This window comes from Saccostrea cucullata, unplaced genomic scaffold, assembly GCF_032062105.1.
Source record: "Saccostrea cucullata isolate Sc308-1 unplaced genomic scaffold, CSIRO_AGI_Scuc_v1 ctg1310, whole genome shotgun sequence".
Classification (NCBI taxonomy): Eukaryota; Metazoa; Mollusca; class Bivalvia; order Ostreida; family Ostreidae; genus Saccostrea; species Saccostrea cuccullata.
The window spans coordinates 1-288,358 of NW_026927899.1; the positions used below are offsets into that span (position 1 = coordinate 1).

General features: G+C 33.3%; 9 protein-coding genes and 1 long non-coding RNA gene across 12 annotated transcripts in view; 6 read left to right on the plus strand and 4 right to left on the minus strand.

Annotated features, from left to right (window-relative positions):
- Positions 1-11,030: 11,030 nt before the first annotated feature.
- LOC134275818 (perlucin-like protein) lies at positions 11,031-15,995 on the plus strand. Its single transcript, XM_062758111.1, has 5 exons — positions 11,031-11,080; positions 11,584-11,684; positions 13,641-13,731; positions 14,082-14,310; positions 15,965-15,995. The coding sequence occupies exons 1-5, from the start codon at positions 11,044-11,046 to the stop codon at positions 15,987-15,989; spliced, it is 483 nt and encodes a 160-aa protein (XP_062614095.1). The 5' UTR covers positions 11,031-11,043; the 3' UTR covers positions 15,990-15,995.
- A 4,415-nt stretch (positions 15,996-20,410) lies between these two features.
- On the minus strand, positions 20,411-124,570 carry LOC134275821 (uncharacterized). Its single transcript, XM_062758113.1, has 16 exons — positions 124,507-124,570; positions 122,165-122,359; positions 68,189-68,296; positions 65,854-65,920; positions 65,505-65,743; positions 64,276-64,323; positions 61,485-61,538; positions 46,702-46,845; positions 39,831-40,298; positions 37,277-37,744; positions 35,341-35,568; positions 27,893-28,384; positions 27,310-27,564; positions 25,937-26,179; positions 24,799-24,917; positions 20,411-21,801 (listed from the first exon to the last, which is right to left on the minus strand). The coding sequence occupies exons 1-16, from the start codon at positions 124,568-124,570 to the stop codon at positions 21,037-21,039; spliced, it is 3,957 nt and encodes a 1,318-aa protein (XP_062614097.1). The 3' UTR covers positions 20,411-21,036.
- LOC134275817 (uncharacterized) lies at positions 111,166-117,159 on the minus strand. Its single transcript, XM_062758110.1, has 5 exons — positions 117,047-117,159; positions 116,694-116,793; positions 114,490-114,655; positions 111,655-112,592; positions 111,166-111,190 (listed from the first exon to the last, which is right to left on the minus strand). Exons 1-5 carry the CDS (start codon positions 117,141-117,143, stop codon positions 111,166-111,168), a joined length of 1,326 nt encoding a protein of 441 aa, XP_062614094.1. The 5' UTR covers positions 117,144-117,159.
- Positions 124,571-157,157: 32,587 nt separating the features above from the next.
- Positions 157,158-160,149, plus strand: LOC134275819 (uncharacterized). Its single transcript, XR_009993918.1, has 3 exons — positions 157,158-157,570; positions 158,415-158,598; positions 159,528-160,149. It is a non-coding gene; the product is annotated as an uncharacterized LOC134275819 (long non-coding RNA).
- A 37,482-nt stretch (positions 160,150-197,631) lies between these two features.
- LOC134275823 (uncharacterized) lies at positions 197,632-204,632 on the plus strand. 2 transcript variants are annotated; one of them, XM_062758116.1, is made up of 3 exons: positions 197,632-197,805; positions 199,662-200,063; positions 202,239-204,632. In XM_062758116.1, the coding sequence occupies exons 2-3, from the start codon at positions 199,670-199,672 to the stop codon at positions 203,213-203,215; spliced, it is 1,371 nt and encodes a 456-aa protein (XP_062614100.1). In that variant the 5' UTR covers positions 197,632-197,805; positions 199,662-199,669; the 3' UTR covers positions 203,216-204,632. The 2 variants fall into 2 exon arrangements, with proteins under 2 accessions (XP_062614100.1, XP_062614099.1); XM_062758115.1 differs by having other exon boundaries at positions 197,632-200,063.
- LOC134275822 (uncharacterized) lies at positions 197,899-198,507 on the plus strand. The gene has a single exon (XM_062758114.1). The coding sequence runs from the start codon at positions 197,899-197,901 to the stop codon at positions 198,505-198,507; it is 609 nt and encodes a 202-aa protein (XP_062614098.1).
- Positions 204,633-213,819: 9,187 nt separating the features above from the next.
- Positions 213,820-225,375, minus strand: LOC134275824 (IgGFc-binding protein-like). The gene is made up of 6 exons (XM_062758117.1): positions 225,325-225,375; positions 221,543-221,620; positions 216,905-216,934; positions 216,605-216,788; positions 215,514-215,627; positions 213,820-215,435 (listed from the first exon to the last, which is right to left on the minus strand). Exons 2-6 carry the CDS (start codon positions 221,603-221,605, stop codon positions 214,159-214,161), a joined length of 1,668 nt encoding a protein of 555 aa, XP_062614101.1. The 5' UTR covers positions 221,606-221,620; positions 225,325-225,375; the 3' UTR covers positions 213,820-214,158.
- Positions 225,376-242,521: 17,146 nt separating this feature from the next.
- LOC134275827 (collectin-11-like) overlaps positions 242,522-288,358 on the plus strand; it is a 61,538-nt gene continuing 15,701 nt past the window's right edge. The window contains exons 1-5 of the mRNA XM_062758120.1: positions 242,522-242,599; positions 242,839-242,878; positions 243,739-243,804; positions 278,924-278,992; positions 288,072-288,258. Of these exons, the coding sequence (XP_062614104.1) occupies positions 242,876-242,878; positions 243,739-243,804; positions 278,924-278,992; positions 288,072-288,258 (325 nt within the window). The 5' untranslated portion in view covers positions 242,522-242,599; positions 242,839-242,875. The remainder of the gene's footprint in view (positions 242,600-242,838; positions 242,879-243,738; positions 243,805-278,923; positions 278,993-288,071; positions 288,259-288,358) is intronic.
- Positions 244,192-247,718, plus strand: LOC134275820 (uncharacterized). Its single transcript, XM_062758112.1, has 5 exons — positions 244,192-244,206; positions 244,628-244,651; positions 244,771-244,942; positions 245,948-246,046; positions 246,129-247,718. The coding sequence occupies exons 1-5, from the start codon at positions 244,192-244,194 to the stop codon at positions 246,503-246,505; spliced, it is 687 nt and encodes a 228-aa protein (XP_062614096.1). The 3' UTR covers positions 246,506-247,718.
- LOC134275825 (uncharacterized) lies at positions 265,054-270,693 on the minus strand. 2 transcript variants are annotated; one of them, XM_062758118.1, is made up of 9 exons: positions 270,635-270,693; positions 269,866-270,135; positions 268,887-269,082; positions 268,556-268,656; positions 267,813-268,362; positions 267,345-267,631; positions 267,025-267,220; positions 266,548-266,905; positions 265,054-265,792 (listed from the first exon to the last, which is right to left on the minus strand). In XM_062758118.1, exons 1-9 carry the CDS (start codon positions 270,662-270,664, stop codon positions 265,156-265,158), a joined length of 2,625 nt encoding a protein of 874 aa, XP_062614102.1. In that variant the 5' UTR covers positions 270,665-270,693; the 3' UTR covers positions 265,054-265,155. The 2 variants fall into 2 exon arrangements, with proteins under 2 accessions (XP_062614102.1, XP_062614103.1); XM_062758119.1 differs by lacking the exon at positions 270,635-270,693 and adding an exon at positions 270,324-270,340.

Here is a 288,358-nt window from a genome sequence, read left to right on the forward strand (position 1 = left end):
TTCTAATCTATGAATTAACAATTAAGATGAATATGAAAACGCTTTCATTAAATAAACAAGTTTGTTTTATATTCATCTGTGGTATAAATCAATTGACAAAAAGCGGAAAGATTTTCAGATTTCCAAATTGACTAATACTACTTTAATGATAACCTGGTCCTGCTTTTAATTAGTTTAAGACATTAATTTCTTGTTGTAAGAAACTAATCTCCCCTTTCTGAGGTCGTAACAGGGTCTGTATGCAAACTAACAAAATCGTTTCTCTGAATACTTCAGGTGATTCATTGTTAATATCATTGCAAATTCAGTAATCCCTCACCCTACCTTTTAGTTGAATTAAAAAAAAATATTTCACATTTTGCCCAAAACCCCTAAAAACAAACAAAACAAAAGCTAAAAAAAAGTCATCAAGAGATTAAGAACATCAAAAGATATCAAACATTTTTTTTTTAAAGTTCTACTCACGTTTATATATACATGCATATATTTATTATAGAGACTTTGAAATCAGATAAATTGTTCTGTGAAAGCACGGAAATATACAGTGATTTAATTTCGATGTTTACTATTAGCAAGGAAAGTAAAGCTCAAATAATTTTTTTATATTTGTATGACTTAAAATTACACAGTTTTTCTTTAATGAGTAACGAAATTTTATATCAAGGCAGCTTTCAAAGTCGACAAATCGACCAAAAACAATTAATTCCTGTTGAAATTTGTGCCTCTAGAGTATTTTATCACCACTTCAAACAACATTTAGGCAGTTGATGGTCCAGACTTTAATACTGCATACAAAAAATTTTAGAACGTCAAAATATCCTATATAAAAATTTACAGCAATTAAAATTAACGAGAAAATGCCCGATATACAATCTTCCGCGTGTCAGAAATTTAGTATGATTGATATAGCTTGATTGAGTGACATGGAAGTTCAGTGCTTAACAAGTAAATTTAAGGCTTTTAAAATCTTTTGTGCTGATGTAAACCCGTTTTATTGAATTAACAATTATATAGGCCTCGAAATGTATTATTTAAAGTCTTAAAAGCATAAAAATGCATGAGCAAAGCGAATAAAAATATTAAATGCAAAATGCATCAATATTCTCAATATAGTGATATATATTTGTTTCATACGATTATTTGACAACAGGATTGTGTGTACTCGCTACAAATATTATCTTTTAAGGCCTTTCCACCCTCACAATTTTAATGGTTCACAGTACAAAAATTCATTTTATATAGTTTAAAATTAACAATTATTTAAAAAATGTAGAGGTTGCATTATTTTTAAATATAGGAGACATCAATAAACAGAAGTATAAGTCATCATAAAAATTCAAAATTTACATTTCCTTGGTGTACTTAATATATTTAGCAAATGCAAAATATGTTTATGCAATCTTGTCTTTTTTAAAGGACAGTTGACCTAGTTGCATGCTTTTTGATTGGACATATTTTGTATTTTATGCAACAGGCTATTATATGTATACTATTATGTATACTATTTTTTTTTATTGTCAATTATGTTCAATATATGACCTATTTATCTTTTTTGAGGAGTTGTTCTATTTTAACTATGAGTGGTAGGCAGACAGACATAAAAATTGTACGTTTCTTGTAAACAGCAAAATAAAATTAATTAAGTAAAAAAAAATTCAAATGCATTATTCTGATGCTGAAATGTCCGAAATATTTGTTATTCATTAGATACTTGTAAAATGTGAACAACAGAGAAACTATATATTTTACGTTACAAGTTCAATAAAGGAAAAGCCTGAATGAAGATACCTGAAAATGAGTTATTGTTCTTATCAACATTTTGAAAAGATTGAATAAGTGATTCAAAAAAGAAAGTACATGTTTACGCTTTAAAATTCTTTTCCTTAATAATTTTTATCATTACAACATTGAAAAACATTCTTCCAAAATATATTCTATATTTTATATTGAGCATGAATTGAAATTAAGTTTTCGCAGAAACCTTTGACATCATAGGTGGATGGAAATCACCAACTGATTTTCAAAACAATAATAAAAATAGATCTGGATATTTAAAGAATTTTGCAAATTTTTATGTTTTGCACTTTTAGCATTATTTATATATCAACATTTATTGTCAACATATCAAACAATTTTTGATACACATACATTTTTTACGAGTGTTTATAGAAAAGTTGGAAAACACATTTCATTACGGAAAATCTATAATGTATTTTGAATGACGTAAATGTATGTTTAGTTAAATTCTTATCTTCACAGAGCAATCATTTGGCGTTTAATGACCTTAAGTGACGTAAAAACCTTATTCCACACCTGTTATTGCTTTTTCAGAATAAAAAAATACTGCGCTTTGATCAAGAATACAATTTTTTGTATATGAAATGAAATAAACATTAAGGGATGGTATTTTATGTCTTGTTTTTTTTACGGAGTTTAATCGGGTTAATTGAAAATAAATACGTATGGATTGAGTATTGTACTCATAATCACAGCCAAGCCCCATATCCCATTTTTCTTTTATGATTGATATACATCGGGATCGTTTTACTCGTCATTTGAACGCTTTATTTTTGACGTTAAATTTGACGTCACGTCAAACGTTCAATTGAAATCGCAAGAGTTATCTCCCCCAGTGTGTTGTACGTCTTTAAAAAAAACACTCTTTGATACTCTACTCCTTAAACACCTACATGTAATTGTTCATACCTATTTCCGTGTGACTGTCAAAAGCCGCATATTGGTAGCTCCGTAAACACATAATTAACCTTTTTAAAATTTGTGACTTTTTGAAAGTGAACGCTTTGGAAATCACAACAGGATGCTGCAATTTTAACAGGAGAGTTAACAAAGGGCAGTAACCTCTCCAAGTAAAAGTTACAATCTTTTGAGTAGCCTACCGCAGATAGATTTTTTTAATTTATAGGTTATTTAATTAGTGCATTATTTTAAAATTAAAGAAAAAAGATTTATCTTCCAAAGGATTTGAGAAAAGCTTTATGTTAATGTTGACTTCAATATAAATAGGGATCTGAATTATATAGGGATCGATGGGCTTGTTTTACTAACATACTCTAAAGTACTCTATCGTACTAGCGTACTCTATTTAGTAGGAACCGGTGATAAGTAAAGACGAGATCGCCCGTGGGTTTCCGACGATGTGGTACATGTAATGTCCTGTCTCTGAAAAACAATTCTTTTGTGTTAACAACTGATTTTAAGTATATAATGCGTGATCATGCCATTAATATATGTGAATTATAGGCCTAAATGAAATCATGCGCGGATCTAGAGGGGGGGGTCAGGACCCCCCTCCCCCCCGTCGAATTTACCAGGTAAAGAAATGTATATACTAAAACAAGAAAATAGTGACCATGGACCCCCCCCCCCTGATAAACGCGAATATGTGGTGAAATGGGTATGATGAGTGAAAGATTGGAGACAATAGAAGTCACCACTACCCCCCCCCCCCCCCTTACGAAATAGGTTTTTGAAGTTTGGGCGAGTTTCCTCCCCCCCCCCCTTTTTTTTTGCTTGTCGAGAAATTTCTGGGATTGGGTTTTTATTTTTGTTGACTGAGGTGGACCCCCCCCCCCCCGGAAAAAATTTCTGGATCCGCGCCTGGAAATCATGCAAAGGACAACAGTTATGTGTAATGTGTCCCTACTATTTCAAACGGGAACATTCACTCAAAACAAATGTATACATGACTGTATGTTATTCTTGATATATTAAGCTCAAATAATTAAAACAGTACTACATGTTACCCAGAGAAGGACTAATAGCACAGCTGTACATTGGAATGTAAAGATTTGATCTCTTTTTAGTATTTCTTGTTACTATATGTATCGAGAATAGGTCTACATGCAAAAAGACAGAGACTTGAAGAAAAATAAACAAGCGTATAAAAAATCCAAATATAGTCTTTGAAAGGGCGAAAAATTAAAACTATAATATTAAGTGTGGCACGCACCAGAATGATTCGATACCTCGAATGTAAATTATCAGCACGTATTTCAACTGTTGTTCTATTTATTTATATTCTTTTTGGGGAATTTCAACTCAAGGGCAGTGATGCCCATTATTTCTATTCAAAGGTACATTCTATTTCCGCCATAGAAGAGTTACAAACACTTCTTAGAGCCCTATCATAGGTGTCGGAAGATTTCAAAGCGAGGGTTGATTCGGGGGGGGGGGGGGGGGGGGTTAAACCATGCTCTTTTGTGAAAATTTGGAAAATAAACAAATCTATTTATCTTATAGTATCATCTAAATACAATACACATGCCTCTGAAATGTCGTATTTTTATTTATAATCGATAAAATAAGGGTTCTCACTATCTTACATGTCTTTAAGTTCCTTTAAGTTTTAACTGGAGCGGCAGGTACATTTAAAATTTGAACTGAGTTTGGCATGTTTTATACCATGCTGTCCTAGTCAGTCGACCAAACGCGGCTCTATATTCTGAAAAGTTCACTAATGGAAATACAACGTAATCTCAATCTCATACTCCCCGTTGAGGCCTCATCTACAGAGAGACAAACGATCTCTGGCGGAAGTTTGATCTCAATCTATCACAAAAATATCATAATTTTTTCAAGGGGCAGACCTATCCTGAAGGACTTCTAGGCCAAAATTCATAGAAAATCAACCCTTTACGGAACAAGATAAGATGTTTCAACCAATTTTGGAGGTTTATTGTAAAGTTGTAAATACTTGATTTAACGTTACTTGTAAAATACAAACTAGTGTGGGAAAAATCTGTCATTGCGGTAAAAAAAAATTTAAGACTCGTTTCAAATGTTACTTTTTCCATGAAATTGTTTTCTCATGCTGGTCAATTCTTTTGTTTTAGTGAATATATAGAACTAAATTATATGAACATTGGCTGGCTTCTTCTGATTAACTTCTAAATCTGAAGATTTCATCGTTAAGTTATCCAGCATTGTATTCTCAATCTGTCTTACACATTCACGATACTTTATTTTATAAACTTTATAATTTTAAAAATCCAATCTTGCAATCGTATTTAAATTCATAGTTTATAGCTACATGTACATATTCCGTCATCCTGGCATGTAGTTTCTGAACATATAACTGTGAATGTGTGTACTTTTGATGTTGTGTAATTTGTTTTCCGGACACTTTTTGTCGCACTCTAGAGATAGTCAAACATGTAAAATAGGAATTGAAATTTGAGGCTTAGCCCTCGTGCGTTTTTGTTAGTTTAGCCATTCCTTTCTTTCATTTTTCTCCCGAGGCTTATGTATTGTACCTTTCGTCTTTTATCAAATAAAATAATTGGGCAAAAAATAATACTCTCATAATATTACTGATATTATAAGAGGAATTGAAGACTAACATTTATGTAGTTGTCTGGTTTCCTACAACGGGGTAAGTATCTTGATACCGTACTCTGGGCAGTGTAGGTTTTGTATTTATACAATTATACCTTTATTAAAAATATAAGTATTCAAAATAAAAAAAAATCAAAATAGTCATTGTTTATTAGCAAGTTTAAGTAGATACAAGGGTTCGTTTTACCTATTCCCACTTTCTGAAAATCAGGTAGGAAAAAGTAACATTTTATGTGGGAATAGGTGGAATTTTTAAGTAAACCAAATGATTTAACTGCTGTATCAACAGTTGATCAATGAACAACTGAAAGGAAAAATAGATTTTTGAAATTCTAAATCAGACTTTTTACTAATATTTAAAAGTAACATTGGAAATTTTTATTGAATTACTGATGAATGATTTTTCCCGATAATTTATTTATTATATTTTCTAAAATTCAGCCATTTTAAATAAATGCATTTTTAAAACAAATCTTCCCATTTTACGTTTACACTTAAAGATACAAAAGGGGTTTGTAACCCTTTATTTTCAAATAATTAAATTTATTATAGCATTTTTTTGTATATGTATTGCATATATTGATTAAAATAAATAATTTTTTCTCAAACTATTTATTTTCTGTCTTCAAATGTATAAAATACATGTAAATCCAAGGTGAGATGTAATTACTGTAATAAAAACAGGAATAGGTGGAATTGAGATTTTTAAAAAGTGGGAATAGGTAGGAGGCACCGATGGAAGACATTGCACTGATTGCGGGGCATGTCAAAATTACATCAAACGCAACCGAGATACCCCCTTTCAGGTAGAGACAGGATGTGTACTATACATTTAATGACACCTGTGATTCTAAAACAATGAAGCCCTTTTCAACAGACACCTGGGATTCACACCTTTTGTTTTATAGCATGGGAAAAATTTTAACTTCAATACAATGAGATTGCATTCAATTCCTGAGTTTCAGGAATTTTGAGAGGTTCTCTCTCCATGTATTTTAAAAAAAAAAAATAGATTACTGATTCTATTCATAAACAATTAAACATGTCCGAACTGCTTATTCTATTCTTTCATTCTTGAAGCAAATAGTTACAATTTTGAACCATCATGAAAACAATATTTAAAAAAAAAAACACCCCCTAACTATAAAGATGCTAAAAACAAGATTTTGCGTGTATTGTATAAACCGACAGATGCATTTAATTTTATGAGAAAAATTAACTTAATTAACTAAGTTATTTATAAAATTAGAAACTGAAATATTTCGCTTCGAAAAAAAATTCAATTTTAACCAATTTGCATTTTATTTTTATATTTAAATGATAATATTATGTAGTATATGTACATTATCCCTAACAAATCAATACACATTGGTTAAAATTGAAAAAAAAAGTACTTCAAGAAATGATAATTAGTTAAAATAAACATGAAGAATGATAAATAGATAACATTGCTGGATTTGAGAACATTCTGCTTGAAAATATATCTGGAAGGACTTTATCTTATAAACAATGAGAGGATTATAATCATGATAATACAAAATTAATATAAATACATCATCAGTCTGTTTTAATTATTTTACAACATAATTATACTTACCCGATAGTCTTCATTTTTCTTATCAACCTGTCACGTGGCGCAGCAGGGGTCAAAGTAAAAACAGATACCTACCTGCGGCCAGGTGAGACCCCGCAACGCGTTCCCCATTGGATGAAGTAAACACGTGATCATTTTTAAAAGTTAGAAAGGGACATATTCTGTATTGGTTTGTCCAAATTTAAAAAGATTAAAATAAATTTGATTTAAAGTTTATTAAAAAGTTATATGTACACATTTATATATTTATATATATAGTTAAAAAGTCTCAGTTTTGTAAAAGAAAGGGCGTACTTTAATTTCGTGAAGGCGGACATTACGAGACGATATTTACAATCCGAAATATTGAAGGACATTTAACGGCGGACACTGTGTGATCAGTGACGAGTTTACCGAGAAAAGACGGACTTTTCTTTGCGGCGGACATAATCTGACGATTTTTTCATTTCGGAAGAAAGGCGACTTTTCTTGTCGGCGGACAATATTGCGTTTTGTTTTAGAAGGTATTTTGTAGCGGGGGACATAATATTACGATTTGTTTGGAAGAAAGGCGGACATTTTGTAGCGGCGGACATAGTGTGACGATTTTCTTGAAAAAGAGGCGGACATTTCGTGACGGCGGACATAGTGTGACGATTTTTCTGAAAAAGAGGCGGACATTTCGTGACGGCGGACATAACGTGACGATTTTTCTGAAAAAGAGGCGGACATTTCGTGACGGCGGACATAACGTGACGGCGGACAAAACGTGACTCAACACTTTTCATGGTTTAATTCTTTTTTTAATCTTATTTTCGAAAGTCTTTTCACGTCTTTTTCTCAATAAAAATTGAATACCTTTCTCAAAACATATCATATGTTTTTGAAATGTCTTTGTTTTCGCATCGGATAATAGTTAACTTTAATCATAAATCATAACAGTGTTGCATAGTTCAGTTATCGGGTTAATTTGAGAAACTGCAAACCAAAGAGGCATTGGTGTATTGAAGGAGTAATGTCCTGAAACTAATTAGCTACCAGGCCCACATTTTTTAAGCAATGAGTTTCAAGTATCCGTTTGAAATTATTGTCATTTTCATAAATCGTATGAATATATGACATTAAGGTAGTTCGTCATCAGTTTTTACGAGACATCCAAAATTGATAAAGACAAATACCTTAGTCCTTTCTCCATAACGACTTCTCATCAAATGAACACTGAGGCTAATAATGGCCCTGTTTATACAATATACTACAGTGGCTGCAACGGTATTGTTGACAAACCTATCGTGTAGAATCGTACGTGTACCGTGCGTGATCGTTCGTGTAACGTGCGAGATCGTTTCGTGTGTATCAGACTCAATTGCTTGCGGTTTTAATCGTGCGATATCGTGCGTTTAGAATCGTGTGAATTTCGTTTTGTAAATTTTTATCGGAATGTTATTTGTAAAATAAGCATTTCTATTGTTTTTTTTATTTATTTATTTAAAAAAAATAAAATAAAATGAATGAAACTCATTGTACATAATTGAATGCATAAAGAACTAATTATTGCTAGTAAAAAAGCAATATATTAAGTCGTAAAATATTAATTTCTCGTCAAATAGCGCGATCAATATTGTGATAAACCGTACTTTAACGTTTTTTTTTAAATCTGCTTTTTATTCTTGTTTACTGCTTCTTATGGTAAATATATTTTTTAAAATCAATACACCAAAAATTAATATTTTTTTTAAAGTACATAAATATAAATTTTCTTAATGCTTACATATTTACATTTGCCAATGTCTTTCCTTATATGACAATACTAAAAAAAATGAAATTCAATTTTCGATGACATGCAATCGGTCACATTATCAGACTTTCTTGCGTATGGAAAACAAACTGCACGTGCAATTTGGAAAGTTCCGACTGTGACGTCACATAACGTCATAGCAACGTTACGTTGCATTTCAAAATCTAAGTCTAAATAATGCCTATATTTGTTTGTAAAATGAATGAAAACGTAAAATATAAATATAAGAAATAAAATATCATTTTTAGAGTTTCATTGGGGTATGACATGAAGTCGGTACGTGATCAAATCTACTATAACGCCCTTCGGGCGTTATAGAATTTGATCACGTGACCGACTTCATGTCATACCCCAATGCAACTCTAAAAATGATATCTTATTTCTTAAATAGATATTTAGAAAGGAATATACATGCACACGACATGATTTTCGGAGTTTCTGATTATCAGTGTTTATTTCGGGGGCTTACTTTTAAATTAATTTTTAAATTTCTGCAAATAAATAAAGGTTAATAATTGCAATTGGCAAGTTTATTTTTAGAGATTCACAAACATTGAATCAATGGAAACATACAGATATAATTCGTAGTTAAATTTGGGTCATTCTCTGCTGCCATTTCTTTTCAATCGTTCCCCCCTTTCTGCATATCATGAAATCCAATTCAATCAAATTATACTGCCCACATACATGTGCATCTTCTGAAAGAACGAAAGAAATTCGTTTTCTTAAGTCAGAGATCGAATTACCTAAAGAATTATTTATAATCTTAAATATTAGTTCTTACGTGTATTAATTTACAGAAATATTCATTTCCGGGTTTTTTCAAAGTCTATGAAATAATATTGAGAATTCTTTAAAATCTTAAATTAGTATTAAGCCATATTTCGTTTTGAAAATATCCATTCCTAAATATTTTGAACTATTTTGAATGAAGAATCGTGCTTTTGCGTTAGCAATCGTGTAAGATCGCGTAACGTGTAGAATCGTGTGCGTGAAGGATCGTTCGTGTAAGAGGTTTAATCGTGCGTTAATCGTGCTGAATTGTTCGTGTAAGTTGTCAACAATGAGGTTGCAGCCACTGTATTTCTAAATATGCTGAGTCATTTGAGGAAATGTCTGAACACAGTAGCCATTTGATTAAGCGGACTAATTTAATCCTGGTTGTCTTATTTGCATATTATTAACTCCTTCAACAAAGATGTTATGAAATATATACAAACATTTTTCTTCGTACACAATACACTGTCTTTCAAAATTTCTAAAACAGGAGTTGTCAATTTTACTAATTTGTCGAAACAGATATCAAATTTTTCCCAACAACGTTTGAAATTGTCCAAAGCTATTTCATTTGAAAGAAATAACTACTTCGTACGACCAAATGATAAAAGATCACTCAATCATTGCATAACTCAAGTCTCAGAGCTTAGATTTTAAAAGCTCCCATGGTTCGTCTCGCAGCTTAAAACTGTCATTGTTTGTTTCAAAGCTAAGATGGTTAAAAACCATTGATTTAACTTCTGTAATAGGAGAATCACATAGTTGATCATAGCAATCAGTTAATTAGAGTGTAACTTCATTAATACTGATATACTAGTATTCCGGTCCTTTCGGAAGTTCTGTCTCCCATTCTCTTATAGAAAACGACGTTATGTTCTTCGTCCAGGAAATAAACTTGCTCTTGGGTAACTGGAATCTTGCTGACTTCCTCAATGATATACTTTAACTGTAGTACATTGTAAAATTGTAAAAAATAATATAAGTCGCTATATGTGTTACAAAGAGAATTTATATTATGTCTGAACAAATACCTAATTCCTCTGTGCGATTAATAAGTGCGCCAACATAAATGTAAAAATCATCTAAACAAAAAAAAAAACTAAACTTTCAGAATTTTTTTTCTTAAGCCAATTTGACATAATTATTGTAATTTGTTTGAACAAACATTTAATTCTTTGATTCTTTGAAAGACTTAATATTTTTCTATGTCCCTGTAGCATTTATTTTCTACAAGTATAACTTACAAAATAGCATGGCATTATTTTAAGATTTCTTAATTAACACATAATAGAGGATATATAATCCCCCTTATCCACATCTTTCATATACATGTTGTCGTCGGAATGTACAAAAGGGTGATGTTAAGCCACTATTGATCTGAACATAAAACAAGTGGCATTTGTCTTGATACCAGTTTTTCCCTTTTAGGACGAAATGTGAAGAACTGGACTAGGCAAAGCTAAAAGTAGGCCGATATTAGTCCCCTTTTGTAATCTATTTGTCTTATCTATGTAGTTAATTCTCTGATAACTCATCTTTCAATATGATCATTTTATGCCTTGCAGTCGTCGCCCTTTCAGGTTTGAAAAATTCTATTCCTAAATCGATTCAGTTTAGTTTATGCAAAAAAGACTTTAATTAATAGATACATTTTTAAACATATGTTTTGTCAAATCGTATGTAGGGTTTTGCAATCTCTGTTTTTGTTTTTAGGAGTTACTGTAACCTGAATTTTATATAAGCGTTTCATTGCTACACTAATGTTGTAAATGAACGCAAGAACTATTACAAAAATGCACTTTGTTTTCATTATAAACACAAATGTCATTTAAAACGAATTGAGAATGTCCATCAATGTGATGACATTTTGATTTTCAAACATATCTTCTCTTTATCAATTTATTTCTATACGCTCTTTTCATTTGGAGGCAATTCTTCAAACTGATTTGTTATTGCTCAATGAAAATTGTTCTCACTATGTTTACATTGCAAAGTTGTGGCTGTCTTTCATCTTTTATAATAAAATTAATTTCTTTTCTATCTTTTTTATAATTACAAGAATTTTATCCATTTTTTATTACAGGGTTCTCTGCGGTGATATCAGTATGTCCTATAGACTGGGCAGAATTTAAAGGGGAGTGCTTTTACTTCGGTCATGACAGGAGATCGTGGGTTGATGCAGAGGTCAGAATTGCCTGTATAATTAACATGTTTTACACATGTGAAATGTGTAATATTAAGAAAATTAGTATTATTGACCTCTTCAGAAGTTATGTTTTATAATCTACATTCATAAGAAAAGTTGATTTATATTAGATTTAAAAAAAAGAAGAAGATAAAAACATTATATTATACGTATATTTAAGCTTATGATTAAGAGATATATCGACATATCTGCATGCAGCCCAAATGTAATTCCAACTTAAGGCTTATCTTATTGCTAAACTATGAACAAATTTTCAATTATATTTTTTTAAAAATTTGAACGTAAAATTCTTAAGTATATTCAAATAAATTTCTTTACAAAATTATGTATTATACTATATAAGTAGGAAAAAACCTCCAAAAAAAAGGATTGATTAATGATTATATACTGTTTAACGTCCCTCTCCAGAATATTTCACTGATATGGAGACGTCACCATTGCCGGTGAAGGGCTGCAAATTTAGGCCTATGCTCGGCACTCAGGGCCTTTGAGCAGGGAGGGTTCTTTATCGTGCCACACCTGCTGTGACACGGGGCTTCGGTTTACACGGTGGACCGCCCCATTTAGTCGTCTTTTACGACAAGCAAGGGGGTATTGAGGACCTATTCTAACCCGGATCCCCACGGGGCCCCAAAAAAGGGACAAAACCTGGCGTGTATAACATAATCTCATAAAAGACAAACGTCGGTCAACCTCTAAAACCAATATACAAAGTTTTAGGATAATTTCAATGATGATACAAAGTTTTCATGATGTGCTTTAAATAAACGGCATTGCTAGTAATTTTCATTGCGTAAATATCTTAAGAAATCGCAATATATACTATTAAAAATCATTATTATTATGACGTCAATCTATTCCTTGTTTATGATATCAGGGCCAAATGAAATACACTTTTTAAAACGAAATGGTTTAAAATTGCAAGATTAGTTATCAGAGGCTTAATAGAAAATCGATCAATCCAACATTGCTGAAATAATCTCAAAAACTAGGTAAATTATTGACAAAAAGTGGATGAAACACGAATATTTACATTCCCTGTTAAAGGTATCATTTTGTAAGTACAATGCAATAACCTTGCCAGCAAATATAATTTTTCATTCCGTCAAATGCTGACTGACGGTTTTTCCATACTAATTGTTAGTCTATTATTTATACTCTGAATTGACGACAGACTTTTCCGTTATTTCTCAATTATGACAAGTAGCACATGGCGGATGTGACCGGTCAGCAAGGGAGACTCACTCCTCCATGGCACCTGATCCCACCTCTGATGTTTTGGAGGTCCGTGTTTGCTCTGCTATCATTTTGTTTTGTTGTATTGACTCTTTATCATGAATACTGTTCATTATCTTATTATGTTTCATTGCATATCAGTTTAAACAGAATAATATGAAAAATGTTTCAAATATTTAGGTTCATGTGATCAATGGCATTGAATTTTTTTATTTTTACTTTTTGGTTTAATTCGATTTTCAGATTTAAGATTTTTAACAATGCTCGGAATCAAATTAATGAATTATCTTTTTGAAGTAATTTGGATGTGTTCAAAATGTAATGCAGTTGTAGTTCCAAATTTTCAAGGGATGATGCACAGGATGACATATATTGTATAATCATATATTAGTATAAAAATAAGCTTTAACTACATTTGCTCTAATTTATACGTTATATGCAGAAAATAATATTTAAGATACGAATAAAACAGTTACGTGTATCCTCCATATTTAAGTTTGTTGTAAATCTCAGTTCACGGCATGTCCGATTTACTATGCTATCAAATATGCAACATGTAAAAAGAAAGCTGTATGACCAACATGATACGTGTTGGCAAAAAGGTACTTCTCTTCTACTCTAAATCGACAATAAAGCGACAGTGCCCTTAAATCTGCATGAAGTTATTAACTTACAATGTATAGCGGAAATATTTTCAGAATCAGTGTCGGGGATTACAAGCATATTTGGTGACGGATGATAACCCAGAAAAGCACAACTTTCTCTCCAAAATCACCAGTGTTCTCCATTGTGAGTAGTCATATAGACCTCGATACGAAACGACTGATCTCACAAATCAATCAATATCAATATGATATAAATATTACTCTATATTACGTACCTTGTCATATATTTCATTATGCAATAACAGAACACATTTTTGCTAATTTCACTTTTGAAAAATTCTATAACGTAAAATGTGAAACAAATATCAGTGGTCAAAAAATGAATTTCACAAGGAAATCTAAGTACCCCCCCCCCCCCACCCCCTTAAAAGAAATAAAAAGGAATATAAAAATACATGATGAATTGGATATATTTTCTTTGTATTTATATTTGCATAATGCTTAAAAAAATATTTTCTGTCTTTATTTTGACAGCCTTAAAACAGAGCACCTTTTGGATAGGTGCTAGCGACTACACTATAGAGGGGTCATTCCGTTGGCTGGAGACTGGATTCCCTATAGGGAACTTTTCAGCGTGGGGCGCTGGAAAACCCACCAGGAATATCACAAACAACTGCGTGCGCATGTTTTACCAGGGGGACCAGTTTAAATGGGAGGACTACAACTGTAACGACCGGACAACGTATTTCATTTGTGAGAAACAGTACGTATATAACACATTTAACGATTGTTTTGTAAGTCAAGGAATCTAAGATTCTTCAAACGATATATTTTTATTTGACAAAAAGACCAAAGTTAAATTATAATTTGTATGTATTTTTTTAACTTGGGATGAAGGGGTTGTATTTATATTGTGGAAGTATTTCATTATAATGAAATCATTCTTCTTTCGTTTTTTTGATTATTGTTTAAAGATTCTTTCGAAAATGTTCACTCATACGGAGACGCAAGTTAAATTTTGTGAATTGCCTATTTTGATCTGTGATCAGCTCTTAGGTCCATTGAGCTGTTTCGTGCCCGAACCTACTGGGACCTCAATTTATACAGTTTTAACTGAAAGACAAGTCTCCAGGTTCCACAGTCGGATTCGTAAAGATCAACACCTTACTCCTTGACTCTAGAGCAGACGCTCTCACTACTACGTTACATGAGCGACTTTATCGCGCAAGAATAATGATGTTTGAACGCTAAAAAGTACGTTGGTCGACGGAATTTCTTTCTTATTTATTTAGTAATGATTATAGGGTGACGGACTTTTTCACGTTTTAGTATATTTCTCATCACCATGAAAGGAATTGTTTTTTTAAAAATTAAGCGTTCTTTTCCCTAAATGTATACGTAAAAACTATTTCGAGCGAGATATGATTTATCCAATTCTACGAAAATATTCTTTTATCGCCCCCTTTTGGTAAAATTTCACTGCACTTTTGTCACCTGCGTGGCGCAGTGGTTAGAGTGTCTGCTCTAGAGCTACCAAGTAAAGTGTTGATTCTCACGCCGCGGGTTCGAATCTCACTGTAAGACTAGGAGATCGGGCCATCAGATGATACTGCACATGTATAAACCGAGGTCGAGTTTCGCAGTAGGTAATGGCACGAAAAAGATCCCTCCCTACTCAATTAATTGCCCTTAAGTGCCGAGTATAGGACAGAATTCGCAGCTTTCAACTGGCAAGTGGTGGTGTCTCTACATGAGTGAAAAATTCTTGAACGAGACGTTAAACAACATACAATCATTCAATTATCTCACTTTTATTCTGAGCGCTTATAATTTCAAAATTAGATTGGCTTCTAAAGTTCGTTTGACACTTAAAACTCTTTTCTTTTTATGGCTTCGTAATAGAAGAATCGGAGGTACAAAGATTTTGCCCTGTTCGTCCTTCTGTCTGTCTTTATGAGTGTCCGTCTGTCTGTTTTTTTTTTGCAAAGAAGTTAACTTTGCCCATTACTATTCTTAAAGCTTTTATAAATCACACATGTTTTCTTTGTGATAGGACCTTTTTCTGGTTATCAACATCATTGACCTTTTTGACCTTGGATTTTGACTTGCATATGAAAAACTTTAACCTTCGCCGTAATCTACCATTATTGTTTCACAACACACATCTTGTTTTCCAATAGATCAAAATTAAATAAAAAAGAAAAGAAAAAAAATATTGACCTGAATCCTCTGTATATTATGACAATTTAAATTACAATAATGTTCCATTTACAATAAATTGTCTGGGTTTTTTTATCCTTGTTCTTAATATCGCAAAATATATGTAATTTTTTTTGTAGAAGGAAACATAGCCTTCTTTTAATTTTTTTTTTATTTTAACTCTCTATAATGTACATTTTTTTCTTTCTTTCTTTTAGAGCTCAAACAGTCGTTGTGCAATAATCCGGTATTTGGTCGAAATGTCTATACAGGAAATAAATGTGTCATTTTTTAATGCCGATTCAGATTGTTTTTTTAATAAAGGATTTCAATTTTCGCAATGATTTTGAAAGGCTCAAATGATTATTTCCTGTTACATAAAACATCAAGACGACTGATTTTAAGAGCTAAGAATCCTTAGAGAACAGATAAGAAAACGTGTGTAACTTTTAGGAGTCAACCGAAGCAAATAAAATACATTTTGTGATAAATAACAACAGAAAGTACCTAGACCAGTGAAAACAGGTGCAGAAAGTTACAGATAATAAAGTAAAAGATAAACTGGAATCATTCGACGGAGCCAACGAGGAACTACAAAGCTCGGTGATTGATCTCCACTCAAGATGAAAAAAGAGATACCCTAATTTTTCTCCAAAATCCCAAAGCACGCGTGGAAAGAAATAGGGAATTTCATTAGAGGACAATCAGAATAGATTATGAAATAACATTCGAAAGAGTGCATAGAATTAATAAGTTGAGTGTAGACTATAGACTAGTAATGTAAATGTCATGGGACTCTTTAACCATACACAGAAGCGTAAGCGTAGTCATGGGCATCGATCTCACAATAAACCTGCAATACACGATGTCTCTTTTGATTTATTACAACCTTATGTAATTTGTCATATTCGCACCAAACTCTACTCTGTCTCTTTGAACCATTTGAATAGCCTTCTTGGAAGTAGTGACAGTATTGACAGTAGTGAAGGAAAATTTTCAAGAACAATGTGCGAGAATATATTCAAGAAGTGGTTTGAATAAGATGTGGATGCTAAAAAATTCCAAAAAACAATTGGACAACTTAATTGTTATCACAATTACGTCTTTTCAACTTTATACACAACCATTCCCTACGACAAATCAAAGTCCAGGATTTTGATATCATTTACAGCTGCTTTTTTAATAGAAATCGACCTAGTAAATTTACTTACCTGGTCATTGGTTATTTGCAGAATATTTTTCTTAAAACACATTCGGATTGCACAAAAACAGTCTTTTATGTTGACATCAAAAAATGCTTGAGTTTCTGATTCACAGTATTTATGTACTTTCGGAGACTAGATCTTCCAACTATCTATTGAAATTCCAGCGGGTACCAATTGCGCTCCATTATTGACAGACTTATTTTTGTATTTAGATGAAGCAGAATTCCTGCAAAGTCAATGCATAAAAAAGAAAACAACACTTCTTGGGGCTTTCAACCCGACATTTAGTTATATCGACGGCGTAGTGTCAATAAACAATGGTTATTTCCATTCCTACATCCAAACGATGTATCCTGGAGAATTGGGGATAAAAAATACCACAGAGTCTGACACATTCTTTTTACTTGAATATCTTCCATGGAAAAGACGTTAATTGTAATCTTACAATTAATCTATATGATAAACGTGATGATTTTAATTTTTTGTCTTCAATTTCCCATATTTCTAAAGCAATATACTTCATCACCTTCACGTGAAATGTACATAACTCAATGAAGTCGATACACAAGAGCATGCTCTACGTATGAACATTTCTTAAACGAGGTAAAGTATTGACAAGCAAGTTGATGAAACAAGAATTTCAGCAGTCTCGTTTAAAGTCATCGTTTCGTAAGTTCTTTGGTCGATACAATGACCTTGTATGAAAATACAATTTACCATTAATTCAAATGCTGACATATTTTATTCATACTTATTGTTTATCCATTATTAATACACTTAATTGACGACGGATGATTACATTATTTCTTATCATGGTAAGGAGCTCACGGCGATTGTGACCGGTCGGCAGGGGATGCTCAATCCTAAATAGTACCTGATCCTACAATGTACCTCTGATGTTTCGGAGGTCCGTGTCTGCTTTGCTCCTTTTTTGTATTTTTATGGACTTTGAAATTGAATACCATTCCTTATTCCATATCCTTCTTGAGTACATCAATGAATATCGGAAATGTTCAGCTTCTTCAAAAATGAATACATCCGTACAAATGAAACTTTTCATCTTTTGAAATTTGATGACAAAATAATAAAACACATTTGGATTACACCATTTTATTTAAATCTATAAATATGTTTAATCTTTACGAGTATATGCTTTAAACTTTAAGTGTAATTTAAAAAGCATTTAATAAAGCATAGAACATGTATATTAGGTAAAAATACGTTTATATGAAATAATATCACTTTTCAGTTAATTTCTATTACGGATGAATAGCGAGGTATAAATCGTTGTACTGGTCACTGTTTTAAAATTTTCTGTTTTTAGTTTGGCCACATGAGGAGGTGTTTCATATAGGCAATTTAATTTATTTTTAAATTGTTCATAAAGTAATTGATCAAAAATACTTCGCACTCATCTGGTGATACATGAAAGTGAGTTTATTTTAAGGTATACAATAACCTGATTTCAATTTGTGTTAGCAATATTCTAAATCACGCATAACATCAAATTTTCTACCTTTCCCTGTATTGTTATACACACAAACAAACAGGAGTGTTATTATACAAGGGAGGTTAATACAAAGGCATACATGCATGAATGAAATAAAAATAAACAAAACAATTATTTTTTGCATTTAAACTTGATAACTTAACAAATATATATACATAACAAAACCTTACCCGTCTCTCACTGCTTAAAAAAATTTACAATATAATTTCAAATTGAAAAATGCATCATATTCAATGACATCAGCGTTGATGTTTTCCTTCCTTGATGCAATTGTAAGTCAATGCATTCAATTATCTTTATCTTAAAATTAAAAAACATATCATTTTGTGTTGCTTGTATGATAAGAATACGAGGGGCGTTCAATAAATAATGTCATTAGCTAGATAACATACAACTTAGTAGTCATATGACATAAAGCTTGATTTTCTCTCATTATTGAATCTTTAATGAATTTATAACAGTTCATGTGACCACTTTTCGTCACATAGTTTTATCGTGAGAAGCTGGGAAACATGGGCTATTCGAGACACTGCATTATAAATGAATGGTTAAGAATCAGTAAACTAGAGTGAAAATAAAAGCTACATTAAAGCTGCTGTAAAACTTGTTAAAAATCCCAAAGAAATATTCACTGAAATATGTGACATTTACAGCAACCGATACCTGTTTTATAGACAAATTAGCAGCTTGATTTCAAAGATCAAAAATTATATAATGGGTATCAAAAATGGGTATCCTCTTTGCCAACAAAAATTATAAAAACTCATGTACTGTTTGCCAAATTTCAACAAATAATATTTGATGTTGTATGATTGACTTTAAGACACATAGCAAATTTGATAGACATCATATCGGGAGTTGTTTACACTGTTTTTAAGAAACGTTTGACAGTAATTAAGCTTGGTACTCTAAGGTCACCCTGTATTTTGAAAAATGAGAGAAAACGACAACGTGCACAAAAGTCTTAACAATTATTTTAAAATACCAGTAATTGTAGTAATCCACGTGTTTTTTATATTCAAACAGATACTGGAACATGAATCTATCTCTCTGATTGGATGAAATCCAACTACTAGTATGTTAGAAAAATACTACGTTGTACTGACCTGCAAGTAACGTTCCAGGTCAATACAAGGATTTATTTCCTCTACATTGATCTAAAACAAGATCGGAAATTCCAAATTGATACAAATGGGTTTAAAAAGCTATTTAAACGACTATGTTTTTTTATGTGAATAAAACATAAGCAAATATATATTTTAGGATTTTAGGCCTGTCAACTCGACGTGATACGACCCTTCAGATCTAGTTACTGTTATAATAATATATATGTATCATCTTATCAGTGAATCATATAATACAACATTTATTGCTGATTTTTTTTATTCAATACAATAATTTTGTTATCAGAGGAGTACAATATTCACCGCGCACGACCTAAAAAAAACAGAAAATATTGTATAGTATTTCAAGTATCAAATATAAGCCTACCCATGTTTTGGAAGCCTTAACGTGTTGTTTAAACAGCAATTGTGGAAATTCTAAGACTTTTTCTCTTCGTTACATAGATGATGAACAATATTCAGTACACAATTTAAAATTTGATTATAATTTGTATAGATCAACTCGATCTTTCCATCAATGTAAGGTCGTCAAATATATTACATTTGTTTTATAAAAGATAATTATTTTGTTTTGGCCATATACTACAGATGGTTAAAATGAATATCTTACTTTTATCTGATAGAGAGGCATTAAACGATTCCTTACTGTTTTCTCCTAAAGTTTTGGAATACATGTAGATATATATTTCACAGCATGACATAATGCTTTTATAATTATAAACAATGTTAACTTGAGAATTGTTATCTTATAAATTTCATAATTTTATATGACGTCCACGACCAAATTTTGGACGAGCAGTTTTTTTGCAGATATATATATTTTTTTTCTTCACAAAACTGATATACGGGATATTTCTTTTTCTGAGTCTCCACTATATAAGAATCTATAAACATGTATCATAAATTCCATATCTCTCATTATATTTCGATCAAAAATGTATAGAAAATACATTATTATCTGAATGAAAACCTTTTTTTTTCTTTTCACTAAATGTTATTGTTGTTTAAAGCTACGATGATACGTTCAAATCACGTATCGTACTGTCTTTAAAATACCCAATATTTTTGTAATTCATGTGTGTTGATTTCATGGCAGTTTTTAAATCGATGTAGAGGACAAATTTGATCTTTATCTTCTGATGGTATGTCCTTTTCTTCCAAAAAATAGCCTTGAATTTCCATTGCAAATGGAGTGGCTTTGTCCTCCTGACATCTAATGCCTCGAACAAACATTAACTTCTTGTGAAAAGTTCCTGTAATAGCATTAAGATGTTTTTCTACGGTTCTTTGGATCTGATGCGTTTTTTCCACATCCAGTGACTGTCCTTGGGCATGAAGAACCTGAAGCTGTATAGAATCTGTAGTGACAGAAAGGATGACATAGTACAGTTCAAAAGCAAACAAGGCAACATTTCTGTATAAATGCGAAATTTCATTAGTTTTGCGGACTTTCAGCCCTTTTCTTGCATACATGCAACGACAAGGCGGAAAAAGAAGAAGAAAGGCAAAATTTCGAATCGATATAGAACTACTGATGATCTGCTTCCTGACTGCAGGATTATGTCCTTAGTATCTCGGTTCATTTCTTTGCGATTCATGCATGGAACGTAGTGAGATCCCTCCCCAAGAGCTACCAAACCAAGTCTTTTCATAAAATGCAAGACTATATATTTATGACGTACTGCCTCAAATCTCTCGTAAACTTTCCAGATATCGGTAAGAAGTGTGTCTTTTAAATTCCCAGTATTGTAATATTCCTCCCAATCGTGTACAGGTGTAGTAATACCTTGAAGATGCAGCTTATCGGTGATTATATTTTTAAATGCGTCGACAAACCACTGGACATCAATTATTACGAAATCGTTAAGTTCTGGCTCATTAAAATACAAAACTTTACCAGAATCGTGATAAAATCTTAGCATATCCTCTATTCTAATAGTTTTGTTATTTTCCTTATCATAAACATTGATTTTGTTTGTTACAATAATTTTTTTCTCTTTCTTCTGGCGTAGATGAATTCCAAATATGGCCCATTCTTTCGATATTTTTTCTTCCCATTTTGTAAAGGCTGCAATACTTGCAATCCGTTTTGCTAAATCATCAATAGGGACATGAAACTGAATAGCAAAAAAGTTTTTCTCTGTGATGTATTGTGGCAGGTAAGGACAATTTTTGGGAAGCTGGTTAAGCAGATGATCCATAAAAGCATTTACGTCCTATAAATAAGAAATAAAATTTCTTCACAAATTTATTCTGCTTATTTTGCTTTTAAACCTGTATTTTTATTACCAGGGGTTACGAGACATTAAACAAAATATCAAATTTTAAGTATAACTATATAGCCTTCGGTTTAATTTTTTTTTTTTACGTTTTCAAAAATTCATTTTAAAAATACACGGCTTAACACATGACTGTAGATAATTTCTTTTTAATTGACGTTGTCTGTGAAAATTTTAAACAGCAGGAATTCATTAACAAATTCGTACTTATTTCTTTTTTATAAACAACAAAAATAAAACTTTAAGCATTTTGTTAATGGATATTTGAATTCTGAATTGGTACCAGGATTTCATACCTAATACTGTAGATGTATTTAATTTTACATAACATTACAATATAAAACATAAAAATATTTTTTTTTTACAATATTATAAATATAAAATACATGGTTATTGTCTTGAAATTTAAGCTGTGTTTGGGAGAGGGTAAAATAACGTGAAAGAGGGCGAGGTTTGCCGAGACCTCTTACGTTTTCGACCCGAGCCCAAAAATCGCTTATATTTCAAGACAGTTACCATGTATTTCGTTTATCCTGCAACTTAAAAAAAATAAATACGTAAATCAAGTAAATCGAATTAACTTATATGTACGTTTTCTTTTGCATGGTAAAATTATCATTATGACCTCGCATCACCGATAGTTTGAAGCGTGAAATAGTTATCCCTCCGCATAATAACGTAGATCCACAAAGTTTGTAAAAAATTAACTAGGAAATAGCACAACTAAAAATCATGATTTGGGATGCAATTTATTTCATAAAATATCATCTAAAATTCTAACAAATCAGCAATTTTCGACAGCTTTAATTAAGAAGTATTTTATAAACAAATGACGTAAATTTGTAACAGTCAAGACAGTGTAAAAACCGCAACAATACAGAGTTGGGAAAGTTAAATAATTGTGAATTTATGAGTGATGTCCAGTGTCAATGTTTAAATTCTGGATGTGAAGTGTTGCCCAAAAGCATGGAACTTATATGGCCGGATGAAGAAGTTTCCGACACTTGAAAACTGACATTTTCAGTTTAATTGTTTTGTGGATTTTGTGTACTCATAGGGGTAGACCGAAGTGCTGCTCAAAATGTGTATTTCTTTTGTTGATTTTCGGTTATAGAGCTATAGTTCAAGATAGATTGAACATTTTTATACCCACTTATTTGCATTATATCAGTCGCTGGGATATTTTTTGCGGAGCTTTTGAATGAGATGTTTTCTTGCGTTGTGGTAGGTCAATTTTCTTCCTGTGAAATTGGTTTTTATAGCCATCTCTTTCATGCAGGACGCAACTTTTATATTAAGAACCATTGTGTCACTTCTGGGGTCATCTAGAGGAATGGTATGATTTGAAAGATGGAAGGCGTCGTCATCTGAAGAAAACCCTAGGGTTTTTTTGTCCGAATAAAGTTTGTAAAATAAAACAGAATCTCTTGTGTCCCCGGAAGAAAACATTTTGGGCTTGATCTGGCGTATGTCGACAATTTTGTCGCCATTTCCAGTTTTTGTTTGTCGTTTATTATACTCGAAGTATTTGGTCCCATCTGATGATACTTTAAGTTGAATATCCCCCAACGTAAATTAAAGTGCTCGGTCACTCCTCTTAGTCCAAAGTGAACAGAGTTGTTGAACTAGAGGATATTCAAGAGAAACTCGGGGTTTTCATTTCCATGAATTTTCTTTTCATACAATATGTTAATCTCTTTATCTGAAATTGCCTCAACTTTGCTTGGTTGATTGCCTTTGCATTGTTTTTTTCAGATTTTTTTTGTTTTGCTTTTAAAGATTCGCGAGTCAAACGAAAGAAATCGTCTTGAATGTCGATTCTTTATGTCCATATTTTTGTCGTCCTAGTTTTCTGTCCAAACTACTTATAGTAGTTCTGAGGGAACTTGGTTCGTATTCTTGACCGTCAGTTTTTCTTTCTGATAACACAAACATTGCTAAAAGCTGCTCAAATTCGTCACAGATAATTTCATGCAAATCTCGGTTTTCATTTTGAGGAATTTTCGAAAAAGTTTCACATCTTTTTGAGTTTTCTTAATTGAGTTTGATTTTTCTTGATTTGTTATGAAAGTCTCAAAATCGTTAAATTTTAAATCAATAAATTGGGGGTCATTGTTGACTTGGACTTCAGTTTCTACGATCGACTTAGGTCTATCAGAATGAGATTCTGAAATTTCTGCAGACGCCTTTCTTTCCAATTCTCTAATAATATCTAATAAATTTTCTTCAAAAGCAACATCAAGAATGGGAATTAATACGGAAGGTACAGGAGGGAGCAAGCCTTCGTCATGCGTGTCGCTTGAAGTGATTTGATCCACCTCTTCAGTATTGTGTACATAAAATTGGGGGTCAAAGGCGTCAGCGTCCATTTTTTTGCTAAGTAAACAAAGTAGTCCGGCGTCGAAAGTAAGCAAGAGGCTTTATTAGGGCAGTGACCGGATAAACCTTTGGTTTATTAGGTTACCTTTATTAGGTCAATGCAAGCGGTAGTCGCAGTATGAAACATTACAGTTAATGCTTTCGGAATATACTTTTTTTATGAATACATAACATATTCTGCTATAAACCTGAATAAGCGGAAGCTGCTTTCTGCGGAAAGGTGTTAAATAGATTGATTGATTATATATTGTTTAACGTCCCTCTCGAGATCTTTTTGTGCCAACGCCTACCGCTGAAACGGGGCCTCCGTTTTTAAAGGTCCCATCCGAAGGACCCGCAACTTTCATTTCAAAGTGCTACCCATTTTATCGACTAGGACAGTCGCGGCCGAGATACGAACTCACGACCTCCCGATCACAGAGCGAGCGCACTTACGACTGAGCAATCTTGAACGGTGTGCTAAATAGAACACGAAGACAAAGTATTATGCGTTTATAGCAACAATGTATATCCTAATCTATTTCATAGTTTATAATTGGAAGTTAATTAAATAACCTTATATTCATCAATTCTGTTTTCCCAATGGGTGGCTACAGTAAGAACTATCGGATTCTGATTTTCGTCCTCGGCACAACAGTATGTGTGAATAGACTTCAACCAAAAAACAAAGTAATCTGAAAATAAATTCAGGTGTACTTAGGATACAAAGGTGCATTATACTGAATAAAAGTTGATTAGATTTCCTTCGTTAAACACTTTATAAAGAAATGAACCTGAAACCACATGAAAAATGCATTTCAATACATTAGTATTTAGTAACGATATAAACAAATCATTCGGGTCAAGTTGGAAACAATTATTGAATGAATTATAATGATAATTAATAAATGACGAGGTTCATACACAAAGAACAAAAAAATCTTTACAATTTCATAAAAAAAACATCAGGGGAATTATATTGTAAATATGACAGGCATAGTTTAGGATTTTCTCGAAACTGTCTGTGAGGCCATCTTTTAAAAAATCTTTGTTTTTCCTCTTTCTCCTTCATCTGTTTAAAAGGCCAAATTCTAATTGATTTAACAATCTTAAGAGACAATGCTGTGGTCTTTATTTCCACATGTCAAAAAAAACTCTTTTCATTCTTAAAAAGATCGTTTCTAAGAAAATTAATACAACACATTTGCATCAAATTTTTTAAAAAGAATATTTTCTGCTTCCTTGGGTACGTACCCTTGTTTGTAGATTCCCTAAACTGTTATGATTAAAGTTTATGAATAACCTGGCTTTCAGTTTTAACAACCATACAATGTGTATTCGGATGCTGCAGGACACTGGCATATAGGATTATATATTTATCTAACATTAACAAAACATAACATCTTTCCTTCCTGCTTATCATAGCAACTCTCCTTCCTTGAAACATTTTAATGTCATTTCATGAGTTTTACATGTACCGGTATATGTTTTTGTTTAGGGTCAATTATCTATTGATCAAATCGAGGATAACAAAAGCTGATATTTATAAATGTATTCGGAAACAATCTAAATAATATTGATAGTGTAAAGAAATTGTCAAGAGGATTCGAAATGGCAAAATAAGTTTCTGCTTTGGAGACAAGATCTTGATTAAATCCCATTGTTTATACTTCACCAAAATAGTAGAATATTAATTAATTAAAGGCAATGTTACCTCCATAGGTCCAACCAGAGAAGACGCTACCATCTTGATCACAAACTTCATCATCCACCTTCTGGTCAAGACGTTTAGAGGCGTCCACCACCACAACATAGAAAGCTCTCCTTGTCAGGTAAATCTGGTGACAGGCGTAGTACGCACACTGGCCTCCAAAGTCAAATATTGTCAACGTTTTAGTATTTTCACTCCAGCTGAAACTTCCTTTCCCAACCTTCTCATTGACATTCAATTTGATTGCTGCAAATTTAAATATGTATCATGTAGAGTGATATTTTTATTATTCATTCCATACATTATCGATTAATACACTTGTCTACACATGCAACCTTGATCATAGGAAATGAAACTTTGCGATAATCAATGAATTGCATGTTACTAAAAGTAGTTTTTATGGGTAATATATTGTCATCAAAATATTTTGAGAAAAAGTAATTTTTCAAGTACCGTGATTCCATCAATTTTCGTTGCAATTAATTTTTTTTTGATTTTTTAACACAGGGATTCTTAATTGCATGGATAAAAACATTGTTTATACAAATGAATAACATATCTCAATTCAATGAACATTTAATTTCTTGGCTCTGCTCAATAACGAATCCCTCGAAAATTGATGCTTAACGAATACATGTGCGTTGATACTCTATACCCCTGTGTTTACTTTAATCATAATATTTCAACTATTATAATATTTAACTTGGAGTTTGAAACTTAAAGCCTTGCCGTAGTCTGCCATAAGAGAGCAACACTGTTTCACAAATGCCTCTTTTTTAAATATTAACTGTAGGAGAAAGTAATGTAAACTTTACAAACACTTTGTGTAGGAACTGTTTTATTGTACAAATGCATTACACGTCATCAAATCGATCATTATCTTAGGCTTGTGCTTTTTGTAATGTCAGAGGAAGAGATCATAGCGTTAAACCCCCTTCCCAAAGATGCTCCAAGTATCTAAATTTAAATTTCATGATTAATTACTCTGTTTAATCACACACACTGAATATGTCACCAAGAAATCTATAATAAAAGGCTATAAACGAAATTTCTCTTGAAAATCGAATCCCTTTGAAAGTGTGCTTTATCTAAAAAAAAAAATGGTATTCATGTATTTTAAGACCAAGAAAACCTGTCTCACATTTCATATAAATACTTACACTTACACTTCATATAAATATCATGTGCCCAAAATTATTTAATTTAATTTCTAGGAAGGCATTATCCATTTTTATGCAATATTATGGAAAATTTTCGAATTCTTTTAAATATCACCACTATATTTTCCTACAACTACGAATCTGTTTTATAGTGCATATGTAAATAAAACCATTTTATATCATGCCAGTAAATACCAATGGGGCAGTCTTCTTTACCTTCCAGTGTGTTTGTTTTGTCACAAATCTTGAATATTTCCTCATGCACCTCCAATCCCTCGGTAGATTTTATTTTCTTTATCTCTTCTTCACTACAACCAAGCAGACGTTTAAGCATCGTGGTTTTCCCCGCCCCAGCACATCCTACAATCATCCCCCGGGCGTGGTGGACTGTCTGTGTCCCTCTCTTAGCGTACTCTACATATCGCTCTCTTGCCTCCTGATCCCACTGTAGTATTTCTACTGGGACTCCTACTATTAATTATGAATTTGAATCACCCGTTAGTCAAATCACACAATTATGAAAATGCAATTTTTTAAGGCTGCACATTTTTGAAATGCAGCTAAAAACTCATGCGTGTTTAAATGTGTATTTTATTATTAACATTACCCTATAATGATCTTGGCCTGCGGCCGCGGGCAACATTTTCACCTTCAGGTCCAACAAATCATATGTTGTCCTAATACCCAGTCAATAACTTTATATTATATTTAAAATACAATGGCTACATGTTCATAGTATCATAACATGATTTATACTAATGAATAACAACAATATCTTTAACTATAACAACATACTCACAACGATTAATGATATTGTCACGAATCGTCCTGTCTGATATGGAGCAGTATTTGATGATGTCTAGTTGTAGCCTTTCTATAACAGGGTCCAACATATTCGGTTTGTCCGGTATATACAGACATCTCTCTCCTTCACTCCTCTCATACAACCAGTACCGGCAGTATTCTGTAATCACGTGACCCGATGCTGTGTTTAGGAAGAACTCCAGATCACTGTCCGTTATCAAGCACTCCGTAACAAAGGCGTACATGACGTCATGTCGGATGTCGTCTGATTTAAAGGTAATTGTATTGTCTTTTATTTGCATGATTACTTCTGGGAGATCTGCTGTACTAATTTCATTTGACATTTCTTCCTCCTTAAAGTATTTATCCCTGAGCTTGTTAAGCATGTTCTTGTAGGAATCTTCCCTGGTATTCAAGGTGTATTCATCAACCAACAACAAACAGTACAGCAGACTTCTGACTTCCGGTATGTATTTGTGGTATTTACCTATATTTAAAATGGGTAGCAAGAGAAAAAAATTCATACCTTAAAATGCTTGACAAGTAAAAAAAGGGAAACATGTCAATACTTGAAAATCCTATTTCGTGAAAAAAAGGGGGGGGATTGAGGTGTTTCTTCTTTTGAAGCGTAGCCTTTTTCACTACTTTTTCTGTTACTACTCTATAACACAACAAAAGAGTAAGGGGGAGGGCGCAAACAGACTTTCAAGAATCATTTACTAAAGTAAAAAGTTTTGACTTGAAAAAAAAGGGGCGAATGGAGAGTCTACGCTTTCGACCATTAGTACATTGTAAAACGCACTTTATCCTCCTTTGACTGATCAAAGAATTCAAGATATTGATATGTCTTTTAAGATTTTTTTTAATTCATTTTTTTAATTTCCCATAGGAATTTCCATAAACACGTCATTTTAAAACATAATCAATAAATCTTCACGCAAGTTGTCATTGAGTTAAATGCTGACTGCCGTTTTTCCTATTAATTGCTCGTCCATTTCTTATACGAGGGGGATCAAAAAGTTCGCGAATGAATCGAAAACTTCTATGAAAGAAATAATATTTGCTTTCAGTGTTTGTTATACAATTATGGACTGTTTAGAAGGGAGACATCACCAATTATCAGGTCTGAGTAGGGTTGTCACCCGAGGGCGCTTGCGCCCGAGGGTGACAACCCTACTCAGACCTGATAATTGGTGATGTCTTCCTTTCAAACAGTTCATAATAGTTTTATTATCCTGAAGAATATACAATTATCAATTAGCTAGAGTAGAAAATAATAACCAAACCTCTTTTCTTCTATTCTGCTCCGATTCCGTATACTTTCAAAATACGTCAACAGACAACTTTGAGGTCATCTTTAGAATTTATTGTTTACCGATCCCGCATATTTAGCCATTGTACTTATAAGTATGAGTTATCTCGCTTGAACCACTGTAGTTTTATTCAAACGGCGACAACACAGTAATAACCCTGCTTGCTCGCTTACGCTATTTCATTGTCATCTGAAGGGAGATAACAGTTGTCTCCCTGCGCGTGAGGGAGACATCACGAGTTGTCTCCCTGCACGTGACCTGCTCTAAACCAATCAGATTGTCTGTATAATTCTGAAGGATGATAATATATTTTAAATTAGTCCTCTCCGATTTTAATGCAGAACTGCCACCGTTCCGCTCATGTGCGAATCACGTGATATAGGCGGTCCCGTGACCCTTCCGTAGCGTCCTGTCACAAAAACTGAAAGTTGTTTCCGAGTTTTATACAAGGTACTTCTTTCCACGTAAGTTAATTTTTTTAATACAAGAACTTTCTAGGAACTGGTCACATCTCGGCAACAGAATGGGTGGATAAGAATTTCCTTTCCAAAAATAAGCATGACGACCATCAAAATCCAAATCTTCTCTCTTGGGAGAGACATTTCATATTTGAGGTGGAAAGAGAATTGGAGCTTCTTTTTCATCATATCTAATATGTTTAAAAATCCAAAGTAAGCGATATCTTTGGTATTTAACAAGTACACTATTGTTGAAACATTCAACTATTTTTCAAAGCGTAAATTGAAGGTCTTTAATAGCAAATTGCTTTTTTAAAACACATCTGTTTTTAAACTTGCTTTCACCACAGGAGTTCGCGTACCTATCAATTTTGTCGAAATTATTGGTAAATAAAAAAGGTACGTAATACCTATAGTAATAACATATTACGTATTTTTTTATTTAATGAAAATTTCGGTATAATTGATAGGTACGCGAACTCCTGGGCTTTCACTATGCAACAAAACAAGTATCATGTTTAACCATCTGCCTTACTCCACTAACACGACTTATCCAGTCCTTGATTGAATTTATAGGAGAACATTTATCTAAAAAAAACTGTACAAATTATTATTCCCTACTTCAAAGGAAATTCTGAGATATACCATGAATTCTACAGTCGTTTGTTGAACGAGTTCGAGGGAGACAACCATTTTTTGTAACAAGTGACTTACATAATGACGTCATTTTCAAATTGTGACATCACAATCAAGGAGCAAACCTTTATTCAGCATACGCTATTTATAGAATCTGTATAAAGCTGTGTGTACAATTTTTTTTTCTGGTATGAAATGTGGTTTCATGGATAAAGAGATAGTTCTCGAATTTTTTGATCACCCCTCGTACACTGAATTGACGATGGATTTTCCATTTACATATGTATTTCTCGATCATGACAAGGACGCACGGCGAGTGTGACCGGTCGGCAAGGGATGACCACTGGTCTATAGCACCTGATACCTCCTGTTATGTTTTTGATGTCCGTGTTTGCACTGCTCCTATTTTGTATTTAATTTATTGACTTTGATCTTGAATACTGTTCGTAATCTCCATATACTTCATACTCTATGGGAAATAAATCTTGGTCTTTGCAATATCTATGATAAAATTCTCCACACTTCAGAGTTAATCAGTTACTAGTAATCAAAATCAGGATAAGTTCAGATAAAATATTTACCTAATTAAATATTTATTCAATTTCAATTATAATGATGGAAATGATCAATACTATATCAATTTAAGGGTTGAAAAAGAACGAAATAACAAGAAATAAAACTGAACCGATTTTACTACATGTACAAATATGATGGATTTTAAGACCTTCAGAATTCTTCCTTATATAAACAAGAGGCCCACGGGCCTTATAGGTCACCTGAGTATTGTGTAACAACTTTAAAACACTTAAATTTGGTTCGTGTTTAAACTGGAGGCCATGAAATTCACAATTTACAATTTTGAAAGAGGCACCATTGCTTATCATAGTTATTAACTTAGCATGCTTACTCTATTTACTTAATACCTAGAGGTAGATCAGAGTTACAAAGAGAAAATGCACTTCCACTTTATAACCAGTTGTGCACTTCACCCAAAAGGAACCACTGACCCAGGGCCATATATATTTCAAAATTTTGCAAATCTTATCATAAAATGGTTGATTAATACCAAAGAGCAGATTTCAAAGCATTAATTTATTTTCAGACTATGTAACCCCCTCCCCCTTTGACCCTGGGGGCATAAAACCCACTTTGCTAGATGCACCTTTCGTCATCATAAATATATATAAATATATATACTTGGATCATTGGCTTAAAACCCAGAAGCAAAGAAAAATATTTTCAAAGAATAAATGTATTTTTACTATATAATCAATAGAGCCCTGCCCTTACACCAGAACCCCTAACCCTGGGACCATAAGATTCAAAATTTTGGAAGAGGCACTCTAGCTCATCATGAATATGTACTAAGTGTATTTAATACCAAGGAACAGAGAGGAAGATTTTCAAAGAAATAATGCATTTTCACTATATAATCTATAAAGCCCCACCCTAACACCAGAACCCCTGACCCTGGGGCCATAAAATTCACAATTTTGATAAAGGCACTCATGCTCATCATAACTATGTGCTTAGTAAGTTTATCTAAAACCCAGGAGCAGAGAAGAAGATTTTCAAAGAAATAATGCATTTTCACTATATAATCTATAGAGCCCCGCCCTAACACCAGAACCCCTGACTCTTGTGCCATAAAATTCACAAATCTGGAAGAGACACTCTTGCTCACCATAACTATGTGCTTAGTTAGTTTATCTAAAACCCAGGAGCAGAGAAGAAGATGTTCAAAGAATTTATGCATTTTCACTATATAATCTATAGAGCCCTGCCCTAGCACTAAAAACCCTGACCCTGGGGCCATGAATTTCACAATTTTGGTAGAGGACTCAATGCCCATTACATTCATTTATGCCAACAGTTTGCCTGCTTGATGTCCAGGAGTAAAGAAGAAGATTTTTAAAGATTTCATTAATTTTAGTGTTTTTGGTTCCACCCCTCAGGCCCCGGGGGGGGGGGGGCGGGGACCATGAATTTCAAAATTTTTGTTCTCCTCCACCCATAGATGCTGTATACCAAATTTGGTTGAAATTAGTTCAGTGGTTTCAGAAAAGAAGCTGAAAATGTTCAAATGTTAACACACGACACAGGACGCACGACGGACGACGACGGACGAAAACGGATAGCAATAGGTCACCTGAGTTACTCAGGTGACCTAAAAAATATTGAGATATATTCTGATCTTTAACCTCTCCCCTTTACCACAAGAAAGAATACCTCTTGCATTTCTATCTTCTGCTTTAAGAATGTAAGGGATATTACAATATACATTCGGTTTGCTGTCCGTCTGTCCGGTCCGTCCGGCTGCATTTTCTCTTTGTAACACTTTCTTTTCTGCACGTTATCTCAGTAAGTATTTGAGCTGTTACAAAGAGATTTTATACAGCAACTACCTATGGCCTCAGAAAGAAGTCAAGTGATTTGGGGTCAGAAGCTCAGAGGTCAAGAGCGTAAATTTATAATAGCTCTATAAGCTTTCATGCTTTTGCGATGAAATCTTATATTACCCACTATGGCCCCGTCTGCTATTCTTATCCCCCTTTCAACACATCTACATCCATGCAAGCTTCTCTTTTTTCCTTAGTTGGGGGCACAGACTATCTCTGAATATTAGCTTGTTCATTTCTGTAACCGGTGTGTTTAACTAGTTGATTGATTGATTGATTGTATATTGTTTAACGTCCCTATTGAGAATTTTTCACTCATATGGAGACGTCACCGATGCCGGTGAAGGGCTTCAAATTTAGACCTATACTCGGCACTCAGGGCCATTGAGCAGTGAGGTTCTTTATCGTGCCAACGCCTACCGTGGCACGGGACCTACGTTTTTAAGGTCATATCCGAAAGACCCGTGACTTTCACTTCTAGTGCCGAGCGCTTGGCGAAGAAACAGTCACTACCTTTGTTTACGTCTTAGGTATGACGCGGCGCCGCGATCGAGAATCGAACCGGCCGGGCCTCCCGATCATGAAGCGAACGAAGTCACACAAATAATTATAATTACATTCGCGGATCTAGAAGGGGGGGGGGGGGGGGTCGGGAGGTTCGAGACCCCCCTGGAATTTACCAGGTTCAAAAATGTATATACTAAAACAAGAAAAAGTTACCATGGACCCCCCTTGGAAAACGCAGACCCCCTGGTTAACATGAATATGTGTGTAATGGGTATGATAAGCGAAAGATTTGAGGCATTAGAAGTCACCACTTCCCACTAACCGCCCACCCCAACCCTACCCCTGAAATAGGCTTTTGACTTTTGACGTTTGGGCGAGTTTTACTTCATGTTTTTTATGCCCCCGTAAACGAAGTTTCGGGGGCATATAGTTTTTGTCGTGTCTGTCTGTCTGTCTCTCTGTCTCTCTGTTTGTCCGCAAAAACTCTAACCTTGTCCATAACTTTTGATTTAGTGAAGCTGTGACTTTTATATTTCACATGTATATTCCTTGTGACACGACCTTTCTTTGGGTTCCACCAAATTTGACCTTTTGACCATGACCTTGGAGTCTGACCCACTTAAACACAAAAATTTTGAACTTTTACTTTGGCCATATCTTTTGAATAATAGATACCACGACATTTATATTTCACATATATATTCTTTGTGGAAAGTCCTTTCATTGGATACCAACATCCTTTACTTTTTGACCTTGACCTTAAAGATTTTTGTATCTATGAAAAAACTTAACCCTTGGCTATAACTTTTGAACAATAAGTACTTCGGCTTTCATACTTCACATATATAATTCTAATGGAAAGATCTTTAATTGGATACCAAGAACCTTGACCCTTTGGCCTTGACCTTGGAGTTTGACCTACTTTAAAAATACAATATTGACGATAACTTTTAAAGGGTTAGGGCTAAGGCATTCATATTTCAAAAATTTATTTCTTGTGGCAAGACCTTTCATTTGATATCAAGAATTAAGACCCTTTGACCTTGACCTTGGAGTTAGACTTACTTTTTACGAACAATAACCTTGACCATAACTTTTGAACAGTAGGGGCTAGATCTTTCATATTTCACTTGTGTAATCCTTGTGACAAGACCTTTCATTGGATATCAAGAATCTTGACCCTTTGACCTTGACCTTGGATTTTGACTTACTTTTTACAAACTTTTAGCTTGACCATAACTTTTGAACAGTAGGGACGAGAGCTTTCATATTTCACATGTGTAATTCTTGTGACAAGACCTATCATTGGATATCAAGAAATTTGACCTTTTGACCTTGACCTTAGAGTTTGACCTACTTTTTTTTCAAACTTTAACCTTATTCATAACTTTTAAACGATAAAGGCCAGCGCTTTCATACTTCTCATACATAATTTTTGAGGCAAAGCCTTTCTTTAAAACCCAACAACCTTGACCCTTTGACCTTGAAACTGAGTTTGTCCTATAATATAAGATGTTAACCTTGGTCATAACCCTGGAATAGGTGTAGCTAGCATTTTATATTTCGCATTTCTTGTGAAAAGTCCTTACTTTGGTACCAACATATTTGATCTGCATTTGAGAAAGCTTAACCTTCGCTATTTTGCCATACGGGGGCATGTGTTTCACAAACACATCTTTTTTTTTTGTTTGTTTTTCTTTTTTTTTTTGCTTGTCAAGAAATTTTTGGGAATGGATTTTTTTTTTGACTGAGGTGGACTCCCTCTAGAAAAAATTTTCTGGATCCCCGCCTGATAATTAGATATATGGTTGGTATCTGTCATCAATATCTATTATAAAGTCCTTTCTTGGTTAAGGTTGTTTTTAATTCAGGGTAAGATATCTAACATACGTAGATGACTATTGCAAGGAACAATAAATAGAATATAGCAGAGGTAATGACGAGATAAACTTAAAAAAATTAACAAAGTGTTAATGTTTCACTAGCAATATTTTTGACGAAGAATCAATCAACAAAAATGACCGACAAACAAACTACATGTATACACCGAACAAAGGAACAGCATGAACAGGTGCATATAAATTATTTATTTCAGGGAATCTTTGTATCTAAATGACTACAAGTACTTACTTGGTTTTCTGTAAGCTTTGTTGTCGATGAGGTAAATATCATTGTGTTGATGTAGACCTATACAGGATCTCACGATGTCAGGTCTCCTGTATCTCCAGAGCCACGTCACGTGATCTACACTGTCATGGGATCTTCCTCTGTAATGTACATCGTCCCCTTTGCTTAGTTCCGATAGAAAATCCTTTCTTTTATCTTCACCCTCCTTCAGGATTTGGTTCGAAACATTCACTAAAAATTAAGACCAATCTAATCTCAGTGTTGTATTTGTTATTTCAAAAAGAATAAAATTAAAAAAGAAGGAATGCCTGGCATGTCTAACATATCACCGTCTGTACTTTATTCCCCGTTAACATATCTCTAGCATATTTAGATTTTTAAGAGATCAATAATTGTTCATTACCTTCACTTTTTTCATTTCATGTTTTATTAACTACAATGCATGTAAGAACTACGAACGATAGTATTGTTCTCCCGCCTACCTCTAAGTCTTCTCAAAAGTTAACATATTCGAATGATTTTCAAAATTTTTATAGATATTTATATGAATTGTCATAAAAAGTTACTTATTTGGGATATCAAAGAGAGATAACTCTATAATTTTGGTTAAACTTGTGTTTTTTACTATAGAAATCAACTGAAAACGGAAAATATTTTTAAAACATCTTTCCCCCCCCCCCCCGTGAAACAAAAATTCCTTTTCACAGGAAATATGGACTGTCATTTAACAAATTTATGCCAAAACTTTTTGTGTTTCACGGGGGAGAATATATGTTTATAGACAAAAAACGAAAAAAATGCTGATTTTTCACAAATTTTAAAGCTATTTACAACTTCATAATTGTATTATATTTATTCATACATGTTTTATTTATATACGTTAAACATAAGAAATGATATGAGATACATTTTATGATATTTAAAACTATTTCAAAATATGGTGATGCTTGAAAGTTCGATTTCACCAGAAAATATCGCCTACCACCCTTTTTTCAAGAGCTGGAATTAATGATAATTTACTGTCTAGCGCTGGAAATAAAATGATTAATCAATTACCATAGACCTGATCTTTGTATTAAACAAAGATTTAATGGCTAAATTGCTATTAAAATTGAATTTAATGGGTGCAAAATGTAGGCGGAAATCAAGAGTTAGAGTTCGTAGTTCTTTAATATGTACATCTTTCAAAAATATATCAGCATCAGTCACTATTTACTAGCCTCAAGAAGGAAATAAATTGTCAACATCTGAGGAATTATTCATTAAAAAATAGAGTTATATTACTCTTTCCATATTTAATGCCACACCAATTTAATTTCTTGTTCGTCGGACATTTGATGAAAAAAAGTAGGAGCGGGCTAGTGGTTAAAAAGATATTACTTTATTGTAAGCAAAATTTTTAGGCGGGACGACTAAGGCGCAGCGGAGAATGTTATTTTTTTCTAATTTGCAGAATAAAGAGATGTACGATGAAGGGGGGGGGGGGGTGGTACAGAAAACAGCACAGAATTCCCATGGTGGGAGGATTCTAAATTAATATTATTTGTATTGTTCTGTTTACATACTAGCGCTCGGGTCCAACGTACAAAAAATTTATTGGCAAGGCCTAATTAATACAGATTAGATAATCATGTTCAGAATTCAATTAAATTTGAAGCTTTTCTGAAATCTGACAATAATTCCATGTTTTACTTACATATCGTTTTGATTAATTTGTGCATTTATAAGAACTGTTTGTCATTTTTTATTTTAATAAGTAGCTTAATTTTTTTTAAAAGAAACTATTACAATTGAATATAACTGTCGTTCCAAAATTATTAAAAACATTTCAATTGAATATTATAACACATGTTCGTGTAAAAACATTTCTACATATCATGAAATGGTTAATTTATGTTAACCCACTGACAATAGTTTAATGCTTAATTTAATCACTTACATATCTTGTATATATCATCATATATATCCATGTCGTTCATGGTGTCGTGAGTCAGTATGTTCATCTGTACACGGCGTATCAGTAAGTAACCAGGGCCACAGAAACACTTTTCTTCAGGTTTTTTGTTGTATCTCCATGATCTCAGGTACACACTGGCTGTGTCATAACTACTGTAATTGAATAATATATTAAGACTATCCATTGATGCAATCCAACACATTGTCTTATACTTTATGTCCTCCGGTATCTTGTCCTGATCTTCCCAAAGATAATCACGTGACTTCAGTCTGTCCAGAGTCTGCTGTGCTTCCTCACGTGTTACTTTATTATAGTTCAGGTACATTTCATGTCGTATCTGATTAAGCATGCCCAGCCACTCTGTGTCAGTGAAGTCAGGAGGACCGGAGTCAGAACACAGAAAACAGAATAACACGAAAACCTCGTCATCAGTCAGTGTGAAGAACTCATCTAAGAAATAAATTTTTAAAAAGTCGTTAAATTTGATCTCAGAATAATTGTGTTTTCTTTATATAGATATCAATTTTTACGATAATTACTTTACAAGTATGCATGGTATGAACAATAATTTTTTATTATCTAATTAAGATTGATTAAGTTAATCTGTATTTATTTTATTAGACATTTTTTTTATTATGCACAGCATGCATTTGTTTTATTATGAGCAGTGTAAGCGTTTACAATAGGTACTTAACAATTCTCCGACGCGTTTATACCAAAATAAAAGCTTATCGTGAGGCTTTTAGCATTCACTACAAAGGGGCCCCATATTGCTGCCACAATAAATAAAACATAAAAAACAGGGCCACTACTCCTACAGAAAACAGCACAGAATTCCCATGGTGGGAGGATTCTAAATTAATATTATTATGTTCCCCAAACGAAGTTGGGGAACATATTGTTTTTACTCTGTTTCTTATTATTATTATTTTTCTTCTTGGGAAAATTTTGTCCGCGAATGATCTTGTAAAGTACACATCCGATTAAGGGGAAACCTTTTTAGGATAATTAGGCATGTTATGTAGATTTGCGGAACGAGGGTCATTTTGCACGCACGTGCTTGCAAGAGCGCGCACGTGCAACACGTGAAATGACCAATATACTTGAAATTGCCGTAACTTTTACATTTTTTGATGTAATGCTTTGATATTTAGAATATATATACATAATTTAAATGTAGATAAGATGACATTGTCAACATGCCATTTTGCGCGCACGTGCTTGCAAGAGCGCGCAAGTGCAACACGTGAAATGACCAATATAATGGACATAGCCGTAACTTTTCTATTTTTTGATGAAATCTTTTGAAATTTATAATGTAAGGATATATTAGTAGCGTAAACAAGATGACATGATCAAAAAAGCAAGATCTCACGCGCATGCACGTGCGCTACGCTCTGATTGGCTGAAACTAAAGTCTCTATATCTTTCTTGTTTTTCGACGAAATCCTATGAAATTTTGAACATAGCCATGCATTAAGATATCCTACAATATGATATATAGCAATTATCATGAAAACACGTGCATGCACGTGTGCTGCAATCTGATTGGCTTAAATTTTAAATAGCTATAACTCCTTTGGTTTTCAACCAAACAGGATGGACTTTGGAACATAGATAGATATAATGAACTTCTACAAGACGGTATGGTCACAATGCACATGCATACACGTGCGTGTACGTTCGCTGTAATCTGATTGGCTGAAACTTTAAACAGCTATATTTCCCTTAGTTTTCAACCAAACGGGGTGGGATTTAGAACATAGATAGATGTAAAGGACTTCTACAAGAAGACATGGTCACCATGCTCATGTATGCACGTGCGTGCACATAAAATGAGATAAATCAAAAATACACTTGAATGAGCGTATTTTTTAATACTTTTGGATTAAAAACTTTAATATTTAGTATATAAAAAATATATAGATTGTGTAGACAAGATGTTATGGTCATTATGCACATGCATTCACATGCGCACGCTTGCAATGCTAAAATTTGAATGAACTTGGCGTTGTTAAAGTCTCAAATGCATAGATTTTGTCCTATTTAATGAAGCTGTTGCAGGGAATATGGCACCAAAAGGGTGTTGGGGAGCGTTTGGGGAACATCTGTAACGGTCCCCGTTACAATTAGCACTAGTTTGTATTGTTCTGTTTACATACTAGCGCTCGGGTCCAACGTACAAAAAATTTATTGGCAAGGCCTAATTAATACAGATTAGATAATCATGTTCAGAATTCAATTAAATTTGAAGCTTTTCTGAAATCTGACAATAATTCCATGTTTTACTTACATATCGTTTTGATTAATTTGTGCATTTATAAGAACTGTTTGTCATTTTTTATTTTAATAAGTAGCTTAATTTTTTTTAAAAGAAACTATTACAATTGAATATAACTGTCGTTCCAAAATTATTAAAAACATTTCAATTGAATATTATAACACATGTTCGTGTAAAAACATTTCTACATATCATGAAATGGTTAATTTATGTTAACCCACTGACAATAGTTTAATGCTTAATTTAATCACTTACATATCTTGTATATATCATCATATATATCCATGTCGTTCATGGTGTCGTGAGTCAGTATGTTCATCTGTACACGGCGTATCAGTAAGTAACCAGGGCCACAGAAACACTTTTCTTCAGGTTTTTTGTTGTATCTCCATGATCTCAGGTACACACTGCCTGTGTCATAACTACTGTAATTGAATAATATATTAAGACTATCCATTGATGCAATCCAACACATTGTCTTATACTTTATGTCCTCCGGTATCTTGTCCTGATCTTCCCAAAGATAATCACGTGACTTCAGTCTGTCCAGAGTCTGCTGTGCTTCCTCACGTGTTACTTTATTATAGTTCAGGTACATTTCATGTCGTATCTGATTAAGCATGCCCAGCCACTCTGTGTCAGTGAAGTCAGGAGGACCGGAGTCAGAACACAGAAAACAGAATAACACGAAAACCTCGTCATCAGTCAGTGTGAAGAACTCATCTAAGAAATAAATTTTTAAAAAGTCGTTAAATTTGATCTCAGAATAATTGTGTTTTCTTTATATAGATATCAATTTTTACGATAATTACTTTACAAGTATGCATGGTATGAACAATAATTTTTTATTATCTAATTAAGATTGATTAAGTTAATCTGTATTTATTTTATTAGACATTTTTTTTATTATGCACAGCATGCATTTGTTTTATTATGAGCAGTGTAAGCGTTTACAATAGGTACTTAACAATTCTCCGACGCGTTTATACCAAAATAAAAGCTTATCGTGAGGCTTTTAGCATTCACTACAAAGGGGCCCCATATTGCTGCCACAATAAATAAAACATAAAAAACAGGGCCACTACTCGTATATGTGCCCAAACAATATTCACGTTTGATGAACTTTACTGTCCCCAGCTTATAAAATGGGGGATAATAATTCGGGTCTGTCCATCCGTCCGTCTTTCTGTTGTTTGTAACGCTTTCGCTTCCACACAATATCTCAAGAACCATTTAATCTTTTGCAATGAAATTTTGCATAGGAACTTCCTATGGACTAAAGAAGAACCCTCAAAAGGTCAAAGGTCAAGGTCATAAATTCCCAAATTCTCTCTTTTATAACACTCGTTTTCGCACGATATCACGATACTCTTTATGTTTTTGCAATAAAATTTTACATAACAAATCCCTTTGGCCGAAGAAAGACCCCTATTGATTTTGAGGTCAAAAGGTCAAAGTTCAAGTTCTTAAATCTATCTATTTTGACGGTATGAAACTATCATTTCAGTGCAATATTTCAAAAAGATTTTGAGCTTTTGCAATTTAATTTTATATCAAAACTACATAGGACCTCTCTCGCACCTCTCAAAGTGTCCCGCCCCGTTTGTTTTATTTTCCCCCGCTTGCAAAGTGGGAGGTATTAATTTGGGTCCGTTCGTCCGTCCGTCTTTCTGTCTGTCGGTAACGCTTTCGTTTCCACACGATATCTCGAGAACCCTTTGAGCTTTTGTAATGACATTTTGCATAGCAACTCCCTGTTGACTAGAGAAGGAAACTATTGATTTTGAAGTCAAAAGGTCAAAGTTCAAGGTCATAAATTCGCAAATTCTGTCTTTTATTAGACTTTCGTTTCCGCGCAATATCTTGAGAACCCTTTGAGCTTTTGCTGTGAAATAAATTATACATATCAACTCCTTGTGTCCAAAGAAAGACTCTTATTAATTTTGAGATCAAAAGGTCACAGTTCAAAGTCGTAAATTTATACATTCTCTCTGTATTAAAGACTATCATTTCCGGGCGATATTTCAAGAAGAATTTGAGCTTTTTCAATGTAATTTGATACCACAATTCCCTAGGGCCTCTCTCACCCCTCTCAAAGTGTCCCGCTTCGTTTTTTTATTGGCATTTATTGTATTACATGTCGTTTTTTTAGCACAGGGGCATGAGGAGAGTTATTACGTATAAAACAGGTTCTCGATGGACTTTATATTCTTATTACATCTAGGAGATCTGTTTAATAAAGGTTGTTTTAGATATCATGCTTTGTGTGAAATTTTGACAATATCGAACGTGAATATATACATGTAAGTGACTTCATCTTTGCATATAATTTTCGCTGCTTTAAAGCGGCTCTGTGGTCCAAAGGTATGTCTCTCGCTTCACATGTGAGTGGGTCCGGGTTCGCATCCGGGGCGATCAAATATTTTTTTCGAAATACTTTTTTTCTTTTTTTACTAAATGATAGTATTCATGTGAGATGAAAAATGTATGAGGTCGGCCTTGTACAAACTAAAAAAATCATCATTACAGTGTGATAAATATTCCTGTAAAAGAATCTTCTATACATATAAAAAGAATCTTCTATACACAGAATAAAAAAAATAGGCAATCAAACCTTTCTATCCATATTGGCATATTTTATCTGCTTCAGTATACATGTATACATTTAATAATTCCACCAATTTAGTCAAGGGGATCCGACCACCCCCCAACCCCCATCTCCGAAACTGCGCATAGTCTACACAAATTCTCTGAATTAGCTTAATTTTGCTTGTCAAGGAACTTTCGGTTGTGGATATGTCCCCCACCTTAAATATATAGCTGCAAAAACAATCAACCCCCTTTTCTCCTGACTTCCGGACTGGGTAAAACGTTTTGTTGGTAATGATAAAGGAATTGTTTTAATCAGTCTGGAGAGTTTGAAAAAAAAATATTATCAAGTTTCTTTATAATTCGATTTGATTTTTTAGACTGTTCTTTCAAACATTTTGAACCAACTTTTATTCGGGTCGACGAGGGAGTAAACTAGTTTGCGACGATTTATTTTCGCGAAAATGTACGCAGTATATCTATACACTGTGCAAAACCATTTTTCTTTGTTTCCCATGCTATATAAAGGCAATATTTAAATTCACTGAAGTTTCTTTTGCTCTTTATCAAACTAGAAAATGGGCACGACTTAAGCAGTATCATTCCGAAGTTAATACCTCAAATCCGAATATGGTACTTTTTGAACATACTGAAATATGCAGTTTGTTGTTGAGAAAATAAAATGCTGATTATTTATTGGTGTAACCCAGCAAATTCAAAGAATGTTGTTCCCTCTCTGTTGGTGTCTTTGAGGCATTTTGTGTCGAATATAAAGGTCCAATCATATGACAATCAAAAGTTATCACAAAGGCTAATTTTGTCTATAAACTACGTCAAACATGAACGTCAATGGTCAGGAATAATAGCATGTTAAGTGAAAATATATTGTCACAGGCATTGTACATGTTATATATAAAAACCCTATTCTTAATTCCATCATAAAAATATAAGAAAAAAAATCAAAATGGCGAATTGAAGTAGTTCAAACGTAAATACCAAAGTCATGTGGTCAAAGATTAATGTAGATTTAAAAATGTAAAGGGTTATACACATGTTTAGTATGAAAGCCCTATCTTTTCTCAATTAAAAGTTTTGAACAATAATTTACAGTAATGGGTAAAGTTTTCCAAAAAATGTAAAACTCGAGGTCACGGGGTTAAAAATCAAAGTGCATGTAGAAAGGACTTGTAACATATTATGGATATAAGTAATATGAAAATCCTATCTCTTCTCATTCAAAATATATTACCAAGGTAAAAGTTTTTGTGACAGACGATCAGACTGACAAACTTCTATGGAGGGTACTCGCGTTCAAAATCCAGGCTTGTAAGTTTGTAAATTTAAACTTGTCAGTATCAGTTTCATAGTCTACATATGTAAGTAGATAATTCAGAAATCAAAGTATGTACTTCCGAACTTACAATTGTGTTGACTCTGATCGAGTTTATATTATGTGTGTACAAGTACATTGTATCTTTTTTATTATACCTCTATTGATAATACTCGAATTTGATTGGCTGGTAAGAAAACTTTAAAACACAACAATGACTCCAAATGGTACCGTTTACAGCAACACTGACCTAGGAATCATTGCACGTGGGATATAATGACCCGGTCATTATTTTTAATGACCGCTAAAAATGACCGCTTAATCAAAAATTCGTTTTTGAGTAAAGTTAATGCATAAAATAATAATTATTCGAAAAAAAAAATGTTTTTTTTTAAATTTTGCATGGTCTGTTTTGCATTTTGATTACCATACAGAATACGGTAAAATTTTATCGTTACAATATTATGAATATATCGTTTCAACATATCAGTTCAATAGAATGTAGAGGCGGCTCTTTAAAATTTGAATTCTGTATTAGATTTTGACTGTGTAGAGGAAAAGTAATCGTTAACTATAAAAAGTTATGTTGCTATCAACTAAATATTGTTTTAATCAGTAAATCATGATGCAAAAACTTACACGACTTGCAGACGTCAATGTAAACAACTTCGTTATCCGGACTGTAGCGAATCCCGATCCCGATCAATGAAAGAATTGATAACGGTTAGAAATTCATACTTTTCAATATATATCGGTATAATAAAACAATTGATTACCCCTTGTGAGTTCAACATGGTGAAACAAGGACCCTCGACCTGGCCCCCTCGATGACCTGGCCTGCCCTCGGCCGCTCCGCGGCCGCGGTCAGGACAGGTCACCTCGTGGGCCAGGTCTCGGGTCCTTATTTCACCATGTTGACCTCACGAGGGTTAATTAATTGTATAATGTTGTACACTCTGTTTTCCGAAATTTGCATTTCCGCGCTCTAAGTAAAACACATAATTATAACAACTTACAAGTCTGGAAATGTCAAGTCTACATGTTTCTCGAATTTTGTTTATCGAATCTTTTTATGCGAAACTATGGAAGGGCATCAGTGCCACAATTTTTATTAATTGAACCTTCTTTTTTCAAAATGAAATAAATTATTTAATTGTTTTCTTGTTTTCATTCTTTATTCTAATATTGTAATTAATGTTTTAATTTCAATTTCTTTTTTGATATGGCTTCTTTTTGATATGATACAATTTTATTTTATTTTATTTTATTTGAAGGTGTGATATAAATCATTAACGGCATGTGCGCGGATCTAAAGGGGGAGGGGGGTCGAGGGGAAGCGTCAGGAACCCCCCCCCCCCTGGAATGTGCAGAGATATGGAATGATACACAAAGCAAAGTAAAGAGTGACCTTGGACGACCCATAGGGAACGGAAGTTAAAATTCATAAGAAGACAAAGGTCAACCACTACCCCCCACCCCCAGGTGCACGAAATAGTATTTTCACGTTTGGGCAAATTTAGGTTTTAGTTTGTTTGTTTTTGGTTGTTTTGGTTTTTGTCTTTTTTTGTTGGCTTCTCAATTTTTGAGTTGGATTTTATGTTGACTTTGGTAGACATCCCCCAGAAAAATTCTGGATCTTCGCTCGAACGGCTTGCGCAGATCTAAAGGGGCTTCGTTTTTAAGGTCTCCAAGTAGTTACAGATGCGTATAAATGATTATCGAGGGGGATGTTTTGGATCTTTCATTAACTTTTAATAGCCTTTTTCAACGCAAGAATTTGCCAGGGTTTGATGATACTGCTAGAAAGAAGAGAGGAGGGGGATGCAGCCTATAAATAAATTTTCAAATAAAAACAATTACAAAAGTTTATGAAGAAATACAGAATCATAAAATTTTTAAATTCCTATGTAAAACATGGGTAGGCCATTTTGGCCCCATCCTTGCCCCGGGGGTCATGATTTGAACAAATTTGAATCTACACTACCTGAGGATGATTCCACATGAGTTTCATTTTCCTGGCCCAGTGGTTCTGGAGAAGAAGATTTTTAGAGATTTTTCCTTTATATTCCTATGTAAAACTTGGGTCGGCCATTTTGGCCCCACCCTTGCCCCGGGGGTCATGATTTGAACAAACTTGAATCTACACTACCTGAGGATGATTCCACATGAGTTTGATCTTTCCTAGCCCAGTGGTTCTGGAGATGAAGATTTTTAAAGATTTTTCCTATATATTCCTATGTAAAACTTGGGTCGGCCATTTTGGCCCCACCCTTGCCCTGGGGGTCATAATTTGAACAAACTTGAATCTACACTACCTGAGGATGCTTCCACATGAGTTTGATCTTTCCTAGCCCAGTGGTTCTGGAGATGAAGATTTTTAAAGATTTTTCCTATATATTCCTATGTAAAACTTGGGTCGGCCATTTTGGCCCCACCCTTGCCCCGCAGGTCATGATTTGAACGAATTTGAATCAACACTACCTGAGGATGCTTTCACATGAGTTTCATCTTTCCTGGCCCAGCAGTTCTGGAGAAGAAGATTTTTTAAAAATGCCATTAATTTTTAACAAATTCACGATTATCTCCCCTTGGAAAAGGGCGTGGCCCTTCATTTGAAAAAAACTTGAATCCCCATTACCTATGGATACTTTGTGGCAAGTTTGGTTAAAATTGGCCCAGTGGTTCTTGAGGAGAAGTTGAAAATGTGAAAAGTTTACAACGACAACAACGACGACAACGACAACGACAGACGAGGGACAAATTTTGATCAGGAAAGCTCACTTGAGCCTTCAGCTCAGGTGAGCTAAAAAAGGGAGATGGAAAGCGAGCTTATCAAAGTTTTATGGCCCCAGGCCAGTTCAGTTGACAGGGAGATGTGTCCTAATGTATTCTATTCCAATTAAATTAAAGCAATTTCCAATTGTGTCTCCTCAATCATTTTGTCTGTAAATACTTAAGAAAAGAAATCAAGGATTGTTAGGTTCCGCTCAACAGTTAAGTCTCTTTGGGAGGGGGGGGGGGTGTAAAAAATGTGCTTTTTGCCCACTGATCCTCCCATGTTAACTTGATTCCTACGGACCTGAAAAGGGGAGGAAAAACGCAACAATTTTATCGTGCGGTTTTAAAATAATTAAAAAAAAAATTCTTGAAAAATATTTCTTCATGGATTTGACTTTTTGAGCAGCTGTAAAGGGCGTTTCTGCCCACTGTTTTGTATGCCATAGGCTTGAGATGTTTCTCGTACATCACGCATCATCTCTGATGCCTTGTGAGGTATTTCCTGAACTTGACCAGCAAACAACTTGTCCCCTTCCAAGGACAATTTTACGAGTTCATTTTCGGCAGCCGAATCTGGAATATTCATAGCATCTATATGAATATTGCGTCTAGTAAGCACACAGCGTAATGATGCTCTAACCGTCTACAATAGCATTTGACAGTCCATTTAATAACTGAGATAACACTTCATCTGAAATTTCAGATTCACCTTTCAGTGTTTTTGACAAGGCTGATAAAACCAGAGAAGCGTGAGACTCAGCTCTCTGTTGGAAACTTAAACTTTGATCAATGGATGACAAAACTGAGTTAGCCTTGCGTTCAGATGAAAATAGTTCTCTAGGACCATGATGATTTTTTTACCCTTTATTGGTACTGATATAAGGACTAACTGTTGCATCTATATATGGACTCTTTCCTATCTTGTCAAAGTCTTCATCTGGCCATCTATACTGATATTTGTGACGATTTTTGATGGATACTATTTTTGGCAATGGCTCTTCAGCCTCCTTCCAAGCATTTAATATATTAATACCATCTGCTGGTAAACTAGGGCAATCAGATTGTTTTTACTTGACGGCAGGCCAGAGAATGACAGAGATAGATAAGGTTTCCTAGACATTTCTTAAAGCTGGCATGAATTCTCAAAAACGCAACATTTTCATCTATGTACGACTTGTTTCATACATGTACCAACGATAGCCGTATTCCGCCATATTTCTTTCAGATACCTTGTCTCATTGTAACGATGTATACCCCAATGCGCTCGTTACAGTTCAATAATTTTTTGGTTTGGGTATCGACTTGTGCACATCTCCGATGGTAAAGCATATATGAAATCACATAAGGAAATCAAGACATTTCTAAACCACAATAAACAAAATAATAATCATATTTCTGAATAATTATTGATTTGAATCAAAAGAAAAAAATGCAAGTTTGGTGAGAAATTTAAATGCAAGAGTACGCATTTTTACAGTGCGCCAATTTATGCAGAAATAAAAAGCAGTAAAATCTGCAATAAATTTTGAAATTATTATTATTTGAATGGCGCAAAAAAAACCAACGTCTTTGATTTGCAGCCCCTATGCAATTGGTTCATATCGAAAAAACGCCTCGAACGCTGTAAACGTACCCATACCTGGTAAAAAGGTTACTGCATCGGTTCGAAGATGTGCACAAGTCAAGTGATATACACCCTGAATTCTATTTATTGAAATATGCATCACAAAAAAGACATAAACTCCGTAAAAGCTCAATAGTAAACACACTGTCATTACTCCGTACAGACAAGCACGTGGATACTCCTAGTCCGTGCTAATCAGATTTTGGTCAGGGAAAATATCACAAGTGGAAGGAGAAGTTATTTGGTATTTGCGCGGCTGAAAGGGGGGGGGGGGGGTTATAACTGCTGTTCATAAGCTATAATTGTGAATTGTTTATCTACATGTAGTTCTAATATACATTATATACAAAGTCATGTACATAGTCTGCAGTTGGTTTGCCTTGCAAAATTCATTTGTCAATTATAACTGATAATTGTAGACTAATCTCAAATCTAAACCAAGTAATTTGATGTACGGCAATTATTTAATTACTTCAAATCTTAAAAGCAAATAACCAGAATAATCCGAACTTCAGTAACAATTTTTTTCTCAAAACACCAACACTATCCTCTTTTTTAACTTAAACTGCGACTTGTCTGTGAAAAGCGGGGGGGGGGGGGGGGGGGGGGCGAAACCTACGAAGCAAAATTCAATGTCTATAATAAATATATATTTATATAAAAAAAAAAAAGCCCCCCCCCCCGGTTCTGACACTTAAATGCTGAACCTGGACAACAAACAAGAGAATTTTTAAAAAGCTAATTGTAGGTAGAATGTGGAATTCTCACGGGGGGTTTCCTCTCTCTTTTTATCTGCTTTTTCTAGTAATTATTAATTATTTATGTCTAGAAATTTAATTCACATTAAATTCTATTTTCATTATCATTGTACCACAAAATCAAACTCGTTTATTATACCCCTCGCAACAAGTTGCGTGAGGTATAATGTTTTGGACCCATCAGTCAGCCTTTTTTTTTGGGGGGGGGGGTGTCAGCGCAACGTCTTATAAACTAATGCACAGAGTTTTGTTGAACTATGCTGATATTCATAGGAGTCAATGTGTCTGTATTTGTACATCACCTGGAAATTCCGAAATCTTTATTTTTTCGGAAATTTCCGAACTTTTACATTTAGATTTTGGCCATATCTTGAATATAAAGATGAGCAGTTTGTCAGCACAATTCCTCATAAATCGGTGCATACAATTTCGTCAAACTAAGCAGATAATTAGGACACAATGTGTATAGATGTGCATATTACAAGGAAATTTCGATTCCTTTATTTTTTCTATGAATTTCAGCACTTCGACTTTTGTGGGAGCGTGGGGTATGTGAATTTACTCACTTTTTCTTTCATTGTGCATAAAATTATAAATAACTTTAAATCAAATTATATCACATGTAAGACTAATAAAGCCAATACACAGTATTTATTTGATTATATTTGATCATAAAGAAATCCGATCTGTTTCAGGCGTTTTTCTTAAAATGTTTTTATGAGAGTGTTATGCATGTTTTATTACGCCCCCCCCCCCTTTCACAGGAAAATATCTTCATATCTTCAAAAGTTGAATTATTCGTAATAATGCATGCTTTATTATAAATTTGATGAAGTTAAACCATGTTTTCAAAAATTTTATTTACACCATTTACAGACAAGAGTAATGTTTATTCTTGAAAAAAAAAATTATTTGCATTTTCTTCAGTCAACCCCACGGCGCTTTCAACCTTTGATATTTTCCCTGACCAAATAAAATGATCGGCATGGACCATGTGTGTCCAAGCAGTTTTTTACTGTTGAGTTAGCAATGGATTACATGATTTCTGAGATGCATTTTTCAATAAAAGTAAAATAGGATAATTCTTTCGACATGTGCATATCCCTGTAACGATAGCAGTATTCAGGTAAATATTTCTATCACTGCGTTTGACGCGTTTTCTCGACTGATCTGCATGGAATTTTTGCTCTACTTGAATATTTTCCGTGTAAGTGTATTTTCTATATTGCAGCAAATGCATTCAATAATAATTTAATTCTCGGTATAGTTAAAGTTTTTGTTGAATTTTTACTTTTCAACCATGTATTGCATGGTCAGTTTATGGACTTCTTAAAACTATGTTATCGGAGATGTGCACATGTCGACAGCCAGGATAGAAAATCACTCAAGTGGAACAGTTCTAAAAGGCTATATATAGCAGGTACAGGTGGCCAAAAATGTTCGATTAAATATGGCGGAATCGAAGAAATATGGCGGACAAAGGCGTAAAGGAATGTAGTAAGTCGTACAAAGATGAAAAATGATGCCTTTTAAGAGTTCATGTCAGCTTTAAGGCTCTTTTGTTTCAATGCCCAGAATATTTTTCCCATTGTGAATCATACTTTCCCAAGATTTGGGGACCGATTCTAATTCCTCATCTTCCTCTGCTGTATTGCCATGCAGAGGCGCATCAACTGTTATGTTTACATTGTCAGGTACATAAGGAACATTTCTAGAACTTATGCAAGTACGTTCACTCTGCCATGTGCCGCGTTTGTCTGGGGACGATGTATCTAAATGACTGCAAGTATCATCATCATCGACCATTACATTTAACGGGGGCTCACTGAATTCGGCATTTTTATTTGCCGAAGAATATTTAGTACTGACAGAGAGAAGATTGATAATTTTATTTTCAAATGCTGAAAATCTTCTTTCAAACATCGCATCGACTTCACGTCTCGACAAATATGCTTAGGAATTTACCTCAGGTACGATATCTGTGTTAACAGTCTCAGAAAAATCTGGTACGAATGGAATAAATTGTCTGTTAGACGCTGAGGACTTATCATTTCTAGAATCATTAACAGGATTTGTAGGTTTGTTGCTCTTACGGCGGTGGTAAGAAATTCCGGGAATGACTAGCTATTGTTAACTCTAACAGGTAATTATGATAGGAAAGGAGATGAAGCCAATCGTTTGCATTTTTACCAACTTTGAAAGCGTTGGTGATTTGGTACTTTATATTTTTCTATATATTGGACCTAAATATGACTGATTATAAGTACTGTGCCATTTCTAAATTCAAAACACTTTTCCAAAGGGAAAGAAATACGATAGAGAGGCCTTTAATCACTGTTGATATCAACTGAAACGTAAATCTTGGTAAGTCAAAATATTAACATGACATACAATCCGTATCAGTTCTGTCATTGTAATTCCGAGATTCCTCTGACTATAACCCCTGCTTTTATTTATGACTTGTGCAACACAAGTCTCAATATAAAAGTGGGGGTATGCGTCAAAGGAATCTTGTATCATAAATCAGCATGATGAACCCAAGTAAATTCAAAGCATGTAAGGAACAACCATTTATTTGATGGTTGGGAGAGGCAAATTTTACATGTCTAAGATTTGTTAATTTTATGCCAATGAAGGACAGATTATTATTTTTTTTTATTTCCAACTCCAAGAAGACTTGGGCAGAAAATTTTTGCTTATTTCACTTGTAAAAAAATTGACAAGGTGGGACACAGTGTACTACTTTACATGTCCATTGATCTGATGAAATTCAAAGCTTTATTCAAATTACTAGTCTACTGCTGCATCGTCGAATATTGGTCAGGCTGTTTTTTATAGGTCCAGGAACGCTGCATTTTATTTCCGGGATTATGCATTGCATTGTCGATATTTTTTGTTCTCATCTCCGGAATTTTATGTTTTTATTTTCGACATAAATATTTATTTATTTACCTGCGTGGCAATTCAATGTTTTCTAAGATAAAGTAAAAGTAAATGGAATTTTAAATGTATTTATACAACAAGAGGCCCATGGGCCACATCGCTCTCCTGAGAAGCTTTGACCATTCCGTTCTTTACCAGATTTTCCGCTTGCAATACATATTGTGACCCCACCTTACCCTACTTATCATAATTTTTAACGATTTGAAATCTATACTACCATAGGATGCTTTGATTCAACATTGTAAAATTTGATTTCCCATTTTGGCCCCGTCCTACCCCTGGGTGTCATTATTATAAAGATTTAGAATTTACACTATCACAGGATGCTTCCACATAAGTTTCTGCTTTTCTGGCCCAGTGGTTCTTGATAAGATTTTTCCTATATATTTCTATGTAAAACTTTGATTCCCCATTGTGCTCCCCCCATTATAATGTTATTTTTTTAAAATCAATTTGAACTTATTTTTTGTAGATCTAGCGTATACATATAAGAAAATAATGAATTTGTTTGCAATGAAAGTAATCAAAAGGGTTCATGATGGAATGTTTTATTCCAAATGTGTTTTCTTTTAAAATTACATTTCTGTACAAGTAATCTATTGTTGAAATATAATTTTAGAAATCTTTTTTGTTTAGGTATAAGTTTTAAATTAAAGCCCACACATGTATTTAACATTTTTTTTGGATTATTTCAATATTGTTTTTATAGTGAGGGGAGTTAAATTTTCATGTCTTTACTCAAAATTTTTTATTTCTCCTAATATCACAAAGCTATTTTCTTAAATCATTTATTAAAAATTAATTTGTTCTTCTCACTTATTTTTTCAATTGTTTATTTCCTAATTTGTTGTGCAATTTCTTTTAAATTGCACGCCAATCATTAGTCTTATTTTCATGGGGGGTAGTTTGTGGGCCATTCGGTTCCCTTATTAGCCCTCAATGTGAACAAGATTTTTTTGGGTGGAGAATAGTATTAGACAAATCTTTCATATAATTATTAAATATAAAAATTCTATTGGACAGATTTTTTTAGAATTTAAAAAGTGTCAAATTTGTGTACATGAAAAGGGTCAATTTTGTGAAATTCAAAATGTTTTACATGCAGTATTCTATTAATTTATCTATGTTCAGACAATTCATTGTTTGAAAAGTTAATTGTATCCATATTTTTTGAAAATAATTTTTAATATTGAATGCCTATTGCCTTCTTAATTTTTATGGGTAATATATGTGTTGTATTTTGATTTTAAGAGTGACTGGAAAGTGGAGTTAATTCATTTCCTCCTGGTTCCGTAATTTATCCATAATGTTATGTTCATATTTCCACCAAGTGCTCATCACACATTCCTTTACGACGTGTGAAAAATTCAACAAAATCTATTGACATGTTTTGGGGGGTCAGGCGTCCTTAGCTACCTTAAGTAAAGTAGTAAAGGGTCGACGCACGTTCAGTGGATTACATACATGCCGTTGGGTTTGAAAAATAATGCATTAACTGTGAATTAGTCACAAATGTAAATATTAGTAATAAGGTTTCATTTTAAAACATCTACCGGGCTATAAATACGGGTTAATACGAGATTAAATTCATTATAAAACCTTTATGAAATTTAATCTCGTGACAAACCCGTATTTATATCCCGATAGATGTTTACAAATCATGCCTTATTTCCTCAGTAATTCCCAAATATTTATGACATATCTGTTTCTATTCATATTAAAGAAAACAAAAAATGTTAGATGATAAAAAAAATTACATGTCAGTCAATTCTGTTTCACAAAAGTTAATGCAAAGATTGAAAATTATATGAAAACGCATCCAACGTAAAGATCAAGATCATGGTTTCAAATATCATAATTCAGCCTGTTGGGTGTTCTTTCAAGTGAAAACTCAAAATGTAAGGATGCAATACCGTCTACACGAATCATTTTTTAAATTTAAAATTATTGATGCGTTCGACTATTATCACTTTTTGAGGGTTGGATTTCCACTCTGTCAATTTCGTTGAAAAATCTTTTTTTTATATATTATCTGTGCATCTAATTGAGACAAAGATACGAGGGTTATCTCAAAAAGTCGTAGACGGTGTTAATAATTTTTTAACACGCATTCAATACTTACCAAATTTTGCATAGACATAACACATTCAATGTTCTTTAAAATTGTGAATTCTTAAATATATATCTTTCATATTAATTATATTGGGACGATATATATGAAGGCCGATATGGGCTGTCGGCAAACGACCCAAATTCAGAAAAAATTATGTATATAACTATAACATTTGATTAATTTCTTTGGTTCTATGTAAAAAATTTACTAACATTCAAATCACCGAAATCATAATCAAAATCTTAATAATAAGTCAAATTTTCATATAAATAGCTTTAGAAACACACGACTGGTAACATGATTTTCAAAGTGTTGTTCGAATTGACATTGATGAAAATGATGTTGTCGAATGCGTACCCGTCGCACGGAAATGTAACAAATTGTTTTGGTACGTTTTATATTCATCAGAGACGGGGAAAAAGAGTACCAAAAGGATACTACACACTATATTTTAATAGAAAAGTTGTGTTTTTATAGTATGAGATTCAAAGATAGTTTTTCCTATATATCCTCCCGCCAAAATATGGCTGAAATATTGCCGACTTGGCGTTAAACAATATAAAATCAATCAATCCTATATATCTAAAAAAAACAACAATTATTGCATTAAAGTAGAGTACTGATTGTTTAAGGACGGTCGATCCTGATATTTTGAGCGTATTTCGCGCAGGTCCTTTATTCATAAAATTTAGCATCATTTTTAGGTTCTAACAATAAAACTGCATTCTACAATGCAAAATAAACTATATTCAATGAAAAAACCGTGATTAAATTCCATTCAAGTAGAATTAAGCTAGGGACTATATTTTGTGGCGGAAGGTTTTTTAGACGAAAATGGTCAGTTTTTTTTCCATTTGAACTATGACAGTACTGTTAATTTTGGATGCCTATTTTTCCATGCTGGTTGCATACAAAGCTGTTTTTTGCAGTGAAATATGCTATGCTGGTTCTGAAATATCTATTTAATTATTTCTTATGAATTCTATCAGCAAAGTGTGACAAATATAGTAAATATATTCTGAAAATATGGGGAAAAACTGAGCCAATTTTAACGTAAAATTTACACTTTTTTGGTAATATCTGAAAATGCCCCCACTTTTGAAGTTCTTTTCTAAATATTCAAGATAACTTTGACCTATTTGCTTAAAATCAGAAAAAGTTTAAGACTTTAAAATACTTTTCTTGCCTATTATATTTTCAATGCCGGAAAAATAACATTTTATTAGTGCAAAAGGTCAAATAATTGATTATGCGAAGCAATTTGAAACTTTTTCTTAGTCACAATTTTTAAGTGTCTTTTCTTAAACATACTTAGAGTTCATTTTCTTTCATGCTTTAATTGGATTAAAATATTGAAGGGAAAGCGTCGAAGATGTAATTTTTAATTAAAACACAAATTTCAGTGCTCTGTAGCGCTAAAAGAAGCATATTGACCCCCATTTTTGGATTTGAAATTTAATTAAGCTATGTATGTAAAAACTAAAATCATACTTGGCAAAAAAAGTTTAAGACTTTTAATATCAGGATCGAACGTCGTTAATGCATACATTTTGGAAGATTCTGGTCCATGAACGTCGTCAGACAAGGTGTATTCTGCTGCCTAAAATGTAAGGTGATCTTTCAACTAAATTATTTTGACTAAAACTCGAATCTGCTTAAGAAAACGGACAGTAGTGAATTTAAAATATTCCCTTAGTCAATAGTGGTTTTTCACTATAAAAAAAATTCATGTGGATGCCTCATGTGAAGCAGAAAAAGGGACCATGGCGTTATGAGGGAGGTAAATTACGCTTGCTTTCGTGCACCGATGCACACTGAAAATGTTTCTTTATTTGTTCATAGTTTTCTTGTGTGGTATCGTCCTGAAACGTGAAATACATGATCATAAAAGGTTTTCCTTTGCTATGACAAGAAAAGAAATTTAATCAAGCAAAAAGAAAATAAACTATGTTCCCTGTTTACGACTTGTTGGGAGAATCCTCGTACAATCATTTAATTTAATGAAAGATGGAGGATGATATCGCCAGCCTCTTTTGGTTAGAAAAGAAATGACTACTGATACAATGTATCTGGCTTTTTTGTAGTAAGTAAAATATAGCAGATTTCTAGTACCTTTGGGGCTATTTTTACTCTCATTTACCAAAGGAACTATTTCTCTTTTTTCATCTGAAAAAGTCGTTGTGGTCTACATGAGCACAATTAAATTTCTAGAACATCTACCCTAAAGTTGCAGGAAAATGCAAATTGGTTCTAATTAATAATGTAGCTCTTTTGCATATCAAAAATTAGTCCGAAAAATCTTACGTTACTCTGGCTTTTTTACGATTTTGATATTTTACATGCCAGGAAAACGTCAGAACCGGCGCCATTACAAAAACTGGGAAATCGCCGCCTACAACCGGAGGCGGCATTCAGAGGTTGATTTTCGATACTTCTTAACCCAATTAAATGCTGAATTCACATTTTATCAATAGTACTACACCTTTAGTACACATCAACATTGTTTTTATGTACTGTTTATGAAATAATATAATCCGATGAACACATTTTATCTGACTGTTTAGATTTGTTTTCATTTCGTGCATTTTAAAATCGTGCAAGTTCTGAATCGGAATTTGGAGTGGTAATTTCTATTCATCGATATTTGTGGGTTCTAGGAGACTTGTGCCATTGATCAATTGTGATTTCGGCATCTAATTCGGTTCCCAAGTATAGAAAATCAACTTCGAGTGGAGACGGTGAAATTCCCGGTTTTCGTAATGGCGCCGGTTCTGACGTTTTCCTGGCATGTAAAATCTGAAAATCGTACAAAAGCCAGAAAAACGTCAGATTTTTCGGACTAATCAAAAATATATTCAAGTATACACGTATTCATGTATTAAAAAATTCTACATATTGTTATGCCCAATTTTTGAAGTAAGATCTTTTTTCATTGAATGTGCATACAGAAAAAAAAATGATAAAAATATTATAGATATCCATTATGTCTGTGTTTCAATAGTAACCAGAAGTCTCTGTCGAGACTGAAGCTCTCCTTATTTGTATTTATGACAAAGAAAGAGAAAAATAGCAGTCGGGACTTGAAATTTTATAAAAGTAACAAATAGTATAATGATCTTTGATTAAGTCTCCTTTTGTGGCAACATTGTAATAATACTATTACTGTATGTGGACATGAGTAGCCTTTAATAAGATTTTACAGAATTTTCAATTTTAGGTACATGTATAGTGGCATCATTAAGGGGGATGTACAAGCCATATTAGATCTAATCTGGTGTAAAATAAGAAATACCAAGAATGTGCTTAATACTCTTCTAAACTAGCCCAAAGTTACTCAAAGTGCTAATGCACCAATTACCTACTGTTAGAGACCAAAATTAGTAAATAATTAGGTGTATTTTGTTTTAATTAGAAGGAAATTAATTATGTTAGAACTGCGCTGCTATACAGCATTCACGAGATGAAAAATGCATTGAAAGTGGTGTTTGTTTGATTCATACATAATATGGCTACAACCATTTGTTTCGCTTTTTTCTTGTTATTATCAATAATTCTTGAAAATTATAATTTTTCATATCGGTGTCTGCCTGAGGCCATGTGTTTATTTCGTCCGCCATTCCTCTGTCACACAGAGTTCGAATAACATTGATTTTAGAATAAATACGACAATAATAACATCAAGACAAGAAATAACTAAGTAATATTCATTAGGTTATATTACTTACTACTTTTATTTGTTGCATCGCATCGTCTGATTAATGAAAAAACTCGATTTTAACCCCACTCCAGCAAATCGGGAAAAACTGTTCTGTTTATATCTCGAATTTCCTCGATAAGATCATTCCACTGAGCACGTGGTTTGCATGTGCATATATCTGCCGTGGATAGATTCGTTTATTACTATGATTATATTTAATTTTTCATGGAAGAAGTCTTGATAATTTGTTGGTTTTTTAAAACTCAAGAAAAAAGATAAAATATGCCCTAAACATATGTGTTTACGTCGGGTCTTTTTTTCTGTGGCGATAAAAGTTATTTTCAAATGGGGCACTGCAAGGAGGATGCTTAGCATTTCATTTGAAAATGTTAAACAGTATACGGTGCATGAAAAACAAATTGTAATTACATGTCTTACATTCGAAAAGTTGGTACATATGTCTATTTTGTTTAGCAGTTAGATAGAATAAATAGGCTGCTAGAGGATTTCCTTCAGACACCTCACATAAATAGCTAGATTGTTTGCAATGAACTATACATTGTATGGAGTAATGTTTGGACATAAAAACGCATCATGTCTCCTTATGTTAACAACGTTGTGAGCTCTCGCTCATTGAACATACACATGTACGAAGCTTGATAAAATATATTGATTTGCTTCTTTGAAACTTAGAAGCAAGCACAGTGTTTGCAAAGAAAGGTCCATTGCATATGCTATGGTTATCATTGCAAAAAATAAATAAATAAAAATGAGAGGTTAACCCCCCCCCCCCGAAAATCCTACGTTTGTTTTTCAAAATAGTGCTAAAGATTAAAAAAATTCGCATTACTAAATATGTGATGGAACATGTACTAACCTTATAAGACCATTTGTTATAAAAATATTTGGTTGCCCTCTCTCCCGATCTATTGCCTAGAAATGGCGCCCCCGACTCAATTTTTTTTTACACTTCATTACACGATTTTTTTTTTCTTCCGTCTACAAACATGTTTAAATGTTTAGGAATTTTTTCTCACTTATAAATTAAAAACACATCCCTTTTCAAACTTGCTTTCACATAACAAGTATCATATTTAACCATCTGCCTTCCTTCACTAAAACGATCTATCCAATCATTGATTGAATTAAGAGGAAGTCATTTGTCTTAATAAACTGTGAACAAATTCTTATATGCTACCTCAAAGACATGTTTATGATATACCATAAATATTTTTAAATCGTTTGTTGAACGAGTTCCACAGAGACAACCATTTTTCGTCACAAGTACCTGCATAATGACATCATTTTCACATTGTAAGAAAAACTTTATTCAGCATATGTTATTTATAGAACTTGTGTCTGGCTATGTGTTCACCAAATTTGTTTCTAATCTGAATTGTGGTTTTGTAGAGATAGTTAGCGAACTTTTTGATCACACCTCGTACTAGTAGGTACTAAAACAAGGTCATTCATATCGATTTTATGTGTTTAATTTCTTAGTTTTTTTCATTGGTGATAATTAAAATTTTGATAGATATTATGTTATCTGTGGCAAACTTACAAACTCTTAATTCTTAACTTTGATGGTGCTCATTTTTCCTTACCTGGAATCAAAGAGTTTATATCAATATGTACACTATTTAACAACTGTTCGATAATAATACTAAATAAATTACTTCCAATTACTTCAAGCCACACTCTAACACATATCCTCTTTTAAAAGTGTTCATACTATTTGAAATATTTTGCAACTGTAATTCTCTTCTACATTTAAAGATTTTTATGTCCCTCCATATTAAGAAGAGGTCTGGAAAACAAAATTCTGTGCTAAAAATAGACCACGTGCTGCTATCCATGAACTACTTTCATGGTTCTTTTCACTCTTTTTGAAAACAACGATATCTTGTTTCGAACTTAAAATTATCCTTTAAAAGTGCAAAATTTGGACATTTTCTCAACAAATGGTTGTAGAGAGAACATTAATGCACAGTTTGCGTATTTTTTTGGATTTTTAAGGCTCCCCTAACAAAAAAATACTATAGTAAACTATAGTTAACTATAGTTTACTATAGTTAACTATAGTACCAAAGTTAAAACTTTGGAACTTTGATTTACTATGGCGAAAACTTTGGAACTTTGATTTACTATGGTGAAAACTTTGGAACTTTGATTTACTATGGCGAAAACTTTGGAACTTTGATTTACTATGGTGAAAACTTTGAAACTTTGATTTACTATGGTGAAAACTTTGGAACTTTGATTTACTATGGTAAAAACTTTGGAACTTTGATTTACTTTGGTGAAAACTTTGGAACTTTGATTTACTTTGGTGAAAACTTTGGAACTTTGATTTACTATGGTGAAAACTTTGGAACTTTGATTAAGTACTATAAAACCCGTGGAATAATGGTTTTGCTTCTCATTCTGTACATTTTATGAAATGTTAAGAATAAGATTTATTGAAGCTCAAATGAACGTTAGAAAAACCCGACCCCTCCGCCAAAAGAACAAAGTACAAGAAATGAATTTTAATAAAAAAAATTGTACTAGCACCGATAAAAAAGCAATATTTATCATCAATTATGGGGAAAAAATTATTATAAGATAAAAATTCCGTCAATTAGAATCAAAATATTTGCTTTATTAACTCAAGTCAACATGGTTTTTCTACCTTTCAATGTAAATATTGTATGTATATTAAATACTTAGCATATTTAAATTGAGATGAACATCATACATCAGCCCAAACAAACCAAAATAATTACCCTTAAAACAGATAAATAATTTTAAAAATTAGTAAAAAACGTACAAAAACTTATATACTTTAATTTACTGTAGTAAAAACTTTGGAACTTTGATTTACTATGGAAAAAAAACTTTGGAACTTTGATTTACTATGGAAAAAACTTTGGAACTTTGATTTACTATGGCGAAAACTTTGGAACTTTGATTTACTTTGGTGAAAACTTTGGAACTTTGATTTACTTTGGTGAAAACTTTGGAACTTTGATTTACTATGGTGAAAACTTTGGAACTTTGATTTACTATAGTAAACTATAGTAAACTATAGTTAACTATAGTTTACAATAGTATTTTTTTTGTTAGCGTCTGCTGAATTCTGTAGCTGCGCAGTTCTAAGGAGCATATCAAAAGCATTTTTCTGCAAAAGTATAGATTATATATGCACAACATGCATTCAGTTATGCATATTTATTGTATCTTTATCATAAGGACATAAAATTTGATCAAAATATAATGTATTTTATCCATTTGAAGGAATGTTTACATTTTTTTTCTCACTGCACTAAAGGTGGCCGTACATCCCCCTTAATAAACAAAATAGAAAACACAAAAAGACAATAATTATTGTATATCCAGTGTAGTCTACAAACTGTACCTGCATGCCACGTTATAATGACTTAATCTGTGTTTGTGGAAGGATTTTGAAAGTTTTTCACAGAAATTTTTATCATTAGCAACCATAGCAACACCGTTTATTGACATCTAAACCGATCCAAAAAATGCTGTTTTCATTGTAGTCTACTTGTGTGCCAAGTTACTTGAAATCAGACAAAAACTTGAGGAGGAGTAGCATTTTGAAAGTATTTCACAGAAATTTCTACTTTTAATAGGTATGACAACACTTTTCGCCGAAATTAAAAACCGATATTCAGAATTTTGTATCTTAGTGTAGCCTACCTATGAGCGAAGTTATATGAAAACCAGACCAAAACTGCAGGAGGAGTAACATTTTGAAAAAATGTTTACAGACGGACAAGCAGACAAAAAAAAAGACAGATGGACGGACGATGGACACATTACTATCCTATTAGCTCATCTGTTCTCCGACAAGTAGATAGTTAAAAAAGAAATTACGGTAAAGATTAAAAAAAAATAAAAAAATTTAAATCATCTATACATCTAATTGAAACAATGATATAATCAATTTAATCGATAGGAAGATGAAGGATGATATCGAAAGCCTCTTTTGGTTAGAAAAGAAATGACTACTGATACAATGTATCTGGCTTTTTCTTGTAGTAAGTAAAATACAGCAGATTACTATATAGCTATTACCTTTGGAGATATCTTTCCTCTCGTTTACCAAAGGAATCATCTCTCGTTCTTCATCTAAAAAAGATAGAACATCTATCCTAAAGCTGAAGGAAGGTGCAAATTGGTTCTGATTAATAATGTAGCTCTTTTGCATATCAAAAATATATAAAAGTATATACATATACATGTATTAATAAATTTCTCATTTATTTATTTCCAATTTTTGAAGTAAGATATTTTTTTCAATGAATGTGCATGGAGAAAAAAAAACTGATCAGAAAATTATAAATGTCCATTATTTCCGTTTTACCATAGTAACAAGAAGTCTCTGTGGAGACTGAAGCTCTCCTTGTGTGTATTCATAATAAAGAAAGAGAAAAGTAGCAGTTGGAACTTAAAATGTTATAAAAGTAATAAATAGAATAATGATCTTTGATTAAGTAGCCTTTAATAAAATATTACAGAATTTTCAATTATCATTATAGGAACACCATCTGTTTCCTCATCTGAAAAGAATTGAAGTCATCTACTTGAGCACAATTGAAATACAAGTACATCTACCCTAAAGCTAACGGAAAATGTAAAGTTGTTCTGATTAAAATGTGTAATGTAGACTAGCATTTAGATAGTATTTCAAAGAAATTTTTACTTTTAATAAGCATGACAACACCGTTCATAGAAATTTAACATCAACAAATAGAATTATTTATCTTTATGTACTCTTCATGTAAGCGAAGTTCAATCAGACCATCTGTCAGAAATCTGTAGGAGGAGGATTAACATTGTGAAAAAATGTTTTCAGACAGACAGACAACAAGAAAGACAGGTGGACGGACAGACAGGAAAAAACAAAGACAGATGGACGAACGATGGACACACTACTATCACATAAGCTCATCTGGTCTCTGGCAAGTAGAGCCTATTCAAAGGAATTAACGGAAAAGATTAAATATTTAATGCATTAAAAGTTAAGATCAAGATCATGGGGTCAAATATCATAAATCAGCCTGGTGTTTGTTCTTTCAAGTGGAAACTCAAGCATGTAAGTACGCAATACTCTCTACAAAGATCAGACTTTAATTTCAATCAACAAATTGTACTGTGCACGACTATAAAAACTTTTTGAGTTGGAATTTGATTCTGCTAAATTCGCTGATAAATCGATTTTATATTATGTATATATGCATGTAATTAAGACAACGATACTATCATCTTATTGAAAGACAGATGTAGGATGACATCACACGCCTGTCTTGGTTAGAAGCGAAGGGACTACTGGTACAATGTATCTGGCATTTCTTTTGTAGTAAGAAAAATAGAGTTGATTACTAGTACCTTTGGAGCTATCTTTACTCCCATTTACCAAAGGAACGCCTTCTCTTTTTTCATCTGAAAAAAAAATTATTGTGGTCTACTTGAGCTCAATTAAAAATCTAGTACTGCTATCCTAAAGCTGAGGGAAAATACATTTGTTGTAATTTATTATGATGCTTTTTTCATATCAGGATTATATTAAAGTATACACGTATACATGTATTCAAAAAAATTCACATTTTCTTATTTCTTATTTTTATAGTAAGATCTATTTAGTATTCATGTTCTTAAAGACAAAACAATTGATAAGAACATTGAACATGTCCATTATTTCTGTTTTACATTAGTACCCAGAAGTCCCTGCCGAGAATGTAGGACTACTGGTTTGTAAGTTTTAAGAAAGAAAGAGAAAAGTTGCAGTTTCGACTCGGAACTTTTCAAAATCAATAAATAGAATAGTAATCCTTGATTTAGTTTTCTTCTGTCGCAAGATTGAAATAAGACAGCTACTGTCAGAGTATATGCTTGTCTTTTTATATGGTTTTGCAGAATTTTCAATTGTAGGTACAATTGCAACATCAATCAAAAAATATTTAAAAAACGAAAAAAAAAAAAACACAATTGTGTATCTCAGTGTAGTCTTCAAACTGTACTTGCATGCCACATTATACAATAATCAGACTTAAACTAATTAGAGAAGCATTTTGAAAGAATTTCATATAATTTTTTATTTTTAGCAACAATGGCAATAACATTCATCAAAACATAAACCGATACAGAATATTAAGTATTCTAATGTAGTTTACTTGTGAGCCAAGGTACATTGAAATCTGGAGAAAGTATAACAATTTTAGAGTATTTAACAAAAATTTCTATTTTAGAAACCATAACAACAGCGTTCAGCGAAATCAAAAACTGTTACACAGAATTAAGTATCTTATTAAGTGTAGTCAACTTATGTGATAAGTTATATTGTAACCAGAACAAAACTGGAGAAGGATAATAATTTTTAAAATTGATTACAGACAGACAGAAAGAAAACAGACGGACGACGTAAACTTTACTGTCGCATAAGCTTATCTCTTCTCTGACAAGTAGAGCTAAAAAAAGAAGTTACAGCAAAGATTTATAATTAATATATAAAAATCACCCAACGTTTAGATCAAGATCTTGGGGTCAAATATCATAATTCGGCCTGTTGGGTCTTCTCTCAAGAGAAAACTCAAAAAAGTGTTTGGATGCAATACTGTCTACACTGATAAGTCTTCATATTCAATCTAAAAACTGTCCTGTGCAGGCATATAATCCCTTTTCCAGGGTCAAAATTCGTTGAAATATCAATTTTTATGTTATCTATACATCTAATTGAGAGATACATGTACATTTGTAGAGTAAAGATAATACCTCCAGCCTCTCATGTTTAAAAGAGAAATAACTACTAGTACAATGTATATGGCATTTCATTTACAATAAGTAAATTAAAGAAGAATACTATTACCTTTGGAGTTATCTTCCCTCAAATTTACCAAAGGAACACTTTCTTTATCTGAAAGGTTGTAGTGGTCTACTTGAGCACAATTAAAATACTAGTACATATACGCTGAAGCTTACGAAAAATGTACATTTGTTCTGATTTAGAATGTTCCTATTTTTCTCTACCAGGATATTAGAAAAAGGAACAAACATACATGTATGTCCACGTATCCCTTAATTTTGGAATCAAAATCAAATCAATACCGCACACCGTTTGTCATTAATTATAATTTTTACGCATCATATACATATATGTAGGAAATGTACTGAAGATCCAATTCCTCCGTACTTATGAATAAAACCAGAACTAGTGCCAACTTTGATGTCAACTTTTATAAGACCTTTTCGAAGACTTCCGAAAATCTTGAATCTTATAAAGATGAAGAAAATATGAAAATTGTTGCATAAAAAAATCATTTTTAAGCTTCATTTTGATACATTCTAGACTGAATAGTAATTTTTTGGGTTATCTTTCCTGGATGAGGATCGGATATCCTTAAGTAAGCTCTTCTTCTGTTCATGATCATGACAACAAACACAATGTTTAATAAGAATCATATTAATCGGGCCTGGAACAGGTAACAAACATATAATTTCTTTATTCATTATATACAATAGATATTTTTTGAAACAGGATGTCATATTAATTAATTCTGCACATCCCTTCCATAGCTAGGGTTCCTGAGAAACATATTGCAGTTGGGCCCCTGGCATAATTCATAAGATATTCATGGGCGGACTGTAGCCATGTCTTTCGGAACATTTACAATTCTTGATTATTTTCTTATCTCTCAACCAATCACAACAAGTCATTATACGATAAATAACTCGTAACAAGTGTATTTGAGGTGTAATATGTATAAATGGTGTTTATATAATCTACATGTTCATGAAAGCCTTAATTGCATGATGTCTCTCGATGAATGAAGCAAGCCCACAAATATCAAATGAAATTTGCCAGGGTTTCAACTGCAACGCGCTGACTCAGGAATCCTGGCATTGCAAGGATGATTCTGCACTGTCATTATCAAGAGAATTAAGCTTAAACGATCAATTACATGTACATGTAATTTACAATGTCTGATTACAAACATAATGATACATGTAGAAAATTGAAAGGAAGAGGTGGAATGATATACACAGTGATAATTCCACAGCAATTGTAATTTAACATTAACATGTATGTACATGTACCTGTGGTTGAGATTGATGATTGTCCTTTTCTTTTCTTATACAAGTATATCATGTATATAAAGAAAAGGATAGTAAGTGTCGAAAACAATGCTATAGTTATGGCCGCTATTGCTCCTGCAGGAATTTGACCAGTTTCTGTTATTACGTATGAATTTGAAAAATCAAGTGTTGTTGCAGAGTTGTTCATTGTTGCATTGGTTACCATAAATTTACGGTTTCTTGTTGTCATCTCTGAATCTCTTAAAAGGTATTTGAAAAAATTTCGTTAACAGATGGATCTGTTTAATTATTATGTACTAATTCAAACGGTTGATTTGAGAATTTTTAAGCTCTCTTTCGTTCTTCTTACATTTTGGGACATTTCGGATCCGCATAAAAACACCGGTCTCTTCTGTTAATTTGATGACAGGCTGGATCTATTTAAATATACAAATAAACGTATAAATAAAGTAAAAATGCATCCGAATTATCACAATTTGAAGATACTTTGATTTTGCATGAAAGAAAAGTAACAGAAATGGGCATAACTGTCTCCAGCAGAAAATTGGAAACATAAATTTTGGTCTGTCTGTTTAGCTGCCCATCTGTCTGCTGTAATGTCTGACATGTCCGTAACACTTTCGTTTCACCCGATATCTTGAGAAGCCTTTAAGCTTTTAAAGTGAAATTTTACATAATTCCCTATGGCTTACATGTATATAAAATCCCCATGGATTTTTTGGGGTCAAAAGGCCAAGGTAAAAAATAAAAAAATAACTGTTTTAACACCTTCGTTTCCATGTGATATCTCGAGAAGCCTTTGAGATTTTGTTATGAAATTGTAAACCTCATTTCTTTTTGCCCCTTTTGATTTTGAGGCCGAAGGTTTGAAGATGAAGGTCATTGCGGTCCACGCAGTAAATATATAAGCGAAGTTAAACCGGATGCCCTGGGCAAACGACAGGAGGCTACGCATGCACGCGAATGCTAGAGAGTTCGCACCTTAGGTAACTTGCCCGTAGTATAATTCGCCCTATTTTAAATCTGCATATCGCATTTGCATATTCATTGGCAGATTCGATTTCCTCTCTTTTACATATTCTTTTATACTAAACATTGAGTTTATGGTACAAACATTTTAAGAAGTTACAGTATATAGATACATGTAACTTAACAACTTGAATGAGAAACGCCACTCAATGAACAGAGATACATGTAGCTTTTAAAGCTTTTAACCTAGAGCAAGTTTTCACCAGCATTAGTTTTGTGCATCAAGACTCGTAAAATAATTTAATATGTCAGCAATCTAATTATTGGTTGATCAAGGTATGTAGCAAGGGTTTTAATGTGTGTGTTGGGGATGGGTGTGGGTGCTCCGACAAAATAAAAAACAAATCTGCGTTGTATAGAGGTGGCCTCCACGTGAACCATCGATCAGATCTCCATTTTTCCCATGATAAATTTCTTCCGTATAAATCCAGAACAGGTGTCAAGTCCCAGTCAAAATGTTTTACACGTGTCAAAATAACCCAATTTTTTAAACATGTTAAAACTGACAAAACTAAATATCGCCAAAACTAAAGATAAAATTTCACATTTGTGCTTTGAGACTATGATCAGTTATAAGTAGCATATAATTTTAGAATAAGTGAACAAACCTTACATGAATATTCTCTACACCTAGAAATTTTCTTAATTGAATTTTAGTTAGAAAAACACGCATATGGTCCACGTATTGAAGTCCTTTTCTTAAAGGAAAGCAACTAGTTTATTTATCCTCTGTCGGTGTGTAAAACGTACCTTTCAAGGTGTTACATGTATTCCAAAAAGCTTTTGAGTTTTTGCATTTAATATTAATACCATAAAACCCTATAGCCCGCCTGACCTTTATAAAGTGCCCCCTCTCTAGTTCCACGAATGCTCTCTTTTTCCTTTAGTTTAAGGTAGTCCGATCCTCCGGTTTATAGAATTAGCAGCAATGTAATCAAAATACCGTAACTCATAAAAGTATCTCTGAATCTACAAAGTTATGTTAATTTGTCCACAGTATATCTTTAAAATTAAAGATTACAGTTTATCATATTATAAAGGGAAAATTGCAAAATTTCTAATTTTTGTGCAAAAAAAGCATGTTGGAATATCTGCAATGAATTTTCTAATTGCAAGTTGATCAACAATTATATTTTAGGTTTAAAAACGATAGGTATCCAGAGCCTCGAAGAAATTGTCATGATTTTTATACTTATTTGTTTTTTTAGTGCTATTTCCGTCATATATTCTATAGTACATAGTGTAAAATGATTTTGCTATCATTGCAAGACACCACAAATCATTTCGTATTTCATAACATGCTAATAATCATTGGTATGTAAGCCTGGATTTAAGAAAATTTAATTTCTCTAAAACTGTATTTTTTTTTCTCCTTTTATGGGGCACAAATATAAACTTTTATAAGAGTTTTTCTAAGAATTCAAAAAGTCATTGAATCTTATTAAGGTGGATAAAATGAAAATTGTTGCATGAAAAAAAAAATCATTTGAAGCTTCAATTTGATGCATTTCAAATTTAATATTGATTTTTTGAGTTCTCCTTCCTGGCTGAGGATTGGATATCCTTAAGAGGGGGGTACAGATCCCCTCAATTTTTTTTGTTAGAACATAAAATAACAGTACACGTTCATTTTTCTTTAAAATGTACCCACATACACTTATAAAGATCAGAACTCTTGAAGTGTGTTGTTGTACAGCCCTCTGTGAAGCTACGGCAGCTGACGTCATCTACTATTCCTTCATCATTTACTACTAAACAGGTACCTGTTTTGAGAAAGATATAGACTTTATTAGAAAAATTGAATAGTTACATTACTTTTTGTATCGTAAATTACTAGCATAGACGTCTTTTTTATGATACAAAATTTAATATATTTGAATAATATTTTATGAAATAATTTTAAAAGTGAACTTTCAGTAAAAACATGCAACAAGCACATGATTTCCGACAATGTATGGTGGTGGTATGCCTCTCGTTTAACATGCAAGATGTCTCGGGCTCGAATTCCGGATGAACTCGTTTCTTTTTCTAATACCCTTTTTTACCTACGAAAGCCTATTAGGATCAATCTATAAGAAAAATTTAAAGGCGTTATAACGCCTTTCAAAAAGGCGTAATAATGCAAAAAGGCGTAATAACGCGAAAAAAGGCAAAATACCGCAAAAAAGGCGTTGTAACGCGAAAAAAGGCAAAATAACACACACACACACACAAACAAAAACTCGTTATTACGATTTTTGGTGTCAAAATGCGTTATTATGCCTTTCTAAAATTCGTTATTATGCCTTTCTAGAAGGCCTTAGTATGCCTTTTTAAAACTGGTTTTTATGTCTTTTGGAGTCAAAAAGCGTCATTATGCCTTTTGGAAAGGCGTGATTACGCCTTTTCAAAATCCATATAAAAGAAGATATTTTTGCAAAAGCATTTTTGATAATGATCTACTACATAAACAATCTCATCAAAATATATTACGTTTGGAATTGAATTTAGTCTTAAGAGATATTGACAAATACTTGATTATACTTTCGTAAAAATCACTCGGATATTCTCGACATTGCATGTTTCCTTCTCACTCAGTTTGAGACATCAGGTTTCATACATGGTTATCGATGATCTATTTAGATGTAAACGATTTGGATATACATGTTATACATTGAGGGATGTTGTTTATAAACCATTGCGACTACTTGATCCAAAGGGTGTGTTGAGTAGAAGAAGAGGAAGATTGGTGAAAAGACGATACCTCAACCCGGGCCCTAACTTTGTTTGGCATATCGATGCCTATGATAAATTAAAACCTTACGTCGTCGCCATTAGTGGCTGTATAGACGGATCTTCAATGTATGTCATTTGGCTTGAAGCATCGACAACCAGTAGTGATCCTAAAGTAATAGCCAGTCATTTTTAGAGGCAATCAGAAAGTAAAAATGACTGTCCTAAAAGAATACAGACTGATCTTGGAACTGGAAATACCTCAGTTGGAGACATGCAGATTTTTTGACGTCAAGACCATAATGATAAATTTTCAGTTGAAAGGAGTTTTCTTTGTGGAAAAATCACACATAACGAACGTATAGAGTGGTTTTGGAGCTTCCTTCTGAGAGAAATAGGTAAATATTATTTTGACATTTCAGATTTGGGAAAGACCAGAACGACTTATTCTGCGGTGATGTGTTCGACAATAACTTGATTCAGTTTTGGTTTCTTGAAATTATTCAGGTACCTCCTTGTCTTTTATGATTTGTAATGTAATCATTTTCAACTTAAGATTGAAAATTACTAAAAGACAGTATTTAACTGGTATATGAAAATGATTACTTCACATAAAATTTTTAATTAGATTTTTTAAAAAGGTGTTTCCCTTTTGTTATACAGTTGTTTTAAAGGTCCATGACGCTCACCATGACCATGCTGATACAATGATTCTGATTTGTTCATTATTTATTGTTATATATTGTTTCTCTATTTTAGGAGTTACTGTATTGACGTCAATTAAGATGTGTCAATAAAAATAGATTATTAAGAATTACAAGTTTATTATATGAATAAAGAGATTAATTGGAAATGTAAGTTGTGAAAAAAAGAGATTACTTGAAAATGTAAGTTGTGAAAAAAGCCTGTAAAATGAAAATACAAATCACCTAATAAATTTAAAGGTGTAATGTCCGTAAGTACAACCCCACCCTTTCATTTTCTCCTTTTTAAATGAATTTATATAAATATTTTTTATCTTTTTACGCTTTCTCATTAATTGTATATATAACTAATATAAAGTAAATCAGATCAGAACTAAAGGTACTGTGAGCAAAGAGCTCACTTACTGATTCCCCCCGCCTTCCAAATGTATAAATGGAACTATCCATGTTTTGGTATGTAAAACCCGAATATGCGTAAGATCAAAGAGTAAAATAGAAGTTGCACAATAGCAATATGTAATAAAGATCTTAGGAACGTTTCATAAAACTTCATTCAGTGGTATAAGAGTAGTTGTGGATAAGAGATTGGTACCCCAAAGCGTAACAGACAGACAGATGGACGGACATACCGATTACTATATATCATTTCGCTTTTTAAAGCGGGGATTTAATAATGTCGAACCCATCTACGTATCGCATTATGTAACAAATCAATTTCAAAATTGTAATATAAGGAACAAGAAGAACAGAAATCAGACCAGAATTTTTTTATGCGAACGCCCCAGTACGCAGATAGGCTGGGGCCGCCTTTAGGTCCTAAATGGGATCAGGGAGAAGTTATGGTGGGGACTGAGGATCGAAAGTGAATAATTTCGAAGATTTCGATGTGTTTATTCTTTCCTCCTCATCACATTTTTCATGCACTTTAAATTATATGTTAATAACGCACCTTATTCGAGCCTTGTTCTGTTTATGTACAACATGCGGACAAACACTCAAAAATGATAAAGATTCTGTCCAATATCGTTGTGTGACAAAATTATAGACTTTTAAAGAGACAAAATACGTAAGGCAAAAGACAGATTTGCACGTAATTGACTGATTAATTATGTTGAAAATAAAATGTAATCAGTGCACTAAACATATAAGTTTTAGTGTTGGTGTATGGAGATTGGGGTGAGAGTAGTTACTTAGAATTATAGGTTTCTAAGCATTGAACAGATTGTTAATCAGAATGTTCTTTTCGTTTATAAATTATGAGATACATAACATGTTTACTTCCATAAAGTGAATCTATCGTCATTTTCCCTTACTTATGCAGCAATATACCTTCATCACCTGCATACGGAGTATTTATATCTCAGTTGATTCGATACGCAAGAGCATGCTCTACGTATGAACAATTTCTTAAACGAGGTAAATTATTGACAAGCAAGTTGATGAAACAAGAATATCAACAGTCTCGTTTAAAGTCATCATTTCGTAAATTCTATGGTTGATATAATGACCTTGTCAGCAAATACAATTTATCATTGATTCAAATGCTGACTGACGTTTTTCATACCAATTGTTAGTCCATTATTTATACTCTGAATTAACCACGGATTTTTTCTGTTATTTCCTGATTGTGAAAACGAGCACACGGCGGGTGTGACCGGTCGGCAGGGGATGCTCACTCCTCCATGGCACCTGATCCCACCTCTGATGTTTCGGAGGTCCGTGTTTGCTCTGCTCTTATTTTGTATATTTGTTTAATGGACGTTGAGATTGAATACTGTTCGTTATTGCCATATCCTTCTGTAAAAATATATATGTATATTTAGTATATAAAGTTGCTTATCATTTACTTTCGAAAAAACGACAGATCCTTTTTTTAGAACTTCGAATTTTATTTATCGGATAAAAACGTACTCTGCACAGTTAGTGTTTTATATTCTAGAATCGAAAATTAATACATTTTTAAATACATTTTTAAATATAGGACTGGAAAATAACGTATATGCTTTAAACAAGCGCACATGGAATTTATGCCTCCATCTCCATCTTTTTTTCTTTTTTTTTTTAAAAAATGATGTGGACGTTTGTGCGTACATATGTACGCCTTGATATGCGGCTGCTTTGGCGAGCAAGAAGTGGTGACTTCTTAAAGATTTTCCCAAACTGTTTAGATATGATGAAACATTGTTTTTACAGATTTTATATATAGCATATTCATGATGAGAACTTATGATGATTTTTTTGTTAAAGGAGCACCTTGATGAATTACGAAACACGTGGAACACACATGTTCTACAATCCAAAACCAATAGCATCGGTTGTCCTCGGCGTCCTATTCTTATGTATGCTATTCCCGAATTATATCTGGCAGAAGACCATATCACTGCCGTCACGAGAAAAGGGCCCTTAAGGTCAAATTTTCATAGATTGACTTTTTGGTAAATTTTGATAGCCGGACTCTTTCTGAATGCAAATATACATTTTTGAAAATATCTCACTTTTTCAGTATTTCATGAGCATTTTAGTAAAGCGAATCAAAACAAATTTGACGTTACTCACTGAAAACGTAATGATGTTGACTGCGTCTGATACAGTTTTCGAAAATTGTGTGAAAATAACGTTCTTTAAATAAACTCCATCGACTTGAGAATTATAAACTTTAGAATATATTCATTTTTTTTTCCTTCCAGGCGACTAGGTAAGTATGTGACTATTCCTAAGGGATTTCGTATGTTATAACTATTTTCATACTATTTTAGAGCAGATCTAGTAATATCGAAAAGGAGGGATGTGGGAAAAATTATACTTGTTTCAATCCATAAGAATTATTCTTTTGATGTAAAATAATTTTGCTCAATTTTTAATATATAATAAAGAACTTGTAACACTTACACATTAATAGAGAGAGAGGGAGAGAGAGAATCCCAGAAGGACGTCGACACTGCGCGCAAAATAGAAACATCCCCTCGCAAAAAAGCACTTCGATCCAGATATTTAAAAAAATAATAATAATTTTCTTCGCAGTCATCAAAATTCATCATTCACTCAGCATCACAAATACACGTAACTTTTTTCCCTATAACTGTTACAAATGTAATATTTGGATAGGATCAAAGCACCATATATTTTCTGTATCACTGAAAAATGCAGATACGCCAAGATATACGCCAAGAAATTAAAAAAAAAATGTTTATTCTTTATATAAAAAAACTTTGAATTGATGAATTGAATTTATGTTCACTACTTCCATGCAAGCGGATTTTTTTTAAGTTTTCTACCTGTAATTTGAATATTTTATTAAGAATGTTAAAAGCACTTACCTTCAATTGTTTATACAAACAAATTTCTTCACATGTCTTAGATATACGGTGGTATATTTAGGACACGTAATATTTTTTTTAATGCCAGAAAAAAACCCAAGAAATCTGTGAGTCAATGCTCACTAGTAATACCCCCGCTCTGATGTAAATGAGCACTATCATGTTAATATATACAAGTTCAATTACAGACAAATGCACAGAAAAATATGACATTGACATCAGATTCATATCAAAATTAATTCCACCATATGGCATGCCTCAACAAAGAGTGTAATAAAATTTCAAGTATCCGCTATGAAAAGCTAATGAGAAAACTGCAACTAAGATTTGTTATGCATGAAACGGACAGACGCACAGACAAACAGGAAGTTGACATTGAATTTGACCAAAAATGTATCCCACCATATTGCGTGCCTCAGAGAAGATTGTGTTAAAATTTCAAACTTCTTCAATGAGTAGTTGCAGAGAAAACTGCGAGGAAAATTTGTTATGTATGAAACGGACAGACGCACAGACAAACAGGAAGTTGACATCGGATTTGAGCGAAAATGTATCCCACCATATGGCATGCCTCAGAGAAGATTATATTAAAATTTCAAGCATCTGCTGTGAGTAGTTGCTGAGAAAACTGCGACAATTTTTTTAATGTATGGAACGGACAGATGCACAGACAAACAGGAAATTAACATCGGATTTGAGTGAAAATGTATTCCACCATATGGCATGCCTCAGAAAAGATTGTGTTAAAATTTAAAGCATCTACGATGATCAGTTGCAGAGAAAACTGCGACGAAAAATTGTTATGTATGAAACGGACAGATGCATAGAAAGGAAGTTGACATCGGATTTGAGCCAAAATGTATTCCACCATATGGCATGCCTCAGAGAAGATTGTGTTTAAATTTCAAGCATCTACGATGAGTAGTTGCTGAGAAAACTGCAACGAAAATTTGTTACGGACGGACACACAGACACACGGACACACGGACAGACAGACAGACACACAAAGGTAAAAGAGTATACCCCCCTCTCCTTCGGAGCGGGGGTATAATAATCTTTTAAAAACGACATAATTATCTTGTGAAAACGACTTATTATCTTGTGAAAACGACATATTATCTTGTGAAAACAACTTATTATCTTGTGAAAACGACTTATTATCGTGTGAAAACGACTTATTATCTTGTGAAAACGACTAATAATCTTGTGAAAACGACATATTACCTTATGTAAACGACATAATATACATTGTTATAACTCGTTTTCATAAGATAATATGTCTTCATAAGATAATATGTCGGTTTCACAAGATGACAAGTCGTTTTCACAAGATATTATCTCGTTTTCACAAGATAATAAGTCGTTTTCACGAGATAATATGTCGTTTTCACGAGATAATATTTCGTTTTCACAAGATAATGATGTCGTTTTCATAAGATAATTTTTTTTATAATAAATAAAAAAAAAAATAATTGCGTGTCTTAAATATACCACTGTATAGATATGGTGTAAATGTATTATAGAATTATACTGTCAAAGGATTGTCTTATGAATGATTCTTATACCGTACCTTAAATTGAAACTTTCACTGAATTTATACCAAAAATTGATATTGTCTGTTAACTTCTGTTTTTTTTTTTAGTTCTGAACGAAGATGAGAAAACAACTTTTTTTTGTTGTCATTTTGTATGAGAATAGTGTCCACAGCCGTCGCCAACTTCAATTTTTGGATTTATTGTGTAAAATGCTCTAAAAAATCACAAATATATATTATATATAAATCTTTGAGAGTGATACATGTGCTGTATGTTTCCTGAAAGAAATTCGAATGAAAATTAATGTCGTAATTCTGCAACTTTTTAAAGAAAATACACGAAAATGTCAAGTTCATAACGTGACAATAACCATTAAGGACGATTTGTAGGTTTTAAAAACTTCATGGAATTTCAATAATTCAGACTGGATGAATTTTCATTCCTTACATCACTTTCAATTTTATAAAATTGCGGGACCAAATTTGAATTGAACCTTATCTTGTACCGTACTCCAGCATGCTAGAGGTTCACGGCGAGATACTTTTGACTTGGCGCCGCGAAACCTCTAGCATCCATTGTAAAAATTCTCGCCGCTGAAACCAAAAGTGGAAAAAATATTTTATTAAGAAATAAGGCTTTGTATATTACCGAATGGTACGAAATAATAAAATACTCAATTTTTACGATAAAACTTACGCATTAAATACTGTTAACCTCTCGTATTATCAATAAATCCATTATTTTTTTAAATCGAAGCAGAAATTGAAACAAGTCGTCTGTTTACAGAAAATCTGACGAAACGAAACCAGTGTAATGCAACGAAAATTTCGTTTTCCGACAAGCAATCCGCAAAATTAATGAGAAGTCAAATCGAAAGTACTTGTGGTGACACATTGGAATAAAGACAATTTTCATTATTTAACAATAATGCACACTGAATAAAATGGATTTTATTATTTCTTGTGACTTTCATACCCCACGCAAACACGTAGGTACCTGAAAATTACTTGTTAACACTTTATTTCACTCATAATACGCTCCGCCCAAAATCTCAGGCGGAACGAGCTCGTTAGAAAATTGCCTTCGGATGTAATAGTCCGAGGTAAATAAGGAGCGAAGGGACGTTAACCGAGGCTCTTACTTGTAGGAGTACTTGTACCGGTAATTAATAGAATTATGTGGATTAGGACGCATATTTATTGAATTCAATTCATAATTATATCAAAAGTAACATTTAAATTTAATTTGCAGAGTAATATCTTTTTAAATTAAAGGTTAAGAAGATTATAGGAAAAAAAAACATATTTCGAGAGACTCCGTAATATTAATACATTTTCTTACTCTTTGAAAGAAAAAAAATCCTGATTTTCTCCATTTTTAATGGAAAATGAAATTTTTTTTAGTAGGATTCTTAGTAGTATTTACCTTCAAATTATGTCCAGATACACCAAATATGACCAAGTTATAACAAAAAAGAATAATTGATTTTTCATGAACTTGTTTCATTTGTAGACATCTTTCATTTGCTAGATCTTCTCATGCCGAATACAACAGATTTCTTGACTTATTTTAGGGATATCACCGTACAAATACCATTCCAATCAGTGTTTGCATAAAGGATTATCGATTAATAACACTATTCCATAGTGGTAAGTTTTAAGAATAAAAAAGAAATGTTTGAGGTGATATTAAAGAATAAAAATTGAGATTAAATTTCTTAAAACTCCTCTTTTTTATTTCACACTGCACTAGATACAAAATGCATATATCAAGACAGCTTCAACGACCCCTCCCTCCCAAATAAGAGGCTAATGGGCCTTATAGGTCACCTGAGTATGATGTAACAACTTTTCAACAATTGAATTTCGATTCGTATTTTAAACCAGAGGTCAAGAAATTCATAATTTTGAAAGAGGCATCAATACTTATCATAACTATATACTTAGCATGCTTACTTTGATTACTAAATACCCAGAGGTAGATCAGAGTAACAAACAGAAAATGCATTTCCCCTTTATCAGTTGTGTACCCAATTTCACAAATACCACTGACTATGTGGCCACATCTTTCAAAATTTTGAAATTTCTTTAAATTTTATTTCATCATGTTGTTGATTGATACCAAAGTGCCTATTTAAAAGCATTGAATTATTTTCAAACTATGTACACCCCCCTCCCCCAAGTAGGGGTCCGGAAATTAGTCTTTTTGGTAGAGGCAGCTTTCTTAATCATAAATATTTACTAAAATCATTGGCATAATACCCAGGAGTAAACGAAGATTTTCAAACAATTTATGCATTTTCACCATATGACCATTAGAGCCTCGCCCTAACACAATAAGTCCTGACCCAGAGAAATTCACCAATCTAAAGAGACATTTTTTCTCCTCATAAGTATGTAGTAAATAGTTCAAAGGTTTAATAACCAAGTGCAGAAATGAAGATTTTCAAAGAATGTATGCATTTCACTTCATAATCAGTAGAGCCCCACCCTAACTCTAGAAACCAAACCAAGGGCCACGAAATTCACAATTTCTGAGGAAGCTGCCTTATTCAATATAATTATGCACTTGGATAGTTTATTTCATGCCCATGAACAGAGAAGAAGAATTTCAAAGGATTTATACATTTTCACTATATAATCTATATAGCCCCGCCCTAACACTAGAAACCGACCCTAGGGGGCCAAGAATTCACAATTTTTTCAAGAAGTCATTTTCAACTTAGCTATACACTTGGTTTGTTTATTTAGTGCCCAGGAGCGGAGAAGAAGAATTTCAAAGAATTTATGCATTTTCACTATATAATCAATATAGACCAACCCTAGCACTAGAACACTTGCCCTGGGGCCATGAATTTCATAACTTTGGTAGAGGACACAATGCTGATTACAATCATACTAACAGCTTGACTGCTTAATGCCCACGAGTAAAGAAGAAATAAAACATTTCTTTAATTTTAGTGGTTTTGCCCCCAGGGGGACAGGAACCATGAAATTCACAATTTCTGCTCCCCTACACCCATAAATGTTATACGAGAAATTTGGTTGAAATTGATTCAATGGTTTCAGAAAAGAAGCTTAAAATGTTCAAATGTAAATGCACGACGCACAACGCAAGACACACGACGACGGACGAAAACAGATTGCAATAAATGTAGGTCACCTGATTTTACTCAGGTGGCCTAAAAAGAAAAGCTTCTGTGCATACGTTTTAAAATTTACAATGGAACTGAAGTCCCCCCCCCCTCCATTGTATCCCTGACCCAGGGGACTTAAATCCATAATTCTGGAAGAAGATTCAAAACATTACTCATCATAGCTATACATGTATAAAGATAGTTCACCAAGGAACAGAGCAAAAGATTTTCTAAGACTCGTTTTTACTAAAAAATCTATAGTTTGTCCCACCCCAACACCAGCCCCTCCCCCCTCCCCGATCCTGGGACCATGAGATTCAAAATTTTCAAGGAGGCACCCTTCCTCATCAAAACTATTTATGTATATGTACCGGTAGTTAGTTTTTATACTCAGGAGCTTAGAAGAAGATTTTCAAACTTAAATGATGCATTTTCACTACATAGACAATAGAGCCCCTCCCTTAGGACCCTGGGTCCATGAATTCACAGTTTGGACAGACGGCTGAATGCTTATTACAATAATATCAATGTTTTCACTGCTTGTTGTCCTTGAGTAAAATAGATTTTAAAAGACTGCATTAATTTCTGTGGTTTTTGCTCCATCCCTCAGTCCCCAGGAGGGCAAAAACTACTTAAATTCACAATTCTTGTTTTTTTTCACCATTAAATGCTCTGTGTCAAAACTGGTTGAATTGGTTCAGTGGTTTCAGAGAAGACAATTAATAAAAATGTTCAAACATTTATACAAATCACACGAAAACAAATATATGTAGCAATAGGTAACCTGAGAATTTTGGGGTTAAGTCAAAAAATGTAAATGGTACAAACTACTGGTATTTAGAATTCGAAAATGAAAATACTTTCCAAATTTGCCTCATCAGTGGCAGTCTGCTGTCATGTGCAAAAAAGAGTTTCATTTAAGAGTTTTAAAAAAATTCTGTAAAATATGATTGATATTTTGACTTACAAGTCTAAATGTGTTTCATGAACTTGAGGCCAGGTAACACAATGGTGTCGTTTAACAAAGTTTAAAAGGCAAATTCTTTTCCAGCAGGGTTGTATATAACAAAAGCATCGTAGTAGATTGTGTCATCCTTTTCCTCTTTTCTGTCTTTTCTTTTACCTCGTCTTATCCTGGTCACGGCACCAAATTTGGTTTTGTGAACCAATGAGAAGAAAAATAGTCTTTTCTTAGAATTTATCTAACAGTTTTTAATTATTAAAGAATACAAACAATGATTGCATAGTGGTTTAGAGCAAAGATAATTCGTAGATCACCGAAGATAGTATTTATAATGTACAATACCTGCCGGGTCTGAGACAAATATTTTAATTAGTAAAAAAAATTGTCATTTTTTTAAAATGTGCTCATTATTGAGTGCATTGACCCTAATTCCAGTAAGATACAGAAGTGTAAATTTTTTCTGTAAAAGGAAACAAACAAGTTGATCGGATTAAAGACTTTATGACATATCAGGATGTTTATCTATCTTCGGACATCAATACCAGAACAATAACTGAACATTATCAAAGTTTATATTATACTTACTTTTGCCTATTACAAGGACACTGATCACTAGTTTACAAAAACTTATGTTTAAATTATAAATTGTTTTGTCAGAATTCCGGGATTGAGACACATTTATTGAATAACTTGTTTATCGTATATGCAAATGACAATTATGTATTGTACATTATAAATACTATCTACCGTGATCTACGAATTATCTTTGCCCTTAACCACTATACGATCATAGTTTGTCCCCGTTCTATCCCCAGGGTTCTTGATCTAAACATACTTGAATTTACACAACCTGAGGATGCTTCTGTATAAGTTTCAACTTTCCTGGCACAGTGATTCTTGAGAAGATTTTTAAAACATACCACCAAATTTTCATTATTTCTGAATTATCTCCCCCTGAATAAGGGAGTTGGCCCTTCATTTGAACAAACTAGAACCCATTTCACCCAAGGATACTTTGTGGCAAGCTTGATTGGCCCATTGGTACTGGAGAAGAAGTTGAAAATGTGACACGTTTACAGACAGTCAGACGGATGCCGTACAAAATGTGATCAGAAAAGCTTACTTGAGCTTTCAGCTCGGGTGAGTTAAAAATTGAACATTTGTAAAATAAATCCTACAAGAAAGGTAAACTACTCGAATATGTGCAAACAAAAATTTATCTTTGCACTGATATTAGGACACTTTTTTGTATCACAGAAGAAAAATGAAAGAAAGAATTTATAAGACCATTGGTTGATACAGAGATGCACAATGAATCATCACTGAAACATACAAGAACCCTCTGAACAGTAAAAATGTTCCAATTCTATGGAACTGTTATGAAGGTACGAATAATCTACCCTTAAATAAATGCATATTCAGAAATAAAATAAATATACAGTGGATTGTGAAAGTTTTAAACAATTGAACTATTCACTATGCCAAACTAAACTAAAGGTCACAGTGAGCACTGATCACTGATCTCCAAATGATAACCTGCTTTAAATATGATAATAATGGAAAGGTCAAGATTTTAGTCTGAGAGACATGAAAAAATGCATAATATTGGAGGTCACAATGGGAATATCTAATAGAGATTCTGTGAAAGTCAAGATAATAATTCTAACAAAATTAATCCATTAATTTTATCATTAATCTAAATAATTTTTGAAAGTCCCCAAAAACAGATTAAACTAGAATAAGTGTAAAGGGGGTTCTTAAAAGTAACAATGAAAGAATGAGAATTACTTTTCTAAGTTGATGCAACAACATAAGAGAAAGCTGCAATGAAATTGCACATTTATACCATACACATAATTTGATGATTAATTTTAAACCTGCATGATAGGATAATAATTACCCCATTACCCTTTCCCAAACGAACATCATTTCAAAATCCCTTAAAAAAATAATGTTGACAATATATGATACATGACAGTTTTTGCTGTTTTTGGTAAGAGTGCATCGCGGATGGTATTTCATTGAATTCATATTATGTTCATATTCCAAATATTGGATTCCAAAACTGCAAAAAAAAAAATCAGATCTAAATCATGTTTCTTCGATAACTCTAATAAGCATGAACAAGTGTGAGCAATGGGTCTTCTTGCAAGACCAATTACACTAACAAACCCAACATTTATCTCTTTGTTAATCGAAAAATCAGATTCTGTACAAATTCTAACAAAGAATGAGTGCACTTAAGTACGTCATTTGGAACCTTTTCGGCTACCCATTTTAAACTTAACATTACAATATATCACTAAATTAATCTATGATTAATGTGCAAGCATATGCTTTTGATATTTATTTCTAGAATTTTTTGTCATATATATTTCTATAATTACAGAAAATGTAATTGAAAAGAACACGTAAAAGCCTTAAATTCCGGAAATTTGAACGGGTCCACTTTCGAATCTAAGGTTTCCACAAATAGGCGGAGACATTTAAACCGCATGGTTGTGGAATGTAAACATATCACATTTGATTTTTTCGCATTGCGAATTAAAATGGAGAAGAGAGAGAGATCGTGTTGATTTCATGGTGCACAATTATTAAATGATTCTAATGTTAAGGGATGGGGTAAATGTCTCACTGTGCAGACCATAAAACAGAGGCGTCATAAGCCTATACATGTACTTACTAATGACACTGTCAAAACCAGAATTCTTTTAAAACACCCATAATGAAAAGCATAAAGATAAATAAGGGACATATTATCTTCAAACCCCATTAAAATTTCCGCAAAATCTCCCATAGTTTGAAGTTGGAAGTACGATAGATAATGTCGCAACAGAGACTTAAACACAATGATATTTTCAATGAAAGCGTTAGCGTATCGAAAAGCAGGTCACGTGAGAAAGGTGATTATAATATCAATCGTTGTTGCTCACTGACCGGTTAATTTAGTAGCTATCTCGACCCTAGTTTGGAGACATTTTTTTTGAAAATTAGATATGAGCCGCAACTTGGCCAACATTGTCCTTTGGATATGTATAAGTTTAAGTTATAATACATATTCTGTGCAAATAAGAAAAATGGCCAAGTTGCGGCTCGATGTGAACAAAGTCGTTGAAAACTGGTATGCATATGAATAACAAAAGAAATGAGACAAAGCTGTTTGACCCCCGTCTCAAAAGCTAGTGTCGTTCAGCATTATTAAATACTTTCATGTAATATAATATACCGAAACCTGCTCCTAAGACATTGTTTAATACCTATTAAACGTAAATTTAATGAATTTTGGAATTTTATTTTGCGCAAAACATCGGGATCCATCTCTCATAGCTTAAGTGCACTCATTCTTTGCGCAATGTCTCGTTGTTCATTTCTCTAACAAGGCGTCGTAAATGGTTGGCAACTGATCGTTCATTTTCACGCATTGCCTCTTTGAACCTTAACATTATGTTTACAAGTTTTGGTGTTGGAATGAGGTCAGAGTAGAGGTGAATGAGTTGATCTTCAGTTATCCTGTTTTTGTTATTTCTATAGATTATCTCCCCTTGTAAGGAAAATTAGCCCTTCATTTTAACAATTTAAAAATTGATATCTTTTTAGATCTTTGATGCTACATGTAAATAAGAAAAAATTGTCCGTGGAAATTTCCAAAATCTTATGTGTGTTATTATACTTAGGAATAAGTAGTGTCATTCTTAAAAAAAAAAAAAAAAAAAAAAAACATAAGTGGGCTTTTGCTTCTATTTTTAGTAACTTGTATCTTTAAATAGATATATTTTAGAAAAATGTGAAAAATTAAATTTTGCCAAAGTTTTAATTGTCATTTTTGCATAATTATGTTGTAAAATTTGAAATTTTAATGACAAGAGCTGGACACCACTAGCTGGTATAGATAACGGTTTAGGGGAATTCCCATTTCTGTTTTTAGTATCAGGTGGGTAAATATAGATATGTCTCTGAATATAAAGAAAATTGCATTTTTGTTCTAATAGGAGGCTTCATATAAGAAGTAATATATAAAATATAAAGCTTTCTACAATATGCTAGCAAAATGTACATGTGTTTGTACAAAAATTGCTACAATATTAAGGATGGACTCTTGTTTCATTTTATGGCAACAATGGTCTAAAAATAGGTAACACGAATAATTGAGAATATGTAGATTATTGCACCTTTTCTTGCACTTTAAGATGTAGATGCTGCACAATTAGGAAATATTTTGTAAAATTTTAAATGTTATTGACATGATCTGAATACCACTAAGTGGTATGGGTAATTTCTATTTTTAGTATCAGGTGGCTAAATATAGAGATGTCTCTGAATATTAGGAAAAATGGCATTTTTGTTCTAATAAGAAGCATCACATAAAAAGTCCTAACAAATATAAAGTGCTTTCAGAATGCACATGTGTTTGTACAATAATTTCCACAATATTAAGGATGAACTCTCGTTTCATTTCATATCAACAATGGTCTAAAAATAGAGTATTTGAATAATGGAGAAAATGTACATTACTGTACCTTTTTTTAGCACTGTATAGATGTCATTGGTGATTACTAAGGAAGTATACTGTAAAATTTTAGATGTTAATGACAATAGCTTGACACCTTTAGCAGGTGTGGACAATGGTTGATGGGGTTTCCAATTTCTTTTTTTAGTATCATGTGGCATAATATAGATGTGAAGTACTCTAAATATAAGGGAAAATTGCAGTTTTATGCTAATTTGAATAATCGTACAAAATGTCTTAATAAATATAATGCTTTCTACAATATGCCTACAGAATGAACACTTGTTTGTACAATAATTGCTACAATATTGAGGATAAACTCTTGTTTCTTTTTAAAGCCAGAGTGGTCTAAAAATAGATTCCTGGAATAATTTAGAAAATGTAAATTATTCAGCTTTTAAGCTCACCTGTGCCGAGGGATCAAGTGAGCTTTTCAGATGACATTTTGTCCAGCGCCCATCTGTCTATCACTCTGTCTGTCTGTCTGTAAACTTTTCACATTTTCGACTTCTTCTCAAGAACCGCTGGGCCAATTTAAACCAGACTTGCCACAAAGCATCCTTGGGTAGAGGGGATTCAAGTTCGTTCAAATGAAAGGCCACGCCCTCATTCAAGGGGAAATTTGGTATTATATATTGAAAATTTGGTGGCATGTTTTAAAAATCTTCGTCTGAAGAACCACTGTGCCAGGAAAGATTAAACTAACGTCCTCAGGAAGTGTTGATTCAAGTTTGTTTAAATCATGACCCCCGGGGGTAGGGCGGGGCCAAAATGGCCAACCAAAGTTTTAGATAGAAATATATAGGAACATTCTTTAAAAATCTTTTTCTCAAGAATGGCAATGCCATAATTCTTCATATTTATTTGGAAGCATCCTCAGGTATTGTAGATTTAAGTTTGTCCAAAATTCTTTAAAAATCTTTTTCTCAAGAATAACAAAGTCATTATTCATCATATTAATATGGAAGCATCCTCAAGCAGTTTAGATTTAAGTTTCTTCAAATCATAACCCCTAAGGGGTACGTTGGGGCCAAAATGGCCGTCTCTAGTTTTACATAGAAAAAAATGGGAAAATTCTTTAAAAATCTTCTTCTCAAGAATAGAAAAGCCATAATTCATCATATTTATATGGAAGCACCCTCAGGTAGTGTAGATTCAAATTGTTCAAAACATAACCCCTTGTAGGTAGCGGTACATGAGGTACTCATGTGAGCGATGTGGCCCATGGACCTCTTGTCTGGCACATTTTAGATGTCATAGCTGCATAATTAGGAAGTATATTGTAAAATGTAAGATGTTAATGACAGTAGCTGGCAGTTGAGGGGGGGTTCCTATTACTATTTTTAGCATCACATGACAAAATATAGATGTTTAGGCCATTTATAGGAAAACTTTAAAAATCTTTTCAATTGTTCACTAAAATAATTTCCGATTGTCCTAATTCTAGTCTTTGACAATGTACCTGTATTTTCATCTACAAGTTTATTTTGTCCAAAGACTTTTAATTTTTTTTAGACAAAAACTCAAAGAGTGTATTCTATATGGCAGTTTTTGTGGTCTGCATTTTTTGATAGTCACCACAATTCAATAACTTTTTGTCATTTTTTGTCAAAATTGTCTCAGAATATCTAAAGATTTTTGTTAATACATGTACCAAACATAGGGATTTTCTCTTTAAACAAGAGGAGATACTAAACAATCTAATCTCTAATAACAAGACCTTGATAAATGTCATTTCACTGATCTGTTCCATTGTTACTCTTATGACTGTTGATGCCCATCTGGTCTCTTTTATAAGAAGGTACGGTTTGAGCTTTATTGTGCCCTAAAAACTTAATGTTCATAAAAAGTTGTGAAATTGGCTTTAACAATCATTGAGTAGATGAATATGATAGATCATTAAAGAATATGACACTAAGGTGGGTCGTCCACCATCTTTAATTTTTGGATATATTATGTAAACTGCTATTAAAAATCACATATCGGTTATCTCAAAATATCTCTGGGCGAGACTGGCAGAGTATGTCTTCTGAATGAAAATATTCCACTGAAAATTGATGTCTTCTGCAACTTTTTAAGAAAAAAAGGGAAAATACACAAGATAATGACGTCACAATTACCATTTAGGAGGTCATATAAAAAACTATTTGTTTATTTTTAATGAAGAAAATTCTTATTATTCAGAAAGAGTGAATTTTGATTTCCTATATCACTTTCATATTTTAGAAAAATATAGGGCTTTAAATATTTTGTATTGAAACTGTACCTTGTTCTTTGTTTCTATAAATAGAACTGGAAATCCTCATTGATTTCGCATATTCCTAATATAAGTAGAACTGAATATCACCATTGTTTTATGATATTTAGTTATCGGCAACTACCGATATTACATGTAGTTTATACTTATCAGTCACATGATTATTTTACTAGGAAAACTTGATTATGCTCATGACATATTGAACATGTTGAATACAGCAGAATATTTCGTAAATATGTTATCAATGAAGCTCCTTTAATCTTTTGTCATTTCTCTTCTTTTGCTGAGAAGATGCTACATATAAGTAGATGTGCTATAAATAGAAAAGAGAGCCCCCCGTTCAGATAGTATGCATTTTACTAAATAGTTTGGAAGTATTTGTCAGTCACACAACGTCTACCATAAATCTGGAAATTTTTACATCGATTTTATTTTGCGAATAGACTCTATTCACGCGTCCGCCATTAAAATACGAAACCGAGGCTGACCTGACAAACTAGCGTCCTTCACTACGACAAAATGGCGAAGTGCGGCGAAGGTCATCCGGCGTGGACGCGCTCTCTCACAAATATAGCTAAGATTACTGACGATGTGATATCGACATGGTCAACGACATAAAAAATACTCAATAAATCGCTCAAAAGAGGATACAGTAATTTTGCTATAGGCTATGTAACACGATGTCGAAGGTTTGTTTACAATTTTACGATGGTCCATCGGACAGCATGCATAAAATTCTTTACGTTGATATCTGTCATTATTATTGAGATTCAATTAACGGAAGACAATAAAAATAAAAAAATATGTCAGGGGGCGCTTTGACCAAAATCAGGGGGCGCTTTGACCAATATTTGTGGGCGCTTTGAAAACTTCCTTTTTCTATAAAAATATGTCAGGGGGCGCTTTGACCAAAATCAGGGAACGCATTGACCAATATTTGGGGCAATTTGGAAACTTCGTTTTTCTATAAAGATATGTCAGGGGGCGCTTTGACCACAATCAGGGGGCGCTTTGACCAAAATATTGGGGCGCTTTGACCAAACATCAAACGTTGTTTTTCTATAAAAATATGTCAGGGGGCGCTTTGACCAAAATCAAGGGGCGCTTTGACCAAAATCAGGGGACACTTTGACCAATATTTGGAGGCGGTATTTTTTCTACAAAAATATGTAAGGGGGCGCTTTGACCAAAATCTGGGGACATTTTGACCAAAATCATGGTACGCTCTGACCAAAATCTGGGAACGCTTTGACCGGGACGGTTTTAATTGGGAACGCTTTGACTGGCTCCCAATGTATGTAGGGCATCAGTGCCTGTCAGCCTACATCCGCGACTGTACTCGGCACTGCTGGTACCGGACATCCACGACTGTACCTGTTCACTAATAGTCAGAGCAAAAATTTCCGGATTAACCAACATTTTAATTATATTTCATTAATATTACGGATGCTTTTTGAATGAAAATAATCAATGTGTTAATATGGAAGAAAGAAAAAAATTCTGGTTTCAATTAAATCTACGTTGTGGAGGGCTGTGATCGCCAAAGCGTCATGATAACTAGCCGAGAATGCCCGCGATTGATTAACAACACCTGGCTGCACAGTAATAATGATAGATTACATACTTTGTTTAACTTCCATGACAGCAAGTTAGTAATATGAGAAGAATTTCTGAGGACTTTCTACGGTATAGATGTAGATTGAATTCAATCAAAACGCTATTAAACGCTAATGTTTATACATGTATTAGACAAACGCTGTCAACAGTGTTGAGGGAAGGATCCGAAAATTTACAGATGTATTAATGAAAGCTTTTAAATATATGATGAGAGATCAATATGAGCTTGAAATATCATTTTTTTAAGGAGTGATGGTGGTGGCCCTGGCGGCATGATTATCCTACTTTTGTTCTCAGTGCTGGAATGATGAATCATTTATAAACCGAATCATGTATATGCGGATGGAATTTACTGATCTATGCGTTTTAATTAATTAAATGTGTTAATAATCAACAAACATTTCAAGTGCCACACGGGAAGTCTAATGTAGTGAAAAAAATTCCTGTCAAAAACCTTAATTTATATGTGCTAAGTAAGTACACAGAGTTTACTAAACACAGGTAGCAAGTTGTAAAATAGGTTACAAGAAAATCAGAAAAAATTCTAAAAAGAGAAAAAATTATATATATAATATGCATGGAACCACAAATGATTAACATCCTGACTGGACGATATATAACCGCGTTGTGATTGAAAATACATGGTATATGGTACGTAGAAAAACCATTGTTCATATTTAAGGAAATGCGGTGCTATATAAATAATTATATTTATAACTTTCGAAATCGTTATTATATTGATATTGCTTGTGATGAAACTTCCACTACTGTACCTGTCCTGACAATTCTACAATTTTTAAATTCTCGTTCATGCCTGACTGGCAACCTGTCTTGTATAGACAAATTATTTTACATCCCTGATCGCAAATGTACCTTATAAACAACATCCCTGACTGTACCTGTGTCATATAAACAACATCCCTGACTGTACCTGTCACTTATAAACAACATCCTTGACTGTACCTGTGTCTTATAAACAACATCCCCGACTGTACCTGTGTAGTATACACACTTTATACTACATCCCTGACTGTACCTGTGTCTTATAAACAACATCCCTGACTGTACCTGTGACTTATAAACAACATCCCCGACTGTACCTGTGACTTATAAACAACATCCCTGACTGTACCTGTGTAGTATACACACTTTATACTACATCCGTGACTGTACCTGTGTCTTAAAAACAACATCCCTGACTGTACCTGCGTCTTATAAACAACATCCCTGACTGTACCTGTCACTTATAAACAACATCCTCGACTGTACCTGTGTAGTATAAACACTTTATACTACATCCCTGACTGTACCTGGGCCTTCTAAACAACATCCCTGACTGTACCTGTCACTATAAACAACATCCCTGACTGTACCTGTGTAGTATACACACTTTATACTTCATCCCTGACTGTACCTGTGTCTTATAAACAACATCCCTGACTGTACCTGTGACTTATAAACAACATCCCTGACTGTACCTGTGACTTATAAACAACATCCCCGACTGTACCTGTGTAGTATACACACTTTATACTACATCCGTGACTGTACCTGTGTCTTATAAACAACATCCCTGACTGTACCTGTTACATATAAACAACATCCCTGATTGTACCTGTCACTTATAAACAACATCCCTGACTGTACCTGTGTCTTATAAACAACATCCCTGACTGTACCTGTGACTTATAAACAACATCCCTGACTGTACCTGTGACTTATAAACAACATCCCTGACTGTACCTGTGTAGTATACACACTTTAAACTACATCCCTGACTGTACCTGTGTCTTATAAACTACATCCCTGACTGTACCTGTTACTTATAAACAACATCCTTAACTGTACCTGTGTAGTATACACACTTAATACTACATCTCCGACTGTACCTGGGCCTTATAAACAACATCCCTGACTGTACCTATGACTTATAAACAACATCCCTGACTGTACCTGTGACTTATAAACAACATCCCTGACTGTACCTTTGTCTTATAAACAACATCCCTGACTGTACCTGTGTAGTATACACACTTAATACTACATCCCTGACTGTACCTGTGACTTATAAACAACATCCCTGACTGTACCTGTGACTTATAAACAACATCCTTAACTGTACCTGTGTAGTATACACAATTAATACTACATCCCTGACTGTACCTGTGTCTTATAAACAACATCCCTGACTCTACCTGTGACTTATAAACAACATCCCTGACTGTACCTGTGACTTATAAACAACATCCCTGACTGTACCTGTGACTTATAAACAACATCCCTGACTGTACCTGTGTCTTATAAACAACATCCCTGACTGTATCTGTGACTTATAAACAACATCCCTGACTGTACCTGTGACTTATAAACAACATCGCCGACTGTACCTGTGTAGTATACACACTTTACACTACATCCGTGACTGTACCTGTGTCTTATAAACAACATCCCTGACTGTACCTGTGTCATATAAACAACATCCCTGACTGTACCTGTCACTTATAAACAACATCCCTGACTCTACCTGTGTCTTATAAACAACATCCCTGATTGTACCTGTGTAGTATACACACTTTATACTACATCCCTGACTAGACCTGTGTCTTATAAACAACATCCCTGACTGTACCTGTTACTTATAAACAACATCCCCGACTGTACCTGTGACTTATAAACAACATCCCTGACTGTACCTGTGTAGTATACACACTTTATACTACATCCGTGACTGTACCTGTGTCTTAAAAACAACATCCCTGACTATACCTGCGTCTTATAAACAACATCCCTGACTGTACCTGTCACTTATAAACAACATCCTCGACTGTACCTGTGTAGTATAAACACATTATACTACATCCCTGACTGTACCTGGGCCTTATAAACAACATCCCTGACTGTACCTGTCACTATAAACAACATCCCTGACTGTACCTCTGTAGTATACACACTTTATACTACATTCCTGACTGTACCTGTGACTTATAAACAACATCCCCGACTGTACCTGTGTAGTATACACACTTTATACTACATCCCTGACTGTACCTGTGACTTATAAACAACATCGCCGACTGTACCTGTGTAGTATACACACTTTATACTACATCCCTGACTTTACCTGTGTCTTATAAACAACATCTCTGACTGTACCTGTGACTTATAAACAACATCCCTGACTGTACCCGTGACTTATAAACAACATCCCTTACTGTACATTTGTCCTATAAACAACATCCATTGCTATACTATTTGTTATAAACAGCATTCACGGCTCTACCTGTACAGATCTATGTTTTAATATTATGTTATGAATTATTATCGATCTTGTCAGTGTGTAGAGTGACGGATAGTGATATCTTAATTATGTTCCCCAAACGAAGTTGGGGAACGTATTGTTTTTACTCTGTTTCTTATTATGTTCCCCAAACGAAGTTGGGGAACATATTGTTTTTACTCTGTTTCTTATTATTATTATTATGTTCCCCAAACGAAGTTGGGGAACATATTGTTTTTACTCTGTTTCTTATTATTATTATTCTTCTTCTTCTTCCTGGGTACTTTTTTGTCCGGGAGTGATCTTGTAAACTGTTCATCCGATGTAGGTAAAACCTTTTTAGGGTCAGTAGACATGTTATGTAGATTTGTGGAATCAAGGTCATTTTGCGCGCACGTGCTTGCAAGAGCGTGCGCGTGCAACACGTGAAATGACCAATATAATAGATATAGCCGTAACTTTTTTTATTTTTTGATGAAATGCTTTGAAACTCATAATTTGATTATTTATTAGTAATATAGACATAATGACATGGTAAAAATAGCAAGATCTCACGTGCATGCACGTGCGCTTTGCTCTGATTGGCTGAAACTAAAGTCTCTATATGTTTCTTGTTTTTCGACGAAATTCTATCAAATTTTGAACATAGCCATGCATTAATATATCCTACAACATGATATATAGCATTTGTCATAAAATGACGTGCATGCACGTGCGCTGCAATCTGATTGGCTTAAACTTTAAATAGCTATAACTCCCTTGGTTTTCAACCAAACAGGATGGAATTTGGAACATAGATAGATATAACGAACTTCTACAACAAGATATGGTCGCCATGCACATGCATATACGTGCGTGTACTTGCGCTGTAATCTGATTGGCTGAAACTTTAAACAGCTATAACTGCTTTGGTTTTCAACCAAACGGAGTGGGATTTAGAACATAGAGAGATGTAATGGACGTCTACAAGAAGATATTTACACCATGCTCATGTATGCACGTGCGTGCACGTGAAATGAGTTAAATCAAAAATACACTTGAATTAGCGTATTTTTAAATACTTTTGGATAAAATACTTTAATATTTAGTATATTAAAATATACAGATTGTGTAGACAATATGATATGGTCATTACGCACATGCATTCACATGTGCACGCGTCCAATGCTAAAATTTGAATGAACTTGGCGTTGTTAAAGTCTCAATGCATAGATTTTGTCCTATTTAATGAAGCTTACAGGGAATATGGCACCAAAAGGGAGTTTGGGAGCGTTTGGGGAACATCTGTAACGGTCCCCGTTACAATTAGCACTAGTTATTATTATTATTATTTTTCTTCTTCTTCTTCCTGGGTACTTTTTTGTCCGGGAATGATCTTGTAAACTGTTCGTCCGATGTAGGTAAAACCTTTTTAGGGTAAGTAGACATGTTATGTAGATTTGCGGAATCAAGGTCATTTTGCGCGCACGTGCTTGCAAGAGCGCGCACGTGCAACACGTGAAATGACCAATATAATAGATATAGCCGCAACTTTTCTATTTTTTGATGAATTGCTTTGAAACTCATAATGTGAGGATATATTAGTAGTATAGACATGGCGACATGATCAAAATAGCAAGATCTCACGCGCATGCACGTGCGCTGCACTCTGATTGGCTGAAACAAAAATCTCAATATCTTTTTTGTTTTTTGACGAAATACTTTGAAATTTTGAACATAGCCATGCATTAGGATAGCCAACAATATGATATATAGCAATTATCATGAAAACATGTGCATGCACGTGCACTGCAATCTGATTGGCTTAAACTTTAAATAGCTATAACTCATTTGGTTTTCAACCAAAGAGGATGGGATTTGAAACATAGATAGATATTATGAACTAATACAAGAAGGTATGGTCATCATGCACATGGATACATGTGCATGTACGTGCGCTGCAATCTGATTGGCTGAAACTTTTAACAGCTATAACTCCCTTGGTTTCCAACGAAACAGGATGGGATTTGAAACATAGATAGATATAATGGACTACTACAAGAAAGGTATGGTCACCATGCACATGCATACACATGCGTGTACGTGTGCTGCAATCTGATTGGCTGAAACTTTTAACAGGTATAACGCCCTTGGTTTTCAACCATATGGGGTGGGATTTAGAACATAGATAGATGTAATGGACTTCTACAAGAAGGTATGGTCACCGTGCTCATGTATGCACGTGCGTGCACGTGAAATGAACAAAATCAAAAAAACACTTGAATGTGCGTATTTTTTATTACTTTTGGATTAAATACTTTAATTTTTAGTATATTAAAATATATGGATTGTGAAGACAAAATGATATGGTCATTACGCACAGGCATTTGCATGCGCACGCATGCAATGCTAAAATTTGAATGAACTTCGTACACTTCCGGGTAAATGTTGTTAAAGTCTCAAATACATAGAGTTTGTCTTATTAAATGAAGCTTACAGGTAATATGGCACAAAAAGAGAGTTGGGGAGCGTTTGGGGAACATCTGTAACGGTCCCCGTTACAATTAGCACTAGTTATTATTATTTTTTTTCTTATTTGTTCTCCGGTACTTTTTTGTCCGCGAGTGTTCTCAGAAACTGTTCACCCAATTGAGCTAAAACCTTTTTAGGGTTAATAGGTGTGTAGTGTAGGTGTGCGGAACGAAGGTCATTTTGCGCGCATACGCCTGCACGTGCGTGCGCGTGAAATGAGTGAATTGACTGATATACTTAATATAGCTATAACGTTTACATTTTTTGATGAAATGCTTTAAAACTCATTACATAAGGATATATTAAAAGTGTTAATAATATGACACTGTCAAATTAGCATGACCTCACGCGCATGCACGTGCGCCTTGCTCTGATTGGCTGAAACAAAAATCTCAATATCTCTTTTGTTTTCCGACGAAATGCTTTGAAATTTTAAACATAGTCATTAATTAGGATATCCCACAATGATATATGGAAAAAATTTCATGAAATCACGCGCATGCACGTGCGCTGCAATCTGATTGGCTGAAACTTTAAATGGCTATATCTCCTTTATTTTTTGACGAAATGCTTTGAAATTTAAAACATAGTCATGCATTTGGATATCCTGTAATATGATATACAAAAAATTTCAAGAAATTACGCGCATGCATGTGTGCTGCAATCTGATTGGCTGAAACTTTAAATGGCCATATCTCCTTTCATTTCTGACGAAATGCTTTGAAATTTAAAACAAAGTTATGCATTAGGATATTCTACAATGTGATTTAGAAAAAAATTCTTGAAATCACGTGGATGCACGTGTGCTGCAATCTGATTGGCTAAATCTTTAAATGACTATATCTCCGTTGTTTTTTGACGAAATGCTATGAAATTTAAAACATAGTCACAAATTAGGATGTCCTACAATATGATGTACAAAAAAAAAATCAAGAAATCACGTGCATCCACGTGTGCTGCAATCTGATTAAATAAAACTTTAAATGGCCATATCCCTTTTGTTTTTTGACGAAATGCTTTGACATTTAAAACATAGTCATTCATTAGGATATCCTACAATGCGATATAGAAAAAAATAATGAAATCACGCGCATGCACGTGTGCTGCAATCTGATTGGCTGAAACTTGAAATGGCTATAACTCCCTTGTTTTTCAAGCAAACAGGATGGGATTGAGAACATAGATAGATATAAAATGACTTCTACAAGAAGGTATGGTCATCATGCACGTGCACGCACGTGCGTGCATTTGGAACGAGTGAAATTGAAAATACACTTGAATGAGTTATTTTTAATACTTTTGGACTAAATGCTTTCATATAAAGTAAATTTTAATATATAGAAAGTGTAGACAAGAATATATGATCATTGTGCACGTGCATTCACATGGACACGCGTGCAGTGTTAAAATTTGAATATAATTGGTATCCTTTTGGGAAAACGTTGTTAAAGTCAAAAATGCACAGATGTTGTCTTATTTAATAAGGCTTACTGGGAATATGGCACCAAAAGGGAGTTGGGGAGCGTTTGGGGAACATCTGTAACGGTTCCCGTTACAATTAGCACTAGTTATTATTATTTTTCTTCTCGGGAAAATTTTGTCCGCGAATGATCTTGTAAAGTACACATCCGATTAAGGGGAAACCTTTTTAGGGCAAGTAGGCATGTTATGTAGATTTGCGGAATCAAGGTCATTTTGCGCGCACGTGCTTGCAAGAGCGCGCATGTGCAAAACTTGAAATTACCAATATATAATGGATATAACCGTAACTTTTCTATTTTTAGACGAAATGTTTTGAAACTCATAATGTAAGAATATATGAGTAGTATGCACAAGATGACATGGTCAAAATAGCAAGATCGCACGTGCAAGCACGTGCGCTTCGCTCTGATTGGCTGAAACTAAAGTCTCAATATCCTTCTTGTTTTTTGATAAAATCATTTGAAATTTTGAACATAGTCATACATTAGGAAGATCTACAGCCCGTAATAAAAGAAATATCGTGAAAGCATGTGCATGCACGTGTGCTTGCAAGAGCTCGCACGTGCAACACGAGAAATGTCCAATATAATTGATACAGACGTAAGTATTTAAATTATTGATGATATGCTTTAAAACTTATATTAGAAGTATATATTAGAAGCAAAGACAAGATGACATGGTCAAAAAAGCAAGATCTCACGCGCATGCACGTGCGCTTCGCTCTGATTGGCTGAAACTAAAGTCTCAATATCTTTCTTGTTTTTTGACGAAATCCTTTGAAATTTTAAATATAGGCATGCATTAGGATATCCTACAATAAGGTATATAGCAATTTTTTTGAAAACGCGTGCATGCACGTGCGCTGTATCTGATTGGCTTATGCTTTGAATAGCTATAACTCCCTTGGTTTTCAACCAAACAGGATTGGATGTCGAACATGGATAGATATAATGGACTTCTACAAGAAGACATGGTCACCATGCACATGCATACACGTGCATGTACGTGCGCTGCAATCTGATTGGCTGAAACTTTGAACAGCTATAACTCCCTTGGTTTTCAACCAAACGGGGTGGGATTTAGAACATAGATAGATGTAATGGACTTCTACAAGGAAGTATGGTCGCCATGCTCATGTGAGCACGTGCGTGCACGTGAAATGAGTAAAATTAAAAATACACTTGAATTTACGTATTTTTTAATACGTTTGGATTAAATACTTTGATATTTAGTATATTAAAATCTATAGATTGTAAAGAAAAGACTGTATGGTCATTACGCACATGCATTCACATGCGCACGCGTGCAATGCTAAAATTTGAATGAAATTGGTACACTTCTGGGTAAACGTTGTTAAAGTCTCAAATGCGTAGAGTTTGTCTTATTTAATGAAGCTTATAGGGAATATGGCACCAAAAGGGAGTTGGGGAGCGTTTGGGGAACATCTGTAACGGTCCCCGTTACAATAAGCACTAGTTACGTACTTGTTTTCACACTTTGGGGGTGTCTTCTACCTATTATCATGTTGTTAATTTTGAATTTACTAGGGGGAGGTAAATGCAACATTTACAATCTCCCCCTAGTAAATTTAAAATTTACAACATGATACTATTCCAACTTTTTAAAAATTTCAATTCCACCTATTCCCACTTGCAAATAACAATAGAATTTTAGATAGTTAATTTGTTTTGCGGTGATTAGACTAATTACATATGCTCTTTAGATTTACCTGTATTTAATACATTTTAAGACAGACAATAATAAAAACATAGATCAATGAGAAAATATAATTTATTTTGGATTTTTGAAATAACAATGTCTTACACCTTAATATCTTAATTTAAGATAAAAAAAAAATATTGAAAAAAGCATTCAGATAGGTGGGTTTTCGAGAGAAAAAATTAACGGAGAAAAAAATATAATTTAATTCTATTAAAAATCGATTTTTCAAAAAAATTTCATTTGTAATTTAATAAATACCTGTCCTCTATTCCAATAGGTTTTTATTAATCATTGTTTGTACAGTAATTATAATTATGTTTCCATAGTTAATTATTTGTTTACACAAAAATTCCACCTATTCCCACCCACAATCATCTTTTTCTACCTGATTTTCAAGAAGTGGGAATAGGTAGAATGAACCACTTTGGGAGATTGCATACATTAAGAGAGTTTTTTTGGACGGAAAATTAGTTTTTACGAACATTATTTTCAACTACATATTATTCATTGAAAACGGATTAAAGGTACTTGGACACAGATTTGAAGTTAATTTTTTCTGTATAATATCTTGAATTATATATTTCAATGGCATTTTCACACAAAAATTAAGTAAAAATCTTATTTCATTTAAAATTTACTGAAACTTTTAATTTTTTGGCGGGTTTGATTGACACATCTTTTCACTTTCACAAATTTTAACTTTATCCTTAATCCTTAGGAAAATGCCAATCTTGTTGTGTATTAATGAGAAAAATTAAAACTTAAATCCAGAAGAATAATTTTATTCACAGTAGAAATGTTAGAAAGCAAAACTCCTTCACAAGTATTGTCATTCAATTGTGTACAGAGTTTATCAAATCGAGCATACTCGTGTAATGTACACAGTTTTGTAAACAGGGCGAAAGCTCTGTTATTGTTTGGTGTTTTGGGGCAGTTTACGCTTTATAAACCGCGAAGCGGTTTATAAAAAAGCGTAAACTGTTCCAACCCAGTTTATACCGTATAAAATGGGTAGCTATTAAATTCATTCCTTATAATTTAATTTTCATTCATTTGATGTAAAAAAAAACGATGATTGTACAAACAAAATGACTTCAATTTGTACAAAATTTGAATGTAACGTCAGCGGATTGATACGTTTCTGACGCAATTCATTGTGACGTAGGCAACCCATTTTATACAATATAAAAGAATTTTTTTATCCAATCAAATACAACGTTACAACCAGAATTAAATTATTGACAAATGCACATCATGTAATGACAAAAGCACATCACATAATTACAATTAAGCTCATCATATACTGATGAAAGCACATCACATAATTATGAATGCACATCATTAATTCAATTTTCTCATGATAAGACTGTCCAGGCGTTCCATAGTGAGGCATATTTATGGAACGCCATCACTGCCTTATAGCATACAACTATGCATTTTTTATGTCAATTTATCATTACAAGATGTGAACATATCTTTACGTTATGTCATTTTTTATGATATGATGTGAAAATATCTTACATGTAATATCATGTCAATGCTGCATTACATGAAGTAAATACATTCTTTTATTATGTCAGCACTTCATAACTTGAAGTAAAAAATCCATTTTGTTAAGTGACTATGTGTTTAAATTGTGTTAAACTTTATTACGTGAAATGATTTTTTTTTTTTTACATCATTTCATTTTTTTAATATGCGAGGTCAAATTGCATTCATGTCAGTGCTTTATTTAGCTGCAGATCTGTAGCTCTCCGAAAAAAATATTGATAGACCGGAGAGCTACAGTGCCACCCATTGAAAAAACTGTATATTTATCGCGCACAAAAAAGTGTGCTCGATTCTCGATTTATTTCTCCACGTTTTTAAATCTGTAATCTCAAAATATTACTAACCGTGCGTTCCTAACATATTTTTTCACTGTTTGCACAACCAAACATTCCTCATAATTGTTGTTAATAGTCCTCCTGACCCTGATATTGTAATCATCAAACATTTCGCTTATTTATACTGCCATTTTGGTTTCAAAGATAATTCGGTCCAATATGCTTCGTTCAGATGTTAACTACGCGAATACTTGATAGAGGAGAAAGGATTTTTTCGAAATATTCCGTTTTTGCAATTGAGGTTAGAATTTTGACGAATTAATCAAGAACCGAGCGCACTTTTTTTTGCGCAATAAATATACAGTTTTTTCAATGGGTGGCCACTGTAGCTCTCCGGTCTATAAATATATTTTTTCGGAGAGCTACAGATCTCTAGCTATGCTTTATTACGTGGTGTAAAAAGTATATAACATAATGTGAACATATCTTTATATTATATGAACACTTTATTACATTATGTCAAAACTCCATTCCGTGATGTGGATATATTATTAAGTTATGTCAACGTTTTCTTATGTGATTTAAAAACATCTTTATATTGTGTTAACTCTTCATCATGTTGATTCCAAAAGTTCATTATCTGAAGTAAAAATACATTTTAATTATCTCAAAGCTGTATATCTGGTATATAATGAATGTTGACGACCGTGTTTTAATTACTGGTAAGAGAAGGGCGGCTCCTCGTTGATTAGGACGAATTTCAGGCACATAATATCAGCCCCCCTCTTTTCCCATATACATGTATAAACCATAGAAAATGTAATGTTCATGGAAAGCACAGCCCCGTCCCCACTTTTTCCTTGAAGTATAGACCACTACGGGTAATGTAGTATACTTGAAAAAAAAATTAGGACTGTTTTTTTAGTAAAATTTTTTTTCTGGCTGGCCTCCTCTTTCAAAGAAGATGCTACGTCACTGGAATTAGTAATTTTTTAACCATTCCAGTGCCAGAATTCTATTACAAAAATCTATATATCAGTCTAAATCAGTTGAATATGCCATAGCAAGCATGCATGGGCACATATCAGTGGTGGATATGGGAATCTTGAACATGAAAGGGGGCGGTATATGGTTGGAGACCAAGACCAAGTGTGGGGAGCGAAGAAACTCCTAAAGTGTTTATACTACACAGGTACAGTCGAGGATGTTGTTTATAAGTGACAGGTACAGTCAGGGATGTAGAATAAAGTGTGTATACTACACAGGTACAGTCAAGGTTGTTGTTTATAAGTCACAGGTACATTCAGGGATGTAGTGTATAAAGTGTGTATACTACACAGGTACAGTCTAGGATGTTGTTTATAAGTCACAGGTACAGTCAGGGATGTAATATAAAGTGTTTATACTACACAGGTACAGTCGAGGATGTTGATTATAAGTCACAGGTACAGTCAGGGATGTTGTTTATAAGTAACAGGTACAGTCAGGGATGTAGTATAAAGTGTGTATACTACACAGGTACAGTCGGGGATGTTGTTTATAGTGACAGGTACAGTCAGGGATGTTGTTTATAAGACACAGGTACAGTCAGGGATGTTGTTTATAAGTCACAGGTACAGTCAGGGATGTAGTATAAAGTGTGTATACTACACAGGTACAGTCAGGGATGTTGTTTATAAGACAGAGGTACAGTCAGGGATGTTGTTTATAAGTAACAGGTACAGTCAGGGATGTAGAATAAAGTGTGTATACTACACAGGTACAGTCAAGGATGTTGTTTATAAGTCACAGGTACAGTCAGGGATGTTGTTTATAAGTCACAGGTACAGTCAGGGATGTAGTATAAAGTGTTTATACTACACAGGTACAGTCGAGGATGTTGTTTATAAGTGACAGGTACAGTCAGGGATGTTGTTTATAAGTGACAGGTACAGTCAGGGATGTTGTTTATAAGTCACAGGTACAGTCAGGGATGTTGTTTATAAGACACAGGTACAGTCAGAGATGTTGTTTATAAGACACAGGTACAGTCAGGGATGTAGTATAAAGTGTGTATACTACACAGGTACAGTCAGGAATGTTGTTTATAAGTCACAGGTACAGTCAGGGATGTAGTATAAATTGTGTATACTACACAGGTACAGTCAGGGATGTTGTTTATAAGTCACAGGTAAGTCACAGGTACAGTCAGGGATGTAGTATAAAGTGTGTATACTACACAGGTACAGTCAGGGATGTTGTTTATAAGTCACAGGTACAGTCAGGGATGTTGTTTATAAGACACGGGTACAGTCAGGGATGTAGTATAAAGTGTGTATACTACACAGGTACAGTCAGGGATGTTGTTTATAAGACACAGGTACAGTCAGGGATGTTGTTTATAAGTCACAGGTACAGTCAGGGATGTAGTATAAAGTGTGTATACTACACAGGTACAGTCAGGGATGTTGTTTATAAGTCACAGGTACAGTCAGGGATGTAGTTTATAAGTCACAGGTACAGTCAGGGATGTTGTTTATAAGACACAGGTTCAGTCGGGGATGTTGTTTATAAGACACAGGTACAGTCGGGGATGTTGTTTATAAGACACAGGTACAGTCAGGGATGTAGTATAAAGTGTGTATACTACACAGGTACAGTCAACGATGTTGTTTATAAGTCACAGGTACAGTCAGGGACGTTGTTTATAAGTGACAGGTACAGTCAGGGATGTAGTATAAAGTGTTTATACTACACAGGTACAGTCGAGGATGTTTTTTATAAGTGACAGGTACAGTCAGGGATGTTGTTTATAAGTCACAGGTACAGTCAGGGATGTAGTTTATAAGTCACAGGTACAGTCAGGGATGTTGTTTATAAGACACAGGTTCGGTCGGGGATGTTGTTTATAAGACACAGGTACAGTCAGGGATGTAGTATAAAGTGTGTATACTACACAGGTACAGTCAGGGATGTTGTTTATAAGACACAGGTACAGTCGGGGATGTTGTTTATAAGACACAGGTACAGTCAGGGATGTAGTATAAAGTGTGTATACTACACAGGTACAGTCAGGGATGCTGTTTATAAGTGAAAGGTACAGTCAGGGATGTAGTATAAAGTGTTTATACTACACAGGTACAGTCGAGGATGTTGTTTATAAGTGACAGGTACAGTCAGGGATGTTGTTTATAAGTCACAGGTACAGTCAGGGATGTAGTTTATAAGTCACAGGTTCAGTCGGGGATGTTGTTTATAAGACACAGGTACAGTCAGGAATGTAGTGTATAAAGTGTGTATACTACACAGGTACAGTCTAGGATGTTGTTTATAAGTCACAGGTACAGTCAGGGATGTAATATAAAGTGTTTATACTACACATACTGCCCTCTTTGAATTATTGCCTAACTATTTGGGGTAATGCGCCAGGTGCTGGCATAGATAGAGTTTTTAAATTGCAAAAAAGGGCAGCCCGTATTATACTAGATGTGGCTTATGATGCCCCTTCACTACCATTATTCGAAAAACTTGGATGGCTGACTATTTACGAGTTGATTGATTTTCATAAATATATATTACTGTACAAAACACTTCATGGTATGGCACCTACTTATTTAAGAGACTCTTTTGAATTTATTTCTTCTAGTAGTTATGCTCTACGATCTGAAACAAACTATGACCTTCATCTACCGAAATATCGAACAAATCAATTTAAAAATTCTTTTCATTATTCCGGTGTTCATTTATGAAACAAACTACCTTTGTACATACGTTTTTCACAGAATTTACACATATTTCGTAAAAATGTAGAAAAATTCATAATAACATGCCGCAGCTAAAATCTCCTGAAATCTATATGTACTTGTATTTTTACGTCATGTTGTATTATTTATTATTGTACAATGATTTCATTATTGTATTATTGTGAACATGCTTAGAGGGCCCCAAGGAAGACTAGTGCATTGCACTAATCGGGTCACCCTCTTAAAATAAAGTATTATTATTATTATTATTATTATTATTATTACAGGTACAGTCGAGGATGTTGATTATAAGTCACAGGTACAGTCAGGAATGTTGTTTATAAGTAACAGGTACAGTCAGGGATGTAATATAAAGTGTGTTTACTACACAGGTACAGTCGGGGATGTTGTTTATAGTGACAGGTACAGTCAGGGATGTTGTTTATAAGACACAGGTACAGTCAGGGATGTTGTTTATAAGAAACAGGTACAGTCAGGGATGTAGAATAAAGTGTGTATACTACACAGGTACAGTCAAGGATGTTGTTTATAAGTCACAGGTACAGTCAGGGATGTTGTTTATAAGTGACAGGTACAGTCAGGGATGTAGTATAAAGTGTTTATACTACACAGGTACAGTCGAGGATGTTGTTTATAAGTGACAGGTACAGTCAGGGATGTTGTTTATAAGTGACAGGTACTGTCAGGGATGTTGTTTATAAGTCACAGGTACAGTCAGGGATGTTGTTTATAAGACACAGGTACAGTCAGAGATGTTGTTTATAAGACACAGGTACAGTCAGGGATGTAGTATAAAGTGTGTATACTACACAGCTACAGTCAGGGATGTTGTTTATAAGTCACAGGTACAGTCAGGGATGTTGTTTATAAGACACAGGTACAGTCAGGGATGTAGTATAAAGTGTGTATACTACACAGGTACAGTCAGGGATGTTGTTTATAAGTCACAGGTACAGTCAGGGATGTTGTTTATAAGACACGGGTACAGTCAGGGATGTAGTATAAAGTGTGTATACTACACAGGTACAGTCAGGGATGTTGTTTATAAGTGACAGGTACAGTCAGGGATGTTGTTTATAAGTCACAGGTACAGTCAGGGATGTAGTATAAAGTGTGTATACTACACAAGTACAGTCAGGGATGTTGTTTATAAGTCACAGGTACAGTCAGGGATGTAGTTTATAAGTCACAGGTACAGTCAGGGATGTTGTTTATAAGACACAGGTTCAGTCGGGGATGTTGTTTATAAGACACAGGTACAGTCGGGGATGTTGTTTATAAGACACAGGTACAGTCAGGGATGTAGTATAAAGTGTGTATACTACACAGGTACAGTCAAGGATGTTGTTTATAAGTCACAGGTACAGTCAGGGATGTTGTTTATAAGTCACAGGAACAGTCAGGGATGTAGTATAAAGTGTTTATACTACACAGGTACAGTCGAGGATGTTGTTTATAAGTGACAGGTACAGTCAGGGATGTTGTTTATAAGTGACAGGTACTGTCAGGGATGTTGTTTATAAGTCACAGGTACAGTCAGGGATGTTGTTTGTAAGACACAGGTACAGTCAGAGATGTTGTTTAAAAGACACAGGTACAGTCAGGGATGTAGTATAAAGTGTGTATACTACACAGCTACAGTCAGGGATGTTGTTTATAAGTCACAGGTACAGTCAGGGATGTTGTTTATAAGACACAGGTACAGTCAGGGATGTTGTATAAAGTGTGTATACTACACAGGTACAGTCAGGGATGTTGTTTATAAGTCACAGGTACAGTCAGGGATGTTGTTTATAAGACACGGGTACAGTCAGGGATGTAGTATAAAGTGTGTATACTACACAGGTACAGTCAGGGATGTTGTTTATAAGTCACAGGTACAGTCAGGGATGTTGTTTATAAGTCACAGGTACAGTCAGGGATGTAGTATAAAGTGTGTATACTACACAGGTACAGTCAGGGATGTTGTTTATAAGTCACAGGTACAGTCAGGGATGTAGTTTATAAGTCACAGGTACAGTCAGGGATGTTGTTTATAAGACACAGGTACAGTCAGAGATGTTGTTTATAAGACACAGGTACAGTCAGGGATGTAGTATAAAGTGTGTATACTACACAGCTACAGTCAGGGATGTTGTTTATAAGTCACAGGTACAGTCAGGGATGTTGTTTATAAGACACAGGTACAGTCAGGGATGTAGTATAAAGTGTGTATACTACACAGGTACAGTCAGGGATGTTGTTTATAAGTCACAGGTACAGTCAGGGATGTTGTTTATAAGACACGGGTACAGTCAGGGATGTAGTATAAAGTGTGTATACTACACAGGTACAGTCAGGGATGTTGTTTATAAGTCACAGGTACAGTCAGGGATGTAGTTTATAAGTCACAGGTACAGTCAGGGATGTTGTTTATAAGACACAGGTTCAGTCGGGGATGTTGTTTATAAGACACAGGTACAGTCGGGGATGTTGTTTATAAGACACAGGTACAGTCAGGGATGTAGTATAAAGTGTGTATACTACACAGGTACAGTCAAGGATGTTGTTTATAAGTCACAGGTACAGTCAGGGATGTTGTTTATAAGTGACAGGTACAGTCAGGGATGTAGTATAAAGTGTTTATACTACACAGGTACAGTCGAGGATGTTGTTTATAAGTGACAGGTACAGTCAGGGATGTTGTTTATAAGTGACAGGTACTGTCAGGGATGTTGTTTATAAGTCACAGGTACAGTCAGGGATGTTGTTTATAAGACACAGGTACAGTCAGAGATGTTGTTTATAAGACACAGGTACAGTCAGGGATGTAGTATAAAGTGTGTATACTACACAGCTACAGTCAGGGATGTTGTTTATAAGTCACAGGTACAGTCAGGGATGTTGTTTATAAGACACAGGTACAGTCAGGGATGTAGTATAAAGTGTGTATACTACACAGGTACAGTCAGGGATGTTGTTTATAAGTCACAGGTACAGTCAGGGATGTTGTTTATAAGACACGGGTACAGTCAGGGATGTAGTATAAAGTGTGTATACTACACAGGTACAGTCAGGGATGTTGTTTATAAGACACAGGTACAGTCAGGGATGTTGTTTATAAGTCACAGGTACAGTCAGGGATGTAGTATAAAGTGTGTATACTACACAGGTACAGTCAGGGATGTTGTTTATAAGTCACAGGTACAGTCAGGGATGTAGTTTATAAGTCACAGGTACAGTCAGGGATGTTGTTTATAAGACACAGGTTCAGTCGGGGATGTTGTTTATAAGACACAGGTACAGTCGGGGATGTTGTTTATAAGACACAGGTACAGTCAGGGATGTAGTATAAAGTGTGTATACTACACAGGTACAGTCAGGGATGTTGTTTATAAGTGACAGGTACAGTCAGGGATATAGTATAAAGTGTTTATACTACACAGGTACAGTCGAGGATGTTGTTTATTAGTGACAGGTACAGTCAGGGATGTTGTTTATAAGTGACAGGTACAGTCAGGGATGTTGTTTATAAGACACAGGTTCAGTCGGGGATGTTGTTTATAAGACACAGGTACAGTCAGGGATGTTGTTTATAAGACACAGGTTCAGTCGGGGATGTTGTTTATAAGTCACAGGTACAGTCAGGGATGTTGTTTATAAGACACAGGTACAGTCAGGGATGTTGTTTATAAGACACAGGTTCAGTCGGGGATGTTGTTTATAAGACACAGGTACAGTCAGGGATGTTGTTTATAAGACACAGGTACAGTCAGGGATGTGGTATAAAGTGAATATACTACACAGGTACTGTCAGGTATGTTGTTTATAAGACACAGGTACAGTCGGGGATGTTGTTTATAAGTCACAGGTACAGTCAGGGATGTTGTTTATAAGATACAGGTACAGTCAGGGATGTTGTTTATAAGACACAGGTACAGTCAGGGATGTAGTATAAAGTGAATATACTACACAGGTACCGTCAGGGATATTGTTTATAAGACACAGGTACAGTCGGGGATGTTGTTTATAAGACACAGGTACAGTCAGGGAAGTTGATTATAAGACACAGTTTCAGTCCGGGATGTTGTTTATAAGTGACAAGTACAGTCAGTGATGTAGTATAATATAAAGTGTGTATACTACACAGGTACAGTCAGGGATGTTGTTTACAAGACACAGGTACAGTCGGGGATGTTGTTTATAAGACACAGGTACAGTCAGGGATGTTGTTTGTAAGAAACAGGTACAGTCAGAGATGTTGTTTATAAGTGACAGGGACAGTCTCAGTCAGAGATGTTGTTTATAAGGTACAGGCACAGTCAGAGATGTTGTTTATAAGGCACAGGTACAGTCAGGGATGTTGTTTATAAGACACAGGTACAGTCAGAGATGTTGTTTATAAGGTACAGGCACAGTCAGAGATGTTGTTTATAAGGTACAGGCACAGTCATAGATGTTGTTTATAAGACACAGGTACAGTCAGAGATGTTGTTTATATGGTACAGGCACAGTCAGAGATGTTGTTTATAAGGCACAGGAACAGTCAGAGATGTTGTTTATAAGGCACAGGTACAGTCAGGGATGTTGTTTACTCAGTATAAGTCACAGTTACAGTCAGGGATGTAGAATATAGTGTGTATACTACACAGGTACAGTCATTATAAAGCACCACATTTCCATTAATATGAACTTTAATAATTTTGCTACCATACCTGTATATTTCAGGTATCTGCAATCATACCGGTAATCGACCTAGCGACCGAGCAAGAGGTCAATGGTAGGTCCATGTATTTTTTAAAGAATTTATTTCTAACTTATCTTTACAACTTTGCAACCTGTGGCCTAGTAAATATCGTGTACTTTGTAAATTTATAACTAAATAATAGTTTTGACAGGAGTTTCATTTCAATTCATTGGAGGCTTTTCCCGGGGTGCATTTGAGATGCTTACCGGTATTTTTAAAAAACATTGAAAACGCATGTATGAGCCTTATTCTACCTGCATATATACAAGATTTAAGTTACACAAGATTCTATCAAGCATTTTATATGTTTTAGTTGACACTACTTGCGTGGTTTATGATTCATCATTAGCATTGAGCACGTATAGGATATTCAAATCTTTCCCCCAGCTCCCCCCACCTAAATGATATATCTAGTTCATATTGATCTCTGATCACAGATTTAAAGCTATAATTTTACATCTGTAAAAAGATCCTTCAGTCAAAACTGCTGACCTCGTTTGTCTCGGTATCTTATAAACATTGATATTTTGACATGCGCGGATCTGGAGCCCCCCCCCCCCAACCCCTTAGAATTTGCAGAGTAAATGTGACTTTAGAACCACCCCCTAAAAAACGCAGACCCTCCTCAAAAACACATTATTATCTATTTGAAATTGGTATGACTTGGAAAGTCTCCGTATGAAGTTTTAAAAGTCAAAGACTATCAGTGAATTATAAGGACCACATCCCTGGCAGGGTTTTAATAGTGGATGCTGTTAATCAATTTCGGTTGTTGAAAAAAATGTGTTTGCACGGCACATGTCAGTCGCAGTTGCTGTTTAAAAAAATCACAGATACAAGTACAGTCCTAGATATAAAGTGTGGCCTAGATGTTACTTTTTAGAGATATCAGCGATCCATACAATAGATAGGTAAAGTCAAGTTTATACTTAATTTCCTCGATATAAATTATGTACTTCACTTAGCCATTTATTACTAATCATTTGGCGATCATAGCCTTTCTTAAAGAATATTTAATTCACAGTGGGGAATTCAGCAATTTCGTAGCGGTTCCCCCCGGGGGGGGGGGGGGGGGGGGGCAATAAAAGGTAGAAAGGTAAGTGATCTGGGCGCTGCACTGAAGCCCCAATTAGTTCTAGAGCAAGGCCCTGGTGGGGGTCCGGGGGAGGAACCCCATGAAGCTGACAAACTTTACAAATAAGAGGTGTTTTCCTTGATTTTAGGATAAAAGACATATATATATATATATATATATAAGTTTTACATACAAAAAATTCAAACAGAACGGGGGGAGGGGGGGCATGTCCGGCGCGCCGGCCCTGGATCCGCCTTTGATTAAAATCAGAAATATCCTATATACATTACCTATTTTTCATTCAAAATAATTTGTAATTAACTACATATACTCTGCGTTGATGGCGTATCAATCCGGAAATTTTTGCTCTGACTATTAGTGAACAGGTACAGTCGCAAACTCCATACAGTGTCAATTCTCCGGGACTACTTTCCCTACGAATAATGATATGGAGTTGTAGCGTAACGTAATACTGAGCTGTCTGGAGCTTGGTACAGTCGTGGATGTCCGGTACCAGCAGTGCCGAGTACAGTCGCGGATGTAGGCTGACAGACCCCACTCATGTAGGGTCTGCGTACACTAAAGTGGGCGTGGTTTATAGAGCCCATATCAAAATATTTATGCAGTCAGCTGTTCAAAGAATGCAAGTTCATTATGCAGATGTTATGATTCTGTGATTATTTACCTCATTTATAGATAAACACATTATGACTTTTCTAAAATTTTGTTCATATAAATTAATATTAACTGTTTTCATTTGATATAATTATGTCTTTGTTTTCTTTTTTAATCATTATTTATATTTCTTGATTTTCCTTTGTTTTGATATATTTTTTTCCCTTTTGAAAAATTGCAAGGCATTTCATGAAGAAAACATGGAATTTTATATGTGAACAAAGCACTGTGTAAACATTCGATATGCATATACAGCATTTTAAGGTTCATATAACTACTGTACATGCTTACCATAAACTAAATTCAAATATATGTCAGATTGAATAATGCATATGCATATATCATGTATATACATGTGCTACATACTTTCAAAGAATAAAAGACAAGCTTTGATTATGATTTAGCTCAATGGATTTCAATATTTTCTTTGTGCATATTGGCTGAGATATGAAGTGAAGATACATGCAGATTAAAAGTAGTAATCCTCTGGAAAATGTATATTGAGGAGACTGAAGACAACAACTAATGTAGAATTGATGCACTGACAATAATCAGGGTTATTTTTCAAAATATTTTTCCTCTTGAGTAGCCAAGTCCACATGTACATGTTCCACACCATCATGTTCACAAACGTCAAAGTCCTGTATTACGTTATATATCAAAAATACCATTTGAAGTTTTTATATAGCTGAAATTTATTGTATAAATTAACAAATAGAGCATCTGATTCTTTTGCTTTCCTAATAATGCTGCAAATAAATCCGAACTTTGTTTTCAGTTTCTTTTATTCATTTTTATTATATATTATTTGTCCAAATTTCTTTTCTTTTATTGAAATCGGTTTCATTTTGTCCTTGGTTGTTTTTATTTGTTTCCTGATCAATTTTCACTTGCAAGGAAGCTAAGTAAGCTTCTCCTATTGTTTCAGTGAGACCATGTACACCAGGGGGGACTGGTGCTTGTATTTGAGCCAAGTGCTTCCTTCTATGAGGAAAAATGATTCCCCACATAATTTTCAAATTGCTCTTAAAGCTGCAGCTTGCACCACTGTTGAAAGTTCTAACTGCACATGAAACCAGGCTCTGGACATTGCAGCCATAATTTAGGCCTACTATACACATTAGCCCACTATCAAAAGCTTGATTTAAAGATGGTGCCACGTGTCAAATCTAATCAATGCCTCAAACATGGCATATACATGTACCCCAGAGGTTAGAGGGTATTCATTCTGAAGCAGTTGATGATGTACACATAAATTAAAAGAACATTGTATGAAATCAAAATTTTAATGTCCCATTCAGCAAACAATTCCATATCAGAACATCTTAGAATCTCAGAATCAAAATACAATGACAGAAAATGATGTTATACTAGTATTCAGTATTGAACATATTTTGGTAAATAGTAATGGAAGTAAAACATGTCTTGTTTTGTGGAATCTCTCAATCAAAATACAATGACAACAAATGATGTTATATATTCAGTATTGAACACATTTTGGTAAATAGTAATGGAAATAAAATATTTTTGTTTCATTTCCTACCACTTTCCAGGTACAAATTAATTCTTTCTATATGGTAGTTATCTCGACACTAAATGAACAAATCGCACCTCAAAGCACCGGTCAAACCTATTTGATCCATTATCTGATAATATCTGTAATATTCACGGAAGAATTTTAGTTTATAGCTGTCATTCACAAGAGTTAAATGTTTAAAATTTGTAATCAAGTCGGCACTTGGACAAATAATTTCTAATAGCCCATACACAGGAACAAATTTGGGGTCTATGACTTTCCTGTCAGGAGAAGTTACCAGATCAAAACATGAGGGATTGTTGACTAAACCTGCTTTAAGACATTGTTTTCTGCTATACCAGTATATGCTTCTGTTCATGTTTAAGTCCAAATTTAATGCTACTGTTTAAATTTGTTACTTTTTAATAATGCGCCAGCCAAAGTTTCAAAATCTTTTTTCCGTGAACAAAATCTTTTAAATGTAGATGAAGTATTAAATTCTCTGTTTTCTTGTTTAATTCCAGTGGGGATTTTAAGGCTGTTCAACTGTATTTTGTTTGATGTCAGGATCGGTTTTTGACACGTTTATTAAGTCAATCATAAACATTTTGTTCATCCAGACTCAGAACTGTATTAAAAATTGATCAAGTATAGGTAAGGCCATAAAAAATTAATTTCTTGGATCTCATGCCCTCCCTCATCTCTTCCAAGGGTGCCTCGTTGACCCTTTTTATTGCTAAATCAATAAAAAGTAAAAAAAAAAAAATGCCTCCCTCCCTTATCATATTTCCTAAAAAAAAAGGCCTGAGAACCAAGGAATTAATTTTGCATGGCCTAAATTTTAATCAGGAAAAGTAGGAAAAGCAGGATGGTTTATAATTCTCATCAATTTTTTGGGCTGATATGAAAAAAGGGAACCTCTGGGCACTGGTCCCACTTTTGATTCAATGGTCTCAATGGAATTAATTTTGGAGGAAGTGGCAGTATGGTTTTAAATTGAGCATCTTTGATGGATCTTACATGTATATAGTGTAGATCAAAATTTTGATATAGTGTTTTGATATAGTGTAGATCCAAGTTTGTTCAAATATCTTTCCTCTATAGCATATTGAAATATACACATGTAGGGGAGAGGGATTTGTCATACATGAAATAATATGCAAGCATCTTTAGGTAATGTAGATCCAAATTTGTTTAAAGGCTTGTTTTTTTTCAAAAAGTTGTAATTAATGAGCTTTGATCCCACTTGGGGCAGTGGTTAGAGCATCTGCTCTAGAGTCGCAGAGTAAGAAGTTGATGAGTGAAAAATTCTCAAGAGGGAAGTTAAACATTATACTGGTACAATCAGTGAATCACTAAACAATCAATCATCCAAAACACAAAAATCATACCATACAAAGTAAATCTTAATACAATTGCAATTGCGTTAATTAATTAACAAAGAACTGATGATAGCATTACAAATACAGTGCAATTTAAAAATACTTGTATTAATTAAATCCTATTTTAAAATATGTGCATTACATCATCAAATTTCCCAAATCTGGAAAAAATGTCATGGTATTAATTTCTTTTCCCAAAAAGATCTTTCTCACATGAAGCACATATCAATAAAAATTTACAAGAAAAAATTCCTAAAGCCTGCAACGATTTCTGTTTTAAATATATACAGGTATAAGTTCCATCTCCATTGTACATGTCTAGTATAATTCAAATATGCAAATGATGTTCATTTACATGCAACACTCTTCAACAATTCAATGAAAATATCTCTCAAAATAACTTTTCTTTAAAATTTGTTAATAAACAACACACAGACCAAATCTGGTTTACAGTCCCAGCAACAGACAACGGCAGAACATTATCAAAACTATGGTACTCTTTACACCTTCTGATAGCTCTTTCTACATGAATTCTAAGTCTAGCTATTTGCTGAGTTTTACTAACTTCATCTTTACTAAATTTTACTTTACTTCCTAAAAAAGGTGGAATAATCAAGTGTGCACCAACACTGTCAAGTAAATCTTGGATTAAAAAACCTTTGTCGACCATCACATCATCACCTTGTTCTAATAGATCAAGTATACCACTTCTTTGTGTAACATCTTTATCAGAAATATTGCCAGTAAATAATCTGCTAACAAAACATACAGCACCATGAGGGGTTATACCAATCAAGCCTTTAAAGGTAGTATGAGACTTGTAATTTGAATATGACTGAGAGTTAAGTACTTTGGCACTTGGAGTCTGCACACGTATTTCTGTACAATCCAAAATAACTCGTGTATTGGGAAAAGTAGTCTTAAAGCATTCAGGCATATTCTGTTTAACAATATCTAAATCTGGCCATATGGGTAAACATCCCAAAACACAATACAAGTAATTGCTCCAAGTAATAATAATACGACTAACAGTGCTTTGAGACACACAAAAACGTTGTGCTAAATCTTCTTCAAAAAAACCTTGTCTAATTCTACATAAAAACATAAAAAATTGATCTACAATTGACAAAGACTCTTCTCTAAAAGGATTACAAACAATGTTTCTATTTCTCTGAACTTGTGACCACCTGATCATATTTGAGGCTGTTGGCTCAACAACATTATAAACAGCACAAAAAATATCGTAAGTAGAAAAACCAGTGTAAAAATTTATCAAATTTGGATCTTTAGAAAATCTCTCAATCCCAAACTTCTCTACTTTCTTCTCAAGGTGATGTACCCTTTCTTCTAGTTCAGAAATGTGTATCTTCATTGCCTACAATGTAGTATTACACAGTGATATATGTTCATTTTCAAATAAATATCAACATTACCACAATATAACAGAGACATGTATATTTACATGATGGAATATTATATCATGAAAATCATATGTACATCATTGGATGTCACTGATGGGGCAAATGCTACTTCAAAATCTGTACTGGTGGTTTGTTTAACAGTGTTAACAGATAAGATTTCCAATGTGGTTTTCATATACAAGGGCCAATAAAGCACATTGCTCACCTGAGTAATTTCTGATCTTTAAAAGATTTCCGCCTTGTACTATCTATATGTAAAACTCGAATTCCCTAATATTGCCCCATCCTATCCCCAGGCAGGGATCGAAATTAACTTTTTTAACCACTAGCAAATTTTAGCTAGTGACTTTTTTTCCTACTAGCAAAATTAAATTCTTACTAGCAATTTTCAAAGTTTACTTTTTTTAAAATTGAAGATACAGTCATACCTCTCCTTTTGTTTTTGTTTTGACAGGGAACACTTAGTATGTGCCTGCATTTTGAATTTTCATATTATTCTTAATGTTTTTCTAAGAATATATAACATGGATCAAATTTCAGAATATGACTTGGTAGACAAGTTACACTTAATCTATACATCAAAGAAATGAATGATACACTAACACCCATAAACATTTCATTTATTTATTTGATTCATGATTATAGTCAAAAGTGAGGAAGCATTAATGACAGTTGACTCAAGTTCAATCATCATACTCAAAAGTTACTGTCTAGTGAAATGTGAAACTCACGTTCCCATTTTCTAACGGTTTTGACAGAAGTAGTGACGCTAACACCTTTCTGTGTTGAGTTAACATGGACGAGGTCATTATTGTTTACATCTGAAACAGCTGACTGGGATTCGGAAGTGCGCTTATTAGGTTTACAATATTTATTTAGCGAATGCATGATTGATCATACATCAAGACGCCTTGGCCTTTCGATCCACGCTATGCATGTACTTTGCAACGCGTCTTGATACTCATTCGATAAAGCGTCTCTATTAGCATAAGATCAAAAGTAAACTTCAAAAGGCAACGAATAAACCCGGAATATCCGGAAAAAGATCAATTTTTTTACTCGCAAAAAATTGCGACCACTAGTGATTTTGAACTCGCGATTTTGATTTTCAATTCGCATTTAGCGAGTATTTCCCTGGAATTTCGTTGCCTGCCAGGGTCATGATATGAGAATCTAAACACTGCTCCAGATGCTAAGCTTCCACATAACTTTAAGCTTTTCTGACCCAGTGGTTCTTGATATGATTTTTTGAAAAGTGTGCTTCATTTTTCAATGTAAAACTAGGATTTCCTATTATGGCACCACTCTGCCCCTTGGGGTCATGATTTGATTAATTTAGCATCTACACTAGCCAAGCATGCTTCCACATAAGTTTAATCTTTTCTAACCCAGTTGTTCTTCATATGATTTTTGAAAAATGTCCTTTTTTTCAATGTAAAAGCAAGATTTCCTATTATGGCCCCACCCTAGCCCCTCGGGTCATGATTTGATTAATTCAGCATCTACACTAGCCCAGCATGCTTCCACATAAGTTTCAGCTTTTCTGGCCCACTTGGGAAGATTTATAAATGACCCCACCTTTTTCTTGATTATCCCCCCTCAAAATAGGACTTGGGCCTTCAAATTAAAATTTCATATTCTCCTTTACCCACGGATGCTTGGTAGTACCAAGTTCAGTTAAAATTAATCCTGTAGTTCTTGAGAAGAAGTTAAAAATATGCAAAGTTTACAGACAAATGGAAAGACGACAGACAATGGGTGATCAGAAAAGCTCACTTGAATTTTCAGCTCAGGTGTTAACTAAAGACAACACACCCCCAAGATCAAAGGAACTCATGATCTGTGTATTACCTCAAGATCTTCTTCAAGAGATGGTGCTTGGCGACAATAGTCATGCTCTTCAGATGGCATATCTGTTGGTGTGTAAATGGCACATGATGCAGTTGATGAATGTTGGTCTGTGTCTAACGAGATCGACGATGATGTTTTCTTCTTCTTAATAACTGATGTTTCTTCTCTGAAAAGATCAATATGTATTAAAATACATGTATAATACATAGCTATGTGTTATTTTGATACAGTAGAACTTTGAGAAGTAAGCTTATCTTATTGGAACTAAAAATTTGCCCATTCAAAACATTAATGATTCATAAACCACATTTGATCACAAAATTGCAATTTGTGCAATACTTTTTACATGTCTGGTCGTATAAAAGCTTCACCACATAGAAAATGATAAAAGAAAAATTAAGTTTGAGGGCAGACACAACACTGCATGTAGAAATTATTTTCATGACATACTTTACACTAACGTTTACACATCCAGGTAAGTTTTTTTAACTTTCATAATCCATTGGTACCAAAACAGATTTATCTGGGGAAAAAGTGTGTATAATAAAAAACGATTTACTTTTTTTCATGCAAGACAAGACTGACCATATTACTGTGATGCTCTCCCTCTGGGGTGATTTGAACCAACATATAAGAGGATATTTTTAAGCAATGAGTCCATGAATCATTATTTTTTGAAAGAAATAGTCTCATAATTACAACAGTGTTTGCAAACAAACTGAATATTAAACCTATGAAGTGTTTCATTGCAAATGTGATTTATATTTCAAAATTCCGGTATTATTGTTTGGGTAGATAATGGAAGAGCCAATGCACATCTTCTGTTTAAATTGAACTTGATATTTGGTTCTCGCTTATGACGTTGCACTTCCAAGGCGTTCAACATGTGTGATGTCAAATTAAAATGTAACCTTTAACACTTTGACCCCGTGTCTGTGTTATGATGCTTTGAATGCCATAAAATTTCCCCACGCTTACATGCAAAATACATGTGTATTGCTAGTTTTATATATATATTTAAATTTACAGTTTAGTTTTTTTCTATGCATTCCAAATAAGTAAAACTTGAAACTATACTATATATCGATAAGGTTTCAATTATAAGTCTCATCTTTCCTGGCTCCCATTTTTTTTCAGAAGATTTTTAGAGGATCCCACATACAATTTTCATTGACTATTTCTTAATTATCTCCCTTTGAAAGGTGATTTTGAACAATCTTGATTTCCCCTCACCAAAGGATTGTTCATGTGCCAAGTTTTGTTGAACTAGCTCAATGAAAGAAAATGTGAAATATTACTTAATATAATGATACTAAAAACACCACGCAGTGACGAATAATACACAAATTTGATCAGAAAATCTGACACTTGAGCTTTCGATCTGTTTAGGTGAGCTATTACAATGGCTCATTAATCAGCCAATAACCTACACATGTAATTAGGCTTTAATTAAAAAAAAATTAAGATTCTCATCCAATATTTTTTAAAAATCAAGGCAGGTCGGTGGATTTCATAACATATTTTTTTTTATTTTTTCCATTATACATGCATTATTTTTGACTTGATCAGATGGTGTAGATATCTTTTATATCCGAATGAAAGACATATATAGTTAAAGGTAAATTTAAAATGTATATAATTAATATCTCTTACTACACATTGTCTGGCATCAGGAATCTTTCACAACTGATGCTCCTTGTTTAATACTTCAGTTTATATTACAGCAATAGTCATTGATCTTGTCAGCTGAGCTGTAGAAATCATACTGATATATGTGGGATAGAGAACGAAAGTTGAAAAGTACCCGTAATTGATTACCGATCCCTGTCTGAATTGAGACAAAGAAAAAAGAATTATTTTGAAAAAAAAAATGGAGATGAGGATGAAAATCTAGGATTTTTTTTACTATGGCCTTGTACAGGTATTGTGTGCATTATTCAAGCTGTATTTATTACTTAACAAATGTTAATATAAGTACCGAATTGTCCATTTTTCATGTCCATTATGCTGTAACATGACCAGTTGTACAAACACATGATGTGCTTATGCATGTAACTCAATTTGTGAGCACAGCTGTTTATGTTGTGACATGATGGACATCAAAATTTACAACTCAGTGCTTAAATAATACAATGCAGTATTTTGTTTATCACTAGCAAAATTAATACTGCAAATTGTATCGATCATCACTTATCAAATCTTACTGAGGAGGTCCTTCTCTCTTCTTGGGTGGTTTACGGCTTGGTGCAATCTTGTTCCATGGAAATATACTTGGCACTGTGCCTTTCTTCAATTTTCTTAGTCCTAAAAGATGTATAGATGTTTAACCATCATTTAATTTTTAATCATGTATTTCCAAATTAAAATATTACATGTTTGTTTACGTTTTACTTTTCCCCAAATTACAATTTTATTTTTGAACTTTAATTAGAAATGCCATCTTGATTTTTTAGAAAGTTTATATACATGTGTATTTTGAATTGAAGAATACAAATTTATCATAGATCAATTAAATGAAGTAACAGCAAAAGAACTTAAACTTTGAAGCTGCTTGTACCTGTCAATGTTTTAACAATATCATCTTCCTTAAAATGCTTTGAGCACACATATGTGGACTTGGATATCTGAAAAATATTAATCAAGTTGTAGATCATCCGATTGGCATTGCTATTATTTCAGTTACAATTAAGAAATTATATGTTTTAAAAAGTATACTTAAAAAAAAACTTTATAATAAAGTATATATATCTATATACTTATATTATGCTTCTGTTGAAACGTCTCCTTTATATAAAGCTTAGAATGTACGTAATTAAATAATGGGTGCACAAGGCTTTCTTTGCCAAATTTTCAAAATATATCTTTGGTTTATACCAGCTGCTTACCTTGGCTTTATTATATCAATTGCCTCCTTCACCATAATTCAACGTGGCTCTACTCTTTTGCATGGCAAATTCATTGGCATTTTTGTTGATACAGATAGATATTCAAATGACATGGAAAGACAATTGCCTTTACATCAAATTTAACCAAAATATAGCATTTTGCCCTGCAAAAGAGTAGTGCCGCACTTATTGTGAGGGAACTATATGCAAATGGTAGTTGCAGAATAAAAAAATATTCCAAGTTGGTGCATATAAAATTAGGATGCTGTAGACAAAAGAATTTTTAAAACTTTTAGTTATAACTAAAAGGAACTGGACATCTTGATTACAAGTGTAAATGTACATGTATTCTCAATAGTTACTGACTTTGAGAACAGGCTTAGTGTATGTTTGGCATTTTGTTTTGTTGATACCCATATGGCCTATAAATTGTAGGCCTAATTTCAAATAGCCTAAATATTAAACATGTCTCACGACCGATACAGTGTATACATAATGATACATTTGTATGATTTAATACTATACAGGCTCAAGATGTTATCAGGTTATGAAGAGATTTGTTTTTGTCTTCGGATCGAAATAATTAACTGGCATGTTGGTTGGAATGGGGCTTGGGTTTTCACGCTTGTAGCGATATTTATCATTCAAAATACATTTTATATGACTTGAAAATGTATTCAAGGGTGTTATATCGAAATGTAATAATTTAATTTCAAACCATGTAGAGATGTAATGAAAGTGCCAGATGATACGAAACTTCGCTTGTGTGCAGTTTATAATATAGCAAGATGGACGTAAACATCACTGGTGATGTGGAATCTATCGCCTCACTGTGATTAAATAAAAGGGTCCAGTATGTCAAAACTCAATGAAATTAAAGGAAAATATAATCAAAATTTAAAATCTGTGACTTTTTCAGTTGTTTCAGTGAGGGATTTTTGTATATTCACAAAACCGACAAACTCAGAGTCAGGCACGTGAAAAACTTACATGGAAGTCAGGGCCTTCGTCACGCCGTATTTTAATAATCCACTCTTTCCGTGCAGATGGATCCTTTGGAAAAGAGTGGAAGGATGTTGCTGTACCCCGACGACTGTCCTCGCTACAAAGCGGCACGCAACAATAAGCCGCGGAGCCTGTTTTCGCATGGCCGTCCATTTTCAGCGTCTGCTCGCACATGTGCTTTTTGTCAGGTCAGCCTCGTTATCGCTACGAACTTTAGCGCGTGCGTGAATAGAGTCTATTCAGCTCAAAATGGTGCTTATAAATTTTTACGTAACAAAATTTTGCGAATAACCACTGCTTTGTTAACATTTTCTTGTTTGTAATTTATTTTAACGTAACAAAATTTTGCAAATAACCACTGCTTTGTTAACATTTTCTTGTTTGTAATTTATTTTTAAAAAAAATATTTTAGCGAATGCAATGAACTCGCAAATTTGCTAAAAAAATTATGCACAGCAAAAATTTTCAGACTAACGGAATACCATTGATTTTTCTGTCCAACATTGTCTGAAAGGGTATAATGACCCATATTTTCTCGATTATTCTAGAAATCTTTCTAGACCGTTGTTGATATAAAAAAGGTCAGTCCTAAACAAAGTAGCAATTCCTGTACAAAGAAGTGTTCATTTCGAAGGCATATCGTAGAAAGCCTTAAAATTATATTTAAGACATTTTCTAGGAAGATTCATATTAGAAAAAATCTGCCATTTTTTCCTAATATTTAGAGACAAATTTATATTTCGCCATGTGATAATAAAAAAAGATTTGGGAAACCCCCTTAACCATTGTAAACACCGACTTATGGTGTCCAGCTATTGTCATTAACATCTCAAATTTTACGATATACTTCCTAATTAAGCAGTGACTATATGACTCAGTGATTGTGCTTAAAATCGTTAATAATGTATTTTTCTTGTTATCTCTGACAGAAATTATGCAGACACACTATTTTATTTTAAATATGTTTGACTTTAATTCCATAGAAAGCTCAATGCTTACTGGCAAGACCTCTTTTAGAATAATCATAGTTTTGCAATTTATTGTCTGTATTAATTACTGTAGCTGCAGCAATGTTACCTTCTCCCTTATTTTTATTTTATTCTTTTATTTTTTTTTTGGGAGGGGGTCCTCTGTAAATCAGGCATGAACTGTCAAGTACTAGGTTGCTGAGCAGAGCAACTGGTAAGCATGCATCTGCAGATTTATTTGACACAGTTTTCGTGTTTAATAGACTGGAAAAGCTGACATCGAATTAAAGTTTCGTCTTCTATGTTGAATGTAAAAACAATTTAGTTGATCTACAGTCGCAAAGTTCAGTGGGACTAATTTTTTTGGACAGACGTCTATTCTAAGGAAAATTGCAGTGTCGATGATTCTCGAAAGTTAACGGAAAGGACGACATAATTGGGGCTATTGCTTTTAACTAAAAAAAGCTACCCGAGGTAAAAAAGGCTGCAGTTGTTAATTCTAGCTACATAGGCATGCATACATTGATTTTACTTGCCCTGTATATTTTAAACCAAACACTCTCAGACTTTAAAAGTGTTTAACAGTACAACTTCACTTGGACCTAAAACATGCTTCCGAGAATAACAAGTACTTTTTAAAGGCATAATTATTATTCAAAATTTTCTTTTTAGTGAACCTACCAATTTCCTCGGCTGTAGGATTAAGGCCTACCTTTCACAGAGCTCTAAATCGCTGAAATAACAATTGCGCCAAAGATATGTCTTGTGAAGACCTAATTTTGAAAATCGAGTATGCAACTCAGATTATTCTGGGAATCGTATATGCAATGCATGGGCGTCGGAATCGGGTGGCTAGGGGGCTTAACCCTCAACTTTTTTCGCAAAGATAGGCTTATTATATTTAAAACTGGGTTTTACCCTTTTTTTTGTTGGTTAAGCCCCCCCCCCCCCACTTCCAATTTGCTTGCGACGCCAATGTAATACCAGTATTGGTACTTGTGGATAAGACTCTCTCCCTTCAACACAAGCTTCTTGGACTAGTTTATCTTTTTAAGATTAAAACATACATTACATTTTATACTGTACGAAAAATTGGAAAAAGCCCCTTAAAGTAAATTTTCATTCAGTCCCCAACATCTCTCTCTCTCTCTCTCTCTCTCTCTCTCTCTCTCTCTCTCTCTCTCTCTCTCTCTCTCTCTCTCCAATGTGACTGAAATTAATCAAGTTTAAACAATAAAAATTTTATTTCATTGAATTTAATTTGGACTGTTGCATTCTGTTTATAATTATTTAAGCAATTCCTGTAATGGACAAGATAAGGTAAGAGCAGTATTTGGCTCCCCATTCTGGGTGTCTTTCAGAATAATCCGACAATTTATCCATAAAAACCTGTTGTCACCCCTGCCACAAGATGAGTATTGGTTTTAAGATTTAGAATATACAGGTGTCACAGTGAGATATTTTTCTGCAAATTTTAATAAATTTTACAACACATTTACTTTTGGAAAACATAGAGCACAAGCTTGCCTATCTACCTAGTTTATATATTTTATACATTTTAAACACATATATCAGATGCAGTTTATGTAATAAATTCTCAGATAGGCAAGCTTGTGCTCTATGTTTCCGAAGAGAAATGTATCCCTAATATGATGAAATTCCACCAGAATTGAGAAAAATCTGGAGAATGCCGTATTTCTGTGCCCTTAAGTGGCTTCCATGAAAGATTTGAATTAAAATAAGTGTTTGTATTAAAGTGAGGATCATTTTAACTTCTGAACTACAAACTATCACAATTCTACCATTGTTCTGATTTTTACATCAAATAAGGGGCCAGATTTGGCTGTTACCCTATCTTGTCCTTTTTACTAGTTTCAGCAACATGATATACCAAACTCTTACATTTTCTTCCCCCATCCTATGGGCAGCTGAATCACCTATCTTCATTAGCAAACAACGGAAATTGTTTTCCTCCATATTCGACGAAAGAAAATTAAAAAGAGGTCTGTGGAACGATTCATCTATTTATATAAGCATGAAGAAAGGCGTAAAAACGAGATTATGAAAGGTGTAATAGCCCCTTTTCGATTAGAAAGGCGTAATTATACATGTACCTTTTGGAAAGGCGTAATAACGATTTTTGAAAGGGCGTTATAACACCTTTTTGATTGGAAAGGCGTAATAACGCCTTCAGAAAAGGTGTAATAACGCCGTTTTGATTGGAAAGGCGTAATAATGCCTTTTGGAACAGAAGGGCGTAATAAATTTGTTATAACGCCTTTAAATTTTTTCTCTTTAGATTGATCCTAATCAGCTAATAGGCTTTCGTATTTACTAAATGAAGTATTCAGCACTTGAAATTTAAAAAACTTGGCTCGTACAAACTCATAAAATCATCATTACAGCGTGATAAATATTATACATAAAAGGATCTACTATATGCATGATAGAGAATAAGGCAACCAAATCTTTAAATCCATATCGGTATTTTTATCTGCTACGTTGAACGTAGAGGAAGTGAAATGTCATTTGCGAAAATCAGTAGTCATTCTCTCATCGACCAAATGCTAATACATTGGGTTTCATGAAGTGAAGCTCACACGAAGGATAATACATGCGGTTTCTAAAATATCAAAATCACATTTGGTGTCAAAGCAGAGAGTTAAAAAAAATGCATATAAATAATACAACGGTCTGTGCAAGCAAAATTTCATAACGCACGTTACTCAATTTGTTTGCACACATCGTCGCAATCTTTAAATTATATCTTTTAGAAAATAATGATTTGTTGCTTAGATATACATATACAACACAAACCTGGATTTTGAAGTCCAACAGTGCCTTTGTAGCAGTACTCAACAATGGCTGTCTTCTTGAAGTTAGGAACACAGAGGTACTGACTATTCCCGAATTTGTCCACGCCACACTTGAGTCTGGAAGCTGCCTTATTTTGTCCCGTTTTGTTAATAGGACACGATCCCGAAACATATCCGAAGTCAAGGTAGTCCATACCTGGTTATAAATTATCAAATACATCTTTGATTTCACTTTGTAATTGTATGTAAAGTATTTTTTAATAACAAAAGTTTTAAAAAAAAAAAAGGAAGTTAAGACAAAGAATAAAGATAAATAAGAATGCACTAAACGTTAAGATCAAGATTATGGGTCAAATACATGTATCATAATTCAACCTTTTTGGTCTTCTCTAAAATGAAAATTAAAAAACATAAAAGCCGTATTTCCTTCTTCAGGAGCAAAGATGACGACCAAAGTTAAAATATGAGATAAGTCCATAACTAAAAAAAAATCTAAAACGTATTGTTATCGGTTATATAGATGAAAATTAAGATTACGATACGCGTCATCCATACATAAATGGCAGGCCCAAGTATTCCTCTTAAGAACATTGATTGATTGTATATTGTTTAACGCCCATTTAGAGAACTGTTCACTCATATGGACACGCCATTTCTTTCCCGTGGAGAGCTGCAAATGTTGTAGTATACTCCTAACTCAGGGCCATTAAGGTAGGACAAAATACCCGTGGATTCTTTTTTAACCCATTTCTTAAACAGTACTGGAGGAAAAAGAATAATATAACTATATTGACAACAATGAATGATCCCTAAAAGAAAAATATTAAGTTTTGGTATATTTGCGTTATATTTTGCTAAAAAATCAGAGAATCCTATATATCGGTCACTTGGGAGCTTACATGTCCATTTCGGAATGTGTTTATATACGCTAAGTGCAATTAACAAGCATTTAACAGTCTGTTTTAAAATGCAGTGCTCCTTTTGTTCCGTAAATAGTAGAGTAATGATATTTGGATACATATATAAGGATTCTACATTCTCTATGTGAGACAAAGGTCAAGGTCATATCAAGAGGTTAAAGGTCAAATATTGTGACGTCATCTGCAGAATCTTTTAATTTTTTTGCCATGGAATTTTTTTAATCGCCAAAATATCTTAAACCACCGGTACAATTTTCTTTATTTTTACACATTTAATTCTATGACCCATTTGAATCATTCTGATGATTTTTTGTAAAAAATGAATCATACATTTTCTCTTAAGAAAACTTAAACTGTCGGATATTAACATGTGCATTTTCAGTTTCTGACACAATGTATGTTCTATTTTACTTACTATTTTACCCAAATATTTCAGTATCAATGTGACTTACTGATTTTAAGTTACAAAAAGGTTATCTTTATTAAAAGTATTACACAAATTTGCAATAGATCAATGGAAAATTCTAAAATAATGCTCATTTTCAAGTCGAATGTCTGAATCAACAATCTTCTTACAGGGGTCTGATAGGCCATACTTCAGACTATATGAGCAAAAAATGTGCGGTTGAATTTCTTTCATATCATGTATAAAGAGAGATTTTGTATCCAAGAACAAAATATCAAAGTTTCAGAAAAAATTAATTTGAGGGAAAATTTGATCTAGCCATTTGTCAGGAAGATATCTTTTTCGTGTCAGTACCTACTACATGTAATACATGTTAGGTGTCATACGCATGTATCGAATTGGGACATAAAAATTTTGTAAATAGATATAAAAGCATATCAATTCATCGTTAATCGAAGTTAACAATAAAAAGAATTCAAATCAACCTGACTCATACAAATGTATCAGCAAGATAAAACAAAACATTGATTCACATGCAAGGCCATATTTTAAAATTTATCTGGGTCGCTTTATGGATTTTTAATACTTTAATGAGGATAAACTTGAGACAAAATTTAACAACGTTGTAAGATTGCAAATGACAAGTGATATTAAGACTTCAGAAATGCATCTTTATATATCTATATCTATCTATGAAAAAAAGCTGATAAGAAATGTTTCATTAACAAACATTGATTGGTTTGTATAAAAAATACCTAAGATGACGCAACAAAATACAACACATCTCTATAAAACGGATAAAAAAAAAACATGACGCAATAAAACATGTTCATTAATCTTAATACGCTTATGAAATCGAATTTGTCATAACTTACGATATAGCGAAATAATTGTTATTACGTTCTTAATCATCAGATTCATTGTTTGAAAGTTAATATCATGTATTCAAAGGCCCTCATTCCTTATATTTTCTTTACATTGTAATTTTTATTGCCCCGATTTCAACAGTTAATATACCTGTAGCCATATCCACTGCCTGATCTCTGGAAGCATCAAAAGTCGAATCAGGTCGAGGTGTCATGGTAGAGAACGAATCTCCTGTCGCCAGGTCACTCCCGTTGTCATGATTTGTTTACAAAGGAAAATGGTAGACAATTCAGTGTGTAAATAATGACCAAGCACTGCGTATGTAACAAGTTAGTCATTAAGGATTGAAATGAATGACATAGATCGAATTGTCTGTAGAAATAAAAAAAAGCATGAATCAACCATTCATCTTGCGAAAAATTCTTTTCATTCAAGACTCTTAGTATTCTTGTTTTATACCACCTGCATGTCAATAGTTTGCCTCGATTTAAAATTTCTTTTTTAATGATTTCGGGATTCTCAGGTTTTACCGAGACTCAGCAGTGATCAGTTGGTGGTTCGTAGGATTCAGCGAAGGTTAGAAGACGAGTGTCGTGAGTGATGCATTCGCGTATTTTACAGTTAGAGAGTGAATTTGGAAGGCCAACCAAGTTAAGGGCTGCCAAAAACTTGATTGACCTCCAACATAGCCATAGTTTGTTGTGTCTCGTCTGTTCAGGCTGCTATTCTCATTGTCCGTCCCGATTAAGGCATCATAAAATGGGTGTAATGGTTGAAGGGCTATCACATATACTGTCGGTCCTGAATTCTACAGTATATGCGGTACTCCGAGGGCGACTGGGTATCTTATTCAAATGTTATGTTAGGAGTCTCCCTTTGATTTTGTTTCTTGCCTAAGATTTTTGAAGTGATTTACTGTTGATTTTAATTTACCTATCTTTTGCGTGACAAGAAAAAAACACTTGCTGTGGCCTTCAACTCGACATTTAGATATATCGACGACGTTTTGTCAATTAATAATGATTATTTCCATTCCTACGTCGACACGATATATCCTGGTGAGCTTGAGATAAAAGATACCACAGAGTCCGACACTTCTGCTTCATACTTGGATATTTTACTTGAAAAAGACACAAATGGTAATCTAACAACCAAGCTATATGATAAACGTGATGACTTTAACTTTTCTATCGTCAACTTCCCTTACTTATGCAGCAATATACCTTCATCACCTGCATACGGAGTATTTATATCTCAGTTAATTCGATACGCAAGAGCATGCTCTACGTATGAACAATTTCTTAAACGAGGTAAATTATTGACAAGCAAGTTGATGAAACAAGAATATCAACAGTCTCGTTTAAAGTCATCATTTCGTAAATTCTATGGTCGATACAATGACCTTGTCAGCAAATACAATTTATCATTGAATGAAATGCTGACTGACGTTTTTTCATATCAATTGTTAGTCCATTATTTATAAACTGAGTTGACCACGGATTTTTTCCGTTATTTCCTGATTATGACAACGAGCACACGGCGGGTGTGACAGGTCGGCAGGGGATGCTCACTCCTCCATGGCACCTGATCCCACCTCTGATGTTTCGGGGGTCCGTGTTTGCTCTGCTTTTGTTTTGTATGTTTGTTTTTGGACGTTGAGATTGAATACTGTTCGTTATTTCCATATCATTCTAGATAAGGTTAGAACGTATTTTTAGCCGGGCTTATTGCTCAAAAGAGCACTTGCTGGCTTATGGGATCCCGTTCAAGGTAGGATGTTGACCCAATAGTCGCCATTTTAGAGTTACGTGAAGAAAATAGTTCTTACTCTCAGCCGCTTTTGAGATAATACAAACACTAAATAAAGTAACAAAAATAAAACGAAGCTTTATCTATATAAAATAAACATTAGTAGTAATGACTTTGAAAACATCATAAGTCAAAGAATATAGTTCATTAGCAAAAGGATTTTTGATAATCAGTGTTACCGTAGTTCTCTACACATACGAGGTAAAGCAGGAGAGGGAACCAGACTGGCTTGTTTGTTTATATTCAGCTGCGGCTCCAGATTAATTCTGATTCTGACAAAATTGGACCGTGGTATTAGGATTAAAAAACTCACTGTCAGTGTCTTATCATTTATATTGATAGTTTTAAAATAATTTTTTCATCAGAATATAAACATGGTTCATGAAAGAAATCCAATCTGCTCTGTAAATGAGCGCAGTTCTCTGTACTTCTGAGTACTCTGATTATATTTTGACAGTCCACTAAGATCATACCAATTATTTCGAATCATTTAGTGTTGAACACCCCAAACCCTGGATATGACCAGGTATGATCCCTTTGATTAATTGTAAATACATTACACTTTGTACACAGTACATTCTCGTGTATATAAAAATAACTGAGAATCATTAATTTTAAATACATACATGTAATAATGCATAGTTTCATTGTAACATAAATAATGCAATTTGACAAGGCTAAATCTTACCCTTTTACCAGTTAAATATCACAAAACATGGATTTAACGATGGTTTGGGCTACAAATTGTTAGAGTTAAACCTGGATAACGTTTCAAAAAAGTCAGGTGATGTTTACAAATGTCGTCTACTGATAAAAATATCAGATACGTATTATCAGTATCAATATTTTCTAATATATGTGTTCACTGAAAGACCGCTTGGCCTCTCTAACACATTTGGTAGCAGTATTGTCAATGAGGGTAACATAATGGTAATGTAGTGATTGAGTAAAAGAACTGGTACTGGAAGAAGTTGGAATTTAACCCCCCCCCCCCTTCACTCTCCATCCTCCTTGAAACGTTTTTTTTTAAAGTAAATTCATATTTCCTCGGCTGATGATAATGAGACTTTAGTATAATGTAGAAGTACTTTTTTGGTGTTACATTTCTGGAGATGATATATTAAATCTTTTATCCCTTTGTCTAGATTAAGGTCATATTCACGTTAATGCGAGAGCTGTTTGCGTATCTTTAAGATAGGGTGTGTGTTTTTTCTCTTTCTAATGAACGTCTTTTGGTGAAAAATTTGCAAATACCTTTGACAAATATTAAGAATATACAAAAGCAAGATATAATTTAAAAATATCAAATTTATTCTCTTCTCTAAATATGTCAGTGGTAGTGGTACCCTGTGAAGTCACGATCGAAATCAGATATAAAAAAAAATATGCAACACCAACGATCAACCCTCCGGTGGAAGGATGATAAGAATGAAAATAATACAATCAATGTATATAATATTTCAATCTTATTTTGACTTCATGTTGTGCAAGTTTCTTCGAATCATGAACAAAAATGACGTCAAGGCGAAGCGTCGAGAGATCTAAAATTTTGTGAAGCACTATTTATAACTCTCTTTTTCAGACTTGCTAACTTGCTTAAACAATAACATAGGAAAAATGTTTATACTTTTTCTAACATTTTAATCAAGCAATGTAAAATCAAACGCCCTGGACGACCACCATTTTTTTTTACCGAATTTAACAGTTACTGCACTTTCAACTATCTTTTTTCTTCATTGTAAATCACGAAGGTAAATCATTTATATCAAGATCAGTGATTTGTTTTCTACAATTATAATTTAGAAAGTATATAGAAAGAATCCACATTTATATCCTCCAATGTAATGTAGTGTACAGGGTCAACATAACTTTAAACTATTTCAGATAAAATTTTGCATACAAAGAAAGTAAACAGAAGGTTTAAAATGCATTATACCTGGGTACAGTCCACTAATTGTTTTCCCATAGGCGACAATGTTAACGTTTCCTCTCATAGCGATGTCCCTAATTTTCGTTCAGAAGTGAGTGACCCCTCAAATCAAAGCACATCAACTTGTCTTTCCTTGGTTAAAATCTCGAGGTGGCATGTCAGATTTGTTTTCCGGCAAAATGCGTCTGTCTGCGGGAACCTCTAAAAATGAAAGTGAAAGTAGGGGAATTTCAGAATTGTAACTGGCGTTATAATACACAAAATAATTCGGCTGATCTTCTTGATAAATTACATTTTCCAAGCTTTTTTGGTAGAAAAGATACTCCTTATCAACAAGTGTGAGGCTCAGTTTAGTACATCTGCCCAATTTTTTTTATGCAAGTCTGCAAATTAAGGAACTTGGAATTTTTTCTGCACTACTTTCTTCTCCTACCGATTCTAAAAATAATTAGTGGGATGTACCCACCTATACTGTTATATATACTCTTCAAAATTAGAAACGCATAGTAGAATTTTAGTGACACATTGAACATAAAGATTATTGAGTAAAATTAGGCATTGATAAAACAGAAATGTGGTAAGCAACAGGAATACTATCTAAATGTCATAATTATTCAACAATTTTAAAATTATAGCCAGTTTTAGACCATTAAAGATCAATATCTGGTATGCCCCCCCGCAGACACAAATGATAGCCACAAACGGCATCTAATGGAAGCAAATGTGAGTAATAACAAGAGGCCCATGGGCCACATCGCTCACCTGAGTAACTTGGGTGATGCAGATCTTTTTAAAAGATTTGTTCTATATATATTTCTATGTAAAACTTGGATTCCCCATTGTGGCCCCGCCCTACGCCCGAGGGTCATGATTTTAACAATTTAATATCTACACTACCTAAGGATGCTCCCACATAAGTTTCAGCTTTCCTGGCCCAGAGGTTCTTGAGAAGAAGTTTTTTAAAGATTTATTCTATATATTTCTAGGTTAAACTTGGATTCCCTATTGTGGCCCCGCCCTACCCCCGGGGGTCATGATTTTAACAATTTAATATCTACACTACCCAAGGATACTTCCACATAAGTTTCAGCTTTCCTGGCCCAGTGGTTCTTGAGAAGAAGATTTTCAAAGATTTGTTCTATATATTTCTATGTAAAACTAGATTCCCTATTGTGGCCCCGCCCTACCCCCGGGGGTCATGATTATAACAATTTAATATCTACACTACCCAAGAATACTTCCACATAAGTTTCAGCTTTCCTGGCCCAGTGGTTCTTGAGAAGAAGATTTTCAAAGATTTGTTCTATATATTTCTATGTAAAATTGGATTCCCTATTGTGGCCCCGCCCTACCCCCGGGGGTCATGATTTTTACAATTAATATCTACACTACCCAAGGATGCTTCCACATAAGTTTCAGCTATCCTGGACCAGTGGTTCTTGAGAAGAAGATTTTTAAAGATTTGTTCTATATATTTTTATGTAAAACTTGGATTCCCTATTGTGGCCCCGCCCTACCCCTGGGAGTCATGATTTTTTCAATTTGATAGCTACACTAACCAAGGATGCTTCCACATAAGTTTCAGCTTTCCTGGCCCAGTGGTTCTTGAGAAGAAGATTTTTAAAGATTTGTTCTGTATATTTCTATGTAAAACTTGGATTCCCTATTGTGGCCCCGCCCTACCCCTGGGGATCATGATTTTTACAATTTAATATCTACACTACCCAAGGATGCTTCCACATAAGTTTCAGCTTTCCTGGCCAAGTGGTTCTTGAGAAGAAGATTTTTAAAGATTTGTTCTATATATTTCTATGTAAAACTTGGATTCCCTATTGTGGCCCCGCCCTACCCCCGGGGTTCATGATTTTAACAATTTAATATCTACACTACTCCAGAATGCTCCCACATAAGTTTCAGCTTTTCTGGCCCAGTGGTTCTTGAGAAGAAGATTTTTTAATGACCCCACCCTATTTTCGTATTTTCTTGATTATCTCCCCTTGGAAGGGGTCTTGGCCCTTGATTTTAACAATTTAAATTCCCCTTCACCTAAGGATGCTTTGTACCAAGTAAGGTTAAAATTGGCCCAGTGGTTCTTGAGAAGAAGTTGAAAATGTGAAAAGTTTACAGACGGACGGACGGACAGACGGACGGACAGACGGACGGACGGACGACGGACGCCGGGTGATCAGAAAAGCTCACTTGAGCTTTCAGCTCAGGTGAGCTAAAAATTGCATAGGAATACTCTCTTACTTCAAATGTAGAACTTTTGTACAGTAAGCTGTTGCAGAGTCTGGGGTTGCGATTGTCTTTAGCAAATCATGTCAACCCATTTTGTCCAATGCTGCTTAATTTGGATTAAATCTAGCGATTTAGATGACTGTGGCAGAAACAGGTTGTTGTTTCTTTGCACGAATTGGTGTGTCAAACAAGCCATATGTGTCTGTGTATTGTGAAATTGCAATACGGCTCTAGGATGTTGCAAACTTGAATGGGTATGTGTAGGCAGAACATGGTTAGAGTACCTTTTTCCATCAAAGTCCATTGAATTCGAAACAAATCAATCTTACTTTCTTATAATACCGTTTTCCATATCATTACACTACCACCAACAACTTTTTTTAACGTCCTGGAGGCAGTTATCTGTCTAACATTCATAACAAAGCATTAGCACTCTTAAACTTATAAGAGGCTTTCAGATAAATATTCTGGACTAGTAAGTTAACCAAAATGTTCACCAGTGATGCTGTAGTCAAAATCTATTGATCTGAGATCTCTGAAGTTGATATTTGGGGTGCTATGGGTCGGAATAATCCTCTTGCAATAATTCGTAGTCAACTGAAAACGGTCTTGTAATATGATCTGTGCAGTTCAGGGATAGCTAGTGCTTTAGATGAAGTCCTTGCATTACATTCATACAATTTACGTAATCCTCGGAAGTGATGCTGTGCTGCTGATGTCACACGTAGTCTACCATATATGTTGCGAACATTGGGTGTTTGATGTTGATGGTTTATGTTTTATAGGTTAGATATGGTCTGTGTGTAACATTAAAACCTCTTGCAATTGTAGATTGCGGTACCCCTGCTTCCAGTCGCCCATTTTCCTTTTTGTGCCACGGAACATTCAGATGCAGCATTTTTTGGTAGCGTTATTTTTCAGATAAAACCAGATTCAAAATATCGAGAACCCCCTTTTTTTATAGCCCCTTTGTACCTGAAGGAATTGCATCGGAATTAAACAAATGCAAATTGAGATCAAAATTTTGGGGGAAATTTTGCAAAATCAGACCTTTTTGTCTCTGAGACTTTTAGAATAGCTGTACAGTTAACAATTGCATTGGAAAATCATGCATTTCACTCGAATACATCGTACCCATACAAAAATAAAAGGTATGACAAAACTAACATACATTTTTCAGGGCATTGTTCCTACTATGCGTTTCTTTTTATGAAGAGTATATATATAGAAACGGTTAACCATAGAAACGATGTGTGGATGCAAATTTCTGTGTAGGCGAATATTTCATTTTTTATTAAAGGCTTCTGGGATTGGACTCTCTCGAAAGATTTAAATGATCCGTACCTGGAATCACCTCTGATATTCAGTATTTACAATGTATGTCAGTACAGATGTCCTCGGTTATATTAATGCAGCGAATAACTATGTGACACCTTTTTTATAAATTATTCAAGACATATAAATTGTAATTAAATCTGCTGTTCATTTTTACAAAGTCACCGAGATGTGAAAGTAATCTGTGATTGAATTGATTGATTGTATATTGTTTAACATCCCTCTCGAGAATTTTTCGCTCATATGGAGCGTCACCGTACGCCGGTGAAAAGCTTCAAATTTAGACCTATACTCGGCACTCAGGGGCATTGAGCAGTGAGAGTTCTTTATTTTGCCAGCGCCTAACGTGAACCGGGACCTACGTTAAAGGTCATATCTAAAAGACCCGTGACTTTCACTTCTTGTGGCGAGCGCTTGGCGAAGGAACAGTCACTACATGTACCTATGTTTACGTCTTTGGTATGACGCGGCGCCGCGAACGAAATTCGAACCCGAGCCTCCCGATCACGAAAAGTTACATGTGAGAGAAATTAAGATGTGTATATAAATAACAAGCTTCATTGAATTAAATCTTATTAAGTTACCCTTAAAATGAGAAAAACAATACAATTCCTGTTATTTGACACAGAATTTTTTTTATATTTCCTCCATTAAGGAAATCATTAAAGAGTGCATTTTTTATTCTAACCCCTATATTCTTTTACATTAGGTTTCCTTCAATATTCAACAAATAAATTGACCATTCTTGGCTAAACCAGACTAGGTCCAATGAATCGTTTTATGTGTACTTAAATATCTGTGCATCCTTTTATATTTCATTTTTTTTTTCTTGTAAAGCTCAAATGAAAACAAAATTCATTTTTATCAGATTTATAATAAAATAATCGTGTTACAATAAAGGGAAAATGCGACTTTGTGCAAAAACTAAACTTTATTTTTTCATAAAAATAGTAGATAATTTTTATAATCAAGATTGTGTAACGTGCTTGCCTAACACATATATTTTCTTATTTTTCTCAGGGTCTAGGGCCCCTCAGATACCTTGCTGAGGAATTTGATTGTTGACTGAATCTTATTTACATGTGCAATATAAACAAATACCGGGTGCTTCCCTAGCAGGCAATTAAACGAAATAATTAATCAAACTGCCTCTTATTCAATTGAGGTTCTACCTACGAAGCGACTTTAGGAAGCACCCAAAGAAAAAACCAAAGCGCCAGCACGTCGCTTCCCCAAGAAGCGACAGGTTACTCTTAGATTAACACAGAAAGTCCGTTTATGCAACGCTCAAGTATATTGTTACATATATCACAGAGCAATGATTACTTATAAACAGACTTACCGCTGTTGTCCATCTCTTTGATTATACCACGTTTCTCCGCATGCACGCTGTCAGTAACTGACTCTATCGAGTCTCTAGGCCTTATATATATACTCTAATAAAATCACGTGGCAAGCCCACTCGGAATGTCTGGAAACTCGGGGTTTTACGAACTCAGGGTCCTTTCGGAAGGCTCTGTCCCCTTCCCTTAATTATCTGTTTCAGTTACAATTGCGATCATAAAATATGTTATTTAAATATACATTAAGAAAAAGAGAAGAAAAAATGTTAATAAAATTTTGTTGAATTTTATACTGGCATCCTGGATTAGAAAGACTTCATTCATTAATTCAATAATCATTCAATAATTAATTCCCTTTTGATCAGAAATTAGACAAAATGCTAGTAGTGACAGTAAGCAGTAAACGGATCGATAGATCAGGCTGTATATTTGTGTTGTCCTGTCTGTTTGTCTCTTGTCAAATTTAACCTTCGCCATAACTTTTGAACCGTGAGAGATAGAGACATTATTTTTGTATATGCATATTTCACTAATAATGCTCTTTTTGATGTCACCAAGTTCAATGATTTTTTACCTTTACTGTGGCCTTAAAATACTTTAGTTGAATTTTATTTGCGCCGGGTGCACGTTGTTTCACAAACACATATTGTTTTAATATCCTACTTTATATGATTAAACAATGAGACAATTTTCTGTAGAAAAATCTTAAAGCATTCAAAGTTAATGCAAAATGTAACATGCAAATTTATTTCTACACTGAAAAGAAGTGAAAGTCCACGTTCTAGACATGCACTTAACTGATTGATTTTTGCAGTAAAACCATAGTGTACAAAGTCATGTCATTATTCACAAGGACATCAGCATTAGTGATATTCTTTGTCGATCCATGAAAAGCTGAAAGTAAAAATAGAGACCCAAATGGTGTCCCGTCATTTTAGTATGTTTTGAGCAATGCCTGGTTTATGGAATTTTAAAAATAAATCTGGAATATTGCAGAAGGAGATAATAAATATGCATACACAATATAAGGATACCCCTGAAAGCAATATTACTTTAAAAAAAAATTACCGTCATGGACTTGCTTTGAAATGCCATGTCCAAGACTACAAAATCGAATTTTTAATATTGAATATGCGCGTGTGAAAATTAAATTTTCTGGCAAAATTTAACCTGTCGAGATTACTAAGGTATAATAAAATATTCATCGTTGATTTTAAAAAGATACGGGTAATTAAATTCTTTTTTAAAATAATTTACTGTTTGTAAATCGGTGTCCCTGATATTCTTGTCATTACCGAAACGGCGGGCTAAAACTGCAAAATATAAGAGACAAGGACGATAATCTAAAAGAAGAAGCCACGTGATTAATAGTTTCAGAAACCGCCATCTTTGGTTCAAAGCACAACGCTCACCTATGGGTAAGTAAGCGGATATTACATTGTAAATGGTCTTACTTTCAAGCGTTTATTCAGTGTCATTACCGAAAGCTTGCTACAATTAAAGTACGATCACTTAGGAAACATGCAATTGTTTAGAAAGAAATATAGATTGGTTCTGAATCGCGTAGTACATTATTTAACCCCTTTTAGCAAGTAGCGCCCTCTATAATCTTTTTAACATTTCAAAATGTCATTACCGAAAAGTGTCATTACCGGAACAAAGCCCTTGAATCAAATCGTTTCGGTAATGGCATCAGTGTTACGGTAATGACAAATTATCTTTACATTGTCTTGTGCATGTATTTTACAACACTATTTAGTGGTTTTTTTGCACAAGAGGTTGTTACAAATAACTCCTACATGCGGGCCCAGTCCTGGGAGGTAGTCGAGACAAACCTACATCTACTACACAGTGTTTTGAACAATTGTTTCAAATGCTGATGAATTACCTGTTTAAGAATTAACTTTGCTCAAGCCATGACTGTTTCTAAATAAATTTGGAAAATATAAGGCATGATAATTGGGGGAGGGGGTTGTATATCGTTATAAAGCACGTGCTTCTTAATGCAATTAAATGTTCAGTTTGAAGTAAATTTCTAACCAATTCCAACAACTTTTAATTCGCACTGGCTATCAAAACAAAATTATTAGATTCATATCCATGCCTTTTTTAAAACCTGTTCCTTTTATTTTTAGGAATGAAAAAAAGTAAACTTGATAAGAAAAACGACTTTGCAATCGAAAATTTAGTGGTGATTTCTGAAAAAAAACTTAAGGAGCTTCTACTCTTTCAATACACTGTTGACTTACGTTTTGACTGGGCAGAATTAGTCGTTGATGCATATGAAAAATATGAACATTCAATTAACTTTTATAACTGATGAACAAGTGCTTGAAAAAACCTGAATTATTGCACCCACTGCAAAAGAAAGATCAAAAAGATGGAGGGAAAAGCAGAAAAAGTATCCAGAAAAACAAACCATGCAAAATATTTGGAGAAAGAAAAGAAAAGGTATCAAGAGAGGAAAAAAGTTGGCAAACTGAAAAATGTAGAAGAGTTATGAGAGAGAGGTTAGCGACCAGTAAGAAAACAATAGAGAACAAATCAACGAAACAAAAGAAAAAAAGGATAAGGGGACTAAAATTCTCCTTTCAACTAATACACCTCAGAATACACTTAGCCAAGATCTGTAACGCGAACAGCTTCCTCAGGACGGAAGAACATCTAGAAGTAGAAAGAAAATCAGGAAAGATTGATCGAAAGCATACAGAGAAATTGGTAAACTACGAATCAAACTTGCACAGAAGGAAAAAGATGTTGCCCGATATAAAAAAAAGACTATACAGAGAAAAAGTGAAAAAACAGAAATTTGGATTCTCCAAGAACTAAAACGAACACTCTTATCAGAGGACAAAACGTGTCGGAGGAAGTTAAGCGTACTTTGCATTTTCACCACAGGCTGGTCAAAAGTATTAGAGAAAAATACAGATTGGCTGCTGAAAGGAAGAGTAAAGAGATTTTTGACAATGTTCTGACATCAGAGCTATTACGAAAATACCGACTTAAGAAGTATGCAGCCAAAGCATTTGTATTCTCAAGGAAGAGAAATTTAGATCACAAAGGGAATATGAAAACGCGTAAGGGCTTATTCAAAAGAAGCAGATCAAGGTTAGATGAAATACAGAGATCAGTCAGATCTTTCCTTCAGCGTGACGATAACAGCAGGATAGCACCTGGAAAGAAACACACAATAACCCGGAACAAAGTAAAGAGACAGAAGCGTTTTTAATGACAATTTGAGAAATCTCCATGACAAATTTCTGTCTGAATTTCCAAACTTGAAGTTGTCGTACTCGTTTATTTGTAGGTTCCGACCATTTTGGGTGCTAAAAGCAATCGAGAAGGATCGACAAACATGTTTATGTAAAAAACACGAAAATCTGCAATATCAAGTAGATAAACTCGAAGGCCTTGGTCTAATTTCCTCAACAAATTTTAATTCCCTCGTTGCAGAGATATGTTGTGACACCGGGAGCAAAGCTTGTTTGTATAGAGAATGTCTGCAGTGTGAAGAAAAACAAGTTATTATATCAGACGGGGATCTTGGAAAGCAGGTCACATGGAAAAAAAGGTTCAGCCGAAGGGTTGAAAAAGTCAAGAGAGTTCAAGGAACATAAAGTATGTCACATCTTTGACAATGCAGGAAGATGAGAGTGGGAGTGCTATGTCACTTGTTGAGGAATTCCAAGAAAATTTAAGAAGATTTGTCGCCATTTCTTCAATATTAAACATCAGTACATCGCTCTTAGAACTTTGCGACAAAGTATGACAGAAAACGACGTAATGATTCATATCGACTTCTCAGAAAACTACCTGTGTAAATATGACAGAGAAAAAGTGTGCATTTTGGTGTTAACCAAAACCAGATCACTCTACATACAGATGTGTTTCATTACAAAGACACATGCACGGGATTCTGTACCATTTCTGATTTTAACAAACATATACCCCAGCTATCTGGGCCCACTTAAAAACAATTCTGTCTTTCCTGCAAAGTACATATTCAGACATAAAATTTGTGTATTTTGTAAGCGATGGACCCACAACCTAACATAGATGTAAGGCAATTTTTTATTTGCTTTCAACTTTGCTCTTTGACTGGGGTTTCAAAGTAGGTAACTTGTCTTTCTTAGAAGCTGGCTCCGGAAAAGGCCCTGCAGATGGTATTGGCGGATCGATGAAGCTGGCAGCAGACGCCATTGTCTCTAAAGGTGGAAGTATAAATAAAGCAAAGTCAATGAAGACTGCATTGCAGCAAAAAGACTCGACTATTCAATATTATTTAGTTAGTGAAGCAGATGTTGAGGAGATCCATAGAATAATACCATCAGACCTGGACTCTGTTCCGCAGACCATAAAGCTACATCAGGTATCAGTATATTTGTAGTTTTATTGAATTCAACTCATTATATTAAAATATTAAAATACTATTTATTTAGAAACTAACTTCCATTCATTCTCATTCACAGGTTTATTCAGAGCAGAGACACAAGTTAAGGGTGAGGGTACTCAGTTGCTTTTGTGCTAAGCCAAAGTCGAGCGAGTGTTTCCAGCCTTCAGCTTTTACCTTCACTTCAGTATCAGATCGTGTGAGTTCTCCGGATGTAGATCCTCCCACTGAATACAATCCCTCTTTGGCTGATACAGACTGGATAGGAAAGTGGTGTGTCGTTCTATACGATGACGTGCCGTACCCTGGAATCGTTCAGGATGTGAATGATGAAGACTTCGAGGTTAAAGTCATGCACAAGATCGGTCAAAACTAATATTTTTGGCCCCTTCTGCCAGATATCCTTTGGTAAGAACATAATAAAGTCGTTTGCAAAATACAAGAGACTTCTCCGGTGGGTGGTAGGCACTTCCAATTATCAAAGACATATAAAAAAAAACAAGTAAAATGTTAGTTTTTTGTTGGTAGCCTTTCTGGTTGGAAAAAAATGAGTTTGTTGTTTGTAGTTAAATTGATAATAAAGTTCTTTCTTGCTTTATTCCAAATTGGGTTTTTTAAAGGATAAGATACAAAAAATATTGAATAGTCTATGAAAATATACGATCGAAACAACTCAAAACTATTTACCGGAAAGCACTGTCACTACCGCAACGCATTGTTATTACCATAACGAGGAGAAAAAAGGTCAATTAATTATCAATTAAACTTATGATAAATGTAATAAAGTGTTTAATCAACATGCATGAGTCCGTGCAATCTCGGACCGTAGACAAATGGAAGTAAAATAATCATATACACTCCTCGAGTGGTTTATTGACCAATGTTTTTTTTTGCATTTTTTAAAAACGTAGATTTAACACCACAGTACGAAAAATAATGTGCGAATATTTCACTCAAATAATCATGAAGGTAAGATATTTCTAAGATTTATTACTTAAAACTATGAAACATTTGGTTTAATACTGTAACAATATTTTATGATGATTTAGTCGTCTGTTGCGGTAATGACAATTTTCTTTTCATGTATGTATGTTTCCTTTTAGTTAGATTTAGTAAATAACGCTGAAAAATTGAATAAAATAGGGCATTTGAATTCTGACTTTTGGAAAATTCGTTTGAGCCTCTATCCGTAGAATGACCCCTATTTAGATGATCGAAAAGGAACTCCGACTACCTCATATTTTCTAAAAACAAAACGAATACTGAACTTTGTGAATTTATATTGTACTTTGACAATTTTTCCGTTATTAATCGTACAAAATAATCTAACTACGCACTAGGTATTCTAATTTCCAAAAACCTGTGTCCAGGCCTTTCTAATATAATTTCGGAAATATTATCCTTCAGTATCAAGCATAATTCATGTCAAAATTTTCATTTGATGACGTCATATTTTTTTCAGAAAACTAATCTAAATGAAGCATTTTTTTTTTCGTCTTTGGTTCAATGCTTTCATTTGAACAAAATGAAATTGATACCATAATAAATGATAATGATAATGATAAAAACTATGAATAAATAGATTACATCACACTTTGTTCTAGAAGTGTGGTCACATCGAATTTTATACTTTTCGTTGGATTCAAATTTCTTATCACTGATCACCAAACTGGAAACAACGGGGATTACTCATCAGTTATTGAAAATAATAAGATATTGCATTCATTGTTTCTATTCATATTTAAATGTTTCGAAATATAGATGTTTCTGTTTTCTGGTGTCATTTAAGGAGGAAATCGACTGCATGCAAGTGCATTAGGTGTAATGTTAATATCTACTTTTGTATACATATAACTTCTGACCGAAGACTTTTTTAATTAGCTGATATGTACGAGGGTTGCCGGATAAAATTGTGGAGAATTTGTCTGGTTCGAAATATTATCATCACTGCATTCTGAAATTTTCACTGCATTTTAGTACATATAATATGAATATATATACCAAGTTTCAAAAGATATATACATAAATGAACAAATAATGAGATTTTATGTTATGTATTGTATCGCGTTACGGCGATGATAATTCAAAGTGTCTAAAACATAGTCACATGTCATCTTTGCTAAAAATAAAGTTTGATAAGTCCTACTTTACTTTAGGAATTTCTTTGATGCATATACTTACATATATTAAGTCTCAATAAACAGTAGAGGAGCCAATCTGGCACACACATTCGATTTTCTGAAGATTTATTATGAATTTACCGACAATATACTTGCAATCATTCAACTTATAGGCAATCTTATACCGACGGTCGAAGGTGACAATGTCTTTTGCTTTTACAATGTATGTTTTGTACTACCTTGGTACTTTATTCAAAAAGACTTCACTCAGAAAACTCCCATTTCATTAATTTGAAAACGAAATATCTATTGATATATTTATATTTTTTCTGTATTCATTTAAAGTCTCTAAAGGTAGAACAAATGTCAGAAAAGTGTTTGTAAAAGATTTTCAAACTTTTCAAAATAATAAATTAGCACTTGTATATCAATCAGTCAAAAACACATGACATGTTTCCTTGTTATAAATAGTAGTGCAGGCTGTGGAACATAAAATACTGTGATTTTTTCAGTCATTTTAGGGGTACTTGTCATAAAGAGAGTATATCAAAATCTCAAAAATACTTGATTAAACGTCGTTGACTTTATTTACTGAACACTATTGAACAGTCTTTCTCAACAATTATTTCTTTTTTGTTCCACTGACATATTCTTAGATGTATACCATTCATGCAAGTTTTTTGAATATAGGGCTTTTATTTACTTGAAAATTAATAAGACCTACAAGTAAACATCAACCTGCACCATACATATAATCTGCTCCAAAAACATCAATCTTTTGCTGAAATTGCAGCATCTAAAAATATGGCTGGTAGATAAAAATAACCCAGATGTACGCATCTCTGACACATATAGGGAATAAAGAAACTTTAACCTGGGACGCTGGTACCCAGACCGAGACTGACGGAATCACATTAACTTTCTCTAATTTCGTTAAGGTGAGCTAAATTAAATGAAGGTTTTACATTTTAAAAAATCAAAACAAATCTAATGACAATGTTCTCTCAGAGGTACGGTAAGAGAAAAAAGACGACAATTAAGAATTAATGAAGTGCAAGAAGTTATTTGATAAAACCTTGAATTAAAAAAAAATATTTTTTTTTAAATATTCCATCACATGTTTCACAACATAAAATATGTTGTCTATGTTTAGTTAATGGTAGCTTATTTAAGGAATCACTGTCTAGTTTTGGGAAAATGCCAGGGCATCAGCAATAGTGGGAAACATTGGATAATTTGCATAACGGGCTTTGCAATTATCCCATGTTTCCCACGATTCTGCTGTCCTTGGCATACTCTCAAAACTAGACAGTGATTCCTTATATTTCCATTTCGTTGTGAAATAAAATTGAACACTTAGACAATAAAAATGTAGATAAATAGATTTAAATTACACGAGGACTTCCATGCCAATTTCAAAAGTCGTCGCACACAGACGTCAAACATAAAGTCAGACGCACAAGATTTAAATGCATATTTGGCCACCTTAGCGTCAGACACAGAGACAGATGCTCACGAGATTTGCATGCGTATTAGGCCTCCTTAGCTGCTGATCTATCGACGTGCCTAATTAACATTCCGGCAGAATTATCAAGAAATAAATTCCCCAAACTTTCAAACAGTTATCACAGAGAAAAAATTAGAAATGGAAATATAAGTCCTAAGTGATGGATTAATCGATAAACCTTCAAGTCACGATAAAACATGTAATATGTTAAACCACACTGTCTATCCTAGAAAATGGACACAACCTGCATGGTCTTTATACCATTTACTTGTAGCATATCAGAATTTTGTGTATATAGCTTTCAAATTATGTTTTTATTTTTATGCATTTATAATTATGAAATATAAGTAGTTAAATAACAGTTTTCAAATATGTAAAATTACAAAGTTATTTAAGATATTTGTGTTAATTTATTTTACAATTTTGTTGAATTAATTATTTTCCCACTAGTGAACATAGACATGTTTTAAATTTCTTTGGGGTGTTGGTTACTTATGTATCGTGCTGTTGTGCCAACGGGTTGTGGGCATTCAAGTATTTGAGTTTAGTAGCCTTTGGATTTTCAGTCATGGTACATGTACATGTATGTTTGACTTTTTGTTATGTATTTATCTTTGAAGTTTGAGCATTGTTTCAGGATGAGATTTCTGCATTGATATATTTTCAGTGGTTAAAACTTGCATGTTTAATTCTTTTAGTACAGCACAGCAGTTAGTAAATTTCCTATTTCTGTAGCCTAAATTCAATAATTTTTGTAAGTCATTTGTTAGATACTATTTTTGAATGTAAATATAAGTAATTGGTTTATTTTATCGTTACACGTTCATAACGCAGCACTGTTAAGGCCTACTATGAGAAATCAACGGAAAATAGACGTGCAAAAAGGGGGACCTTTTTAAAACTGAATTTATTTTAATTTAGCTATTTTATTATCACAGAACACAAATACTTCTTGAAATAGCATAGTATAACCCACTCTGTACTGTATGAAGTTTGGTCATATCGATGGAAAGTCACTTGATGGATGCATAGTTTGTGTACTGGGGGGGGGTCATGAACAAATTTCAATATCGCAAGGGCATACCCTAGTTGAAATTAAAAATTCAAGTTATTATTTGTATTTGAATTATTTGTAGATTCTGAAAAGTGCTGCTGCTTTGAATATATTTCGCGTTTCAATAGTTAAATTTCCAGGTAAATATGCTAATGTCGGAATATGTTTGACTTTTACCAAATATTTTGTGTATTTATAAAATCACGCCCTCGATGTTAAAAAAAAAGCAGCAGCACTTTTCAAGTTAAGAAATATGTCCTTTATCTATTCAAAAAAATGGTTAAGATCTATGAAGTTAGCAGACGGAAGTGCCTTGAATATAAACTATGTCAAATTGTAAGTACGGTTAGCATGGTTCGTACCGTGCAAACATATTGTACAACTTGTACACGTTAGGCCACATTTTGTCACATAACAGTCTATCTGATAACTTTTTAATATTGACAAGATAGGGCTATCTTGTCAGTGTTAGAATTTTAAATAAGATTTGTTCAGATAATGGCACACTATCTTAATTTAAAGGGGAGTTCATAAAGAAATATGTATATTTGTAGCCATCTTTTAAAAAACCCAAGAACCATTCATTAGCCCATAAAAGTTTAAACTATGTGAAAAATTTATTACATAGTGTAGATTCAAGTTTGTTCATATCATGACCCCGGGGAGTAGGGTGGGCCACAATACATCAAAGTTGTACATAGGATTAATACCCTGTTATTTTTTAAAATCATTTTTATCAAGAACAACATAGATTTGATCAGTCATTTTGATATGGAAGTATTATCATCCAGTACAGATTCAAGTTTGTCACAATAGAGAATCAAAGTCTTACACAGCAATATATATATATATATATATATATATATATATATATATAAATATATATAAATATATATATATATATATATATATATATATATATATATATATATATATATATATATATATATATATATATATATATATATATATATATATATATATATATATATATATATATATATATATAAAATGTAAAAATTTTGAGAGATGCAAAGTCATGGTTTAATCCTTTTGGTATGGAAACATCTTCAGGTAGTGTACGTGAATTTTTCTTGTTCAAATCAATGCAATCATGACCCTAAGAGGTAGGATGGGGCCACAGTAGGGAACCAATTTTACATATTAGGAATACCTAGCAAACTGGGTCTTCAGATACTGTCAACTAAAAAGTAGGTCACAAAGACTTACATTTTGAATTTGTTGCTATATTTAAATATTTCAATTTCTAATTTTTTTCTCTGTGATAACTCTTTGAAAGTTAGGGGAGTTTATTTTTTTATAATTCTGCCAGAATGTAAATTAGGCAGCCAGGTCCATAGGTCAGGAGCTATGCATGCAAAATCTCGTGCACATCTGTCTCCTGTGTCTGATGCTAAGGAGGCCAAATAATATGCATGTAAATCACATGCGGCTGTCTTTGTGTTTGACATGATTTGGCGAGGACTAGCTATTGAAATTGGCATGGGAGTCCTTGTGTAATTTAAATCCATTAGTCTACATTTTCAAAGTCTAAGTCTACAATTTTATTTCACAATGAAATGGAAATATTAGCCCGTTATGCAAATTATCCCATGTTTCCCACTATCGTTGATGCCCTGGCATACTACACTTACTAGACAGTGATTCCTTAAGGCCATCCTTGAAAATTTAGTTTTTTGCGATAACGCGCCTCATCATTTTAGGTGTGGGTAGGTTAAAGTAGGCTTATTTTTTTTTTGAGACAAAAAGTCAGAAATATATTTAGATTACATAGAGGTATTAACTATGTCATAGATTTCACCTTAGTAGTCTAACAAGAAAATTAAAGCATTCTTAATGAATTCAATCTTTTATTGCTCATATATCAGAACACATCAGTTCTTTTTTAAAAACAATCAAAAATATCAATAAGATAAAAGTGGAAAATGGATATGTTAAGAAAAAAAAAATTTTTTTTGAACCAATAAAAAAAATCCAGTAGGGTGGATTTTGGTGAGTCGGTTGCGTTACCACAAAAAAACAACTTTTTAAGGATGGCCTAAAGGTCTTACACAAGGAAATAGCATCAACATGAACTTAGTCAATTGAAGTTCCATATATACTCAACAAAAAAAGAAACGCATATTGTTTTACACGTCAAAGAAATTTTTAGAATGTACATGAAACAGCTATTTTTTATATCAATGGATAAGTGTGACCTATTTAAAGGACAACATGGGGTTTTAAAACCCAAGTGTTGAATTATCTCCCTACATTAAACATGTTTATGAAAGTAGTGTTTTTCATCATTTCTTCTAAATCAGTTGTCTATTTTCATTCATATTTTGGATTTAGAGAAACTTTTCACACTTCTATCAAACCCATATTTAACATTTGATTGCAGAGTTGATACTGCAATGCCACGCCCAAACAAAGATTAATACAACCAAGCTAATGATGATACTAAATGGAGCTACGCAACAGGAAGTTGCAACTGTATTTGAAATAAATCAATGGGCTTTGAAACCTTAAAACTAACGTGTGAAGACCACTATCATGCCATCCGCATGTAAACACAACCAGACTCCGTATAGACACCCCCCCCCCCTTCATCACTTCATGCGATTTAGAACTTGCTGTAACACTGCTGCTATAATTGTTGGATGATAAAATCTGCATAGAAATGCATTAATTTTCGCAATGACTGAAATGAGATGGTATTCCTCCACAATATCCGTACATTGGAAATCCACTAGCATTGAGACTTTGCACAGTACATATTGTTATGCCCCTTGAATTTGAGGGCAATGAAAACGACATCAACTTGACTTTTCAATTTGCAATATTGATTTTTATCACAACACACTCTAACATCGCTTAAATAATATAAGGTTTAAACTGGAAACTTAGAATTTCATATTATTCTGATTATGCGTTTTTTTTTTTGTTCAGTATATATAAAGACAATCTTTTTTTTCTTTTTTTCATTTTTGGCAATTTGTCTAGGCCTACAGTATTAAAATTGGATTCATGTACTAGGAACATCATTTCTTTAGCAGAATTATCCCACTGAATTAAAAGGAACTCTTTTTTCAGGTGTGCATGATGCAAATTCCTTGATGATGTGTAGGCTGTTCGTCAACATGTGAATCCAATTGTCTATTTTGTTGTTGTTTTAGATGATGGACCACTCTACTCTCTTTTACAACAGGTGCTCCTACAGATTCACAAAGTTCCAGTGTTGAGTTTCCATGACCCCTATTCAGTGAGTGCACAACTTTATGTATTCTACTTTCAAAATTTCTTCTACTTGTAATACATTTTGGATTTGATTTTAAATATGCCTATTTACAGATTCAGAATTTTGTGTACAAGTTGATATTCGATTCTATCAAGATTACTTTGTCCTGAAGTCAAATTTATACAATCCTTTAATATACGTTTGTCTTTTTCTGTCATGTTTAATTCAAAGTCACTAGGCAACACTGAATATTTCCACTTATATTGCTTTTTAGTCCAAGACAGGAAAAGGAATAGAGTTGACAGGACTTCTTGCACTGTCCCTGGTAGCAGTTCATGGGGGAACCAACCACAGTAAATATAGCACGCTTCATCAAAGGTAAGTCGCCGGAGTAGTGTTTGTAGCAATTATCGTATTTTGTCCTGCATCGAAGCTTCAGGTGCAAGGGAGAACTTGTCTGCATGGATTCTCTTATGGCCTTGGTTCTTCCAGGAAACATGTGACTGCTGAATGGAGCTTTTGTATATTTTGCTTACTATAAGGACTAGGATCATCAAATCTTGTAAGTTGATGCATCTTACGACTTCACATCATATGAACTCAAAAGTAGGTCACTGTGACCAAATTTTTAAATTTTGCAGGGATTTTTTTTCAAATTGATTTGAAGGCATATTTTGGACACTTTAAAGCCTATGATCATCAAACTTTGTCAGTTGATGCATCTTGGTTCATCAAACAATGTCAACTTAAAATTAGGTCACCGTGACCTACTTTTTTGAACTTTATGACTTATATTTTTAAAAACATTATATCCCATTATTTCAGACATTGGGAGGTTTAGAATCATCAAATATTGTACTTTGATGCATCTTGGGACCTTAAAACATATTTATGAAAAAGTAGGTCACTGTGACCTACTTTTTGAATTTGGCCGACATTTGTTTTCAAATTGTTTAAAACACATATTTTGATTACCTTCAGACCTCGGATCATCAAACTTGATCAGTAGATGCATCTTGGGTCTACGATGACCTACTTTTGACAATTTATGGCTATATTTAAGTATCCTAGGTATCAATTGGCTTAGAATCATCAAACTTTGTGAGTCCATGCATATTTGCTTTTTCAGAGAGTGATGACCAAAAAGTAGGTCACATTGACCTACTTTTGACATTTTATGGCTTTATTTAAGTATCTCCAGTACTTATTGGCTTAGAATCATCAAACTTTCTGAGTTGATGCATCTTGGGTTTTTGGAGGATGTCGATCAAAAAGTAGGTCAAGGTGACCTACTTTTGAATATTTCAGGTACGTATTGGCTTAGAGTCATCAAACTTTGTCAGTTTAGGCACCTTGAGTTTTCAGAGAATGTCGACCAAAAAGTAGGTCACTGTGATCAACTTTTAACATTTTAGGGCTATATATAATTATATCTGATACTTATTGGCTCAGAATCATAAATCTTTTTCAGTTGAGGCATCTCATGGTTTGATTGAATGTCCGACAAGAAGTAGGTCATGGTGACCTACTTTTGTATGTCTCAGGTACTTATTGGCTTAGAATTATCAAATTTTGTTAGTTTAGGCATTTTGGATTTTTCGATAATGTCGACCAAAAAGTAGGTCACACTGACCTACTTTTGACATTTGATGGCTATATTTAATTATTTCTGGTACTAATTAGCTTAGAATCGTCAAACTTTATTAGTTGATGCATCTTGGGTTTTCAGAGAATGTTGACTAAAAAGGAGGTCATGGTGACCTACTTTTGGATATCTCAGGTACTTATTTAATTAGAATCATCAATTTTTGTCAATAAATGTATCTTGAGTCTTCAGAAAATTAAAATCAAAAGGTAGGTCACTGTGACTTACTTATGGTATTTTATAATTATATTATAATATATTCAGTCTTAATTGGTTAAATATTATCAAACTTTGTAAGTTGATGAATTTTGGGTTTTATGATACTAATAGAGTTGGAGGCTTCTAATAGAAGTGATAGATTGTACAATTTATCAGAAGAGCGATTCAAGGCCCTGGGCATCTTGTTCATTTTTGTTAATTCGGTTTAAGCCTACAGTATTAAAATTGGACTCATGTACTAGGATTATCATTCTTTAGCAGAATTATTACACTGAATTAAAAGGAACTCTTTTTTCAGGTGCACATGATGCAGCTTCCTGGATGGTGTGTAGGCTGTTTGTCATGTGAATCCAACGTGCATTTCTAGGTACGTATGTTTACTGTTGATTTTCTATCTTGAATGCTGCATAAGACATATTTTTTCTGATCTCAAATTTTTGTTTGAGCATTAATCTTTATTTTCTCTTTCATGAATTTTCTGCTGAGAATCAAAGAAATGATTTAATTCAAGCTACATAGTAAAATATAGTGAAATCATTTCCTTGTGTGAGATTGTAATTTCAAGGCTTTGTGATAGATTGTACAATTTATCAGAAGAGGAATTCAAGGCTCTTGGGGCTGATGTTCTCGTTAAACACGGACATCCACACACAAATAAGAGGAAGCAGTACAACATACTCAAAATGGGTAGATACAAATAAATCCTATGGGAGTAATATTTTAAATTTCGAAGGGATTTTTTTTAAAAAACTAAGATTATGAAATTAAGAAGAAGATGGCACAAAAAATAATCCTATAGGAATAATACTCAAATTCCTATGGGAATTTTTTTTTCCTAAGGGAGAAAAAATATTCCCTTAGGAGAATTTTTTTTCCCTATAGGATATATTTTCTCCTATAGGATTTATTTTTCTCCTTTAGGAAAATAAATTCCCTTAGGAAATTAAATTCTCCCATGGTAAATTATAGTCCTACAGGAATTTTTAAATATCCTGCAGGAAATGAAGAAATCCTGCAGGATTTTGATAATATCCCTCAGGAATTTTATTTTTCCTATAGGAACTTTATTTTTCCTATGAGAATTTTTTGTTCAAAGGTGATAATCTCACCTGATAGGTGAGATTTACCTGTAACAAAGGTAGTTATGAACTCTGTGAGTGATGGTCTACCACTTGGTATACATGATTTTTATGTGAAATGAGGATTTGGCGGGCGCCAAAATGCCACTTTTGAAGTGGCATAATTATCCGGCACAGTGTTTAATATAACCTGCTGAACTTTTAAACCTGTTTTGTATTTCATTTTATTATTTCACTAAGAAGCCAAGGTTTACATACTGAGACCAAACATACGTAACATTGTAACATTTCAAGCCAAAATAAATTGTGGATAAATTCATTGATGAGAGTTTTCTTCATTGTCTGGATGTAATGTATTTGCGTATAAATACATTAAGAAAACTTAATATATCATACTAACAATCAAGATTACATGTATGACTTAAGATTATCTTCTCTTTATGGTCTTGGGGCCTGATGAAATCAACTTCTTACCAAAAAGGTTTACCAGTAATGGATTTGTATTCAGAGGCTTAAACAGAAATTCAAATATTCCATCATTTCTGACACGCTTGCACATCCACATGTCGAATAATATGTGTCGTATAAATACAGTAACGTGATGAATGACGATGAATTTTATCTGCGAAATTTGAATTTTAGATTGAAATTGTTTAATGGTATTCGAAGGTAAAAAATTATGTTTCTGCAGTAATTTCCATGTGTTTAATGTAGATGTAGTTTCAAATAGTAATAGGAAAGAAATGGAGCACGTGACCATAGATATATTTTATGATTATATATTAGTTTAATAATGATACGGGTTTAAACTACATTTAAATGGCTCGTTTTCTGACTTCACATGCAGATAATAATGTTGACGATACGAACAAAACAGGTACATGTAACCTCGCAGTTTGGGATTTTTGTAATATATAAATTGAAGGCATATTTGATTTCCTATGCTTTCAAATATGCTACATGTAAGAAGAAAGCTGTATTACTAATATGATATGAGTTCGCAAAAAAATGTATTACTTTCTATTCTAAGTCGATAATAAAGCGACAGTGCCCTTAAATATGCATGTAGTAATTAACTTGCATTGTATAGCGGCAATGTTTTCAGAATCAGTGTCGAGGACTACAGGCGTATTTGCTGACGGATGATAACGCCGAGAAACACAATTTCATCTCCAAAATAACCAGTGTTCTCCATTTTGAGTAACCTTATAGACCCCAATACAAAGAAACCAATCACAAATTTATTCATTTTGCTGTGATAGTTACTTTACTCTATTAGGAATTTGTTTTTACCCAGAAAGCAAGCTGACGTTGGCCGATGTTGGCATATGGTTGGTAGATCGGCTACATATCACGGTTGGTAGAACGATATTGGGCCAACATCGGTCCGACATTGTCATTACAACAGTCGGTGTACTGACATTGTTCTAACATCGGCCCGACATTGAAAAAACGACAGTTGGTGCACTGACATTGTTCTAACGTCAGGCCAACATCAGGCACTTAGTATCGTTTTTAAAAGTGGGAGGGGGGGGGGGGGGCAAACCACAGAATTTTTTTTTTTACTTTAATACCTGAAAAGTTGACAAGTAGATTTTCCTTGATATTACTATACTGTGGTAAAAAGTGGGGGGGATTTCAATGGACATTTTCTGTACTAAAGGTAATGTTGGGGGGGGGGGGGGGGATCGGGGGAGGTCAGTCCCCCACTGTCGCTACGTGCCTGAACATTGTTATTTTTAATGTCGAAGTATGGACATCTTTGTAATGTTGGCCCGACATTGTTGAACCACTGTTGCTATGTAAACTTATGTTGAAACGTTTAAAAACATTATCTATTTATTTTATTTTTTATTTATTTGTTTATTTATTCTTTTTAATTATTTAACCCTTACGTAGATTTTCAAAAATCAAAACTATGGAATATAACTTGGATTTTTCTCTAGAATTGTCGACTAGTATTACAATTACATCAGGATCGAAGTCGGGCTCGATAAGCAATTTTGAAATTTAAACAACACACCGCGCCAAAATTTAAATGTTTGGGTGTTCAACGCAGCCATGCTGATGTTGTACAGAAGGAAAGTTCGTAGGAGAGTGTCGCGAAAAGTAGAATCATGACTAGGTTTGGGTGGAATTTCTGTTTTGACGGAAGATGAAGACATTTTACTGCGGTAGGTACAATGTACAAAATAATTTAACATGTGTCCTTGAATGAATAATTGCTTCTGCTACTGTTCCTTAGTCAGGACACTACACATAAAATGCCTGACAGTGAAATCGTTTGAGCAAGCGTTATTTCAGTTTTGTTTTAATAATTTAACATTTCTAAACATCTAATAAAGATGGATTTCAACCCGAATTTCCTCGTTTGGGATCGATTCAGGAATTTTAATGTTCCTCTCTTCAACATTTACAGAGTGTGATGTAAAATGTAATAAAATGATATTTATTTTTAAATGCATGTTCAAGGTCATTTTCAGCACTTATTTTGATTATTTAATAGTTGAATGCAGTTGACTGTGCCCTAGACGATTCTCACAGGACCGGCGAATAGTCAGCTTGTATAAATGGTAAGAACCAGCTCAAATTTTCATTTAACACAAATAACCTAATATTGTTTTTATTAACACTTATCTTTTAGCATAGAACTATTTAAATATTGCAGACTTCTATGTACCAAGTAAAGAAGAGAATTATATTCTTAATTTCCTTATCCTAAAAATACATCACAATGGATTCTGACAGGTAATCTAAACATGCTATAAATTAGCACAGCTATGCATATTTATTATTTTATATCAAATACTTATGCCTAAATTATTAAGAATAGCTATCATTTTGACATATTTTATGATGCACAATTATACATGCATTATTTACAGGAATCTGAATGCTCACAAGAAGGACAAATGCAGTATGGAAATTAACACAAGGTTATTCTAAGATTTTTTTAATTTTTCTGATTAGATCTATAAAATCACATAAATTGAAATACATCATGTATCTTATATCTTATTCAACATGTTCAATGTAAGTCAGGTATAGAGCTTTAGCTCTAGCCCTAACCTTTTGCTTTCAATAGCTCACTTGAGCCATTTTAAGTTCAAAGTTAAACAAAGCGAGTTTTCTCATCAGTGTTTAGTATTCGTCTGTATTCGTTTGTCATCTGTAAATTTCTAAAATTTTTACATTTATCGAAATTAATCCTAATTTAAACCAAAAGAAAGACACTGCAAAAAAGTGAATTTCTATTCTTCAATACATGTATACTGAACTGTCAGGTTGAAGTAACCAATTGTCTTAACAGTCTTGTACTCTTGTAGAGCCTTACTTTATTATTTGTCATATATTTATATGTTAATAATATTTAAATGCGATAAATAATCGATGATAATACATCCTGATGGTCATTTTTTTCTCTCAGAAATTTTGCCAGAAAAGTAAGTGTCTACCGGGAACGATCAACATCGAACTTTCTGAGCCTTCATACTTAAACTAAAGTAAATTCATTTGTGAATTTCATGGGATATCATGTGATTCAAGCAGACACTTGAGAAATTTCGGATCTAACTCATAAATTAGGATCTTTGGCATATTCGGGGAAAAATAGCGTGACTGTGTTGATTTTATGGGATCTTTTTAAGGTCTTCCGTCTTAACGGAAGACCTTATAGCAATTCTATTGTTTCTTCTTATTATTATTCTTTTTATTATTTTTTGACTTTCTAATTTTGTGAACGCGATTTCTCGAAGACTACTGGATGGAATGACGTGATATTTTCCGAAGAGATGTGTCGTAACATGAATTTTATATATCCAAGAAAATTTGGAAACTCATTTCCGGACCAAAATAACGGAAAATTTCCTGGAATTAAAATAACATTTTGTCCGCGATTAAACTCAAAAACGGTAAAAGATATCAACATGAAACTTTCAGGGATTATAGATCGTGATATATACCATCCAGGACGCGACACTTTGTTCGTCGTCGGATCTTCCTGTCGTGAGGATAAGCGAATTGAAAAAATCGTATTTTCTAACTTTTTTGTTTTTCAACATTTTTTATTTATTTTTGGATTGATAATAGAGACGCTTTGAAGGATGCTTACTATATAAGTTGTTTGGATATTAGTTAATCAGAACTCTAGATATTAATATTTGAAAATCTGAAGCGGACCAAAGATTGCGGCTGTCTCTGTCAACTCCGCCATTTCGCGAGTAGGGGTTTATGGAGGCAGCTGAGCGTTTGACTAAATGATACATGAAAAGTAAAAAAACTACATGGACTTTCACCTATCAATACGCTAAAATATAGTGACAATCTCAAAACTTAATTTCCGTTTTACTGCTTTAGTGTAATTGGGCTAGATACGTGTGTGCAATGTGTTAAATTTACTTTCTTAACGTCGAAATAAAATAAAGGCGATAAGAAGTTGTTTAATCTAATATTTAATTTCTACCTTTTCATGAAGATGTAAAGAATCGGGTTAGTTCACTTTGGGGATAAACGGTTAATTAAAAAAAGTTTGAAATGATTATCATTTTACTTCTTTTGTGTTACTTATCTATATATGATTTAGAATATGTAAAATTTGTTAAATATATTTTCTAAACCTCGAAATTTAGGCTTAAAGAACGTTCCTTTTTCTTTATTCTATTGAAGCTATCACACCTATTTAATGAAACATTCCAAAGAAAAGGCGCACAGATTAACTTGTGGCGTTTGGCGCGAAATTATAAATTGTGGCGCGCCTTTCGTGATTCTTAGATAGGTGTATTGTTGAAGAGGTATATTCAAGTACATTTAGAGCAGTGGACTCAAACGCGTAATTTAAGCGTGTTGGGAATAAAGAGGAAAAAAGCGCGTTGGATTTTCACGCTGGCGACCTGGTTTCAATCCCCATTGTGACCAAATTTTTTTTATTACTTTTTCAGCTCGATTTTAGGTTCTTTTCCTGAAACGGACGGAAGACCTCTCGTTGCTCGCAACGAGATCGTTTCTAGTTATTCTTATTTTTTGACTTTCTAATTTTGTGCACGCGATTTCTCGAAGACTACTGGATGAAATTACATAAAATTTTCAGGACAGATGTGTTGTTAAATGAATTTATTATATCCGGGAGAAAATTTGGAAACTCACTTCCGGTGCCAAGTCACGGACACTTTTCTGAAAATAAAATAACATTTTGTCCACGATTAAACTCAAAAACGGTAAAAGATATCAATATGAAACTTTCAGGGATTATAGATCGTGATATATACTATCCAGGACGCGACCTTTTGTTAGTCGTCGGTACTTCCTTTCGTTAGGAGAAGCGAATTGAAAAAATCGTTTTTTCTAACTTTTTTGCTTTTCAATATTTTTTATTTATTTTTGGAATATTAATAGAGACCCTTCTATTGATGCTTACTATATAAGTTGTTTGAATATTGGTTAATCTGAACTCTAGATATTAATATTTGAAAATCTGAAGCGGGTCCAAGATGGCGTCTGCCTCTGTCAACTCCGCCATTTCGCAAGTAGGGGTTTATGGAGGCAGCTGAGCGTTTGATTAAACCATTCTGACATAAGGATACATGAAATGTAAAAAAAACTACTTGGACTTTCACGTACTGGTACGTTGTAGTTACGTGTCAATCTTAAAACTCAATTTCCGTTTCACTGCTTTAGTTAAACTGGGCTAGATACGATATGTAATGTGTACAATGTGTTAAATATACCTTCTTAACGTCGAAATAAAATGAAAGAGATAAGAACGTTTTATTTATTTAATTTCATTGAAGCTATCACACCTATTTGATAGATCAGTCCAAAGAAAAGGCGCGAATATTTACTCGTGGCGTTTGGCGCGAAGTTATCAATAGTGGCCCGCCTTTTATAATTCTTAGATAGGTGTCCTGTTGCAAATGTATACACAAGTATATTTAGAGCAGTGCTCCCATTAGCTAAATGGTTTGCGCGTTAATAGATCACGTAGTAATTACGTTACAATTCTGTGTCAAACTAAAGATTTATTCCAGGGTCTTCTCAAACGTCTTCTGTAATTTGTTTTGGTTGGTTCTCAAAGTAGAAAAAGAAAAGACTAAATGTGCAAATGAGAGATACCTATTATCATTTGTTTTGCAAGACGGAAAAACAGATCTTAAATCATAGTTATAAGTTACAGTTTTTCGAGAAACAATATCGATGCATATATATAGTAAGTATAAGACGTAAAACCACTGTTTTTCCCATGCACACTTGTGTGATACTAAACGAATAGAAAAGACAAAAATAAGAAAACCATTTTAATAAGATCGTCTAATGGAGTTTATATTAACATTCTTTTCTCAAAGATCTGAATCAAGTTATTGAACATAAATGGTATCTGATTCCTTGACTGTCGTAGAGCGAGCAAGCATGTTTTTCGGCGAAACATTTCAACCTTTTTATGAAAGTGTAACTAATCGGCATAGTTCACTTCTGAGACGGGAAATGAAAAAAAATTAAATTATAGTCATTTTACTGCTTTTGTGTTACTTTTCTATAGAATGTGTACAATGTGTTAAATATATTTTATATATGCTGACTGGCGCTTTTTATACCAATTGTTAGTCCATTATTTATACACTGAATTGACGACGGATTTTTTCCGTTATTTCCTGATCATGACAACGAGCACACGGCGGGTGTGACCGGTCGGCAGGGGATGCTCACTCCTCCATGGGACCTGATCCCACCTCTGATGTTTCGGAGGTCCGTGTTTGCTCTGCTCTTATTTTTTACGTGTATTGTTTATTGGCCTTTGAGATTGAATACTGTTCGTTATCTCCATATCCTTCTTTCTAAACCTCGAAATGTAGGCTATGAGAACGTTCTTTTTTCTTAATTTCATTGAAGCTATCACACCTATTTAATAGATCAGTCCAAAGAATAGGCCCGAAGATTTAACGTGGCGTTTGGCGCGAAATTATGAATAATGGCCCGTCTTTTATAATTCTTAGACAGGTATACTGTAGCAAAAATATACACAAGTACATTTAGAGCAGTACTCCCAATAGCGTTATAGTTAGCACGTTGGGAATAAAAATGGAAAAGGGGGATTGGATTTTCACGCTGGCGACCTGGATTCAATTTATGACCAAATTTTTTAATCACTTCTCAGCTCGACTTTACGAGTTTTTTTTTCCAGAATCGGACGGAAGACCTCTCGTTGCTCGCAACGAGATCGTTTCTAGTTATTTTTATTATTTTTCTGACGCGATTTCTCAAAGACTACTGGATGGAATTACATGAAATTTTCAGGACAGATGTTTTGTTAGATGAATTTGATACATCTGAGAGATTTTTTGGAAATTCGCTTCCGGTGCCAAGTTACAGACCTTTTTCTGATTTCTTTTGTCCACAGATTTTCTCAAGAACGGTAAAAGATATCAATGTGAAACTTTCAGATATTATAGATGATGAAAAATTCTATCCAGGACGTGACTTATCGTTTGTCGTCATTACTTCCGCTTGCTACCAGAAGCTAATTTAAAAAGTCTAATTTAAAAAAAAATTGTTTTTCAATATTTTTTGTTTATTTTTTGTATGTTAATGGAAACCTTTCTTATAATGCTTGCTATGTAATTTGTTTGAATATTGATAAATCTAAACTCTAGGTATTAGCATTTAAAACTTTGAAGCGTTTCAAAATGGCCGTTCTCTCTGTCAACTCCGACATTTCGCAATAGGGGTTTACTGACGCAGTCGAGCATTTGCTTGAAAGAAAGTAATAAGGACAAATGAAATATAAAGGAATACTTGGATTTTCACGTTGTAGTTAAGTTACAATTCTGTGTCAAACTAAATTCTTCTTAAATGTCTTTTATAATTGGTTTTGGTTGATTCTCAAAGTAAAAAAAGAAAAGACTAAATGTGCAAATGAAATTCGATACCAAATATCTTTTGATTGCACCACGGAAAAGCAGCTCATTAATCATTGTTACAAGTAATAGTTATTCAAGAAGTATATCAATGAATACAGTAAGTACAAAACTTACCAACGGTTTTTCCCATGCACATTTGTGCCATATTATACTAATAAAAAAGACAAAATAAGATAACCATATTTTTTTAAAGATCGCTTAATAGAGTTTATATTAAGAGCGTGTCTACGAGAAAACCATGCAGATATATAGAAAAATGCTCTGATAGGCACTCTCAAGAACAAACTAATTTTTATTATTAACTTAAAGGACACCCATTGAGAGTCAAAAATATGTTGTTTATTTTTGCATCGGTTGTTTCTATTTTTAGTAACAGCCAATAATTCATTTTGGTCAATATTCAAGGGAAAATGCAAAAAAAAATTTGTGTAAAAATGACAATTTCAATATTTAAAAGTAAAAAAGAAAAAAACAATATATAAATAAAAGGGTTATGTTTTCTCATAGAACTAAGTCGTAAAATTAAGTTGGAATCATTTTTTTGTAAAACCCCTTTATAGAAGGCTGTCACGAGGGCACAAATATTGGCATGGTGCCAAGAAATGATAATGGTTCATTTTTTGTTAATATTCAGGGATACATTTCTTAGAAAGTAACGCTTCTTTTTTCAGAATTTTGAGCATTTAAGAATCTCTTGCACATTATCCAAACAATATGTAAAATCCACCTTTGGACTCTCAAGGACAGAAAAGTTATATCGTAATGAAATTACCTCAAATTCAAATGATGGAAAAATTCATGATTTTATAAGTTTTACTTTTAACCGTAATTTTAATGAATTTTGCGTAAAATATTTACAAATATAAACAATGATAATTATTTCTAATTTTATAAAAGCTATAAATATTTTTTCCCTGCTTTTCCTGTGAAAAAAACGTATTTTACAATTTATTTAGATTTTGTTAGAATTATCTCCCCTGTTCCGCTCTTCTGTAGAGAAGGTAGATAATGATTATGTTTACGAAGTTTATAAACAGATGTCTGTCATCTAATCGTTTTAGGCATCAATTATGTGTGATTTGAAGAAAATTGTCCCTCCTGTGAATGTAATTTGTTACGTATATACTAGTGGCCTATGTATAAAATGCTACGAAAACCATCGGGATCGAAGTACGTAACCACGTGTAAACATTATGAGACGTATCTGAGACGTTTTGTTACCGTTTTGTTCGTCCCCAGAAAAAGATTCAAGTGCGTGAATTGTCAACGAGTCTTCGGATTATGGCTCTGATTTTGATGAGTATGATTCTGACAGCAAACATTCATTTGGTAGCAAGACGGATGTAGTGATGATGATACCGAATCAACAATGTTTGAATTTGAAAAAGAAACAGGTAGGTGGATCTTGGTTAATAATACTATGTATACCTCATAAAAAGGCTTATTGATAGGTTAAAAAAATAAATGATTAAACAATTTTGATGGGGACTTGATTGTGGACAAGAGAAGATTTTTTACAAGACACTAGGTCTGGTACAATCACTAGATATAGCTATATATGTCTACTAGCTTGAATTACCTACTTAGTCAGCTTTATTTACCTACCTGAAGTAGCTTTATTTAGCTACCAATTGCAAAGTAATTTATTTCTATAAAAATACCTACGTTAACGTAGCTTAATCTAGTGATTGTACTGGACCTGAATATATACCTAGCAAACCTGTCAAGAGAAGTTTCAACATGTTCAAGGTTGGTACTTGTACATGTAGCAATAAAAATAACAATATTGCAAAATAATTATAAATAGCATAAGTAGCCTTTGTGGGTGATGAAGGGGGAATGAAAAGTTGAATAGGTCCAGGGTTTTCAAAGACTGTTTACTAATAGGGTACATTAAGAATTGGATAGGTGGGTCTTCACTGTCAATTAAATCACCATTATTGCCTTATATGTGGGCTGTAAGATTATAAAGAATCTCATTAGACAAAATATTTTTTTCAGATATTTATGAAATGTTATGAAGATCGGGCTACAGTTATGATTTTCAGCTTTTCATATATGATTAAAGGAAAAAAGATTTGTCAAATACTTGTACTTTTCAAATTAAAGGTCACCATGTGTTCCTTGACAGGTTTGTGTTTAAAACATAACTAATTAAATATTATAAATATAAGTCTGGGAAATAATACTTTGTAAAGAATATTTCCTTTCATTCTTATATTTCTCTTGCAATTTCAGATTATTCAAATTCATTTCCCTGGTTAGGACTGGGCTTTACAATGGGATTTTCAGCTGTGGAGCTATTAAGAATTACTACATAGGGTTTCCAATGTAGTTTTGTGAACATAATTCAGAAATAAGAAGAGCGGAGACAATGCAGCATTAGCATTACCAATTACTTAGTATCACTGCTGAGGAAATGGTAAAGATGTGTTATATTATTATACCTCTACTGTCATTACTCTGTATAAATTAATACCATAAAACTCTATTTCCCCGATAAGTGACTACTGCCCTCATCTGAAGACTACTCCCTGGAAAATCAGAGTTGCTCCCTTGGACTACTCCCTCATGAATATTTATTAGTAATTTTAACCAATCAAAGTGTTCAGTGGGTGGAGCATACAAGGAATCTCGAGTCTGTGACGTCATGTTATTAGCAATGTAGCTATGACGTCAAAACATTTCAACGTGCGATGTCAAAATCATACTTGAATTCTACCAAAATGAAGACAAAGATAATTTTTCGAAATGTCAGTGAAAATACTTTTTAAAAAATAATTTAATTGTTTAAGGACACTATACTTCACTTATCATACATTGTGTTAAACCGCATGTATTTGTAATTATGCCTCTGCAGTTTTTTTTTAAATGTTGGAATATCTGGTTAAAAAAATTTAAATCGTCTATCATTGTTTCGGTATAATAAAAAAAGTTATGGAATGGGAACTCGGGAAATAACAAATTTATTGTTCCCCTCGGCAGAAAATTATTTCCTCCGGGAAATAGTTTCCTCCCTCGGGGAATAATAAATTTGCTATTTCCCTCATACCCATTTCATAACTGTATACTATAGTACATGGAAAGGAATTGCCTTGTCTGTCTGTTGATTTGCCACATGCATTTTTCCCTACTCTATTACTTTACTTCAAGGATATATGAAGCTCTTGTTTTCTTCAAAGAAAGCCAGAAGAATTTGTGAAGAATCTTACCTAAATCATTTGATGACATTTTCTTCAATTGATCAATTTAAGTGTATTATTATCATAAACATGACATTTACTTTAAAAATCTTAGAATATGTCTTGTATGGTTTATTTCAATTTAATTTAAAACTGTGTTTTTTCACAGGTACCTGCTTTGAGTACTACTCTTGTGTATTTGGAGACAGTGCAGTTGTTCTTTAAACCAGAAGTGGAAATTTCAGTGCTTGTTAAATTTTCTCCAGAAGTTATTGGATGATACATAGGAAGAAAATGGTGTCATACTGAACAAAATAGTTTGGATACACCTTATAGATTTTGAAAGATTGAGACCTCAAGATCAACTCAAATGATATTTAATATGTATCAGGGTTCACTTGCAGGAATACACAGAAATTCAGAGTAAATTTTTAGTGCTTGTTATCTTAGAAAAGATCAAAGTTCAAGGTCAGCAGTGCTTTAGTTTTACCAAATATAAAACTATTATAAAGACTAATTTCCTGTATACAGGTATAGCAAATAATCCAGAATATGATTTGGGGAAACTGTGATTTTATCTTTTAAATCTTACCTTAATTTAGAACCATGATGTATATTTAAGCAAGTAGATTTTTTTCAAGCATACAAAATTTCAAGGTCATTTTAATTTTGGAAGTGAATATAAAATATCAGGAAGCAGTCAAGCATTGTAATTTATTTGTTGTTGAATATACTTAATTATTGAGTAATATTCAAATTTTAATATGCAATGAAATTAAAAATTATAAAATAATTAATGTCCTAATTTGTTGATTTTTAAAACTTTGTGTTCATTCATTTTGAGGTTGTTGCCATTACAATACATGTATATCTGTCAAAAAATAGCTCTGATATTCCTTTTTGTTCAGTTTGACCCTTGAACTTTAACATTGTGACCTCAAAATCTAAAGGGGTCCTCTACTTTTCAAATTTCATGTCTGTCAAACAGTGGGTCCTCACGATTTTGAATGATTAAAATCTACATACTGGTATATCGAGAATTATAACCTTTGACCTTTGACCTTGTGAACTCCAAATTAAAAGGGGTCATCTACTTATTAGTAGATACCAGTGTACTATGTTCATTATTCATCAAGCAAGTCTTTTTTAAGATAAGAGAGAACACACTTGGTCTACTGATTGACAAACAGGTACTAAACAGTATGTGAATATCACCCTGCTCAAAGAAAATGTAAAATAATACAATTCTGCTACCCCCCCCCCCCCCCCAATTTAACCCCCTAAGAGATAATTATTTATTGAAAACAAAAATGTTCAATATACTGGTATTTTTCAGCAGCAAAATTTGAATTCTTGAAAATATTTAAATCAGCAAATAACTCCTTGCTGAAGTTCAGGGATGAGAAAATTTGAAAATTCACAAAAAATGTCCAACTTTAAGTAAAAAGTACAGAAAAATATTTGAGAGTCCAAAGACAGATTTTTTATAGAATGTAGACAGACATGTTGTCTAATAATTGGTATGAGATTGAGTTGATTCTAAGCGTTACTTTTTGAGTTATGGGTTTTTGAAAAGTTAATATTTTTACCAGTTTTCAAAAATCTGGAAATATGCCAGATTTGTGACCTTTTTGCACTTAAACGAGGGCACAGTTTGTGATTATGAAAAAAAATCCGAAACAAGTGTATCTTGTTACTTTCAACCATATATGGATAATTTATATCATAATCAAGTAAAATGCTGAATTTTTAAATATAAAATCCTATAAAATTCCTGTTTTCACCCTGCGTTTGGACCAAGAATTCTATTTTTAGTAACAGTGTCGATTTTACCCCTTAAGTGAGACCACACTGAAAAAAAATTGTGGCAAAATGTTTCATATAATAGAAGAAATTTACACACAAAATATGAAGTTGATCAGAGAACCTTGCTCCCATAACCTCCTGCATGGTTTTCTCGTAGACACGCTCTTAACATTATTGTCTTAAAGATCTTATTCAGTTTATCGAGCACAAACGATATCTAACTCCTTGACCGTCGTAAGGGGAGCCTTTTTTTGCGAAACATTTCAATCTTTGCATGAATGTTTTTAACTAATCCGGATAGTTCACTTTAGCGAGTTCACTTTAACATGAAATTTTAAAAAAGTTAAAATTCATAGCCGTTTCACTGTTTTAGTCTTACTTCCTTGCATACTATATGGAGTTTGTGAAATGTATAAAATATACTTTCTAATCATCAAGTTTTAGGCTGAATGTACGGTTTTTTTTTATTTCATTAAAGCTATCACACATATTAAAGAGAACATTCCAAAGAAAAGGTGCGAAGATTTACTCGTGGCATTTGGCGCGAATTTATGAATAGTGACTAGCTTTCATAATTCTAAGACAAAAGCACTGTTATACAGAGGTATATACAAGAAGATTTAGAGCAGAGGTCCCGACAGCGTACGTAATATTTAGCGCGTTGGATTATCATGCTGCCGACTTGGATACAATCCCTCTTGCGTGTAATATATTTTTTACCCTTTCAGCTAGATTTTACAAAGGTTTTCTTTTCTTCGGAATCGGACGGAAGACCTCTCGTTGCTCGCAACGAGATCGTATCTAGTTATTAATATAGTTGTAGTGGATATTTTGTCTTAATACATGTGTTTGTCACTCTAGTCTAGTCATTAACTTTGTACGGTAAATGTTCATTGGCAACTGGAAGTTCATTGTAACTGTATACCCAATTGATGTTTCAATGACCTCTCCCAATGTTATAAAGTCAAATGTCATATTAAAAAAAAATAGTTTGTTTTATTACAAAGAAATGTTGATCAGTGAGAATACTTATAAAATATGCTTACATTGTACATCTATAAGTGTATATGTAATATTTGTTTGAAAACACATTGTGAAAGAATTTTTTTTTTAAACTTTGAAAATATAGATTTGATCTATGATAAATTGAACATTGAATTGAATTGAATTCAGTTTTCATTGTATCTTCCTGGAATTTCTTAGATTTCAAAGGAATTCCATAGATTTCTAAATATCTTTGTGCACAGATATGTTGGGCCAACATAAGAATTATCATTGTTTGAAACTGGGCCAACGTAAGGCCCACGTGAAGATGCACAAATACGTTGGGCCTACATTGGGCCAACACCAGAATTATCATTGTATATCATTGGGACAACGTAGCGCCAACATGTCAGTGCAATGTTGCAACGATTAGCAAAATTACATTGGCCCATTATAATTTTTCCGACGTTGGTCCAATGTCGGAAAATGATTTTGGGCCAATGTAATTTTGCTCATCGGCGCAACGTTGCGCCGACATGTTGGCGCAACGTTGGCCCAATGTCATAGGACGATAATTTTGACGTTGGGCCAACATAAATGACAACAATGGCCCAACGTTGGACCAACGTCAGTATTATCGTTCTATGACATTGGGCCAACGTTGCGCCAACATGTTGGCGCAACGTTGCGCCGATGAGCAAAATTACATTGGCCCAATATCATGTTCCGACATTGGACCAACGTAACTTACAACGGTGGCCCAACATTTGGCCAACGTAAGCTTGCTATCTTGGTAATTGATCAGTATACTCTTTTTTTTTGCCAATTTAGAAAAAAATTATTACGTAAAAATGTGAAAAAAACATAAATGGTATCATTAAATCATAATAGCAATGCCTGATAATCAAATTTAAATTTGTCTCTTACTTCCTTTTAATTGAAAGAAAAGGGAATACATTGATTGTATACTGTTTAACGTCCCTCTCCAGAATAAAAAGGGAATAGAAAAAGAAAGCATAAAAATGATGAATTTGATATATTTCTTCGTATTTTATATTTGAATAATTGCTTTTATATATGCAGTACTGTTAAGGCTTCCCGGAGCTTAAAATGCATTTAAAACGTAACACTGTATTGCAAAGCTGATTTTGAGGTTTTTTTTTTTTAGTTATGTACTTCAGTACGCCAAATTCATACAGAGAATCCTCTAGGTTATATATAAACATATTTTTTACGATGTCACATGATCTTATTGATCACGTGACGGTCATTTCTTCTTTTTTTAAATGTTTCACAGAAATTGCCTTGGCGCAGGTTATTAACACAATTATTATTTATTTATTTATTAACTTTTTGTGACATAAATAAACTTGATGCATCCTTGTGAAACCGAGATGTGCTTTGGAAAATTTATAATATTTCTTCGGAACAATTTATTTCATATTAACTTCAACTTACCTACAAATTTGGGGGTATTTTCCGTTGAATATCGTTATCTGTTTTAAAACAAAGCCATCCTACATTTTTCCCAAGCAGGATTCAGTAAGAGGGGAATCTGTACATATTTCCACAAAAGATATTAAATAAATCCTAATTACAACCTGCGCCAGACTCTTTTATACGCATATTATGAATTCTGCCTATGTCGACACTGGTTAAAAAAAAGGGTTGATGTCAAATGTATATTTTCGTACGGAGTTTGAACACACTGACTCTTAACCAAGAGTAATAAAGCAAAGTTGTCTAAATTATTCGGATATATTAGACTTTGAAAAATTGATAACAACACGTTTATTTTGAATTAGCGTTCTGCAACTTTATATGTAGATTGAAATAAAGTGTAAAGTTTATGACACTCTCCCCATCATTGCAGCTCAAGTATGGAGTGACTTGACGTCATTTTCAATTATGACGTCATACATTTGTAGTTCGTAGAAGTGCATGCAGAGAGTACACTACAATATTCTCTGGGAAGCCTTATCGTACCTGCGTATGCATTCTGTTTTCATTCTGACAGCTTTAAAACAGAGCACCTTTTGGATAGGTTCCCTAACCAAAAAATACTATAGTTAACTATAGTTAACCATAGTTTACTATAGTTAACTATAGTGATAACTTTGAAACTTTAAAAACTTTGATTTACTATAGTGATAACTTTGACACTTTGAAAAAACTTTGGCGAAAAAACTTTGACACTTTGAAAAACATTGACGAAAACTTTGACAATTTGAAAAACTTTGACGAAAACTTTGATACTTTGAAAAAATTTTATGAAAACTTTGATACTTTGAAAAACTTTGGCGAAAACTTTGACACTTTAAAAACTTTGGCGAAAACTTTGACACTTTGAAAAACTTTGACGAAAACTTTGACACTTTGAAAAACTTTGGCGAAAACTTTGACACTTTGAAAAACTTTGGCGAAAACTTTGATACTTTGAAAAACTTTGGCGAAAACTTTGACACTTTGAAAATCTTTGGCGAAAACTTTGACACTTTGAAAAACCTTGACGAAAACTTTGACACTTTGAAAAACTTTGGCGAAAACTTTGACACTTTGAAAAACTTTGGTGAAAACTTTGTCACTTTGAAAAACTTTGACGTAAACTTTGACACTTTGAAAAACTTTGGCGAAAACTTTGACACTTTGAAAAACTTTGACGAAAACTTTGACACTTTGATTTACTATAGTTAACTATAGTAAACTATAGTTAACTATAGTATTTTTTTGTTAGGGTTCTAGCGACTACACTATAGAGGGGTCATTCCATTGGCTAGAGACTGGATTCCCTATAGGAAACTTTTTAGCGTGAGGCGCTGGAAAACCCACCAGGAATATCACAAACAACTGCGTGCGCATGTTTTACCAAGAAGACCAGTTTAAATGGGAGGACTAGAACAGTAACGACCCGTGTCGCATAATATTAGGTCCGCCTCGTTTAAAGGTCCGGCCGGACCTAATACGATAACATATTTGGTCCGCCTTTTATAAGAAAAGGTCCGGCCCGTATAAGAAAAGGTCCCCCTACGTTTTAAGGTCCGGGTGGTGCAAAATGTTTCAATCTTGACTTTAACATATGAAATTAAGGAAAGTTAGTTGATACTTTATGATAAGAAGGATTAACCCTGTTGACTGTTGTGTTTTATTTTTTGTACAACATACATGTATCTCTAGACAAGAATCTACTCGTATAGTGTGCTTTAAGCAGTGCCGTTTAGGACCATGATTTCTTAAAAAAAAATTGCCACAATTATTATGCAAGTGTTTGTTTTTCCATAGAATTTGCTTTGTGTGAATTAGTATACGATTAAAGGTGTGAAATTTGTCGGTGTGTATAGCTAATAAAACAATGGGGGTGTGACGTATTTGTTTACCTGATAGGTACCCACAGGTAGAGCCCGCGGCAGATGGCGCTGTCACTGAATGGTTGGTGATCCTTATGGTCATGTGTTAGCTTTACATATCAATAGATTTAAATGTCTTTAATTGATAAATCAGGATAAGGAATAAAATATCCATGCGTACACTTCAAAACTGCGACATTTATATTAATTATAATCATATAGTCTTTATTTGAAAATTTAAAGATAGATATGGCGTATCTGAGTTAAAAATTAAAAATACTAGATTAAGCGTATATTTACATGAGAGTTGATATTTATATTTAAATTAAAATTTTCACCGATATTGAACTTAAAATATCCCCACGTTTCTATTAGTTAAATTCAAACTAATTGGATTAAAACTGTGTCTGATATTTAAATTCCGAGTCGATAAGAATCGGTCATTGTTTTAAATCTCTGATATCTATATATATATAAAACGCAATTGATTTAAATTTCGGCGATAGAAAATTTTAAAGAATAAATTATAGACTGTTTAGTAAATCAAATGTCTTAGACATAAGTTCGGGGCAGTATTTGGCATTGAATTTAGCGAACATTAAATGTGATGAAAAAATTGCATGCTCATTATTTGTAGTCTGTTAACTAGACTTGGTGCTTCATGTACAGAAGTATTATACAGAATTTTTATATTAAAACTGTGGTGTTTAATAATATTTTCAAAATTCCTTTTCTACGTACATGTACCCGGTAAACATTAAATTGCCGGAGAGGTACCTATCAAAAATTCCGGAAATAAAAAAAAGATAAAACAAATGTCGGGAAAAAAGAGTAATTGTCGGAAATAAAACAAGTTTATCTTATAAACAAGAGGCCCATGGGCCACATCGCTCACCTGAGTAACTTGGGTGATGCAGATCTTTTTAAAAGATTTGTTCTATATATATTTCTATGTAAAACTTGGATTCCCCATTGTGGCCCCGCCCTATGCCCGAGGGTCATGATTTTAACAATTTAATATCTACACTACCCCAGAATGCTTCCACATAAGTTTCAGCTTTTCTGGTACAGTGGTTCTTGATAAGAAGATTTTTAAAGATTTGTTCTATATATTTCTATGTAAAACTTGGATTCCCTATTGTGGCCCCGCCCTACCCCCGGGGGTAATGATTTTAACAATTTAATATCTACATTAACCAAGGATGCTTCCACTTAAGTTTCAGCTTTCCTGGCCAAGTGGTTCTTGAGAAGAAGATTTTTAAAAGATTTGTTCTATATATTTCTATGTAAAACTTGGATTCCCTTTTTGGCCACGCCCTACCCCCAGGGGGTCATGATTTGAACAATTTAGAATCTACACTACCCCAGGATGCTTCCACATAAGTTTCAGCTTTCCTGACCTAGTGGTTCTTGAGAAGAAGATTTTTAAACATTTGTTCTATATATTTCTATGTAAAACTTGGATTCCCTATTGTGGCCCCGCCCTACCCCCTGGGGTAATGATTTTAACAATTTAATATCCACACTACCCAAAGATGATTCCATATAAGTTTCAGCTTCTTGGCCCAGTGGTTCTTGAGGAGAAGATTTTAAAAGATTTGTTCCTATATATTTCTATGTAAAATTTGGATTTCCCATTGTGGCCCCGCCCTGCCCCCGGGGGTCATGATTTTAACAATTTAATATCTACACTACCCCAGGATGCTCCCACATAAGTTTCAGCTTTCCTGGCCAAGTGGTTCTTGAGAAGAAGATTTTTAAACATTTGTTCTATATATTTCTATGTAAAACTTGGATTCACCATTGTGGCCCCGCCCTACCCCCGGGGGTCATGAGTTTTACAATTTAATATCTACACTACCCAAGGATGCTTCCACATAAGTTTCAGCTTTTCTGGTCCAGTGGTTCTTGAGAAGAAGATTTTTAAAGATTTGTTCTATACATTTCTATGTAAAACTTGGATTCCCTATTGTGGCCCCGCCCTACCCCCGGGGGTCATGATTTTAACAATTTAATATCTACACTACCCCAGGATGCTTCCACATAAATTTCAGCTTTTCTGGCCCAGTGGTTCTTGAGAAGAAGATTTTTTAATGACCCCACCCTATTTTCCTATTTTCTTGATTATCTCCCCTTGGAAGGGGTCTTGGCCCTTGATTTTAACAATTTAAATTTCCCTTTACCCAAGGATGCTTTGTACCAAGTTTGGTTAAAATTGGCCCAGTGGTTCTTGAGAAGAAGTTGAAAATGTGAAAAGTTTACAGACGGACGGACGGACGGACGACGGACACCGGGTGATCAGAAAAGCTCACTTGAGCTTTCAGCTCAGGTGAGCTAAAAGGATAATTGAGCTAGCGCCGCAGCAATTTTTAAACACAGAAAGGAAAGTCCGTGTTCAACTGATTTATTTTGCTGAATGTTTTAATTTTTTCCGAGACTGGAGTGTGATCAAGTTATAATTGTTTTGTCGCTGCATTTCATTTCCGGAAATATGCATAGCATTTCCGACATTTTTTTATTTCATTTCCGACATTTTTTGTTTTCATTTCCGACATAATTTTCTTTTCATTTCCGGAATTTACCTGTGCGGCAACTCAATGTTTTCTAAGAAAAGAAAATGGAATTTTAAAAGTATTTATACCAAAATATTAATTAAAAAAAACATTTTTACATCTATGCATACATGTAGCACTTAGTCTAGGTGAAAGTGTTCAATGAGCATAAAACTTTTTCACCACATTTGATGTGCACTAAATTAAATGTCAGTGACAGCACCATACTTATATCCAAGTCACTGATAGATTTACATAATTGGATTTCAATGATTTATTTATGATTTAATCCTTTAAATTATAGGTACTACATATGTATTTGAAAAATGTCGGAAATGAAAACAAAAAAATGTCGGAAATGAAAACTAAAAATTGTCGGAAATGAAAAGTTGATAATTACCAAAAATTCCGGAAATGAAATGCAGCCTGTTTTGTGAAGTGTGTTTTATAGACACATAGGTAAATAAACGAGGGGGGTTGACCTATTGGAGCTTTTGCGCATCGGAACATTTATGACCTTTACTGGAGAGGGGGAGACTCTATATAATATGGTGAAGATGCAGATTGAGGCATTGTATGAGCTGGTTTAAGAATAGAAATTCGTGGCAAAGAAGCAAAGAAAATACAGGGGAGTTAAAAGGAATGTAGAAATAACTGTAAGTGTATGTTGTATAAAGAAATCCAGAGAGTTCCGAATGTGAAGAAGCCACGATTGGTGAAGAAGCTTGGTCCTTTGTCAAGAACTGTTAGCGAAATTCTTGTTTCTGGAATTTGTAGAATTGGCTGAATTGATCAATCAGATATTAGTCTATCTTTGGTTGTACTTAGACTCAAAAAACCTCCCTTGTCTTTGTTTAGAACAATCAGATAATGACTAGGGCTTTTCCGTCAAAAAGGGGAAAGACAGAGGGTGTATAAGGCGTGTACAATTCCCCTCTCTGATACAAAATGTTTCTCATTTTTCAAAATTCACAAAAAAGTTTTTTTTCTAAATTCATGTTCTCAGTAATGTCATCTTTAAAACATTTTATATCTTTAATTTACTGAACGACTTATCATTTGATAATCTTTATTTCAAAGTTGACAGTTAAGCATATTTAGTGGAAAATGGGTTTAATGGAGCTATAAAAAACGAATTTTGAATATGAATTGGTCAAGTCTCCATTCTTCGTTAACGCTTAAATGATGGAAATGTAAAAATGAAATCTATTTCATTTGTCCAAAAAATGGAATCTGAACCCATTCTTTATGATGAAAATCGAACTTTTCTGAAAAAAAATTACGCTTAAACAAACCCGTTCGTTTAAATCACACTTATAGACCTTAATAATGCATATACGTCGTAGCGTAGTGGTTAAAGCGGTTGGTCTTGGACCAATCCTACGCTATGGAGAGAGTTCGAATCATACGTGAAGATTTTTCTTTTTTTTTTATCAAACGTCTCAGAAACATGAATGAAAAATAAATTATTAATAAATTATTAAAACAATGAAATATAGGATTTCATGTGTTAAAGATGATATAAACCATAAAATTTTGAACAAATACTACTTTTAAAATTGAAAAATGTCTTTTTTCAGAGCGGGGGATTGACCTCGCCTTGTACGCCTCCATTCTTTACAATTACATGTATGTAGTTATCTTTAAACGGTAACCTACACAATAGCACAAGAAATAAACATATTAGTTATTTAATGATACAACGAAACTGTTATCGCACAGTCTATCTTAGATAGAATGTTCTATCGTTAAAATGATATTGTCCTACGGACCCGGTTTAACGATAGAATTCGTTCCGTGTATTCGTAATGTAGCAGAAAGAAACACGGGCGATAGTGCATTTACTAGGAACAATCTAGAGAGTTCCGAATGTAAACATTTGAATGGAGAGAAAAACGTTGAGAAAATTAATTGGATTTACGTATTTATATGGATTATTTTTTGGGATAAAAGGCATAAGCAATCTCAAGAAGGTTTGTTTTGATTATTTTGGTAGTTATTCCCAGTGCAAATCATTTTATATTCTTCAAAATCGTTTCGGAGCGGATCCGCTCCGATTTGCTACGTTGCAAGTATATGGGACGTATTCTAACTGTGGTGAGCAGTGAGAAACAAAATACATGATTGTAATATTCAGTTAAAGACTAAAACAGCTCACTCTATATGGAAAACACATACACCAGGGGATTGTTTTACAAAAGAACTTACGACTCAGACCAAAAACTTAAGCTGATTGTATACTTTTATATAGGCCTAATTAATGATTCTTTCTGAAATAGCTGCATGAAAATATTTTGTTAAATTCTTTTTTTAAAGATTAAAACTATTATCAGAAGTTATGAGCAGATTGGAAGGTCTAAGTTTGTTTGTTTGTTGTTGTTGTTGTTTTTTTTTTTTTTTTTTTTTTTTTTTTTTTTTTTTTTTTTTTTTTTGCTAAAACGGGCCCCAGAATTATAGTTTAGTTGCTTGGATCTAATTTATTCTTATACAAATACACCTAACCCTCATCCTCGTCATATCGAAAAGCATAATACATATAAACAAAAAGAAAAATAGAAATTATTACACTTTTTATTATGACTGTTGCAGAATGCGGGATAATCTTGCAAGAGCGATTAACCGTAACTGTAAATTATTTTCTGTATATTATAACCGACATGGAGCCTCTTGCGAAAAGTTGTTTATAATTATTTATCTCACGCCTGTATGAAAAGGATAAGCCTGAGGGGGAAAGTTTTTATAAGTTCTCGTCCATATACTCAAAAATAGAAGAAGAAAAAAATAAAGCATACATGTATTTACAGTTGGATCCAGCATTGCATCACTTGACCCTCTTCATATATTGTGTATCAAGTATTTTTAAATTTTGAATCTCTGCAGTCCACCCTCCCCCAACCCCTACCCACCCCACAACAGTACCCAGAAATAGTCATAGCGCATTGTTGTCAAAGACCACCCTTAACCAGAAAAAAAAAAAACACTTTTGAATAATTTTATTTAGAAATGACTGCTCTTCATTCTATTTAGATAATTTTGGTTAAAGGTGGTCTTTGATCATTGCAAAGGAAATTTTATTCAGGGTTTATTTTCGTATCGCAATTAAGAATCAGAGAAAGGAAAATGACGGACCTTAAAACGCAGCATAATATATAAGGTATTTTAGATACATATATGTATCTGTATGTTATAAAGGAAAAATTTTCTATTTTCGTAGCTTAAAAACTAGAGAAAGGGACAGGGCGGATCTTAAAACGCAGTTATCAGAAAAGGTCCGCCCTCTGTATTTCAGATATATTTATGTTTTATAGGGTAATTTCTGGACAGGGTTTACTTTCGTAGCTTAAAAACTAGAGAAAGGGAAAGGGCGGACCTTAAAACGCAGTTATCAAAAAAGGTCCGTCCTCTGTATTTCAGATATCCTCATGTTATCGAGGAAACTTTTAGGACAGGATTTATTTTCGTTGCTCAAAAACTAGAGAAAGAGACAATGCGGACCTTAAAACGCAGTTTTCAGAAAAGGTCCGCCCTTTGTATTTCAGATACCTTCATTTTTTATAGGGAAATTTTTGGACAGGATTTATTTTCGTATAGCTTAAAAATTAAAGAAAGAGACAGGGCGGACCTTAAAACGCTGTTATCAGAAAAGGTCCGCCCTTTGTATTTCAAATATCCTCATGTTATTAAAAAAATAATTTTTGGAGATGGTTTATTTTCGTAGCTCAAAAACTAGAGAAAGAGACAATGCGGACCTTAAAACGCAGTTATCAGAAAAGGTCCGCCCTCTGTATTTCAGATACCTTCATGTTTTATAGGGAAATTTCTGGACAGGGTTTATTTTCGTAGCTTAAAAACTAGAGAAAGGGAGAGGGCGGACCTTAAAACGCTGTTATCAGAAAAGGTCCGCCCTCTGTATTTCAGATATCTTCATGTTTTATAGGGTAATTTCTGGACAGGGTTTATTTTCGTAGCTTAAAAACTAGAGAAAGGGAGAGGGCGGACCTTAAAACGCAGTTATCAGAAAAGGTCCGCCCTCTGTATTTCAGATACCTTCATGTTATATAGGTTAATTTCTGGACAGGGATTATTTTCGTATAGCTCAAAAACTAGAGAAAGAGACAATGCGGACCTTAGAACGCAGTTATCAGAAAAAGTCCGCCCTCTGTATTTCAGATACCTTCATGTTTTATAGGGAAATTTTATGGACAGGGTTTATTTTCGTAGCTTAAAAACTAGAGAAAGGGAGAGGGCGGACTTTAAAACGCTGTTATCAGAAAAGGTCCGCCCTCTGTATTTCAGATATCTTCATGTTTTATAGGGTAATTTCTGGACAGGGTTTATTTTCGTATAGCTCAAAAACTAGAGAAAGAGACAATGCGGACCTTAAAACGCAGTTATCAGAAAAGGTCCGCCCTCTGTATTTCAGATACCTTCATGTTTTATAGGTTAATTTCTGGACAGGGATTATTTTCGTATAGCTTAGAAACTAGAGAAAGAGACAGGGCGGACCTTAAAACGCTGTTATCAGAAAAGGTCCGCCCTCTGTATTTCAGATATCTTCATGTTTTATAGGGAAATTTCTGGACAGGGTTTATTTTCGTAGCTTAAAAACTAGAGAAAGGGAGAGGGCGGACCTTAAAACGCTGTTATCAGAAAAGGTCCGCCCTTTGTATTTCAGATATCTTCATTTTTTATAGGGTAATTTCTGGACAGGGTTTATTCTCGTATAGCTTAGATACTAGAGAAAGAGACAGGGCGGACCTTAAAACGCAGTCATCAGAAAAGGTCCGCCCTCTGTATTTCAGATATTTTTATGCTATAGAGGGAAATTTTTGACAGGGTTTATTTTCGTAGCTTGGAAAGTAGAGAAAGAGACAGGGCGGACCTTAAAACGCGGTTATCAGAAAAGGTCCGCCCTCTGTATTTCAGATATCTTCATGTTTTATAGGGAAATTTCTGGACAGGGTTTATTTTCGTAGCTTAAAAACTAGAGAAAGGGAGAGGGCGGACCTTAAAACGCTGTTATCAGAAAAGGTCCGCCCCCAGTATTTCAGATAATTTTATGTTATAAACGGAAATTTTGGACATGGCTTATTTTCGTAGCTCGAAAACTTTAGAAAGGGACAGGGCGGACCTTAAAACGCAGTTATCAGTAAAGGTCCGCGCTCTGTACTGCATCTGGCTTTACTAATTTAATAGAAAATCACAAAAGTCGGCTGACCCTACCACATTGTATGGTTTTGTTCTTTATATTTTGTGAATTTCATCGTAAAAAATTTGTTGAATCGTATGGTTCGGATATCAATTAATGATTGATCAATTAATGATTGGAGATGAAAAATTTACTAACTTTGCTTGTTTTGTTCACATTTTACCAGGGCCCATAAGTGCATTCGTTCTTTTCTGAAATTGTTTCTTTAAACTCAAGCTCTTTATATGTACAGTATCGGTATACTTTAAAACTTAAAACTTTTTTGACAGGTGAAAAAAAATAAACATGTAATAATAAAAAAAAGGAGGGGGTATAAAATGTTCGGATTTTTATTGAAACTGAGAGACTTAAGTATAAATAATATATCATAAATGTAGTGCCCAGAGATTTTATATGAGCGATATGTATATTAATTATGAAAAAATAAAGGCATTTATAAATCCAGCAATTAATCAACTTAATTTGGTTTGATTTCGCCAATTCATGCACATTTACCTTGTCCCGGAGTAATATTTAGTAGGTCGCATTTCATTTCCGGAATTTTCTGGCCTTTTCATTTCCGACATTTTTATGTTTTTACATTTTAAAAGTTTTCACATTTGTCAAATTCATTTCAGTACTTTTTTCGTCAATGAAAAAAGAAATCATACATTCGTTATAAAAATCCTGAATTAAGATAAAATATTTTAGATAATTTATTCAAATAAAATACTTTGCTCTTAGCTGTCAAAGAAACTTAATGGATTTTGCCCTGGAACAGATGTAGGTACATGTATTGTGAATTTGAAGTTTCACTTAACTGTTTCCATACTTATTAACCAGTCTTAATATTGATTACAGAATGTATGTAGTGATTAGAAAAAACGTGATTTGAAATAAATAATATTATACAATGCATATATACAATACCCTGTTAAAATTCTATATTTCCATCTTGTTATATATATATATATATGTTAAACTTAAATTGCCGTAAAAGTATCCTAAAAAAATCCGAAAATGTGAAAAAAAGAAAAAGAAATACTAGTAGATAATGTCGGAAATGAAAATAAAACTGTCGGATTCCGAAAAAATAACAAAAATTGTCGGAAAATGCAATGTTAAATTCAGAAAATGAAATGCAGAGATCTAGTAGATATAAAAAAAAATAGCCTTTGAATGGGTAAGAAACATGGTACTTTAGGTTTTCTCAAACGAAACAATTATAGGCTAACCCCCAACTGCCCAGTCCGTAGGCATGTTGTTTTTACATTTAGGGGTGTAGGGTAGTACACCGTGACATAAGCCCCTGTCACAGCTAGTGACCCTTAAGTTATTTACAACAATATTAAACGTAAAGAATGACAGATTTCTTTTCTTAATACTATAAAGAAATATATTTAGAAAGATGTGAACTTTAGTTTTTGTGAGTGGATTAGGCAAATGTTTATCATGTTTATATGAAAGAGACTGTAACTATATGATTCGTGTTGGATTTACGAACATTTATAGTGATTAATCTGCCAGTAAACAAGGCGGTTAAGGTAAATGTATGTTCAACTGTATTCTTTATATTTTTTATGATAATGTTGACATTTAAACGACAAAATAAGCATGTCCCATCATCCCGACAGGAAACCCGATCAATAAATCTATTCATTCCTTTATTTATGTACATGTATTAATTTCTATTTCTTACTTATTGTTTCCTACATTTTCTTGGAGGAAACACAAGCTATTAATACGACTATATATATCCTTAATTAATTTAAAAAGAATAGTTTTTAATTAATATCGAATGAACTACATACATTTGTTTAAAAGGCCGAGGGCGGACCTTTTCTTATAGAGCCAGGCGGACCAAATATGTTATCGTATTAGGTCCGGCCGGACCTTTAAACGAGGCGGACCAAATATTATGCGACACCGGACAACGTATATTGTTTTGTAAGTCAAGGAATCTAAGATCCTTCAAACGATATATTTTTATTTGACAAAAGAACCAAAGTTTAATTATAATTTGTATGTATTTTTTTTTACTTGGGATGAAGGAATTGTATTTTTATTGCGGAATTACTTCATAATTATGGAATCATTCTTCTTGCGATCTTTTGATTATTGTTTAAAGTCTCTCTCGAAAATGTTTACTCAGACGGAGACACAAGTTAAATTTTGAGAATTGCCGATTTTGATCTGTGATCAGCTCTTAGTTCCATTGAGCTGTTTCGTGCCTGAACCTACTGGGACCTCAGTTTATACAGTTTTACCTGAAAGAAAAGTCTCTAGGTTCCATACTCGGATTCGTCAAGATCAACACCTTACTACTTGACTCTAGAGCAGACGCTCTCACTACTGCGGTATATGAGCGACTTTATCGCGCAAGAATAATGATGTTTGACCGCTAAAAAATACGTTGGTCGACGGAATTTCTTTCTTATTTATTTAGTAATGATTACAGGGTGTCGGACTTTTTCACGTTTTGGTTTATCTCTTATCACCAAGAAAGGAATTGGTTTTTTTAAATTAAGCGTTTTTCCTTAATGTAAAAATTATTTCGAGCGAGGTATGATTTATCATTTATCCAATTATACGAAAATATTCTTTTATCGCCCCCTTTTGATAGAATCTGCACTTTTGTCACCTGCGTGGCGCAGTGGTTAGGGCTTCTGCTCTAGAGTCAACAAGTAAAGAGTTGATCCTCTCGCCGCGGGTTTGAATCTCACTGTAAGACTAGGAGGTCGGGCAATCAGATGACACCTCACATGTATAAACCGAAGTCGATTGTCGCAGTAGGTAATGGCACGTAATAGAAGGATCGGGGGTACATATATTTTGCCCTGTTCATCCTTCTGTCTGTCTTTATGAGTGTCTGTCTTTTTTTTGCAAAGAAGTTAACTTTGCCCATTACTATTCTTGGAGCTTTTATAAATCACACATGTTTTCTTTGTGATAGGACCTTTTTCTTGATATCAACATCGCTTTGAACATCTCTGCTTCAATATAACTTATCAAAATATTTCTCTCTTTAAAGTGTCAAAGATTTAGCATTCTGGCCCCTTGAGGCCCCTAATTATGTACCATACGATATTAAAATCATATTATGCCGTTGTAGATTGTTGAGATAAGCATTTTTGCTTCAGTAATGTACATGTATAACAAAATATTGACTGTAAAAGGGTTATCGAAAAAAAGACTTTCAGCCCCTAAGTTGTGTGCCCAGCCCCTTATTCTTGATTTCGTCTTAAAGCTTTTATGATTTTAAACACTTTTTGTTCAACAACTATTCAGACATTCTTTTTCGTTTTCAAGTTATTTGCAAAAAAAATATTTAGGGGCCAACCCTTTAACTCCCTAACGGGAATTTGTAGAGAAAATGAAAGGTTGCATATTGTTCAGAACATTATTTTGAACATCTTTTGTTCAATATTACTTATCAAAATATTTCTCTCTTTCGAGATATGAAGCGTCAAAGATTAAGCATTCTGGCCCCTTGTGGCCCCTAATTATGAACCACACGACATAAAAATCATAATATATAGTTGTAAATGGTTGAGATAAGCATCTTAGCTTCAATAATGTATTACAAAATATTAACTGATAAAGAGTTATCGATTAAAATCTTTTGGCCCCTCTCAGCCCCTAATTTGAGTGCCCAGCCCCTTTTTCTTGATTTCATCCTAAAGCTCTTATGATTTTGAACACTTTTTGTTCAACAACTATTCAGACATTCTTTTTCGTGTTCAAGTTATTTGCAAAATAAATATTTAGGCGCCAACCCTTCAACTCCTTTATGGGGACGTTTAGCAAAAAATGAAAGGTTGCATATTGTTCAGAACATGATTTTGAACATCTTTTGTTCAATATTAGTTATCAAGATATTTCTCACTTTCGAGATATAAAGCGTCAAAGATTGAGCATTCTGGCCCCTTCTGGCCCCTAATTATGTACCATACGACATTAAAATTATAATATATAGTTGTAGATTGGTGAGGTTAACAACTTTGCTTCAGTAATGTATAACAAAATATTGATTGTTACAGAGTTATCGAGTAAAGACTTTTGGCCCCTCTCATTGACCTTTTTGACCTCGGATTTTGACTTGCATATGAAAAACTTTAACCTTCGCCGTAATCTGCCATTACTGTTTCACAACACACATCTTGTTTTCCAATAGATCGAAATTAAATAAAAAAGAAAAGAAAAAGAATTGATCTTAATCCTCTGTATTTTATGACAATTTAAACTACATTAATGTTCCATTTACAATAAATTGTCTGGGATTTTTTTTATTCTTTTTCTTTATATCACAAAAGATATGTAATTTTTTTTGTAGAAGGAAACATAGCCTTCTTTGTATTTTTTTTTTATTTCAACCCTCCATGATGTACATTTTTTTTCTTTCTTTCTTTTAGAGCTCAAACAGTCGTTGTGCAATAATCCAGTACAATGTATTTGGTCGAAATGTCTATACAGGAAATAAATGTGTCATTTTTTAATGACGATTCAGATTGTTTTTTTTAATAAAGGACTTCAATCTTTGCAATGATTTTGAAAGGCTCAGATGATAATTCCCTGTTACATAAAACTTCAAGACGACTGATTTTAAGAGCTAAAAATCCTTAGAGAACAGATTAGAAAAGGTGTGTAATTTTTAGGAGTCAACAGAGGCTAATAAAATACATGTTGTGATAAATAACAACAGAAAGTACCTAGACCAGTGAAAACAGGGGCAGAAAGTTACAGATAATAAAGTAAACGATAAACTGGAATCAGTCGACGGAGCCAAGGAGGAACTATACAATGCTCGGTGATTGATCTCCACTCAAGATGAAAAAAAGAGTTATCCTAATTTTTCTCCAAAATTCCAGACCACGCCTGGAAAGATACGGAGGATTTCATTTAGAGGACAACCAGAATAGATTATTAAATACCATTCGAAAGAGTGCATAGAATTAATAACTTGAGTGTAGACTGTAGATTAGGAATATGAATGTGATGGGACTCTTTAACCATACACAAAAGATGTAAAGGTGGACATCGGTCTTACAATAAATATGCAATATTCGCACCAAACTCTATTCTGTCCCTTTGAAACTTTTGAATAGACTTCTTGAAAAGGCAAAGGAACGTTCATTTTTTTATTCCTCAACACTAGAATACTAGTATAGGCTCGGATCTGTAATGGGCTTTTTAAACCCTCGGGTTTTACTGCTAAAACAACCCGTCTTTTCCTTAAACTCTATATGCCAATAAAGGAATTGGTGCAATTAATAAAAGTAATATTCTTAAGCACAAAAGGGTCCAGTCTAGTATTCCACAATATTTCAAGTTAAAGACTACACCTTGTACTTCCTACAAATACTAGTATACATCGACTATTTCTTTCAAACTTTTATTACAAAAATTACACAAAAAACTTTACATTGCCTGGATACTGAGTTAATGAAATATAATCCTTCCTCGTGTTCATGTTCTTCGCCTTATAACTACGATACTTGTATAGTCCTGCTGGACACGTTGTTAGAGGCAAAGTTAATATAGTTAATAATGATGACCTTAAATCACCTATTTTAAAAGGTCCTAAATATACACTGCAGGGATCCCCGAACCTTCAACTAGCGTCAGAATTTCATTAATGAATTAATGGATTAATTATATGGTTTCTGTTGAGAAACACGCCAGACGATCGACCAGATATGAAAAAAGATGTTGACACCTTGTTCAAATGGAATAAATGTATCAGATCAGATGTCAAAGTCGCCCATTAGAAGATTGATAAGCAATTTAAAAACCATCTATTTATCTGTACTTAATAATCCAGAAGTGAAAAATAAAGAATAAGATACATGTAGATAACATGATCACTACGTACTAGTCCCTGCAGAAAAGCAGGTAACAACATTTTCTTCATTTGAAAGGTTAATTATATAAATTGTATTTAAGAAGAACGTCGATATAATTCTATAAATGGCTGTCCTACTTATAATAATACTTCTCTAAAGAAGAAATACTTCGAAATCATTTGTCAGTTTTTTATTTTTTTATATTCCACAGAGCCAAAAGGAATTTCAACTACCCTAGAGAGAGAGAGAGAGAGAGAGAGAGTACGTTTTTTCACAATATTTCAATATTTTCATTTCTATTTATTTCTAGAATTTCATGATATTATCATTTTAGCATTTTTTGAAGTCCATGTTAAACTTTGTTGAGCAGATGGCTTGTATATATGTCTAATACATTCTATATGCATCCCTTGAAAGATAATCAAGTACTATGAATGTGTTCAGGTTTTATTAAACATTTAGAATGGACCATCCCTGGTCAACGTTAACCTGCTGACCTTTCAGTTTCTGTAAAATCATATATTTTTGTGGGGTCAATTTTTCGTTGTTTGAGAAAAAATTCTTGGTTCATGGGAATTTGATTTCGTGGATGAATTAGATATCATTGAGATGGTGCCCGCTTTTAGCAATGAACATGAAATTGTAACATACATGTAGCTGAAAGCGGTTTATTTTGAATTTTTTTTCTAAATTAAAGGGGACAAAAAATATTACTTCCTGAAGAGTAATACAATTAAAAAACTTTTGGAAATGTATCCTCTTTGAAAAATGTTGCATATCTTCTATCACAATATTGAAGGAAAATCACAAAAATAATGTTCAATATCCAGTCAATTTGTTTGAGGAGTGGACTTAAGGGAAAATATTATGCAGCCAACAAAGACTTTGAAAAAGAGAGGCTATTTTTGACCTTCAGCATTGACCAAAAACATTCTTTAAGGTCACTGCACATTTACTGACCAAAGACACCCTGTGAATGAAGTATGACATTGCAACATTGAATCAATAGGAGAGAAAATATACTTCAAACAAGAATTTAGCATAATTCTGCTCAGGGTCTTAACCTTTCATCTAGAAACACGGTTCAAGATCACTGCAAACCCTACACCAAATGGAACTTTAATTTGTGAGTTAAGTATGGGGGCTTATTGGACCAAGGGGAGAGAAAATATGTTTCGAACAATGATTTTTCTTATAGTTTTGCTATGATCTTAACCTTGGACCAGAAATCTGGTTCAAAGTCACTGCACATCCTTAATCAAAAGGCACTCTGTTTGTCTAGTATGGGACAGATTAATAATAGGCCAAGAAAAATGAAAATATGCTCAAGATAATTTTTTTAGCAGAATGGCTATTTTTGAACTTGACATTTGACCTTGAAAAAAATGCTCAAGGTCAATGCACATCCTTTACTCAAAAGGCACTCTGTGGGTGAAGTATGAGGCAGATTTGGCCAAGGGGAGAGAAGACATGATCTGGACAATGATTTTTCATATAATTTTTGTATGATCCTGACCTTTGACCTAGTAACATGCTTAATATCACTGAAATCCATGCGTGAAGTATGAGCCAGATTGGGCAGACTTATATCTATAGAGTGCAAGCTGTGCACGCTGTGCGGGGCCCTAAAAAAGGTTGACTACGTACAGACCCTTAACCGTGCTACTACACAACTTGAACGGTACTGTTCGGTACGCTTTGTGCACGGAACGGTACGCTTTGTGAACGGTAAGGTATGCTTTTTGCACGGAACGGAAAAGTTTCAGTTTTTTTCTTTTTCTTGAGAGAAAGTTAAAAATGTATGATCAGAAAAGCTCACTTGAAAGATCGGGTTATTTCACCCGAGTGTACTAAGTACACGATGGCCCGGATTTTTTTTCTTTTATAGTGTTTATGTAACTAAGTATGTAAATATATAGTGTTTAGTGGTTTAGTAGTAGTGCTAGTTTTTTTTTGTTTCTCTTTTTCCTTTGTTCTAATGACTTTTTTTAGAAGCAAGATTTATGTAATATGTAAATAATGACATGCCTCATTGGGTGTTGGGTTGGGAGGAGCATAAGCATTTTAAATTAAGTTAGCTTTTTTTCTCTTTATCGTACACGCCAAATATAATACATTTACAGTAATTGTCTCAAATCGATTATAGCTTTTCTTCTTTCTTTATTCTATGTGAAAAGAAACAGTTTATCTGTGTATGTATTATATATAGCTTTTCTTTTTTTGTTTATTCTATGTGAAAAGAATCATCAAAATTTTAATGTCAATACTTTTCTTTTTCCTTTATTCTGTGTGAAAAGAATCATCAAATGTCAATGTGTAATGTAGTATATCTGTGTGTTATCTATATCATTGTTTGTTATCAATAAAAGAGAAAAAAAAAGCTTTTTTTCTCTTTAGAACTGTATACATGAACATGATTTAAATGTCAGCAAGATTAAATATTCTTTTGGGGCGCACATGTATACAATATTAATGTACCATAAAAGCATGACCACATGAAGTGTGTGCTATTTAACTCATAAGATCAACTTTATATAAATAAGTGTGATACTACATGTATTATAAGTATTGTATGTATTATGTTCAATTGAAGAGTTCACAAGATTCAGAGAATGACCATGCCCCTCCCCTCCTAATCTCCATCCACCGGAAAGACCAGTAACTATGAAGATGATTTGTAAGTATTCAACTTGTATTTTCCATTTCAAAAATCATAAAAATATCCTTCTAGAACCATAAACTTAATTGTCAAAAAATGTCCTGTCATTTTTTTTTGGTAAAGATATTATCATAAATACTGAGGGATTTATGTTATTGAAAGGACAACCCTGTCATTGCATATTTTGATGTTTGTTCGATCTATTGTTTTGGATTATAATTATAAGGACATACTATTTGTGTCTATATAGTACTACATGTATAAGCGGATGGTCTTAAAAAATTAATCCTGAAAATCTAATTCTAGCTAAAATGAGTCAATTAAGTGTATACAATCAAATATCTTCTTGTTTCTCTTCCAGGTGATGAGGTCTAGTTTAAGGAGAGAGGTCCAGGATATTAGAAATATCCTGGACGGACGTAGCTCTATATATGCTCCCTTTTACCTACAGCTTTCGCTGCTCTAAACTTTCAAGTGGAGGTACATTTATTGTAATAGCACCATAGTAATTGTATTTGAATAATATATTTTGATTATCCCCTCACGATGAAGTTTGAGATGATACCAGAGATGCATGACACTTTCGCGTTTGTTTGTTTGTGTGTTAGGTAAATGTGAAAAAAATATGTAATTTGCATCAGGATTGATATTAAATGTTGTGTTGATTTAGTTATTTAGATAAGGATTCTACATGTAGTTACATGCTTTTTGCAGACTTTGCAATAAATATGTAATAATATTTCGAAAAAATATTTTCTACCTACCCAAATATTTACTTTGAGTCGTCAGGAGAAATCAGGGATACGTTACTTTAAAGATTACTTATATTAAATTCATTCTTTAAACATTTATTTTTATCTTTTTTTAGAAACCACTTACAGCTTTTTTAAAAGCTTGTTTTTCACGTATCAATGGGTCATCGACACAGACGATGAACTTAAGGTAATTTCATTCTTTCTCTCTAAAAGCAGCAAATACCTTTTTGATACATTATAACATTTAGTTTGCTTGTACCTCAGATATAATTATAATAATAAATTACATTTTTAATTGTGGGGGTCAATGTTCGTGGATACACTGTCAGCAAAATTTATTCAGTTTAAAGTATCGGGGTATATTTACTAATATAATATATATACTGAAAGGAAAAAGAAACGCAGGGTAAACTTTTGAGGTGAATTTAATTTGTCTGAAAATACTTTTTAGTTTTTCTATCTACGCAGCACTGTTAAGGCTTACTATGAGAAATCAACGGAAAATAAAAGTGCAAAAAAGGGGAATTTTTAAAATTAAATTTATTTTTATTCAGCAATTAAATTATCACAGAACTTAAATACTTATGGAAATAGCATAGTATAACATACTCTGTACTGTGTAGAGTTTGGTCCCATCGATGGACAGTCATGTGATGAACGCATAGCAGGTACACGGAATGTAGGTCAATTCCAAATTTCAATATTGCAAGGACATACCCTAATTGAAATAAAACATTCAAGCTATTAATTGTTTCTGTGTACTTTGTAGTTTCTGAAAAGTGCTGCTGCTTTGAATAGAATTCGCATTTTAATAGTTAAATTTTCAAGTAAATAGGCCAATGTCGAAATATGATTGACTTTTACCAAATATTTTGTATACTTATAAAATCACGGCCTCGATTTAAAGAAAGCAGCAGCACTTTTCAAGTTTAGGTATATATCCTTTATCTATACTTCAAAAAATGGTTCAGATCTATGCAGTGTATGCCCTTACGAAAGTACGATTGTATGAGGCACCTCGATGTAAAATATATATACGTAACCTGTACATAAAACACATAATTAATAAAATACATTCTCTTTGTAATTAATTAACAATCGCACTAAACAAAGGCTATACCTTGGTATTAATCGACAACTGTATACAGGGTTATTTTCGCCCTGTGTTATTTTCGCCCTTTTGAACTTGTGAAATATTTTGTCCCGTTTTAAATTTGCCCAGTCATAGTTCTGTTTGAGAAATTATGCGGTGTAATTTGAAATCGCCCCGTTTTAAATTCGCCCAATCAAAGAGAGGGCGAAAGGAGCAAAAATAAAATGGGGGCGAAAATTTCCCTGTATACAGTATTTAAAATCTGTAAATAATATTCCGTTTAATAATAAAACACATTTTTCATTGATAAACAATTTCTCAATTTGCCTCTCACAACACACGAAGTACGTCATTTTTACCAGTATGACGTCATGTTTACAAGTCCATCGCGATGAGTGCTTAGTTTTTAACCCGCTACAAGGGATTTAACTAGCAACTTTTTTAATGCATTGATAAGTTATAATGTTGTTTATTATACTGTTCAGCGTGGTAAATTATGTCATTTACACGTATTATGAGAACTACGAAAATGTCATATTTTTGCGTGATGTCATAGTACACTTTTCCCGTATAAATTAGGCCCCGCCCCCTTATTCAAGCCTTAACAATGCTGCGTAAGTTTTTAAATCATCTTTCAAAAAGATATAACCAAATTCTCATATGATTTTGTGTAATTTTTCATGAGTTATTGAAGCTCAAATGACTAAACCCCCCCCCCCCCCCCCCCCCGCCAAAGGGAAAATCGAAAACTCTCATTATCTTCAATGTCTTTCTCGTGCATATGTCAGAGTCTTATTTCTCCTTTGCATGGAATTTCATGAGAGTGCTTATTTTTCAAACCCTGGCTATATTTAGCATGGGTAACCACGCAAAAAAATAAGTCAAACGGCGCGCGCATGCGCCAGTGAGAGAAATATGACAGTAAGTTGACTGGCTCAAAAAACCAAATTGTGGAATTGATTTCTTTGAAATTTCGTATGAATGTAATGATTATAATCATGTACACTATAAATGGCTGTTTTTGTGATAGTAGGGTGGCGATTTAAGAGATGGCAGAACGAGAAACCCGCTCGTAACATGGCTCTGTTTCGCGTTAACGTCATCGTCACGGTTGATTGAAATCCACTCCAGACCCTCTCTGACAATGGCTAAAAAGTTTTATGGCGGAAAATTTACAAGAAACTGCTTAGTAAAACCTTGTTGCCTTTTTCATTAACTAGGCAATTCAAAACAATTCCCTATTGAACTTCCGTAAACTGTGACAAGATTGCAATAAATTCACAATGTCTCTTAATATTGAAAAACGATGTGCATACCTCATATGCATCAAATAATGCAACAAGATTTGTGGACTAACACGTCGTTATCAAATTACACGTGCTCTGGGCTCTTTAGCGTTTTCCATACGTGACTTCATAAATTTTTACGGTTGAGTGATTCTAAATACTGATTTTGATGCACAGTAACTAAATTTCCCATCTGACCAATTTTTGTAATTTTCGGTCATGTGGTCAAATTTTTATCGACAATTATGCTAGCCTGCGTTCTTTTTCCTTTCAGTATACTAACAATTTTCATTACTCTTGAAAGCTAGCAACCTGTTTAAATTCCAAAATGTCTGCAACTTAATTTCTTTTCTTTAGTGACTGTTATTTGATGGTCAAAATGATTTCAATTTTTATAAATCTTCTTTTTCTCCCCTTTCATCAAAATGTTACAACCATATTGAGCCAGTGTGGTTGGGAGGGAAATTGGTACCTACTGATTACATGCTTCTCATCTGCAGTTGAAATGTAATTTAATTTCAGTTAGTCCATCCTTTTAATTTCATATAATTTGCAATGTAATAAAAAGTGTTTTTCATTTTCGATTTCATTATTGTTACAAAACTGGCAAAACTGGTTAATGAAAGTTTAATCAGAATTGGTAAATAACGCGTCATTTGATAAATAAAAAAATAATCTATACTGTATAATCTGTGTTGCCTACATTGTACATCACAATGGACTAACGTTAATCCACTTTACATGTTTAGAATATGAACAATTTGAAAGCATTTATAATTGAGAAATTGTCTTGTTTTGTATACTCAATGATTGAAACTTGAATTATAAAAGATGAGTTAAATAGCAACCTCATTTGACCCCAGTTTAAATTATAAACTGCCAGACCGATGTTATACAGTATAACTTGGGTTGCTATTAAATAATTCATTCCTTAAAATCATTAATTTATACCTGTATACATGCACTTTTTATATTTCAGCTGGTTACTCCAGACAAATATGTGTAAGGAATTCCTCTGAAGGCACTGTAGCGATATCTCTACAGTGCCTTCTGGGTTTGCCCATCCTCCATGGATGAAAAGAAGAACTTCAGATCTTCTAGTATGTTCTATTGCCATCGGCTGATGGCCTCGGGCAATAGAACACACTGAACTGTTCCCTGCACTTCGGGAAAAATATTTTGGTCTATTGACTACTCAGGCATTAAATAATTGTATAATATAATAAAATTGTCTTTTGTTTATCCTGCAAAACATATTTAAATTTGACCTCCAAAATGACCTATTTTCAACCTAATTTAGACAAATCTCTGCAGATATAGCTATGACGCCATTATGTAAACTTGCAATACACATGATGTCACTTTGCTTTTACAACTTGTAGATCTAAGTTTTTCAAATCATTCCCCTTAACCCTCGTATTGGGAGGTCTAAACCACTTACGCATTTACATGTAAACATTTCAATACTGGATTGTCTCTGTTTATTTATTTCTTTCCACAGTGCTCAGTTGAGTGATTTGGCCCATTGGCATCTTGTTTCCTCTCAATATACAGATTAGTAAATAAATTGACATCATTCATGAATTTATTTTTTAAAATCACTTTTTCTTATTGACATCATTTGTGAATTTATCATCTAAAATCTTTTTTTTCTTTCACTTTGTTGACATGTTCATTTCAGGATCAGGTAAATTTAATAAATTAACAGTGCATTTTGGTTCCTTTTTTTCACTTTGTTTACAGTGTAATTGCTGATGATCAAAAACATTCCAGTGCAACTGTCATCAATTTCTGGAGAGTATTCAAAAAGGACATGGATGTTATAGTACTTTTTCTACTCACATGTACAAAATGTTAAATTCTATCCTGAACATCTGTCAAAATTGTCTGTCAGTCTGTCCATCTCTCTGTCAACCTTACACAACTAATAATTTTACTTCAGAAGTACCTTGCCAGATTCAGCCAACTTCCCATCAAGCATGGGGTATAAATTGCTATCTTTGAAGGGGAGATTATTATGGTAAAAAGAAAAATAGCTAAATAGAAAACCTCAGCAAAATTCAGTTTTTATCCAACCTTCCTGACACAGTGTAGATTAAATGGAAAAATAAGGGGCAGGGGGCCATTTCTTTTTGTTTGTTTCTAGTCGAAAAACTTGAGATGCCCATGTCAAACCAAGATTAGAATGAGCAGACATTGTATCAATTTTTAAACCAAAATCATTTTCATGGTCACATTTATACAAAATTGCATATACAGCTGCAATGTTAGTAACATTGATATATATATATTAGAAGTCTCGTACAGGATTAAAAAAGGCATTGTTTATTTTTAGATGAAACAGTCTCCAGATCAATGGCTTGCAATAGAACAGAGAATTGTAAGAAAGATTGAAGCTAGGAATAAAGAAACTTGAAAAAAAAATACAGTCTCTGTTGTGATTATTACAGTTTTATGCTCATGAAATTATTGTAATCAATAGAAATACAGGATTTGAATTTAATACAATTAAAAAGAATAAATGTCTATCTTAGGTGAGAATCTCAAGTGTAATGAAATACATTTTTTTCACAAAATGAACAAATGGTGTGCATACAAATGTTTGCATTTTATCGTGCAAATTCTAAATAATTTAAATTCATATGAAAATCCTGCGAAAATCATTAAAGTTTTTGCATAAAGGTTGACTGCACTTAACGCTGGTTTTGGGGTCTTTTCCAATTTTTGTTGGTACATTTATTTTTGTCTTCATTTTTGTCTCAAGTCATTTATTGAAGAGTTTAGTCTATTTCCAAATGAATGCAACGCCGATAAGGTTTTAAACTGCGTTGCAATGAAATAATTCGTTGTTTCCTTACCCCATCTCTCTGCAAATATATCTCTCTCTCTCCCCCTCTCGTCATATGTTTTTTTATCATTATTTCTTTAAGTTTTCAAATAAAGTAAATATATAACAAATAACATCGACCGGTAAAAGTAGCCAGTCTTATTGATAATCAACAGCAATGGCTGATGTCAACATTTCGCGTATTCGAATATAAGTGCCGACTAGCTCAGTCGGTAATGCACAGAATCAACAATAAACAGGTCCGGGATCCAGAACCACTAACAACTGTAAGACTTACTTTATTTTTTCCCTTTTTTAGAAAAGAAAAAGAAATCACAATTACTCATGATTTTTTTAGATTCTGTTATAATTACTTTTCTGTCCTCCGTATGAGACCGTAAAAACCGAGGTCCCGTGTCGCAGAAGGTGCTGGCACGAAAAAGATCCCTCCCTGCTTCATGGCCCTGAGTGCCGAGTATAGGACAAAATTTACAGCTCTCCACCGGCAAGTGGTGGCGTCTCCATATGAGTGAAAAATTCTCGAGAGGGACATTAAACAATATACAATCAATCACTATAAATTAGTGTGTTGATGATAGTATGATTTCAATTTTATTTACTGGATCTTACTTTGAATGTCCATGCTAAACAATGGTTCAAAACATAACAAATAAATCTCTTTTTTCTTGTAGACTACAAACATGTAGAGACATATAATACATTCAAAAATATATAAGGATAGTAAAATGAAACGCTTATGAGATAAATATAAGAGAATCTTTTATATATCTGAGAGAAAAAAAAATAGTCCGTGGCTTGATGGGAACTGATTGAAACAGATATGAACAATCACTATCGGCCAGCAGAATGCGTGTTTCCATACACGTCTCGTGATGTTATTTTAGTATTCACAGAGTTACCTGGGTATAGAAATCACGTGGTTAATTATAATATTCAACAGGTAACAACGTGGTAAAAATGACCTGTATACTATATATAGAGAAAGTGAACACACGAAGAAACAGTTTTTTTCTCTTTTTAGCTTTCAGCGCATGTTTGTCTATTAATCTCCTTTTAATATGAGGTAATATGTAAGGGATAAATAACGAGATGGTTTTGAATAGTTTAGAGAAAACATTCTCTCCGAGAGCTGAAGGCCCGAGGAGGGGATGTTTTTTGTCTAAACTATTCAACACTATCGAGTTATTTATCTTACTTAAAAAAATTCCCTACTTTGGGCCCTAAAGAAACATTAACCCATTCAAATATCCAACTTGCTGTAAACAGTAGGATGTAGCCCATTCAAATATCCAACCCTTACATTAAACAATAGCCTTATCGAACACCCTTTTTATTCATGGACTAGTGAGCATGAAACTACATGATGCTGATTTTATTTCAATCCTTTTCATTGTACAGAACAGTCTTGAAATCAGACGAAGAATATTTTTAAATCCACTGTAAATAAAAGAGGTTTAGATAGTGTTTTGAATACTTTTGACCTGAAAGCCGAAGAAAACTACAGAATTTTGATAAAAGGTTGGGAATTTGTCATAACATATCACAATGTGATTGTTAAAAAAAATGATGAATTCTAATGGAGTTCCATTCGACAATATTTGTAATAGTGCTTAAAGCTGAACACGTTTCATAAATAGCCACTGTCAGACGGGTATATAAACCGTCCGATTTCGTTACACTCGGTTGCACATTCGAAACTCGTGTCCGACATGTAGTACTCCTTGCGTGGTCTTAGATTTATTGCGTTTTTTCCTTGTTTTTATGTGCATTTTCTGCTTGTATATAATGTATTGACCTGTATTTTTCATGATGCTATGGTCCTTTTTTGCAAAAAATACGTTAAATTTGATAATTTCATCTCGACCGAGTTGCATGGCTGTGTATAATGTACGTCTACACTCGTCGGATCTCTACAGCAAAATACATTGAACTGATAAGCTATCTTCTCCTTATATATGGGCTGTGGGGAACGCTTTGGACAACGAGAAATATGGCGGCCTATGCCTATTTATGAAGAGTGTTCAGCTTTAACATGCCTAAACAGATAAAAAGATTGGCGGTGTTATGCTGAACTTGCAATAAAAAATTCCACATCAAGATCTGCAATAAAAATGGTGTCGAAAAAAAGATGGGCTGTTGTTTTGGGAAGAATGCCGGAAAAAGAATGAAATAGACGAATCTTGGATAATCTGAAGGAATTTACTGATAACGGACCCTGAAATAATATTCAGCAACAAGAAGTGATATAGTTTAAGATTCAAGGTGATAATGTATTATTGTTTCAAAAAGTGATGCTTTCAAAATTTAAGACCGACAAAATTTCTAAAAGTGTGCAAAATTTGGAGGAATTGTTATTTCTGTGAGCATTGGAAGTGCATTTGAAACACGATAAATGTGAAGTAATTACGGTAATTCCGTGTGCACTGGAAATTAATTCTAATAGTGTGGCAAATTTGGAGTAATTATTCTTTTTCATTTGCATTGGAAATACATTTTAAAATTGTTTTATCTCTTTTGTTCATTGTTTTATGTTTTCTGCACCTCGGTTGGGTATGTAAATATCCAACCGATATGCAGTTGGATATTTTGAATATCCAACCGATGGCCAGTTGGATATTTTAAATATCCAATTAGTGCTGGTTGAATCGGTAAAATATACGTAGACTAATAACAATGGGTGACGTCACAGAAGTTTTTTAAATATAAATGTACAACTACCATAAAAAGGAGATCAATGGACAAACATGCTCTGACTATGTATTAAGCCTGTAAAAAGATGGGCGTACTCATTATCCTATGGAGATTACAAAACATGCGATGACCCCTCCCTATGAAAAACGACTTCAAACTTCGTTAATACCAACTTTTAATTAACGTAGTTACACAAAGTTGCAGTTGAGACATTGACCATTTCTACCATTAAAAGAAAAAAAAGCCAATTTTAAAAATTAACTATGTCACAATTTCTAAGTGTCCTTAAGTGCAGTCATCCTTTCATGCAACTTATTTTTCGTCTCTTTTTCATGCGAAGAATTCAATTGAAATTTATATGAATTTCATATTAAATTTATTCGAGCCACTTTTGTCTGTGTAGTTTCAAATTATTCATAATTGAATAGAAGAAGGCACAAAACTGTTTAAAAATGGGACTTTATGCCTCCTATAAGAAATATCAGCCTGATAGTGCAGTGAAAAACAACCAAACACAGATAGGCAGTTCTGTCGATTATGTCATTTTATTCAATGACATAAAGTAAAATGTAAAACAAATCATTAAGGGGGATCACCTAATATTAAACAATACAGGTTACATGTACATAGGTGAAAGGTACAAGTGTGATCCCCCTGAGACTGACTAGAAATTGACATGCAGTGAACATATCAGAGTACATGTAAATATGCATAAAATATAACATAAATGAGTAAATCATTGGAGGCGTCCAAAGAATTGTGCCAATCCAAGAAACGAATGACAAGTTATAAAATAATATAAAACCAAAACCCCCAAAAAAGGGTGGATGGTTGTTTTTTTTTCAAGGCACTACCAGGCTAACAAAAATGGCGCAACAAAATCAAAGATTTTGATTGGTTTACTTTGTCGAGAAAGGAAACGCTTGCGCTTTCGCAATGAAAGGTTATATGAGAACTGCGCTGTGATAAAGGCACATATCCTGCAGACTGCGCAGGGATATGCAGAATTATCCTAAGGTGTAAAATATAATATATCTCTCATAGAGGCATAAATTGAATTATCTGCGATAATATTGTATTATGCCTCCTATAAGAAATATCAGCCTGATAGTGCAGTGAAAAACAACCAAACACAGATATGCAGTTTTGTCGATTATGTCATTTTATTCAATGACATTCAAGTAAAATGTAAAACAAATCATTAAGGGGGATCACCTAATATTAAACAATACAGGTTACATGTACATAGGTGAAAGGTATAAGTGTGATCCCCCTGAGACTGACTAGAAATTGACATGCAGTGAACATATCAGAGTACATGTAAATATGCATAAAATATAACATAAATGAGTAAATCATTGGAGGCGTCCAAACAATTACGCCACAAGCCCTCACGTAGTGTCACGCAGTGAGGGGTTGACGCCAAACAAGGAGAAAAATTAAAGAAAACATTTTTATAAAAACAGTAAAATACAGAAATTTACAGCATTTTATATAACAACATTGAAGTTGAAGTTTATATATCACATACTTTTAAGACTAGTTGTTTTTGACAAATAACAAATTCTGATGCATCAAAGACATAAGCATTCACCTGTTAGCTGTTTATTTGTGGATCAAGGGAAGCCAATTATGAAGGTCTTAATCTAACCTCAAGACAATTCAAGCAGAATTTTTTAACATACAATTTACATGAGCAGCTATCCGCTGAACTCATGTATCTTAACCTAAGACTATGCATGCAGATTTTTATACACAGTTAACATGAGCACCAATTCGCTGAACTCGTGTATCTTAACTCAAGACTATGCAAGCCAGATTTCATCATACAATTTTCATGAGCAGCTATCCGCTGAACTCATGTATCTAAACTCATGACTATGCAAGCAGATTTTTACATACAATTTACGTGAGCAGCTATCCACTGAATTCTGTATCTGAACTCAAGACTATTCAAGCAGATTTTAACATACAATTTACATGAGCAGCTATCCGCTGAACTATGTATCTTAACTCAAGACTATGCAATCAGATTTTGACATACAATTAACATGAGCAGCTATCTGCTGAACTATGTAATACTATGTAATTATCTTAACTCAAGACTATGCAAGCCGATTTTAACATACAATTTCCATGAGCAGCTATCCGCTATAATATGTATCTTAAATCGAGTCTATGCTGGCAGATTTAAACATACATTTTAAATGAGTAGCCATCATCTTACATGTAGCTCAAAGACTATGCATGCCGGTTTCAATGCTGAACTCATTGACATTAGTAAGCAGATTATGGAGACATTACAAGTACATCGACACTAAGCTCAGTAACTAAAATACATTTTACATAGGCATTTAAGTGCTGACCTCATAAAAAATGAGCTGAATTATACAGAGTTGATGACAATAGCGGATGTACATTTTGAAATATATGATAAACCATTCGCTGGCCTCATGACCAGATTTACAACATTAATGATACAAAAATTAATGTTGCATAAGAAGCTAATGCATTGCCTCATCTTACTTTACACAGTAGACTAATGACAGATGCTGACTACTCTATATGATGTTCCTTGTAGGTACCTGTTGGAGGAAATGATATTTGCCATTCAACACAGATATCCACATGGAATCCATAGGAGGGACTTGAGCATATTGAGGTGTAGCTTGTCCTTCCTGGTGGTGTGGATTTCACACTTTGGTAGCATCATTTTTCCAATAGTTTACTATGAAGACAGCTGACATCATGTCCAGAGCACCTAAATTCTTGAATGATCTTGTTGATCACTTGATCATATATCAGCATTAGAGGTTTGATTTGAGAGCACTGTTTCAACAATTTTGCAATTATCATTCCAATAATGTTCAATTTCCGTCATCTGAAATTTGTAGACCCCATTGCCTCTCCATTCTGTGCCTTAGATGGTACTGCATGAAGTTAGGTGTTGATCGCTTTATAGTTCAGTTTGGCCCTTGGCATCAATGTACTGCAACAAGTAACAGAATACCATGGTAAATAGTGTATGAGTTAATGCACTACTAAAGCTTAGGAATATGTAGATACTGGAACCCAAATAAAATGAGAAACAATTTTACATTAAGACTCTCAGAACAGTCTTGATGACATGCTACATGTACCGCATGAAACAAATTATTAAATATCTATTTAAGGTTCTCATAATACTGAAAATTCTTTCCTCTCAAATTGAAATATGAAACAGAATGTTTTCTACTGAATAGATATGATGATTTTTTTATCAAGTAAACCATTGTTCAGAATGTTTCCACAATAGTATAGACAGAATGAAAACATTATACTGAATGTTTCCACAAACACTATGAAACATTATACTGAACTTTTCCCACAAAAACTTGAAACATTATACTGAATGTTTCCAAAAAAACTTTTGAAATATTATACTGAATGTTTCCATAAAATCTTTGAAACATTATACTAAATGTTTCCATAACAAACTTAAAACATTAAGCCAAATGTTTTGACATAAACTTTGAAACATTATACTGAATGTTTTCACAATCAATAATACATGACTATGAAACTTTATACTGAATGTTTCCACAATCACTAGTACATGACAATGAAACATCATACTGAATGTTTCCACAACATTTGAAACATTATACTGAATGTTTCCATAACAAATTTGATACACTATGCTAAATGTTTCAAAACACACTTTGAACATTTTACCGAATAATTTGACATAGACTTTAAAAACATCATACTGAATGCTTCAACCAAACTTTGAAACATTACATGTATACTGAATGCTTGCACAAAAAACTTGAAACATTATACTGAATGCTTCCACCCAACTTTGAAACATTAAACTGAATGTTTCCATAACATATTTGAAACATTATACTGAATGTTTCCATAAAACTTTGAAACATTATACTGAATGTTTCCATAAAACTTTGAACATTATACTGAATGTTTCCACAAAACTTTGAAACATTATACTTAATGTTTCTACCAAAACTTCGAAACATTGTACTGAATGTTTCCACTAAGATAAGAAACATTATACCAAATGCTTCCACCAAAACCTTGAAGCATTACACTAAATATTTCCACAAAAAACTTTGAAACATTATACCGAATGCTTCCACAAAACTTTGAAACATTATACTGAATGTTTCCACTAAGACTAGAAACATTATACTGAATGTTTTCACAAAAACTTTGAAACATTATACTGCATCTTTCACAAAACTCTGAAAACATTATACTGCGCCATCGTCCACAAAAACCTTTGAAACATTTCGCTGAATGTTTCCACAAATACTAATGCATGACAATGAAACATCATACTGAATGTTTCCACAACATTTGAAACATTATACTGAATGTTACCATAACAAATTTGATACACTATGCTGAATGTTTCCAAACACACTTTTAACATTTTACCGAATATTTTGACATAGACTTAAAAACATAATACTGAATGCTTCCACCCAACTTTGAAACATTATACTGAATGTTTCCATAACAAATTTGAAACATTATACTGAATGTTTCCACAAAACTTTGAAACATTATACTGAATGTTTCCACAAAACTTTGAAACATTACACTGAATGTTTCCACAAAACTTTGAAACATTATACTTAATGTTTCCACCAAAACTTCGAAACATTGTACTGAATGTTTCCACTAAGATTAGAAACATTATTCCGAATGCTTCCACCAAAACCTTGAAACATTACACTAAATGTTTCCACAAAAAACTTTGAAACATTATACTGAATGTTTCCACAAAAACTTTGAAACATTATACTGCATCTTTCACAAAACTCTGAAAACATTATACTGCGCAATCGTCCACAAAAACTTTGAAACATTTCACTGAATGTTTCCACAAATACTTTGAAACACCATACTTGTTTCCATCAAAACTTGAAACATTATACTAAATGTTTCCAAAACAAAATTCAAACATTATACTTATTGTTCAACATAAAATATTGAAATATTATACTGAATGTTTCCACAAACACTAATACATGACTATGAAACATGATACTGAATATTTCCATTAAAAAACTTTGAAACATTATATTGAATGTTTCTAAAACAAACTTGAAACTTTATACTGAATACGTAGACATACACTTTAAAACAATATACTGATTGTTTTTACAAAAACTTTAACACATTATACTGAATGTTTCCACAAAAACTTGAAACATTTTATTATACTGAATGTTTCCTTAACAAACTTGACACATTAAACTTAAAGTCTCGACATTAACTTTGAAACGTTATACTGAATGTTTTGTCATAAACTTTGAAACATTATACTGAATGCTTCCACAAAAACTTGAAATAACATAATAAATGTATCGACACAAACTTTCAAACATTATTCTGAATGTTTGAGACAAATACTTTGAAATATAAATTATAATGAATGTTTCACAAAGACAATGAAGCACACTGAATGTTTCTTTAGAAACTTTGAAACCTTATATTGAATGTTTGCACAAAAACAATGAAACATTGAACGGAATGTTTCCCAAAATTTTGAATTAAAATTAAACTTAATCTTCCCAGGAAAACTTTTAATCATTATACTGAATGTTTCCCTCAAAACTTTTAAGTCGCCCGCGTGGCGCAGTGGTTAGAGCGTCTGCTCTAGAGTCGCGAAGTAAGGAGTCAATCCTCACGTTGCAAGTTCGAATCCTACTGCTGGATGTGGGAACTGGTCCTTCAGATGAGGCCGTATAAACCGAGGTCCCGTGTCGCAGTAAGTGCTGGCACGAAAAAGATCCCTCACTGCTCAAAGGCCCTAAGTGCCGAGCATAGGACAAAATTATGTAGCCCTCCACCGGCAAGTGGTGGCGTCTCCATATGAGTGAAAAATTCTCGAGAGGGACGTTAAACAATATACGATCAATCAATCAAAACTTTAAACATTCACAAAAAACAAACCAAACTAATCGATGTTATGCTGAATGTTCTCACAAATATTGGAACAATATATTGAATGTTTTCACAAGTATCTTAATGTTTATGAACATTTTCTGAATTTTTCTACTGTATACTTATCTAATTATTAAAATGCATATTATATATATATATATATATATATATATATATATATATATATATATATATATATATATATATATATATATATATATATATATATATATATATATATATATATTTAATTTTTATTATTATCATTATTTTTTTGATAATATGATACTATTGAAAATAGTACTGTTAGATTATTTCAAATGAAATAAAGAAATCATTACTAAACTTTCTACTGCTCATTGTACGAGTGAAACAATATATTGAAAATGCAATTGACATTGATTGCAAGGTTCTAATGAAATGTTTCACTGATTCAGATTGATTGCATATTTTTTTTTTTACTGAACCATTTTTAAAATGAGATATTAAATGTCTCAAAATCCATTAATAAGGATTTTGCTGAACATTAAAATATACTGAACAATGCTGAGACTTCCTTACGGGGATAATGCCCCTGAAGAATTATATGTAAGGCAGCTAGTAAACATTTAATATGTCTTCAGATATAAGGCAATTATCAAATGTTCCCTTTTTCTTATGCTGCAAAAAATGGTTATCAACTTCATTGATATCTTCGCATCATTAGAGAAATTGTGTTAAACATTCTGTAAATTGTTAACTCGATATACAAGATATTGTGAGAAACAGTACACAACTCTTCATATAGCCCTGAGCTGAGCATAATATAATAAAGACTATATAAAAACAAGCATTCTGAGAGTATTGCATTTTTTAAGCAATACATGTCCAAGGTTAAACTAAAGATTTTCGGTTGTAAATGTTAAATCCTTTTTTCTTCAGGATGTCATTTTTTAATGTGCACCCGATCTTAATTAAGCGATTATGAAAAATATTCAAAATGCCATAATGAAAAATATTCAAAAATGATCTGCATTAAGATACACTCAAAAATTACAAGCAAAATTCAGCTCAGAGGAAATATCTGTTTCAAGCTAATAATAGTAAATAAACATTTATTGGTACAATAAATTGTTTTATATACAAAATTTTATAATCTTTATAACTTATGTAATTCTCCATTTATTTGTTTCCCTTTCGAACATAAAATGGTGCCTTATTTCTTTGATAAGATGATAAAATGCATTTACAATAAATTGGCATTTAGATTTTATAGTTTGGACCAATCAAATAAAGTTATACGTATCACGTGATTAATTCACTCTAGCCATTTTTTATCGTCGAAGAAGCCGCACAAATTTTCAGCAAGTGATTTTGTATTTTACAGTGTTTTTGCATCGTTTTCGGCATAAACTTTTGCAGAACGTAATTATATGTTACATGATGGAATAGACTGTGATATTTAAGGTGCGTATTTTAGCGATTTCGCATATATTTTGATGTAAACAGTGGACTGTGTCTTGTGTTGTTTACATCTATAAATAGACACCTTATGTAAACATGGCTGCGGGACGGGTAAAAGTAGTGATTCTGGGACACTCGTTTATACGACGTTTGCGTGATTTTGTGTTGTCAACACCTGAGTATAGCAATTTGAGACTTTATTCTACACAATTCTCTGTTGAATTTCGAGCGAGAGGAGGTTTATCCATCCGACAATTAGCCAACAGCCCACAATTGACGGACTTCGTGGACCAAGATGTTTGTTTTTTACAAATCGGAAGCAATGACTTATGTGATCCAGCGATTCCAGTGAAAGACATTGCCAATGGAATAACATCATTTGCTTCTTTTTTGATCGCTGCGGAAAAGGTGAAAGTTGTGATTATTGGCCAAGTCCTCTTTAGGTCACCACATGCTACAGATCCAGATTACAACAACAGAGTTAGAGAACTGAATGTGTTATTGAAATCGAATTGTGTAAACTCGGACGCAAACTTGAGATTTTGGCATCACTATGGATTCTGGAAGGATCCGAATTTGCCCCACTTATCACCAGATGGTGTCCATCTACAGAATCCGAGGGTAAATGCCCGTCCCATGCAGAAATATGCCCAAAGCATCAAAAGTGCAATTCTACATTGTGCTCGCACCTTCATGCTCAGATAAGTTATGTAAAAATTTACACTGTTGCCCATACACAAAATAATTTTTATGACTATTAGGGTGTTTTGTTTGGGCTTAAGCTAAAAACATAATTGATTATATACCCTAAAATTTTATCATGTCGATAAAGACTGAAGTACATATATGCTATTCAGATCATTAATTCGAATCACTTAAATTGTTATATCAATTTTCTTTCATTTACATTATGAATTTTATTCACAGTAATCTTTAAATTCATAAGCAATGGCACTGTTAATCTATAGAATTTATGCAACATCATTTATGGTGAATACAATTTCTTGGAAGTATTAACATGCCTTTTCAATTATGGCAGATATACAAATTTACAATGCATTTTTACGCTGTGTCAATTATAGCGGATGCATTTTTATTAGCATTTTTACGCTGTGTCAATTATGGCGGATGCAATTTTTTTTTATTAATGCATTTTGACGCTGTGTCAATTACAGCGGATGCAATTATTTAATTAAATTAATGCATTTTTACGCTATGTCAATTATAGCGGATGCATTTTTTAACATTTCTACACCTTGTCAACTATGGTGTATCTAATTTTTATAATGCATTTTACACCACGTCAATATGGGTGAATGCATTATCTGGCATTTTTATGTTATGTCTATAAATGACAATTGCTTGGCTTGAATGTTTAACAACTTTATAAACATTTAAGGTCATGATGTTCATGATCAATGCTATTATTAATTTTAAGTCAAGTATTTTACATTTAAGTCACGTTATTTATGGACTTTATCCTACAATATTTCAACTTCTCCAGGTCATATAATTCACATTTGTTTTAAACTAATAAACATTAAATTATAGATTGAAATAATTTAATCATATATTCAAATTGGAAGTTTACAAATGAGTTGGCTTCTTGGCTTATGGAATTCTGTATGTATTATATAGGCTAGATGTCCTTTATCACATAAATTCTTTTGAATTCCAAAATACTTATCATGCTTATTGAAGACAATATTTTAATTTCAAAGCTGTTAAAATCAATTACTTTGAAATTTCTTAACTTGTTGGTGATATGTATTTTATACATATTTATTCTGAAATATTTCAAAATATATTGACATAGATTCAAGTGGATGTCAGTTATTAATTATTACAAAATTTTTCAGTTATCAACATGGGTCCAAAAAGAAAACCACCACCAACTTCGCAACAAGATGGGTCAAAACGGACAAAGCAGAATTCAAATAAACGGCAAAAGCAATCATCAATCTCTGTGGACAATCAATTAACCATGGGTCCTCTGAACATTGACTATGACTTATTAGCTGAGGCCATTTTAAAGAAACAACAAGTTTCAACTGTCACACAACCCACCCAAAACGTCAATACGACTCAGGAAACGCCATCAATTGAGGATACTGGGACAAATATGAACACAATTATCCAGCCCAGGGTAGAAACCCAAACGGATGCAACAAGCTCACAGACATCTACCATAACTGAAGCTCCATCCACAAGTCAAAACTACAGCAACCACTTCTCATCTCTATTACACGAATTATTTGCAGGTGAGTTGGGGGCAAACAATAATGCAAATGCTAGTACAAATCCGCCATTATCTATAGATGAGGGTATTCCTCTAGGTGCAAACACCCCACACAGAATCAAGCAAAAAATTTGGTCTGATCAATTTTTTGATCTCCGATCCTTACTTCCCAATTACAAAGAAAGCACTGTCTCCATTCAAATTGATCAAAGTTCTCTTAGTTTCTCAAATCAATCTGCTTCTAAATCTACCAACTCTCTGTCAATAGAACAGTGGACTACTGCATTTCACATTTTCATGGCCATTTATATTGAAAAGAAACCTGAAGATGCCCCACATTTATTGAAATATGCTTCAGTGATTAGAGAAATCGCAACCACGAATGGTGATGCAGCATGGCGTCATTATGACGAATCATTCAGAAAACTCCGCCAATCGCATACTTTGCCCTGGCAAAGAACCATTTCTGAACTCATGGTTTCAGCATGCACCATTCATCGTTCGAAACAGCTTTTTCGGAACAATTTTCGTACCAAATTCAATGACAAATACCCCAAAGTGTGTTTCAACTTCAACAATGGCACCAAATGCAGATCAAACCCCTGCACCTATAAACATGCCTGTCAATCCTGTGGAGACTCAAATCACCCAAGAATTAAATGCTCAAAAAACCAAACCAATTCAAAGTACCCAAAGCAAAATTCCAACGCCAATAAACGTGCCGAATCTAACTTGTGAGTTACAAGGTTATGATCACAACCTCTCGGATTATTTGGTAAATGGTTTTCAGTTTGGATTTAAATTAGGATGTGTAGGAGAGCCAATCCATTGTGTACATAAAAATCACAATTCTGTTTTCAAAAACCCAGACGTAGTGCAAGAAAAATTAAACAAAGAATTTGCATTAGGTCGTATCTCTGAAGCTCACAAACAAATACCATTTGAGAACTATGTTTGCTCCCCATTAGGTTTAGTCCCTAAAAAAGCACCAGGAGAATTTCGCATAATCCATGATTTGTCTTTTCCGAAGAATCAATCAGTCAATTCTTATATTCCAAAATGCAATTCTCAAGTTCAATATGAATCAATTGAACATGTCATTCAATTAATCAAACAATTTGGCCCTTATTCATTAATGGCAAAAATGGATATTGAGGACGGCTTTAGGAACATTCCCATTCATCCTTCTGATTATCACTTGTTAGGTTTTAGTTGGAATGGGGATTATTTCTTTGACAAATGCCTACCAATGGGAGCCAGTAGTTCTTGCCAAATTTTTGAAAAATTAAGTACAGCCCTTCATTGGATAATGATCCATAAATACAATGCTTCGGGTATGTCCCACTTAATCGATGATTTCTTTTTCATTGCTCCCCCCAATTCAGAAAAATGCTTGCAAGATGTACTTAATTTTGAAAAATTGTGCAAGAGTATTGGTATACCAATCAAACAATCAAAAACCGTTTTCCCTACAACAACATTGACAATTTATGGAATCGAGGTTGACTCTGTTAAGATGGAAAGCAGACTTCCATCTGACAAATTAGATAAACTCAAAGCTGCTCTTGCATTTACAAGCAAAAGAAAGAAAATTTCACTTCGAGATTTACAATCTCTCATTGGATTGTTAAATTTTGCTTGTTCAGTCGTGGTTCCTGGTCGTGCATTTCTTAGACGTCTTATAGACCTTACTTGCAATGTAGACAACCCAAATCATTATATCAGGCTGAATTCAGAAGCGAGGAGTGATATCAAAGCTTGGCAAGATTTTATTGTGGAGTTCAATGGCAAGTCAATTTTTCTCCAAGAGGAATGGACAGCGTCATACAAACTTAACCTGTTTACTGACGCTTCTGGCTCTTTAGGGTACGCAGCTGTTTTAGGTTCACAATGGTTTGCAGCCTCTTGGCTGGAAGAACACAAATCATACCAAATAGCAATTAAAGAACTATTTCCAATTGTCCTCTCTTTGGAATTGTGGGGTCAAAAACTGAGAAACCATAAAATACTATTTTTTTCTGACAATATGGCTGTGGTTGAAATTATTAACAAACAATCGAGCAAAGATAAAACCCTCATGAGATTAGTGCGCCGTCTTGTGCTTGCGGGACTTCATTTTAATGTTCTTTTCAGAGCTAAACACATTCCTGGAAAATCAAATGTTGTTGCTGACCACTTGTCACGTTTTAAATTTCAGGAAGCCAAAGCAATAGCCCCATGGTTAAATCCTCAACCAACACCTCTCCCGTCACAGATGGTGTTCATTTAACCAGCGAGAGCCTCCAGTTGCTGGTAGCAGCCATAGCACCATCTACTCGAAGAGCTTATCTGCGAAGCTGGACATTACTTTTGAGCTATTGCAGCAATTCGGATGCCTCATTCACTTTTCCATGCTCTCCAATTCTGATTTCTAACTTTATCAGTCATCTGCATTTTCAGAACCTTAGTGCTTCTACAATTACATCCCACGTGTCTGCCATAAGTTATGTACATAAACTTTGCAGTGTTAATGACCCGACACATCATTTCGTGGTTCGAAAAATCTTGAAAGGCTGTCAACAGTTGAAAACCTCTCCAGATACTAGAATGCCTATCACCAAGCCCATTTTGCTAAAACTTTTATCGGCTCTACAAAAGACTGTATCTGATAATGAAAATATTATTATGCTTCGTGCAATTTTTCTTTTAGCCTTTCATGGATTCTTTCGCTTAGGAGAATTAGTTGTACAAGATAAAGAACATGTTACTAAGGTTATCCAAAGAGCCGATCTTACTTTTGTCAAAGATCAGGGTGTACAAATCAGGCTCCGATATTTCAAACACATGAAAAACAACCAACCTGTTACCATTCTGCTTTCATCGAGCAAAGATTTTCAAATTTGTCCTGTTCATGCCTTATATTTGTACACTTGTACTTTCAATCATAAATCTGGCCCATTATTTTCATTTAAATCAGGTGCACCAGTCTCTCGTTCATTTGTAGTGTCAAATTTGAAATCGGCTTTGACATTTTGTGACTTAAATCCAAATCTTTATAAAGGACACAGTTTTAGGATTGGTGCGGCAACGGAAGCCGCCCGATTGGGTTTTTCTGAAAGTTATATTCAGCAACTCGGTCGATGGCATTCAAATGCAGTTCAACGGTACATAAGAATCAATTCATTTTCACTATAATCGTTCAAACAATCGGTCAATGTTGTACTACTCCCATTCCACATTTTTTGCACCGCTAACATAATAATATTATGTATCTGAACAATTTGAACAGGCCAGGTTTGACTGCTGTTCCCACCAACTTGTCATGAACACTCGGTAGGCCAGTTTTTCGGCTGCTACACATTTCACATTTTATTGTTTATAAGTTATAGTTTAACCTTTGCCCCCAACTCATCATACTCATGTCATTTCATTTGTGTTACTTTGTTTTGTAAATATGTTTTTGCAATGTTCAATATGTTTGTTGTCTTTATTTATTCACCTTACATTTATGTCTATTTTAAAAGTATTGCACAGGCCAGATATTACACTGTTGTGTTTATTTTAATCATCACACTAGCTTATTTTTATTTTTTTCACTATTTATTGTTTTATAATGTATTTACCTGGCTATTCTTGGGTGGCGCAGTAAGTCACATGCTATTAGGCAGCATGTTTCTTCCTTTATGGCCTTTTTGTGCACCACCTTTTTGCTTTTTAAGTGTTTTTTACCATTATATTATTGGCTGGGCTGTTTTTTGTGTCATGTGATTAGAAAAAATTATGTCATGTGACTAATATGTAAGTTTAACTAGTCAATTTGTGATCAACTGTATATTTTGTTTTAAGCCCAGCCAATTAATTGTTTTATAACTTTGTGTAATATGTATTATAGATTTTATTCTTAGTCATTTGTTATTTGAATAAATGACAGTTTCACTCAATTGTGTTTCAGTAATTTATACAAAAAGTTAAGCAAAAACGAGCTTCGAATAGCCAGAAATTGTCTTGTCGGATTATCAGGAAAATTTGTGGATATAAATAAACATTTATTGGTACAATAAATTGTTTTATATACAAAATTTTATAATCTTTATAACTTATGTAATTCTCCATTTATTTGTTTCCCTTTCGGGTGCCCCATGCATTTACGGCTAGATTTTATAGTTTGGACCAATCAAATAAAGTTATACGTATCACGTGGTTAATTCACTCTAGCCATTTTTTATCGTCGAAGAAGCCACACAAATTTTCAGCAACCACCTCTTCCCCTCCACCACCCAATTTTTATGAATTTACTTGTTAATAAGGCATAATTTGTATTAAAATATGTTAACAATATGCAAGTTTTTTGTCGTGTGCCTTTTTGTGCACCACCTTTTTGCTTTTTAAGTGTTTTTTACCATTATATTATTGGCTGGGCTGTTTTTTGTGTCATGTGATTAGAAAAAATTATGTCATGTGACTAATATGTAACTTTAACTAGTCAATTTGTGATCAACTGTATATTTTATTTTAAGCCCAGCCAATTAATTGTTTTATAACTTTGTGTAATATGTATTATAGATTTTATTCTTAGTCATTTGTTATTTGAATAAATGACAGTTTCACTCAATTGTGTTTTCAATAATTTATACAAAAAGTTAAGCAAAAACGAGCTTCGAATAGCCAGAAATTGTCTTATCATGGACTTAAAGTAATAAAAAGTCGTTTAAATATGCTAATAAAATACTTTGTAGCATATTTCAGCAAATAAATAAAATAAAAGTAATAAAACAAATTTTGGAGACATAAATGAGTGATAAATTAAAAAATAAACAAATAAATGAATAACTTTATATAATTCTCATTATTTATTTATTTATTCATTTATTTATTTATTCATTCATTCTTAATTCAGTCGATTTGTAGATTTATTCACATAAGAAAATAATTGAATATAATAGATTGTTACTTATTTAATAATTTTTATTTATTAAATAAAAATTTATTTTATTAATGCATTTATATATCATTCCTTTTAATTATTTTTTTATTCAGTTAATTCTTTGAGAAAACAAAATATCCCATGCATGGATTTGATAATGTATTCCGAATTGTTTAAATCTAGTTCTTTTACAAAGACATTTATTACGCTCAAAGATGTTTCAAAGTAGATCAAATAAAAAATGAAAAAGATTATAAACATATATAAAAGGTTCATAAAGTACAATGTATATGCCGTCTACCATCTCAAGATGAAATAAATTGGCAATTTATTTCTTCTTTAGAATCGATGCAATTCTCTGCCGTTCTCCACCCGAAATGCTACCAAACCAAAAAAAATCACATTGATACAAGAAATAGAAACTAAATTACAGGGGATTAAGTTAAGGCATTTAAAAATGTGTTAACTTTTTACTAAGTCTATATTTTCAAAAAATATCCTTAAAGTTTTCAAGACTATATCACTCTTAAATGCAACAAAAATATTTTTTAAACTCCTTTTCTTGACCAGAATAAATGTCAGGGGACGACAGGGAGTAGACAGGGAAGGCAGGGCCAACGACAGGGGACGACAGGGACTGGACAGGGAGATCAGAGAATGTCAGGGGACGACAGGGAGTAGTCAGAGAAGGCAGGGACAACGACATGGGACGACAGGGACTGGACAGGGAGAGCAGGGACAACGACAGGGGATCATAGGAAAAAGCCAGGGAGAGACAGGAAAATGTCATGGACTGACAGGGGGACAACAGGGGATTTTTTGGAATCTAAGGGGATATTTAATTCAGTAGTGTAACTCGGATATATTTTCCGTTATGGTATTGCTAGGAATATTTAATATAGATCTTGAATTATAGTTTGAAAAGAAGATTTACATCTTCCTTCAACATTTTTTTCCAAAAATAGAGATGGGAAAATAACTCTAGATAAAATGTATACCATTTTTCGCCTGAAAATATATTTTGACCAATATTTCAAACGCAGTTATGATAAGGCCGTCCGAAGGCTTAAAAGGCCTAAAAAATATACTTGATATTTTGAGCTAGAAATTAATTTAATATGTAATCCTTGCTTGCAATTGCAGTCAACTTGAGTTAATGGTTTAATCAGGTTTTATTTTAAAGCATTTTTGTGATGTCACATGACTTTGTTGATCACGTGACGTAGAATTTTGATATTCCTAATTGTTGCACAAAAATCGCTTCGGCACAAGTGAAAAGAAAAATATTGTGCAAAGTTTGTTACATAGATCATTTTTTCGTGATCTCTGGGACATAGAAAGTGCTGGGGGCAGGTTTAATTTTTACTCGTTAAGAAAATATTTTGCGAGAAGTTGAACTTACCAACATAAGAAGGGGTATTTTCTACTCTTTTTCGCAATTTATACAAAAACTGATGAACTACATACAATCCCCCAGCAAAATTTAGTTATCGGACACACGTTTCTTTAGATTCACGCAGAATATCTTCAATTTGTCCTTGTTTATCACTTGTGCCAGTCCAATATAAACACGATTCTTAAATTCTAACTTTGTCTACGAACGTATAAGGGGAGCGTTTCACACATAATTTTTTGCCATTGTTTGAATATGTGCATATAGGACAAGCGAAAGGAACAAGAATATTTAAATTTCAAATGTTCAACATCATAACAGTACATTCAAGCTTAAGAACAATCCTAACACTTAAATTAAACAACAAGTCCCCATAATAAAACTACATGCTATTAAAAAATTATGACACTTCCCCCGTCATGTCAGCTCATGTATGCAGCGATTTGACATAATATGCTATTACAGTGTATGACGTCATATCTAGGTAGTTCAGAGAAGTTACTACAGTTTGATATTTTACGGGCAGCCTTATCCTTGCTGCGAAATTAACACCACTGACACCAACTTTTTCTTTCATTATTTTAAAGTACTCGATACTATTGCCTCTACAGCACTAAAGTCGTAAAAAGCTTGATTTAAGAAAAGGTTTTATTGTCTATTTAGTTTTTTGATACCCCAAACATGTTACTTTTTCGTGCAAAAAGGTCACATAATAATTTACGCGCAGTAATTTGCAAGATTTGTTCAGTGATTAATATCATTCAACTATTTGTTGTAAAACAAATCATGTTTATTGCCATGGTTACATCTGATAAGATGTAATAAAGATTAAAGTAATTTACCAAAGAGTTAAAGTTTAAGTGCAAATAGGTCAACTTAATTGTACACTAGATCAGTAAGATGCACACTGACCCCTATTTTCCCTGCGATTTTGAGTCACACTATACAAAATATACTTCTAAAAAAATTCTTGATTTAACTAATTTCACGAGTGACATACCTTAATAAGGAATCGTTAGACCGGCTTGAATTACCTTTCGTTATACTTTTCTCGAGAACGTATAACGCACTTGTTATGGCAAGCCGGCATACGAGAACGATGACAAGGAGATACACCAAAACAAGCTTCAAAGATCTTCTTGACTTTTGGGGACGTTTTATTTTAATTTCTTCTCTATTCCTTGTTTCTGTTGACTCGCTTGTAAGATTTATTATCAATATTAAATTGTTATTGATAATTTGTGTTAAAAAAGGAAAGGTGATAACTTGGTTTACGGTGAAAGAGATTTTATTTTTATATTGAAAACTAATTGAGAATTCTTATACCTTTCCATATGGCACATCATCTTCCTTTGAAATAGAATAAATAAAAAATACAATATAATAATATACCTTCTGCTACAGTATCGAGCAATATTCTACTGAATTCAAATGTGGCCAATAGTACTTAAGTAATCAATGTTTTGTTAAAACATTCTTGATATAGTCTTTGTTACGGAATGATGGAAAAAGATCGAATAAAAATTCACTCCATTTTCTTCAAAACTATATTTTTTTCTGAAATAAGATGTCTTTGACATTTAGATTTTTTGAGTGTAAATTCGTGGAGAAAAGTAACCTAAGAAATCCACGAACATTAACCCCATCGAACTATGATGATTCCACAGCACATAACTTGGGAAGAACAGTTTTTACATTTGTAAAATGTATTTTAAACAGGATTTGTTGTCTCTTATTCATTCATGAAAACGTATCCAAAAAAAAACGTATTGTTTGTTAACATTTTCTTCAAGAAATTAATAAGATTGGTAGTGTTTTCGAATTTATTACCGTGTGTTTTCGCTCTTAGAAGTTGCAAAACAATGAAACTCCCATTACGTTTCATATCGAAGGTATTTTGAAGGTATTTAATTTTAATCTATTTTTTGAAGACGATGTCTCTTTCGATCAGTCTTTTCCTTGCAGAAAACAAATGTATGGTTTCTTTTTAATATAATCTGTTCTATATAACCGTTTTGCCTTGAAATTTTTCAGATTTTATTTCTGAAGTTTCTTAAATGCAAATCAATTATTGCATTCACTACTCCATGACGTCCTTCAACGTCAACAACGTTCTGCTCTTTTCCATCTATTGTAAAATATACACACCAAATTTGATTATGACATGAAGTTTAAAAAAAATTATGACAAAAGACTAAGAATGATTTTTATGATCATCGTATGCAGATAGTTTTTATGAAATTTAAGACAGAAAATTGATTCATAGCATTATGATAGCAAGTTAACTAAATACGGGTACCTTAATATGAGACGGCTATCCTTCTATCATCATGGATAAAAAAAATAATGACATTTTTCATTAGTACGTGGGTTTTTCTCTAGAAAATTGTATCATCAATAATGCGTTTTGATTTAAAATAAAAAGAATATCACAGTCGATATAAAAAAATCCATGAGTGAGAAAATCTCACATTATATCGAATAGATTTTTGTTACATAATGATAAAATGCTTTCATATTGATAAAATGCTTTCATTTGTGATATACATGTAATGTAAAGTTCGTCTTTCTAATGTATGCCTTTTTTATCCTTAATTTGTAATGCTGTGGAAAAAATTTTGCATGTGTATTTTATAATAAATATACAATTTTTATTATCCATATGAAAATTGCTATTATCATCGAATGTCTTATCATTACAAAGCAGTTGCATCATTTATGATACATATTTATTAAAATTTATCAAATTATTAATATATGACCATTCAAGCATTGTATATATATAAAATTGTTTACTTTTTTAATTAAAAATCTCTTAATCAAAGTACAAGTTTGAAATAAATGTACGAGAAATTTTTATTAATGTTTGCTACAACATCAAAATGCTAAATTACTTTTCAACGATAAATCGATACAATATCTCTTTTGACAACATGAAAGAAAAGGAAGCTTGATATGTCTTATAAATTTTATTTAAAAAATGATCATAAAAATAAACTATATGCGATACCTTATAGGTAACTATATATTTCTTTAGGGAACTTGAATTATAAGAAAACCCTCCACAAAACACGCAGCACTGTTAATGCCTACTATGAGAAATTAACGGAAAATAGACGTGCAAAAGAGGTGGACTTTTTAAAAATTGAATTTATTTTAATTAAGCTGTTTTATTATCACAGAACCTTAATACCTATGGAAATAGCATAGTATAACCCAATCTGTACTGCATGAAGTTTAGTCCCATCGATGGTCAGTCACGTGATGAATGCATTAAAACGTGAAGAATATTAAAACGGACCAATGATTCCACCTGCACTAAGGCCTCCAAGCTGCAACTTTTTCACTGTGGAGAGGATTTTATACATAGGATTTATTTTTTTTCTGTTTCCCAAAAGTGGATGTTCTGTTTATTAACATCATGAGTTCAAGTAAAAATGCGCCTCATCTGAAAACATCGCAGCATAGTTAAGGTTGCAGTAAGGAGGCGGGGCCTAATTAATATGAGAAATGTTTAATATGACTTCTCACAAATATAAGGTCTTCAAAATTCCATAAATGAAATTATTTGCTATTTTAAACTGCTGTATAGCCCTAGACTACATAAAAACATTGCCGCCAGTAATCTTCGCCCCTTGTGTATTGCAATGCAGTAGTGGAATAGATAATCATTTTTGCTCTTGCAGTAATCAATATATATACACTGTACGAGACATATATAAAGTGAAAATATAGAGAACGTTTATAAATGTTCCAGAAAGCATGCCGCTGTACATATACATTCGATATACAATTAGATAAAAATCTTTTCAAAAGAAATTCTCAAAAATATCAAAGCCATCATTAGTGATGTTTATTTGGAAGCATTCTACATATCCTATGTAGATTAGATTAAAGTTTGTTTAAATCACAACCCCCAAACCAATTTTTTTTCATTAGAAAATAGGGGAAACAATCTTCTCTGAAGAACAGGAACGCAACGTTTAGTCGTCATGATATAGAGGCTTTCTCAAGTATTGATTGATTGATTGATTGTATACTGTTTAATGTCCCTCTCCAGAATATTTCATTGATATGGAGACGTCACCGTTGCCGGTGAAGGGCTGCAAATTTAGGCCTCTGCTCGACACTTACGGCCTTTGAGCAGCGAGGGATCTTTATCGTGCCACACCTGCTGTGACACGGGGCCTCGGTTTATACGGTCTCGTCCGAAGGACCGCCCCAATTAGTTGCCTTTTACGACAAGCTATAAGCAAGGGGGTACTGAGGACCTATTCTAACCCGGATCCCTACGGAGCCTCAAGTATTGAAGATTTAAATTTGTTCAAATCATGACCCATGACAAAACTGATATATACATGTAGGAAGAAAATCTTAAAGGAATCTTTAATGTTTTTTTCTCTAGAACAGTCAAGTTACAGTACCGACGGATACAACTGAACAGAAAGCGAATCAGGAGCGCATCCCGGCTTCGCTTTTCATTTGTGTGTGCGTATGTAAAAGTGATGAACAAAGGTAGAAATAACACACTTAAAATGATCATTTACCGATATACTCGCCTATAAGTCGTTCCGCCTATAAGTTGGTTGTATTTTTTGACGTTATTTTGGTGGGATTTGCTAATGATAAGCTTATAAGTCGGTATATATTTTACTAAAATCCGATGCCAATTTCAAGTAAATCAATAGACGTTTTCACCTGGTTTCAATTAATATTTTTCGAAATGACACTATTATTTAATCTTAAATCATTTTAAAAAAGGTAATGCTCACTAAAAAATCCAAATAAATGTTTAAAATATGTAAATTTTTGTACTTTATATGTATAATCTAAGAATACATAAATTATCATATATTATACCCAGACATTTTCTTCGATAATTGTCGGAAATGCAAATAATATACTAAATTTCAGCCTCCAGAAAAATATCTCTTTATGGCTCGCCTATAAGTCGGACATAGAGTTTTAGACCAATATTTAACTCCCAAAATACCGACTTATAGGCGAGTATATACGGTATTTCAAAATAAGTCGAACACATTTTTTTAATGTATAATTGTTATCTTCTTTTCAATCTGATTAAACTCTTACCTTTGTTACCCTCCAAGATTCTGCTGGTTGCTACACAAAAATGTGCAGAATTTATCAGAATTTTGGAGCGTATAACAGAGATATGATTTCACTAATATTTTTTGGATTGTCCGGTAAATCTGTTTTGAAACCTAAATGTGAAACTGTTATCAATGAAAACTTTACATATTACGTGTACAATATATTTCGGATAATTTATAGATTAATCTATTGATTTATTTCAAGATTTGAACTACAATTAAGCAGAAAAAAACTATACATTGAAAATAAATTTAACACCTTTTCCTTCTGTTGTATTTTATTATCTCAAAAATGCCAAATGGCCTGATGTTAAAATAACTTCAGTAAGAATTTTTCAGGATTGAAGATATATGTAAAGTAAAGATTTTCCGAAAATATTATGCAAAAATTTGAGCCTTCGACTCAAGTGAGCTAATAATGAAATCCACATTATATAAAGCCTGATTTACATGCATATTAACTAATTTCATCAATCCAGATTCAACCGTAATGCAAATTTTAATACATTTATTAGATTATCCTCCATTTTCTCTGGCTGGGATTAATCTGGAATTGCTCTAGCAGTCTTATGTATAGCGGAAAACAGTCCCCGGGACTCCTCTTGGACAACTTTTTTTCAGGTTGGGTCTGGTTTGAACTGTATAAAGCAACATTGTCAGAAGTTTTCTGTTTGTTAATGTTCCTTGTAATTTTTTAAGCACATCATACATAGAATGATGAAGTAATTTTATTGCACTGCTCAAGTAACATTTTATAACCCTTCATACTTACGGGAAAACAAGCCAAAAAGTAATTCAAAAGAGTAACATTTTGATAATGCACATTTAATCATAAAGAATTACAGGATATATACATGACAACTGTGTAAAGAACATATGAATTGTTTTGTACGAGGGGTTTCCATTAAAACCGTGGACATAGGTTTTTTCTCAAAAAGTAATGGACGCACTAAGCTGAAATTTTCAATAAATGTGTATCCTATTTTAGCGCATCATAATTTTTTTTGGTAATCTATAGACAAAAATTAAGGTTTTATTATGTTTAAATGTGCACAGGGTCCTAAGGCGCACGGTCAAAAAACCTAGGTTTTATTAGAGAATACACAAGTATTAATTCGAAATAAAGGATTCAAATGTATGAACTTGGGATAACAATTATCTTTATTCAATTCAAAAATCTATTTTGTCGTCCTTTGAAAATTCTCAGTGCATTTGGTCAATTTTTGGTACTTTCCCGAGCATTCAAAATGGGAAAGTGGTTAACACAACACCCGAAAAATTGCAACGTTTGATGAGGTTATGAAGCACCAAATAGCAGTTGAGTTCGATTTAGATGTTGTAATGACGCTTTATTAGGAGACTGTATATAAATACAGAAGAAAAAAAATGAAAATATTACCAGATCTTTATTATACAAATGAACTGAGACTTTTCTTAGGAAGCCCTTTTTTAATCGGGTCCCTGGGTAGTAAAAACATACGGGCAAACTACTATGGTGATAGCAAAAAAAAAAAAAAAAAAAAAAACGCTTTCACTGCCGACAGTCGATATAAGAGTGTATATTTACTATATTAGTTATAAGATGGTGAGATTATTATCCGTTACTAACTGATAAATCTTCAGTAGATCGTATGTCTTTTCCCGATTGAAGATTGATTCCTAACTAAAGAGTAGTGAAAATTTCAGAACGCAGTGATGATTATTTTTCACACCAGACAACTTGTCCACGATTGTACCGGACAACCCTCGTATATACATGTATATAGTATAAAATTGAGTCTATATTCTCTTATTAAAGTTTTATTGCCATGCTTTCTATTTCAGTGTCCATTAATATCCTATCAACAAAAAAAGAAAGAATTAGAGAAAAATTTACGGAAATTTCTATTTCTTTAAATGAGACTATTACCATTATAAAGAAAAACATTTCTAAATTTTAATCCACGTGGAAAGAAATATATTTTAAAAAGTCAGTATTGGAAATATGGTCCTCAAAAATATAATGTTGATAAAAATTATGTCCTTCTTGTAGTAATTTTATAATTAGAGTGTTAAATGCAAAATATTCTTGAGATAAACTATGTAGCTAGCACTGGTCTTAAAAGGATAAGGTAGGGAAACGGCCAAATCTGGCCCCTTATTTGATGTAAAATCAGAACACTGGTTAACTTGTGATACTTTGTAGTAAAGAACTTGAAATGATGCTTGCTGTACAACTAACACTTATTTGGATTCAAAGCTTACATGGAGGTCACAAAATGGTTAAAAAGTAGAACATTTTCCGGAATTTCCTTAATTCTGGTCGAATATTTGAGATACTTTTCTCTTTGGAAAACATAGAGCACAAGCTTGCATGCCTACCTACACTAGTGTGTAAAATTTATAAATTTGGAGGTAGGCATGCTTGTGCTTTATGTTTTCCGAAGCAAAATAAGCTTTAAAATCGAGAAAAATGTGCAAAAAAATGAGAAAATTGGCCCATAACTGACCTCTCTCTGACCTCTGTGTATTACAAAACTTAAAACCAATGCTTATTTGTGACAGGGATGTCAACACTTAAAACTTAAAACGTGCTCTCATTTTGTAGGTATATAGCTACAAAATGAGAGGACGTTTTAAGTTTTAAAAATTCTGACTGAACTTTTTTCATTTAAGTCTTTAAAGATGATCCTCCTCGATATTTTTCGATTACATTTCCCTGTTTTGATAGTTAAGTCCCACAGCTGGCGGTTAATAAGGCATTTCCTGCATAACCATGTCCGTCATTTTTGCGTTGACCTGTAACAATGAAACCAAACCGAGACCCATCAGAAGTTTTAACATCAATTACTCCAAATGGAACACTTACAGTACAAACACTGTAAAGGTCTGTCCCAACCAGGACGGAAGAGTGAAAAAGGCACTTGTAAATGTTCATGTTTGTTCCATTAATTTGCAGACTTCTCAGAGAATCGTTTCTTATCATGAAAGTAGCGAAATTAAAAGTAAACCCATCAGGAACAACATTGATGTATTCGTTGAGATACTGATTTATTCCGGGAATGGTTACCATGAACGGATCGCCGTATATATTAGTCTTAGTTGAAGCGAGTGCAATACTGTTAACCAATATAGGTTCGGTGGAATACACAACACCTACTTCATGTTCACGGATGATGAAATCAGCAAATCTATCTTTCAGAAGGAGTCCTGTCGTTTTCATGTCTTTTGTAGTAAATTTTATTTTGGTTTTGACAGCTGATAAAATGCGTACCTGCGATTGATACCTATGAATGTTTGGTGGTACAATAAAAACATAATCGAGTTTATCAGCTGGGGGAACCATTTCCATAAGCATGCTGCAGTACCCAAGATACCCAACAGCTAAACACCTATTCCCCGCAAAGACCGCGACAGGATTTGAAGAACGAATCATTGTACCAGTCATGTCTGCTTTAAGTCCGATTTGAAATGTTTGATACTTGTTCAATATGACGTTAAATGTATCCCCGCTCCCATAAGATTTCCCTTGTAGCACTATATCTATGTCATGATCAGCTTTAAACACTATGCTTACGATCGTATTGTCTTTCATTGCGGCAATAGTAAAATGACTTCCACTCCCAAAGAATTTATCTGTAGGTGTTGCTGTTGATATTATGTAGTCTGTTGAAAGCTTGTCGATGGGGAAAACTGTTGTGGTATCTGAGGATACATCATGTTTGGTCACGGACAACACAGATGTCCTCACGGAGGTGTTGATAATAATAGCTTTAGATTCAGTGGTATTGTAAGATGGAACCAGGGAATGGTGTACATCTAGCTTCTTCAGGGTGACATTTCTACTTCTAAGAGTAGATATTGAGATCAAATTAGACCTTTGATTCTCTGGCAGTGAAACTATTAAATCGAAGTCGGTCTCTGATGATACGATGATAGTACGGTTAGTTTCGTTTGCCTTGTTGTGGTTTTGTAGAAAACTGACCAAAAAACTTCGCCCTCTGCTTCCTGCAATAATAATATATTCTGAATACTAAGTTCAAAATTTTAAGATAAAAAAACAAACACCGATAAAACATTTCTTACCCCACTCTTTTTTCCCTTGATCTATTAATTTCGGATTTTTGCTTTTGCTTCTACAAGGGTTGTTCATAAATTCATCCTTAATCAAGGGTTGGGATAACTGCTTCATATCTATTTCTTAAAGAAATATGTATTTTTGTGTCAAATGAGTTAAAAAATATAAATGTTCACAAATAGAAAAGAAAAACATTACAAGGACAGAAGGAACAGTTAGGTACACAATTACAAGAACCATTTTTGAGTACCAGTAATCTTCATACATGTATTCTAATAGTATTTCATATAGGAAAAATAAAGCAAGGGACATATGTATAATTTCTCATTTTTATTGTTCAAAAACAAATATCTGATTTGTTCTGAACAAATTGCGAATTCGTACGAACGCTTATCAAATCCGTTTAAACTAATATCTAATTTGTCCGAAGGAAAATCCATTTCAAATCAATATCCAGAAAATATTTGTCTGAACGAAGATTTAGTTTTCTAATGTCTTGTTCGTCCTTACAAAAATCTTATTCCTACAAACAAATATGGCTCTCAAGCAGCGACGTATCTTTTAAGGTTGTTTGAAAATCAAAGTCAAAGAATGCCTTTGATGCACTTATTGAATTTTGTAATCTTCACATGCAAATGGGAATGACTCTATCTTATAATCATTCGAACTTTTTAAATAAATAATCTCATTGACAAAAGTAACATGATTCAACGGGATGTCTAAGGACCAAAACATTCACTTAGGTGATCTTGTTTTTAGAATATCCTTTATACTATTAATACTAGTTCCAGAGAAAAAAAAACATATGGAGATCTACTTTTAGCTCAAAGGGGGCAAAATTTCATCATATTAGAATCCACACAACATTGGGAATATCAGTTTAATCAAAGTGGCTTTGATGTGCTAAAGAAAAAAAAACATGAACAATTACGCCTATATTTTTTTTAAACGCAGCCGATATTTAGCCCAATTATGTTTCATTGCTTATAATTAAAAGCATACTTGAATTCAATGGATGTTTGCATACCAGGTTAATTTAGTTCTGTACTGCTATGTCATTCACTTAAGTAAATGATTTCGTAACCGCAATATTTTATACCTTTCAGTTTACGTGTTTCAAGACCAAATAATACACCAATCGTGGTAAGCCCGCAGATAAGAATGATGATAAGGAGAACCACCAAGAAGGCTTTCAATCTTCTTTTAGATGCAATGGGATGATTCACATCTAAGCAGTCGCTGATTTGCTCTATATTACCTGTTTCAGTAGTCTGCATCCTCAGCTTTAAGTATAATAGGTACTTATGGATGAAAAGTAAGGATAAAAATCTCTTTCTAATAAAATGGAAAATAAAAAAAGTCGTTTTATATAAATCAGTTTTTTAAGAAAGGATTTTACCTCTTCATATCCCCCCTGATCTTCAAAATCCTTAAAAAACATGAAAAGAAAGAGTCTTTAAATACAAAATCCAATTGAAATACATCATATGACAAAGTATATACAGTACCCCAGTAGTAGTTACATGTATGTAAAGCTCATTTATGAAGAGTACACGAATAGAAACAATTTGAAATAATAATTATTGAAGGAAGAAGGCTTTCACAGCTTTAAGAATGAATAACGCTAAACATGAATATTTAATCTCAATTATCTGGTTTAATAATAATTCAATTTTGAGCATTTCGGTTCTATCTAAATAGGCTTCTTCTCATCAAGGTCATAAATAGATACCATCTTCTTCATGATAATGAATCATGCGAGAAATAAATAATAATGTTGATTAAATAAGACCTTTTGGGGGTAAAAAAAAACAATTCAGATAAATTGTTTTCCATTAAGATTCACGATCCAGTCAATGTAAGGTGTATTTAAGGTCATCTGAGTAAACTCAGGTACATGTAACCTATTGATACATGTATCTGTTTTCGCCCATCGTCGTGCGTTGTGCGTTAACATTTGCACATTTTCAGCTTCTTCTCTGCAACCACTTAACCAATTTCAACCAATTTTGGCATAAAGCATTTAAAGGAGAAGGGAACATGAATTGTGAATTCATGGTCACTGCCCTCTTGGGACCTGTGGGATGGGGCATATCCCACTAAAATTAATGCAATTTTTAAAAATCGTCTTCTTTAATCTTGGACATCAAACTGTCAAACTGTTGGTAGGAATCTAATAAACATTGAGTCTTCTATCAAATTGTGAAATTCATGTCTCCAGGGTCAGGGATTCTTGTGCTATGGTAGGGTTATATAGATCATATAGTAAAAATATAATATTATATAGTGAAATGCATAAATTCTTTGAAAATCTTCTCCCATGCTCCTGGGTATTAAACTAGTGAACTATGTTAATATCTATATTGAAAAGGGATGCCTCTTCCAAAATTGTGAATTTCAGGGCCCCTGGGTTGGGGGTTCTGGGGTTAGAGTGGGACTCTTTTGATTATATAGTGACAATACATTAATTCTTTAAAAATCATCTTCTCTGCTCATGTTTATAAAATAAACTTACCAAGTACATAGTTATGTTGAATACGACTTACTTTTCTGACCCGTGGTCAGTTGTTCTAGTGTTATGGTAGGGCTTTATTGATAATGCAGTAAAAATACAGTTTCTTTAAAAATCTTTTAATCGGTTCCTGAGTAATAAATCAGTAAATGTACAAATTTATGATGAAGAGGACTGCCTTTTAAAAAAATGTGATTTTCAGGGCCACTGGGTCAGGCATTTTGGTTTAGTTTGGGGCTCTATTGATTATATAGTAAAAATGCATGAATTCTTTGAAAATCTTTTCCTTTGCTTCTTGGTATTATGCCAATGATCTAAGATGATTAGTGGTGACTCATCCAAAAAGGTTAATTTCATGGCCCCTGAGTAGGGGGGGGGGGGGTTACATTGTCTGAAAATAAATCAATTCTTTGAATTCTGCTCTCTTGTTTTAATCAATCATTAATGATGAAATGAAATATTTGATTAAATTTCCAAAATTTTGAAAAATATGCCTTTAGGGTCAGTTGTCCCTGCTGTGGGGTTGGGTGCACGACTGCTTATAAGGTGGTAATGAATTTTCTCTTTGTTACTCTGATCTACCTCTGGGTATAAAGTAACCAAAGTAAGAAAGATAAGTGTTTAGTTACATGTATGATAAACAATGATGCCTCTTTCAAAATTGCGAATTTCATGGCCATTGGTTTAAAACACCTAGCAATTCCATTGTTAGAAAGTTGTTACATGATACTCATGTGACCAATAAGGTCAATGGGTTTCTTGTTGCAAGGTTTATTACTTCAATATACTACATTTTGAATAATTTAAGCCATCATTAGATGGCTTCACAGTAATAAGCTGGAAAGTTATTTGGTAACTGACGTCATAATCGCAATGATTTGAAATGCACTTCATCTTTAAGACATACTAGATGAAAGTTAACCGTCATTAAAAGTCTATATTCATATGCTTTCCATTAAGTTTTGTAGTAAAACGTAATGTATGACTTTTTCAAAATAACTGACAGTAACTAATCAGAAATGAATGATTACACTTCGCGCATTGCTGCCAAGCTAAAATTCAAAACAAGAGGCCCACAGGCCTTATAGGTCACCTGAGTATTGTGCAACAACTTTCAAACAATTAAATTTGGTTCGTGTTTTAAACTAGAGGCCATGAAATTCGCAGTTCACAATTCTAAAAGAGGCACTTTTGCTTATCATAATTATAGACTTAGCATGCTTACTCTATTTACTTAATACCCAGAGGTAGATAAGAGTAACAAAGAGAAAATGCACTTCCAATTTATAACCAGTTGTGCACCTCATCCCAAAGAAACCACTGACCCTGGGGCCAAATATTTAAAAATTTTGCAAATTTTATCATAAAATAGTTGATTGAAACCAAAAAGCAGATTTCAAAGCATTAATCTATTTTCAGACTTTGTACCCCCCCCCCCCCGACCCAGGGGGGGGGGGGCAAAAAAATAACCATTTTGCTAGATGCACCTTTCTTCATCATAAATACATATACTTGGATCATTGGCATAAAACCAAGAATCAAAGGAAAGATTTTCAATGAATTAATGTATTTTCACTATATAATCAATAGAGCCCCGCCCTATCACCAGAACCCTTGACCCTGGGGCCATGAAATTCACAAGTTAGGAAAAGGCACTCTTGCTCATCATAACTATGTACCTAATTAGTTTATTTAATACCCAGGAGCAGAGAAGATTTTCAAAATATTAAGGCATTTTCACAATATAATCACTAGAGCCCCGCCATAACACCAGAACCCCTGACCCTGGGGCCATAAAATTCACAATTTTGAAAGAGGCATTCTTGCTCATCATAACTATGTACTTAGTTAGTTTACTTAATACCCAGGATCAGAGAAGAAGATTTTCAAAGAAATTATGCATTTTCACTATATACATTTACTTATTAAGCCCCGACCTAGCACTAGAACCCCTGACCCCAGTGCCATGAATTTCACAATTTTCGAAGAGGACTCAATGCTGATTACAATCATGCAAACGGTTTTACTGCTTGATGTCCAGGAGTAAAGAAAAAGATTTTTAAAGATTGCACTAATTTTAGTGGTTTTGGCCCAACCCCTAAGGCCCCAGGGGGGCGGGGACCATAACATTCAGAATATTTGTTCCTCTTCACCCATAGATGCTGTATACCAAATTTGGTTGAAAATGGTTAAGTGGTTTCAGAGAAGAAGCTGAAAATGTTAAAATGTTAACACACGACGGACGACGCACGACGACGGACGAAAACGGATAGCAATAGGTCACCTGAGTTTACTCAGGTGACCTAAAAATACCTTGATAACCAGCCCTCTTATCTGAAATTAATAATTGATTTTACGAATATTAAACGGCCAAAACACAATTAACAATTATGCTTCCTGCACCGATCTAGATAATAACAAATTTTCAAATATGAATATAGAAATAAAAACTTGTATCATGACCATCAAAACTGTTTCAAGAACAAATAATAAAATATAAATGTCGGGAAAATTATGACTCTCGAATGAATTTCACAAATACTATTATAACCTCCATTATACTGAAATGTTGACTTAAGATCGTCTTGATTTTCTGTCTTAAGGTCAAGATCTAGTAAAAGAAAAGTGTATACACTATTTCTTAAATTTGAAAAATAAATTTCTTTGGTGATTCTTAATAATTTTCAAAGGCGTTGAAACCGGAGGGGGCTATGGGGGCCTAACCCTCCATTTTTTTATACTTACATTATATTTGCATTATACAGGTGTATAGGTATTGAGAATTGTGGTTTACCGTTTTTTTTGCTTTAGCCCCCCCCCCACTTTTAATTACACCCCCCGCTTTCAATTTGTTTCCGGTGACTATGATTTTAGTTCACACTGTGTTTTGGTGCCTAGTTTGTAGGTAAACAAGAGGAATGTTTATATTCCTGACTGTCAATTCCAATGAAAATGTAAGAAAACCAGTCATGAGGGGTTTTTTTTATATCAGATAAAGAAAATGTTTCATCCAAATTGCCTATATAAAGTTTTTCAGAAAACGTTCATTTATGTGTTTTATGCTTCTTTCTTTAAAATTATATTAATTTGAATATATACGGATCGGGATTACTTTTAAAATTATTTCAATAAAAATTCTCTTTTTTCAACCTGATTCTAATGGAGTCGTAGATTTCGGGAAAAGGAAAGTTAAAATTGATTAAGACGTGATAATGAAGAAAGCACCAAAAAGTTAGCATAGAATCATTTTAATTGATATTGATTTAAAATGAAATCAAATAATCATGAAAGCATAACTGTCACATTTACAAAAAAAAAAATAAGGAAATCTAAATTATCAAACATTTTGAATACTCTTTAATGCATACATGAATCTTGCAAAAACAAAAGAGCGTTTGATGAAGCATGGGATGATTTGTTTAAACTAGCAAACTAAAAACACTGAAAGTATTTGAATGATAAAGTGTTACTGACTAAATTTGATTATTTTTATTTTATGAGAAAAAAGATAAAATATTTCCTTACATAGTTCAGGAAATTATCTTTCTTTCTTTTGAGCTCCTGTTTATTCAGTCTATGCAAATTCATTTTTGGTCTATTCCTCTGTAAAATGTTAAAAATATATAAATATGAAGGATATGAAGATAACGAACAGTATTCACTATCAAAGTCCATAAACAATACAAAATAAGAGCAGAGCAAACACGGACCTCCAAAACGTCAGAGATGGGATAAGGTGCCACGGAGGAGTGCATATTCAATTCATTTATTGTCCAATAATTTAATTTTGTGTGTATTCCAACCTCTAATTGGTTGAGTTCCAAAAAGGAACGCAAAATATTCTGTATAATCTGGTTTGGTATGGGGACACACACCCTTGACAACCAGCTGAATCACCTTTATCCCAGCAAACCCCTCATTTCCATTTATCGGCCGGGATCCATGGAAAATTCCAGATTAAATAAATGTCTCGATCTTAGGTTACAGACTACTAATTTTACCTTTAATTTCATTGACCACGCAAATAGTTCCTGTTTAAAAATAGAGGATTTTTCTTAAAAATTCTTTGTGGTGTTTATGGAGTGGAATGGGGTTATTTTTGGGCATAAATGGAAGGGAGAGGGTCTGAAAAAATTATAAAATTGATAATAATGGGAAATTTTGCTTTTAAGCGCGTAGTAGGTAGGATGTAAAGAGGCCCATATTTACCCTTTCCCAGAAGAGAAAGTGAAAAAAGCAGGACAAGGGCTATTTGCGATGCCATAAAAAGGACTTGCAGACTATGAATGTTTCTGAGAGTTTGATACATTTTTCGACAAGAATTGGTCTCACTCTCTGCCAAGTTTCAGGTAAGTTGAGTCGGTGTAATTTTTTAAATTATTTTTTTATATTATAAAGGAATGTAAAGTAAAAAATAATTCGTAGTCTGTGTTCTATCTTACCTCATGTAAACAAACATCATGACTGCTAGATCAGTTATTACCTCCCATCACTTCCGTTACTACGGTTGTATTTTTGCGCGGTAAATTTGACCTTATAAATAGCAACACAATTTTATATCCACAGTTATTTAATTATTTAAGAATTAATAATTTTAAAATTAATTTATAAGGAATGACTCTAATTCTTGGCCAAATTATCGGATATAACCTGGTTTGGGTCAGTTCACTTCCAGAAAGCGCTTGTGTTGAATGGAATTTGGAAACTGCACTTTCTTTTTTATGATTATTTTAACCCGTGTGAAATCGACCTTGAACTATTTCCGAACCACCAACATCTTTCACTTCAAAGTGCCGAGAGCATGGTGAAGGAACTGTTTGGATTCGAGCTCACGAATCAAGAAGCGAGCGATATACCAACTGAGCTACAGTGAATAAGTATTGTTGATATGCAAAGTTCCTAAATGTGACAATTAAAGACATCAATCAACAAGATTTAACAGGACCCGACTCTCCAAACCACACTTACATTATTTTGTATGAAGTTATGCAAGTACATGTAGTTGTAGAGTGTTTTGACACTTAAGTACACTAATCAGGGGGTTGCAAATACATAATATGATGTTCATTTAATGTGAGACCTTTTTCTTGCCAAACATATTCTTGTGTTTGCTGTAAGCTATGATTGATTGATTGTATATTGTTTAACGTCCCTCTCGAGAACATTTACTCATATGGAGACATCTCCGTATGCCGGTGAAGGGCTTCAAATTTAGGCCTATACTCTGCAGTCAGGGCCATTAATCAGGTTCTTTATCGTCTCAACGCCCACCGTGACACGGGACCTAGTAGTCGTTTTAAGGTCATATCTGAAAGACCCGTGACTTTCATTTCTAGTGCTGAGCGCTTGGCAAAGGAACTGTCACTACTTATGTTTAAGTCTTTAGAATTACGCGGCGCCGCAAACAAGAATCCAACCCGGACCTCCCGATCACGTATCGAACGTTATGCTACTAGGCTACTGTGACTGGTGTTAGCTATGATTTACTGAGAATGAAATCAAGTTTAGCATTCTGGATTCCTAATAATGGCATTCCAATATTTCAGAATTCTTAATATTTTACGTATTTAACAATCAAAGCTTGTGAATCTGATCCCATTATTGTTTGTTAAATTGTCTACATTTATACCGTCACTAAAAAAAACAGCTGCGGTGGGCTTGCCTAGCATTAGAAGAATAAAATTATAGATGCCCCTTGGACCTGTAAAAACTCAAATAAATATTGATAAGTGTTTCAAAATAGTTTCTGTTTATCTCAATTATGCCGTTGAAACCAATTCATATTTGTTCAATATTTTAGGATTCATTATCATTAATATTTTACATTATCCCACACGTTTTAAATATTAACTGAACACAGTAGATACAAATATTTCCTTAACAAATTTTCACATATTTCCTAAAATTCAGGAAATACATAAAATTCCTGATAATATATATTCACTGTACATGCACATATATAGTGCCGACCCTAAAATTTTTTTAATGCTTTTGTCCCATGAAGTGAAAGATTTCACCCAGGGAATTATAGTCTCCAACACTGCAAGCTTTTCAAGACAGAAAGAAGTTTGGGTCACATTTCTATTATAAGTTTAAGTCACAGAAATGCTTGAAAACAAAATTTCTTTTGCCATTAACGTTACTAGAGCAAACGCTCTAACCACTGCGCCACGCGTTTGGCTATGTAGGGAAGAAGAGAGAATTAGTCCTTAAATTCTTTCATTTCTTTAGACTTTTTTTGTCATTTTTTACTTAAAAATTGAATAACTAGATAAATATCAAGATATGTTTTGTTTTCTTTTAGAATGTCTTTTGTGTAATTGAAGATGTTAGTGAGATCTTAAAATAAATGTCTACGCACTTAAGCGATCATTTAAGGAAACAATTCTAATCTATAGGAGCATAAGGAAGTACTGAGGTATCGCAGCAGTTGATCATTAAAAATGTTGATCCTCCCATCCTTATTAAAATACTACGGTAACCATTTGAATACTTTTGTTTCTTATGCGTGTAGGTAATTTCCAGCAGAATCTAAAAGCATCGGTGCTCCATACCGTTCCAATGACGTTCACAATCTAGGCTTTGTTTTTACGCGTTGATTATATAAATGTACACGTATAAATGGCATAAAAAGACCCTATACTACTCCGCTCCTACTTAATTCAAAATTTCGCAAAGTGGCGTTTAATGAATACTATAGCGACAGATAAATCATCATAAATATTTTTGCGCTGCAATTAAACAGTTTTTGATTTTATTTAAAAGTATATTTTATGTTAACATGGTAAACGTGTAGAAAAAATCGCATGCCCCGCGATTCATGTTTTATCATGATAATACGACTATATATTTTTAATTATAAGGATCACCGGAAAACACCAAATCTTTGTACATGTATTGGAAAAATAAGTATAATAATTTTACCTGGAGAATTCAACCGGTTCCATGGAAATAGCGCGCTTGAAATCGTCCGCGAATCTTTCTAATAACCCTTTTATCTGCATTCAACACACAACAAGAATGACTTCTTTTACTTAAACTGTTTTGGGAAGTGTAAAAAAAATACATGAAATTCTTGAGAATTTTGTTTTCATAATCTACATCCTTTTTCTTAGCATGAACTAAATGGAAATAACGAACAGTATTCAAGCTCAAAGTCAATGGAAACAATACTGAACTAGAGTAGCATCTAAAACATCAGCGTTAGGAACAGATGCCAAATGGCAAATAATAAAATGACAAATACAAGTCAAGATATGTCTTCTAAAAAGAAAATAATCAAAAAAAAAATAAACAAGATACAATACCTTCAGGGTAAATTGAAATTTCTTTAGGAATCTTTGATTTTTCGTGCCACTAATCAGCGACTAAAAAGCGCTTCCTTTTCAATCTTACATATAGAATCAGACCACAGTGACTGGTGAAACAGGGAAGAAAAATCCTTAATAAAACATTTCATGTGATTCTGACGAATTTATTTTGACATATTTGAGTTGTTTCAAACACTTCACAAATACGGACATTTTTTCTTGTTTTCCATGTATAGAGATGTTTAATTATTGTTTCCACCGAGTAAATTGTTATATAAGTGTTTTGGAACGTAACGAATGAAATTCTACCGTAATTGGAGAACAATCCAAATACAGAAAAAACCTCATTCACATATATTCTTGTTTCAGGGCTTATTCAATTAAAACCGCACACACACAATAATTAAATCTTGAATACATTCAACCCTCTTTCATATTAAATATTGTACTTTAAGGGTGGCACTGCTAAAGATTACTTCGCCACATCTGTATGTACTGCTCTTAAATACGTTGTTCAACTATAACTTTTAGCCATTTAATATTTAAAAAGGTCTGTTCATTCCATACATTTGAGAAGCCACAACAATCAAGTATATTCTTAATACATAAAATCCAAGGGTTCTTATGACTTCTTGAACAAAACTGTTCAAATAAATGTCTATATGTCACAGAAACAATCTTGTTTTCAGGGCTTACCAATTGCCCAATAGGATACCATTCTTGAAAACACTGTTATATACAAAGGGAAGCGACCCGTTTCGCCATAAACCATATAACTGGGAATACTGCTTTTTAGATTAAAAATATATTTCAAAAATTTAAGATGAACACGTTCAATTATTTCAATATTTCATCCATACAGAAGTACTGGAGTGACAACTTTATCGAACAAATCAAGCTGGCAATCTACTGGTAAATTAAATTGTCTATTTTTTCGTATAATTCCATACATGGCTTTTTGAGCTTGCTCACATAAATGTTTTTTAGTTTTACAGAATGAACCTGATCGGGAAAAGAGTATAAAAGGTTTTAAAAATAAATAATTTCACACGTTAAAAGTCACAATCAGGCAAATTTAAAGTATGAATAAGTCCGAATGTTAACATAAATAATAAGGTATCATTTTTGAGTGTTATTGGGATGTAAAACGGGTTGACACATGATCAAATCTTCCATAAAGCCCTTCGGGCTACAGATCCAAACGTTGTAAAAACCTTCAACTTACGCCGATAATTTTTTGTTGCTCACTATGAGTATTTTTTGGTGTATTTTATGCTTCCCTGTATTTTATGTTTTCCCCGGCTTTGAAAATAATTTTAAATAGTATTTAATAATTAATCATATATTCAACTTTATTTTTTTATTATTTACTTACCTCTCAACGCTAACAAATGCCTCTTTGTAGTTACGGACATCTAAATGGAGCTCTTTGAAACCGACATTACAAAACTACATACACGACTGTTTCGGACCATTAAAAGGTAAACACAGTATCAAATATTAGTTTTAGATATATGAATTATTATAGGATACCATTCTAAAAGCCAGATAAAGCTTAAACTACACGAAATAAATTACCTAAAGTATCGTCAAAAAGTCGTCGAAGTATATCAAAGGTTTTTACAACGCTTGGACCTGTAGCTCTCTGCTTTATCTGTCCGAATTTTCGCAAGCAGGGAGCTACAGTTGTGCAGCTACTCGGGCAACAAATAGTCTGTCTTATTTTAATATAAAACACCCAAAGTACTCACTAGCCTAAGAATATGACCCTCACATCACTGCAAAAGAATATGGGAAAAAAAGAGGTTTTCATGCTATGATTGATTAATACGACATAAAGATGTAGAATTCATTACTTTAACTTGACTTTTAATACTACTTCTTTAATCAATCATTCCTGATATAAATAAATCCATCATGTTAAGGTTTTATTTAATCAATATGAGTACGTTTTCTTTATTACCAGACTTGTTTTTTTTTCTCCGATAGATATGGCAAATTGGCATGAATTACTTTTAAAAGTATCTCTTTCTTCATCAAAAAGATAATTACATTTAAAGTATAGACTGAAACAATTGAATTTTCATACAAACTAATTTAATATCATTGTGTGAAGTTCAATTAATGAAAATTCTCTTATTCACATAATTTTTTTTTTCAGTTAATTTAAAAATTTACTTTTTGTCATTCGCTGAATGTGGGGAATATTAATATCTGTCTGTCTGTCTGTCCGTCTGTCTGCAGATCTGTCTTTTTTGTAATACTTTCGTTTCCTCGCGATGTCTAGAGAAACCCTTCAGCTTCTGCGGTGAAAATGTACACAACAACTACACATGGCCAAGGAAAGAAGGCTAATAATTTAAATATTCTGTCTGATTTAACACTTTCGTTTCTGCACGATATCTCAAGAAGCCATTACACGTTTGCAATAACTTTTTATACCAGAACTCCCTCTGGCTTATGGAAGACCCCTATTGATCTTGAGGTCAAAAGATCAAGGTCATAAATCATACACTCTGTTTTTGTGTATAACTTTCATTTCCTGGCAAAATCTCCAGAAGCTTTTGAGGTTGTACAAATACACTTTATACCATAACTCCTTATGGCCCCGCCCGCCCTACCTAAGTGATTCCCCCTTGACTCCTCCCTTGATTCGCACATGCTCTTCTTTATTCCTTTAGGGCGGATGCAGATTCTCTGAATTACTATTTGTAACAGATTGAACATTTTTAAACTCTGATTTAAATGATAACTGTATCAATTTCCTGACAATTTAGATATTTGTATTGAGGAAGCAGAACCTTGGTTTTCCACTGAGATTTTGGGAAGAAGGCACATCCTGTGATTTATAGGTTTAACAATTAATATGCCTAGTATGAAGAGTACTTTCAATTTACAATAAAATGCAGTCAAATTCAAAATTTAATATGATGTTCTATAATATCGGCCAGACACAATTAATAACAATCGTAAAGCTATTGAATTTGCACAGGGTTTCCTTTTTAAAAATCTTGGTGTGCTCTGTTTCAACGCATTTTGAAATTTTTTTCAAAGTGCGTTAAATTTGGGACCAAATCAAAACGCACTTTGAAAAAATAAAATTTCCTTTTCAAAGTGCGTTATTATCGACCATATTAACACTTTGAAAAAACGTGTATGGCTTGGTCTATATTCTTACAAGTCCTATGTATGATAAATAACTAATTGAACCTGTTTGATAACTTTTCGGTGATCAGGTCATTTAAGGATGTGAGCGATTTTGATTTTTCCATACTTTGAAAATTCTCTCTCTCTCTTAAATGTTTTACTGTTCATTTTTTACTAGTTTACATGCATGATATGTAAACTAAAATGAATTGAAAGTTTTCAACGTCATAATAGTTAAATAAATATATACATTTGGGTGTAGCATAGATATCGGTACCGGGGGGAGGAAGGGGGGGGGGGGGCTTAGGCACACAAATGTTTTGCAAAGATATACATACAAGCAAATTCAAAGAATTGTGGTCCCCCGCTTTCGGTGTCTTTGTGGGTGAGATGTTATTTTTATGACATATTGTGTGTAATACAACATCCTATCATATTTCATTTATTTAGAAAGTTACACTGAAGTTGATTTTTTTGAAGGATCAAAACCCTAATCCTGACCGTTAAAAAGTTATGGCCAAAGTAAAAAGTTTTTTAAAAGTAGGTCAAGATCAAAGGGTCAAAGTTGTTGATATCCAATGAAAAGTTTTCTCACAAGGATTACATATGTGAAGTATGAAAGCCCTAGCCCTTACTGTTCAAAATTTATGGTCAAGGTTAAAGTTTTTTCATAAGAACATAAATCTTTAAGGTCAAGGTCAAAAGGTTAAAGTTGTTGATATCCAATGAAAGGACTTGCCACAAAGAATACATATGTAAAATATAAAAGTCCTAGTGTCTACCGTTCAAAAGTTGTGACCAAAGTTAAATTATTTTTAAAAAGTAGTTAAAACTCCAATGTCAAGATCAAAGGGTAAAAGTTATTGGTATCCAATGAAAGGTCTTCTCAAAAGGATCACATATGTGAAGTACAAAAGCCCTAGTCCTCACCGTTCAAAAGTTATGGTCAAGGTTAAAGTTTTTTCATAAGTAAATAAATCTCCAAGGTCAAGGTCAAAAGGTCAAGGTTGTTGGTATCCAATGAAATGTCTTGCCACAAGGAATACATATGTGAAATATAAAAGTCCTAGTATCTACTGTTTAAAAGTTGTAACCAAGGTTAAAGTTTTTAAAATGTAATTAAAACTCCAAGGTCAAGGTCAAAGGGCAAAAGTTATTGGTATCCAATGAAATGTCTTCTCACAAGGATTACATATGTGAAGTACGAAAGCCTTCGTCCTCACCGTTCAAAAGTTATGGTCAAGGTTAAAGTTTTTTCATAAGTACGTAAATCTCCAAAATCAAGGTCAAAATGTCAAGGTTGTTGTTATCCAATGAAAGGTTTTGCCACAAACAATACATATGTGATATATGAAAGTCCTAGTACCTACTATTAAAAAGTTATGGCCAAAGTAAAAGTTTGGATTTTTTGTATAAAAGTGGGTCAAACTCCAAGGTCAAGGTCAAAAGGTCAAATGTGGTGGTACCCAAAGAAAGGTCTTGTCAAAAAGAATACACATGTGAAATATGAAACTCATAGCTCCACTAAATCAAAAGTTATGGGCAAGGTTAAAGTTTTTGTGACGGACAGACTGACGGACAGACTGACGGACAGACGGACAGACAGACAGACGAATGAGATTTAATGTCCCCTCGCTTTCGCGAAAGCGGGGGACAAAAATAGGCATTGAAAATTAGGGTTTATCTAGGGAGGGGGTGTCCACTTTTAATTTGCTACCGACCGCTTTATGAACTACATGATTGTATGTATAGGAAAAGAAGAGTTGGGCTGAGAGACCTTCTACTAGTCTTCTCCTTGTTTTCAATGAGGTAAAATGAGTGCAAGTAAATTAAAAAAAGTTTTCCAAAAGATATAATACATGTAATTACAAATTGTTTCTCCAGTTTACTAAAATCTAAATCTAGAATTTTTTTGTTTTATACATATTTTTTAAAGTGCGTTAAATGTCCCCATGATACAAAATGTTTATTTACACTCTTAACGCACTTTGAAAAAAAAAATTAAAAGTGCGTTGAGTGTGTCCAAAATTTAACGCACTTTGAAAAAATGTTTCAAAGTGCGTCGCCACAGTGCTCTGTGTTCTTTTAAGGTAATTCCACCATCCTATGATGTCAAAGGTTTTTGCAAAAACTGTTTTTTGTTTGAAATAATACCTGATAGAACAATATCGTTTGGGGATGCTTTTCAATAGATGTACTGATAAATATTGTAAAGTAAAAGAATTTGAAAAAATGTATGTTTTCTTTATTTAATCAATTTATTCAATCTTTAAAAAAATGCTGACAAGGACAATAAATGCTGACTGACTTTTTCATACTTATTGTTAGTTTATTATTTATATACTGAATTGACGACGGGGTTTTCTATTATTCCCCGATCATGACAACGAGCACACGGCGGGTGTGACCGGTCAGCAGGGAATGCTCACTCCTCCATGGCACCTGATCCCACCTCTGATGTTTCGGAGGTCCGTGTTTGCTCTGCTCTTATTTTGTATTGTTTTATGGACTTTGATATTCAATACTGTTCTTTATATCCACATCCTTTGTTCAGGCATTTGTTTTATTAAACTTCTAATGTTAATTAATTTCCCTGATAGTCACAATTCAAAAGTGTCTCAGAAGTTCGAAGTATAAAGGAACATTCAGCATCAGAATGATGCATTTTAACCAGTTTTACATATTTTTCATAAAAACTTTTACAATGGCTGCAGTAAAAGTGTTGAGCTCTAATAACTTTAAGAAATTTGGTTGTTAGGATGCCATTCTTAAAATCTCACAAACAGCAACATTTTCAAAAAGACACAATACCAAACGGCTCTTCTTTGAAGAATCGGACCATAGTATTTATTATTATCTTTGCATTTACAAAAATACAAAAACTTATTGCGATTAAACGCAAAAAATATTGCGATTAAACGCAATATTATTGCGATTTAACACAAAAAAAATATTGCGATTAAACGCAAAAAAAATGCGTTTAATCGCAAAATTATTGCGATTAAACGCACAAAAATATTGCGATTAAACGCAAAAAATTATAGCTTATAGCGTTTAAACGCAAATATTATTGCGATTAATCGCAAAAATATTATTGCGTTTAAACGCAATAAGTATTGCGTTTAATCGCAGAAGTATTGCGTTTAAACGCAAAAGATTGCGATGAAACGCAAAGTACTTTGTGTTTAAACGCAATGATTATTGCGATTAATCGCAATGTTTTGCGTAGAAAGCAATAATTATTGCGATTAAACGCAATGTTTTGCGTTTAAACGCAATAAAATATATTTCTCTTTCTGAACTGGCCTCAATGGGCTTCCGTAGCTAACATCTACGGAGTAATATTCCTCTGGCCTTCTGCTTTCATATACGGAGTAATATTCCTCTGGACGTCTGCAAACACATCTACGGAGTAATATTCCTTTAGACGTCAACAAACACATCTACAGAGTAATATTCCCTTTAGCTTTACTCCGCAATAACAATAATCAAATTCTATCTACAGAGTAATATCCCTCTGGAAAGGTATGCGACGTTCTAAAACGGTAAAAAAATTAATAAAGAAATAATTTCTCCCTATGCTACAGTACAGGCCACGAGTTTTCCGCAACGCTCGGTGGAAAAAACACCGTGTGTAACGCTCTGTGTTACACCATGTACACGGTGTAGCACGGTGTGTGTGGATTTGAAATATACAGGTAGGCACACCGTGCCGCACCGTGTCTAGAAAAATCTCGGCTAATGTCCTCCGTGTCGCACCGTGTCCAGTAAATTTCGTTCCGTTGCATGCCCAGAAAATTCCCCTCCAAGCTGCACCGTATAAATAGTATTACAAAATCGTTTGTTTCTGATACAAAGAATGAGTGCACTTAAGCTATGAGAGTTGGATCCCGATGTTTTGCGCAAAATAAAATTCCAAAATTCATTCAATTTATGTTTTATAGGTATTAAATAATATCTTAAGAGCAGGTTTTGGTATATTATATAACATGAAAGTATTAAACAATGCCGAGCGAGACAAACTTTTGAGACGGGGGTCTAATAGTTTTGTCTCATTTCTTTTGTTATTCATTTGCATACCAGTTTTCAACGACTTTGTTTACATCGAGCCGCAACTTGGCCATTTTTCTTATTCGCATAGATTATGTATTTTAACTTAAACTGATACATATCCAAAGGACAATGTTGGCCAAGTTGCGGCTCATATCTAATTTAAAAAAAAATGTCTCTAAACTTGGGTCGAGATAGCTACTAAATTAACCGGTCACCGTGCATCAACAATTGATATTATAATCACCTAATCACGTGACATTCTGCTGTTCGATACGCTAACGCTTTCATTGAACATTTCGTTGTGTTTTTAAGTATGTTGTGACAGTATCTATCGTACTTCCAACTTCAAAGTATGGGATATTTCTGCGCAAATTTTAATAAGGTTTGAAGATTAATATGTCTCTTATTTAACTTTATGCTTTACAATATAGGGGTGTTTTGAAAAAATTCTGGTATTTACAGTGTCAGTAGTAAGTATATGTATAGGCTTATGTCGCCTCTGTATTATGGTCTGCAGAGTGAGACATGTACATGTATCCCATCCCTTAACATTAGAATCATTTAATAATTGTGCACCATAAAATCAACAAGATCTCCCTCTCTCTCTTCTCCATTTAAATTCGTAGTGTGAAAAAATCATATGTGCTAATGTTTACATACCACAACCATGCGGTTTAAATGACTCCGCCTATTTGCTGATACCTTAGATTCGAAAGTGGTCCCGTTCAAATTTCCGGAATTTAAGGCTTTTACATGTTCTTTTCAATTACATTTTCTGTAATTATAGAAATAAGTATGACAAAAAATTCTAGAAATAAGTATCAAAAGCATTTGCTCGCACATTAATCATAGATAAATTTAGCGATCGATATATTGTATTGTTAAGATTAAAATGGGTGGCCTAAAAGGTTCCAACTCTCATAGCTTAAGTGCAGTCATTCTTTGATAATAAATTTTGATGATAATTTATAACTTTGGTTTATGTATATATAATAATCGTTTTTATTCTACCAGATATTGGACTTCGAATGGCACGCATGATATTGAGATTAGATATCGGTAAAAAAAATTGAATGATTTTCATTTGAATTAACTGTGTGTCTAGAAATTTATGTTAATAAAATTATTACAAAATCAAAATTATGAATTTTATTTCAAATGAATAATTTAATCTCATGTTTTCATGTTACAAAGGAAGACGAAATGGTGTTGGGCTGATTCGTGTCTCATACACTGTATAGTACAGTATAAAATTTAATCCCAGCTGTATTTATGTTCATGGTTTTAACATGTACAGTACTATTGTACGATCCAAGCATTATCATGTATATTCCTTATTAAAATACATTCATTTTGTTCATCTTGAATTATTCTGAATGTGGATGCGAAAATCGTCAGCAGGAACACGAAATTAATGCAATAACTTCAAAGCGTATTTCTCGTAACAGCAAACATTATTTTCATACAGAAGTATTCACTACGTTGTGTTTTTAAAATCCTTTCAGTGTAAGTAGTTATTTCAGTAAGTTTTTCTTTTCTTGTAAAGTGTATAAAGAGCAACACCAGAGAGAGAGAGAGAGAGAGAGAGAGACTCATACAACCCCCTTTTAACATATAGTCTGTAATTTTTTTTAATTCTTCGTTTTATTTAAGCTAAGGAGGTCACAATTAATCATTCTATAATTCTAACAATTGCCACAACTTTTGTTCATATTCAACCCATGTAATACAATTAATTCGTTCTCTGTATATGCTGTACGCACAAAATTCTCGTGCATCACCTGCCAATCAAAATACTATAACGCTAGGTGACCTTGAAAGTCTGTTTACGCGGAAAGATTGTGATTTGAAACAATCTTATGGTCAGTTCCGAGTTCACACCTGTTCAAAAAATATATTGGGTCTCTGCCGGTGGGCCAGGGGCGCCGTATGTTTATCACACCTTTCACACTCAACTGATATCATGCGAAATTCACCTTCCAGGTTTCACTAAAACAACAATTATAAACTTACAATTATTTTTTAATTTATTCATCCTTTTTCAGACACAGATAATGTATCCTGTAGATTAAGATTTAAAAAAAAAAACATTACATAAATTTGCAGACTTCTTATAAAGTTTTGACCAACTGATTCGTATCGCTTTCTAGAAGGGGGGGGGGGGGGCATTTTTAAAATTCGCTCAATATCTATGTTTTTCAAACCGTTTTTTCTTCTTTTCACACGATATATTTCAGACTGAAGACATATTCGTACTGAAGTTAGCACATTTCATTTTCCAACAATTCGGCTGTGATTTTTGTATTCAGCGTGTTTACTAAGTTTATTACTATTTTAATTAATGAAATTATTTAGATTATCATCTCTGCCTGTTCAGTAGATTTTGGAGTTTACCGCATTTAATATTTATCTCCATATTTTACATAACTACAGATTTTTAGTGTTAGACTTACAGCAATAATCCTTATCTGAACCTGTTCAATGATTCGCCGAGTATCGGTATCAAAGAGCAGAATTCATGTGCGAGTCTGATGTGACTGGAGACGTCAGTGAATATACTGAAGCCATAAGACAGTTCATTTCACTGTTCAATTAGAATATTGACGCCTGCATGGCGCAGTGGTTAGGGTGTCTGCTCTAAAGTTAATTTGCGAAGTAAAGAGTTGATCCTTACGTCACGGGTTCGAACCCCAATACGGAACGTTGATACCGGTCCTTCAGATGAGACCGTATAAATTATCCGAGGTCTCGTGTCGCAGTAAGTGCTGGCACGAAATAAATCCCTCCCTGCTCAATGGCCAAGAGTGCTGAGTGCTGAGTATAGGACAAAAATTGCAGCTCTCCACCGGCAAGTGGTGGCGTCTCCATACGAGTGAAAAATGCTCCAGAGGGACGTTAATCAATATATACCCATATAAATTTAGAATACTCACCTCCTACTAAATTGCAGATACAGGGCGGGACCGGTGCTAAAATTTACATTCAAAGGGATGGGGAAACTATATTGATTTTACAAATGTATCACTGTTTTAAAGTTGATTTTAAAAATATTTTGATAATGTTTATAATTGAAATGTCGTTCTGACCTGACCCCAAATGGTATGTTGTTCGATGTTTGATTGTTGATTGATTGTATATTGTTTAACGTCCCTCTTGAGAATTTTTCACTCATATGGAGACGTCACTGAATCCCGGTGAAGGGCTTCAAATTTTGACCTATACTCGGCACTCAGGGCCATTGAGCAGTGAGGGTTCTTTATCGTGCCAGCGCCTACCGTGACACGGGACCTACGTTTTTAAGGTCATATCCGAAAGACCCGTGATTTTCACTTCTAGTATCGAGCGCTTGGCGAAGGAACAATCACTACCTTTGTTTACGTATTAGGTATGACGCGGCGCCGCGATCGAAAATCGAACCCGGGCCTCCCGATCACGAAGCGAACGCTGTACCACTAGGCTACCGTGACCGGTGTTCGATGTTTGAGAAGCGATAGCGGATTCGGAACAAGTAATTTAATTAGAATGCTGCATCCTGTACGAAATGTTCCGCCCGGAATATAGGGGGAATTGAGGCGTACTTTGAGAAGGAATTCCGGGCGTCAGTTTGTCTCTCTACATATATGGTGATACACAGGTTCCGGGCGTAAACCAAGAGGAAAGTGGCAGGAATTTGAGGCGAAAAATGCAAATGAGCTACGCCCGGAAAAAAAAATGACGCCCGGAAAAAAATTACGCCTGGAAACTAAAATGACGCCTGGGATAGAATTACGCCTGGAATGTCCTTATTATTATATAATACTATGTGACCTAAAAACCTATATATTTACCATGTTAACAAAGAAAAACATTTAGAATAAGATTTACAATGTTAAAGCTAAAAATCTAGCTTTTTGAACTGTAAGAAAACATAATGACAGGTCATTAACATAGTATAGAAATATAACTTATGAATTTTGTGTAAGGGACACTAAAACACCACCATGATTGTGTACAGTGTATTTAGAATTAAACAAACTTTTTACAATATGGGTTCATTTTATCACTTCAATAATCATACTGAAACATTTTAGTAACCCAATACATGCAGTTCTTCATTTACTCAGTAGTTTACAAGTCAAGACTCACTGCAGCCTCTATCAGACTGTAAAATATTTCTCAGAATGTGTGCAAGGAACATATTTAAATGTAATTTTAGGGTCAACAAGTTATAACTCAATATCATTGTACATTATCATAATCAAATTTACTCAAATAGGTACCAGATATTAATAATCACACCTACCAGCAGATACTGTGTCATCCAGAAGAAGTGTAAAAGCCTTAACATTGATATATCTGCATTTCCTGTTTCACTCACACTAAACTCCCTCCTTCATGCTCAAATTCAAACTTAACCTCCTATCTGAAATGACCCTTAATTGATAATTAAATTGACCAATCAGAGGCTTTTACTTCTCCTGAAAGTTCCAGGCGTAATTTCTGTTTCTATTTTCCTGCCATTTTACGCCCGGAAAATCTGAACTTGCCAATTGACGCCCGGAAATTAGAAATGACGCCTGTAAGACGTCTCTTCTACTGAGGCGTAACTTTTCGAAAATTCCGTCTCCGCCTCAAGTACGCCCGGAATTTGCAAATTCCTGCTCAATTCCACCCAAATTCCAGGCGGAATACGCCCTTAAAATTCATACAGGATGTATATAAATCCTATTCTCAGACTACCTTATAAACATACTTGAATGTACATGTACAATATACTAGGATTTTTTTTAAATTATTTCTATATATTTGAAAGTTCCCAAAAAGTAGACCACAGTTTAAAAATATATGTAAATTCACATCATTCGATGGTGTATATTTCACAAATCCCGAAATTTTATGTCTTTCTTATGATTACCACCTGTGCTTTATACTAAGACCTTTTACAGAATAGACAATGGGATGGCTTTAAACAGCTTTTCTATCATCATTGTTCCGTATTTATGTAGTAATGTTCAGCCAACATTTACATATGATGTTTACGTATACTAACTTATTTGATACTCACTCACGCGAGTTTAATTCGGAGGCAGGCTTATGGCAGATACATCTTTGTTGATGTTATAGGGCTTAAAGTTTAAGTTAAACGATCGCGTTAAAAGTCAGCAATTCGTCGTAAATTCAGTGATCGTATCAATGACCCGGATAAACCGTATCACCTATAATTGGGTTAATCGTCTGGCCACATTTTTTATAGTACAGGACGTAATGTTCCTTTAAACATAGGGTTGGTAATTAATTTCGGAAGTAGCCTATTGAGGTGGTACACGACTCAACGCATGCAATGTTTGAGTACTTTATTTTTAGAAACTGACATTCTGTTGAAAAGAGGAGATAAGTTAGTTAAACAACACTAATGTATTCCAAATCAATTCCTGATGAGATGCGATACGAAATATTTTGATAAGCAATTTAGTATAGATGAAAAAATTTTACAAAACATCAAAAACCAGCTTAAATATACAGAATTAATGATGTTAATTGCTTCTTAAGGAATAAGCGTTAGATATGATTGAAATAAAAATGTGTCAGATATACAATCGTTCATCAAATCTACTTAATTATATGTTTGACATTTTCTTGATTGCATGTATAACTGTTACAATAGAATATTTTGTCTTCAAGAACCTTGCAGAATAATATAATAATTGTATTGAAAACTCACAAACTGATAATATTGGTAATTCAGTAACAATATTATTGGATCTTAAAAGGAAAAGCTACAATTCATGAACATACAGATGTTTAGGAAACTCTCTGGAAACATTGACTGACTGAAGTATAAAAGATAACGAGAATGGAGATGTCTCAACACGGAAAAAATACTATAAGTAAAACACTTAGCATTATCCTTTAAATCAGACACGAAAAAGGAAACAAGATGATATCATAATGGAAAAAAGTAAAGTGACAGAAAGTGGCACGGAAATATATATTTTAATATCTACTTAATTTTGTACTCTGGTGTATAGGAAAAGTGATTCGCGGTTTATAAAGCGTAAACTGTCCAAGTTATGTTATATTGTATAACATACGTTCAAATAAGCTTCATTCCTTAAGTAATGTCGATATCAAATTGTAAAATATTAATATTATAAAACTCGTTTCGATGCGTGGGGAATGAATTTAACAGGTCTGGGCGGCCTCCGTTTTTGGAGGATAGCTAGATTCAATATGGCAGCCAAATTTTTTACCATATATGGAAATCGCAATGCAATGTCGGATAGTTTATCTTCTGATTTCAGAGGATAGCATAGGTAATTTTCAAACGCCGCATGCCTACCTTTAATCAAAAAGTGCAAGCACCAGAGTACAATTAAATAAAAGATCAGACATTAAACTATCAATTGTATGTGGCGATTTGAGATTCTATGTCTAGAATTTTTACAATACGCTTTCAAAGTTGGCACTTCTTGCGCTTCATTTCTACTTAATATTTCTTGTTATTTTGTTTAATTTTTATGTTTTTTCCCTATCAGGACAAATAAAAAGGCACTTAAATGCTCAAAAACGTACTGTAAAGACAAAATACACTCTGCCTGATAATTTAAGCAAAGATAAAATAAATATTATTTAGAGAAAATAAGAAAAAAATCCCACTTTTTAGCTGTGCAGCATCTAAACTTCCGCTAGAGTTCTTAGATGAGGCCTCGACGGGGACCATGCATTCGCAGTATATATATTTCCACGGACAACGTAAGTTTCAGTCAGATTAGTTTTGACAACGGGTAGACGCAATTGAATTTAAGTCAGTCTTAACTGATAAGGGGGACGGTCTAACCTTGCTGTAGATGGAGATTGATCCTAATTTATTTCAGGGGTCTTGATATTTCAGTTTTATTAGATGTATACACATACAACAGTATTGAAGACTAATACAGAACGGAAAGTAGCTCCGCCCACTGTAGTCCCGTGCAGAAGAGCAAACTTCAAAGAAAAATTCCTCTACCGTCTTATTAAATGAAATAATTATGAAACTGAATTTTTCAAAAATATGTTTTTTATACTTTTATGCTGTTAACACATAATTATGGTACCGGAAAATGAGGTTGGCTATAATTAATTTTCAGACAGGAAAGGCCGGGTCTTTAACAAAGCTTTCAAATGAATAATTTATTGACAGCAAATTACCAAAATTTGTTAAAATGATTTAAATACCTATATTTAACCATCATCGTATGAAATTTAACCTTTTATTTGTTTTGGTTGAAAAATCAGAGTACGGTACATAAACTGGGACTTTAGATGCAAGAGTTGCTGTTATTTGTTTGGTTTAGACTGCCCTTTGTTTTGAAAAGTCCGGTAGGTGGCGACACCTCCATCCTCTGTTTCTAGAGGATAAAATCTATCCTCCAAAAACAGAGGCCGCCTAGACCTGTTTAATGGTGTGTAATTCAGAACTTGACACGAATTCTTTTCTAAAGAAGCTCAGCTAATGGTGTAACTAACACCTGTTTCATTTTGCTCCTTAGAATTGGCAGAGTCTTTAACTAATTTACCTTTTCGATTGCTAATTAGAAATTAAAAATGCTAATCAGTGAAAAAATATAGCATTTTAATTTCGATGTACTTCAATGAATTCACCTTTTCCCAAGGGCATACATGCACTCATGTACATATATGAATCACTTTTCGAATATGCAAAATGATACAATATTCTTTAAAATCATACATGGCGTATTTTTTTTAAGTTTTAAGTTTAACACTAAATAATCAAAGAAGAATTTTATATTTATTTTATTACTTTATATAATGAATGACTTTGCTGTATAAAATATAATTTAAATTAATCGCATTTCATAAATATTTCAGAATGCTTTTGTGCGTTTTTTTGTGTGAATCGCACAGACTTGTCCTGTAGGCATATTTTTCATGAAGCGTGCTAGCTTCTCTTGAAAAATATGCCCACGTGCAAGTCCGTGTGATTCATACATCAATAATAAATTTAAAACTTAACTTAGATACATTTATATATTTACATTTTATATGTTTTGAAAACCATAAATACACTGGATGCCCTATATCGTTACACTTTTATTTACGTCGCTGTAGCGCTGTTTTGACGTCACGTTAACGTACGTTTCTCCGTGTATATTTCTAAGCTTGAGTATACATGAAAATGGTTTTCAAAGATATTTCACAGTTGGCTTAGTAGAAAAACCCAGCAAATGTAAATATTAGAATTTTAATACACTACCCGATTTAATTTCCGACTCCTCTTCTAAAAATCGGACACAATTTAAGGTCAGTTTAACTGTAGAAACTTGAACAGTGCTGGTGATTTCCCTAAATCGAGAGAGAGCATTACTTAAAGCTAAACAAGATTCGTGAAAGGAATGTGTCTGCCATTTTCGTTCCCCATTCTCGCTACTCTGCAAACCCGTATATAAAGGGCAGGACTTAGTCACTGTTAAGTGTAATCAGTCGACACCGGTGTAGACGGACGTATGCTATACAGCACTAAGTAACGAGAATAATAACGTTATGCTTTGTCTGATGCAAAAAGTAAGATACCAAATAAATTTACATAACATTTTAAACTAGCTTCTACAGACAACCTAGTGGAAGTTCCTTCGCTCAGTGTGTTCGACAGGCCTCTGTTCGGTTCTCATTTGCCAACACACATGAAACATAAGGTGGTATCAAATGGCAGTGATTGTTATCTACATTTTGCAAGCAGCTTTCTTTAGAAGTAAAAGTAGCAAGTCTTTCGGCTGATACCTTAACAACCAAGGTCCAGCGTCACGGTAGGCGTTGAAACGGTAAAGACCCCCTCCCACCCCCCCCAAAAAACAAAAAAAAACAGTGTTATAATTGACTAATTAAATGTCTCTGTATTCCCGAAATAATGTGTTTTACCCACGGTACATGTACATGCCGGTGGGGTTGAAAAATAATGCATTTCACACGTTAAAAGTCACAATGAGGCAAATATAAAGTATGAATAAGTCTGAAATGTAAATATAAGTAATAAGGTATCATTTTAAAACATCTATCGGGCTATGAATACTGCTTAGTGCGAGATTAAATTAATCATAAAGCCATTCTGGCTTTATGGAATTTAATCTCGCGACCAACCCGTATATATATCCCAATACATGTTTAAAAATGATACTTTATTTCTTAATTGAAGTACTTTTAGTTTCTTTTATTTACTTCAATCATTTTACAATGCTAATTGTACTGTGTATAAAGATTTGCATATTGTTACAAAACATTACAATTCGCTTTTAATTTCATGTCATTATAATTATTGGTATACATGTGTATTTGGTTAGATTAAAAAACAAAATGTTTAGATGTGAAAAACTTTATTGAGGTTAAAATGTTGACTTTTAATTAATAAAATCTTTCTGAATATTTCAAAGAACATTGAATAACATTGGGAACTAAAATATAAAAAGTGTTGCATGAAAAGATTTAATTTTCAAGCTTCATTGTGAGGCTTTATTTAAAAATGAAAGAGTTATCTATTCTGACTGAAGATCAGAGTACCTTAATATGATTAAATTTTTAAAGAAAACGTCGACTCTTTATTGGCTGATCCGGGCTTTTTTTAAATATTTTTTTTTCTTATTCATTCCCATTAGATCTGTTAATTAAAAAAAATAAACGGTTACGTGAAACACTTAAAAATATTTAAGAAATTGGGTGAAAAAGTGGGTCATGGGTCATGTAAAAAAAAATATATATATATATATATATGGACGTCACAATATGAATGTTGATTTTGTGTAACTAAGCATTGTATTTTCAAACTCCTGAAGATTGGAAATGAAACCGGTTGAGTTTATTTCGGTGTTGTGATTTATATATATATATATATATATATATATATATATATATATATATATATATATATATATATATATATATATATATATATATATATATATATATATATATATATATATATGATGCTTGCGGTGGTAACCTTCTTTGACGTGTGATATTTTGTTTGTAACCTTCCTTTCTCATGTGTTTCCTTAATTTCTGAGTGTGTATTTTTTTCCCTCAGAATAAAGGAAGTAAGAAGGTATAATTATTTGTTTTGATTTTTGATGCTTAAAGTGAAGAATAAATAGATAAATGATGGATCGAGTTCGAAATAATTTTAATTCGTACGGATAAGATGTTATATTATTTGTAACAATATGTTTGATGCATACATATGTGATTTTCAATTTCTTTGGTAAAATATGTAGTTTTTTGTTCATTTTAAGTATTGCATTGTTCTTGTATTCAAAATATTTCACAATGTAAACAATCTTGTAGAACACGAGAAGTTGGACAAATTATCAAAACAGCAAAAATGGTAAGTATTGGATGCTTTTTTGATGTTACATAACATAACATTTTGATAGGGACACAATCTGTAATTTCGAATAAGATGCACTTATGACGTACTATTAAAAATAATGCATTTTAATTGGTGTTCTGGAAATTAGTAATTGAAAATTACTTGTTTTATTTGATCTATAGAAAAAAAATACTGCAAATCTCTTTCTCCATCCAAGGATATTGATGCTATTAGCTTATAATTATGATCAGATTTATAGAAAGATCTTAGACCGGAGTTCCTTTGAATGTGTAACGCTTACTCAAATTATTTCCTGTTTATATATAAATGTCAGTAAGTTCCTTGGTTCATTTATGATAAGTTAAAGGGGTTGTCAAAGATGGGTTTGTCTTTTATTTACTCTCCCTTTTGCAAATTTTGTATTATCAAAATGTAGTTTTTGATGTTTTACTTTTTGAATTTGAAAAAATTCTAAACTTTTACCAGGAATTATTATTTCAAAACAACATAACCATTACAAGTCCTTTAATGAACTTCGTATCATATAATACGAAATGAATGCATTTTTCTCGGTAATCGCCAAAAGGACCGAGTTTCCTTTCATCTTCTTCCTTTGAATTATGGAGAAATAATTATTTGGTGAGATCTAGAGGAAGATAATTATCAATACAAATGTAGGAGATTGTATTATATGGTCTCATATATCTATTAAATTTAATTCTTCAGCCTCTGTGGGATATCAAATGCGTTTATACGTGATCAACTGAATCATTTGGTACATGAAAAAGAAAGTAATAGTATTACAGTTTGACTACATGTAGTAACTAATTTAAAACTTAATTTAAATTCCTTGATATTGGTTTTTAACTCACAAGGCAGCAGTGCCAAATGAGTATATGGAGCCCAGCATACATTACACCGGCACATCACATGAATCAAAAGTAAGTCATGATTATAAAGAGGGTGTTGCAGTTCTTTTGTTTTTACCCAATAAAGTTTTGCAGATGATACAATATTTAAATTGGCCTAAACATGCTAAAGAAAACGAAGTTAAGCTTTTTTTCAGATACAACGGTATATAAAACACTAAGTGCAATATAGATATAAAATACCTATATTGAAATATTAATAATTATTATCCATAAAGTTAAAAATGAATGAATTCGTACTTTTTATAAAGAATCTCATTGTCTAATAATGCTAATTCTTTGAAATAGAATTCTGAAAAACTGAAACAAATTATGAAAAAAAATCTTTCAAAAATAAAAGGAGGTGCACATTAAAAATAGCGTTGGGATTAGTAAATTTGTAAATTTATTAGTACGTACATGAACATTGCAAAAGTTTGTTAAGTTTTATTTTTTCTATATAACAGTGACGTTTTAACGAAATGTAATGTATTTTATATTAACCGAAGCTCAGATTATATTTGTTTACGCTTATCCAAGCGACCTTATTTTTATGCGCCGAACCTTTTGTTTATTGTAAAATCCGGAAAATGAATATTATTGTTTATAGATCGTAAGGACACGTCTTAGTAGCGTTTATTAAACTTTTAGAAAGCTGGTTGAAAACAAAAAATATGATACGGAAACGAGAGCTTCAAAGGATGCCTTTAAAAATCATCAAAAATTAAAAACAAAATATTACTTACCAACCCTTCTTTCTATTGGCATAAAATGTGAAGATAATGACCACTGGCCATGCTCAACTAAGACATGTATTCAAATAAATCATATAATTTTATTTCTTTTTATTTAAAAGGGAGATGATCACAGATATGAAGAGGTAAATCCTAAAGAAACAAAACGTTTTCAGTTTATGAATCTATTTTATTTAATGTTTACTAAGTTTTTAAAATATTTTTGTCATAACTTCTCATTAACAAGTCATTATTAATAATAAAGCTTTGGGGTCAGCCAACAAAAACAAGAAAGGTAGAACAAATTAGCATTGAGCATCCCACCACATCAAGGAGATCTTTGAAGCATGTTTTGGCTGTTCTTCTATTTATCATTCTTGTATGCGGACTTGCCACGACATGTGCATTATATGGTCTCGAGAAAAGAAAACCTGAAGGTAATCAACCCTGTCACTTCTATATCTCCAATAGTTTATAATTCTTTTTCCAAAGAAATTGTAACTGAAGTATGTCTACTTTAACAAGTTTCATCTCAAACAATTAAGGTACCTTACCGTGTATTTTTGGAAGATTCCAGAGGATAATATACTAATAATAATCGTACTGGCAATTACTAGCATGGCCAATAGGACATATCTTTGGTGTCTTAATCTACTTCAACATTTTAAAACAGTTTAAAAATCTCAAGATCATGATAAGTAAAATGAATTTGTTGTATATTATGAGGAGATACACAAAAACATATTCGAGAAACGTGTTGAATTATATTGATCCAGGAATCCTTTACACTACTGACAAAGAGAGCAAAAAAAAAATTCAGATTGATACGAAACTATTCTTAAATATTGATTAAAGGTAGTTTAAAAAGATAAACACTGGGGCTGAATGGGGCTAAAATGGGAAAGAATTTAATATTAAATGTATACAGGAAAAACAATCTTACAAAAATATAAAAGTGTATACTTTCATTCAACATGACTAAGTACAAGAAGACCCTTGAGTTATAATAAGCCTATACTGTGGTGAAGTAAGACATTTGCCTGGCTATGAGAGGCGTTTATTGAAGAATTTGCTTATTATGATGCAACTTCTAAAGATCTAACATTAATTTCTAGAAACTTTCGTATGAATTTCCCAAAAAGGAAAAACTTACTAAATCATTGTTATAAGATAATGACTTCATTCGAAACATGAACTTACAGAATAGTAACAAAAACAATTGAAACAATCGAAAAATACATTTTAAAATGACTCATGTGAGTGTCGGAGTTTAATTTGAATATGCATTTATTCCCTGATTACATAATTTGAATAAAAGACATTTCGTTAAATTTGTGTGTTTTTGTTAAAAGTATTATGGACTTCTTTATTAAATTTATGAAAGATAAGTTTTTTACCTTAATAACATTTGAAACATAGATATTCACTTATTTGTGTTACAGAAAACCAACAATGTAAGGCTTTGGCTGAGGATAAATTTTCAAACGACCCTTGCAGAGGCCAGAAACTGAAATCAACAAGCCATAGGAATAAAGAGTTAGGTGAGAAATGTATTAATTTTTTTTCCTCTTGAAGATTAATATATTTCTTTTCTTCTAAACATATTAGATGTAACTATTGCAGGAAGCAGAGGATATAGTTTTCTAGTCAGCTTTTTCAAAAGTCACGGAAGTAAAACAAACCGAACAATCTTTGTAACATCAGAAACTGATTTCAATTTAACATTTTCATTGCCAGAGACTCAAAGTTCGAGTCTGATATCAATTTCTAGTCGTAGAAGTGGAAACATTACCATGAAGAAGTTAAATGTACACTATTCTCTTGTTCCTTCTTATTTTACCCCTGAATACAAAGGTATCATCATCAACACTTCAGTCCCGTCATCTGTATTGACTCACCATAGTTATCAAACATCTTCAGATACTACAACCGTATTTCCAATCGACAACCTTTCAACATTCTACATTATATCAACATCGACACCGGCAAATTCAAAATAAGGTAGTGGAAGTCATTTCACAATTGCTTCTATGAAAGAGAACACTCTTGTTACAATTAAGTTTGCTGCAGATCATGACGTAAATATATTTATCCAAGAGAGAAATTATGGAAGAGGTGACATATTCCATATCATTTTGAACAAGTATCAAACATTCCAAATCGGTATTAAAGCCGACATGACAGGAACAACGATTAATTCTTCAAATCCTATCGCTATCTTTGCGGGAAATAGGTGCAATTATGTTGGATATTATGGATTTTGTAATATGCTTATAGAAATGGTAGCACCAGCTGACAAACTCGACAATGTTTTTATTGTCCCACCAAATATTCATAGATACCAATCGCTTGTACGCTTTAACGACTGTTAAAAGTAATATCAAATATACGACTGAAAAAATCAAAACTAGGACTACTGTTTTGAAAAACCAATATGTTGAATTTTCTGTCGGCGAACACGAAATAGGTGTTATACATTCTAACAAACCTGTCTTAGTTAACAGTTTTGCAGGGGCTTCAAGTAAGGATAGAGTATATGGTGATCCATATATGATAACAGTACCTGGAATAAATCAGTATCTCAATAAATACATAAATTTCGTACCGGACGGATTTAATTTTAACTTTGCTACTTTTATGATTAGAAACAGTTCTTTAGAAAATCTTCAAATAAACGGTACGAAAATCGATGTAGACAGATGCCTTTTTCATTCCTCAGTTCTCGTTGGGACAGCCCTTTACAGCGTTTGTACTGTAAGTGTTCCAAGTGGAGTCATTGCTGTTAAAACTTCAGATGGGACTCGATTTGGTTTTATCGTTACCGGTCAATGAAAAAATGATGGTCATGGCTACACTGGAAATGCACTGTTAACCACAACATGTGGGACATAACAAAATTGCGACAAAATCGTAGTAAGATGATTACATGTATCTATATAAAATCTGAACAAAATGTGTAATAGATTTGTCTTCGAATATTCAGCTTTCGATTATTTTTGAAAGGAAGACCAATTTTAAACAGCATCACATTTTCTGTTTTTATAACTTCATAACTTATGTGGAGCTAATAAAAAACTTGAATGTTTCTCATTCACACAGATGAGAAAAAAATTGATTGTACATTTTTTTGTTCCTGTTTTAAAATTTATTGCTCATAAAGAGACGTTTGCGTGTGCCTTTAAATTTGGACTCGACCGTCAAGGCCACTGAACAGCAAGACTTCATCATACCGAATCCTACCATAACATTCAGCGTCGTTTTTACGATGTCATCCGATATACCCCGATATACTTTAACTTCTTAGTGCGCATCGCTTGGTGAAGGAACATATGCTTCCTAATTTTAATGGATTTAGGTCAGTTGCAGTGGTGATTCTTTGGTTCAAAGAGAATTAAAGCGCTTACAAACGGAGCTACAGAGGCTGCCAAATGAAAAAAAGAGAAGACTGGCAATGAGAGACCCTGTATATAAACGCGTATTTCTAGAACTAAAAAATGTGCTAGATTTGTAGTAACTTAGCTGTTCATAACATTGCTGAAACTTTGTTCTGTGCATATTAGTTTTTCCACTTACAGTAATTTTAGTTATATAATTTTAGTGCAGTAATCTTTGCGTTCGAAGAAATTATCTTCCATTTTAAGGTTTTGTTTTGCATTTAAGACAATGATACGGTTCTTTAATTAGACATCAATCATCTAAAAACTAATTACTGCTAGCATTGGACAATTTATAGAACAGTTTGTATTGATTTTAAAGAAGTTCTTTTGCGTTTGATTGCAATTATTGTTACGTTTAAGGTAAGTCACTCGTCAACTTTTTAGAAAAGTTCACGCAGAAGCTTTTACTGCAAAACTACTTATTAAAATTCAATTTTTATAACATATTTAAATTCAACAATGTAAATTTTTTAACATTCAATGAAAAAACTGCTCAAAAATCTACAAATTTGCAAAATTTATGAGGGACTATTTCTTTTGGCGTGAAAAATATTTAGCAGAAAATTCTGCAAACTGCAAATTTATAAAATTTAATGTAATGGAAATTTAGCCTCACATACTTGAAACTGGGAAAATATTTTCCTTTTTAAATTGCTAAAAATATTTAATATAGGTCTTAATTTATATTTTAGACTAAGTTTTACACCTTCCCTCAACAAACTTTTCCAAAAAATGAAAATATATAAAAGAAGTTAAGATCAAATTTACACCATTTTTTGCCTGAAATCACATATTTTGACAAATATTTCAAAATTAACATCTTTGAAGAAACCTTTTTATATCATTATTTCAAAATATACTTGACACTGATCAGCACTTAATTAAAAAGTTTGATATAAGAACTTTTTTTTATTGCCTATTAAGTTTTTTAATACCCCAAATATGTTATTTTTTAGTGCAAAAAGGTCACACTCTAATTTACGCGCATTAATTTGCAAGATTTGTTTAATGATAAATACTATTCAAACTATTTTACGTAAAATAAGATTATATTTATTGCCATGCTTACATCTGATCAAATATAATAAGGGTTAAAGTAATTAACCAAAGAGATTAAATTTAAGTGCAAAAAGGTTGTTAAATGTAGTAGATCAGTAGGATGCACACTGACCCCCTATTTTCTTTGCGATTTTGAGTTACACTTTATGAGTACTTATCCAAAATATACTTCTCAAAAAATCCTTGATATAACAAATTTCAGGAGTGACTTACCTTAAATGCAAAACCCTTTGCGAGTAATCGCAAGCATTTCAACCCAAAGGTTCTTATTGTGTTTAAAGGCAAAACGCACACCGTTAAATGCAGGATTATTTTCATTTCAACCCCAAACATTACGTTTAAACGCAAAGGTTTGGGTCAATACGCAAAGTTTTGCATTTAGACGGAACGTTATGCAATTAAACAAATTCTTTTGTTTGTAAGAACATACTCAAAATACTTCTAAACTTAATTTTCCTATTCCCTGTTTAATTAAAAAGTCCCTTTTACTGAACGACATATTTGCAATTTAATGATGCTTAAGAAAAAAAACTGTTAATGTTTCCTGATACTGTAAACCAACTTTTATTTGCGTCAACTTTAATTCACCTTTCTTCAGTTTGAAATCAATCCGCGACAACCAATTTTCGCAACTGAGGACATTATTTACAAATACAAAGCAAAATAAATGGTTTGCGTTGATTTATATTTGCGAGTTAAAGTAAATCTCGAAATTGAATATTTCTCGCACATGCATAAAATTTTGTTACAGTACTTTGTGCAAGAACATCTTATGGGATATCATTTAAAGTTAAGAATCTTGTAGAAAATTATCAAGGAAGAAATGGTACATTGTAGAATTTGTTTACACGTACGTAGCATGCATCTTTGAAAGTAAGGTATTTTTGTTCAAACACAATAATTTTTGCGAATTAGTGTGTGTTATTTTGCATTTGAACGCAAAATTATCGCAATTAAACAAAATCGTTCACTTATGAAAGCAAAGATCACTGCGGTTAAACGCAATGTGTTGTGTATATACATATATACTCAAATAATTATTTCTTTTATTATGATGGTCGGATGCGTCGGTCAGATTCTGCAATGCACCATGTTGAAACTCTTGAATTCGCGTATGCAGAGTTTGCAATTGAAACATCTGTTTTGGTTTGAAAAAGCCAATCCTGTGTTTGCCTAGACTTGTGCATGAATCGGCTTTGATTTATTATATAACGGCAAATTTTCTTTTTCCAAACATATAATATTAAATGATTCACTGTACAGTGCCAACTGGCTACATTTTCATACATTATGTAAATGACAAAATGAAATGCGTGATTAATATAACACAAAACTGCAAAATTTATTTATAGACCTTGAGTGAGATTTGTTTCCATAAATAAAAATTCTGCGATGCAATCATACATGACTGGCGTTTTATTTATAAACAGAAAAATTTGAAAAGCTGTGAAAAAAATTATAAGTACGTTAAAAGTTGGCAAAAATCAAAGCACTTTGAAAAAAAAATCGAAGTGTGTCTGAGTGTACATCAATGTTTTTTGAGAAAATTCGGATAGATAAAGCAGAGAGCTACAGGTCCAGGCGTTCTAAAAACCTTCGATTTACGCCGACGATTTTTTGTCGCTACTTTATGTATTTATTTCGTGTAGTTTAAGCTTTCTGTAGCTTTTAGAATGGTATCATATAATTAATCATATATTTAACTCTTTGATACTTTATTTACCCTTTAACGGTCCTAAACAGTCCTGTAAATAGTTTTGTAATGTCGGTTTAGAAGAGTTTCATTTTGACGTCCGTAACAAGCCATTTGTTAGCGTTGAAAGGTAAGTAAATTATCAGGAATTGAAGTTAAATGTATAATTACTTATCATTTTTAAAGCTGGGGAAAGTATAAAATACAGGAAAAACTACCCGAAGTGAGCGACAAAAAATCGTCGGCGTAAATCGAAGGTTTTTACAACGCATGGAGCTGTAGCTCTCTACAATAGCTAGAATCTACGCTACCCCAAGATGCTTCTACCTAAGTTTCACCCTTCCTGGCCCATTGGTCATGTTGGTTCTTGAGAAGAAAATTTTTTCTTTATATTTCTATGTAAAAATCGGATTCCCTTTTGTGGCCCCGCCCTACCCCGGGGGTCTTGATTTTAACAATTTAAAATTTACACTACCCAAAGATGATTTCACATATGTTTCAGCTATCCTCGCTCACTGGTTCTTAAGAAGAATATTCTTAAAGATTATATCTATGTATTTCTATGTAAAACCTGGATTTCCTATTGTGGCCCGCCCTACCCCAGGGGTCATAATTTGAACAATTAAGAATCTACACAACTCCAAGATGTTTTCACATAAGTTTCAGCTTTTCTGGCCCAGTGGTTTTTGAGAAGAAGATATCTAAAAATTTTCCTTTATATTTCTATGTAAAATTTTGATTTTCTATTGTGGTCCCGCCCTACCCCAGGGGGTCATGATTTTTACAATTTAAAATTTACACTATCCCAGGATGCTTCCATATAAGTTTCTGCTTTTCTTGCCCAGTGGTTCTTGAGGAGCAGATTTTCAAAGATTTTTCCTTATATTTCTATGTAAAACTTCGATTTCCTATTTTGGCCCCGCCCTACACCCAGGGGTCATGATTTAAACAATTTAGAATCTACACTACCCCAGAATGCTTCCACATAAGTTTCAGCTTTTCCTGGCCCAGTGGTTCTTATGAAGATTTTTTAATGATCCCAACCTATTTTTGTCCTTTCTTGATTATCTCTCCTTGGAAGGAGACCTTGCCCTTTATTTTAATAATTTAAACTACCAATCCCCCAGAATTGCTTTGTACCAAGTTTGGTTAAAATTGGCCCAGTGGTTCTTGAGAAGAAGTTGAAAATGTTAAAAGTTTAAAGACGGACGGACAGACGGACGGACGGACGGACGGACGGACTAAGGACAAAATGTGATCAGAAAAGCTCACCTGAGCCGAAGGCTCAAGTGAGCTTTTCTGATCACATTTTGACAAAAAGAGAAATAATCTTTCCTAACAAATAAAAATAACGCACCTTATTGTATTGTAAAAGAAATGCTCAGTGGGCATATTACTGAATAACAGCCAATTGAGTAAACTTTTGCCAAAGTAAAGTTGCAAAATATATTAAAGTCAAAAGTAAATGTACAATGCATATTAAATATTTATCCATAATGCTTAATACCAATCTATTTATTGTAAAAAAAAAAGTACATCATCTATCAAAATTATGCTTCTAAATACTTATCAAATATCTATGAAAAGCCCGTTATGTTGTGTTGGAAGATTATTTTATTTTAATAAAAAAAAATAATTTGGACTCCATTCTGTCGCATTTACAGTAAATTGCAAATCCTAAATGAGGTCATCAACGAAATGTTATAAAACCAGGTTCAAACAATTATTTGTTATACCAGGTATAAGAAATTTGCATGGATAATGACTACTTTAAGACGTGCACACTGTTTTCAAAGTGCGTTGGTATAGTCAATATTAACGCACTTTGAAAATAAAAAAAATTTAAAGTGCGTTTACTTGGTCCAAATTTCTTTATCTATTAGAAAAGCATTTAATTATGATAATTTCAAGTATTCGTTGCTTGAGATTTAGATTTAGATCGCCTGAAGAAATTCAGTACAATTAAAAATATATAAACCTCTAAGTTGTTTTTTAGTAATATTTTGGTCTAAAACTCCGTTTCCGACATTTAGGCAAGTCATAGAAAGATTTTTTTTCCGGAAAACAGAATGTATGTTATAAACAATACCGTCGATTATAGTTGAACAAATTCAGTCTTTTTATACCAAATACCGTATAAGTAGACATTTTAGCGAGGATTTAATTTTGGCATTATTAGCGAAGGTACTGAGATAGCTAAAATTACATCTCGCTAAAATTTAATACCGTTTTATTTGTAAAAGGTTCCTTAATGAACATTTTATAATCGTTAAAATTACATTTCGCTAAAAATTAAATACCAGTTTTTAAGGCCAAATTGCTACATTTGTGTCTCGCTAAAATTTCCACTTATACGGTAGTTTATGTGTTCTTGGATTATGCATAAAATGCAAGCATTCAAAACTTTTGATCGTTTTATTCATATCTTTAGCATACGTTCCTTGTTTTATTTTCTGATTTAAAATTTGATTGAAATGAGGTTGAACACCATAGCATTGATTTGAAATCGTCAAGCAATTCTAGCAAAATGTTCAAACGACTGCTTAGCGGGTCAATGCCAAATTCCTCTAGAATATCTGCAAAAAATACATGTGACTTATAGGCGGACTCATACGGGAGTTTATACAGTATTCCCTCTCCCCACAGCATTTAATTTATATTTGATTATCTAAATTTATCAAAACAAAATCAATCAATCTGAGAGCTTAAAACCATGTTTGCTCTGCTCCTATTTTGTATTGTTTTATGGACTTTTGATCTTGAAAACCATTCGTTATCTCCATATGTTTCATGAAAAAGAGCACTGGCTACTCATTATTTATACTAAATATAATTATTCTTATACATTTCTAGACGTCTTAACCATTTAAAGGAATTTGTTCTTGAAACTTTTGTTTTGGTATATAGATTTGCGTTACGATGTAACAAATATATGTTTTTTCTTTCTGATTATTATTATTATCTAAAAATCTAATATTTCTACCAAATTAATTTATCTAATTTTTTTCTTTTTCTTAATCATAGTCACACACACATACATATCTTTGGGAAAAAAATAAACGTAAAGTGCATACATATCGAAATAATATGTAAATACGCGCCAAAGAAATACACACGCTAGCTCTCGATTCCCGCCTACATATTCTGAAAAAGTTTTGGATATGAATATGTTTCTTAAATCTTTTCCTATGTTTTATGCAAATGAAATTGAGCATACATATTCGTAATTTAAATATACTGTTTCAGTTGTAAAGCACTTGGAACTTGCAAAAAATAAGCACTTTTATTGTTTTGTTTTTTTTTTTTTTTTTTTTTTTTTTTGTCTAAACATATCCCCCCGTAAAAAATTAAAAGCCTTGGTATGAATTTGTGAAATGATAGTCCATATCACCTGTAAAAAGGAATTTTCGTTTCGCTTCACGGTGAGGGTAAATGTTTTTAAAATATTTTCCGTTTTCCGTTGATTTCTATAGTGAAAAACGAGTTTTACCAAAATTTTAGAAGTATTGCTTGTTGTTCTCCCAAATTAGAAAGGTTTTATGAAAATCCATATCAATTTCAAAATGTGTATTAAAATTTATTCGAATATTTTACTTTTGAAAAATTGACTTTGAGGTAGGCTGGAGAACAGTATTATCTTTGGCAGTTCTTTGAAAATGTTACAAATTATATTACATTTTACATTATACAATATACTATTATGACATACATATTTAGAAAAACAATAACTGGTTCATTAATTCTCTGATTGTTTCCTTTCTAATTATAAAGAACTTCATATAGTATTGATCCTTAAATTTGATGTTGTAGATGTAATAACATTTTATTATATGATTGAATAATTTCCATCTCTCTGATTGGCTGAGATCCAACTATGTTAGAAAAATACTACATTGTATTGACCTGCACGTGACGTTCCAGGTGAATACAAGTATTTTTTTCCTGTACATTAATCTAAAAATAGATCGGGAAATTCCAAATTGATACAAAATGTTTTGAAAAGCTATTTAAATGACTACGACTTTTTTTATGTGAACAAAACATAAGCGAATATATATATTCGGGTGAGGGTGATAAGAAGGGATGCAAGCATCCCCCCTCCAAGACTTACTGAACAACAATTTTTACTTTTTGGCAGTCATCTTTCCCTGATAACACTCCTTTCAAAATCTATCCTATAAAAAAAGACCGGTATTATATATTTTTTTTATGGCAACTAAAATTGATATAAAACATTTCAAATTGGTGCGACTGTGTTGTAAGGTTTTTTTACAATTCAATTCTGCTTCCCTCTTGTATTTGGCTAGGACGTAATTAAATGCAAACAAGTAATAAGCTGTATCATTTTATCAGTGAATCATATAATAAAACAATCATTGCTTTTTTTCGGTCAATTAAATGATTTAGCCGTCTTCGAAGTACAATATTCACCTCGCCCTTCGGGCTTGGTAAATATTGTACTCCTCAGATGGATAAGTCATTGTATCGACCTAAAAAAAAACAGCAATAATTTTATAATATACACATTTAAACTAGTGCTTTGATAAAATACATTGATTAATATTTGCTTATTTTTTTCTAGATCTTTCGAATCTTTGTATTACGTGCAAAAATAAAAACTCGGATAGGATATCACTTTCCTAATAAATACGTATATAGAATTGCTACTTCTGAATCACTATTCTGGCTCGTCATATCTTTCTTCCGAACTAATGAAATAGTCATCAAAAAACTGAAATAAATATTCAAACGTTGGTCTTGTAATGGGATCTGTGCGCCAACATTTTGTCATTACGTCGTAGTAAGGATCTGGGCACTGAATGTATGAACTTGTTAGTATCTTCATACGGTAACCTTTTTGAACTTTTCCAATAACATTACGTCCAGTTATAGCTAAAATGTAGAGTAAAACATAATTTGTTTTATTTTTCTAATATGATGATTTAAAAAAAAACTAGAACCGTCCAAACGGGAAAAAATACCCCCGCTGGGTTTTTCAAAAGTAAGTTTTTCCATAATAAAGATATGTATCAAACACGAATTCTGAAATTTTTCTTCCAGTGACCTTGAACTTCCCCAAATGACCTTGGGTCAAGCTCATGACACACCCTTGTGTCATGGGCAATCTTTGTGTGAAATGAGAACCTACCAAATTTATCTATAAGAAAGATATGGACTAGACACGAATTATGAAATTTTCCTTCCAGTGACCTTGAACTTCCCCAAATGACCTTGGGTCAAGGTCAGGACACACCCTTGGGTCATGGGCAATCTTTGTTTGAAATGAGAACCTACCAAGTTTATCCATAAGAAAGATATGGACTAGACACGAATTATGAAATTTTTCTTCCAGTGACCTTGAACTTCCCCAAATGACCTTGGGTCAAGGTCATGACACACCCTTAGGTCATGGGCAATCTTAGTGTGGAGTAGTAGATTCTAATGTCCCTCTGTAAGAAAGATATGGACCGGATACGATTGCACAGACAGACGACAGACAGACAGACAGCTAGACGGACGGACGGACAGACAGACAGATGGACAGACGGACAGACAGACAGACAGACAGACGGACAGACAGACAGACGGACAAGGTGATTCCTATATACCCCCCAAACTTCGTTTGCGGGGGGTATAAAAATAATGGTGGAAATAAATTGGGATTTTTTAATTTGTAATAGTTAGTTATTTTTCAGAATCTTAATAGTAGGATGTCCGATTCGAAGAGAAAATATCCACTAACTTGGTCATTGTTTCTGGCTTACAGTTACAAAGAAAATCTTTAGAATAAAGCTCTTACCAATAATAATGTATTGTTAAGTGAGCAAAATTGACTAATCACTGAGAATGCAAATTTATATTGAATGTACGAAGATCAAAAATTGCATACATATTTAACAAAAACAATATTTTTAAAAATGAAGCAATCCTTATGGTGTTTCCATTGTTTCGAATACTTGTAATAATTGTAAAAATCGGTCACATTATCATGGAAACTGATAAAACTCTTTCGCTCATTCACTACATTTCATTAATAAAAAACATTCCAATAATTGATCTTCAGTTTAAGTTTTAACGTCTCTTGAAATAACGCAGCACTTTCAGTAGTAGCAAAATATACTAAAGAGATCCCTTGAGACTAATTTTATCTGTTTATATATATACGATGTATATATATTCATGAATATACATGTATACAGTATTTATCTATTTAATTAACAAACACTTTGTCAAGGAAACTTTTGATGCCCCAAAATCACGTCATTTTTCTGTATACATATACAACACAATAAATCTCAGGGAGGTGTTATATGGATTCATAAAACCACATGTGTGATGATCCGTAAAAGCTTAGTGGATCACGGCGTCACGTGATTGTGAGAAATTTACAGTAAACTTGGGTGAATACTAATACCAAATATTATAGCGTACGTGAATAATATATACACCTAAATTTTCAGGAAGAACATTCAACAAATGATTTGAAATGAATTGAATTGCAATCGTGATTTTTGAAAAAAAAAGGTCTCTCTCTCTCTCTCTCTCTCTCTCTCTCTCTCTCTCTCTCTCTCTCTCTCTCTCTCTCTCTTTAAAAAAAATCTTACTGGGATATGGTTCATCGCCAAAAGTGATTATTTCATAAAGTAAAACACCATAGGCCCAGACGTCAGATTTTACAGAAAGTTCTTTATGGTCAGGTATTTCCGGAGCCATCCATTTTATTGTAGTCCTCACTTTTCCTGAATATAAATATAATTTTTTTTTAAATCTGGACATTATTCCATAGCTTTAGGAGTTATTCTCCCATATTTTCATGAAAATAAAATATTTATTTTCTTAAATCCCTTATTATTCTTTTGCTTTTTTCCCATCAAATTGAAACTAGGTCATATTGAAAAGATTGAACATATATAAGCTTTAGCCTGACAATAAATTAAGCAGGTCGCGTGGAAAGTTAAGGAAAAAGCTAATTTCAGCGAATTTAAACTGAAAAGACGATTTTTCCCATTAAAATGTATGAATATTTATATAGTCGTGATCTATTTCATTATCATTATTGTTGCAATGATACATGTAAATCTTCAAATAAATCCCGTCGTTATCCTTTTTTCTTTAAGTTCCAGTAAAAAATATCTTAAAAGTAAAATAAAAATTGCTTTAAAATCTTAAATAATTAAATGCTTTTACCAAATTTGACCAAAACACACAAATCTTTATTGTTATTTTGCCATATACATGTAACTTTATTTGATGATATAAAATACTCATTTAAATATCAAGATAAACATGGAGTCAGGTTTTTCCCATGGCCGCAAGAAAAATATGTTACCCAATTTAGGAATGGGATTGGATCAACTCGACATGAAGATTTATCGACCACATATTATAAAATTACATTATAATAGAGACATTTAAGCATTGAATTCATATTTTGGGATGTCTTCGGTCCTATGACACACCTGGCCGTGCCGACAAATTGAATACCTCGCGTTAGCGTTAGTGTTATGTTCTACACCATGAATGAACAGTTCTAAAATACGACTGATTGATTCTCTATAGAGAAACGAATTAGGTCCCCATGCTGCGATAACGCTATTCCATTTAGCAACAGAGTGTAAATTTGTTTGTTTACCTGTGAATAGAATGCAGAAGATTTGTGCTTTCACTGCATTAAAATTTAGACTTTTATTAATTATAAAGCTGTTTGAAGCTGATATAGATTAATATTTTTTAATATACAATGACAAAATCAATTTCCTATTTTACCAATTTATCACTAAAAATATGATGGCGTAGGTAGGTTCGTAAAACAGCCCGTTTGGCTTCAGAAACCTGCATTCATCAGCTCCTTTCTGCAATATACAGTGTTTAAATTGCAAAAGGCAACACATAAATGTGGTCTAAAAAAGTATTTCATTCTTAAGTCAAATGTACATTTCAACTGCACAGGTTTGAAACGTGTTTCTGATCGGACGATTTTTTGATGACGTTCGTGATTTATTGGAGAATAAAGTCCGCGGCATTTCTTTGACCTCGGTAATAATCGTAGTTGAATTGGATATAAATATTGTACTAACCGGTCGCCGTATATTTCGAACAAATTTACGCTAGGTGTAAATCGGCTTGAAAGGCGGTTACGCTCCGAATTCATCAGGCTAAGAATTCTATTTCGAAGGGAATATATAGTTTAAGACTACTTGTGATCATTGATAGTAAACAGATAGTTGTCTTGGAATATTTTTATTGATGAAATTTGATAACCAATGCTGAAAAGACATAAGAAACACGTCCGAAGACAGATAATAAAAAGTTGAAGGAATTTCGGTCGCCTGAATTGGCTGGAAAGATCCGCTGGATGGAGACACTTGTCCGAGTTAATTTGCAATCAAGTATTAAACTTCATCAAAAACATTCGATCTACGATTTCAATGACTAAAGGCTTATGTATAAGGTTTCAGTATAATATCCCTGGTCGTCTTGACCATACACGCGAGTCATGCATTATTCTTCAGCGTCGTAATTGATTAATGAGTCAGAAAATGGTGACGTCATAAAAATCATTTCAGCGTTTTTTCCTAATTATTATCGTAAAATCACATTTTCAGACCAATAGAGATTTCAGGCAATGTTAATTCAAAATATTTGGTAAAGGTGTACTGTCACACAAATGACTGCATGAAATTAAAAAGCTGCGGGAAGTCATGCGCACTTGAATTATACTTGGTCTCGTTTTAATGCTATATTTAATCAACTTTTCCGAAAATCATCTGATTGATTGAGCGATATGCGCCCAAATACACATGCGGAATAGTAAAACCATCACACAGGTACATCATGTCACGGTTCATTTAAAATATCCATTTCCTACTGTATCGGAGATACAGGGCAGGGTCCGGTGCTAAAATTTACATTAAAAGGGGTAGGGGAAACTATATATTGATTTTACAATTGAATACTGTTTTAAAGTTAATTAAAAAAATCCCTTACATATATATCCTATTCTTAGCAATAGACTATCATAATATATACTTTAATGACACATTATACTGGGATTTCTCTTAACTATTTCTATATATTTGAAAAGGAATTTCCAAAGAGTAGACCACCATTTATAAATATCAGTTAATTCACATTATATGATTGTATATATTTCACAAACGCAAAAATTTGAAATTTGGAAAATTTTCTTACGATTGCCATGTGTGCTTCATATCTAGACGTTCTACAGACTGTAGACAATATAGACTTAATAACTACTACACGTAGAATGCATTGACTTTGAACATTTTTTCTATTATCAACCTTCCTTATGAATGACTTTGAACAGCTTTTCTTTCATCAACTTTCCCTTTTTTATTTAGTAATATTCCGCCTTTAACATTTGCATATGATGTGTACGTCTACTATCTTATTTGACGTCTAAGTTTATATCGGAGGCAGGCTACTGCCAGACACATCTTTATTGATGTTACAAGGGTTTAAACGACCAAGTTTATAGTCAGCTATTCGTCGTAAATTCAATGGTCGTATCAATGACCCGGTCAACAAATATTTCCTATAATTGGGTTAATTATCCGGCCGTAGTTTTTATACTAGAGTACATAATGTCCCGTTTAAAGTTTTATTATTAGGACTCTCGACGGGAGGAACGAGTCTACGAGGAATGCTTACTCTCTCTGGGCAGCTGATCCCACTCTCTATACGTGGTCATTGGGACAGTATGGGTAATTAATTTCGAAAAAAGCATATTAAGATGGTATACGAGTATGCAATGTTTGAATACTTTATTTTGAAACACTGACATTCAGTTGAAAAGAGAAGATAAACTAGTTAAGGGGGCCGACTGTGGTTTCCATTGCGCAATATTTCGCGCATCATAGTAAAATGAAGTTATTCACTGTTTTCAAGAATTTTTTTTTCCGCTTAATTATTAAAATGAAACAAAATTAGGAAATTATAGGTATGAAAATGTAATTACAATTTTTTATAACTGATTTTTAACCGATTTTGCAATTGATGGGTAGGTTGACGTCGTTACTGTGTGTTTTTGACGTTATGATCAACTGAAGCTCTTGAAGAAAGGCGTTATAAAAATGTTATTAAAGAAAAAGTAATAAACATGCGCTCTTGAATTTTAAAACCTAGAAATTTGAGAATATCTCCATTATTTCTGTTATGTTTTCATATGAGTCCTTTATGCCCGTCATATTTTGTAGTACTCTAGTAGTAAAAACAGGAAAAATCGTTAATTTTTGGCATTTTGAGATGCCCCTTCTGGTAACAAGACGGTAGAATTTTGTGTTTCTAAAATATATTGACGTTACTCGCGATGTTGGTGCCATTTTACAATTTTAGAATCTGACCTATTAAACTCACGGTGATTTTTAAAATATACACGCAATATGGATGATATTGGTATGAATGGATAGATTTTTAACAGAACTACTCGATTCTAGTAAGAAAATAACATTCATATAAATTTTATGCAAAAAGTAGAATTTTAAAGCGCAAAATAAAAGGTATTTTAAGCGTGTAACGCGTTCCTTTTTTTAGCAGGGATCGCGCATTTCTCGTGTGTAGCACGTTCAAAAGTGAATCTAGAATTTTCATTTTCCCTTCAAAACAAGAGCAATCCATTTCGTTTGTGACTTTATTATAGAATTTTTCATTAAATGTTGGAAAGAAATAGAGAGTGATAGTTTTTACAGATGAAGAATCTGTAACGCTTTTAATCAAAAACGTGCATGTCAATATAAACCATAAATTTACTCTTTTACAAGAATTTTTAAATAGAAACAAATTATATCAAAATAATGTGCTTTTCGTATAGATTTCAAATATTTCATTGATGTTAACATCAAATTGCATCCTTTGGAGCTAGTAATTGGATTACAAGTTCAACAGAAAGTCCAGCGTCTAAAATGACGTGCAAAAATAAGACAATGGCTATTTTCGAGTTGTTAAATTCTTTTGTTTTCACCATTGACTACATAAATAATTGAATGTTCATAATGTGCTACTCTATACGGCCAGATTGAATGCCAGAATAATAAATTTACTCCATTTATTAATTTTTTACGCAACATTTAGGAGGTTCAACATATTTGTCCAGTGGACGTTTTAACTGGTAAAATATTCGTTTTGCTTCAACGTAATACATGAAAAAGCGTTTAAGAGTGCTTCGAGTAATTAACAAAATTTATCATATATGTATACAAATCCCAGCGCCCTTTCTACTCATAAGTTTAATTATTAGTAGCCTCTGACTTTTTAAACTCGTATTTCAAGTACAAAGAGGTAGCGATAGAGTACCAGTCAAGCAAGTAACACTATAAGTAGCATTACGTCAATTTTTCTGTAGCGCTATGAAAGCGTAACGTCAAACGTCACCAACATCACGCGTAACGTCATTGTATAATATTTACATTTGCAAATGTTTGCCTTAATATTACACTACTGAAAGGAATGCGTATCTATAACTGTATAAATACAACAGGTACGGGGTCAAGAGGTCATAGATGTGCATATGGATAATCGTTTGACGTAATTTCTCAGTGACGTCATAAAGGATCGCCGCGCGTTCAGTGGACTACATACATGCCGTTGGGTTTGAAAAATAATGCGTTTCACACGTTAAAAGTCACAATCAGGCAAATTTATAGTATGAATAAGTCACAAATGTAAATATAAGTAATAGGGTATCATTTTAAAACATCTATCGGGATATAAATACGGGTTGGTCACGAGATTAAATTCCATAAAGCCCTTCAGGCTTTGTGGAATTTAATCCCTTGACCAATCCGTATTTATATCCCGACAGGTGTTTAAAGATGATACCTTATTTCTTAAATATAGTATAACTCACCAAATATTATAGTTTGAACAAAAAGTCTATTGTAGTATTTGTATAATTTGCATTAAAGGGCTGAAAATTGACATTTTCCTATGTAATCCTATAGTAAATGGGTCTCAGTAAGAATCATGCAAAAGGTGGCACATTGAAAATCTTGGATTTTAATGAAACTTTCCACAATTCTTCGTAATGATGACATATGAAGTCATGCAGAGTAAAAAAACTCAATACCAATGGTTGCTATGGAAAACGACATATTTTTGTTTCCATAGCAACCAGCTGTGTATAGTGTTTTGAAAAATTTTAAAAACTTATTTTTTATAATGGTATAAAAATGAAAATAACACGTTTTAGAACATAGCAACAGTTTATTAAGAAAAGACAAAGGTTTATTAAAGATAAAATTAAATAATACTTTTAAAATACTGTTTTATGGTGTTTGTAGAGGATATCCGAATAGGTACTGTTTCAATGTTTATTCATTTTCTGTAAATTTGACAATTTTATGGTATTTCAAAAGCATATAAATATAATTATCGGAAACGTTGCAAATTCTGTTGCATATATTATAAACAATGATTACAAGTTGTACTCAAAACAAAAATCAAACGAGTCGGAAACACACACAATAATGGTTGCTAGGCAACTCTTTCAGGCAAATTTCTAACACATTCAGACAAGAAAATGTGCAATGTATACGATAAAATGCAGTCATCTTCTTAAAATAGATACACATAATCATGTTAAATGATAATATATTGATCATCTAAATCTGATGAACATATAAAGCTTGTCCATTACACCATAGCAACCAAGTTTCCATAGCAACGCACACAAAATTTCAAGTTTTATGATTACTAGTACTGCAATGAGAATATAATATAAATAGACCATCAATTAATTTTCTACTGACATGAATTTCTCAAAAAAGACTTCAATTCATGTTCAGTCATTTCACCATGGCAACAATTTTCCCTGGCAACAATGAAAATTCAGGTTGTACATTGAACCATAAAGAGAATATAATGCAAAAATGAACCTATACACAATGCAAAAATAATATCACCCCATTTACATGTACATGTATTTACTTGTCAGAAAAATACATATTAACTGATTTAATCATGTCTCCATGGCAACCACTTTTCCCTAGCAACATAGATTAGGTTTCATTTTGTACAGTACAGTAACACTAAAATGAGATTTTAGTGAAATGTTATAACCATAAAATTCTTTATTGAGCCATCTCTAAAATAGTGTTTACTCGCCCTCCACCACACTCAGGGTAAAATTATTGGGTCCGTAGGTAGGTGAGAAATTCTTATGTCCCCATAAATGAAGTTTTGGGGATATATAGTTTTTGTCATGTCCGTCCGTATGTCTAGCTGTCTCTCTCTCTCTATCTCTCTGTTTGTATGCAAAAACTTTAACCTTGCTCATAACTTTTGATTTAGTGGAGCTATGACTTTCATATTTCACATGTGTATTTCTTATGACAAGACCTTTCTTTGGGTACCACCAAATTTGATCTCTTGACCTTGACCTTGGACTTTGACCCACTTTTACACAAAAATTCCAAACTTTTTCTTTGGCCATATCTTTTGAACAGTAGATTATAGGACATTAACTTCACATATGTATTCTTTGTTAAAAGACCTTTCATTGGATACCAACAACCTTGATCTTTTAACCTTGACCTTGGAGATTTCCATACTTTTGAAAAAACTTTAATCTTGGCTATAACTTTTGAACAGTAAGGGTAAGGGCTTTCATACTTTACATATGTAATCCTTGTGAGAAGACCATTCCTATCCAGAACTTTGACCCTTTGACCTTGACATTTGACCTACTTTAAAAAAGCAAACATTGACTAGAACTTTGAAAGGGTTAGGGCTAGTGCTTTCATACTTTACATATTTAATGCTTGTGACAAGACCTTCATTTGGTAGCAAGACCTTTGACCCTATGACCTTGGAGTTTGACCTACTTATTAAATTTTGTATCCTTTGTCACAACTTCTGAACGTTTATGACTTGGGCTTCCATACTTTACATACATATTCCTTGTGGAAAGACCTTTCATTTGATACCAATTATCTTGACCTTTTGACCTTGACCTGGGAGATTTTTGTACTTATGACAAAACTTTAACCTTGGCCATAACTTTTAAATGCTAAGTGCTATTGATCTCATACTATATAAATGTAATCTTTGTGAAAAGACCCTTCATTGGATACCAAGATTTCCAAACTGATGAAAATGTTTTACCCTGGCCCGATTTCATATTTCAGAGCTATATTTCCAGTGAGTTTGCATTTAAGAAAAGTTTAATCTTCGCTAATTTGTTGCGATACGGGGTAATCAGTGTTTCAAAAACACATCTGTTTTTCAAAAAAATTTCAATCATATTTGTTGTCTGGATAAGAGAACTAAAAATAAAATCTTGTCCTGAAGTGTAAAAATTACATGCAAATTTATGCTGACATCAGAAAAATTTAGTGGTCTATATAAGAAAATTATCAGGATTTATATACAACCTCTGTAATTCTAATAATTAATCTGATATACATGTACATAAAGCATAAAAATCTACATGGACATGATCATTCTATAAATCAGTAAACAAGGATGCAACCTCATCTAAGGCCTCAATTTTCTCAACCAGAAACATTGTACTATCTAAATCATCAGTACACTTTGGTGGGATTTTTTTCTCTGCAGCTAACCGTGAGAAAAAGGAATTGATTTGGCTTGAATCCAAATAATCTTCATGATTAAATAATTTTTTGCCATTTTCTTGCACTACTCTCATGTTTTTTGCAACAGCAAGTGAGTTCATCCTCTGACCATTCTTGTCACCTTCGGCAAATATGCATCTAAGGTATGTTTTAACTTTCTCAGAAAATCTAACGTGTTTCTTTTCCTTCTTCAAAGCCCACCCCTGAATTTCATTAGATTCAGCTAAGAGTTCACTGTTGGGATCCAGCAGTGTACTATTACACTGTAGGCTCTCTGATAAATTAACACATATGTCATACCATTTTAGCTTGACTTTATCATACGTGCTCAGCTGCTGGAGGTCATAGTGATGTTCTCCTAACAAGCAGTGGTCATGCATGGCTGTGAAGGATGGAAATGTGTCAGAACACCCATCAGGGCATCCTATACTGTCCTCAGAGTTTCTTTGCTTTATTGAGCCTTCAACCTTTGTAGGCGGTGTGAAGTCTGCGATAACATTCACTGTCCTACAAATTAAAAGTTATATCACAATTAAAATTAAAAAATTCAGCTGTGTTAAAAGATAAGAAAAAGGCATAAATAGAGTCAAACCTCATTGCTCAAAATCAATGGGGATGGGAAAAGACATCCAAATTTTCTTGATATTGAGAGTGAAATACATGATGTTTAAGGTATTTTGGATTTCCAAATCTCTTCATCATATAACAAGTACTTGAGATATCAGTGTTCAAGAAACCCAAGTTCAAACTGTTTACCTTCAACTCCTAATCTGTTAAATCACCATTAAGATTATATTCAACTAGATATTAGCTGGAAAAGGCTTTTGACCTTGACCCTGGACCTAGAAACTTTGTTCAAGGTCACAGCATTTCTATTGACCATTGGCACTTGGTATGATCTTTTCGTTTGACCTAGAAACATGGTTCAGTGTCACTGCACACCCTTTATCTCAAGGCACTCTGTAGGTGAAGTATTGGCCAGATTGGGCCAAATAGAGAGAAGATATGCCATGGACAAGAGATCTTGAAAGGACAAACGGACGGACGGATGGACAGACTGATCACTAAAGGGCTCCCACAGAGCAGGGCCCTAACAATAATTTAACAAATTAGCCTCGGCTGAAATTCTGTGAGATTACATCAATATAATATCTACATGAAGTGTGAACCTTGAATTTGCCAAAATTCCCATCAAAGAAACTATTATTAACAAATACTACTACATTTACATCAATTGCATACATTAAACTAATTTTACAAACCTCTCTTGATTTTTAAGCTCTCCTTGAATAGCCATATCTTTCCCTTTTCCAATGTCATAGGCTCTCCAAACTTTCATACATCCATCATCTTGAAATTCAACATTTGAAATCTTTGATATCCCTTTAATAAGCCCTGTTGAAGAATCTGTTGGGAAACTGTTGATCTCAATGTGAGCTGCTTGGCATCCAGTCACACCACCATACCTATCAATTGCAGATTTCATGTCCGCAGCACACAGCACGTCATTTCCCTCTATTACAGTCTTCCTGATCTTGGCCCTCATATGTGCGATCTTGGCATCGCAATAGGACTTCCCACTCTGTGCCTCACTGAAGTCATATCTTCTTATGGAAATTCCTACCAAAAGTCAAAGCTATTAAAGACATTCTAAAGATCATGATGATACTGATTTTATTTTACTGTAACAGTTTGCATGTAACCAATACATGTTATCTGTAAAACACCTATACACACACCTGTTCTTTGGCTGATGAATGGGATGGAGAGCCAAAGGTTGCTACAATGGTAGCAGCCAGCATTGTCACTGCGCAGAAACACTTCGGTGATCTGGGGCAACTGACTTTTAATGGTCAAAAGGGTGTGTTCCAGGAGAAGAGACACAGCATTCCAGTCCTGTTTGGTAGCCTCAAGGCAATGAGCAAAGGTCCTGTGCTGAAAATTTTACACAATCAATTTTAATTGTTGTTTTGCAACTTTATTTTCATAATGACAAAGGTATTAACTATGACATAAAATAATTTTCTTCTTAATCTACTCACTGATAAAATAAACTAACCTTTAACTCATTATTCTCTGACTTGTGAATACAGACAGACACATGCCAGTTGACCCCCTTCTGCCCGAACCAGTCACTCTGTTTCTCCCTGTAAGCCATAGGGAGAAACTTCATGGCCCAGTCCATCACGATTACGGCTTGTTCTGGCAAAAGACCTTTTAAGAGTTCACTTCTCCCTCTGTCCTGGTTAACTGTTCTTAATATGTGTCTTTTCCAGTCCATGATCTTTCCAAAGGCACAATCAAGGTCTGCATACATATCTGTATATATGTCCGTTGGAATTGCACCTATTAAAGTACACATGTAAACATATTTTTAAAAATTTGCCTTTGTTAATTGTAATGATATCAATTACATATTACTCTAAATAACATTTGTTGTGTGTATATGAGTAGATTCTAAACATTTAAAAATAAGTTATCAAATTTCTAGTAGCTAATATTATTCAAAATAATGTATGTATAATACCTTGCAAAATTTCCATATGTTTTTTAATTTCTGTAAAGGTATCTGGCAATATGGCACATCTGTCGCATTTTAAGTTGTGGGTGTGGTCCGAACACATCTGCTGATAATTTTGGTCTTTGGGATCACTTAGAGCAAAGTTGATACAGTGATCAGCACAAGAGTCTTTCTGTTTAAGATGAGCCTTATAGTCAGTTTTCATGTACAGTTTTGCTGCCAGCAAGTTTTCTCTACACTCTTTCAGGGATGTACTCTTGTCACTATTAGTGATATATGTCTCCATGCTGGTTAGTGTTTCAAGAAGTGTGTCAAACCCTACAGCACCATCTGCTGCAACATTATCCAAACCCTTAAGATTTGTACGTTTCGATGCTGGGCAAGCTCTGAGAATTCTAAACAGGGTAGCTCGGGACAGTGGACTATACTCTGTTTCTTGACAGAAAGACTGGTATATATTTACCAGAGTTGAGTGACAAGCTGTCCTTACAACTTCAGGAACAGTCATGACTTCCCCACTCTGCAAACACATATCCTTTGTACCAAATGCAGTCACCTGAAAATACATGTGTAATAACAGTCAAATTGTCTTTATCACATGAATCATATATTAGGCTCCAACAGCTTGTGAAACAACCATGACTTCCACTCTAACCATATTTTACTCATTTCAATTTAAAATTTAATAACATTTCCAAAGCATTAAATTTCTCTTAAGATTGTACATGGTCTCTTTATATTGCTTTTACCTGGTGAAAAGCTGGACTCAAAAAGAAATCAAGAGCATGTTCCAGTTTCTCTTTATCAATTCTTTGACGAATTAGTTTATCTTTTTCTGGAGGTACAGCACCTGAAATAAATAAAATTTTACTCCATTAAAAAGACATATGATCAGATTTATCCCCCATCAGGGTTATGGAGCAAAAGAGATATACAATGAAGTAGTTTAATACAATTAAATGTGTTACTATATCAAGATTAATTACATTCCCAACATGAGTCTACAGAAAATATTTTAATTTATCCATAATTATAATGTAACTCCACATGGGTTTCTGTGAGGGCTGTACAAATAATTACCTTTTCCATGAGATTTTGCATGTGTTCGAGCTTGGTCAATAGCATATGTACTCAAGCCAGGAACCAGGTCTCTGAGCTTCTGTTTACTGAAGTCAAAGCAAATCATAGAAAGAAGCTGCTTCTTGACATTTCTGTCTGTTGACTCCTTGTACAGATGGAGAATAAGTTCATCAGCCTTTGGAGATGGAACAGAACTCTGAAATATTATAATGCAAAAATTATCAAAAAAGGGAAGGAGAATAATACTGTGCACTAGCCTAATGCCCAAACACTTAATATAAAAATTTGATCAGCATGGTTAGTATAAGTCTGATTGGATAACAAATTTTTTAGCATTCAATATTTGTTGTCAATAATGATTTACACTTATTTTAGTGATAAAAAGACAGCTGTATTTTATTCTCGTCCACTTTTTTTAAGGATTACAAATCATATTGTTATTGTTGCTACATGTAAGAAAGAAGTCTGTCAGTGGTAATGTAATCTAAGTTCAATCTGCTACAATGTGTATGTGAGAAGCATTCAGGGATTTTCCACTGCCCCTTGTAGGGCCGAATATGGGCCCCATTCCCAATTGCAAAATTGCCCCATTTTTCACAAAAATGAACAGCCTGTGTTTAATTTTTGAAAAATTGATGTAAAACACACATGGTCATGTTTGAACCCTTAATGAAATGAAAAAAAAATTTTGAAGACTTTGCTAAAACTTTATAATAATAGATCTATTTTCTGAAGTAAAGTTCTGAATAATGAAGTAAAAAATCAATTTTAACTATCAGAAGTGTTTATTTATTGAAATACATCTTGCTATAAATTTTCCCAAAAAGTTGTAAAATGTCGTAAAATTCCCAATGGTAAGGGCCTGGGCCCCTTTCCCAAAATGGGGTGGAAAATCCCATTTCAGATTTGTCATTGGGGATTCTTCAGGTTATTGAGCAATGTATGGAAAAGGTGGGGAGTTGGAATATGGTAAACTTACCACTTCATTTTCTATCAATTGCAACACTTTTTTCCCTTGCAATGGAGCAAGGCAATCAAGAGCCTCATGAATAGTTGCCTGGGCTTTCCTTTTTAAGGTCCGCAGTGTTCGTGGTTTAAGATCCTCTACATCCTTTCTAATTTGGAACTTGATAGGACTTATTTTTCCATTACCAATGATGTCAAATGCTCTATTAATGTCACTAAGGGAGCGGCTTTGTTCGCAATTTTCTATACTCCAAGATGATATTTGAGAAGATGGACAAGAAGCCTGAAATTATATTTATAAAGTAAACCATATTTTATGGTAACATTGCTCATTTAGATTATCTATGAAAGTATGTCAAGAGCGTAGAATTTGATAGAAAGAAAACTGATCAAATAACAATAGAACTCTGTTAATTGAGACAAAAAATATCAATTAATGTTTTATGGAAATACTAAAAATATGAAAATTACTTTACAAGAGCCCTTGGGCCACAATGCTCATCTGAGTCAAAATGGTCCTGTTCTTCTTTATTATTCCAGGTATCTTATGTAAAACTTTGATCCTATATTGTGCCCCAACCCTTCCCCTGGGAGTCATGAAATGAACATAATGAGTAGAGAAGTTGAAAATGTAAAAAAAGATTTACAGACAGATGGAGGATAAACAAAATTAAGGGATCAGACTTTTGACTCAGATGAGCTAAAATGTACTTGAAATATGACTTGTTATTTATTTTTCTTATAATGATATAATCAAAGAGAAAATCAGTATTACATCATACCGAAAAGTTTTCCGACTCAAATTGTGACATTCTGGTGCATGTTGAATCTGTCTCTAATAGATCCTACAACAAAAGGAGATTTCAGATTTGAGCTTCTCTTTCAATATAACCATGGTTTTTACTATACATTTATACACATGTATTCATACATGTATAGTACATGAATTTAACATTGATTTAAACTTATGTCTTTCTTAAATTTTACCATTTCTGATCATGATACATGTAAGTTTTGATCTTACTTTAAAATTTTACCATTTCTGATCATGATACATGTAAGTTTTGATCTTACTTATGGTACTTAAGCTTCATTTAAATTAATAAAAAGGCCTAAACTACAATTTATAAAGAAACTCCTAATTAATTTAATTGAATAAATTTCAAACTATCATACCATGTGTTCATAGTCTTCACTTTTCTTTGTCTTGTCATCTGACGTTATGTAATCATTGCATGTACTCGAGTCATGGGGGAACTATAAGAAAATATTTCCAAACATCATGAACATGGTATAATTTTTTTTAAAAATGCATTATGCCTCTTTAACATTTATTAATATTTACATTTCCATTTATTTGTCTTTAATATTCCTTACAAATTAGTAATTTATTCTTTTTCTTATGAACTAGCTGCTGCCATGGATGGGCATGAATTACATGTATTTCAATTGTTACGTCATAATATTTATCATCTACACCCAATTTTTTTAAATTTCAATTTTAAAGAAATTGTTGAACAATTTCAACAATTTCTTTAAAATTGAAATCTAAAAAAAAAAAATGGATGTAGATGATAAATTCACACCAAATTATGTATAAATGCATGCTAATAGAAAAATATCTTAATTTGTCTCTTGAAAACTAAGCAACATACAAATTAAAGAGAAGGGAGGTCAAGATCACAAGAAAATGAAAGACGAAAAGTGTTTAATACCATTGAAAGGCTCTCACTAATATGTAGTGGCATAATATGTTTGATAAAAATTTCTTATATATGGTTTATATAAAATTTTGATGAACACTAATTTAAGAAAAGAGGTAAAGAAATATTGATGTAATTGAAAAGCATACATTAGTATATACATTGTATTCCCATATGAAGTTTGATGAGAATATCATTAATGGTTTATCTAAAAATTATATAAAACACTAATTTAAAAAGGTGAGGCCAAGTTCAAAGGAAAATGGGTCCATGTCAGGATAGTGTACTTTATCTTATTACTATATATAGTAAATGGGTTAGAAAAATTTACTTGGGAATGGAAATATGATGAAAACAGTTTAAGTCATATTTACAATAATATTTAAAATAGGTTCATTATGTAGTTAGAAGAAAGACCGATCACCCCTGACTGTTTACATTTGTTTTAAATTTTAAAATGTAAATAACTGTAAAAGGTAAAATTGCTGATGCAACTGAGCTTTGAACTGATATAAACACAGAGTGGCAGAAGTTCAAAAGAAGGACAGAACAAACACTTTATCAGCATATGCCTCTGCCATATTCATGGCAGGGCATAATTTTTTTTTTTATTAGGAATTTAAAAAAAATTAAAATTACTTAGATATCAAACACATGAATAAGTATAACAATAAACTCCATAACTAGTGAATAAAATCATGGGGAATGCAAACTTACCTGATCCTATATTTCGCCGAGACTAAAGCATAACTTGTTCTCAGTGAGATAGGCCTATCACCTTTGCACTTTCCTGTGTGTCCCGGGAAGACACAGGATGTTTTTCTCTTCCAATTTAATCCCAAAGAGCTGCGGTGATAGGGACAGACGGTGAAATATGGAATAAGACAGAAAATACCAACTCGTACACAAATCAACAGTCCTTCTGTCATGTACTTCTCATCATAAGAAATATTCAAAAACCGCAAATGGCCAGAAACTGATCTATTACAATCTTTCAAGTAGACTAACTCTGCACTATCTGGTGAAAATTGGCATGGAGTGTCAGTAAACAAGGAAAGACTGCAGATATGTGTCGTCTGTCCTGAGTTAGGATCTTCGTCTGCCATATTGTTTCTGCTGCTATTGTAACTTCAACGCTGAAGAGTTCCACAAAGGGGGGTAATTTGGGATAAACATACACAGTTTTATTACCCTTCTTTACAAAGAGATGCATGGGTTTCCAAATAATCCATTTCGATAATAAAACACATAAAACCACAAATATTAAGATTTTTAATACCAAACATATGGGTTTAACTGGTAATAGAATATTTTAAAATTTTTAATTTGCATAGATTACATAGGAAATCTGATATTGCTATCCATGTAATAAAAAGTCCAAATTTAAAGTAAATAAACAAAAACAAAAGGTATATTGGGTTTAAATGAATTTGAAGCACCCTTTTGCTAAAAATTAGTTACTTTTTAAATTAAAAATCAGAATGACTTCACACGAATTCTTTTTTAAAGAAGCACAGCTAATGGTGTAACTAACACTTTCATTTTGTCTTTAACTTATTTACGTTTTCGATTGCTAATTAGCAATTGAAAAATGCTAATCAGTGAAAGACAGCATTTTAACATAGAGATACTTCATGAGGTTGCCTTTTGGCAATTTCAATTTTATGTTGTTAACAGTAGTGCCAATTGTTCAAACCTAAAATGCAAACCTGTCTTCAATTGTTGTTGGATCACATGAAGTTGCCATTGAAATGGATGCATACAGTATAACATCTTAAGCTAGCTTCTACAGACAACCTAGTGGTAGTGCGTTCGCTAAGTAATCGACAGGCCCTTGTTCGGTTCTCATTCACCTCAACACGTGAAACATAAGGAGTTATATGAATAGTGATTGTTATTTTAATTTTGCAAGCAGCTATCATTAGGGGTAAATCTCTGGTGAGACCTTAAAAACCAAGGCCCTAGCTGTGTCACGGTGGGCGTTGGGATGATAAAGACTCTCTCCCCCAAAAATAACCCTCAGTGCATAATGAATTAATTAAATGTCTCTGAATTCCCGAAGTACTGTGTTTTTACCCCCAGTACATGATATTCTTTAAACGTCATCTTTAAAATTAATAATATGACAGAGACAAAGAGTATATCTCAGGAAATGCGAATTTAAAAAAATACTATGCATTTTCGAATTACAATTTGATCAACAAACACATATTAGACATAAACATCAGCAGATGGTGTCCAGGCTTTTGAAGAATTTGCTTAATTTTATACATATGAGGTACTTCAAATTTCTTCCATTTACTTTAATCATCTTACAATGTAAAGTGTACAGTGTATAAAGATTTGCATACTGTAAATCACTTTTTAAAAGCGGTTCTAATTTTAGGCCATGTTAATAAACATTGGTATATTTGGTTAGATTACAAAAACCTAATTTTTTGGATATGTAGTTTCAAAATACTTAAATGAGGTTAAAATGGTGACTGTTAATAAGACCTTTCTGAGAACTTCAAAGAACATTGAAGAACATTGAGAGGTATAAAATAAAAAAAAGCGTTGCATGAAAAGATTATCGTGAGGCTTTTTCTAAAATAAAAGAGTTATATCCATTCTTGCTGAAGATCGGAGTACCTTAATATGAGTAAATTTTTAAAGAAGAAGATAACTTCGACTCTTTATTTGCTAATCCAGACTTTTTTCGAAAAGATTTTTCATTATCACCAGAGCTGTCAATAAAAAGTTAAACGGTTACGTGAAACACTTAAAATGTTTAAGAGATTGCTGATTGGATGAAAAAGTGTTATATATAATAATATATATATATATATATATATATATATATATATATATATATATATATATATATATATATATATATATATATATATATATATATATATATATATATATATATATATATATATATTATGCTTGCGGTGATAACGTTCCTTGCCATGTTATATTTTGTTTGTTTCTCAGAAACAACCTTCCTAGCTTGATCATATGTTTTTCCTTAATTCCTGTGTATTTTCTCTCTCAGAATAAAGGAACGAAAAAGGTATAGTTATTTCTTTTTTGAACTTTGATGTTTAAAGTAAAATAAATAACACTGTACAGTAAGGGTTACAAATGGAAATATCGGCGCTTTTGAAGACAGCAATTACATTCTTTATAGGAATGGGCGATTCTTTTTAGGACTTCACTGATACATGTTTAAAAAATTAAATGTAATGTGGTTCAAATCCACATGTTGGGGACCTTTAGACATTTTTCATTGTACAAAATGTGACTTGCTCAGTCTCTCACTGTGTACAAACTGCGTCATTTTTGCGAGATGACGACACATGGACAAGTGCATTGCGATCGAAGCATCGTTTATATATTGTTGTGTAAGATTTAATGACAAAACTGCATATGTAATATACAGCTATCCAGCAGCTTGAAATAACAAATAATTAATTTCATTTTGTGGAATTTTGAATACCTTATATTTTGTGTGACGTCATAATAAACATTTCCCGTACGCCTCCTCACTGAAACCTTAACAGTGCTGCTAAATAGATGAAAGGATTTCGAAATAAATTTAATTCGTACGGATAAGATGCAAAAGTTTTGTTAATAATAATATGTTTTATGCATGCATATATGTGATTTTCCATTTCTGTGGTAAAATTTTATAGTTATTGTAGAATATTTTATGTATATAACAGGTTTCGGTTTTAGCCGGTGTTATGTAATGCATAGTCTCAGGTTTCGGGGTTTTGTGGTGATTAGACGATTGCTTACGTCGCAGATATCACGCAATCGTTATCACTGTGAGATGCTGCAAGTGTTTGTGCACGCCATTTTTGTAAGGAAAACGTGCCCTCCGCAACCACGTACAACCGTCCCTTAGGTTATAAGCTTTACTTTTGAATTTCATCGTTAATTTTTTTTTTCGTGGCCTATTGTTTGTTACCACCTCATTTACAGCTTAAATATTTGATAAATTTGTCTTTTTGAGTTATGTCACGATGTTCTGTTAATTTTGGGGTTAGATACAAATTGTAGAGAGTCATAGGATCTCCAGCATATCATGTGTTTCACTTGTGTCATCAATAAATTACGTAATTATTTACAACAATATTCCTTCTTGGTTCTTTATTCAAACTGAAAAACAACATTGCTGCTTAAAATTTCATTAGTATCATATGGAAGGCATCAAAAGAATTTTGTTCAGTAAGATTATTTTTTTGTATTGTTCTTGTATTTATTCGTGAAATATTTCAAAGTATACACTGTATTCAAACTCCAGAAGGATGTGCTCAAAACAGGGTAACTTAAAAAAACCTATCTTTTAAGTTTTGCATATCCAAATGGTTCCAATAAGATTTAAAGATTTCACTAAATATTGAAAATTATATTATCTAAATGCTTTCAAGATTTTAAAGAGTACTTCGAAGTACATGTAGAAGTTTTCAGGAATAAGAACCTCCCTCTACACTTGTAATGAATGCCAAATTATGTGGGTTTTTGTTTTTTCCTTTAAATTCGTTTGGCAGAGTTGAGTAATAGATATTTCCCCCTTTTTTGTACACTACTAGCTATCACTGCTCTCTAAATAGGTAAAAGTTATTGGCAGGAAATTGTCCATTCTGTGAGAGGAAAGAAATGTTGGAGGGATGCTAGAAATTACAGAATATGACCTATAAGCTACTTAATTAAAACATTTATTTTATTGTATTTAAAATGTACCCTCTTGTTGGTCTGTCTCAGTAGAATGTTGTTTTCAATAATAAAAAGTTATATTCACGCTGATTTTTAATAAGTTGACAGGTTGGTGCATTTTTTAAATAACTGACTCAAGAATATTTAATCATAAGGAACGATTCCCCACCATTTTGTTGTGACTGTGCATATTGAAAGCACATTTTGAATTGAGAAGACATTTTTAGGATGCAGAAAAAATAAAGATATGAATGCATATGTCATTTTTAAGTTATGATTTGAAATTTGAGTCATTCATTTACATTTCAATTAGTTATTACTTCTAACACAATAACTGTTTGTTGTAGAACAGAAGAAGTGGGAAGAATTATCAAAACAGCAATATGGTAGGTATTGAATGATTTTTGATGTCACATTACATTTTGATTGGGGCAGTCTTTAGTTTTGAATTCTTAGATGCACTTACGATTTAGGCATGGTTAGAAATAAATGCATTTTATTGATAGTATTAGCTTATGAAATGTATAATGTTTATTCATACTTTTTTCTGTTTTTTTTTAATATTATAATTTAAGTAATGTCTTTTTTTGGTTTATTTATGATAAATGAAACTTTTAATGCAAATGTTGTAAAATGTATATGATCTCATATATCTGTTTAATTTATTTTCTCAATCTCTTCGGGATATAAAACGAGTTTATACGTGATCAATTGAATCATTTACAGTAAATGGTAAATGAAAAAGAATAAAAAGGCTTTTAAAGTTTGACTACATGTAGTAACTAAACTTAATTTGAATTTCTTGATATTGGTTTTTAACTTACAAGGCAACAGTGCCAAATGAGTATATGGAGCCCAGCATACATTACATCGGCACATCACATGAAACAAAAGTAAGTCATGAGTATAAAAAGGTTGTTGCAGTACTTTTGTTATTTACACTATAAAAGTTTGCAGATTATTCAATTTTGAATTAAAAAAAAACGATGTTAAGATTTTTTTCTGACACAAAGGTATATAAAGCACAAAGTAAAACATACTTAAAAAATTTAATATCGATATCAAATGTATATAAATGAAATAAGGATTATCCCAAAAATTAAATATGAATGAATTCGTACTTTTTAGATAGAATCTCGTTGTTCTATAATGTTAATTCTTTGAAAGAGAATTTTTAAAATCTGAAAAATTATGAAAAAATCCCTTTACAAAGAACGAGGTGTACGTCAAAAATGGAGTTGGGATTATATAGTAAATTGGAAAATCTAATGGTATATAAGTTGCGAAAGTTTGTTTAGTGTTGTTTTTTCTATATAATAATGGAATGAAATTGCAACTAAATATAATTAATTTTTTTTATAAAGACCTAAGAAACAATAAACTTTGTTTATTTTTACCCGATTGACCTTGTTTTTATGCGCCGAACCTTTCGTTTATTGTAAAATCCGGATTGTATGATTGATTGATTGTATACTGTTTAATGTCCCTCTCCAGAATATTTCACTGATATGGAGACGTCACCATTGCCGGTGAAGGGCTGCAAATTTAGGCCTATGCTCGGCACTTACAGCCTTTGAGCAGGGAGGGATCTTTATCGTGTCTTACCTGCTGTGACACTGGGTGTCGGATTATACGGTCTCATCCGAAGGACCGCCCCAATTAGTCGCCTTTTACGACAAGCAAGGGGGTACTGAGGACCTATTCAAACCCGGATCCCCACGGGATGTAAAATCCGGAAATTGAATGTTATTTTCATAGATCGTAAGGACACTCTTTTAAGTAGCTTTATGGAGCTTTCAGGAAGCTGGTTGAAAACAAAAAATATGATACGGAAAAGAGAGCTTTAAACTCACTGTTAATAGGAAGACTCAAATGATGCCTTTAAAAACCATCAAAAAATTAAAACGACGTATCACATGTACTTACCGACCCTTCTTTCTTTTGGCATAAAATGTGAAGATAAAAATTGATAATTGGCCATGTTCAAGGATTTAACACTAAATTGTCAAACATATACATAATACATATATTCATAAACTCTAATGTCTACGGACTTATAAATAAGTTTTACAAAATATATAAAATTATATTGTTTAATTAAATATGGTTGAAAATATGGAAAACGTGGCTCTTTTTTGTGTAATTAGAGGGAAAAAAATATAATTTTACTGAACTTTGTGACATATTTTTCCTTTTTCAGTGGCATGTATATAATAATACAGATAATTGTAATCAAGTATAATCAAGCTAAAATTGCAAGCATCGGAATTTGATGGTAGTCACGCGTGTCAAACAAGGTGAAAGAGTTATACACAGGGACTAGTAGCTAATTTAAATGTCAATCAATTTCCTGTACCTAATGATCAACCTTAATTGACTTGATTGACGGAGAATACAGACCAGGTAAATCTGAAGGCGGTGCTTATTATTATGGGCTTAATTTCTTCTCGTCGATGGGTATTATAATGTCCATCTCGATGTTAGGAAAAAATTGCAAGTTTCTGCAATAACCTCTATGAACAATTACACGAAATTACGAAAGCTACGAAGCCATTTCTTATAAGTATTGGAACGGCAAAAGTATTTTTCTTTCATATTGTTGGATTTTAAACTAAAAAATTTGATACTTTGTTTAAAATGAGTTCTGGTTTTACCGATTAGGAAACATATTCTGAAGATTATGCTACTATACCAATACAGCAAGACACTCATGCCGAGCACCAAACTCTTGTAAGTCACTATGATGTACATGATATCATTGCTTATATCTTCTGTTTTCTTTAAAGCATAAGAATGGTTACAATGCTTTCATGAATTTGGATTACTACAATTGCATCTTCTTGGAGCTCCAAAAATCATCATCAAGCACAACTCATATATGCACTAATATTTATTAATTTTGCTTAAGCCTTATATATTAATGTTTTGATAAACGTTTTGTAACTAAGGAGACATAAAAGTGCCTCAGGGCATAATAATCACCATCTGTGGTTTTCTTGGGAAAATAAAGTTTTGTGATACCACCTTTTAATCTGGATAATAGATTTACCTGATGATGAAGTCAACAGACCCATTTAAATCAGAATTATCGATTTACCTTATTAATTCTGATTTTATCTACTTAGATAATTTTGTAATGTGTGTGTATTACTCAATCTACATCATACGCCCGCTGGAGAACTCCAAGGTGTTTGTTATTAATTTTTGCGAAAATAATGCTCTCTCCTCTAAAACATACTCATTAGGTTAAATGATTAATTGATTGATGGTGTATTGTTTACTCCTTCTCGAGAATTTTTCACTCAAGCGGAAACGCCGCAACTGGCCGCTGGAGAGCTATTAATCTGTCCGTTACTCGGCACTCAGGGACATTGAGCAAGGAGAGATCGTTTTCCTACCAGCACCCTCTGTGACACGGAACTTGGGTTTATACGGTCTCATCCGAAGGACTGATCTCAACTTCCAACGACGGGATTCAACCCACGACGTAAGGATCAACTTCTTACTTCGCGACTCTTTAGGAGACGCTCTAACGACAGTGCAACGCATACGATTTAGATTAAATGAAACGTTTTGCAAAATTATTTACAAAAAACCTTCAGCACGATTAAAGGCTTATGTTTCACAATTAGAAATGAAACATATATGAATCATTCAAACTGCACCGCTTAATACTGTAAATCCCGTTATAATAAACTTTAAGACATAGACCTGTTTTACCTAACGTATTTTCAAGGCAATGCACTGGAGTTTGTATCGGCGCATCGCCACTTGGGTATATTTTTGTCACAAAATCTCAGCTGGCCTGAATATATAGATAGTATTGTTAATAATGCCTATAGGAAATTGGGGTTATTGAAGAAGTTGAAATTTTCAATCGGTAGGAAAATCTTTCTCTTTTGTATACAAGATTTGTAAGACCTACACTTGAATATGCTTTAATAGTCTGGGATGGTTGCTCTTTATCTGTTGTAGAAAAACTTGAAAAAGTACAGTTAATGGCTGCTAGAATAGTTACTGGTCTTCCGATACTAGCTTCAAGAGAATCACTCTATTTTGAAACAGGATGGGTACCTTTGAAAAACCGTCGTTACCAATCTAAAATGATTACAATGTTCAAAATTTATAATTGTAATGTACCGGAATATATATAAGATATAGTCCCAAAGAAACGAGAACACACATCAAGATACAATACACGGAATAAGGATCAATTAACTATACCAAGAGGCATGTTAGAAATATTTAACAAGTCGTTTGTACCTGATGCAGTTAAAAAAATGGAATCTATTGAATACAGATACAAGGGAAGCCATCTCAGTCAATTCTTTCCGTAAGATTATAAGTGATAATAATCCTAAAGCACCATCATATTTTTTACCTTAAGGTAGGACAAAACACCCGTGGTTTCTATTTTAACCCATTTCTTAAAAAAGTACTGGAGGAAAAAAGAGTTATATTACTATACTGACAACAATGAATGATCCCTGAAAGAAAAATTAATAAGTTTTGGCAAATTTGCGTTATATTTTGTGAAAAAATAAGAGAATCCTATATATTGGTCATTTGGGAGCTTACATTTTGGAATGTGTTTACGCTACCTAAGTGCAATAAACAAGCATGTAATATAAAATGCAGTGCAACTTTTGTTCCATAAATAGTAGATGGCTGATATTTGGACATATATATAAGAAGTCTCTATTCTTTATGTACTACAAAGGTCAAGGTCATGTCAAGAGGTCAAAGGTCATATATTGTGACGTCATCTACTGAATCTTTTAGTTTTTTGTCATTGAATTTTTTTTAAATCACCAAAATATCTGAAACCACCGGTTCAATTTTCTTTATTTTTACACATTTTATTCTAGGACCCCTTTGAATCATTCTTTTAATTTTTTGTAAAAATTGAATTATACATTTTCTCTTAAGAAAACTTAAACTGTCGGATATTTACATGTGAATTTTCAGTTTCTGACACAATGTATGTTCTTTATTACTTAATATTTTACTCAAATTTTCCATTATCAATGTGACTTACTGATTTAAAGTAACAGAAAGGTTATCTTTATTAAAAGTATTACACAAATTTGCAATAGATCAATAGAAAATTCTAAAATAAGGCTCATTCTCAAGTCGAATGTCTGATTTCACAAACTTCTTACAGAGGTCTGAAAGGCCATATTTCAGACTGTGTGGGCAAAAAATGTGCGGTTGAATTTCTTTCATATCATATATAAAGAGAGATTCTGTATCCAAGAACAAAATATCAAAGTTTCAGAAAAATTGAATTTGAGGAAAAAATTGACCTATCTATTTGGTCCTACCTTAAGGCACAACTGTGTATTGAACCAGACTTATTCAAACGTAATATTATTGATAATCCCTATTGCTTTTGTGGTAAACAGGAAGATGCCTATCATTTTTTCTTTGTTTGTAAAAATACTGTAATGCTCGAAGTAATCTTTTTGACTATCTTTTTCGACTTGATTTAAACATCATAGATGTACACCTACTGCTATTGGGCAACGAAAATCTCTCAATTGAAGTAAACATTGGCATTTTTGCCGCTGTTCATAAATTTATAAATGAATCCTGTAGATTTAGCTAGATATATTATTGACTCTTATTTGTACACGTTTTGCTACTATTTTGCAAGACAATTATTATGTGTTTTTTAAGGAGAAGAACTAGTAAGTTGTTAGAACTTGTTTCTTATCCTTTTGCTTGTCAATAAAATATGTTCAAAACAATAAACTGCAACAAAGGAAGTTTAGATGTTAGGACACAATAGTTGGAATTCTTCATTTTTTAAAAGTTTTTATCTCAGAGGTTTTTGTATTAACACATTTTCTGTAAAACTGTGTCCAAGAAAATTGACTTCCTTCTACACACTTATATACTTCTAAGATTGTAACTTCAAATTAACACATTGCAACCCATCTTTCTCTATATTAAAGCTGGCTAAATCTTGTAAAAAAAATAAAACTCGGCTTAAAGCAGTTATAGCATCAAGAAGTAAGACGGTCTCAATTTACTGCGATTTGGTACAGCAGGTGCTTGTTCTATTTCGCGTTAAAAAGTAGCCAGGGTATACAAAATACGAACGACATAACTCTCTGTTGGTACAAACCAAGGAGTAACAAATTCTTTTGTTTCTTTTTTACATTTCTCTCTCATTGGAATCTGAAGATACGCCATATTAAGATCGCGTGATGAGAATCAATTTGATCCTGAGATCATAAGTGTTGGATAGTGATGCAAACACGTGTAACACACAATATGGCTGAATCCGAACTACTTTATTGGATTATTGCGCAATGTAATTTAGCATCAAATTATAAGCAAAAACCAATTATGTAAGATATAGCAAATTCCGGAAAAAGATATAACATATCCTCCCTCTTTAATGTCAATGTCCGTAATATCTGCTAATGCCTTGATCAACTTAATCAAATGTAAATCAAAATTAATTAACAATCAAACTTATAATTGACTTACAACATAATTGAAGAATTCAAATTCATGCTATTACAATTATTCACAAGGTGAGGATTATTATGCCTCAAAACACAATTAACACAAATAAAGATCATTCGGCAATCAATTGCTTTGTTGGTTTTCGGTCGCACACAGGGTAACGTCGTTCGCAAGGTGGTGATGTCTGTGTAACAATCTGTTTTGGTACGACCTGAGGTTTGCCTCCAGTTGAACGGTCTGCGCAAGGTATGTTACGATTGGTACTTTGTGTTGCACGACTTGGAATTGCCGGTGTCCCAGGTGAAATGGTATCGTTTGTAGGTGGTGCAGCGTATATCTCATTCGGAACTACTGACTTAGAATCTAAAGTGTCCATAACTGTTCTCTCCTTCATGTTTTCTGAAGTTTTCCTCATTTGATCTACGTGACGACGCCACACTCCTCCTTCATCTGTTTTGACCTGGTAAGTCAACAGTCCTAGACTGGCTATAACAGTAGCATGAATTCACGGTGTTTGTCTCCGGTAGTCTCGTACCATGAAGGATTGTCCATTGGTAAAAATGCGCACGCTGGATCCTGTATGTCTTGATAGTTTCATGTTGTCCTGTTTCAGATGTACTCTGTCACTGGTGTCAGGTTTCAAGAGATCTAAGCGTGTCCTGAGGTTACGTCCAATGAGTAACTTGGCAGGTGTCTCCCCTGTAGTAGCATGTGGAGTAATGCGATAAGTCATGAGGAATGAGTTGATTTCCTTGTTAGTGACTTTGTTATGCTTCTTCATGGCAGTTTTGAAACTCCTAACAAAGCGTTCCGCAAGTCCATTTGTACGGGGATGATAAGGTGATGATGTCACATGCTTCACTCCATTTTGTCGCATGAAACTCTTGAATTCATCTGCAATGAATTGTGGTCCGTTGTCGAAATCTAATGTTTTAGGTAGTCCGAGACGTGAGAAGATATCTCGTAAAACGTTGACTGTTGCTGTAGATGTTGTTGAAGACATAGGCACAACTTCCGGCCACTTTGAATGAGAGTCAACAACAATGAAGTACATGCGTCCTTTAAACGGTCCAGCAAAATCAACATGAATTCTCTCCCATGGTGAATTGGTCCATTCCCAAGGGGGTACAGGAGCAGTCTCGGGGCTTGGTAAGTAATGTTGACAATCTGAACAGCTTTGACACAAAGCCTCAATATCAATATCAATGTTCGGCCACCAAACATGAGATCTAGCGAGACTCTTTGTCCTCACAATCCCTGTGTGACTTCTATGAAGTTCAGACAAAACTTCTCTTTGTAGTGCTGTAGGAATGATGACTCTGTTTCCCCAAAGTAGACAATTTTGGTGCACTGTGAGTTCCATATGTCTATTTCTGTAAGGTTTGAATTCATTTCCCGAGGGAAAGTCCCGTGTACCTTGTAACACAATGTCAAGCACCTGAGATAAAATAGGATCACGTTGAGTCTCTTTTCTCACATGGTCACATGATACAGGTAAGCTTTCAAACTGTGACGAGTAGTAGATTGTGTCGATATCCTCATCTGTGGTATCGGTTATCGATGAAGTCAGCGGAAGTCTTGAAAGTCCGTCAGCGTTTCCGTGGTTAGCTGTCTTCCTGTACTCTATGCTGTAATTATGACTAGAAAGGAATATAGCATATCGCTGGAGTCTAGCAGTAGTCATGGCGGGTAGTGATTTTTCTGGGTGAAAAATATTAACAAGCGGCATATGATCTGTAATCAGTGTAAACCGGCGTCCATAGAGGTAGGTATGGAATTTTTGTACTCCCCAGTATATGCCTAATGCCTCCTTATCTATCTGTGAATATCCCTTCTCCGCCTTTGTCAACGAGCGAGAAGCAAATGCGATGGGACGTTCAGCTCCATCCTCAAAGACATGTGTAAGTACGGCACCAATGCCGTATGGCGATGCATCCGTAGCTAAACGAACAGGTAATGAAAGGTTGTAGTGGCACAAAACTTGTTCTGATGTGATAAGTTCTTTCACTTTCACAAATGACTCTTCACATTTGGATGTCCATGTCCACTTCCTGTTGTTCAGTAATAACTCATTTAGCGGTCCAACTACTGTAGCAAGGTTTGGCAGAAACCTATGGTAGTAATTCAACAGTCCCAAGAATGAGCGCAGTTGAGACACATTTTCAGGTTTTGGTGCATTACTGACAGCATTTATTTTGTCACTGGATTTATGTAAACCATCTTTGTCTATTACATGTCCACAGTAACTTATTTTGTCCTTAAAGAATCAACACTTTTCCAGATTTGCCGTTAACCCGTGTTGTTCGAGTCTCTCAGGCATAAGACTGAGATTCTGTAAGTGTTCTTCATCTGTTGAGCCTGTAATAATCATGTCTTCCAAAATGCATTTAGTTTTTGGAATGTTTGCAAGGACTTGGTCCATGGCTCTTTGCCAGATAGCAGGAGAGGAAGCGATTCCAAAGGGAAGTCGATTCAAGCGAAAAAGTCCCTTGTGCGTATTAATGGTAAGCAAGTTCTTTGATGCATCATCCACTTCCACCTGTAAATACGCCTGTGTCAAGTCAATTTTGCTAAATTTCTGTCCTCCGCTCAGGGACGCAAAAATATCTGCTATCTTTGGTAATGGATATTGTTTGATTTTCAATGCAGGATTAACTGTCACTTTGTAATCACCACAAATTCTCACTTTGCCGTTTGCCTTGGGTAGGGGTACTATTGGGGTTGCCCAATCACTAAACTCGATAGGTGAGATGACGCCTTCCTGCTGTAATCTGTTGAGTTCCTCTTCCACCCAAGGTCTGAGGGAATATGCCACTTCTCTGGCCTTGTAAAATTTTGGTCTCACACCATCCTGCATTGTAAGTTTTCCTTTGATGTCCGACAGTTTTCCGATTCCTGGTTCAAACACTTTCTTATGTTTCTCCAGAACTTCCTGAACAGTCATTTTCCCGGAAATTTTCTGTTTGTCACTCGATAATCTAATTGATTTGATTTCCTTCCAATCAAGTCGTAGAAATTTCATCCAGTTTCGTCCCATGAGTGTTGGTCCTTCCTGCGTCAGCAAAGTAAGTCCAAATTTTCACTGTCCATTCAAATCGACCTTGACCTGCACTTTACCAACTGGACAGATCTGCTCCCCACTGTAAGTCTTTAAACGAGTATCTGTATCCTCTAGGGTGTATGACTTAAGGAATTTGTCCAACGTAGTTTTAGAGATGATTGACACAGCAGACCCTGTGTCAACTTCCATAGGAATGTCAGATCCTGCACTTTTCGGAGTCACAATGATGGGGTCTATCGAGATCTTGTTCACATCTCTGAAGTAGCTTGAGAAATGCAGCAGATAACCACCATTATCTTCATAGTTGTCGATTCCGTACTCATCTGTGTCAACGTAATTTAGTTTTCCCCCATTTTCACGCTTCTTCTTAAGACATACTCTCTCCAAATGTCCAACTTTTGAACAATACCTACATTTTGTGTTTGTGTGTTTACAGTTATTTGCTCTGTGTTCCCCTCCGCATCTGTAACATTTTTCCTGTACTGGCTTGTGTATTGTTCTGGGTTTCATTTTACCATAGTTCGTTTTCTTTGTTTTATTCACAGAAAGTTTATTTACACTTTCACGTTTTCCCTGTAATTCTAGTGCGTCGCGACTAGCCGTTTCCGTGGCGACAGCTGTCTGAATGGCTTTTTCTAAATCCAACTGTGATTCGGCAAGTAGTCGTTTCTGGATGTGTTCCTGCTTTAAGCCACATACAAATCTGTCTCTCAAAGTCTTACTCAACGAATCCCCGAAATTACAGTGTATCGCTAAAAGACGTAATTCTGCCATGTAAACTGTCACACTCTCCCCTGCAGCCTGATCTTGTTTGTGAAAACGAAAACGTTCAGCAATTTCTGAGGGTTGGGGCTTAAATGTGCTGTAAGTTCCTGAATGAGTTCGGCAAATTTCATAGTAGAGGGCTTTGTGGGTGCACATAAATTTTCAACAATCTGTAGTATTTCGGGCCGATGATAGAAAGAAGTGAGGGTACCTTCAGATCGTCGTTCACATCGTTTGCAATAAAATACTGGCCCAGACGTTCTGTATACGACCTCCACGTTTCCAACGATTCGTCGCAAGGTCCCACTTTTCCGATGATGAATGCCATGGCTCATTGATGATTCCGTTTTCACTCCTCGTCGCCAATTTGTTGGATAGTGATGCAAACACGTGTAACACACAATATGGTTAAATCCGGACTACTTTATTGGATTATTGCGCAATGTAATTAAGCATCAAATTATAAGCAAAAACCAATTATGTAAGATATAACAAATTCCGGAAAAAGATATTACAATAAGCTACTCTCAGAACTGGATATGAATTCCAAACTGTGTTTGCATTCAGTCTTTTATCCTCGACAAAGTCCCCATTTCTTGTCTTTCTTAATGATGTTTAAAGAACATACATTTGTTCCGTTTCATATTTAGTTTTTATTGATTAAGCATGGCAATGTTCTCAAATTATCAAATAAATTTGCTCCATGTATCCGCCCTTTAAAATACAATATTGTCGAAAAAGATTTCTTTTTTAAAGTATGTCAATAGAAATGTTTTTTTTTCGAGAAAGAAGTCACAAAATAGTCCTTGAATAACTTCGACAGGGCGGGAATTCAAATTAATCTTCAGTAAAAGCTTAATATGTACAATGTACGTACATGTACTTGCTTTTTTTAAAACTCAAATTGAAAAATATTTGAAAAAGGGATGGATAGACATCAACGTTAAGATTCATAAGATTTTGTTTCGGTCACCAGATTTGAAGAAGGCAAAAGTATCTTTGTATTCTTATCCAGGTTTTGTTTTAACTTGAGATCCTCTGATCTATCCACAAAAGAAAGAAGAATTTTTCAGTTGAATTATCAAATCACTGGGTTTTTTTGTTTTTATTTATGTGATGCCCATTATAAAAACAGATTTTCTGAAAAGAATTGCAACTTGCATGTCAACATAATTATCTTGTATTTTGACGTAATTTATCTTGCATGTTGGCATAATTTATCTTGCATGTTGACATAATTTATCTTGCATGTTGACGTAATTTATCTTGTATGTAGGGGCAGAAATATGCAACCATACAATGAGTCTCAGGTAAATGCCTTATTGAACAATATTTGATTGAAATTAGGATAAATACATGCAATATTATAATATTCTACAGTCCGCTCGTCTTGAACAATAATTTAATTACCTAATCTATTCCTTAATTAATTAACAGAAACACCGACATTTTTTTCCAAAGCGCTTTTCATTATCGATTTCATTGTTTGAACTATCATTTTTACAGTTTAAAGAAAAAACACCGGCCTCGGGCCCTAGGCTAAAGGGTGACTTTAATACAAAGAGAAGGCAGCATAAACCCTCTATGAATTCCAAGCTGAAAATACGAATAGCCACGTTTATCATTGTCAGTTTGATCATTTGCTTGTCCATAATCAGTACAATGTTTGGACTTCAGAGAGATGGATATAATGGTAAGGCAAATGTCCTAATCAACATATTATTATTTTAGTGATAAATGAAAATAGGCCTTTATCTGATATAAATAAAGAAAAATAGTTAAACAACAATGTC

Bases quoted from the DNA above. Each gene is read 5' to 3' on its own strand.
- LOC134275818 (XM_062758111.1), top strand. From the start codon at position 11,044: ATGATCATTTTATGCCTTGCAGTCGTCGCCCTTTCAG. The intron at 11,081-11,583 runs GTTTGAAAAATT...TTTTTATTACAG, and splicing joins TGCAGTCGTCGCCCTTTCAG to GGTTCTCTGCGGTGATATCA. The intron at 14,311-15,964 runs GTACGTATATAA...TCTTTCTTTTAG, and splicing joins TATTTCATTTGTGAGAAACA to AGCTCAAACAGTCGTTGTGC.
- LOC134275817 (XM_062758110.1), bottom strand. From the start codon at position 117,143: ATGATCTACAACTTGATTAATATTTTTCAGATATCCAAGTCCACATAT. The intron at 112,593-114,489 runs GTAATACACAGA...ACTACATTGTAG, and splicing joins CTCTTGAAGAAGATCTTGAG to GCAATGAAGATACACATTTC. The intron at 111,191-111,654 runs GTCTGTGTGTTG...TTGATTGTTTAG, and splicing joins GGGACTGTAAACCAGATTTG to TGATTCACTGATTGTACCAG.
- LOC134275821 (XM_062758113.1), bottom strand. From the start codon at position 124,570: ATGACACCTCGACCTGATTCGACTTTTGATGCTTCCAGAGATCAGGCA. The intron at 46,846-61,484 runs GTAATAGCTATA...TGAATATTCCAG, and splicing joins GAGGAAAGATATCTCCAAAG to ATTCGGCTGCCGAAAATGAA. The intron at 28,385-35,340 runs GTAAGTACTTGT...TTTTAAATATAG, and splicing joins CAAAGCTTACAGAAAACCAA to GTAAATACCACAAATACATA.
- LOC134275822 (XM_062758114.1), top strand. From the start codon at position 197,899: ATGGCTGCGGGACGGGTAAAAGTAGTGATTCTGGGACACTCGTTTATA.
- LOC134275823 (XM_062758115.1), top strand. From the start codon at position 199,670: ATGGGTCCAAAAAGAAAACCACCACCAACTTCGCAACAAGATGGGTCA. The intron at 200,064-202,238 runs GTGAGTTGGGGG...TTTAAATTTCAG, and splicing joins ATTACACGAATTATTTGCAG to GAAGCCAAAGCAATAGCCCC.
- LOC134275824 (XM_062758117.1), bottom strand. From the start codon at position 221,605: ATGAATTTGCATAGACTGAATAAACAGGAGCTCAAAAGAAAGAAAGAT. The intron at 216,935-221,542 runs GTAAGGAAATAT...ATGTTTTTTAAG, and splicing joins AAGATAATTTCCTGAACTAT to GATTTTGAAGATCAGGGGGG. The intron at 216,789-216,904 runs GTAAAATCCTTT...TTATACTTAAAG, and splicing joins ATCAGGGGGGATATGAAGAG to CTGAGGATGCAGACTACTGA.
- LOC134275820 (XM_062758112.1), top strand. The intron at 244,652-244,770 runs GTAAATCCTAAA...TTAATAATAAAG, and splicing joins ATGATCACAGATATGAAGAG to CTTTGGGGTCAGCCAACAAA. The intron at 244,943-245,947 runs GTAATCAACCCT...TTTGTGTTACAG, and splicing joins CGAGAAAAGAAAACCTGAAG to AAAACCAACAATGTAAGGCT.
- LOC134275825 (XM_062758118.1), bottom strand. From the start codon at position 270,664: ATGTCACAATTTGAGTCGGAAAACTTTTCG. The intron at 267,632-267,812 runs GTATTATACATA...GTACTTTAATAG, and splicing joins ACATATGGAAATTTTGCAAG to GTGCAATTCCAACGGACATA. The intron at 266,906-267,024 runs GTGTGTGTATAG...GACTTTTGGTAG, and splicing joins ATTCATCAGCCAAAGAACAG to GAATTTCCATAAGAAGATAT.